At 47.6% G+C, this 282,499-nt stretch overlaps 11 protein-coding genes and 1 pseudogene across 27 annotated transcripts; 6 read left to right on the top strand and 6 right to left on the bottom strand.

Moving 5' to 3' along the window:
- Positions 1-61,163: 61,163 nt before the first annotated feature.
- Positions 61,164-65,129, top strand: Rpl11 (ribosomal protein L11). The gene is made up of 6 exons (XM_052718131.1): positions 61,164-61,258; positions 62,151-62,301; positions 63,091-63,197; positions 63,525-63,656; positions 64,696-64,806; positions 65,060-65,129. Exons 1-6 carry the CDS (start codon positions 61,253-61,255, stop codon positions 65,087-65,089), a joined length of 537 nt encoding a protein of 178 aa, XP_052574091.1. The 5' UTR covers positions 61,164-61,252; the 3' UTR covers positions 65,090-65,129.
- A 28,382-nt stretch (positions 65,130-93,511) lies between these two features.
- On the top strand, positions 93,512-112,042 carry Eloa (elongin A). Of its 2 annotated transcripts, XM_052717323.1 has the most exons (11): positions 93,512-93,684; positions 99,996-100,052; positions 101,449-101,555; positions 102,794-103,976; positions 104,767-104,881; positions 105,386-105,541; positions 105,645-105,742; positions 107,207-107,387; positions 107,662-107,773; positions 108,911-109,089; positions 109,649-112,042. In XM_052717323.1, exons 1-11 carry the CDS (start codon positions 93,610-93,612, stop codon positions 109,708-109,710), a joined length of 2,325 nt encoding a protein of 774 aa, XP_052573283.1. In that variant the 5' UTR covers positions 93,512-93,609; the 3' UTR covers positions 109,711-112,042. The 2 variants fall into 2 exon arrangements, with proteins under 2 accessions (XP_052573283.1, XP_052573284.1); XM_052717324.1 differs by lacking the exon at positions 101,449-101,555 and having other exon boundaries at positions 93,646-93,684.
- A 14,086-nt stretch (positions 112,043-126,128) lies between these two features.
- Pithd1 (PITH domain containing 1) lies at positions 126,129-137,801 on the top strand. Its single transcript, XM_052715976.1, has 6 exons — positions 126,129-126,412; positions 126,924-126,967; positions 127,336-127,413; positions 134,835-134,939; positions 135,882-135,990; positions 136,898-137,801. Exons 1-6 carry the CDS (start codon positions 126,215-126,217, stop codon positions 136,997-136,999), a joined length of 636 nt encoding a protein of 211 aa, XP_052571936.1. The 5' UTR covers positions 126,129-126,214; the 3' UTR covers positions 137,000-137,801.
- A 2,389-nt stretch (positions 137,802-140,190) lies between these two features.
- On the top strand, positions 140,191-144,761 carry Lypla2 (lysophospholipase 2). The gene is made up of 10 exons (XM_052715975.1): positions 140,191-140,544; positions 142,026-142,131; positions 142,357-142,388; positions 142,492-142,557; positions 142,992-143,039; positions 143,128-143,198; positions 143,320-143,393; positions 143,466-143,567; positions 143,672-143,845; positions 143,923-144,761. The coding sequence occupies exons 2-10, from the start codon at positions 142,054-142,056 to the stop codon at positions 143,971-143,973; spliced, it is 696 nt and encodes a 231-aa protein (XP_052571935.1). The 5' UTR covers positions 140,191-140,544; positions 142,026-142,053; the 3' UTR covers positions 143,974-144,761.
- A 50-nt stretch (positions 144,762-144,811) lies between these two features.
- On the bottom strand, positions 144,812-149,615 carry Gale (UDP-galactose-4-epimerase). 8 transcript variants are annotated; one of them, XM_052715972.1, is made up of 11 exons: positions 149,490-149,615; positions 147,600-147,725; positions 147,390-147,505; positions 146,843-146,956; positions 146,411-146,587; positions 146,039-146,152; positions 145,894-145,960; positions 145,736-145,821; positions 145,562-145,639; positions 145,310-145,424; positions 144,812-145,210 (listed from the first exon to the last, which is right to left on the bottom strand). In XM_052715972.1, exons 2-11 carry the CDS (start codon positions 147,718-147,720, stop codon positions 145,152-145,154), a joined length of 1,047 nt encoding a protein of 348 aa, XP_052571932.1. In that variant the 5' UTR covers positions 147,721-147,725; positions 149,490-149,615; the 3' UTR covers positions 144,812-145,151. The 8 variants fall into 8 exon arrangements, with proteins under 8 accessions (XP_052571932.1, XP_052571931.1, XP_052571934.1 ...); XM_052715971.1 differs by having other exon boundaries at positions 146,039-146,254; XM_052715974.1 differs by lacking the exon at positions 145,736-145,821 and having other exon boundaries at positions 146,039-146,254.
- A 3,311-nt stretch (positions 149,616-152,926) lies between these two features.
- Positions 152,927-168,891, bottom strand: Hmgcl (3-hydroxy-3-methylglutaryl-CoA lyase). 2 transcript variants are annotated; one of them, XM_052717436.1, is made up of 10 exons: positions 168,803-168,831; positions 168,445-168,505; positions 164,981-165,064; positions 163,015-163,122; positions 162,294-162,389; positions 160,139-160,287; positions 157,368-157,431; positions 155,930-156,118; positions 154,775-154,900; positions 152,927-153,496 (listed from the first exon to the last, which is right to left on the bottom strand). In XM_052717436.1, exons 3-10 carry the CDS (start codon positions 165,047-165,049, stop codon positions 153,395-153,397), a joined length of 903 nt encoding a protein of 300 aa, XP_052573396.1. In that variant the 5' UTR covers positions 165,050-165,064; positions 168,445-168,505; positions 168,803-168,831; the 3' UTR covers positions 152,927-153,394. The 2 variants fall into 2 exon arrangements, with proteins under 2 accessions (XP_052573396.1, XP_052573395.1); XM_052717435.1 differs by lacking the exon at positions 168,445-168,505 and having other exon boundaries at positions 168,803-168,891.
- Positions 168,892-172,685: 3,794 nt separating this feature from the next.
- Fuca1 (alpha-L-fucosidase 1) lies at positions 172,686-191,062 on the bottom strand. Its single transcript, XM_052717416.1, has 8 exons — positions 190,655-191,062; positions 189,000-189,134; positions 186,370-186,507; positions 183,768-183,873; positions 180,677-180,877; positions 179,227-179,417; positions 176,459-176,558; positions 172,686-175,891 (listed from the first exon to the last, which is right to left on the bottom strand). The coding sequence occupies exons 1-8, from the start codon at positions 191,029-191,031 to the stop codon at positions 175,751-175,753; spliced, it is 1,389 nt and encodes a 462-aa protein (XP_052573376.1). The 5' UTR covers positions 191,032-191,062; the 3' UTR covers positions 172,686-175,750.
- Positions 191,063-194,170: 3,108 nt separating this feature from the next.
- Cnr2 (cannabinoid receptor 2) lies at positions 194,171-195,707 on the bottom strand. Its single transcript, XM_052718600.1, has one exon. The coding sequence runs from the start codon at positions 195,692-195,694 to the stop codon at positions 194,612-194,614; it is 1,083 nt and encodes a 360-aa protein (XP_052574560.1). The 5' UTR covers positions 195,695-195,707; the 3' UTR covers positions 194,171-194,611.
- A 32,804-nt stretch (positions 195,708-228,511) lies between these two features.
- Positions 228,512-231,561, top strand: Pnrc2 (proline rich nuclear receptor coactivator 2). The gene is made up of 3 exons (XM_052715867.1): positions 228,512-228,682; positions 229,308-229,511; positions 229,879-231,561. Exon 3 carries the CDS (start codon positions 229,897-229,899, stop codon positions 230,314-230,316), a length of 420 nt encoding a protein of 139 aa, XP_052571827.1. The 5' UTR covers positions 228,512-228,682; positions 229,308-229,511; positions 229,879-229,896; the 3' UTR covers positions 230,317-231,561.
- Positions 231,562-233,847: 2,286 nt separating this feature from the next.
- Positions 233,848-247,355, bottom strand: Srsf10 (serine and arginine rich splicing factor 10). Of its 8 annotated transcripts, XM_052715863.1 has the most exons (7): positions 247,115-247,350; positions 244,655-244,759; positions 240,785-240,888; positions 239,410-239,572; positions 239,026-239,079; positions 238,793-238,894; positions 233,848-235,488 (listed from the first exon to the last, which is right to left on the bottom strand). In XM_052715863.1, the coding sequence occupies exons 1-7, from the start codon at positions 247,177-247,179 to the stop codon at positions 235,428-235,430; spliced, it is 654 nt and encodes a 217-aa protein (XP_052571823.1). In that variant the 5' UTR covers positions 247,180-247,350; the 3' UTR covers positions 233,848-235,427. The 8 variants fall into 8 exon arrangements, with proteins under 8 accessions (XP_052571823.1, XP_052571825.1, XP_052571824.1 ...); XM_052715865.1 differs by lacking the exon at positions 238,793-238,894 and having other exon boundaries at positions 239,026-239,076; positions 247,115-247,353; XM_052715864.1 differs by lacking the exon at positions 238,793-238,894 and having other exon boundaries at positions 247,115-247,353.
- LOC128096229 (60S acidic ribosomal protein P2-like) lies at positions 247,178-265,362 on the top strand (annotated as a pseudogene).
- A 5,984-nt stretch (positions 265,363-271,346) lies between these two features.
- LOC128096733 (40S ribosomal protein S2-like) lies at positions 271,347-272,261 on the bottom strand. Its single transcript, XM_052716677.1, has one exon. The coding sequence runs from the start codon at positions 272,259-272,261 to the stop codon at positions 271,380-271,382; it is 882 nt and encodes a 293-aa protein (XP_052572637.1). The 3' UTR covers positions 271,347-271,379.
- Positions 272,262-282,499: the final 10,238 nt, after the last annotated feature.

Raw genomic sequence — 282,499 nt, forward strand, 5'->3', positions numbered from 1 at the left:
AAGAGCTGTGTGCAAAGCACCCAGCCCAGAATCTGGACTCAGAGGCGGGTACACGCAACATCACAAAAAAACCAGGCTTAGAGCTAAGCCTCAGACACAGGTCCAGCAGAACAGAAAGAGCTTCGGGAGAGAATGAAGAGACCAGGGCTCTGGAACTGACTTTGCAGCCACCTAGCTATGTGTCCCTGGACAAGTCCTCCAACGTCTCTGGGCTCAGCTTCCCATCTGTGAATTCAAGGACTTGGACACAATGGCTCGCTCAACGGTCCTCCTGGCTCATCCTCCCCTGAACTGTGACCATGGCTCCTCAGTGAGCAGCCAGATACCGGTGATCCTGACATGACTCAGATGAACCCCAGTCAGTGGAAGTAGTTAAATGTGAGCTTGCCCTCAATAAACCAGGCCTCGGGCTGAACCTGGGGCCTCTGCAGGCAAAGAGGAAATGCCAAAGGCACACAGCTGAGGAGCCAGCAGGAAGTTTCAGTCCCCTGCTCTCCCGCAGGCTTTCTCACATGGCCGCATGTGCACCTGTCATCCTGGTGTGCCTTCAGGGCACTGTGAAATACTATGAAGTTTATCCTACCTCCTCCTGTTCATGTGAAGACAGCCCAGGATGCTGAAGGCATCTTCCCATGTAGCACGTAGCCATGCTCATTCCTTCCTGGGTTACCCTTGGCAAGGTGACTTGGTCTCTATTAGCTCAGCATTATTTTTTTTTTTTGAGACATAGTCTATGTAGCTCTGGCTGTCCTAGAACTCATTACGTCTATGCAGACCAGTCTGGCCTTGAACTCATAGAGGTCTGCCTGCCTCTGCCACCTGAGTGCTGGGATTAAAGTGGCGTGTGCCACTATGCCCTTAATCTATTATTAAATTATATTGTTAAATAGAAATCTATTATTAAATAATAAATATCTAGTGTTATATTTGTTATCAATTATTATATATTATTTAAATAATTAAATTCTATTATTAAATACAATCTATTATTAAATGTTAGAATTTCTAAATGCTAACCAGAAGCATATTTATCTAAGGGACTGACAGCTAGAAAATTTCTTCATATTTCAGAACCCAGAACATCTGGTAGTCTTCAGATGACGTCAGAATGTATAACACCCTCCTTGCCTTTTTTCCTGCTCATGGACAGACACCAAACAACTAAACTACTGTACAGTTTGACTGTTCCTGAAGTAGCATGTCTAAGCAGGCCCAGGAAGTTGAGGTCCATCAATATCCCCAGTGTCCTGATCAGAAAAGACAGGGAAGAGTTGACGGCCCAGGACATGGCCTTCCTGCAAGCTCTCCCCTGATCTCCCTATAAAACTCTTTTCTTTCTTTTTTAAAATTTGTTTCTTTATGTATGTTATGTATATGAGTGCTCTCTTTTCATCTGTGCCTGCATGGTAGAAGAGAGCATCAGACAGAAGAGGGCATCAGATCTCATTATAGATTGTGAGCCTCCATGTGGGTGCTGGGAATTGAACCTTGGTCCTCTGGAAGAGCAGCCAGTGCTCTTAACCACTGAGATATCTCTCCAGCTCTACAAAACTCTTTTCATATGCCTCGGTTTCTCAGGATGGCTTCAGGAGGAAGAGAACGTGTCCCCTCCCCCATCTCATCTCCTGTGACCCTCAAAGAACTCGGCTCTTCTGCCCAGCTGCTCCTGTCTCTGGCTTTTGAGCATCAACACCAGAAGTCAGCAGCAAAACAGAAGCAGGACTTTGTTCTCCAGGCCCCAGGTCATTCCTGTTGCACCTGGGGACCCTCAAGAAGACCCTTTCTACCTGAATTGCACCACTCAGATCTGCTCTAGGCCTTTGCTGGTACCAAGCTTTTCTGGGTATCCTGCACCCCTGTTGTAACTAAATTTCCTGGAAAGGTTCTGACCACCTATGGTCTCCCTTCCCTTCCCTTCTCTTTCTCTCTCTCTCTCTCTCTCTCTCTCTCTCTCTCTCTCTCTCTCTCTCTCTCTCTCTCTAGGATTTTACTCTGTAGTCCAGGGTGACCTGGAATACATTATATAGTCAGGGTGACCCTCTTGCCTCAGCTTCCTGAGTGCTAGAATTATAGGTCTGAGCCTCTATGCACAGTTTTTTGTTTGTTTGTTTGTTTTTTTTAAGTTTTTCGAGACAGAGTTTCACTGTGTAGCCCTAGCTGTCCTAGAACTCACTATGTAGACCAGGCTGGCCTCGAACTCACAGAGATCCACCTGCCTCTGCCTCCCAGTGCACTACCACTGCCTGGCCCAGTTCTTTTTTCTTTCATTTTTATTTTTTATTATATTATTATTATTATTTTGGTTTTTCTAGACAGGGTTTCTCTGTGTAGCTTTGCGCCTTTCCTGGATCTCACTCTGTAGACCAGGCTGGCCTCGAACTTCCAAAGATCCGCCTGGCTCTGCCTCCCAAGTGCTGGGATTAAAGATGTGCACCGCCACCACCGCAGCCACAGCCGCCGCCACCGCCACCACCACCACCGCCACCACCGCCACCACCGCCACCGCCGCCACCACCGCCACCACCACCACCACCACCACCACCACCACCACCACCACCACCGCCCGGCCCAGTTCTTTTTTCTTACAGATATTTGTTGAATAGCCTCTGTTTGTTCCAGGGCACCAGGAATCCAGACAGATAAATAAAACACGTTCTTGTCCTCACTGGGAAATAAATAAGCAAACAGACCAAGGGCTGGACAGATAGATGGCTCAATGGTTAAGAGTCAGGCGCTGCTCTTGCAGAGGACCCAAGTTTGACTCCCAGCACCCAAGTCAGAGGCCTCACAACCACCGGTAACTCCAGCCCCAGGGGATCTGACACCTCTGGCCTCTGTGGGCACGCACACACACAGATGGGGGGTGGGGAATAAATAAAATAATTAATTGAAAAAAAATAAACTTAAAAAAGAGACTAGGCTACAAATTCCTCTGGGGAAAGACAAGGCAGAATTAAAAGGTGATGGAGTGGATGGGATGCAATTCAGAGAAGGGGGCTCAGGCAGAAATGCTTAACTACAATGCTGATGTCAGGGCTGGAGAGATGGCTCAGTGGTTAAGAACGTTGACTGCTCCTCCAGAGGACCCAGGTTCAATTCCCAGGACCCACATGGTGGCTCATATCTGTCTGTCACTCCAATTCCAGAGGATCCAACACCCTACTCTCCTCTCTGCACACATGTGGTGCACAGACACACATGCCAACACAAGATCCTTACATATAAAATAAAAATAAAGTCAAAAAATAAAAAGCTCAAGGTGCAGTTGCCAAGTGCTGATTGAGGCCAGTGCCAAGTGCCCCAAAGCTTTGTGGACATGCAGCTTGTGCCTCCTGGAGACAGCAAGGGGGCGCGCTAGAGGGTTATGGGGAAGCCATCTAAGCCTTGCTACGTAGGATCCAGAGCAAGCAGGCCAAGGAGGAAGGCAGCAGCGTGTCAAAGACCAGAGATGTAGTGCTTGCAGAGTCTGTAGTGAGGGAGAGCCAGAAAGGAGAGCAGGGTTAAGGGTGCAAGTCAAGCACATAAGCTAAGACTTGATCTTGAGGCTAGCAGGGAGCCCTTGAGGGGTGCTGAGCAGGTGAGTGACCCCTTCAGGTGGGTTGTAGAACTTCCGCTCTACTGCAGTGCCAGAGGGCCAAGCGTGAAGAGATCTGACTGAGGCTGGCCCCACTGGGGGAACTGGAGCTTGGAAAGTTCCATCTCTCTGTGGAATCATAGATTGTAACCAGCCAGAACTTGACTCAGCAGGCTGAGAGGGCTTGGTTTGAAGCTGAAGGCCGTGGAGCGGAGAGGCAACTCCCAGACTTGAGCTGGAGGGAACTGGGCATGTCCTGCCTGTCCCTGTGGCTAAGCAGAGCTTGAGGGAGCACAGGGAAGTGGAGGACCAGGCTGTCATGGCTAGCAGATTTCCTTGCCAATCCCTAACGACTCAAGATGGCTAGGACTGGAGGCTGCCACAGCCTGCTGCCATCAGTACTGAGGACTTTTAGGGGCAGGCCTGTGACTAGGGTATTTGTGACTCTTCATAATTTACAGTGAAATGTAACCCTCTAAATGACAATATGAAGAGGCAGGGCCTGTGATTAACAGGAGGTGATAATGTCTAGAGGGCCCCACCTGCACAGATAACTTACTTGGTGAGCATTGGGCCTGTGGGACATCCTGTCTCATGGTAGGTACGTGATGTTCCTGAGGATGACACCTGTGAGCACTGACCTTTGGCTTCTACACACGTGTGGACACACATGCACCTGCAAACATACCAACACATGTGTGCATGCACACACATATTTTAAAAATAAATAAAGTGATGAGGGAGAACCACTCAGCCCTTTGGCCGTTGGGCCTCTTCCAGTGACACGAGGACGCTGTGCTTTCAGCTGTGGAGCACAGAGAGGAGGTTCCACACTGGCAACAGAGACCAGACCCTCACCAGATGTGTCTGCCAGGGCCCAGCCTCCACAGCTGGGATAACTGACTTCTTCCCTTTTATAAATTATCCAACCGCTGGTATTTTGTTATAGCAGCACAAACTGACTGAGACAGTCTCCTTCACTATGGCAACCCTCGCACCCAGCACAAAACCCAGCACAAAGTAGGCATTTATACAAACTTCCTCCGGGAGCGAGTGGCTTTGGCCTTCTCTAATGACTGTGCACCTCGCTGCTGAGACACACTACCCCACTTGGAGGCACTTAATTCCTGGAGAGGATTCCCACCAGGCTGAGAGCAGCACGCCCAGAAGTAAGACCATCATCAGGTCAGCCACACTGAGGTTCTCAGTCATTGCCACCAGCCTTATCCTCTGAATTCTCTCTGGACAGCTCTAACTCTCTCTCTCCCTCCCTCCTTCCCTCCCTCCTCCCTTCCCCTCCTCCCCCCTCTTCTTCTGTCCCCATGCCTGGCTCCCAACCTTGGCAAAGCCCAGGCTTCCTTAGAGGTCACCAAAGTGGCTCAGCCTCTAGCCTTTTACTTCATTCCTTTGAGCCCCTGAGATTTTGACTGTTACTGTATCTCAGCTCATAAAACCTTGCAGACACAGAATGCATGCTTAGCGTGTATGTTAAATGGGTGAACGGGCCAGGCATGGTGGCGCAGGCCTTTAGTCCCAGCGCTGGGAAGGCAGAGGCAGGCGGATCTTGAGCCTGGCTTGGCTACAGAGCCTAAGGAAAACTGGATGAGGGAGGAAGGGGAAAGAGAAGGGTGGCTGGGGTGTAGTTCAATGGCAGAGTGCCTTCTTAGCACCTCAAGTCCTATCCCCAACTCTAAAATATGTGCTGGGCTAGAGGCAGAAAGGAAATGGGGATATCCCTTAGCTGGGGGTCGGGGCAGCCCTCCAATTCTGTGCTCTCTGCTGAAGAGCTTCACTTGAGCTGGAACTGGAGGATGAGGAGGTGGCCTTGCAGGTGCAGTGGGAAGAGCCAGGGCAACACCTGGGGGGCGCCACCCCGCAAACCTTGTTTTCTTCAACAAGCAAATCCATATGTAATCCTTCAATTATTAGTGGTGCCCTATTAATTTCTGCATTCAACAGATCAGGCCCCCACTGTGCAGGCAGCCTGGCTCCCAGGCCCTGGGGACAAACAGTGGTGAATGAAAGTGACATTCTTGTCACTCAGGCCCCCGAGGCCTGGCATCCTATGGAGAAGGCTTGCAAATGGTTCCCCAGCCTGGATCCCTGGGGAGGCCAAACAAACCCCACAGGTTCCGGCATCCCAGGCCTGCCTTCCTTCAGCTTGTTCTGGACCAGCTTCCATAGACCAGGCTTCCTGCCTGTCCCTCCCCCACCCACCTGGGCACAGAGGGTCTTTCATCCATTGTCCCTGCTTCCTGCCTCTCCATCTCCAGCTGCTGGCCGGGACCCCGCAGGCTCACTCTTGACAGGCCATGCTTTCACCAGGACACTCCAGGGAGCAGGGAGGGGAGTGGCCTGGGGGGAGGGGCTGGAACTTTGTGACAAGGAAGAGTTTCCTGTCCCAAAGAGGTATTAGATCCCAGAGGAAGGGAATCGGGCCTGTCCCAAAGGCACCCCATGTTGAGGAAGACAGTGATGAATGACCCTTAACACACAGGGCCTCCTGTCCCCTTGTTCTCGTGTGGGTTCAACATCTTCCCTGTCCTGGTTGATGACATCTGAAAGGAGCTTGTATGCCATCTCCACCTGTCAGCTGGATGAGTCGGGTTAGTTCCTCAGCCTCTCCTGGGTTCCTTTAACAGGTGGCCTAACACTCTGCACCCAGCGGAGTTATGAAAATGAATGTCATCTTCTTTCGTTTTTGTTTGTTTTTGAGACAGGGTTTCTTTCTAGCCCTGGCTGTCCTGGATCTCACTCTGTAGACCAGGCTGGCCTCGAACTCACAGAGATTCATCTGCCTCTACTTCCCAAGTGCAGGGATTAAAGGTGTGTGCCATCACTGCCCTACCCAAATGAACGTGATTCTTGTTGGATTGAGGGCTACAGAATACCATCCAGGAAAAAACTTGCCCTAGGCTGGTGAGAGGACTGAGAGGGTAAGGGCACTTGCCACCAACCCTGACAACCTGAGTTTGGTCTCTGGGACACTCATGATGGAAGGAGAGAGCCAGCTCCTGAAAGTTGTCCTCTGTGCACACAGCTCTGTGTGTGTGCTGTGGCATGCCTGTGGCCACACACACAGAAAATAAATAAGGGTGGGCCGGGCGTGGCCGTACATGCCTTTAATTCCAGCACTCGGGAGGCAGAGGCAGGTGGATCTCTGAGTTTGAGGCCAGCCTGGTTACAGAGTCAGTTCCTGGACAGCCAGTGTTACACAGAGAAATCTTGTCTTGAAAAACAAAACAAAAAACAAACAAAGACTAATCTGGTCCACATAGTGAGACCCTGTCTCTAAAAACAAAAAAAAAAGCAATTTTCCTCCTTCAGACTGATCTCTCCAGAGCACGAAGATTAGGAATAAGAACCTGCTGCTAGCCGGGCAGTGGTGGCGCACGCCTTTAATCCCAGCACTCGGGAGGCAGAGCCAGGCGGATCTCTGTGAGTTCGAGGCCAGCCTGGGCTACCAAGTGAGTTCCAGGAAAAGGCGCAAAGCTACACAGAGAAACCCTGTCTCGAAAAACCAAAAAAAAAAAAGAACCTGCTGCTTGATTAAGCACCTACTGTGTGCCCCGCTCTCTGCCAGGCATGGAAAGAAGCAATCATAAGCTCAAGTTCTTGTTAAAAATGCTGACAAGCAAGTAGGCCTGTCCCACAGTCAGCTGTGGCAGTCAAACACACCAGCCGTGACTGCAGCTCTGAGGCCAGCCTGTCGTCACTTCCTGTGCTGTAGGGAAGTTCTCTAATGGGATGTTTAATATTGTCAGATTTACAGGATCAAAAAATCACTCTGAACAAACCTCTGAGCACATCTGTGAGGGAGTTTCTAGATTAGGTTAGGGAGGTCCACCCTGAATGTGGGCCACACCATTCCGTCGGGTCCTGCACAAAACAAAAAGGGAGGGACTGGAGAGGTGGCACTTAAGAGCACTTGCTGCTCTTGCATATGACCCAAGTTTGGTTCCCAGCACCCACATGGCGGCTGACAACTACCTATGACTCCAGATTCAGGGCACCTGATGCCTTCTTCTGCCTCTGAGGGCACTGCATTCACATGCACACAGGGACACACACATACACATAATTTTAAATAAAATGATAGGCAGAGACAAGTGGCTATCTATGAGTTCCAGACCAGCCGGGAAGTGGTGGCTCACACCTTTGGTCCCAGCACTCTGAAGGCAGAGGCAGGTGGGTGTCTGTGAGTTGGAGGCCAGCCTGGTCTACAAAACGAGTTCTAGGACAACCAGGGCTACATAGAGAAACCCTGTCTTGAAAAACCAAGAAACAGAACAAAAATGAAACAAAACAAAACAAAAACCAACCAAGCAAGCAAATAAAATGAAAAAAATCTTAGAGACAGAGAGAGCAAGAAAGTGCTCAGTGCTACTCACTGTTTCCTGACCGTGGATGCCACGTGACCAGATGCTCCGAGTCCCTGCTGCCGAGATGAACTTGCTTGGGAAGATCATTGCGAAGATTCTATGATCACCTGTTATATACAAAGTTATTGCTACAGATGCTGATGCCGTTGCTATGGTGAATGGAGGGGTGGCTTGGCTGGAACTGCAGTGGGCGCCACTTCCTGAGGACCTGACTCTTCAATGGTTGAAGGGACTCAGTGGTCCCGGTAGAGGACAGAGCTTGTGCCAAGTCATAGAGACCAGAGGGCCTCCCATGCTGCAGGAACTGGGGTGAGGGGACCTCTGCCTACCAGGCCCTAGTGGCAGGTAGCAATTTGGGGCACAATCCAGTGGCCTGTGGGAAGGTTGTACAGGGTGGGGCACAGGGCAGACACCGAGTTTTCTTACAGCACCCTATGGGTGTGGTGGGTGGAAGGACAGGAAGACCTGGGTAATGATGCTACCTCGGGGTGGCTGTGGTGTCGTTAATCCCAAAGACGGGAGAAGACCACTGACCCAAATCATCATGGCCAGATTAATTAAAGTCAGCCATCAACTAAAGCAAGCTTTTTTATTCATGTACATGGGCTGCCTCCCCCTGAGGCGGGGTTCAAGAGGTCAGCATTGGATGGGAGGAAGGTAAATTTCTATTGCTCAGGGGTAGGGGGTCTCCAAAGGGGGGATTTGGCAGGCAAAATAGGCAGTGTTACAAATGCATAACCATAACAAGTTAGTCATAATGACCTCCTGAAACGAACACATGATTGCAAGGTGGTCCTAACAACAGGTAGTCAATCATAACAAGGTAGCCATAACAACAAGGTAGAGATGGTTATAACAACTTTTTGAAACATCAATCATAACAAGGTAGCCATAACAACAAGGTAGAGATGGTTATAACAACTTTTTGAAACAAAGACCTGATTGCCACTCCTGAAACAGTACAGAACCTCTTGTACTTAAGGTTACAAGGGGGGCATAGCCCAATCCCTGAGAAACAGAGGTTTGATCATGAACAAGAGCGAACACGCCGGGCCAGCTCCTACTTAAATTTAAACTTCATGTTAGAGTTCGTTCCCCTTCCTGATGTGGCCGCATTGACTAAATCTCCTCTCCACTTTTCCCCATTACTTTTGTCTATAATAGGTATACGAGGACAGGTGGCCAAGCCCAGCTTTTGCTTCAAAATCTTTGGTCACAGGTATAATCCCACAGGCAAGGAGCCACAAAAAACGAAACAGCCATCCTGGTTCCTACGTCCCTGAGTTCACCTTGGGGACTGGGTAATGGAGGCAGGGAGAGCCAACTCTCTGCTTCGCACAGCCAGCCAGATCCTGCTGGAGCCTTCGGGACTGCAGCAGGGCCAGTAGGTACTGGATGGCCACTAGGAGGATACTAGGTGGGTATCAGGCAGGTCCTGGGAGGATAATTCACGATGACGTTTCCTGTTCTGTGATAAAATACTATGACATAAGCTACTTAAGGAAGGAAGGGAGGAAGTCAAGACACACTGTCTGCAGTCAAGAAGAAGACAGGAGTTCTCACTGTTTCCACTGGCTCTTACACATCCCAGTTCAGCTACCGCTCCTATCCGAGAACTGGGTCATCTACTGTGTCCTCCTGGCTCTCAAAAGCCGGACCCTGAGCTTAGCTCCAGCCTCCCCCTCCATGGAGCATACACCTTTAATCCCAGCACTGGGAGGCAGAGGCAGATGGATCTCTGTGCGTTTGAGGCCAACCTGGTTTACATAGTGAGTTTCAGGCCAGCCAGAGCTACAGTGAGACCCTGCCTCAGAGGAAAAACAACAACAAACAAACAAACAAAGACAGCAATGAATGTATGGTGTTGCTCCGTTCACTTTCTCCTTTTCACACACTGCAGGATCCCAGCCCAGAGAATGGTACCTAATTAACGAATCAAGATAATAACCCTCCACAGGGATGCCCAGAGGCCATCTCCCAGGTGACTCAAGGTCTCATCAAGCTGACAATCGAGATTAATCATCATCCATACTGAATGTGCTGGGTTGATAGTATGTGGGGACTGAGCACGGCACTGGCTGAGTACTGAGTACATGATTGACCAGTACTGAGAGGTTACTGAGTGAGTATTGAGCAAATACTTGGCAGCAATGACCCAAAGAAGAGCCTCACTTCAGGGGTGGCAATCCTGCCCCAGATGCTCGGGCCAGAAACCTGGGTGTCTCAATCCAGTACACCTGTAGCTCCTGTGGTTTATTTCTAGGAACATACTCAGAAGTTCTCACTGTTTCCACTGGGCCACCCTTACACATCCCAGCCAGGCCCACCGCTCCTATCCGGGAACTGGGTCATCTACCTTGTTTGTCCTCCTGGCTCTCAAAAGCCGGACCCTGAGCTTAGCTCCAGCCTCCCCCTCCACGGAGCGCCCCACAGAACCCCACTCTGGCCCTCATCAGCCTTAGTGGAACAACCTGCGGGTGGCCATGTCATCTGTCAAGCTCTAATGAGGCGGGTTATTTTTAGGCGGGTGAAAGCACCCTGGCCTCTCTCAGAGGATTTTCCACTTCTGTCTGTCTTCTACCATAACCTAGTTTCCTGTGGTAGTGGTGGAGGCTGCCATCCTGGCCAGCTCTGTTACTCTGGGGTGCAGAGAAAGGCCTCAAAAAAAAAAAAAACAAAAACACCAAGACACCCCCCTCCCCATATTCTACCCACCATGAGAAACAGGGGATTCAGTACAAGCCGCTGGCAGAAGTAGGAAGCTGGGTGAAGTTCTCTGTTCCTCACTTGCTGTGTGACCCTGGTTTTGTCACTTTCCCTCTCTGAGCTTCTGTACCCCATACGTAAAAGCTGGGGGCTGAACTGTTAATGATTAAAACTCATTAGACAGCTAAGATTTGCGTGGAACTGTGAGCGGGTGAGTCCTTTCCATCCCTGGGAATCTGTTTCTTTCTATGAATGAAATATAGCTGGCATCTCTTATAGTACGTATGCAAATCTATGCAAATTACAAAAGGCACTAAAAGGCTGGTTCACAGGGGGATAAACTTAGCTCATGTCTTCATATCTGTTTCGCTATCGCTCCCTACCCCACCCCACAGACAGCGAAAGAGACTTATTCAAGGTCGCACGGCGAAACATTGACAAAGAGCCATTTGCAGGCAGGTTTCCAGTTTGTCCCTTCTCTCATCCGCTCTCCCTGCCGCTCAGGCCTGGGGCTGGCACCTTGCTGGAAGGGACGAGAAGCCACTACGTTGTCTAGTTCTATCGGAACAGGGATAAGGTGTTTTTCCGGGGAGCTGGTGGAGAATGGAAGAACATTCCGTACAGAGTGAATGGCCTATGTGAAGATGGAGATACAAAGGGAGGTCCAGCCCACTTGCAGGTGAACTTACAAAGGCATCTTGAGACCGCTGCAGGTCCTGCCTCGGGGTGCACCCCTTGTCTCTTTACAACTGGGTCACCCCTCGTCTCTTTCCATAGCCTGGAAGACAGGGCACCTGTAGGAAACAGTGAAAACCAACCCTGGATAGACAGCTGGAGGCAAATCCGTACAAAGAAATGGCAATTTTAAGAATGTGAACTTGGGGCTGGAGAGATGGTTCAGCGGTTAAGATTACTGGCTGCTCTTCCAGAGGACCTGGGTTCGACTCCTCGCCCCCACCCACATGGTGGCCCACAACCATCTGCAACTCCACTTCCGGGGCATCTGATACCATCTTCTGACCTCCACAGGCACCAAGCATGCATGTGTTGCACATACATACATGCAGGCCAAACACTCACATGTAAAAATAAATTGAATACACTTTTTAAAAATTTAATGAAAAAGAATGTGAATTTGATTCTGAAGGCGACAGGGAGCCATAGAAAAAAAGGACTGGATTGATGTTTAGGATAACCCTGCCAGTGTCAAGGAAGTCAGCTGAGTGACTGGGCAAGAGTCCCACAGTGAAGGTGGGCATGGTGGGTGGGCACACCTCTGAATGAAGCAGTCTGAATCCGTGTGGTTGGCGAGTCAAAGTGGAAACTGACCTCCATGGCGTCTCCTTCATCCAGTGGGGAGAGGAACCAAGGCTTATCCTTCTGTCCCCAGGCTGGTGCCCAGACAGAAAGGAATGCTATCTATGCTCATCAGAGCAGTAGCCAGCCTGGATTCCAGGGCAGAGGCAGCTGGACCTAGATCTCCAGGGGCTTTTAATCTATTCTTCTGACTTGTTACAGAAGACCCGAGGACCTTAGGGAACCACGAGTCGAGGATTTCTCAAACATTTATTTAGTACCCACTAGGGCAAAGTACTAGTGCAGGGGATAAAAACATCAAGGCTGTGTTTTCGTTTGGTGCTGGGATTTGAGCTTGGGCTGCACAAATGCTCCAAGGCCACATTTTCTGACTCAAACTGGGACACATGACTCACACAGGCCTTTTCAGACTCAAGGTTTATTTGTATAAAAGCCCTTTAACAACCCATGTTCTGGGTTGCATTGTGTCCCGCAGAAGATACTCAGGGTCCTGTCCGCCCCCCAGTACCTCAGGTGCTGGCCTTATGTGGAAGAAAGGATGATGCAGACACTAGTTAAGGTGAGGTCAGGTGGGATGTGGCTCAATGGCAGAGTGCTCACCTTGCATGAAGTCCTGGGTTCAACCCCCAGCACTGCAAAAAAAAAGACGTGGTGGAGCATGCCTGGAATCCTAGTACTTCAGAGGTGGCAGGAGAATCAAGAGTTCAAGGTCAGCCTTGGCTTACACGTGTATTTGAGGTCAGCCTTGACTGACCCTGTCTTAAGCACCCCCCACAAAACAAGGTGTACTGGGGTGGGGCGCTTTAACCCAGTATGGCTTTCCTTGTCCTATAAGGGGGAAGAACAGGATGAAGGGCTTGTATTGACAGGGGCAAACATTGGGTAGCTGAAGGCTGAGGAATCCCCGGGCTGCCCGTAAAAGCAGGAAGCGTCGAAGAATGATCCTCTCACAGCACCCTGAAGATATCTTCAGTTTAATCTCAGAGCTGGGAAGGAAGAAAGGTCAGCTTTGAACCAACCAGATGGCCCATCAGGTAAAGGCACCTGCTGCCAAGCCTGAATCCCTGAGTTCGATCCGCAGGTTCCACAGGGAGGAAGGAGAAAACAGATTCCCACAGGTTGTCCCCTGACCTCCACACTTGCACTGTCGCCACAATTTTAAAAAGTCAATAACTACAATTTGTTGTTGTTTTGATTTTTGGTTTCTCTGTGTAGCTCTGGCTGTCCTGGAACTCGCTCTGTAGACCGGGCTGGCCTCGAGCTTAGAGATCTGACTGGCTCTGCCTCTAGAGTGCTGGGATTAAAGGTGTGCCCCACCTTGCCCAGCTATGTTGTTTGTCTGTTTTTTAAAAGCAAATTCTAGCTTTTCAGCACCTGTCTGTGGTCATAACAGCCCTGGAAACCAACACGACATCAACATTAAATCACATGTCACTTGTGTCCCATCTGGCTCCCAACTCATCATCGTATCCAAGGGTCTTCCCAAACACACAGAAGTTCCACAGAGTTCCCAGGACAAGGACTGTGCTATGTGGGACTCTTGCCTGAGTCTGGCTGCTCTTGCCTCAACCTTTTCCCTGTCCCTCCTGGTTCAGCTCCAGTCAGAGTCCTTTGTGTCTACATATTTATCTATTTCTGTGGTGCTGGGGATTGAACCCTGGGCCTCCTCATGCTAGGCAACCATTCTACCAAGTTATATCCCCAGTCCAGATGGCTGGTTTCAGACCCCAACTACCATTCCCGAGCATCTGGCAGGGAAAAACTGGACAGGTGCATATTACCGGCTCCATTTCCTACCCTGTGAAATGGAAAGACCAGTGGTTCTTCCTTCCTGGGGTCACTGGAGGGTGGGAAGACACAAACATGCCATTCAAGGACTGAACCCCTGAAAGCCCACTGGTGACAAGGTCCTGTTTCCTCACTGTACACAGTATTTGGGCTTCCAGATGTCCCCACTGGATTGAGATACCCATAGGTAACTGGTGCCTGTCCATGCCTGGCCCTCTCCTAATTAGAAAGGACACACCTGTAGCTGTGTGCATGCACACAGCAGTTGCTCGAAGATTGCTTGTTGACTGAACTGTTGAGCAAAGAGCAACTGGCAATGGCCACGGAGGCTTGGGGACATCTTTCCCAAGCCAGCTTGTCCATCCTTCTAGAAGTGAAAGTCTTCAGAGAAACTGAGCAGAACCCCGAGTCTCAAGCCAGTGCCCCAACCTTACCCCAGATCCAGCTCCCACCCTCCCATAGTGCCCCCCACATGCTGTCACCCACGCACACCACCCGGTCCCCAGACACCAGCTTCCTCTGACTCACATTTTCCATGGCTAGGTGGGGCTGAGCAGGTGAAAATGATCCTCAAGGTGTCTTCCTTTACCCGGCCCTGGGCACCACTACAGGCCTCCTGTCTGTGCATGCCTTCTCTGTCCCCAGCCCCTGACTTCAATGGCACAAGGCCACCTGAAGGCCAGACCACCAGAGGCTAGACATGGAGTCAAATGACTCAGATCAGTGCAGGACAGAAGCAGGGATGTGCTACCTCTGAACTGTGGGACTGAGGAGTAAGCTCTGCCTCCCTTTTCCCATCTGTGGACGGTCCATAGGACTGCCCTGGGGTGGCGAGGGAGGGCAGCAGGACCATCAGGGACCAGGGAGGAGTCCTGCTGTCTTGGTGCCTTGTCTGGGGTAAGTGAGCTCCGGTGCCAGTCTCCCCAGAAAAGAGTTCATGTAACAGCTGGTAACATTTGGGGACAGAGAAGGAGCTTGCAGAAGTGGGGAAGGTTCCCTTCTCTGGGCTCAATGCTGTGCCAGGTAGTGAGGGGTCTTCAGGGAGTCTGTTTATGGTATTGATGGGGTAGGGAATGAAAGGCAATGAGAGGCACACTCTGGGAGGGGAATTCTAGCCTGGGAATTGGACATCTGGGTTTGGCTGCCGCTCTGCGTGGCACAAGCTTGTCCCTTCTCCTGAAGACTCATGGCCTCTGATCTACAGTAAAGGTCCCACTCTCCATGCTCCTCAGGTCTGGAATTCCTCGCCCCTTTCCTGAGAGAAAGAGTCTGTCTGGGGCAGACTTCCAAGTGGAGTCCGTTTCTAAGTCAATCCTGAAGGCAGGGATGGAATCTTGCCTCCAGGCCAAGGCCAGTCCGCTTTGATTTCCTCCCACCGGCTTTTGTTCCAGTCCAATTCACTGCCCATCTCATCAGCCAGGGTTCTTCTTCCTCCTCCTGCCCCACCCCACCCCCTTTCCTCCTTCTGGGTTAGTAGATGGGTAGGTGGATGAATGGGTGGCTGGATGGGTGGCTGGGTACAAGAACTGGAGACAAATGGGCATGGAGGGGTAGGAATGGGTGGCTCCAGGAGACAGATGGCTAGCTGATGAATGATGGAGACACACTGGAGTAAAATCAGCAAGTGACCATTGCTTTGAACACAATACCGCTTCCCTGGAGTCCCACATCCACTGGGGTTGCCAGGGAAACCCCCCTTGCTTGTATCCTTCCATTCCAGCTCCAGAGGATGGATGTGAGTCTGAGGGTCCTCCCTGATTCTGTCCATGAAGCCCTGAGGTAAACTGCCCACCAGAGAATCCTATTCTACTGTTCCTTTTAAATTTCCCAGGCTCCCATGTGGACACTCAGTGTGTCCCCTCTGACTCAGGGAGAAGCAGTTCTGAGGGTTTGGATTCAGAAGGAATTGATGGTGACGATGAGGGTCAAGATGGCCGCTACTCTCATGGCCTGAGCTCACCGCCATCATTGCCCCCCACGCAGGGAGCCAGGGACTCCTGCCATGTCCACACCCTTCCAGACAATACTATGTATCGATACATTGAATTAAATGTATTATTTTAAAACTTATTTTGCATTTCTGAGGGTCCCAGGTTTGCACATATTAGGAAATATAGGGTTGTTTGTTTTTGTTTTAAGACAATCTCTCTACACAGCCCTGATTGTCCTGGAATTCACTCTGTAGACCAGGCTGACCTTGAATTCACAGAGTCTGCCTGCTTCTGCCTCCTGAGTGCTGGAATTAAAGGCATATGCTACCACTTTTTATATGCCATGGCTTTTCATTTTTATTTTTCTGAAACATGATCTCTTTATCCCAAGTTGGCCTTGAATTTGCTACGTAGCTGAGTGTATCGGGCTTTCTCAGACCACCAGCTCCCAAATCATGACACAGAGACTTACTGTTATTTATGAATGTTCTGCCTTATCTTATGCTTGTCCCACTAGCTCCTATAATTTTTTTTTTTTTTTTTTGGTTTTCAAGACAGTGTTTCATTGTGTAGCCCTGGCTGTCCTGGAACTAGCTCTGTAGACCAGGCTGGCCTGGAACTCACAGAGATCCACCTGCCTCTGCCTCCCAAGTGCTGGGATTAAAGGCGTGCACCATCACTACTTGGCCCTTATAACTTAATTTAACCTGTTTCTCTTCATCTACATTTTGCCTGGGGCTTTTTACCTTTCTTTCATTCTGTATGTCCTACTTTCCTGCTTCCCTGTGTCTGTCTGGCGGCTGCCTAGCTGGCCCCAGACATCTCCCTCTCTTTTTCCCTCCTTCTTTCCTCTTGTTTTGTACCTAATTTACTTTTATCACAACTAAGGAAAACAGTAACTATAACTATCTAGTCTTCATCTCCATCAAAGACCCCAGAAAGACATATTACCCAAGTAGACAGAAAGTGCAGTGAAAGACACTTCCAAAACTACAGAAATGACAGAGACATCTGGCTGCCTGGACAGTCACCCAAGGTTCCTCTGCAACATTGGGGCATCCATCTTCTGCTTACAGGCCTAGCATATCTGGTAGACTTTTCTACAAAGCAGGAATTTTGAAGGACTGTCCCATCCTGTTTTGGCATAGTTCAGTAGTCTTTTTCCTTTGTGTCTTGCAGAATATCTGGCAGACTTTTCTATGGAGCAGGAATTTTGAAGGATTGTCCCACCTTGTCTTGGCAAAGTTCAGCAGTCTTTCTCCTTTGTGTCCTACTTGTCCAGTTTGTCCAGCATTCTGTCAGCAGTCAAGGCAAGAGCAGTTTCTTGCCCAAATGGCTGGCTTTGCCACAATGAAAGCAAACTCCATATGGAGGTTCTTTGATGCCCATGATCCTTTTATAAAGTAGATTGGTGCTGCCAGGACCAGATGTGCCTCACTGTCATGAAAAGCATTAGGTTATTAAACATCTTAAATGCCATACTCTGTAGGTTGTAGCTGAAGTTTTCTCCAGTCCTGCCTGGCCCACAGTCAGGACAAATCTCTCACCCACCAGTCCCACAGCTGCTCAAACCCAACCAAGTAAACACACAGAGACTTATATTATTTATAAACTGTATGGCCATGGCAGGCTTCTTGCTAACTGTTCCTATATCTTAAATAAACCCATTTCTATTAATCTATAAGTTGCCACGTGGCTCGTGGCTTACCGGTAGCTGGCAGCATCTCTCTCACTCAGTCTTCCTGTTCCCAGAATTCTCTTCTCTGCTTGTCCCACCTATACTTCCTGCCTGGCTACTGGCCAATCAGCATTTTATTTATACAGAGTGATATCCACAACAGTAGGTCTCTGAAGCATTTGAAGAGCATCTATCTAAAATATATTTGTTTAACCTTGAAAATATGCCTAACATAACTACAAGTTTGATTAATATAGATGACTACTAAACTGTATTTCTAAATTATGCATTTTAAAATGAGCTGCATAAGCATAATACCCCAAACAAGAGTAGAAACATACATACAGTATAGCAAAAATAACTTTAAATTTGAGATGAATAGTTGTCTTTTTATCCTATATTCCTATATCCCCACTAAATGATGACAAACATCCATAACCCCACCTCTTGGGAATGTGGGCATTGTGTTCTTTAGATTGCTTCCTGTTGTCTGAGGGTTACAGCATCTTTAGGGGACCCTGAGAAAATTGAGATAATGGTCAAGTCCTGAGAAAACTAATTGTAATATTTGTTGTCCAGTTTCAGAACTGTTCCCATGCAAAGGGATCACCTGTCTTGTAGGTTTTTTTTGGGGGGGGGGGTTTCTTTATGTCTGTAGTCAAGATTTTCAGGAGGTCTCCACCGATCAAACATGATCTCTATTAACCTTGGAGGAATCCAAAGCCTTTCATTTCCTGTGGGATAAAAAAGCATAACTTCTTCCCCAACACAATACATTTTCTGAATTCCATTTTAAAGTTATAGCATCCCTAAAGTATCTAGGCTGGTTTAATTTGCAGTTCCTTTTTACAATCCAATGTCTCTTAGTAGCTGTGGTTCTCTCATCAGCATTCAAAAAATTCAAAATCAACACAACACCATACAGGACCCAGACTCTGTATATTTCCCATTTTCATGTGGCTTATTCTTTTAATTACTTTACTCTCTCTTTAAAGCCTTTATCATTTATAAACTATACTCTTTTTCTATGACTGTTTATGCCCATTTTCTTTTCTTTCTTAAGCCTAAACACATTGTAACGTGTTCAGAGGTTTTTTTCCATCTGGGCCTATCTTTACTGTGTCTCTCTAGCCTTATCTGACTTTGTGAGCCAAACCCTAAGCCGCTAAGCGACAGCTAGACCCTCTGTCATAGTTCTAGTTGCTGGCTCAGCCCCCTCTTCAGGTCTGTGAGAGCCGAGCCTTAAGTCTGGTTAAGCATTTAATGGGGAGCTGCATTTAATCACTGAAGCTCTAGGAAGCTGATGCCCACACTTGTTTTTACTTAACTTGTGGTACGGCAGAGCCTCTTAAAGGAGCCATATCCAGTGTTTTTGTTTTTGCTTTTGTTTTTTTTTTGCTTTCTCAGGCCCTATGTGGAAATACGGCCCCCCACTTTGGAAAGCCAAATGTAGCAGGCTTTCTTTCTGGGTCACCAACCAACTCTCAAATAGAGATAGGCGGATTGAATATTAGTTATGAATGCTCGGCCTTAGCTTAGGCTTGTCCCACTAGCTCTTATAACTTAATTTAACCTGCTTCTCTTCTGTTTTGCCTTGGGGCTTTTTACCTTTCTTTCATCCTGTATGTCCTACTCTGTGTCTGACTGTCTGGCTGCCTCTCTTTCTCTCTCATTCTCTTCTCCAAGTCTAGATTCCTCCTCCTACTTATTCTCTTTGCCTGCCAGTCCCGCCTATCCATGTTCTGCCTAGCTATTGGCCATTCAGACTTTTATTAGACCAATCATGTGCCTTAGGTAGGCAAGGTAAAACAGCAACACATCTTTATATAATTAAACAAATGCAGCATGAACACCTGTAGCACACCTTTATATAGTGAAAGTAATATTCCACAACAGCTGAGGATAACCTTGAACTTCTGACCCTTTCGTCTCTACCTCCCAAGTGCTGGGATTCTAGGCTGGGCCACCACACCCAGTATTGTTTAAGTGGTGCTAGGGATGAAATGCAGGACTTGGTACTGGGTAGGCACTCTACCAACTGAACCACATCCCCAGCTCCACACTTGGTATTTAAGTAGGAAAAACAAGATGGCATGAAGCATACATATGCCAGTAATTCCAGCACTGGGGAGGCTGAGGCAGGAGAATATCTAGTTTGAGATCACCTTCAACAATAAATAAGAAAGGAAGGAAGGAAGGAAAGAAGGAAAGAGAGAGAGAGAGAAAGAAAGAACAGAAAAAAGAGGAAGGGGGAGGAGAGGAGAAGGGAGGGAAGGAGGAGACTGATCTCATAGTGTTCAACTATTTAGGCATCTGTCCCCCCTCTTCACCAAGGGACTCCTTGAAGAAGGCACTGTTCCTGGGTCATCTAGCCCACGCAGACACACAGCAGAGGTCAGTTCAGTGAATAAAGACATGCGTAGGAGCTGGTGGGGGGCAGGGGTTAGCCCAATGGGTAAAAGCTAACATGATGACCCAAATTAGAGTACCAGAACCCACATAAAAAAGCTGGATGCAGAGACCACACACACACATAACCCCAGAACTCCTGCTTAGAGATGGGAAGTGCAGACAGAGTCACCGGGAGCTGGTGGGGCAGCCAGCCTGGAATATGAAGCATAGCAGCAGAAACAAGAGAGACCCTGCCTCAATAGAATCAGTGCTGGGGCTGGAGAGATGGCTCAGTGGTTTAGAGCACTGGATGCTCTTCCAGAGGACCCAGGTTCAACTCCCAGCACCACACAGTGGCTCCCAACCGTCAGTAACTCGCTTCAAGAGTACCAGTATGTATATACTGCACAGACATACACACAGGCAAAGCAACCATATACATAAAATACAAATAAAGAATACAAGCTGGGCGGCAGCGCATGCCTTTAATCTCAGCACCTGGGAGGCAGAGGCAGATGAATCTCTGTGAGTTCAAGGCCAGCCTGGTCTACAGAGCAAGTTCCAGGACAGCCAAGAATACACAGAGAAATCCTGTCTTGAAAAACAAACAAACGAAAAAAGAATACAAATAAAATAAATACAAACGACAACCAACTCCTTGAAGCTGTCCTCTAACCTCATACAGTAGCTACGGCAATTGATAAATAGGGGCTGGCGAGAGGGTTCAGCGGTTAAGCTGTTCCCAGCACCTAAGTCAGACAGCTTACAGCCACCCATACCTCCATCTGCAGGGGATCTGATGCCCTCCTCCTGTGTCCACGGGCACTGCACACTCTTGTGGCATGTTCATACAGACATAAACACAAATCTTAAAAAGTAATGAAAGTAAAAAGACGAGTGGACCTGGTGGTGCATGCCTTTAATCCCAGCACTGAGAGGAGGCATGAGTTCAAGGCCAGCCTGGTCTACATAGGCCAGTCAGGGCTACATTAGTGAGTCCCTATCTCAGAAAAATCAAACAGATTGGAGTGACAGCTCAGAGGCTGAGAACACTTTCCGCTCTTTCAGAGGACTCAGGTTCCGTTCCCAGCACCTTCATCATGGTGGCTCACAACCATCTGTAACTCCAATTCTAGGGGATCTAACACCCTCTTCTGGCTTCTGTGGGTAATGCAGGTATGTGTACCGCATACATAAACGCAGGCAAAGCACTCATATATGTAAAATAAAATGAATAAATGTAAAAAATAAATAAATCAATCAAACAAAAATAAAAAGGCAGCTGTGGCCATAGCTAAGAGGTAGAGCGCCATGGTGGCATATAAAACTAACTAACTAAATGAATGAATAAGATGCACATGAATGTGGGTGGGTTTTCTCCCATCCCCAAAGTCCAAGATGAATACAGGACCTAGGGAGAGGACAGCTGACAGACAGCTTCTTTTTTTTTTTTTTTTTTTTTTTTTTTTTGGTTTTTCGAGACAGGGTTTCTATGTGTAGCTTAGCTTTCCGCCTTTCCTGGAACTCACTTTGTAGCCCAGGTTGGCCTCGAACTCACAGAGATCCGCCTACCTCTGCCTCCCGAGTGCTGGGATTAAAGGCGTGCGCCACCCCCCCCAAACCCCCCACCCCCCAGCTCAGACAGCTTCTTTACTTTGATGAATGGATGAGTAACCAAGGCTGGTATCCTGGTAGCTACAGCTCAAGGTCTGGAGGGGTAGGAGGCAGAAGTTACTTGGACCCAGGCTAGAGACATGCCCAGGCTGCACCCTAAATCAGCTGCATTGGGAAGACATTGCCCGCCTGTGGCAACCTTGTGGGGAGAAGTGAACCCCAAATCCAGGTCTCATGGCTTTCCTGCAACTGTATGCTGCTCAGCGTCATTTCCAGTCCCAAAACCCTCTGCAAAATCAATGTCCTCTTCCCATCTCTGAAGGTCAAATGGCTCCTCCAGGGCTACACAGCTGTGGGGTGGGGTTTGACGGGAAGCGGGACTGCAGCTTGCCATTAACTGGAGCAGGTGACTCGCAGCTTGCACGGTGGCAGCCTCGGGGATTTTTTTAGCCCCAGTGGGTGGAGCCACATCTCACCAGGTGCCTCTGGGAATGGCGGGCCGGCCACAACCACAGGATTTAGATCTTGAGAACTGGGCACGGCCCTCAGCACCCTCTCTGACTCCCCGACTGTGACTTTAACACTAATCTGAATGATACTGCCTCAGTGCCCGGCAGCCAAGCCCCTGGGAGAGTCACACCTTCCTTCACACTGTCACTGACCTGGCTGTCCTGGCCCCTTAGAACTGCACGGTGTCTGCAGGTAGGCATGATGAGATGTTTGCTTTCGTAGGGAAAGAGTTGAGGCTCAGAAAGCAAATGACTTGTCTGTGGCCACAGAACATGTCAGACCCTCAGTGCTAGGTCCTGACCCAGGCAGTTCTGAACACCCACTGAGCTTTCCAGCCACCTCAACCGGATCAAACAGGTCACTTCCTGTGTCTTAGTGTGCTCAGCTGTCAAACAGGGGTGACAGCCTCTACTTGATTTGGTTCCAGTGCAGATAAAAATGAACGACGTACACAGTGTGCTTACTATAGTAATAGCAAGGCTGAGTGTGGCTCAGTTGGTAGTGTGTTTGTCCAGCAAGCATAAAGCCCTGAGTTCAATCCCCGGCATTGCATAAATGGCTGGGGCAGTGATCCCAACACTCAGGAGGTAGAGGCAGGAGAATCAGAAGTTTAAGGTCATCCTTGACTACATAGAGATTTCAAGACCAGCCTGGGCTACATGAGACTCTGTCAAAAACAAAACAACCAGTGGGTAGAAACAAGGCTGTGGGGTTAGTGTCCATTTCCCAGCCATCTCCTAGGAGGCCCCAAAACTGTGCCCCTGTGTGACTCTGGCTTCCTTGGCTAAGCGGCCACCGTCAGGGCCCTGGACTGCACTTTCTATGTCCAGCCCTATTTTGCAGACAAGGAACCGGGCTGAGGGAAGCAGCCAGCCGCCAGCAGCCGGCCCCGCAGGCCTCCAGACCTCGGCCCTGCAAAGCCTGGCAGGCTGCTCCCCAGTGGGGGCTGGCTGGTAACACTCTCTGGTCCTGGCAATGCAGGAAGCCCCCTGTGTGGTGATTACTGGTATTGTCCCACACAATGCTCCAGACCATGACAATACAACAATCACAGAGGGGTTTATTTCCACAATCATCCCAGCCCAGGGGAGGGGCCCGGGACTAGAAGAAGAGGCTCGCAGGCAGGATGCACAAACAGGCCTGGAGGACCCGCAGCTGGGGCCCAGGTGCAGGAGAGAGAGTGGGGCAGGAAGCGGGCAGGCCATGCTTTCTTTCCTCTTCTTTCTTATTTGTTTGAGGAGCAGCTTTACTTTCTAAATCGGTCATTGTCACCCGTTGGCCCTCACCCCACCTGGGCCAGGGCCTCCGGTGACAAGGGCCCAAGAGGAAGCTCGAGAGGACAGAGCCTCAGCCCAGCTGGGTCTGAGGCTTCATCCTTGACAGGGATGTCAGGGGCCACCTCCAGGTGACAGGAATCATTTGGATGTGCCTGCCCCTTGCCCGAGGCATGAACCGAGTCCTCCAGCTCCAGCTGCCAGGGAGTGGGCCAGGGGACTTCACACACAGGGAGGAAGTCAGTGGTGGTTAGGGGTATGGTGCATTTGGCTCCTGAGATCTGTCACCCTGGCAAGCCTTGCCATCTCTCTGAACCTTCTGCTCTCTCACCTGTGAAAACGAAAGATAATGAAACACTGTGAGGAAGGGGAACTCAGTGCTGTCTCCTGGCATGGAAGCATCACTAGCTGGGATGACTTAAGAGGCCATGAGCCCTGCGGTGGTGGCTGGTGACGCACGCCTTTAATCCCAGCACTCTGGGAGGCAGAGGCAGGTGGATCTCTGAGTTAGAGGCCAGCCTGGGCTACAGAGTGAGTTCCAGGACAGCCAGGACTACACAGAGAAATCCTGTCTCAAAAAACAAACAAACAAAAAGAAGAGGAGGAGGAGGAGGAGGAAGAGGAGGAGGAAAAGGAGGAGGAGGAGGCGGAGGAGGCAGCGGCAGCCACCAGCACTCAGGCATTTGACATAGCACTTCACTCAACCAGCACACACAGCATTAGATGAGAAAAAAGAGGCAGGCCCAGAAGCCCACAGCAGCAGCAGGCCCGGTGTTGCAGGACAGGAAGAGTTCCTAACTGTGAAGACGCAGTGAGGGGCCTGGACATTGCGTGGGAGGTTCAAGGATTCAGCTTCACAAAGCTCACCCAACTCTCCTTCCAAGCTCAGCCTACCTTGCTAGCCAGGGGCAGATGCCAGGAGGCAGCTCTAGGACTTGGAAATGTTCACAGCATCGCTGAGGGGCACTGAAGTCAGCCAGTGCCGAGCGCCACACAAAACAGTGGCCGGTGCACGGAGGCACTGCATGATGGATGGAGGGATGGATGAATGAGTGAAGGAATGGAATAAGGAATGAATGAGGGGATGAGGGGGATGTCTCCATGGTGCCAAATTTACAAGTTATCTTAGGTACCATGTGCCGTACGTTGCCCTGTGTATGTGCATATTTGCATGTCCCTGTACGTGCAAGGGCACACACGTGTAGGTGTGTATGCATGTGTGTGGATGTGCATGTGGAGCCCAGACAACAATCCTCAGGGGCTATCCACCTTGGCTTTCATTTAATTGTTTTATTTTTTTATCATTACTGTGTGTATGAGCCAGAGGAGTATGAGTATGTACAGGTGCCTGCCATAGCATTCTTGTGGAGGTCAGAGGTCAACTTGAAGGAATGGTTCTCGCCTTTCATCACGAAGGCCCCAAGGGTTGAACCAAGGTCACCAGCTTGAGTAGCCAGTGCTTCTGACCCCTGAGCCATCCACCCGCCCCACCTTGGTTTTTGAGTCTCTTGCTAACCTGGAACTCACCAAGTATGTTAGATTGGCGGGCCAGGCAACTGCAGGGATCTGTCTGTCTCTCGATGCACCGGGATTACAAGCCTGTGCCACCATGTTCAGCTTAAAAAAGAAAGAAAGAAAAAAGCAGGTATAATGATGCACTGGAGAGGCAGAGGCAGGCAGAGCTCTGTGAGTTTGAGGCCAGCCTGGTACACATAGTGAGGTCCAGGCCAGCCAGAGAGACCCTGTCACAAAAAAAAAAAAAAAAAGAGCCGGGCGGTGGTGGCGCATGCCTTTAATCCCAGCACTCGGGAGGCAGAGCCAGGCGGATCTCTGTGAGTTCGAGGCCCTCCTGGGCTACAGAGTGAATTTTAGGAAAGGTGCAAAACTACACAGAGACACCCTGTCTCGGAAAAAAAACTAAACACACACACACACACACACACACACACACACACACACACACACACACACACCCCAAACAGAAAGCATGGGTTATGGGGATCAAACTCAGGTCTCTCCTATTTATCAGCTGAGCCATTCACTCCTCTAACCAGCTCTGTGCCTTGTCTGCCTTTAACCCTCTCAAGCACCCCGGAGGCACCTAAAGAGATATCATTCCTGTCTTACAGATGAGGAGTTGAGGTCCAAAAAGGAGCAGGAAGTCATGTACCTGAGGGCACAGAGTTAAGAACTGGAACCCTGGCCACCAGACCACGGGGGCCATGGGTTTAGTCACTACCAGAACTGTCCATCCCTTATGGAAGGACTCAGCCCTCCCTTCGGGCACCCCTCACCTCCGCATGCAGATCCTCTCCCCCTTCCTGACTGCAGCTTGTGGTGGAGTCACTGATACCGGTGACGGTCTCCCCATACCTCTGAGCCTGTTTCTCGTGTATAAAATAGGGACTCGCCGGGTGGCGGCGGCGGCGGCGGCGGCGGCGGCGGCGCACGCCTTTAATCCCAGCACTCGGGAGGCAGAGCCAGGCGGATCTCTGTGAGTTCGAGGCCAGTCTGGGCTACCAAGTGAGTTCCAGGAGAGGCGCAAAGCTACACAGAGAAACCCTGTCTCAAAAAACCAAAAAAAAAAAAAAAAAAAAAAAAATAGGGACTCTATCATTTATAGGGTGGCCATGAAGTCTGTGCCTCAATTATCCTTGGTGTTTCTTTTCAAGGTCAGAGAAAAATTGTGGGAGTCAGTTCTCTCCTTTCACCATATGGGTCCCAGGGATTGAACTTGGGTCCTCATGCTTGGAGGCAAGCGTCTTTACCCACTGGGCCATCTGGCTGGCCCCAATTACTCTACATGTGTGTTTCTAAGTGTACTGCCAATAGCCACATTGTTTGTTTCCAGACCTGCGGCTGCCCTTGATTCCACACCATATTGTGTCTTAGAACATCGGAGATAGAAGTGAAGTGCTACATGGGATGCTCAGGGCCCCATACTCTAGATGATGTCCATCCCAGGTCATTGGTGACCAAGTTACTTGTTCCTTTCTGGACTCAGTTTCCCCATTACAAATTGAATGCATCAGTATGCTCATGAGTGAAATTGTTTTTTGGTTACGAGAGACTGAATTTCTAGACAGGAGCCCAGGAGACCCATGGGGGCTTCTGAATGCTTTCCCATGTACACCCACTCCCCCTTCCCTAGGGTGATCTTCAGAGACCCAGCTCCTGGAATGGACAGGAGGCCTTGAAGCAAGTGCTTAGGTCTCAGCTGTTCCTCCCAGCTCTTGTCCAGGCCCTGATCTACCAAGTCCTTGCTTGTAAAATGGGCCTGAAGATAAGATATTCCCACACTCCAGATGAGGAGACTCAAGTTGCTGGAGGCATGGGACTTACTGAGGTCATGACTCTTCCCCTGCCCTGTCCTGTTGTCCCTGCCTCATCCTGGGAATCTTGGCTGGTCCCTCCCCAGGCCTGGCATGCTCTCTGCTTTTCCTCAGCGAGTGACATCTCACCCTGGTGACCCTTCTTGTGAACACCTGACCCTGAGCATCACTCCAGCCCCCACACCTTGTTTTTCTTTTCCCTTTGTTTTGAGACACGGTCTTGCTGTATGGCCCCAGGCTGGCTTCACAGGTGTGCAATCTCTGGAGGTTACAAGCATGTACCACCACATCTGGGGCAGGGATTTCATCCTGGCAGGTTTCCCCAGCGCCTCTCAATTCTTGTCTTTGGAGTAGGCTGGGCTGGTATCCGCTCCTGAGCCCCCACTGATATAAGAGCATACAGGCCCTTCACAGAACCCCAATTTCCTTCACACAATAATTGGCTGGGGTCTGGGCATGTGATACAAGTTGAGTCAATCAGAGTCCTCTGGAATTTTGGCAGGAGTTAGTGGGAGAGGTTTGTGTCTCCTGAAATGTGAGTAAGTAGACTGTAGTAAGTCCGTCCCTTCTGGGACTAGAGAAAGGCGAGGCCTTATGGGAAAGCCAGGGCCAGAGAGATGGCTCTGCATCCAGGCACTCCAAACCTGCCCACCTGAGTTCAATCCCCAGAATTTACATGGTGGAAGGAGAGAACCCACTCCTGCAAATTACCCTCCGATCTCCACGTGGGCCATAGCGCGCACAGTGCATTTATTGGGTTTACTTTCAGGAGCATGGGGGAAGAATTACCTATAGGAATATGGATGACCCTGACTAAAACTTCCCACCCAAGCATGAGGAGACGACCTCTCATAGCTGCATAGATGGAGTTCCCCCGCTCCCTTTCAGTTAACTATTTACGATCTGCATACTCTAGCCCCTCCAGAGACCACATGCAGCTTGGATAGAATTAACTGCAGCTGGAAGGTGGGTACAGAGGGAGGGTCTAATGACCGACAGGCCCAATCTTACTGGTGCAGGGGTGGGGGGTGCGGGGGTGGGGGGGTGGGGGGCTGTCACAGATAGTCACAGCTGCTCTGATTAAGATGGTAATGACTGTCCAGGTACAATGACAAACACCTTTAATACCGCATTATGAAGGCAGAGGCAGGCAGATATTTGAGTTTCAGGTCAGACTGGTCTACATAGTAAGACTCTGTTTAGAAAGAAAATAAAAAGAGAAGAAGTAATAACTACTTTTCTGGAAGGACAGAGTTCCACAAAAGGAGACACCCCAGTGACCTCATTAGAAACCCTGGGCCCGGCCATGCCTTGACTCACACTTGAAACTCCAAGATAAGGGAGCCGCTTAACTTTTAACTGTTCTCCAAATAGTTTGAAGCAAGTTTCTAGCAAAACCAAGATTCTTGATTAACGCAGTTATTCCCTCTCCTCTGCCCGCTCTCCCCGGGTGATCCTGCTGGCTGGCTGACACAGGCAGTTGCTGTAGTGGACGTATGTCCATCTGGCAGTCTCAGAGGCCACCTCTCCTCGTCCCCTTCCTGTTCAACAAACTAGTTAGCATTGTCCCCACCTCTCCTATACCTTGACCTGTCGCTCAGAGCATTCTCCTGTTCGGCTGTTCTGTTCCAGAAGGTTCTTGCGCATCTGTTTCTTTTCACTCCCCTGTATCGCCCGCCCTGGTTCAGGCCCCCTTCAATTCAGTGCAGAGTTCTTCTGCCTCCTGCCCTTCTCTGTATCCATTTTCAGTCACTGCAGCCATCTTACAACCTAGAATTCTATGCATGCTAGGTGAGCCTTCTCAGCCACATCCTCAGCCCCACCCCCCCGCCCCCCAGCTAGACTCGTAGTGAATCCTTAACCCTGGAGGATTCTGGATTCCATCCAAAAGGAATAATTACAGTTTATAAAGTGCTGGGTGTGTTTTCTTGTTGGTCTTTAGACCTCTCTGCTCTGTCGGGGATGGATGGAGTCAGTAACCTATTTTACAGATAAAAATCTTGGTCTCAGAACTTGGTTCCGACCTCCGCTGGCCAGTTCCCGGATGAGATGCAGACAAAGGAAACCCAGTGTTCTTGAGTAAGAAGCAATGCCAACCAGGGGCAAAGGCCCAGGGACGAAGGCACTATAGCCATAACCAAGTGACAGCTGCTGTATGTATGGTTCTTAGCACGTCCAGTGTCCACCTAGTTTATCTCCTATATTTTATGAGACAACGTCTCATTAATCTAATTAGTCTAGACTGGCCTGGAACTTACTATGTAGCCAATAATGACCTTGAACTGATCTTCCTGCCTCTGTCTCCCAAGTGCTGTGGTTACAGGTGTGTGCCACCACACCCAACTCACTCTCCTCTTCCTCTTTTTCTAAGATTGATTTATTTTATTTGATGGGTATGAATGCTGATTGTTTTGCCTGCATGTATGTTTGGGCACCATGTGTGTGCCTGGTGCCCCAAAACGACAGCATGGAATCCCTTGGAACTGGAGTTACAGACCACTGTGAGTGCCATGTGGGTGATGGGAATCAAACCCAGTTCCTCTGCAAGAGCAGCCAGTGCTCTTAACAGCGGAGCCATCCATCTCTTCAGCCCCCACTCCCACCCCCTTTTGAAATAAGTTCTTCCTGTATATCTCCCGTTGGCCTTAAATGTGCAAAGATCGCCGGGTTTCTACCTTTCAAATGCTGGGGTTGTAGGTGTGCACCATCATGCCTGGTTAATGAGGTGCTAAGGATGAACCCAGAACCTCATGCATACTAAGCAAGTACTCTACCAAATGAGCTACATCTACCGCCCCTAGGCTTTGTTTTATTTTTGTTACTGAAATAGGGGCTCAACGTGTAGCCCAGGCTGGCCTCAAAGTCGCCATCCTCCTGCTTCAGCCTCCTGAATGATGATGGGATTACAATCGTGCAGCACCAGGGCCAGTACATCATCTGTTCTGAAGAAGGGTTGCTTACTCCCATTTTGAGAAACTGAGGCACAGGTTAGTTTAGAGACTTGCCTCTTCCTCCTGACACCTGGGTTACTGAGACATCATCACCAGCCTGACCCGGGGAGGAGATGTCCTGCTCTAGAGGCCACAACTGAGGCTCAGAAGCCTAAACCGCATAGGTTGCGGGTGGTACCTTGTGATCTTTGGCTCCTGCTTGGAACCAGGGGGCCTGTGTGCCGAGTGGGCGGCCCCTCCCTAGAGCCCCAGTGAAAGCTGAGCGTCCCACAGCGAGCTCAGCAGGTGCACTGTTCTCCGCGGGTGTGCTAGCGTGGGCGTGGGCGAGGGACCCAGGCGGTCCCCACGCCCATCCTCCCTCCTGTCTGCCCTCCCTCCAGTGGCTGGTGGCAGGTGAGTGGGTGTCGAGGAACCGCCAGGCAGAGGAGAAAACAGGACGCCGCAGAAATCTGATTACTCACCTGCAGCTGCGCAGCCCCAGGGCTAATAAAAGAAGAACATCCTGTTGTTTCTTATTACCGCCCTGTGCCTCCCCCAACCCGGTCCGCTCCCAGCTGCAGCCCCAGCTCTAACTGATCGCCCAAAACTAGCTCCCGGGTCCAGACCCCTCGAAGCCTGACCCCACTGCCTGCCCGGCACAGGGTGGGATTAGGGTAGGCTCCGAGGGTGGCCCTCCTCACCTGGATGCTGGTTAGCAAAAGAGGTTCTCAGAGCCTGCCTACACCTGCTGGGTTAGAATTCCTGCAGTTTAGGTCCCCAGAGTCTAAATCCATATAAAATGGGGTTCATTTGTATGAGGGATGTTGGAGAGCCACCAAGTTCAGGTGTTGTGGGTGTGTTCCTCCAGACTGCCACCTAGGAGTCAGGAGTGGAACCGACCTCCATTTCCAGTCTTGGGCAAGTTCCTGACCCTTAGAGCATCAGTTTACTGATTTATACTGTAGTGGATGCAAAAATACCGGAATGCTTGGCAGAGGTCACTTACAGAGCTGTGGTGGTTTGCATTGATGGCCAGCTTGACAGCACCTAAGAGACCAGCCTCAGGGCTTGCCTATGCTGGAGTTCCTAGATGGCATTAACCGGGGTGGGAAGATCTATCCTGGATGTGGGCAGTGCCATTCCATAGGCTGGGGTTCTAGTCTGAATTTCATTTCATTCATTCATTCATTTATTTTGTTTGTTTTTTGTTTTCACTTTGTAGTCCAGGCTGGTCTGGAACTCACTCTGTAGCCCAGGCTGGCCTTGAAGTCACAAAGATCTACCTGCATGTCTGGGAATTTTTTACAGCAATGAGAAATGTTTGTACATGGACCAACTGGGACCAGACACAGTGCACCACTATGGCCAGGAGGTACAGGGACCAGAGCATGGAAAAGCCACAATTCACTCTCTGCATGCTGAGAGAGACCCTTCACCACCCACTGCATCAGGAAAACAGTCCTGTTGGGCACTGACCCTGGTGGCCCATCTGTCAGCCTCTTTTCATCCATCTATGACACGTGGTAACACTGTTCTCCAAACCCTCAGCCTCCAGGGCTGCTCTCATCCGAGCTTCCTCAAACTGCCCAGCTTCTCCTCCTCCTCCCCACTGAGGTCCTGGGTGCCTTGGCCTACTCTGCTCACACCCTCTTAGACAAGCCCATACCCAGGCAGTGATTTCCCCAAACTGAGTCCTACCCTGAGCTCACTCGGAACAGGGCACCCCTGAGTCCTGATTCAACTGGCAGGTTGTGGACATGGTGAGAACATCACACCTGGTGGCTGTGCCAGGGGGTGCGGTCCCTGGGCTCCCCCCACCCCCATGATCTCCCATTCTCACCCATTGTTTTCTCCCTAGTAGCTCTTGAATCTGCCCCCTTCTTTCCCACCTGTCTGTCACCCCAGGACAGACTGCTTAATCTCTCACTTTGATTAATTATTATTTCTCTTGGATTTCATTTGTTTGTTTTGAGATAGGGTCTTGCTATGTAGTCCTTGCTGGCCTAGAATTTGATATGTAGACCAGGCTGCTTTCAAACTTGCTGTGATCCTTCTGCCTCTGCCATTTATGTGCTGAGATTACAGGTGCGCACCATCACACCCAGCTTTGCTCAGATCTTTATTGGTTTAGTTGAGTTTTGGCTCATGTAGCCCAGGCTGCCCTCAAATTCACTATGTAGATGAGGATGACCTTTAACTCCTGATTCTCCTGCCTCCCCACCTCCCAAGGGCTGGGATTACAGGTGGACACCACCAAGCTCATTGTATACAGTGGGTGCCGGGATCGAACCTAGGGCTTACACTAGTGAGATGGCTCGGTAGGTTAAGGCATTTGCCACCAAGCTTGACAGGACCCACGTGGTTGAAGAAGACAACCAACTCCTGCAAGTTGTCCTTTGACTTCCACAAACACACAAGCCACGGCACACGAACACGCACACACAATGAAAAATTTAAAAAGCCATAAAAACCCAATCTCCAACCCCTTACCTGGGTTACTTTAACAGGCTTCACAGGTGGCCCTGGTGGCTCCTGGTGCCCCCGCATGCTTGTCACAGGGATCTTTCTGCGACCCTTCCTTCCCTGACCTGGGTGCAAACCCCAGAGTCTTCAGCATGGGATCCAAACTCCTACCACTTCAAACTGCAGAGGCCTCCCATCTACCTGACAGCAAAGGTGAATGCCAAGGTGTGCCAGCTGTCCCCGAGCATCCCACACCATTAGTCTTGATGCAAAGGAGACAGGGAAATGGGAGGTTGGATGAGCTGTCCAAAGTCACAAAGCTAGTAAGTAGGAGAGATGGGACTCGAACCCAGGTCTCTCTGGCTTCATAACTGATGCTCTCAACTCTGCTGCTGTTGGGTCACCTCCTCCTCCTACCTGGGTCGGGTTTGTATCTTCTCTGATATTTGGGAGGATGTTTGGCCTGTGACAGGTGTTAGATGAGTGAATGAATGAATGGGTGGACATTTCTGTCTGCACCTTCCATTCAGTTCTTCTAACAGCCCAGGGAGCTCCAACAGATTTTTTTTTTTTTAAATTCTACTGTGTAATATCTGGTGGATTTAAAAAACAAAACACACAGTGAAGAATCTTATTTGTAGAGATAAACTTAGCAAATCAGAAATTCCTACCTGGGGAACTCAAAGCTCGTCAGCCACCGAGGTGTGTCTCTGCAGTAATGGCCTCTCTTCTAAGGATTGTTTGCTCTTTAGCCCTTATATAAACAATACAGTACATTTGCATTCTTTGCCCTCTCTCTCTCTCTCTCTCTCTCTCTCTCTCTCTCTCTCTCTCTCTCTCTCTCTGTGTCTCTCTCTTTCTGTGTTTGTATGTGTGTGTATGTGTGTGTGAGAGAGAGACTGAGAGATTTCTCTTTTGTATTGGAGACATTCTCAGTGAAAGTTTTGTGTTTTTTTTCTTGTCTTGATTTTTGTTGTTAAATTGTTTCACTTTTGCTTTTGCAAACACATTTGTTTTATTTTTAACTGTGTGTGCTTGCCTGTGGGAGTGGGTAGGTGCATGTATGCACAGGTGTCTAAGGCAGAAGAAGGCCTCAGAGACCAACAGCTGTGAGGCGCCCAGCGTGGGTGCGGCACCCCAACTCGGAGCCTCGGTAAGAGCAGTCCAGGCGTTTAGCTGTGGGGCCACCTCTCCAGCCTCTGGCCTTTGGTTTTGAGACAGAAAGTTTCACCATGTAGCCCAGGTTGGGCTGGAAGGCCTCATCTTCCTGCCTCAAATTCCTGAGCGCTGGGATTTCAGGTGTGCCCAGCACTGCGGGGGGTTTGCATTTTGATGGAGTTAGGTTCTGAGGCCCCAGCTCACAGGAGAACAGAGCTAGCTCCAAACCCGCATGCTGTGCACCCGTGAAGTCATCCGTCCAAGTCATCCATCCCTCAGTGTCTGGGGAACACCTTCTCAGTCAGTCTTTCTTTTCTTTCCTTTCTTTCCTTCTTTCTTTCTTTCTTTCTTTTTTGGAGGAGCAGGGAAGAGGGTTTGGTTTTTCGAGACAATGTTTCTCTGTGTGGCCCTGACTGTCCTGGAGCTTGCTCTGCAGACCTGGCTGGCCCCGAACTCACAGACATGCCTGCCTCTGCCTCTTGAGGGCTGGGATTAAAGGGGTGTGCCACCACCACCTGGCTTCAGTTCATCTTACAAAGGGACACAGTTACTGCTAGGAGAGGAGACTACCCTTGTCCCTAGATTCTGGTCTCCCCTTTGCCCTCACTGGCTGTGTCCTTGGCTCAATCCCTACCTCATCTATGCCTCCACTTCCTTATCTATAAAGCAGGAGGCAGGAGCCCCTCACAGCCTGCAGTTTGAGGACTGAGGGAGTTGAGTGACATAAGGAAGCCTTGCTCAGCCTTCATCACCCAGAAGGTGCTGGGTAACTAGCCCACACTGAGCACCGCACCAGCAGCAGAGGACGGACAGGCTTTCCACCCCACAGAAGGACACAAACATAAAGCAGACAGATTCATAAAACCCTGTGGTTTGTGATGAGGGCAGAGAAGGTAAGCAGAAGGCCATGAGACAGAATGACCAGGGGCTGACTCAGTTGGGTGGGCACACAGGGAAAGCTTCTGGAAGAGGGAACATTTGAGCTGAGGCATGGAGGGTGAAGAAGCCTCTAGGGCAAAGAACAGCAAAGAAAGCATCCTGGCGGAGCCAGAGGAACAGGTGCAAAGGCCCTGAGGCAGGAATTGCTCAGCATTCCAAGGAACTTCAGAGAGATCGGCATAGCCTGGGGCCAATTGGGCACTGAGGGGAGGAGAGGCCTGGGAAGAGTCAGGGTCAGGGTCTGGATTCTAACGGGGTGCAGTGAGTGATTTCAGAAAGCAGGGTGTCATGATCCGATTTCTGTCCAGCTGCGTGTTGGAGGTCAACTATCTACGAATTCATCTTAGTGCTTCAAGAAGCCACTAGTATTTTTAGCCAGTGCCCACTCTCTGCAAAGCCAAACTTCCCTTTATTGGTCATAAATTTACTGCTTTGGGGTTGTAAGGGGAGCCCCCTTCTGTCTTGTAGCTGAGGGTTAGCGGGGCAAGGAGAGCCTCCCAGTCAAGAGTGTACGGTGGAGGAGAAGGGAGAGGAGAGAGAAGCGGGTCCCCAGGCCCACCTCACCTGCTCCCAGGATGTCCTGTAGACAAAAAATAACTGAAGCTGTGGTGGTACACACCTGTCATTCCAGCATTCTGAAGGCTGAGGCAGGGGGATTACAAATTTGAGGCCAGACTGAGCTACATCATAAGGTCAACTCTTCAACAACAACAACATGAGCATGATGGCTCTTGACTGTAATCTCAGCACTTCAGCGGTTGAGTCAGGAGGATTGCCATGAGTCCAAGGCCAGCTTGGAGACCCTGTGTCAAGAGGCCAAAATAAGGAATACAGTAAAATAGTGAAAGCAGCCCCCTCACAGCCGATGAGAGAATAAAGGGGGGCGCAGCTTGGCATCTGGGGGTGACTGAAGTAGACGGGCTGCCAGGTACAGAGGAAGGAGATGAGGGTGATGCTGATGCGGGCAGTGGAGGCTGACTGGGGGAGACCCTGACTCACATCCCTGAGACCCGTTCAACAGATGATGCCCTGAGAGGCTGCCCAGCTTGATTCTAGAATTCTCTAGGCCGGTTTTCCCTCCTCTGGGCCTGGGTTACTCTCTCCCTGTCATCGTGCCACTCCTTTCTGACAAGAGATGAGAGGCAGAGTGTCCTGGTACAGAAAAACAAACAACAACAACACACCAACCCTGGCCTGCAGTCAGGAGATGGTGGCCACACCCTCTGCAGTGAGAGCTCCCACTATAGCGGGCTCCCTAAGGGTCGTACATTCAAATGAACACCCAGAAAGACACCTCGTGCAGTCTACACTGGAGTCACACGCTCCACGGAGGTAGGGGGACCTGCCATAATTCCCCAGCCAGTCTGTTTCTGCACTCCCAACAGCGTGGGCTGAGACCAGGCCATGTTCAAGTTCCAAGGTTTTTCCACTCCCAAGGCTCTGCACAGCCCTCTCTTTAGGTGACCAGGGGTCTCAGCTCAGCTCAGACTTCGCCTCAGGCATCTCCATGCCCCTATTCAATACCAACCAACACATGTGACGCCCTCTAGTGGGTTTTTCCCATTTACACCCCACCTGCTGTCTCCTCAGCAAAATTACCTCCATCTTTCCCTCATGGCTTAGTCTCAGCTGTCAACTGGATGGGATCTAGGACCAACTAGGAAATGGGCTTCTGAGCATCCCGGTAAGGGACTGTCTTGATTAGGTTAATCAAGGTGGTGTTGTGTGATAAAACTTTTCCTGGGGAGATGAAACTCACACATCTACTCACCCCAGTAGGGAACCCATGAAAGACTGAAGTATGGACACAAAGGCCAACTTGGTAAACCAGTGAGTGAGTTTTATTGGGGTCACTTACAGGAATATGGGTGAAGGGTCACTTACAGGAGCAGAAGTGACTCAAAGACAGTCATTTGCATCACCAAGACCCACCCAGCATGGCTGACAGCTCACAAAGCTGGAACCTGGAACACACTGCACAGCCTGCAGGCAGCTCACCGGTTGGTTGGAGAGCGTCCTTTCCAGGTGGCTCAGTCGGTCTAAACCTGATTCTTCCAGGCAGCTGGTCTCGCTGTCTCCTCTGCAGCTCTTCTGCACTGAGAGTCTTTACAGTCTCCTTCTGATCAGGACTCTCAACTGTTATTGCTTATTCTGGCAGGGAGGGGCCTAGTGCATCTGGTCAATTTCAGGGACTTCCGGAAGCTATTTTTGGTTGTTGATCTTCCTGTTTATAGAGCTTCTGTTATACAATAGGTGGGAAGGCCCGCCCACTGTGGGCAGTACCGTTCCCTGGGTTGGATGCTGGACTGTATAAAAACACCAAGAGCTGAGCTTAAGCATTCATCCTTCTGCTTCTTGTGGATGGGATGTAACCAGCTGCTTCACATTTCTGCCGCCTTGGCTTCCTGCCATGAAGGACTGTACCCTTGAACTGTGAACTGAATAAGCCCCCCCTAAGTTGATTCCCCCCTCCCAGGGGATATTTTTCCTCCCTTAAGTAGCAGGGAAAGAAATAAAGGCACTTCTCAGATGTCTGGGACTCCTCTCCCAAACTTCCCATCTGCTCCATCCCAGGTACCACAAGCTCTTCTCCCCAAAGATGGTATCATCTAACCTCTGCCTCTTGACTGCCCAAGACAGGTACCATTTTTTTGCCTGCCGTTGTGATCCAACCCCTTTCCATGTTTATTCTCTAGGCAGCAACCAGTGTGATCTTTAAAAATCAAGAGCTAAACTTGGTGGTGGTAGTGCACGCCTGTAATCCCAGTACTCAGAGGCAGAGAAGGACAGTCTCTGTGAGTTCGAGGCCAGCCTGGCCTACAGAGGGAGTTCCAGGACAGCCAGGACTATGCAGAGAAACTGTGTCTTGAAAAAACAAAACAACAACAAATCATGAGCCGAATCACTTTGGTCCTCTGTTCAAACCCCCTAGGCACTCGCTTCCCAATGAAAAGGAGTCCCTCACATCTTTGCGTAGTCTACGTGGTCCTGTGTGAGCTGTGAAGCTCACCATCCCAGCTCCTGATGCTTTGCCCCCTCTGCCTCACGGGTCTCACCATTGTTTGAACACCGAAGTACAACTGAATTTCAGGGCCTTTGCCCTTGTGTGTCCCTAAACCATGCTTGCCTGTTAATCTACCCACAGGGATCCCCCCCCCCATCTTTGTTCATTCTGTCTGTCTGTCTGTCTGTTTGTCAGTCTCTCTGTCTTCCTTTCTCCCAGTGCTGGGAATTGAACCCAAGGTCTCACATGCACACAACATCTAAGCTATGCCCTCGGGCCTCCAGGACTCGCTTCTGCCTATCCTTATGGATGTTTCCCCTGGCTACAGGACATGAAATAGGCCCCTCCTCTCCCACCTCTGCCCCCTTACCCCTCTCCTGCTGTGTGGTCCTCACTCTCCCAGCTACACTGAGTAACATTCTGTGCATGTTCTCATCCATTTGTTTATCCAGCCCCCATTCATTCAACTGAAGACCCCCAGGAGAGTGTCAGCTCCAGAAGGACAGAGCTGGTTTTTATCTTGTTCCCTCTTATCCAGAACACTTCTTCCCAGGCATAGCAGAACACTTCCTGGTCATAGCAAGTGCTGGATGAATAAACAACCAAGAAGCTGTTTGCTGGCACCTACAGGGTTGTCTTAGAAAAGGATTCGTTGTTGTTGTTGTTTTTCGAGACAGGGTTTCTCTGTGCAGCTTTGGCTGTCCTAGAACTCGTATGTGTGCATATGGCTACACTTTGGTTTCTTGCAGAGATGTTAGGGTTTGAACTCCAGTCCCACGCTTGCATAGCAAACACTCTTCTCGCTGAGCTAGTGAGCCCCAGGGGTCCTCCTGCCTCTGTCTCCTCAGATCTGGGGTCAAATTCAGGTCCTCATTCTTGCAAGGCAAGCCCTTTATCTGACTGAGCCGTCTTCCCAGCCCTATTTTTTGTTTTGTATTATTTTTTGAGACAGGGTCTCTCTGTGTATCTCTGGCTGTCCTGAAACTCACTATGTAGACCAGGCTGGCCTCGAACTCACTGAGATCTCCTGCCTCTCTGCCTCTTGAGTGCTGGGATTAAAGATGTGCGCCACCACATCTGTCTCCTATTATTGTTATTTTTTTTTAAAGATTTATTTATTTATTATGTATACAGTGAGTGTTCAGCCTGCAGGCCAGAAGAGGGCACCAGATCTCATTATAGATGGTTGTGAGCTACCATGTGGTTGCTGGGAATTGAACTCAGGACCTCTGGAAGAACAGCCAGCGTTCTTAACCTCTGAGCCATCTCTCCAGCCCTTGTTATTTTTAAATGTTTTCTTTTTATTCATTTAATTTTTGGGGGTGGGGGCTTCAAGATAGAGTTTCTCTGTGTAGCCCTGGCTGTCCTGGGACTCACTCTGTAGACCAGGCTGGCCTGGTCAGAGATCCGCCTGCCTCTGCCTCTCAAGTGCTGAGACTAAAGGCGTGCAGCTTCACCGCCAGCTCTTTTTAATTTTAAGACTTACTTATTCTGTTATTCTATGTGTATGTGTGCTTGCCTGCATGTATGTTGGGTGCACCACGTGTGTGCCTGGTGCCCACGGAGGACAGAAGAGGGCGTCCGATCTCCGGGAACTGGAGTTACAGATCTCTGTGAGGGTGCTGGGAACGGAATCCGGGTCCACTGGAAGAGCAGCCAGTGCTCTTGAGCACTCAGCCAGCTCTCCAGCCCTTGTCACTCTTGTACTCCTATAGTCCAAACTGACCTCAAACTTTTATGGAGTCAAAAATGACCCTGAAAATTGATCCCCGTGCCCCCAACACCTGAGTGCTGGCACTGTAATGGTGTCTGGTGGCACCACTGTTTTTTGTTTTTTATCACAACACATCAGTGTCCACAGGAAGATCAGGAAAACAACATAAATACTCACCTATGCAGATTCATGGTCCCCATGAGGTTCCAGGCCAAATGGAGTAGAGTCTTCAAACACAGGCCACATGGTACACAAGAACAGGACACGCTCAGCCTCTGCTCCCAGGCAGCATTCAAAGGAGGCAGGGAGGCTGATGCCCATCAAACAGCCCCCCAGCCGTTATTGGGAGGCAGGAGAAGGGTTAAGAAGAGAAGGCACAGAGTGGTGAGACACATCACATATTCAACGCTGGTAGGAAGGTCAGATGGAAACTGACTTAGCGGTCCTTCCTTCTAGGACCACTTCCCTGGACGTTGTGAAGTGGGCCACAGCTCCCCTGGTGGACAGAAGTGGAATGACAGCCTACACACCTCGGTGGTAGCGCGTGTCATAGCACTGGATGCAAAGCTTGAACCCTGCCTTGCCCGAGGCTTGTGCCTTCACCGGCTCCTTTAATGCTTTAACCTTTAACCCTATGCTCAGTGCTGTTGGCATGCTCAGTTTACAGGCCAGGAAACTGAGGCTCAGAAAGGAGCTTTGGGGATGTTGATCAACCATAGTGTCAGCTGTCAGCTCCTCCTCCGGTTCGGTACTAGAGGCTGGCCCAGTTAAGGAGGAGACTGGTGGGGCTGAATATAAGAGCCACTGGCCTCAGCTGTGGGGAGGGCCTCATTACAGCAGAATGGGGAGCATGCTCTTAGGAGGATGAGGGTGAGGGGCTTTTCTGAGAGGAGACCAAGGGGAAGGAAAAAACCAGAGCAGGGAGAGACGATGATGTGTGTGTTTTGGGGTGGGGGTGGAGGTGGGGAGAGAGAAGGTCACAGTCAATGCTAAAGGCAGCAGAATGAGGCTCTAGGCAGTTCCCACTATATTCAACAGGTGACTGGCGGGTAGGATGCCACGAATGAATGATGTATCCAACTTGAGTAACAGGATGAAGTTAGTTTTCATTCACTCGCTCAGCAAACCTTTGGTCAGGTTCTGACCAAAGTGATGAGCGCACAGGAGAAAAAGTGGGAGCTGACTGGGGAGGGGCTGGAGACAGAGAGGAGAGGAAGGAAGGGCCGTGAAGACTTTGGTTAGTGAGGGTGCCAGGAGCTGATGAGAGAGGCCTAGCTGCAACATCCCAGGAGCAGCTGGGTAAATCTTCAGTTGACTAGCCTCAAACTCCCTGTGCAGCCCAGGCTGACCTTGAACTCCTGATCCTCCTGCCTCTACCTCCCCAGTGTGCCACTGCTTGTAAGGCCCAGCTTGGTAAACATACTGAAAATTATGGAATTGTATGTTTAAAATGAACAAATGTTGTGTTCTATAAATTCTACCTTGTCATGACTTTTAAAATACACCTCTAACCACTGAGACGGCTCAGTGGTTCGAGTGTTTTCTGCTGAAGGAGAGGACCCTAGTTGGCTCCCAGGACCCATGTCCAGTGTCTCACAACCACCTGAACTCCAGCTCCAGGGCATCCCACACCCTCTTCTGACTTCTGGAGGGATGCTTGACTCATGTGCATATACTCTCTTCCCCACACATACACATAATTTAAAGTCATAAATCTTTTTTTTAAAAAACACAACCAAAGACGAGGAAACACCAAGTCTCAATTTCTCTAGAGGCTATGAATCCCGGAAGGGAGAATATTCCAGATGGAGGATGAGAGAGAAACCAGGTACGTGGCTGGAGGGGCTCACCTCACAGTTGGGCTGTTGGAAGTCTCCACTGTGAGCTGACTCTTGCTCCAGGAGGTTGCCTGTGCATTCTGGGGTAAATATCTCCATCCCAGAAAGAAGGCCAGCATCACTTTCCAGACGGGGAAACTGAGGCTCAGAGGGGTCAAGCAGTTTACCCAGACTCATGAGCATTCAAAGGTAGAAGCAGAGAGAGAGAGTTACAGTCCAGGGCTGTCTGCTCCAGATTTCCCTTCTACAGCAAACCACAGTCCTTGCTCAGGATCCCGTGCGACGCACGCGCCGGCGCTTCGCTAGCGCCACTTGCTGGCCGCCTGAGGGAAGCGCCGGCTTCTAGATGTGGTCTCCCCGGTAGTCCCAAGGAGACCAAGAGACTTCTCAGAGATGACCCAGAGAAGCAGAGGAAGACCCTGGTTTCCTGGGAACCCCCACACACACACACACCTGTGCAGCTTGGAGCCAATGCCTCTTTTGACTGGTTTACATCCCAGGGGATTTGTTTGCTGGCACAGGGGCTTGTTATTATGTTGCCAGGCCAGTGGTCCTGGCATATATTCGTGTGTGTGTGTGTGTGTGTGTGTGTGTGTGTGTGTGTGTGCGCGCGCGCGCGCGTGCATGTGTGTGTGTGTGTGTGTGTGTGTGTGTGTGTGTTTGCTTAGCTTTCGCCTTTTTCCCAACTGAAAACAAAATCCAAACAATTTGCTGTAACCACCGAGAGTAGTTTGGCGTGTGGCTGGGTGGTCACTCACTTGCTCATCATGTACAAGACCCTGAACTCAATCTCTAGCAACAAAAAATAAAATAACGAGTAAGTATGTGAGTTAGGAACCGTTAGTGGCAAGCAAGAAATGATAATAAGAAATAATTAATATTCTTATTATCAATGGAGGTCTGGACAGACAGTTCAGCAGGTAAAGGTGCTCTCCACCAAGCCTGACCACTGAGTTCCATCCCCTGGACCTACATGATGGAAAGAGAAAACCCACTTCCCAAAACTGTCTTCTGACCTCTGCGTGCATTTGCCCAGAAACATGCACATACCCCACACAAGTAAATGTAAAACGGAAATTTCCAAAGATCAATAGAAGATAATCAATACAAACAATAATAATAAGGGATTTGGCAAGATGGCTGAATCAGTAAAGACACTTCCCACCAAGAATGATGGCCTGAGGAGTTCCATCCCCGGGACCTACATGGTGGAGAGAGAGAACTGAGTCCCACAGGTTGTCCTCTGACCTCCACACTCACACCCTGGGACATGCAAGGGCTTGGGGGAGGGGCGGGTCTTCTCCCCGTCTGTCCCTCCAGGCTCTGCCCTCTCTGTTGTCCTCACACCTTCCTTCTTCAGCCCCCGCCCCCTCCGTGCAGACCAGCTCTCCACTTCACTCTGTTCCTGGCTGGGTATGGTCACCAACAGTTCCTCCTTCTCCCTCTTCCTGTCCTAACTTCCTAACTGACCCTCAATCCCCAACCCAAGCTCTAATGAGAGAGATTTGGGTGTTGCAGATGGGGCAGGTCCAGGCAAACATGGCGTACACCTCTAGTAAGCCACTGTGTGACCCCCTGCAAGTTCCTTTGTGCAGGTAGGGGACAGCAAGGGATGCTGGGAAGCTTGAGTTCTGGAAGACACTGGGGAGAAGTAGCGAGAAATTGAGACTTTCACAGAGTTGACCCCGAAGGCCAGGGCCTCAAGGATGCTCACTCACATATGACCCTGTCTATCCCCTCCATGCTTCACCGGAGGAATGAGATCCAGGGACGCGAGACTTGTCTGGGATTCCTAGCCAATCCAGGGAGGGGCTGCTAGTTTCCCATCCAGTCTCAAGCCTCTGAACCAATTTCCCAGAACTCAAGCTTCCCAGCTGTCCCTTGCTGTCCCCCACCTGCACAAAGGAACTTGCAGGGGGGTCACACAGTGGCTTACATTTCCCTAAGTGGCTCAACAGAACTTTCTGTGAGGCTGAACATGTCCTGTGCCTGTTGTGTGTGGTGTGGAAATGTAGCTACTGGTAACCAGGTAAATGCCTGTAATCTTGGCACTTGTGAGGCTGAGGCAGGAGGATATTGAGTTGTAGGACAGGCTGGGAAAAGCCTGTCAGCCTGGTGCCTGAGGAATCCAGAAGAGGACAAAAAAGCCTCCAGGAACTGAGTTAGAGATGGCTGTAAACTCACACCTTTAATCCCAGCACTCGGGAAGCAGAGGCAGGCGGATCTCTGCAGCCTGGTCTACAGAGTAAGTTCCAGGAAAGCCAGTGCTACACAGAGAAACCCTGTTCGAAAATCCGGGGGTGGGGGGGGCAGAAAAGATCATGCACTGCTTTTGGTGGCCACACTAGGTCTAAATGGCCTCCATCTTCCCAGCAGTGTAAGAAAAGGTCCTCTTGGGATGGAGAGATGGGCTTAGTGGGTAAGAACACTGGCTGCTCTTCCAAAGAGACCTGGGTTCAAGTCCCAGCATCCAAATGACAGCTCACAATTGTCTGTAACTTAAGAACCAGTGGATCCGACTCCCTCACGGACATACACGCAGGCCTAATACCAACACACATAAAAATTAAATGAATAAATAAATAAAAATTACATCAAAAGAGGAGGAAAAGCCCCTCTTATTTTTATGAGACAGAGTCTCTCGTTGAACCTGGTGTTCACCACTTTGGCTATTCACCAAGCCCCAGATATCCATCTCCCCAGCCCTGGATTTAGAGGCATACACCACTGGTCCTCACGCTTGCGAAACAAGTCTTTACTGGCCGAGCTCTCTCCCCAGCACCTCTTTGGTTGGTTGGTTGGTTTTGTTGAGACAGGCTGTCAGGTAACAGAGGCCAAACTTACGCTCCTGATTCTGCTGCTGCCAGCTCCCCAAGTGCTGGGATTACAGTCATGGCACGCACTCCCACACCCAACTGAAGTACCAGAATTCCATGTCACCAATCTTTGGAAAAATTTCCAATCGAATGAGTGAAAATGTATTGGTTTTCTGTTCCCCTGGGTACCAGTGAGACTATACGTTGTTTTTGTTTTGTGTTGTTTTCTGTTTTTGAGACTGCAAAGTCACTGTTACAGCCATTGCTTACATATGTTCTTCCCTCATTTTGCTACAAGGTAGGTGGCTTTTTATTTATTTATTTTTTTTCAATTAATGTGTATGTAGTGCCTATTTGAGTGTGAGAACACAGACCCTTTATTTTCTGGTGGTTTTCAGGCTGTGCTGCTTCAAGCCCTAGCGTTCTTCAGAAGCCAAGGACACTGGCATATGGGGGGGGGGGGGGAGGAGGAGGAGGCCAACCAGAGAGGAACCCACCGCGTCCCACCTGCACTCCAGCTTGTGCAGCTTTGCACGTGGTCTTATCGGAAGACTAGGTCTGTGGCTAAAACATGAATGAAAATCTGACTCCTGCAATTCTCCTAACATCCTCCAAGGGACAACCAAGACCAGAGCTGTACCAAATCCAGCTCCTCAGAGGCTCCGCCGTGGACCACGGGGCTTCCCATCAATCTCCTTTCTTTCATGTGGTTCCAGACGTGAGTTCAGCAAAGTGTTTTGTTTTGTTCTTTGAAAGGATTTATTTTCATTTTTTTTTTTTTTTTTTTTTTTGGTTTTTCGAGACAGGGTTTCTCTGTGTAGCTTTGCGCCTTTCCTGGAACTCACTTGGTAGTCCAGGCTGGCCTCGAACTCACAGAGATCCGCCTGGCTCTGCCTCCCGAGTGCTGGGATTAAAGGTGTGCGCCACCACCGCCCGGCCTATTTTCATTATTTTTAAGGGTGTGTATGTGCCTGTGTGTGCAGTGCCCATAGAGGCCAGAAGGGGGTGTCAGATCCTGTGAAGTTGGCGTTAGAGAGGGCTGTGAGCTACCTGTAGTGGGTGTTGGGAACTGAACTTGAATCCCCTGGAAGAGCAAATGAGTGCCCTTAACTCCAGAGCCATCTCTCCAGTCCTTCTTTTAAGACAGGGTTTCACATAGCCCAGGCTGGCCTCCAACTCACCATCTAGTGGAGGATTGACTCTAGTCCTCCTGCCTCTATCTCCTAAGTGCTGGGGTATCAGGTGTGCACAATGTCCTGCCTCACGTTTTACAGAGGAAGCTGGCTTTACAGCCATGGCTCCGGGATGCCCTGCATCTTTTCGCTTCCAAGTCTGGTTCACATAAACCTTTACTTCATGAAAGGGTTAGTGATATAATTCTTAAATGCTAGCAGGGGCATCTTCCACATCTCCCAGTGCACGTAACGCAGCTTCTCCCTTGTCACGACAGGGTTCCACCATGCCAGCCTGTGTGGCTCTGAGGAGCTGTTGGTGTTGTATGGTTAGCACGGTGACCTGGAGAAACCTACAGTAGGGGCACATTGCAGAGTGAGAGGAAAGCTAAATCCCTGGAGGCGGATGAGCCACGGGTGACAGTGAGTGACAGTTTGCAATTCCCAAAAACCAGCTTGGATGCCAACTTGGACAGCAGAGAGTGAGTCCCCGACACCTAATTCAAAAGATGAATTTTTCATGAAATTATGCATGAATCGGGGACTTTTTGTGAGTTAGCGGATTTTTGTGTGTTTATGTGACAAGTCTCACACTCTGGTCTAAAACTTACTGTGTAGCCCAGGCTGGCCTCAAATTTGTGGCAGTCCTCCTCCCTCAGCCTCCCAAATGCTGGGATTAAAGACAACACCTCCATGCCCAACTGAGAGGCGGCCTTTGAAACATGGTGAGTTCATGAGTCCTGGGTTTGTGCTTGTGAGAGAGACTCCAGGGGCCCCTTGTCCTCCCACCATGTGAGAACACAGTGAGACGGTCACTTAGGAACCAGGAAGCAGATTCTCAGAGACACCCTCTCCACAAGCTCCTTGATCTTCAGCTTCCCAGGTTCTAGGACCGTGTTCGTGTGCCCTCGGTTTATGGGATTCTGTAATAGAAGCTCAAATGGACTAAGACAGTCCTAAGAACAGACTTTAAACAGTTGATTAAGAATTGCTGCCATGCAGCAGGGCGGTGGTGATGCAAGCCTTTAATCCCAGCACTCGGGAGGCAGAGGCAGGCGGATCTCTGTGAATTCGAGGCCAGCCTGGTCTACAGAGTGAGATCCAGGACAGGCACCAAAGCTACACAGAGAAACCCTGTCTCGGAAAAAAAAAAAAATTTAAGCGAGTTTTGTTTTTATTTTTGTTCTTTTGAGACTGGGTTTCTCTTTGTAACAGTCCCGGCTGTCCTGGAACTCGCTGTGTAGACCAGGCTGGCCTCAAAGTCACAGAGATCCGGTTGCCTCTGCCCCTCGAGTGCTGAGATTAAAGGTGTGCGCCACTACAGCTGGCAAATTTAATCAGATTTGTAAAAGAATTGTTACAGGGACTCAGGTGACGGCTCAGTTGGTGACGTGCTTGCCATGCAAGTGTGAGGATCTGAGTTCAGAACCCCAGCACCGATGTGGAAAGTTGAGCATGTACAGGGAACTGACTCTAGCCCTGGGAAGACAGAGACAGGGATCCCTGGAGCATGCTAGACTAACTAGTCTGTGAGCCCCTAATTCTGAAAATAAGGTGGAGAGCAACTGAGGACAACCTCTGACATTGACCTCTGGCCTCCATAAATGTCTGCACACACATGTGCATTGAACATATATACACCCATGAACATGTACACACACACACACACACACACACAAGAGCATAAAGAGGGAAGGAAGGAGGAAAGAGGGAAAGAGAGAAATCTATGTGGAACAGATCTGCTTCTGCTTCCAGCCCAAGACGGGAGCCAGATGCGCTCTCCTGATTGACGTAACTGAAAAGGATGGGGAGACACATGACATGATAGCCTTCTGATGGCAGACCTCAGCTTGCCGGACAGTGACTCTGAGGCAGGAAGACAAGTGGGGAGCTCCAGGATGGCCCTCAGCTGGCTGCTGGAGTGTCTCCAAGCTGGGCCGAGGGGAGGGCTCCCAGGGGGAACTGGCTTCTCCAGGAGGTATGGTGCTAGGGCTGAGAGGGGAGGGGCCAGAGCTACAGAGAAAAGGCAGAGGCCAGTAGGAGAGGCTGGGGGCGGAGTTTAGTTAGTGGAGCGCTTGCCTATCATGAAGAAGGTCCTGGGTTCGATCCCTAGCATCAGATAAACCAGGCATGTGCCACCATGCCTGTTATCTCAGCACTCAGGAAGTGGAGTTCAAGGTCACCCTGGGCTACACAGTAAGCAAGCTAGCCTGGGCTACATGACACCTTGTTAAAAAAGAAAAAAAATTGTTATAACAGCCCCTCCTAAGACATCCCTACTTACCAGTTTTCCTGATTGTGAGAACATCTTTCTCTTTTGTGATGAGAGCACCCCCATGTGTTCTACTTTGTCATAGATATTTTAAAGGACGTATTGTCAGCATCATCAGGATTTAGAAGCAGGGAATGGGGACCCTGGACCTCAGCTATACTGACGGATGAGTAGGAATAGGGTTGTGCTGGCTGGTTTTATGTCAACTTGACACAATCTAGAGTTATTTTGGAAAAGGCAACTTCTATTGAGAAAATGCCCCCACCAGATCGGTCTGTGGACAAGCCTTGTGAACATTTTCTTGGTTGATGTGGGAGGGGCCACCCCTGGGGAAGTGATCCTAGGTTCTATGAGAAAGGTTTGAGGGGCTGGAAAGATGGCTCAGCACTTAAGAGCACTGGCTGCTCTTCCAGAGGACCCGGGTTCAATTCCCAGCACCCACATGGCAGCTCACTACTACCTATAACTCCTGTTCCAGAGGATCCGGCACCTTCACACAGACGTATATGCAGAAAAACAGCGACGTACATAAAATACAAGTAAGTAAATTTAAGAAAGAAAGAAAGAAAGAGAAGGAAGCTGGGAGAGCCAGCAGCCAGCAAGCAGCGTTCCTCATGGCTTCTGCTTCAGCTCCAGACTCCAGGTTCCTGCCTTGAGCTCCTGCCCTGACTTTCCGCAGTGATGGAGTGTGACCTGAGAGTTGTGAGGTGAAATAAACCCTTTCCTCCCTAAGTTACTTTTGGTCAGGGTGGGAATTTTTGTTTTGTTTTGTTTTGTTTTGTTTGAGATAGGGTTTCTCTGTGTATGTAGCTTTGGAGCCTGTTCTGGAACTCACTCCGTAGACCACTCCGTACCTCACCTTCCACCTACCCCCCCCCCCCCCGGGGCCTGTTGCTTCCACAGCCCAGCACTGGCGACTGGGACCACAGAGATGAACGGGGTTGGGGCTTCAGACATCCTGCCCTTTCTTCAACTAGTAATTCACCAGGAGACAGAGCTAGGCACGAACGTTCTAGTGTTAACTTGTTCCAACCTGGTTCTGCTGGCATTATTATTATTATTATTATTATTATTATTAGTTTTTCTTTTTTTTTTAAGATTTATTTATTATTATGTATAGTGTTCTGTCTGTATGCGTGCATGCCAGAAGAGGGCACCAGATCTCATTACAGTTGGTTATGAGCCACCATGTGGTTGCTGAGAACCTCTGGAAGAGCAGTCAGTGCTCTTACCCTCAGAGCCATCTCTCCAGCCCTATTATTGTTTTTGCAAGACAGGGTTGTCTGTGTAGCCCTGGCTGTCCTGGAACTCACTCTGTAGACCAGACTGGCCTCAAGTTTAGAGATCCACCTGCCTCTGCCTCCCCAGTGCATAATCCACCACCACCTCCTGGTCCAAGCTTGTGTTTTAACAAAAAGCTATGAGTCCTTATTTTTAATTTTACTAAAAACTGTTCTAGGCTTCTTGGTTGATAAATCTTGGAATGTATCCTAGATATCTCTCTCTCTCTCTCTCTCTCTCTCTCTCTCTCTCTCTCTCTCTTTGTTTTTTGTTTTTTGAGACAAGGTTTCTCTGTGTAGCCTTGCGCCTTTCCTGGATCTCGCTCTGTAGACCAGGCTGGCCTCGAACTCACAAATATCCGCCTGCCTCTGCCTCCCGAGTGCTGGGGTTAAAGGCATGCGCCACCACCGTCTGGTCCCCTAGATCTCTTAATTAGCATAAATTCCCAACAAAACGATTATTTTTGAGTTTTCTGATCCACAGTGTCCAGTGGCCTTGGGAAAGGTCTAGAAGAGCAAGTTTGTTCCGTAGTCACAGGAGAATCTGAATGCTGTGCTGAGCACTGTCCTTGGTGCTGAGTGGCGCCCACAGCCTCACTGTGAGGGATAATGGGACTAATGGTGAGAAGATTCTAAAGACTAGACAAAACCACAACAAGCATGGCTCAGCGATCCTCCCTGATTCTTACTGGCAATTCTGGAACTGAGCAAACACCTCACTTGCCACTCCAGACGGAAGTTCGGTTGAGTGGAACCAGGGATTCTAAGGCTAGAAAAGGGTGAAGCAAGATGAAACAACAGAAAGCAGGCGGGTCGTTTGAGTTCTTTATCTGTCTCACCTTCTAAGAAATCAGCAAAGAGGGAGAGCAGGGAGGAGGGAATGGGGAGAGGAGAGAGAGAGAGAGAGAGAGAGAGAGAGAGAGAGAGAGAGAATCACCAAACAACAGCGTAGATCAGCACACATCAGCAGTTTTCAAACTGTGAGTCTTGACCCTTTGGGGGTCAAATGACCCTTTCACAGAGGTTGAATATCAGATAGTTACATTATTATTCATAACAGTAGCAAAATTACAGTTAAGAAGTAACAATGAAGTACTTTTATGGTTGGAGGTCACCACAACATGAGGACCTGTATTAAAGGATCACAGCATTAGGAAGGTTGAGAACCACTGGCTTAGATTTACCTGTCATAATAAAGGAGTCAGTCTTGTTTTAATTTTATAAGGAAAGTGACCTAGAGATGGCCAATCCAGAGCTGGACCTGTGACTCAGGTCTGTGATTCCAGCTCTCTGAAAGGCTGAGGCAGGAGGGTTAGCTTAAGTTCAAGGCCAGCTTGAGCTACAGTGTAAGATCCTGTCTCAAACAAACAAATAAAAAAAGGACTAACCTAGTGTTTGGTTTTGTGTGTATTGGGGATTCATCCTAAAGGCTTTGTACATGCTAGGCAAGCTTTCTACCACTGAGCTATATCCCCAAACCACACGTGTGTTCATGTGTGTATTAATTTTTTCATTTTATGTGTTTGAGTGTTTTACCTGTGTGTATGTCTGTGTACTACTTGCATGCACAAGATACTGGATCCCCCAGAGACAGTTGTGAGTGCTCGGAATCGAACCCCTGTCCTCTGAAAGAGTAGTAAGCATTCAACCACTGAGCCATCTCTCCAGCCCTCCCCTTTTTTTTTTTTTTTTAGATTTGTTTATTTATTATGCATACAGTGCTCTGCCTGCATGTATCCCTGCAGGCCAGAAGAGAGCATCAGATCTCATTACAGATGGTTGTGAGCCACCATGTGGTTGCTGGGAATTGAACTCAGGACCTTTGGAAGAGCAGCCAGTGCTCTTAACCTCTGAGCCATCTCTCCAGCCCCCAGCCCTCCCTTTTTATATTTATTTTGAGATGGTCTTGCTATGTTGACCGGGCTTGCCTTGAATGTTCCTACTTCAGCCTTTTGGGGAGTTGGAATCACAAACAAAAGCCACCAACCCAGTTCCCGATCTACTTCATTTGTTTCTGAGACAGGGTCTCACTATGTCTAGCTCTGGCTTTCCTGGAAGTCCCCATGTAGACCAGGTTGGCCTTGAACTCATAGAGATCTGCCTTCCTCTTCCTCCTGAGTGCTGGGATTAAAAGCATGAGCCACTACACTGGGCTTTTCCAATCTTAACTACATGAAATGTTCATTGCAGAGTTTGATCTGATCTGTTTGGCCCAGTGCAGAAGGAGCTCAGTCTGAACCAACAGTCTCCCACTGAGTGCAGCAAAGAGCAACCGGAGGTACTGTACAGTGGGCACTCAAGGGAAGCTCTAAGATGACATTGCAACTGAAACCGAAGCTTTGCTGCCCCATAGCTGGAGTATCATCATTCAGTGTTTTGTTTTGTTTTTCCGAGACAGGGTCTCTATGTAGCTCTGTTTGTCCTGGAACTTAGAACAGGCTGGTAGAGGGCAAAGGGTCCTTGTGCACACAGACAAGCACTGAAGAAATGAAAGTTAAACATGAAGGCATCCTTCAAAGGAAGGAGATGTTTGCCTGTCTTCCCCCAGAATGCTGGGAATGGTGCCATTTACAACCTGGTGATCCTTTGCTCTCTCTGTTGAGCCAGACTCTGTCTGTATCCCCAGAATTTATGTTTACTTATCCCAGACCATTTCCACCTAAATCTTGAGCATTGCCCAAAACCCACCCTTATGTGTGATGTCACTTTATAACAGCCCAGGTGACTTCTATGTTGTCTTAGGGCCAGGCCAATCCTACACCCACAGGCCTTTGGATTACCTCAGTCATTCTCCCTAGACCCTGAGTCCTGGGCCCTATCTCTGAGTCAGGAGTACCCATCTTTATGAGAGAAGCCAGATATCTTTTGTAAAGAATTTTAATGTAAATGTGTCTTAAATTTGTTGTGCGCTTGGGACTGAGTTAATTGTTATCTGAAAACTTTTCCCCAAAACTGTGGACATTTTTCTCTGTCCCACCCTGGTCCCACAGTCCTGCAGCTGCTTTTAAAATAATCACTCAGAGGCTTAATATTAATTACAAACTGTTTGGCCTATGGCTCAGGCTTCTTGCTAGCTAGCTCTTTCATCTTAAATTAACTCATTTCTATTAATCTGTGTTTTGCCACGGCCATGGCATTACTGGTCTGCTGACATATTTCTCCTTGGGTGGAGGGCTAGCGTCTGCTCTGACTCCTCCCTCTTCTCCTTGTATCTCTCTTGGATTTCACGACTCACTCTTTTTTTTTTTTTTAGTTTTTTTTTCATTTTTATTTATTTATTTATTTTTCTATTATCAGCTTGATACAGTACAAATTCTTTTTTTTTTTAAAGATTTATTTATTTATTATGTATACAGCATGTATGACAGCAGTCCAGAAGAGGGCACCAGATCTCATTACAGATGGTTGTGAGCCACCATGTGGTTGCTGGGAATTGAACTCAGGACCTCTGGAAGAGCAGTCAGTGCTTTTAACCTCTGAGCCATCTCTCCAGCCCCAGTACAAATTCTTATCCTAATAGTGATAGTGAAATGTTTCATTGAGGCTTGCCCAGTGATTGAGTAAAACCAAAACATATTATAAGCCACACTCATCCTAGGGTCCCCCCTGCTATGTAGCCTCTCTGGTTCTGTGGGTTGCAGTCTGATTGTTCTTTGCTTTATATCTAGTATCCACTTATGAGTGAGTACATACTGTGTTTGTCCTTCTGGGTTTGGGTTTCCTCACTCAGGATGATATTTCCTAGTTTCATCCATTTGCCTGCAAATTTCATGCTGTCATTGTTTTTCTCTGCTGAGTAGATGTGTATGTATAGTAGATGTCTCTCCATTGTGTATATGTACCACATTTTCTTAATCCATTCTTCAGTTGACAGGCATCTAGGTTGTTTCCAGGTTCTGGCTATTACGAATAGTGCTGCTATGAACATAGTTGAGCATGTATCTTTGTGGTATGATTGAGCATTCCTTGGGTATATGCCCAAGAGTGGTATGGCTGGGTCTTGAGGTAGATCGATTCCTAATTTTCTGAGAAACCGCCATACTGATTTCCACAGTGGTTGTACAAGTTTGCATTCCCACCAACAGTGGAGGAGTGTTCCCTTTGCTCCGCATCCTCTCCAACATAGACTGTCATTAGTTTTATTGATCATAGCCATTCTGACAGGTGTAAGGTGGTATCTCAGAGTCGTTTTGATTTGCATTTCTCTGATGATTAAGAATGTTGAGCATTTCTTTAAATGTCTTTCAGCCATTTGTGATTTTGAGAATTCTCTGCTTAGCTCTTTAGCCCATCTTTTAATTGGATTGTTCAGTATTTTGATGTCTAGTTTCTTGAGTTCTTTATATACTGTGGAGATCAATCCTCTGTCAGATGTGGGGTTGGTGAAGGTCTTTTCCCATTCTGTAGGCTGTCTTTTTGTCTTATTGACCGTGTCTTTTGCCCTACAAAAGCTTCCCAGTTTCCAGAGGTCCCATTTATTAATTGTTGTTCTCAGTGTCTGTGCTGCTGGTGTTATATTTAGGAAGTGATCTCCTGTGCCAGTGCGTTCAAGAGTACTTCCTACTTTCTCTTCTATTAAGTTTAGTGTAACTGGATTTATGTTGAGGTCTTTGATCCACTTGGACTTGAGTTTTGTGCATGGTGACACATTTGGATCTATTTGTAATCTTTTACATATTGACATCCAGTTATGCCAGCACCATTTGTTGAAGATATTTTCTTGTTTCCATTGTATAGTTTTGGCTTCTTTGTCAAAAATCAGGTGTTCATATGTGTGTGGATTAATATCAGGGTCTTCAATTCCATTCCATTGGTCTATATGTCGGTTTTATACCAGTACCAAGCTGTTTTTATTACTATAACTCTATAGTAGAGCTTGAGGTCAGGGATGGTGATGCCTCCAGAGGTTGCTTTATTATACGGGATTCTTTTAGCTATCCTGGGTCTTTTGTTTTTCCATATGAAGTTGAGCATTGTTCTTTCCAAGTCTGTGAAGAATTGTGTTGGGATTTTGATGGGGATTGAATTGAATCTGTAGATTGCTTTTGGTGAGATTGCCATTTTTACTATGTTAATCCTACCTATCCATGAGCATGTGAGATCCTTCCATTTTCTGACATCTTCTTCAATTTCTTTCTTTAGAGATTTAAAGTTCTTATCAAACAGGTCCTTCACTTGTTTAGTTAGTGTTATCCCAAGGTATTTTATATTATTTGTGGCTATTGTAAAGGGTGATGTTTCTCTGACTTCTTTCTCAGCCCTTTTATCATTTGTGTATAGGAGGGCTACTGACGTTTTTGAGTTGATCTTGTATCCTGCCACTTTACTATAGGAGTTCATCAGCTGTAGGAGTTCCCTGGTAGAATTTTTGGGATCACTTATGTATACTATCATATCATCTGCAAATAGTGAAAGTTTGACTTCTTCCTTTCCAATTTGTATCCCTTTGATCTCCTTTTGTTGTCTTATTGCTCTAGCTAGAACTTCAAGTACCATACTGAATAAGTATGGGGCGAGTGGACAGCCTTGTCTTGTTCCTGATTTTAGTGGAATCGCTTTGAGTTTCTCTCTGTTTAATTTGATGGTGGCTGTTGGCTTGCTGTAAATTGCCTTTATTATGTTTAGGAATGTTCCTTGTATTCCTGATCTCTCTAAGACCTTTATCATGAAGGGGTGTTGGATTTTGTCAAAGGCTTTTTCGGCATCTTATGAGATGACCATGTGGTTGTTTTTATTTTTCTTTCAGTTTGTTTATATGGTGTATTACATTGACAGATTTTCATATGTTGTACCATCCTTGCATCCCTGGGATGAAACCTACTTGGTCATGGTGGATAATTTTTTTAATGTGTTCTTGGATTTGGTTTGCCAATATTTTGTTGAGTATTTTTGCATCAATGTTCATGAGGGAGATTGGTCTGTAATTCTCTTTCTTTGTTGCATCTTTGTGTGGTTTGAGTATCAGGGTAATTGTAGCCTCATAAACAAAAGTTTGGTAATGTTCCTTCTGTTTCTATTGTGTGGAACAATTTGAAGAGTATTGGAATTAGTTCTTCTTTGAAAATCTGGTAGAATTCTACACTGAAACCATCTGGTCCTGGGGTTTTTTTGGTTGGGAGACTTTTGATGACTCTTTCTATTTCTTTAGGGGTTATTGGTCTATTTAAATAGTTTATCTGGTCTTGATTTACCTTTGGTATGTGGTACCTATCCAGAAAATTGTCCATTTCTTCCAGATTTTCCAATTTTGTGGAGTACAGGTTTTTGAAGTATGACCTGATGATTCTCTGGATTTCCTCGTTGTCTGTTGTTATGTCTCCCTTTTCATTTCTGATTTTCTTAATTTGGGTGCTCTCTCTTTGCCTTTTGGTTAATTTGGCTAGGGGTTTGTCTATCTTGTTGATTTTTTCAAAGAACCAACTCTTTGTTTCATTGATTCTTTGTGTTGTTCTCTTGGTTTCCATTTCATTGATTTCAGCCCTCAATTTGATTATTTCCTGGCATCTATTTTTCCTGGGTGAGTTTGTTTCTTTTTGTTCTAGAGCTTTCAGTTGTGCTGTTAATTCATTAGTATGAGATTTCTCCATCTTCTTTATGTGTGCATTTAGAGTTATGAATTTTTCTCTTAGCACTGCTTTCATAGTGTCCCGTAAGTTTGGGTATGTGTACTTTCATTTTCATTGAATTCTAGGAAATCTTTAATTTCTTTCTTTATTTCTTCCTTGACCCATTGGTGTTTCAGGTGGGCATTATTTAGTTTCCATGAGATTGTAGGCTTTCTATAATTTTTGTTGTTGTTGAAATCTAACTTTAAGGCATGGTGGTCCAATAAGATACAGGAGGTTATTCCAATGTTTTTGTATCTGTTGAGATTTGCTTTGTGACCAAGCATGTGGTCAATTTTTGAGAAGGTTCCATGGGTTGCTAAGAAGAAGGTATATTCTTTTGTGTTAGGGTGGAATGTGCTATAGATATTTATTAAGTCCATTTGAGTCATAACATCTGTTAGGTCCTTTATTTCTTTGTTAAGTTTCAGTCTGTTAGATCTGTCTTTTGGTGAGAGTGGTGTGTTGAAAACTCCCACTACTAATGTATGGGGTTTGATGTGTGATTTAAGCTTTAGTAATGTTTCTTTTATAAATGTGGGTACCTTTGTATCTGGGGCATAAATGTTCAGAATTGAGACTTCATCTTGGTGGATTTTTCCTGTGATAAATATGTAATGTCCATCCTGATCTCTTTTGATTGAATTTAGTTTGAAGTCTATTTTATTAGATATTAGAATAGCTACACCAGCTTGCTTCTGAGGTCCATTTGATTGGAAAGCCTTTTCCAGCCCTTTACTCTAAGGTAGTGTCTGTCTTTGAAGTTAAGGTGTGTTTCTTGTATGCAGCAGAAGAATGGATCCTGTTTTCTTATCCATTCTGTTAGCCTGTGCCTTTTTATAAGTGAGTTGAGACCATTGATATTGATGGATATTAATGACCAGTGATTGTTAATTCCTGTTATTTTTTTTGTGGTAGTGTTGCATTTTCCTTCTTTGGTTTTTGTTGGTGTGGGATTATCTATTGCCTGAGTTTTCTTGGGTGTGTTTATCTTCTTTAGGTTGGATTTTTCCTTCTATTGCTTTCTTAGGGCTGGGTTTGTGGACAGGTATTGTTTAAATCTGGTTTTATCGTGGAATATTTTGTTTACTCCATCTATGGTGATTGAGAGTTTTGCTGGGTATAGTAGTCTTGTTTGGCATCCGTGGTCTCTTAGTGTCTGCATAACATTTGTCCAGGACCTTCTAGCTTTCATAGTCTCTATTGAGAAGCCTGGTGTTATTCTGATGGGTCTACCTTTATATATTACTTGGTCTTTTTCCTTTTGCGGCTCTTAATATTTTTTCTTTGTTCTGTATGTTTAGTGTTTTGATTATTATGTGGCAAGGGATTTTTTTTTTTTTTTTTTTTTTTTTGGATCCAGCCTACTCGGTATTCTGTAAGCTTCTTGTACCTTCATAGGTATTTCTTTAGGTTAGGAAAGTTTTCTTCTATGATTTTCTTGAATATATTTTCTGTGCCTTTGAGTTGGTATTCTTCTTCTTCTATCCCATTATTCTTAGGTTTGGTCTTTTCATGGTGTCCCAAATTTCTTGGACGTTTTGTGTTACGACTTTTTTGCCTTTAGTGTTTTCTTTGACTGACGAATCTATTTTCTCTATTGTGTCTTCAGTGTCAGATATTCTCTGTTCCATCTCTTGCATTCTGTTCATTATGCTTGCTTCTGTAGTTCCTGTTCGTTTAGTCAGGATTTCTATTTCCAGCATTCCCTCAGTTTGTGTTTTCTTTATTGTCTCAATTTCAATTTTCAAATCTTGAATTGTTTCCTTCATCTGTTTAATTACTTTTTCTTGGCTTTCTTTGATTTCTTCCAATTTTTTGTTTGTTTTTTCTTCCATTTCTTTAAGGGAATTTTTTTATTTCCTCTTTAATGGAGTTTTTCATTTCCTCTTTAATGGAGTTTTTCATTTCCTCTTTAATGGAATTTTTCATTTCCTCTTTAAGGGTCTCTATCATCTTCTTTTTTTTTTTTTTTTTTTTTTTTTTTTTTTTTGGTTTTTCGAGACAGGGTTTCTCTGTGTAGCTTTGTGCCTTTCCTGGGACTCATTTGGTAGCCCAGGCTGGCCTCGAACTCACAGAGATCCGCCTGGCTCTGCCTCCCGAGTGCTGGGATTAAAGGCGTGCACCACCACTGCCCGGCTCTATCATCTTCTTAAACTCATTTTTAGGATTGATTTCTTCTGCTTCTTCTGCCTTGGTATGTTCAGGTCTTGCAGGTGTAGAATCGCTAGGTTCTGATGTCATATGGGTCTTTATGTTGTTGCCTGTATTTTTGCGCTGGCTTCTATTCATCTCTTCCTCTGCTAGGTGCAGGCAGTGTCTGTGTCTGAAGGTGTCTCTCTTGTTCTAATTGTTAGTCTTGGTCCACTAGGAGTTCTTGGTTAAATCAGTGTGGTTGGGCTCTGTTTCTTCGGGAGCAGCTTAGTCCAATCAGTGTTAGTGGCTTCTGTCTCAGGGAGCACTTGTTCCCAGTTGGTGCAGGTGTGCTTATGGTTTCAGTGGTTGTTAGGTTCATAGAGGTTGATTTTTTTTTTTTTTTTTTTTTTTTTTGTGGAGGAGCAGGGAAAGGTAGCTGTCTGGTCCCTGGGACTCCGATGGGTAGGGCCTAGGGGCTAGAGATCTGATCTGCCGGTCCGGAGATGGGGGCTTACCTGTTCCCAGTCGGTGTAGTGTAGGCTTATGATTCTGGTGATCTGATTCGGTGGCTGGGCAACGCCTTCTTTTGTGTTCTCAGGTCATGTTTTGCTCATTCGTTAACTCCTCAGCTGATCTTGTTTCCTCAGACTGCAGACTGTAGGATTCTGAATCCTCTCCTGGATGGATTTCAGCTGAGCAGGGTAGTCTCGCCAACACTTCCAAGTTGTTGGGTTTCGCAGGATCCGCAACTGGGCCCTGGGCTGGCCTCAGACAGAGTGTTGGGATCCGTTCTGGTCTCGTCCCATGGAGATGGCTCCTTCCCCGGGTGCTGGGATTAAAGGCGTCCCTGTTCCAAGCTCTTAATCTCCTTGTTTTCACTAACTCCTCAGCGGGTAATAGCTCAGTTTCTGGTCTTTATTAGGACTGCTTCTCTGCCGCTGCTCTGCCTGCCTCTGGGCCGCTCTGCCTCCCCACCTCACTCTTATCCTCCCCTACCATAGGCACCAAAATAGCTTCTTTATTAACCAGTAGTAGCAACACACATTCACAGCCTACAGAAAGACCATCCCACAGCAGTGCTGTTCTTAAATAAGCCAACTGGTGTCAGACTCTCGAAATGTGAACCAATGCTGGTTACTAAGTAAAGCTGAACTGAATTTCATTCTGTTTCCCTGCTGACCAGAAAGCCTGCAGACCTCCTTACCTCTGCAAGACTGACCTTGAACTCACAGAAACCCCCTAGCTCTGCCTCCTGATTGCTGGGATCAAAGGTGGGCACCGCTACTCCAAGTTCCTAAGTGGGTTTTTGTATCTCAGTTGGTAGAGTACCTGCCTTGTGTGAGCAATCCCTGGGTTTGATCTACCACATTGCATAAATCATGTATGGTTGTGCATTCCTATAGTCCAGGACTCAGGAGGGAGAGGTCGGAGGGTCAGAAATTCAAGGTTATCCTTCATTACATAGGAGGGTCAAGGACAGCTTGGGATGCAAGAAACCCAGTCTCAAAAGAGTAGGGGGAGCCTGTTCTTATGTCCTGAAATGTTATTAGGTATCAAGTTCTAGAGGCTAAAAGAACACAACATGTTAGCTTGTGGTCATTGTACTCAATGTCAGGGTTTAGGCCCAACTCCTAAGAGTTGCTGAGACATCTGAGACCATATTTATCCATCTTTAAGATGGAGATGATGTTGACCTTCTAGACTGGTGTGGATCTGTGAGGTAGCAGAGAAACAAGTGAGTTGTCAAGGCCAATTGAAGAGCCAATCTCCACTCTACCCTCACGGAGAACTGGGGGACACTGGACTTATCATCTTCTGATTTGGTCCTTAGCCAGTCACCGGACTGTGGGCAATGTATTCTGATCCTCAACTGTTCCCTACAAGGAAGAGAAAGACATACTCTTTTTTCTTACAAGTCTGAGTTATTTTTGTTTATTTTTTGAGATTGTGTCTCATAGTATGTAGCTGAGAATGACCTTGAACTTCTGACCCTCCTGCCTCTACCTCTGAAGTACTGGGATTATAGGCATGTGTCATCACATCCAGTCTTCATTGTTCTGGGGATGTGCCCTGGTTTGCCTTAATTGTCAACTTGAGACAGCTCCAAGTCACCTTAGGGGGAGAAGCCTCAATTGAGGAAATTGCCTAAATCCAGCTGGCCCGTGGTCCTGAGCTACATAATAAAGCAAGTTAAGCATGATCCTGAGAGAGAACCAGCAAGCAGCATTCCTCCATGGCTTCTATTTCAGGCTCTTGCCTTGAGTCCCTGCCTAAGTTTCCCTTGACAGCATTCTGTAACACAGATGAAATAAAGCCTTTCCTACCCTAAGTTGTTTTTGGTCAGAATGTTTGATCACAGCAACAGCATGAACGTAGAACAGGGTGGAACCCAGAGCTTTGTGTGTGCTAGGCAAGTGCTCTATCAAACCAGGGCTACATTCCCAACCATTTTTTTTAATTATTTATTTATTTTGATTAATGTGGCATACGTAGGTGCAACAGCATGCTTGTGGAAGCCAGAAGATAGCTGCAGAAGTCTGTTCTCTCCTCCCGCCATGTGAGTTCAGGGGCTCAAACTGAGGTCTTCCGACTAGGTGGGCTACTTAGTTTTCTCCAGTGTCATATCGTTGATAAATTACCCAATCCCAAATGATCAGCCCTAAGCACATGTACATCTGAGCAACACTAAATGGACTTTGTGTCACACACACACACACACACACACACACACACACACACACAAAACAATAAATAATTGAAGAGGAGGTCACAAGTTTGAAAGGAAATAGAGGGACACGGGATACGCTGTGGAGAAGAGGTGGGAGTGGAGATGATATAAATATAGTGCTCAGGTATGAAATTCTTTTTTTTTTTTTTTATTTTTTGAGACAGGGTTTCTCTGTGTAGTTTTGGTGCCTGTCCTGGATCTCGCTCTGTAGACCAGGCTGGCCTTGAACTCACAGAAATCTGCCTGGCTCTGCCTCCCGAGTGCTGGGATTAAAGGCATGTGCCACCACTGCCTGGTGTATTTTTGAAATTTTTGCTTATTTGTATGTGCACCACTTGTGTGTCTGGTGTCTGTAGATGTTGGAAGAGAGGTCTGTCCTAGAACTGGTGGTACAGACGGTTTTGAGATGCCACGTGCATGCTGGGATCCAAACCAAGGTCCTCTGCAAGAACAACAATGTTCTTAATGTTGGACCTCAAAGGTTTAGGGTCTCGAGTGGGCGCCCCAAGAACCCAGACTCCAGTCCAGTTGATGCAATAGCAAGAGGTTTATCAGCGACTGTACAGATGGGCAAACTCTGCTCCAAAGAGCAAGAGCCGCATCTTACTGCAGCCCCATGGGGACTTTTAAAGGAAAAACCCACAAAAGCCATAAGATTACAATTCCCATACAATTTCGTTTCACAAGATCATGGTCTGACCACAGAGTGGGTACAGTCACGTCCGTATGTACATTCTTCCTGAAACCTCAAGGGGGTATCAGGGCGGGAGTGGAGTTTACACACAAAGGTCACAGTGGTCCTTCCTGGAACACTTGCAACTATCCCAGTCACAGTAGAGCACATCTCTTAACAGAGATCTTTTTACATTGTTACATTGTGGCAGGTTGAATAATGGCTGAGTCAGGTGGCCCTTGGAACTAGTTTTCTTTTTAGTTCCTTATTTCCTGGGGCTTGGGGGTGTAAGCCTGAAGGGTTAGGGTTTTTCACTTAACTGTTGAATCTTCTCTCTAGCCCATTGCACGACTGGTTTTTTTTTTTTTTTTTTTTTTTTTTTTTGGTTTTTCGAGACAGGGTTTCTCTGTGTAGCTTTGCGCCTCTCCTGGAACTCACTTGGTAGCCCAGGCTGGCCTCGAACTCACAGAGATCCGCCTGGCTCTGCCTCCCGAGTGCTGGGATTAAAGGCGTGCGCCACCACCACCCGGCTAACACGACTGGTTTTAATAAACCTTGGGCAGTGTCCTCACTCAAGAACCAGCCAGGTCCTGGGATCGTTCATGGAGTCATGGACTCAAGGACATAACCAGTCTATCTGGTTTTCTTTTTCTTTTTTCCTTTTTTTGGTGTTTGGTTTTTCGAGACTGGGTTTCTCTGTGTAGTTTTGGTGCCTGTCCTGGATCTCGCTCTGTAGACCAGGCTGGCCTCGAACTCACAGAGATCCACCTGGCTCTGCCTCTCGAGCGCTGGGATTAAAGGCGTGCGCCACCACCGCCCAGGTACCTGGTTTTCAAAAGCATTGGGCAACCCAGGACCTGTCTTCCACTGCAGTTCCTAGTACCATCCACTAGACGGCGCTGCTCTACGACAGCCGTGCCTCTCTTCCTCACTCTCGTCTCGTTTGTTAGCCCCGCTCAAACGCCCGCCTCCTGGCCCATAAGGCCACGGGGCCGGAAGTCCTGCTCTCTCTTCCTTTTTCTTCGACATGACGGTGAGTGGGCCCGATCTGCCTTTGCCTCCCTTCCATCCCTCTCCATCCGAGGCCAGCGGAGCCCAGGGGGGGTTTTCCTGCCGGTGCCCGGAGGAGGACGGAGCCCGCCATGCTGGTGGCACTGAGACCGGCATGGCTGTGCGGGCGCGGGGCTCGCCCGGCACGCCGCCTCCCGTTCTAGGAAGGGGTTGAGGTTAGCGGCCCCGGGGGCCCAGGCGCGGGGTCTGGGGGCTGCCGTGAGCGCGAGCGGGACGTGCCGCGCTAGCCCGGTGTCCGTCCTCCGTCCAGGGGACGTGAAGCTTGCTGGGTGCTGCGGAGCTCCTGCCGTTCCTACGCTCGGGGATGGCGCCGGCTTTGGGCCCAGCGCCGCGGACAGCTTCGGAATGCGAGAGGGAAGGGGAAGAAGGGATGTCGCTCAGGCGCGTGTTTCCTGTTTGTGCTTTTAGGGTTACATTGTATTCGTTCTTGTCTGGTTGGCTCTTTTTGGTTTTTCGAGACAGGGTTTCTCTGTGTAGCTTTGCGCCTCTCCTGGAACTCACTTGGTAGCCCAGGCTGGCCTCGAACTCACAAAGATCCGCCTGGCTCTGCCTCCCGAGTGCTGGGATTAAAGGCGTGCGCCACCACCGCCCGGCCTGGTTGGCTCTTTTTAAGCCGTAGTCACTGTTAACCCTGCATAGGGACCCCCTTAGGGTTCAGGCTTACTCTTGAGTGTCCCGTCCGCCCCGCGCGGGGAGGAAGAGACATGCTGATCTCCCTTCGTGCTTCCTAAGCCTATGATAAGCCGAGACCCTTTTCCAGAGAGCGTCCGTAGGATTTGGGACGATGTGCAAGTTTAGAAGACACTGACAGGGCCTGAGGGTGTTGACTGCCGTGTGTGACTGCTCTCTTGCAGCAAGATCAAGGCGAAAAGGAGAACCCCATGCGGGAACTTCGTATCCGCAAGCTCTGCCTCAATATCTGTGTTGGGGAGAGCGGAGACAGGCTGACCCGGGCCGCCAAGGTGTTGGAGCAGCTCACAGGCCAGACACCTGTGTTTTCCAAAGGTGAGTGATGGCAGGCTGGCTGGGGAGGGGCGGGCAGAGGACCTTGGTTCATCTAACCAGAACACCAGCGCAACCTTTAAGGTGAGCTGGAGGAGGGTGTAGTGCTCGGCCTGACTGGCGGGAACCTATCTGTGCTTCCTACCTCTACCTTTATGCTCTCTACCTCAGCTTCCTTTTATCTGCATAAAAGGGATTGTGATTCCCTCGTTTTTGTGGCATTAGCATTAAGTGAAGCCCAGGTTCTGCTGTGAGTGGGATTTGGGTGTTCTGTGTTTCTTACCTAGTACCGCCAGGGAGCTTAGGCAAGCTGACCTCAACATCTGTACAGCTTTTATCAAGGTGTATTCTTCAGGCTGACATCTGGTGGTCCTGGATATTGAACGCAGGGTCCTGCACATTAGAGCTGTGTTTTCTTAAGAGTATGATGATGAGATGGGTGTGGTAGCCCACACCTGTAATCCTATTACCCCAGCTGAAGGCAGGAGGATTGCTGCCGGTTAAAGGCTAGCCTGAGCTGCATTTGAAATTCTCTGAACATACCAGTTCTCTTGTGCCTCTGACTTAACTATGGTCAACTCCAGAGACTTGAATGTATTTTGGGTTCTTAGTCCTGAAGTATGGCTGGGTAAATTAGAAATCGAAAAATGTGTTTTCTGTGTTATAGATGAAGTTGATTTACACATTAGAACACCACGTAGAATGTGAGTAGATGCTTGCATCAGAGCTGCTGGGGGAGCAGTGAGTGCGGTGGGGGTGTGACATTACCTGACTTTTGTCCTCTGCCTGCAGCTAGATACACCGTCAGGTCCTTTGGCATCCGGAGAAATGAGAAGATTGCTGTTCACTGCACTGTCCGTGGAGCCAAGGCAGAGGAGATTCTGGAGAAGGGCCTGAAGGTGAGGCTGGTCCATGTGTGGGCAGTTGCAAAGTCAGAGATGAGGTTCACAGTCAGCAGTGCTGAGCTGTATTTTGGTTGGTGTTTTAAAGATGCCAGTCTGTTCTTTGGATTCCCATTCTTTGCTGGGTTTTTCTCTGCCCTTTGGAAGTTGGGATCATTTGATGCAATCTAGGAGGTGGTTTTGTTTAGGGGAAAGGTAGCCTGTGCTCCTGACCAGATTACATAGACTTGGTTTGCTCTGGCCCTACTGGGTGTTCCTTTGAATAGGTATTTGTGTGGCACTTGAACGTGGCAAGTAACACGATTGCTGCATTTTTCTCCTCAGGTGCGGGAGTATGAGTTGCGGAAAAATAACTTCTCAGATACTGGAAACTTTGGCTTTGGGATTCAAGAACACATTGACCTGGGCATCAAATATGACCCAAGCATTGGGATCTACGGCCTGGACTTCTATGTGGTATGGTTCTGTACCCTTTTCCTGAGCTGCCTGTGAGGAGGGGTGCCAGCTGCCGCTCTTGGTCACACGTGCTGTCTTGATGTTGGGATGTTGGGGTGCTGGGTTGAAGCCTTGTGTCTTGTCTGCCTGTGTGTACACCTTGAGAGGAAGGGCCTTGTTTGCGGCAAGTATAGAAGTTCAGCACCACACAAGACAGATAGTCCTTGCCAGTGTGAAGCTCTCCGGGGTGTGGTGCTGTGCTGCTCCTGGTCTTGGAGTTGGCTGGACTGTGGCCGCCCTGTCCCCATTCCTTCCTTAGGCACCTGAGTTCCATGCAGAAGACAGACACAGGTGTGGGTGGTGCGCACATGTACTCAGTGGGGATTTTCATGTGGAAATGACTTACCACAATGTTTTCCTTTATAAGAGTAAAGAGGCAGAAGTAAAAGTGAGAAACATTAGCACCTAAGATTCAGACACCTAGACATCAGTGAGGGAGGAACTCAGGTCAGGGCGGCAGAGCTTTGGGGAGTGCTTTTGAGCAAGTGGGGGGTGAAGATGTGTTCCTTTGTACTTTTAGAATTTAAATTTTTCCGCATTACACATGTTGTAGGTTTTTGTTTTGAGCCAGACTCCCTGCCTACATCTCCTGTGTGTTAAGATTCTGGGATCTACTGGCACAGTTGGTTGGATGTGTTGTCCTGACCCCACCACACACGCCAAATTCTATTTTTATGTGTATAGGTGTTTTTGCCTGTTTGTACATCTGCACCATGTATGTGCAAGGGAATCCAAACCCTCTAGAGACTGGAGTTAGAAGGTTGGGGAACAGTTGTGGATCCTCTACACGCTTGGAAATGGGTGGGGAAGGTTCCAGCCTGCAGAGCATGCGTCTGTAGTTTGTGTTGTCTGGGAAGCCAGCCACAGTTCTGCCAACTTGGAGATGTCAGAGTCCATTAAGTTTCCAGGCAACTTAAAAAGGAGTCTCCAGTGTGTGAGTTTTGTCTGTCCACTGTTGACCCTAAGCTGGCTGGATGACTGTTGGTTGTTCCTGGCACAGGTGCTGGGTAGGCCAGGTTTCAGCATCGCAGACAAGAAGCGCAGGACAGGCTGCATTGGGGCCAAGCACAGAATCAGCAAAGAGGAGGCCATGCGCTGGTTCCAGCAGAAGGTAAAGCTGATCTGTCTCCCGTGAACTGGTGCTGGGATTGGGAGCTGTGCATATAGTGCTGTTTGGTGGGTAGCTTGTTTAAAGGTAGATTATATGGGCAATTTGTAAAATGGCTCCCAGGGTTGGTGGTTGAAAAGGAAGGCCCAGGTCTGAGTGTAGGTAGCTGGAATCAGAATTCTCAGACGTTAGTTTTTGCTGTTGTTCTTGCTGTTGTTGCCTCCTGTTCTGAAAAATACAATTTCTTCTCTTTCAGTATGATGGGATCATCCTTCCTGGCAAATAAATTTTATCCAAAAGGCCAATAAAATTTTCTCAGAAATGCATGTTACTGTTGTGTGTTTGTGAAAGGAGTCTGGCCACATTCAGATCCTGGGACCTCAGTCACTTACAGCCTCGATGAGAATTGCTGGTGCAGCCTGCGTCCTGGACTCCCGTGTTTGCCTGCAGCTCAGAGCCGAGCATTGTGCTTACATGCCCTATGGATGGCCTGTGGTGCAGTGGTCCCAGTTTAAATGGGTTTTGAGAGGTATGGGGTGGGGTTAGGATTTGGATTAGTTGTAACTAAGGGCTGGGTCCATGTTTCATGTCCCAGTGAGCGCTCCTTGTTTGTGATTTGATGTGTGGTGAAGGGACTCCAAGACAAGCTTCTGGTGTGGTGCTAAAGACTAAATTTTGACTTTGCTGTTCAGAGTTGAGTTGCCTTTAAAATGAGAAGGTTGGGAGGCTGTGTCTAGAGGGAAGTCTCACAGGCAAATTGTCTGATTTGATCCCAGTCCCCCCTTTTTTAGCTATGTTTCCTCCTTCGTGGAAGCAGTAATCCTTAGACCACTACTAGGAACGTAAGTACAAAAAAAAAAATACTCTGTGTGTGTGTTTCGTACATGAACTCTCAGAGTTGGCTGTAACCAGTGATGATTTTTTTCCCCCTTCCCCTCCCCAGATCATTGAAATAGTGATCAATAGGCTGTTTTAGGGACTGGGGAGACGGCCCAGGAGGTGAAGAGCTTGCTGTGTGAGCGTGGGGGCCTAAGTTAATACCCATTACTCATAAAAAGTCAGGCAGATGCCAGCAGCTATGGCCGGCCAGCCTAGCCTAATGGGGCGCCCCAAGTCCTGGTGAGAGGCACTAAGAAAAGCAAGGTCGGAGCCCCTGTGGAAGCACATACCCATACAGACCATCGTTTAACTCAGCTTCAATTTGTATCTTAATGTTTGTTGTGTTTTTCAAGATAGCGTCTGTAGCTCTGGCCGTCCTGGAACTTTGGCCCAGCAGACTTCAAACTCGGAGCTCCCCCACCTACCTCTGCTGAGACTAAAGGCATACCACCATACCCTGCTCTTGAATTTATTTTAATTCAGGCTTTTGTTTTGTTTTTAAGAGCAAGGGCATTTTGCCTGCATGTAGGGTCTGTACCACATTTGTGCTTGGTGCCAGTGGAGGCCCAACCAGGGCAGGTGGTGTATGACAACCCCCTCCCCTCCCACCCCCTGGAACTGGAGTCACAGTTGTGAGCCTACATATGGATGTTGGGAATTGAGCCCCAGTCCTCTGCGAGAATAGCCAGTGCTCACTGGGCGGTGGTGGCACACGTCTTTAATCCCAGCACTCGGGAGGCAGAGGCATGTGGATCTTTGTGAGTTCGAGGCCAGCCTGGTCTACAGAGCGAGATCCAGGACAGGCACCGAAACTACACAGAGAAACCCTGCCTTGGAAAAAAACAAAAAAGAGAATACCCAGTGCTCTTAACTCCTGAGCCATCTTCCAGCCTTCTTGCTCATTGAGACAGGAGATGGCTCAGTAGGTGGGCAGGTGTCGGGGCTTATGGACCCACAAGAAGCTTGTGTTTTGAGCCCGCGTTAACTCCTGACCCAAAGGCAATGGTCTTTTGTCAAGCAGAGTAGCTTGGAATTTGCTGTGTGACTGAGTATGACCTCTGCCTCCCGAGTGCTGGGATTTAAGTGCCACCACACCCAGTTTACACAGTACCAGGGCTTTGTGTATGCCAGGCAAGCACTCTGCCAGACATCTGCGCCCTCACAGCTACTCTATAACCACCTGGAAACCACTAGCCTGGTGATAAGATAAACTGCTGTGGGAGCCTGTGTTGTGGAGATGGAACACGGTAAGTTTTATATGTTCCAGAAGCTAGGGAGTGTAAGGTCCTGCTACTACCATTAGCTTTGGTTCGGTCTGTTTCCTTGATGTTTGTATTGAAGGGAGGACCGGTGTACAAAATGATGTGTTTGTTTCTGGGTTTTGAGGGTGTCAAGTATACTAACACTTGATTTTAACAACACAGATGTGCCTCCCTGTATTGGGTCCTGCTGTATTGTGTATAGTTGAGATGGCTTTACATTTGTTTGGTTTTCAAGGGTGTCTCAGTATATCCCTGGCTATCCTGGAACTAGCTCTGTAGACTAGGCTGGCCTCAAAACTGCCTTTTAATGCTAGGATTAAAGGCATGTGCCACCATACCTGGCTACATTTGTTATTTCTTAGTTATGCTTCTGCAGGAGACAAGTGTTGGACCCTGTTGGAGCTGGTTTTACAGGTGCTGGGAATTGATCCTGGATTCTCTGGCAGAAAAGAAGTGTTCTTAACTGTTGAGCTATCTCTCCAGCCTTAAGTTGACTTTACTGAAATTGTAAAACTGGGATTCTGGCTCAGGGGAAGCAGTGTTGGAGTTAAGTTAAACTGGCATTTAGTCCTGGCTCTTACCTCGCAGTGTGATGTGGAGGTCATGGAGCGTCTAGGGGAGTAGAACAGTTAGAGGTAGTCCCCTAACCAACTGTGTGCAGCAGGCAGTGGCTGGGCAGCAAGTGGGTGGTGGGCAGGGTCACTTGGGACTTGACAAACGTTTCCCCTTAGACCCGAAGAGTGGTGTATGTGGACTGAAGTTCATGGGCTGCCCACATCCTAGTGCTCGAATGATGTGGGGAGGTAGTGTCTATGGACGCTTGGCTAATGAACTAGTTTCGTGACTTTCTTGTGTGATTGTTTTCTCCAGCTCTTAGTTACAAAAATGTGACAATTGAGCCCTGTCCATCGTCGACGTCTTAAGATAGTGGGCATCTGTCCCATCAGCAGGCCCAGAGATGCTGGGCTGCTTTGCTGAGGGCTGCAGTCCTGCAGGGACGTCAGCATGCTAGGCCAATGCTTTGCAGCTGAGCTGCACTCCCAGCTCTAGGACTGATGGTGTGTGACCAGCAGTTTGCTTGCTGTATTCCCAGAATTTTTGATGTCATACTGCCACCAAGGGTAATCCCATGTATCCTAGGGATTGTAGAGTGTTAAGGGGGTCAAGTGGTACGTGATGGGACATACTTGCAATACAGAAGGGTGGGGTCCTTACAACAAGGAGCAGTGTGGGATAGTTGAGGCTGGGATGAGATCACAGGACGTGTAACCAGCCTACCTTTGGGCTCTGGCTGCTTCAGAAGCTGGGAAACAGTAAGGTTACTGTTGGTTGTGCTGGTGTGTTTATATCCAGCAGGAAGACCAAAGGGCAAGAGTGAAGGTGAGAGCTGTCTAGGGATCTTTGACTTAACAGGTAGGGGTAGGGGAGGAATATGCCACAGCCCATCTGGTGGTCGGGGCTACTGGAGTCTGTTCTCACAGAGGTGGAGATCAAAGCAGGCTTGCTGTATAAGCACCCTTGCCCACCATTGCCGACCCTATCCAGATATCTCTAAAGAGATGTGATAAATATCTGTAGGAAAGTTACATTGTACTAGATGAATAATTTTTAGACATAATACAGTCCTAAGGGACAATAGGGTCTCCTTCCCCAGTGGAGACGCTAGAAAATACAGCTGCTGTTCTCTAGGCCTTTTCTGCTTTTTTGAGACAAGGTATTGCTGTGTAGACCAGATGGTGTAAGCTCCTCCTGAGCTTTGGGGTTACACACAGCTGCTACTCTCAGACATTTTTGGTAACAGTGTTTTGGGTTTGTTTTTAAACATAGTTGAGAGAATGAGGAATAGTTGTGAGTTTTTTCCTTCAAGTGGCTGCATAATACTGCCTCCACCCACTGTGGGGAGAAAAGCCAGAAAACCTGTTACTGGCTCCCTTAGCCATTAGTAATGCCGTGGGAAGAGCACAAGCAGGGGAATTTTTATGTCTCTGATGCTGCTTCTGCCAGGGAGGGCCGCAGGGAAGCTGCTGACCCTCTATAGAGCGGTTGGCTTTTTCCTGTAATCATGGGCCCACCCTAACAATGCTCCAAATAACCAGTGGATGATGATCCAAAGTTAACTACCAAAAGGGCATGAGCCCTAAAGAGTTAAGGGCCCCAAAACCACCTACAAACAGTTTTAAGCTGCCAGCCACTGGAGACCTGGTGGTGCCTGGGGGTACAGAGCTACTTGGAGAGCACTTGTTATGGAAACCATAGAGTGGTTGTCAGAGGGGAATCCAGCCTAAGGTGCCTGGGGCACCAGGAGGACTGAACTTGGCTCTTGAAGGTACAAGTGTAGAAGGGTTTGTTTCTACCAAGGACCACTGTGCAACCTGGCCCTGGGGTGTTACATGTAACTATAAGAAGCTGGAAAGCTAGAGGTATTCAACAGCTTAACCATGGAGGAAGTCACTGCTCCCTGTTTTCCTGAAGATTGCTTTGATAGCATAACTAACCCTTTGAAGACCATGATGACCACCACCAAAAGTACTGCTTCTATTTTAGACAGTTTCACTTTATGGTGCAGGTTGGCCTGGAACTTGGAATGGAATGGTCCTCCTGAATGCTGTGGTTACAGACATGAGGCACCCCCTATCCCTTCTTAGAAATACAGGGGTGTTTATTTGTTTCTTTGCAGGGCTTTTGTTTATCTTAGTTTGGCTCAAATGCTACATGGTGTGTCCTGCAAACCTAGATTGGTAGTTTAAGCATCTGAAGCCCCTGGCGTGTGAGTGAACACCCAGCATGGTACTGACAGGTACCATACGTTTGTTTCCTGTAGGGAGCTCCCTGGCTGCCACTTGTTCCCTTTCCAATGTTGCTAAAAGGAAATCACGTGATTGCTAACCTCAGGGTGACCATATAGGTAAATCTAGGAGTTTGTGTGTGGATCAGGTAAAGTGCCCAGCGGTCTCTGATGGTCCTTCCAGGGGAGAGTACACTATCTGATGATAGTTGGGATTCTTTTTTTTTTTTCTTTTCCTTTCTTTTTTGAGACAGGGTTTCTTTGTGTAGCCTTAGTTGTCCTGGAACTAGCTCTGTAGCCCAGGCTAGCCATGAATTCACCAAGATCTGCCTGCATTTGTCTACCAGTGCTGGGGTTAAAGGCATCTGAGACTACTCCCCATCCATCTCCCCTGCCCCTCCCCGCCCTCCAGGTTTTTCCATTTTTAAGCAAAAAATTTTATATGTGTGAGTGGTTATGTGAATGAGTGCAGACACCCTTGGAGGCAACATTTCCCATTGAAGATGGGGTTGCAGGAGGTTGTGAAGCTGCACATTGTGAGTGCTGAAAGAACCGAACTTCAGGCCCTCTGTAAGATCAACATGTGCAGTGCCCTTGACCACTGAATTGTCTCTAGTCCCAGTATTTTATTTTATTTTTTTTTTAAATATTGACCCTTTTAGTCTATTCTCCAAATCTCCAAAGAGGGCAAAGATCCAGAGATGAAGGCAGCCTTGTGGAACAACTTAAGTCTAGAAACAAATACCCAAGCAGCCCCTGAATTACAATTAAATGAAAAAAATGTGGGAGAGATAGCTGAGTAAGGGTGCTTGCTTCCAAGCCTGAGGACCTGAGTTTGATCTCCCGTGGTGGAAGGAGAGAACTGACTCCTGCAGGTCATCCTCTGACCTTTTAAGGAGCAGTCCTCTATACATAATTTAAAACGTGCGTCCAGCTGAGCGTGGTGGCATAGACTTTTTTTGTTTTTTGAGACAGGGTTTCTCTGTATAGCTTTGCGCCTTTCCTGGGAAGTCGCTTTGTAGACCAGGCTGGCCTTGAACTCACAGAGATCCTCCTGCCTCTGCCTCCCAAGTGGCATAGACCTTTAATCCCAGCACTTAGGAGGCAGAAGTAGGTGGATCTCTGAGTTCGAGGCTAGCCTGGTCTACAGAGTGAGTTCCAGGACAGAGCTACACAGAGAAACCCTGTCTCGAAAAAGAAAAAAAAAAAAACTGTACAACATGGTGGCTTGCGCCTGTAATCCTGGCACTTAAGACTGAGGCAGGGGGTATCATGAGTTTGAAACAAGCCTGAGCCTCAGGATGGGACCCTGTTTGAAAATGAAGAGAAAAATTCCACAAAAGAACCCCCTAACGTGAGTCGCTGCCTGTTCCTCCTGTGTTGCCCTTGAATCTGTCTTAGATTAGCCACACACAGGCCTTAGGTCAGTAAGCCAGTTTTGGGTAAAATAGATTCAACACCTTCCTTACAGGACTGTTTTCAAGAATTGGAATGGAAATGCATTCAGCTTACTCAGCATCCTGCAAACGGAAAGTTGAAAATGCCATAATTTGAAAGCACACCTCAGTACCTGCAGAAATCACAGCCACAAAGACCACCAGATAGATTGGCCTCACCTCTGGAAGGCTGATGGGACATAGTTGTTGCTATCCCAGCACTAGGAGGGACAAAAGTATTGCATACTGCTTGGGAAAAAGTCAAAATTCAAAGAATAAGTCCAGATCACTTTTTCACCATTGTAAAGTTAGAAAGCCCTAAATCTTCCTAGTGAGATGTCGGTAGGAAACACGTGTGACCACCAGAGTTCAATCCCCAGAACCCACCTGCAGATTCCCCCTGACTTCCACACCCAGCTATGGCAGATATGTGCCCTGTCATGTGAACACATGCACATACAAAAGGAAAAGATAAAATGAGGCTGGGGATGGCTCTGCCTGCTTCTTGAGAGGATCCAGGTTTAATTCCCAGCACCCACATGGTGGCTTACAACGATCTATAATGAGATCTGGCCTGCAGGCATACATGCAAGCAGAACACTATACATAATAAATAAATCTTTTTTAAAAAAGACAGCTAAGTAGCATCTGGAACTAATTGCTGGGTGTGGCAAACAACCTCCAAAGTTTATAGCAAATTTTACTTAGATTAATTTTGCTCAGTCGGGTGGTGGTAGCACACGCCTTTAATCTCAGCACTTGGGAGCAGAGGCAGGTGAATCTCTGAGTTTGAGGCCAGCATGGTCTACAGAGCGAGTTCCAGGACAGGCTCCAAAGCTACACAGAAACCTTGTGTTAAAAAATAAATAAAAATAATTTTGCTGAGCCATCTTTCTGTGAATTCAGCTGCTGGTGAGGGTAGTGGAGACAAAGAGGAGATGATGCCATTCATGAAAGATGGTTTCTGATAATAGCCAGTGAGACGGTCATGTAGGTAAGGTCATTTGCCACTAAGCCTGATGACCCAAGTTCCATCTCTGAGACTCCCATGGTGGAAGGAGAGAACTGACTCCTGCAAGTTGTCCTCTGACCTCCACACAGCTGCCATAGCACATCCATACCCCCTTCCAACAAGTAAACATAATTAAAAAATAGTGTCAAGCATAGATTAAGAGGGATGAAAGATAAATATGTAAAATAAGTGAGGTTCTGCAGTAGAATACATGCCTAGCATACAAGAGGCTAAGTTTACTCCCCGGCATCAAGTGAGGAGGGTAATTAGTAGACTGGTGTAGGATATATTTTTGTATCATGCTTTATTTATTTATTTTGTGTATATGTGTGAACATGCATGTGCCACAGAATGTGTGTGGAGGACAGGACAATCTGCCAGCGTCAGCTCTCCTTCCTCCATGTCTGTTCCAGAACAGAGACTAAACTCAGGTCATTAGAACTGGCAACAAGTTCCTTCACCCATTACACCATCCCACTGGCCCTCTTTTTAAAATAATTTTAGAGTTTTAGAAGATGTGATAGATATTCCCAGTTGTCAACTTGACCACATCTGGAATTAACTAAAACTCAAATGGCTGGACATAACAGGAGGGAACTTTTTTTTTTTTTGAGACAGGGTTTCTCTGCGTAGTCCTGGCTATCCTGGAACTCACTGGGTAGACCAGGCTGGCTTCAAATTTAGAAATCTGTCTGCCTCTGCCTCCCAAGTGCTGGGATTAAAGGCATGGGTTTTGTTGTTGTTTTGTTTGTTTGTTTGTTTGTTTGTTTTCTGAGACTGGGTTTCTCTGGCCTGACCTGGCTGACCTGGAACTCACTTCTAGCCACCACACCTGGCTATGGAATTTTTTTCTTAATTAAATCACTTGAAGTGGGAAGACCCACTTCTAACCTGGATCTTTGAGGTGGGAGGGTTCACCTTGAATCCATATTGCTGCTTGGAAGCCTGAAAGCTTAACCAGCCAAATGCTTCTAGTTCCTGGTCTTCATGCCTTATATACCTTTCTGCTATCTGCCATCACTCCCTGGGATTAAGGGCTCACTTTCTGGGATTAAAGACGTGAGTCACCATGCTTGGCTGTATCCTATGTTGCCTTGAACTCACAGAGATCCAGAGGGATTTCTGCCTCTGGAATGCTAGGATTAAAGGTGCGTGCTACCACTGCCTATCCTCTATGTTTAATATTGTGGCTGTTTTCTTCTCTGACCCCAGACATGTTTATTAGTGTGCACAATATTTTGGGGAACATAATACCACCATACAAGATCTTTTTTTGTTTTGTTTTGTTTTTTGCTTTTGTTTTTCAAGACAGGGTTTTTCTGTGTAGCTTTGTGCCTTTCCTGGAATTTAACTCACAGAGATCCGCCTGGCTCTGCCTCCAGAGTGCTGGGATTAAAGGCGTGCGCCACCACGACCCAGCCAGACCTTTTTTTTAAAACTTGCTTTTTATTTATTCTTTGTATCTTTCACATCATTCATCTCAATCCTATTCATTTCCTGTTCCTGCATATCCACCCTCTGCCCTTGTAGTTACCCCCCCCCCCCCAATGAAATATAAGAAAAAAAATCTCATGGAAGCTGTAGTGTGACATAATGTAATCCAGGTCTTTTAAGGTGGGAGGATCCACCTCTAATCTGGGCCACACTTCTTGGTGGCAGCGTATTATAAGACATGGGGCCAGGCAGTAGTAGCTGGCCCATGCTTTTAATCCCAGCACTCGGGAGGCAGAGGCAGGAGGATCTCTGTGAGTTCGAGGCCAGCCTGGGCTATGGAAGTTCTCTCTTTGCCTGCTCACTCTCACTCTGGCTAGCATGTCCATTCCTTCACTGGCATCAGAGCCTATTTTTTTTGGATTCCATCATATACAGAAGACCAGCTGAGACATTAGACCTCACAGACTGAACAACTACTGGACTCTTGGAGTTTCTGTTGGTAGACAGCCATTGTTGGACCAGCTGGACCGCAGCCTGTAAGCCATTCCAATAAATCCCCTTTATATATATATATATAAATTCTGTAAGTTCTGTTCCTCTAGAGACCCCTGACTAACTAATACACTGGTTATCGTGGTTGTCAGTTGTAGTATTCACTACAACGGTCAGTCATAGTGATCACTGACTATGGTGATCATTGATGTCATCAGTTTTAGTGTTCACATTAATGGGCGATAATACTGGTCACTGTGACGGAAATTGATGTGGTTAGTTGTAATGTACACTGTGATGGTTAGCCATTGTAGTCATTGTGTTCGTCATTGTGGTGGTCAGCTGTAGTATTCTCTGTGATGGTCTGTCATAGTGTTCGTTGTAATAGTCAGAGGTTGTGGTTAGTTGTAGTCACTATTATGGTCAGCTATAATGGTCACTGTGATGGTCAGCTCTGGTGGTCACTGTGATGTGTATCCATAGTGGTCACTGTGGTGGTCAGTAGTAATGTTCACTTGGTGGGCAGTTGTAGTGTTCACTATGATGGCCAGTGATAGTGGTCACTTGGTGGCCACTGATGTGGTCAGCTGTAATGGTCACTATCATGCTTTGGTCAGTTGTAGCTTCATAATCTCTTTCTAAGACATTTTATTGTTTAGTTCATTTAAAAAAAATTTTTTTTTTTTTTGGTTTTTTGAGACAGGGTTTCTTTATGTAGCTTTGGCTTCTCTCCTGGAACTCACTCTGTAGACCAGGCTGGCCTCGAACTCACAGAGATTCACCTGCCTGTGCCTCCCGTGTGCTAGGATCAAAGGTGTGTGTCACCACCGCCCAGCTAAAAATGATTATTTTTTTATGCATATGTGCCTACATGAGTTTGTCTGCATCACGTGTATTCAGGAACCTGAAGAAGCCAGAAGAGGGCGTTGGATCCGCTAGAACTGGAGTTGCAGGAGGTTGTATGATATGATGGAGGTGCTGGGAACTAAACCAGGTCCTTTGCAAGAGCAGCCAGTGCTCAAACCACTGAGCCATTTCTCCAGCCCATGATCTCTTGCTCTCTCTCTTTAAATTTTTTAAAATTATTTTTATGTTTTTTGTTTGTTTGTTTGTTTTTCTAGGTGCCTGTCCTGGATCTGCTCTGTAGTCCAGGCTGGCCTTGAACTTACAGAGATCCGCCTGGCTCCCGGAGTGCTGGGATTTAAAGGTGTGTGCCACCACCGCGCCGGCTTTGTTTTGAGACAGGTCTTTTTTGGAACCCTGGCAGTCCTGGAACTCATTATATAGACTAGACTGGCCTCAAATTCAGAGATCTGCCAGGCTCTGCCTCCCAAGTGCTGGGACTACCACTTTTTTGTTTGAGTTGTGTGTGTGTGTGTGTGTGTGTGTGTGTGTGTGTGTGTGTGTGTGTGTGTGTGCGCGCGCGCGCGCGCGCGCGCGCGCATCTATGCATGTTCATGTCCTCTGACCAACCTCCACATGTTCACTGGATATGTGCCCACTCAATTCCCTCAGTTTGAGCTAGCCTGGTGTTTTCCTCATAAGATCTATGAAGTGCATTTTGAAGCAGAGTTCCAGAGATGAATTACCTCGTGGGTCAGTATCCTATGTAGTTTTTGTAAACCTGACACAAGCCTGAGTCATCTGGGAAGAGGGAACCTCAGTTGAGAAAATGCTTCCATTAGATTGGCCTGTGGGGTATTTTCTTGATTAATGATTGATGTGATGTGGGAAAGCTCAGCCCAGATGTACCACTCCTGGGAAGGTGGTCCTGGGCTGTGTAAAAAAACAAGATGAGCAAGCCATGAAGAGCTAGCCTGTGAGCAACATTCCTCATGATCACTACTTCAGCGGTTACCTTGAGTTCCTGCCCTGACTTCCCTCACTGATGGACTGTGATCCAGATATGTAAGCCAGACAACCCCTTTCCCCCCCAGACAACCCCTTTTCCTCCCAGACAACCCCTCTCCCCCCGCCAGGTCGCTTTTGATCTTGGTGCTTTATCACAGCCATAGAAACGCTGCTAGGACACAGTGGGATTACGATGCTGACTGTATCTCTCCTAGGATGGAAAATAAGTAAATACATTGTAGATACTGAGAACCAGGAAAAGCAGACAGTAAGAGGAAATGCTAGAATGTACCGGGGTGCTAGGTCAGAGCTGGAAATAAGTATGTGTGTACACAAGTTACTAAGTGTGTGTGGTACCTGGCCCTTTCTGCTGGAAAGTTCTGGAAACACCACCAGTAATGCCACCTTAACCAAGTAATCCGAACTGACGTCAGTAGCCACAAAGCCAATCAACAGCAGAGCTTATGTAGGCTTTCTTTGGTTGGTTGGTTTGGGTTTGTTTTTTCTAGACAGGGTTTCTCTGTGTAGCCCTGGCTGTCCTGGAACTTGCTCTGTAGGCCAGGCTAGCCTCAAACTCACAGAGATCCACTTGTCTCTGCCTCCTGAGTGCTGAGATCAAAGGCATGCACCACCATACCCAGCATTTATGTCTGCATAGTGAGTTCCTGGCCAGCCATAGCTACATAGTAGGACCCTGTCTCAACATTTTTTTTTCCCAATGAGGCTGGAGAGATGACTCATCTCATAAGGATTTTTGCTGTTTTTGCATAAGACTGGAGTTTGGTCCCCAGCACCGTATTGGGATGTTCTCAACCACCTGTCACTTTAGCTCCAGGAGATCCAATGATGCCTGTCTTCCTCAGACACCCATATGAACATGTATATGCTAACATGCACACACACACATGCACACACACATGGACACACACACATGCACATACTAACATGCACACACACATGCACATACTAACATGCACACACACACACATACACATAAAATAAACCTTGCCATGCATGGTGGTGCATGTCTTTAATCTCAGTAACCCAGAGACAGATCTACATAGTTCCAGAACAGCCAGAGGTAAATAGTGAGACTCTGCAAATAAATAAATAAATAAATAAATAAATAAGAATAAAAATAAATCTTTAAGCCGGGTGGCGGCGGCGCGCGCCTTTAATCCCAGCACTTGGGAGGCAGAGCCAGGTAGATCTCTGTGAGTTCGAGGCCAGCCTGGTCTACAGAGCAAGCTCCAAGACAGGCACCAAAACTACACAGAGAAACCCTGTCTTGAAAAAATAAAACAAAACAAAAATAAATCTTTAAATTATATTATTTAGGGGCTGGAGAGAGGTCTCAGTAGTTAAGAGCACTTGTTCTTATGGAGGACCTGAGTTTTGTACCATATGGCATCTCATAACTGTCCATAAATCCAGTTCTAGAGGATTCAAGGCCGCCTTCGGATCTCTGAGGTCATCAGGCATGCACACGGTGTACAGACATGCATGTGAGCAAAACACTCATACACATAAAATCTAAAAAAATTAAGAAAATATTTATTATTGTGTTAGGGGATGCATGTGCTGTGACACATGTGGAGGTCAGGGGACAGCTTTGTGGAGTCAGTTCTTTCCTCCTTCTGTGTAGGTTCCAGGAATTGAACTCATGTCTCCAGGATTAGCAACAAGCACGCTACCCACTGACCCATCCCAACAGCTACCAGAAATTTTTATTTTTAACTTGCAAGCTTACTGCCCTCGTTTGAATTAAGTAGAAAGGGAAGGTTTTAAGGTTTACTGAGGGCTGGGCTGTGTTGGCAGACACCTTTAATCCCAGCACTCGGGAGGCAGAGGCGGGCTGATCTCTGTGAGTTCAAGGCCAGTCTGGTCTACAGAGAAGAGTTCCAGGACAGCCAGGGCTACACATTGAAATCCTGTCTCGAAAAAAAAACAAAACAAACAAAAATTAAAGTATACTGAGGGAGTCTGTGTGCTGCTTCACCTATCATGAGATCAGCACTAAGAGGGAATGGTGTTCACTGAGGACAAGGATCCAATGTCTCAAAGCTCTTTCTCTAAGCATAACATGTGCCACAGATGATAATGCTCAATAGTCCAGCAGTTGATTTTATGGATGAGGCTTAAGGAGATGAAGCCATCCAACTTGCCTTAGTCACTGTTTTATTGCTGTGAAGAGACACAATGACCAAGGCAGCTCTTATAAAGAAAACATTTAATTGGGGCTTTGTTTACAGTTTCAGAGGGTTAGTTCATGATCATCATGGCAGGGAGCATGGCAGCATGCCGACAGGCATGGTGCTGGAGAAGTTGCTGAGAATTCTAAATCCTGATCCATAAACACACACACACACACACACACACACACACACACACACACACACACACACACGGGGGGGGGGGGGGGGGGGGGGGGGGGCTGGCAAGGGGTTTTGAAATTTCAAAGCCCACCCCAGTGATACACTTCCTTCAAGGCCACACCTCCTCATCCTTGTAATCTTTTCAAACAGCTCTACATATGCCCTGGTGACCAAGCATTCACATGAGCCTATGAAGCCATTCTTATTCAAACCACCAAAGGATCCAAGTGAGGAGGTGAGGGCCTTCCTCCTGAAGAGTGAGGGAGGCCACTCACAGTCCAACAATTGCAATAACCCTGTGCCTAGACTTTGCAGCAAGTCTCCAAACTCCAGTGCCCCTGTCATCCCATCTGTCTGGTCCCTCCTCAAGAACAGTCTGTGTACTCCTAGGTGGACAAGAGGCAGCCATTTGTGGGAGTGACTTTCAGGCAGTGTGTTAGGTTCCCATGGTGTTCTGTTACTGCTGTGTAAAGTGTCAGAGGAGCCAGGCATGGTGGCATGCCTTTAAATATTTTTTAGATTTATTTATTTTATTTTATATGTATGAGTGTTTTGCCTGCATGTCTGAGTGCCAGGTGTGTGCCTAGTGCCAGGGAGGTCAGAAGAGGACATCAGATCCCCTGGAACTGGAGTTACAGATAGTTGTGAGCCACCATGTAGGGTGCTGGGAACTGAACCTGGATCCTCTGCAAGAGCAACAAATGCTCTCAACCACTGAGCCGGCTCTCCAGTGCCAGTGATCTGTGTAAGTTCAAGGCTACCCTGGTCTAAACCAGTATTGGAGGGTTAGTACCATGGCTCAGTGGGTAAAGGTACATGGCCCCAAGCCTGGTGACCTTCATTTAATCATCAGGACCTACAAGACGGAAGGAGAGATCCAAGTCCTACAGTTGTCTCTGACCTCCACACGTGTTCTGTGGTACATGTGAACTCACACACATTAAAAATAGATAAATAAAATGTATTTAAAAGTACTAGAAACCTATAGCCTTTTATTTCTGGAAGTCAGAAGTCCAAAATGGGTCTTATTGAGCTTTGATTCAAATATCAGCATCATTTTGCTTTGTTTGAGATAGGGTCTCTCTACACAACCCTGGCTGGCCTGGAACTCACAGAGATCCACCTGCCTCTGCCTCCTGAGTGCTGGGATTAAAGGTGTGTGCCACCATGCCCAGCTGTGAGCATCAATATCCTCTTTAGCTGAGCCTCACTTCCCTCTCTCACTTGGAAGGATCTCTGTGGTGTGGCATTGTGCCCACCTCATAATAGGCACAAGGATCCTCAAGGATAATCTCTCGTGACTAGGTCAGATGATTAGCAATCTTGCCATGTTAGGTGGCACATTTCTAGGCTCCAGGATCAGAGTCTGTGACTTGGAAAACCATCACTACCACTGAAGGCAGAGAAGGCATGGGTCAGGGACCAGCTCTTCTGGCAACCCATTTCCAAGAACTCTAGGAACCACTGGGAGTCTGAGAATTCTGATTCATAGCTGGCTTCCAGGTCACCATGAAGGTCAAACTGTCAAGAGAAAATAGCGGAACAGCAGCTTTGGCTTCCTGAATTCCCTTCTGTGCCTTGCAGAAGGTCTTTACCCTGTGTGCACTGGTGTTTGTGTGTATTTCTCCACCCCTAATAAAAGCATTTTTTTTTTTTTTGCATTTCTTAAAGAACAAAGCATAAGCCGGGCAGTGGCGCATGCCTTTAATCCCAGCACCCGGGAGGCAGAGGCAGGAGGATCTTTGTGAGTTCGAGGCCAGCCTGGTCTACAAAGTGAGATCCAGGAAAGGTGCAAAACTGCACAGAAAAACCCTGTCTCTGAAAGAAAAAAAAAAAAAAGACCAGAGAATAGAGCCAGGCTGAGGCAGTCATGAGTTTGAGGCCAGGTCATTTCTCCAAACAACAAATAAACAAAGAAGAATAGCATTGGGAGGATCTTTGCAGGGCTTCACTATGCAACTCTGGCTGACCTGGAACTTGCTATGTAGCCCAGGCTGGCCTCAAATTCCTGATCATCCTGCCTCAGCATCCTTGGGGTGCCAGGATTACAGATGTGCATCCCCATCCCCTGCTTTTATCAGCTTGTTAGCTTAATTTATAACTTGTAAATATTTGGATACATGACAGGTGGCCCTCTATCTGCACTCCAGCCTTTGACCCTGCGAATGTTAGGGGTAGACCTAACCCGAAGCCCCATTCTAGTCAGTGTTCACAGCAGGACGCACACACCTGCTCTTTCGGCTGCATTCACAGGAGAGGTTTGCTCTTCCAGGAAGGAGGCAACAGGCTGCTATCACTTACTTCATTTTGGTACTCCGTCCCTCTGCCTGCCTCCTTGCTTGTTACAAAGCTACCTGACTAATTGGTGAGAGGACTGTTGGATCTGTGGTACAGAGGATCAAAGCCAGGACCCTCCCGTATGCTAGACAGGCACTCTACTGCTCATCTGCATGGACAACCCTATTCTTGGGGAGCTGGCCCCTACGCCTTTGGAGGCTAGGGTTTGCTCACACTCCCTAGTTCTCTGCACATATGCCTCTCTACACAGACCCTTCCCGGACCTATTCAGGTGTGTTCATTTGTGGATTCCCCAAACACTTATTTAGTGCCTCTACCATGGCTACAAGAAGGCTTAGTCATAGCCCCTGCACTCAGGGAGCCCACAGGAGGCTAGAAGTGAGTAAAAGTGGTTTAAAGCACGTGATGCACAGCCGAGTCTCATGAGGCCCGGAGGTGGAGGCTAGAATCTGGGGTTGACAGACCCTGCAGCTGCATCGGGACAAGTTTGGAGAAGTTCACATCTGTCACAGTGACTGCAATAGAGTAAGGGGTAAAAACAGGTTGAAGAGGGAGGGCTTAAAGCGCCGAGTGTGATACCATCTGCAGGAGACATGAAAAATGTCAGCTGACCTCAGACAGGGAACTGACAACAGAAATGAGGGTGCTGTCAAGTCGTACCAATGAGTTTTATTGCGGGTACTTGCAGGAGCAGAAATGGCTCAGACAGCTGCATCACCAAAGCCCACCCTATCGTGGGTCACTGCTCTAGAAATCTGGAGTGCACTTGCAGTTACTGGACAGGTTGGGGGAGCCTCCCTCAGGTGGCTTGGCTTTTCTGAGAGTATCTCCCAGCCATCCTATTGCTTACATAAACTTGGGGAGGAATAGGCTAGAGAATCTGGTCAATTCCAGGGGCTTCCTTGAGTTGTTTACTTCCTAAATTTGGTGTGTGTGTGTGTGTGTGTGTGTGTGTGTGTGTGTGTGTGTGTGTGTAGACTTCTCTGTGTACTTGTGTCCTGGCTGTACTGGAAGTTGCTCTGTAGACCAGGCTGGCCTCAAACTCACAGAGATCTGCCTGCCTCTGTCTTCTGAGTGCTGAGATTAAAGGTATGCACTACCATGCCTGGCTCATAAATATACTTTTGAAAAGATTTTTTTTAAAAATTGTCTTATATGTGGGGGTATTTTGCCTACATCTATGTTTGTGACCTGTGTGCATGCCCTGTACCTGTGACAAGAAAAGACAGTTGAATACCCTGGAGCTGGAGTTACAATTATGTTAGGTTCAAAAAAAAAAGAACAACCCGGGACAAATGGCTGACTGAGATGCCTATTAACGCATCAGAACTGATGCTGGCCACCAGGCTCTCCAGCATTCCAAGTATCTACTGCCTCTCTGCTCTCTTCACCCCACCCCTACGCTAGACCTCTCCACCTCCTCTGGCTTCTCTTTCCTATGGAACCCAGCTATTTTGGCCACATGCTTCCCTGGCCTCTTGGTTCTCTCCTGCTCTTGATTCCTCTTGTTTCTTCCCCCTCTCCTGGTCCCTCTCTCTTCTCTTCCTCTCTCACACTCTCTGCCCCAATCCCATGACTCAGTTTCTGCTGGCCATGTTCAGTCTGGACTCTTCCAGATGCCTTTGGCTGATCTCTCCCTCATATCTACAATAAAACAAATAAATAAATAACCCTCTACTCTACCTAGGAGCCGTCATGTCCTCATTTTCATTCAAGATGGTTGTGAGCCGCCATGTGTGTGCTGGGAATAGAATCCAGGTCCTCTGAAGAGCAGCCAGTGCTCTTAACCATTGAGCAATCCCTCCAGCTCAACCCCCAAATTTTTGTTTTTAAAAAGAAGCCATAGGGCCGGGCGGTGGTGGCGCACGCCTTTAATCCCAGCACTCGGGAGGCAGAGCCAGGCGGATCTCTGTGAGTTCGAGGCCAGCCTGGACTACCAAGTGAGTTCCAGGAAAGGCGCAAAGCTACACAGAGAAACCCTGTCTCGAAAAACCAAAAAAAAAAAAAAAAAAAAAAAAAAAAGAAGCCAGAGGGGCTGGAGAGATAGTTCCAAGTTTAAAGGCATTTCTTGCCAGGCCTGATGACCTGAGTTTGATTTTCAGGACCCACATGGTAGAAGGAGAAAACTGAATCCCACAAGATGTCCTGTGCGCATGCGCGCGCGCGCACACACACACACACACACACACACACACACACACACACACACACACGTACAAACACACAGCACACAGGTGCACACATAGAAGAAGAGGAGGGGGAGGAGGAGGAGGAAAAGGTGTTGCTACAAAGGAGAAGCCAGAAATTGTGTCTATAACCCTAGCATCGGATTGAGTGGGCCAGGACAGGGGCTTGGGGTGGGGTGAGACAGGAGGATCACTGGGGCTGCTGGCCCGCCATTTGAGCTAAATCGGTGAGTTCTAGGTTCAGTGGAGAGTTATTGAAGATACTCAGTATTGACCTCTGGACTCTACATGCACGGGTGCACTCCCCTACACATACTCTACACACACATTTAGAAAATTAAAAGTCTTGCTGGATGTTGTGGTGCAAGCTTGTAACCGTGGCAGATGGAAGCAGGCTGATCCACAGGAAGTTTGATGCCAGCCTCAATAAAATAAGACTGTCTCAAAAACAAAATAAAACAAACAAAATCCTTCAAAGTCTTCACTGGCTTCTCAAGGCGGAGGAGCAGGTGCTAAGAGTAGTATTCAGGCTCCCGAGGTGATTCTGGGTAGCCTGGGCTAAGAACGGGGGCTGCAGGCCCCCGGGTGGGGGAGGTTCCTGAGTGGCTTTGCTCTGATTTGCTTATGAGAATCATTCTGACTTGACAGTTCTGCTGGAGAGGAGTGGGGCAGGGGCAGAGGTGGCCTTAGGGCAAATGGGCACATCCAGTAGAAGGAATGAGAGCCCCAACGAAGGGATGGGAGAGCAGGGGGCTCCCCAGAGCACTTAGGAAGGCACAGTCAACAGGATTGGGTGACTGCAGGTGTTGGGGGTAGGACCAGGACAGCCCCTGACTTCTGACTTGGTCAACTTGGTGCCTGGGTCTCTACTGATCTTCTACTGATCTTCTACTGGCCCAGGATTTCCCTAAGCTTCTTGCCTCAGGTGCTGAGTAATTTAGTTACTTTCATTTCTTCTTTATAACCTTCCTATCATGCATTCTACCCATTTGTGTGAGGCAAGGACCATGCTAACAGGAACACACACACACACACACACACACACACACACACACACACACACGTGTGCGTGCACACACCTGCGCTCTAGACCCAGAACACCACCTCTCTGTCTTCAGATGGAGTCTGACTATGTTACTCAGGCTAGGCTCAAACAGTCCTCCTGTCTCAGTAGGACTCTCTAGTAGCCATACTACAGATGTGTTCTGCTATACTGGGGGGCCAGCGAACTCCAGAGATCCACATGCTCCACCAACCCAGTGCTGAAATTACAGGCTTGTACCATACCTAGCTCTCTCTCTCTCTCTCTCTCTCTCTCTATATATATATATATATATATATATATATATATATATATATATATATATATATATATATGTGTGTGTGTGTGTGTGTGTGTGTGTGTGTGCGCGCGCGCGCGCGCGCATTGGTGTTTTATCTACATATATGTCTGTGTGAGACTGTCAGATCTTGGAGTTACAGACAGTTGTTAGCTGCCATGTGGGTGCTGGGAATTGAACCCGGGTCCTCTGGAAGAGCAGTCAGTGCTCTTAACCACTGAGCCATCACTCTAGCCCCCCACACCTAGCTTTTTATGTGCATGTTAAGGATCGAACTCAGATCCACATGGGCAAACACTTCACCAAACAGGCTATTGTGCCAGTCTGTTTTCTTATGTAAAAAATGTTGATTATACATCAGACCTGTAGGGTTTTAAAGATTTTAGATAATAATGATAGATAACAAATGTTAGATAATGTTAGACTCTCCCTGGTCCTACTGCAGAGTTGCTAATGCAAGTCTCTGGATTTATCCCTGAGAGCGCAAGCAGGACACACTTCCATGTTTGCAGGTTTACAGAACTGTAAGTGTGTGTGTCTGGAGTAGGGAAGCAGGTGAAACCACCAGTGTGGGAAGGCTGGGAAGGGAACAGCCCAGCTCCAGCCCCCCGTTTCTCCCAGACAGGACTGGTTTTCAAGGGAAGTTGGGAAAGTTCCTGGTTTAAAACTCCTGTCCAGCTGGCGGTGGTGGCTCACATCTTTAATCCCAGCACTTGGGAGGCAGAGGCAGGTGGATCTCTGTGAGTTCAAGCCCAGCCTGGTTTACAAAGCAAGTTCCAGGACAGCCAGGACTACACAGAGAAACCCTGTCTCAAACACCACCTCACCTCCCCACAAAAAAACCTCCTGGCAATTGGTTCAGTTTTGTACACACTGCGAGAGCAAACAAGGCATGCCAGCAGGCTGTACTGAGCCCACAAGCTGCTCGCTCAGCTCTGGCCTTTCTGTGCTTAATGGAGCAAAATATTTACCAAGTGCCTGCTCTGCCTGGAGCTGTTTCTGTCCTGGTCACGTTTATCGTGCTGTGACAGCAAGCTTGCTGGCTGAGCAGTCCTGTCAGTACTGAATCAGATCCGCTGAGTTAGCCTGGTGTTTCACAGTGCTTTTCACTCATGTCCCCCCAACAACACAGACAGTAAGCATCTTCGTGTGTCTTTTTTTTTTTTTTTTTTTTTTTTGGTTTTTCAAGACAGGACTTCTCTGTGTAGCTTTGTGCCTTTCCTGGATCTCGTTCTGTAGACCAGGCTGGCCTCCAACTCACAAAGCTCCACCTGCCTCTGCCTCCTGAGTGCTGGGATTAAAGGCTTGCGCCACCACCGCCTGGCAGTCCTTTTCATGTATCTTATAGAACTTTCTTGTTGGTCTGGAGAGATAGCTCAGTACTTGAGAGCATGTGCTGCTCTTGCAGAGGAAGAACACCCATGTCCGGTGGCTCAAAACCACTTATAACTCCAACTCCAGGGGATCAGGCAACCCTCAAACACACAACAGCATGCACACACAAAACACATGATATAAAATAAAAACATTTTTAAACACCTTTCTTCTTCCCCAACAGACTTTTTTTTTTTAAGACAGAATCTCTAGTAGTCCAGGCTAACCTCAAACTCATTATGTAGCCAAGGATGACCTCAAATTTCTGATCCTCCTGCCTCTACCTCACGAGGTCTAGCATCACAGGTGTGCACCATTAAGCCAAGTTTCTGCAGTGCTGGAGATTGAACCCAGGGCTGTGTGCATGCTGGGCAAGCGCAAGCACTATGAGCTAAGCTCCACCCCCAGGCCCTCAACAGAATTTTTGTTCCAGGTCACTAGATCATCCTCTGGGTACTGTCACATTTAAGGGCAGGATGCTTCTTTTGAGTGACATTATATCAACCAGACCAAACTCCTTGTTTACATATCTCAGGAGGCCTGGTGTCCAGCCCAGGGCGCTGAGTAGTGTTGCAATAAATGCTTGAATGGACCAAGGGGCACAGCCTAGCACTGACCTAGCCTGTGTGAGATGCTCGGTTTAGGGGCTGCAGAGAAAGTTCCGTGATCAACACTTGTTCTTTCAGAGTTCTGTTTACAGCACCTACATGGTGGCTCACAGCCATCTGTAACTGAGAAAAGAAAAGAAAAAGAAGCCGGGTGGTGGTGGCGCACGCCTTTAATCCCAGTACTCGGGAGGCAGAGCCAGGCGGATCTCTGTGAGTTCGAGGCCAGCCTGGTCTCCAAAGCAAGTTCCAGGAAAGGCGCAAAGCTACACAGCAAAACCCTGTCTCGGGGAAAAAAAAAAAAAAAAAGAAGAAGCATTGAATTCAAAACAAAAAATGAAAGGCTGAATACAAATTTAGGAACAGAGCTTCTTTATGGTCCAGAGTAAGGGGCTGTGCTGGCTAGTTTTATGGCAACTTGACACAAGCTAGAATTTTCTGAAATGAGGGAAACTCAATTGAGAAAACGCCCCCTAAGATCTGTCTTTAGGGCATTTTCTTAATTAGTGATTGATGGGGGATGGTCCAGCCCATTGTGAGTAGCATCAGTGGGCTGGTGGTCCTGAGTTCTATAGAAAGAAGGCCAAGCAAGCTATGGGGACCAAGCCAGTAAGCAGCACCCCTCCATGGCCTCTGCATCAGCTCCTGCCTCCAGGTTCCTGCCCTGACTTCCTTCTATGATGAACAGTGATCCAGAAGTGTAAGCCAAACAAACCCTGTCCTCTTCGACTTACTTTTGGTCATGGTGTTTCATTGCAGCAATAGAAACCCTAAGACAGAACTGCTTACACTTTATTAGTATCACATAAATCTGCTGTTCACAAAAAAAAAAAAAAAAAAATCTGCTGTTCACTCCAGGGTTCTTAACCTATTTTGTGCTATTTGGAATTCTCATAAGAATTTTGATTACACTGGAAAAGGAACAATCTGTGTTAAAATGCAATTTAAATTATTTTTATTGCCATATATTAATTGCTCAAAAGCGTTTGAGTATGACATAAAATATATACAATTATACTTTATTTATTTATTTATTTATTTTGGTTTTTCTGAGACAGAGTTTCTCTGTGTAGCTTTGGAGCCTGTCCTGGAACTCACTCTGTAGCCCAGGCTGACCTGAAACTCATAGAGATCCACCTGCCTCTGTCTCCCCAGTGCTGGGACTAAAGTCATACGCCACCACCACCACCTGGTTAATTTATTTATTTTTAAATTTTTGTTTTTATGCGTAAGTGTTTTGCTTGCATGTATGTCTGTACACCATATGAATGCCTGGGGTGTGCAGAATCCAGATAAGGGCATTAGATTTCCTGGGACTGGAGTTACAGATGGTTGTGAGCCACCATGTGGGTGCTGGGAATTGAACCTTGGTCCTCTAGAAGAGCAGCCAGTGCTCTTAACTGCTGAGCCATCTCTCCAGCCCCAGGAAATCTATTTTAAAAATAAATCTGTCATGTGCTTTTTTTGTTTTGTTTTTATTTTTTTGAGACGGGGTTTCTCTGTATATCCTTGGCTGACCTTGAACTAATAGAGATCCCCCTGCCTCTGCCTCCTGGGTGCTTGAATTAATGGCCTGCGTCATCGCTGGCTTGTGACCTTTATCTTTATTACATATTAAGCTCTTGCCGAAGAATTTTCAGCTGGTAGTAGGCCTGGGATATGCATCAGCGGTAAGGGAGCTTACCTAACTTCAGAGACGTGCTGGTCCTAATCCTAAAAAACAAAGCAAAACAAAACCCAGACAAACAAACAAAACCTTCACATCAAGGAGCATTACGTTGCTTTCTTCAGGGCTTGGCAAGAGTGTGACTGATCTGCCGTTAGCCTGTTCATCAGCCACAGCTCCAGCACACTGATGAGAAAACACTGTGTCTTTTCCTCTGGCCTGGCCCCTTAGAAGCAGGAAGCCAGCTGCTTGCAGGGTTTCCCTCATGGCAGTTCTGTCCTCTTTTCTGTCCTTGTCCTTCTTTCTGTCTCTTTCAGACACTGGCCCAAAGCCTAAGCATGCTTCCCCTGGCACTCTGGTTTCTCTGAAGCTTCTGTGCCCTTCCACCATGCTACTCTGTTGTAAGACGAGCTGACTTTCTTAGACTCTAATTCAAAAAGCCTGGCTTTCACTTCTGTTCTCCATCTCCCTCCCTGCAGATAGATTTACAGCTTGCCTGCCCTGTTGTTTCCCTCTCGGACTTTAATAAGAGTGTCCTCAAGCTTAAGACAACAACAACAACAACAACAAAAAAAGGAAGTAGAAAAGGGAACTATCTGGTAGCCATGGTTCTTGTAGGTGGTGGGGGAATGTCTGCTGAAAGAGGCCCTGGAGCATTCCGAGAGTGCTGCTGGAAGTCTGATAAGCAATTGCATAGAAAGTATCCTAACAGGAGGGAGGCTGAGGCAGAGCGCCACAGGACACAGAAGGCCTCCCTCCAGAGTCAGTCAGGATATGAAACTCTTTCAGGGTGAAATGGAAAGACGTGTTCACAGCGGGAGGTCTGGGTTTCAGCTACAGCTTTCCCATCATCTGACTGAGCCTTAGTTCATTCTCTCTTTCTGTAATATAAAGGCAGCGATACCCATCCTTGATTGCTTTTGAAGTGAGCAACATTTAAAGTACTACCTCTGCTAACAGAGTTGAATCTTCCATTTGGGTTGTTACCATGGCCGACCTCTGTCACTCTAGGTCAGAGGGGCACTTATCTGGGGAGAAGGGCTCTGATAGCATACTTGCCCAATTCCATATGCCTGTCTTAGGCAACTCAGCTCCCTGGAATGGTCTCTCTCCATTTGGGTATGTACAAGTCTCTGCCTCTTGGGTACAAGGTAACTTCTCTAGAGAGAAAGTTCCTTGAGGGCGGTAGGCGGTCATGCTGGCTTGAACACAGTTGTTCCGAGTGGATGGTTTGCATCTGAGCTCAGAAGACTCGGCCTCGCATCCCCTGTACTTACTATCTGAGAGTGTCTGGGTGTTTCCAGTTATGGAGTATTTTGAGCAAGGCTGGGTGGTATGCTGGAGCATTTGTTTTGCCCTGGGATTCACTGGAGCAGGGTGTTCATTCCCCTACCTGCACCCAGGATCTCATACATCCAGTCCTCTTGTACCTGCTTCTGTCCAGACTGCAGGATCTTCCATTCACAGTTCTCCTGGGTAAACTTTCCTCTAATGGTCCCACTCCTGACCTCCAGGCAGAGTTAGGCTCCCTTCTTTGTCCATATTCACACACTCGCTCCCTCCCTCCCTCCCTCCCTCACACGTTAGCAATGTTTTTCATTGCCCATCAAGTACTTGGGAAACACCCTACCACTGATCTACAGTCCCAGCCCTCCCACGCTCCTAGATCACCAGAAGAGAGACGTTTTAAGGAGACAGCTGATTCCATCTTGAACCTGCTCAGTCCTAGGGATATGGGAAGGAGGGGCATCAAGGAAATGAATGAATGAGTGAATGAATGAATGAATGAATGAATGAATGGCTTCTTCCCAAATGGCTTCTCAGGCAAAGTAGCTTAAGGTCAAAGAGCTTGAGTTTAGCACACCACGTAATCTCAGGAGGCAGAGGCAGGAGGATAACTGAAAATAAGAGGCCAGCATATGCTACGTGGTGAATTTCAGGATGGCCAAGACTACATAGGGACACAGTGTCTCAAAAAACAAAACACAAAACAAAAACAGCGAAGCTACTTCATTTACCTTTTGGTTTTGTCCTTTACCGAATGAAGGTCATTCTTACCTTTCCAAGCTGTAGATGCCCATCCTTAAACTTCCTCAGGATATGGTGGGAAGGAGGGATGTATGAAGTAGCACGGAGCTGAGCTACTAGGAAGACACTCAGCCAATAGCAGTTCCTCCCTGCCTCAGGCAGGCTTGCAGGGAGGCGCAAGTGCTTTCTCTTGCTGAGCCGTCTCTGTGGCTTTCAACTCAGTCATTAAGCATCTGTCTACCCGCTATCGAGCACCTAGATGCTCACAGAGCTTGCACAAGAAGAGCCAGAACAAGTAAGACAAAGAGCTAAGAGAAGCTTGTAGCTATTCCCAGATACAATGTGTATAAACGCAGAACATTTAAAAGTATTGGATTATTTTTGCTATTCTTTGAGTGATGGAAGCAGGGGGACTGAAGCCAGGGCCTCCTGTAAGCTAAGCATTTATCTCCTCCTCTTTTCTCTCTGCCTGAAGTCCGGCCTAACCTCTTCCTGCCCAGCTATTGGTCATTTAACTCTTTTTTTTTTGTTTGTTTGTTTCGTTTTTCGAGACAGGGTTTCTTTGTGTAGTTTTGGAGCCTGTCCTGGATCTTGCTCTGTAGACCAGGCTGGCCTCGAACTCACAGAGATCAGCCTGGCTCTGCCTCCCAAGTGCTGGGATTAAAGGCGTATGCTACCACCGCCCAGCTGGGATAATCTTTTTGTACACTGTGGAGATGTGTCTTTGCCAAGACACCTTCTGATTGGTTTAATAAAGAGTTGAAAGCAAAAAGATTATCCCAGCCGTGCGGTGGAGCCCACGCCTTTAATCCCAGCACTCTGGAGGCAGAGCCAGGCAGATCTCTGTGAGTTTGAGGCCAGCCTGATCTACAGAGTGAGATCCAGGACAGGCTCCAAAACTACACAGAGAATCTTTGTTTCAAACAAACAAACAAACCAAAAAAAGATTATCCCACAACAGGACTGAGCTCCAGAGCAGTGGAGAATGCTGCAGTCTGTCCTGTTTAGACTAGGAACTGCAGAGCATGTCTAGGTCTGTTATCTAGCAAGTGCTATTGGGAAATTTAACCCAACTTCAAGGCAATATGTGAAAGGTGTAGATTTTGAGTTTCACATACCATTTCCTGGAGCTGACTGTCTCAGCTTGACGTTATTGTATTGAGGAGAGCAAAGCGCCTGTGAAAACTGAACCTTAGGAAGGTGCCATCCCTAAATATATATCCAACTGTGAAACAATGATGGATGTAGTTAGTTTAGAAACCTGAGCCTATGAGGAGAACAGTGGCCACAGTTATGCAAAACAAACCTGCCCAACTGGAGGAGTTTGCTGTTTTACTGGAGAATTCAGTATCCCTCCGTAACCAATGTCTTCTCCCAACAATTCTTCTTCTTTCCTTTCCTTTCTTTCTTTTTCTTTTTCTTTTTTTTTTTTTTTTTTTTTGAGACAGGGTTTTCCTGTGCAGCCCTGGCTGTCCTGGAACTTGCTCTGTAGACCAGGCTGGTCTCTAACTTACAGAGATCCGCTTGATTCTACCTCCAGAGTGCTGGAATTAAAGGCGTGTGCCACCATCACCTGGCTCTTTTTTTTATATGTTTTTTTAACTTTATTTTTATTCCATGTGCATTGGTGTATGTATGTATGTCATACATCAGGTGTCAGATCCCTTAGAACTGGTGTTAGAGACAGTTGTGAGCTGCCATGTAGGTGCTGGGAATTGAACCTGGGTCCTCTGGAAGAGAAGCCAGTGCTCTTAACCACTGAGCCAGCTCTCCAGCCCCTTTTATTCTTCATATAATTTGTATGTGTCTATGAGAGAGAGAGAGAGAGAGAGAGAGAGAGAGAGGAGAGATGCATGTGCCATGATGGGTGTGCAGAGGTCAGAGGACAGCCAATTCTCTCCTTCTACCTTTATGACGGTCCCAAGAATCAAGCTCAGTTCATCAGCTGATTATCTGGCCAGCTCTACCAACTGAGCCATCTCCCTGGGCCCCATGTTTAAGTTTTCTTTTTTGGAGCTGGATGTTGTATTGCATGCCTTTAATCCTAACACTCAGGAGGCAGAGGCAGGTGGATTTCTGTGAGTTGGAGGTAGGCCAAAGCTATATAGCTAGTTGCAGGCCATGTGTGGGTATGTGTGCAGGTGCTCTCCAAGGCCAGAAGCATAGGACCCTCTGGAGCTGGAGTTAATAGGCAGTTGTGAGCTGCCCTAAGATGGATTGAACTCAGGTTCTCTGCAAGAGCACTAGCTGCTCTTAATTGCTGAGTCATCTCTTCAACCACTGCTTTCTTTTTGACATAGGGTCTCATGCAGTCCAGGCTAGCTTCTCATTTATTACGGAGGTTGGTCTTAAATGCCCAATTCTCAACCTAAGTGAGTGCTGGGATTACCAGCTGGAACCACCACACCTTCCCTAATTGATGCTTTTCCAAGACTACTGTATGCCAGTTACTTAACATAGGTCTCACAAATCTAGTAAGTAGAAGGAAACATTGCCTGGGTTTCCGTAACGACCAGAAGCCATCCTTAGCATGTGGACTCAGGAACTGGAACTCAGGTTGTCACTGGTTCTCAACTGTCTTCTTTATTCCCACTATCCAAGCAAGTTCAGGTGATGCCTCTTCCTAAGAGAGAGTGGTAGAGCTCAGGGCAGGAGAGGCCTAAGGGGACACCCCTAGAATCAGTGTCCTTCACTTAGCATAGTCTGTCTAACCTTAAGAATGTCACTTGAACAACTAGAAAACAGGACTGCTTTCTGCTGTTGAAGACAAGATGGTTGGAAATGTATTATTGTTATTTTTGTTTTCAGTGTTTCAAATTGCCTTGAAACCAGACAGTCTGGATTGCTCTTTACCAATATTACAATAAGGTTAAGTTACTTTTTTTTTTTTTTTTTTTTGGTTTTTCGAGACAGGGTTTCTCTGTGTAGCTTTGGTGCCTTTCCTGGATCTCGCTCTATAGACCAGGCTGGCCTCGAACTCACAAAGATCCACCTGCCTCTGCCTCCCGAGTGCTGGGATTAAAGGCGTGCACCACCACCGACCGGCTTGTTAAATTACTTTAAATTTTTATTGTTTTGTTTTTGTTTTTTGTTTTTCAAGACAGGGTTTCTCTGTGTAGCTTTGCGCCTTTCCTGGAACTCACTTGGTAGTCCAGGCTGGCCTCGAACTCACAGAGATCCACCTGCCTCTGCCTCCCGAGTGCTGGGATTAAAGGCGTGTGCCACCACTGCCCAGCTACTTTAAATTTTTAAATTACACGATTTCTTTCTTGTGTGGGTGTGTCACAGCTTTTAGGTGGAAGTCAGATAATTTACAAGAGTCAGTTCTCTCCTTCAACTCCAAAGGTCCCTGGATGGTCCCTGAAATCTCTGTGGGACCCGGGAGCCCAGCACTGACACCACCGTCAGGTGTAAATGAGGGTGTATCTCGCGGCAGGATGGGACGGGCTGGGCATGGGAGTAAAGGCCCGAATTTGGCTAGCCGATTTCACCGCCTTTGCAGAAGCACAAGGCCTGGGGGCGTGGCTGGCGGCGTGCTCTGGGCTGGGCGTGTCGGGGGCGTGGCCTGCTGCTGGTGTAGGAGCAGGGCGGATCGTGGATATATTGTGGGCGTGGTCTGGCACGGGGGCAGGTCCAGAGCCCGTCCCCACACGCCCCCCAGCGGAGGCCCGGAAGGGACCATTCGCGCTTCCGTCTCCGCCGGGGCCGCACGGAGGGCGGAGTTGCGGCCCGAGGACGCGACGCGAGCCCAGTTCCGGCGAGGAGGCCGCGCCAGTGACAGCGATGGCGGCGGAGTCGGCGCTCCAAGTTGTGGAGAAGCTGCAGGCGCGCCTGGCCACGAACCCAGACCCTAAGAAGGTGAGCGGCGGGCGGGCAGGAGGCACGGGCGGGCGTTGGGCTCGGCGCGGGCCCGGTAACGGTCGCGGGCCGGGTGCGGCCGGGTCCTCCTTGGAGCGGGAACCAGGCCCCGCGGAGCGGCGCGGGGTAGCGAGGAGTTCGCAGCCGGCGGGCGCGTCCCGGCTGGGTGCTGAGGACTCGAGCGGGGCACGGGCGGCCTGGCCTTTCCGCTTTCCCCGGGGCTCCCCTGGGCAGCCGCGCCAGCTGTTTCCCCGTCCCAGCCGAGCGACGCTGTCCCGCTGGTTGGGATCCTGCGGCTCCGCCGCTCACCGGCGCGAGGACCCCCGTTCTCTCCTCCGCCCTTTAACTGAGTAAACGAGGAAGACCTTGGGTTTTTGAGCTCTGTTCCTAGAACTCGGGTCCTGGGCGAGGGCGTGAGAGTATTACACCGCTCTGACTTATGGAAAGGTGGGAGCCGCCAGTGATGAGGGAATCACGTTTAATTGCACCTAACTACTTTGTTGCTTCTGTTAGAAACTGTTATCTTAAATACATTGTTTCCCTTCCTGGCCTCTCGGTGACCCGGCTTCTCAGTGGTCTAGGAGAGGGTATGGTGGGAGTTAGAATAGTTTTCACTGAAGTCTCTGGATGGAAATACCGAAGGGTGTGACATTGCTTGTCAGCATTCTAGCCTGGGCTTGCGGTTCCTAAAAGGTGAAGTCTCCAGCGAGCTGAGTGGAAGAGGAAGTAATGGAGGGAGGCAGCGGACTTACAAGTGCAATCTAGGTTTCCATCCAGTACCAGCTCTGGACTTTGGGGAAGGTCTTTGCTCAGCCCGTCTCTAGGTTCTTCCTGAAATGCCAGCTGAACCCAAGTGCTCTGTGTTAATCTCCATCTTTCAGAACTTCCAGTCAGGGTCCCCATCTACTCTTCTTGTTCCCAGCGGGTCACAGAGAGGTTTCTTCGTTTTTGAAGGTTGCACTCTACCACTCACCACCAGGCCACTTTTTAACTTACTTCATTCAGTTCGGAAATACACTTCGTCAGGACTGTGTGTTCTAAATAAGTGAAAACTTAAATGTTTTCATTTGTCGTGTTTTACTTTCTATGGAGGCTTTGGTACCTTCAGTCAGACATTTACAAGTTTCTTTTTACAATAACCCTTTGTGGGCACCTAATAAATGCTCATTATTTCCAAGTACCAGTACACTGTAAGATTTGTCACTGACCTTAAAGTAACCACCCTCATTTGGTCATTTTTTCCCATTAGATTAAAAAAATTCTCCATATAATATCTATAGGGTTTTTTTTCCCCGTTAGAATTTAAATTTTGAAATGGCCTGTCTAGTTGTGCATGAAATGTCGAGTTAGGAAAAGTGTAAGTAGGTTTTCTTGAACTACTAGTAATTTTTTAAAGGGTACTTGGTGTCTTTGTTGTTGTTTGTGGTGGTTCTGCGGTGCTGGCACTAGAACCCAGGGACGCATGCTGACACTAGGAGGCAAGCACTACCACTGAAAACCCTATTTGCCTTTTTTCCTAGATAGAAAATTATCCTGGGGCTGGGGATGTAGTTCAGTAGCAGCTACCTGGGCTCCTGGATTCTGTACCCACTGGGGAGGGAGACCTGAATGTGTTGTGAAGAGAGCAGTGTGACGGTGAGGAAGATGGCAGACCCCTTTGCAAAGGGCCTGATAGTTGACACTGGAAACAAGCTGACTGCAGGGGGAAACTGCAAGCTGGCATGCCGGCTTTCCAACCTCCTTTGAACACAGCAAGCTCTCACAGGTTCTTGAAATGGCAAGATGATTATAGAGCTGTATTGAATCTGCAACCAAATCTTGCTTCCAGACCATTATTAGCCAAAAGGCTGATTCCACACCTGTGTTTCTGGAACTCCTGCTATTGGATTTTGGTGTTTTAAGTGTAAATTAACTGTGTACTCACTCTACATTCATCCAAGGTCTTGGCTCACGTGTAAAGAAGGTGGTAGGAGATTACTTAGCTTCTGTTGTTTCTGTTGGAGTGGAAATGATTTTCATGACTGGTGAAGTTAGCAGTCCTCTGTTAGGTTCAGGGTGAAACTGTGAAGCCTACAGACTGATGGTAGGTGGAGAACTAGGAGATCACTGTTGAGAACCTGTTTGGCTTTAAGGATTGAAGCAGTGGGCAGGAGACCCAGATTCCTAAGCATGCTACTGTGCAAATTTTTGATGTTTCTCAATCATCTGTTGTCAGTTCTTGCTGGCCCTATGGATGCTCCTTGGGTTGACAACACGTTTCCATCTACTTGAAGATACCCATAGTGTCTTCCCCTTGTTACCGCTTCATTCTTCCTTGGAATGTACTGAAAACTAGAGATAGGGGCATCTTTTTCTCTTACATTGGACCAAATTGGCTTGAAAATCTCAAGAGTTTTCATTTTGTCTGCTAGCTCAAAGGCAAGCAACAGGCAACTCTCACTTTGCCAGTTAGTGCTAAGCTTTGAGATAAACACATCCCCTGTGACTCCTGACTCCACCCTTCTATGTTGGCTGTGTAAAGGTCCTATAACTCTGTCCTTGTGACCTCCTTTGCCATGTGGACTGTAAGCTGTAAGCTGTCACTGTAAGCATGGTACTGAGGAAGAGCACCTACTTTCTTCTTTGATTCTGAGTACTCGGTATATGAGTTAGGTGTATGCTCCTTTTTTATGTTAGCTGTTTCTTGGCTTACTAGGCGAGCTATGAAACCTCACTGGGCCGTTTCAATATCGGTAAAATAGGAGACTAATACCCACTAGACAGGGTCAAATGAGGCAAATTTAGCATGATACCAGCACACAGTGAATAGTATATAAATGTCCCCCTTCTAGGGATTCCCATTAGAGAAGAACCACCCATTTTAACTCTTTCCAATAATTCCAGATTTCTCTTTCAGGAAATGTTAATTGCCTTTAGCCTTTGCGCTTCTAGTCTATGCGACCAGAAATCCACGTATGATATTTCCTGAGTTGGATCACAGAGGGGGTGGAGTTCAAGTACAATTTTTAGTCCATTAGGTTTCATTTTCCCCAGATACACCCCTGGGCTCTTATTCCCAGTCAAACAAGATTGTCACCTGTGATCCAATTGCTCTGCCTGGAGACCATGTGAAGTAATTATGGAAGTAGAATGACCAGAAAAACATACTTGTTGCTCCACCTTGGAGTAATGTGGCATACCAATTACAGCCTGGACTACAAAGGAGAAAGAACAAGTCTCGCTGTCTAATATTTAAATGTAAAGGCAGGCAGTTATCAATTTTGTTATATTTTGGCTTTTAAAAGTGTTTATTTTTATTTCTTATATGTATTAGTTTCAGATGTGTGTCTGATGCCCATGGAGGCCAGAAGAGGGCATTAGGTCCTCTGGAACTGGAGATACAGACAGTTGTGAGCCACCATATGGGTTCTGGGAATTGAACCCAGGCTTTCTGAAAGAGTAGTCAGTGCTCTTAGCCACTGGGCCATCTCTTGAGCCCTGTTTGGCTTTTTAAAAATGAAAATTGTTATGCACATATGTGTGTGTCTGCATGTTAGTTTGTACACATGCGTGTGGGTACCCTCAGAAGACAGAAGAGGACATCAAAGCTGTAGTAACAGGTGGCTGTGAACGGCCAGATGGTTCTGGGAACTGAACTTGGATTCTCTGGAAGAGCAAGTACTCTTAACCACTGACCTATCTCTCATGTCCCATGTTTTGACTTTTCGAGTGAGGATTTGCTATGTAGCTGGCCTGGTACTCAAATGTAGCCCAGGCTGGCTGGCATCTGCCTCTGAGTGCTGGGATTACAAGGGTGTACTGCATAGCTGGTTCAGTTATCTGTTCTACACTTTGCTACACTCTCTGTATGGAAAGGGTTTCTTAGAAAAAGGCTTAGGCAACCCTGACTTTCGTAGAAACAAAGGAAGTAGGAATTGACTGAGCAGTGTCTGGTCCAGGATCAATAGGAAGAGCTGTGGGCTGATGAAGGAAATGATTGGGGTGGACATGTTTAACTTTTACAGTGTTGCAGACAGTATGACTAAGCACTGTGTATGGTTTGTCCAGTGAATCCTCACAGCTTGTGCAGCAGACAGAGAATCTAGTTTTGATTTGCAGATGAAGTAACTAAGGTTCAGGGAGGTTACTGACTTGCACAAGATCGGGCAAGAAGCTGAGATGACCTGCCTCTGACTCCATTTTGACCTAGATTTAGAGACTTTAGAAAGGAAATGGGCAAACCCAGATCTTTCTGATCTAGCCAGGCATGCTTGATCATCATTAACAGCAAAGCTCTGACTGGAGCAACCCAAGATTGATCTTGGCTTCCCATTTGTGTTGAAAACGCTTGTGATAAGCATTGTAGCTCTTCAGGAGGCTTGTAGATACTCTCTTCCTGTGGAGTCCTTTTTCTGCTTTATATTGTATCGAGTCTGAGGGTAATCTCCCTAAACTTGCTACGTTTATAATCCTCTGCAAAGTGATAGTTGCTGATGGCTTTATTTGGTTGTTTGTTGTTGTTGTTTTGTTTTGTTTTTGTGGGGAGAGAGTGGGGTCTCTCTGAAACCCAGGTAACCTTTGAACTCATGGTGATGGTGATCCTCCTGCCTCAGTTTCCTAAGTGCTGGGATTATAGATATGAGTCATCATACCAGGCCAGTTAGCCAGGGTTTAAATTTTTTATTTTATGTGTATGGATGTTTTGCTTGCATGAGTGCCTGTGCACTTCATGTATGTCTGGTGCCCTTGGAGGCCAGAAGAGGGTATTGGATCCACTGGAACTGGAGTTACAGATGATTTGAACCACCATGTGGGTGCGGGGAATCAAACTCAGGACCTCTGGAAGAACAACCAGTGCTTTTAACCGCTGAGCCATCTCTCCAGTCCCAGTTAGTGAGTTTTAGTTCTCTTCTCTGCCTCTTCTTTTCCCTTGGAGAAGGAAAGCAGTTGAAACCACAGAATCTAGCTAGGTCTAGTAGCAAGAGCCCTGTAATCCCTATTCCAGAAGCTAAGGCAGGAAGCTCAGAAGTCAAGACCAGGCCTGAGCAAGCAAGTGAGTGAGACCTTGTCTCTAAAAGTGAGGAGAAGGCTGGGTGATAGAGCACTTGTCAGCATGGGTAACCAAATGGGTTCAATTTCTAGTATTATAATCAAACTAAAAACCACAGAAGAGGGCTTGAGAGATAGAACTCATTTGGTAACATGCTTACTACAGCAGAAGCATTAGGGCCTAAGTTCAATCCTCTGTACCCATGTAAAAATGCTGGGCATGGGGTTGCACTCTTATAATTCGGGTGTTGGAGAGGCAGAGACAGGAGCCATGAGATTCGTGGATCAGTGAGCCTAGCCTAATTGGTGAGCTCCGGGCCAGTTACAGACCTTGTATCAAAGGAGGTGGGCAGTGATTGTTTGATTTTTTTTTTTTTTTTTTTTTTTGAGTCAGGGTTCCTATTTAGACCAGGCTGACCACTGCCCCTCACCTGAGCAGTGCTAGAATTAAAGGCATGCATTACCATGCCCAGCATGATGGTTTATATTTATTTTTATGTATACAGGGTTCTGCCTGAATGCCAGAGGAGGGTGCCAGATCTCATTACAGATGGTTGTGAGCCACCATGTGATGCTGGGAATTGAACTCAGGACCTCTGGAACAACAGCCAGTGCTCTTAACCGCTGGCTGAGCCATCTCTCCAGCCCCCAGCATGATGATTTTTTTTTTTGGTTTTCGAGACAGGGTTTCTCTGTGTAGCTTTGCGCCTCTCCTGGAACTCACTTGGTAGCCCAGGCTGGCCTCGAACTCACAAAGATCCGCCTGGCTCTGCCTCCCGAGTGCTGGGATTAAAGGCGTGCGCCACCACCGCCCGGCCCCCGGCTGATGATTTTTAAGGTTGTCCTCTGACTTGCACACATGTGCTCAAACACAAACATACATTTATTTGTTTATTTTTGAGACAGGGTTTCTCTGTGTAGCCCTGACTGTCCTGGAACTCACTCTGTAGACCAAGCTGGCCTCAAACTCACAGAGATCCTCCTAACTCTGTCTCCTGAGTGCCAGAATTAAAGGAATGCACCACCAGACACACACATTTTTAAAAATCTATTTTTTGAAAAAAAGAGCACAGACTCTAAAACCATAGACAGAAGTAAATCCTGTCCCACTTGTGTCTTGGACTAGTAATGAAGCTCCCTGAGTGTCTTCACACTTGTAAGATAATAGTAGTGCCGTGAAGAGCATAGCACCAAGCAAACATTTCATCATCAGATAATCTCATCTGCTCCAGAGAAGATGGTTATGACTATAGAACTTAATTTGTGTTTTATTCTCTTTGCAGCTATTGAAATATTTGAAGAAACTTTCCATCTTGCCTATCACAGTAGACATTCTTGTGGTAAGACTTTTATAACTGTAATATTATGTATTGCAAATGTTTCCCACTAGAGAGGGGGTAGAGGGAGACTTAGAGGATAGGCTTTACAAGCTAAAGAAGCCAGACACAAAACACGGTACACTGTATGAGTCTGTTTTTATGTCCAGAATAGGCAAAGTCATAGTCAGAAAGTAGGTAAGTGCGTGGTTGTTAGGGGCTGGGGGATTGGGAGGAACAGGGCTTCTTTTTTTGTTCTGGAGTTAGGTGGTGGTTTTTATTGCTCAGTATGAGGAATGTTCTAGAAATCACTATGTACTTTAAGCTGGTGAAATTTATGTCATGTGTCAAGGTGGACAGACAGGCATGCTGTAGAACAAGCCCAGGGTGTTACATCCTCAGCTGAGCTACTCTGTTATGTGAATTTTAGTTCAAAATTTAAAGATTTATTCTTTTATTTATGTGTGTGCCTGAGTAACTTTGAGTGCTATGTTTACATGCCCAAAGAGGCCACAGGCCCTCAGATTCCCTGAAACTGGAATTACAGGCAGTTAACTGTGAGCTCCCTGGTATGGGTGCTGGGAATTGAGTTTCTATCCTCTGCAAGAGCAGTAAGCACTCCTAACTGCAAAGCCATCACTCTAGCCCTCAATTCAGAATTTCAATAGATGAGGTGCATGAGAGATACAGGAGTAGTTAAGAGTGCTTCCTGAGGAGCCGGGCATGGTGGTGCACGCCTTTAATCCCAGCACTCGGAGGCAGAGGCAGGTGGATCTCCAAGTTCAGGACAGCCTGGTCTACAGAATGAGTTTCAGGACAGCCAGAGCTACACAGAGAAACCCTCTCTCAAAAAAAAAACAAAAAACAAAAAAAAATTTTTTTTAATCACTGTAAAGAACATTGGCTTTGGCATCAACTATTCCTAGATTCTAGCCCAATTTCTAGGCAGGCATGGTTTGCGTGTGCCTTTGCAGGTGAGTCTTTGTGAGTTTAAGGCCAGTCTGGTGTACAAAGTTAAACCCTGTCTTTAAAAAAAAAAAAAAAAAATCACATCTAACTTCTATGGCTTTAGGCCAGGCCTCTGTACAACGAGGCTAATTCCTACCTCAAGGACTATGATGAACTCTGACTCCTATAGGGCATGCAGAATCTTAAGCCCAGGGTCGACTGGCTCCCCTCCTTGTTACATTGTTACGGTTCTGGGGCATTTTGATGACACATTTCTCTAAACCTCTGAGCTTTATTACTTTGTGTCTGATCTTTGGGCATAGGCCACAAAGTAATTTAGTATAAGGCTTAGAAGGCTTTTTAATAGGGAAATAGTTGCTTGTTGCTTTTCTCAAACAGGAGGCCCTATTTCTTTAGGAAAATATGCCCTTCGTTTCAGAACCCTCAATCAATTCCTTTGTTAAATTTGTAGGAGACTGGGGTAGGGAAAACAGTAAACAGCTTTCGAAAACATGAGCAAGTGGGGAACTTTGCCAGAGACCTGGTCGCCCAGTGGAAGAAGCTGGTTCCTGTAGAGCGGTAAGAATGTTTCTGCTTTGCTTTTCTGCTTCTTCTATCAAATGACTATGTTGCCTCATTTATAAAAATAACCTATAATTATTGTAGGATATTGTAGAATATACAATAAAATATTAAGAAGCAAAATGACTGTGCCTTTAATCCCAGCACTCATGAGGCAGAGTCAGGCAGATCTCTGTGAGTTCGAGGCCAGCCTGGTCTACACAGAGAACTCTGTCTCGAAAAACAAAACAAACAAACAAAAAAAACAAAAAAACAAAAAAATCAAAATTTCTTAGGGACCAGGGAGATGACCCAGTGGGTAAAGACACCTGCTGCCAACCCTGACAAACTGAGTTTGATCCTTGGAACTTATATGATGAAAGGAGAGATCCAGCTCCCAAAGGCTGTTCTCTGATCTCCCGATGTGCATGGTGCATGCTCCCCAACAAAGTAAATAAGTAAAAATGGAATCAATTTTTTTTTCTATAATTTGTTTGTTTTTGTTTTTTAAGACTGGGTCTCTCTCTGCGGCCTTGGTGGAACTCACTTTGTAGACCAGGCTGGCCTTGAACTCAGATCTGCCTGACTGAGTGCTGGGATCAAGGGCATGCACCACAATGCCTGGGTACAATTCTTTTTTAATGATAAACTTTAGCATTTTGTTGGGTGTTTTTTTTTGGGGGGGGGGTTGGTGCTGAGGATTGAGTTCAGGGTCTCTCACATACTAAACAGGTTATCTTAACACTGAACTATACCCTTTTGGTTGCTCTTTTTGTTTATTATGGGAGGCAGGGTGGGTATGTGTTCTAGCTTTTGAGAGTCAGTTCTCTTCTGCCACCATGGGATTGAACACAGGTCTCCAGGCTTGCATGACAAGTATTTTTACCTGTTGAGCCTTCAGGCTGGCCTTAATATCTTTCTTCAGACAGGGTCTCATTATGTGGCTCAATCTAGCCTAGAACATGCTATATAACAGGATGGCCTTGAACATCTGATTCCTCAACAGTCCTTCCTTAGCCTCCTTAATACTGGGACTATAGGTGTAAGCTACCACTCCTGGCCTGGGTTTGTTGTTTGTTTTGTGGTGAGCCAGTCTCTTGTAGCTGAGGATGGCCTTGAACTTTTGATCCTCCTGTCCTGACTCACAAGTGTTGGGATTATAGATGTGCCGTCCATTTCTATAAGGTCAGGTGTATGCCTTTCTTTCTCTAAAGAGGGCTATGCTGAGATTTCCTTCTGCTTTTCCTTTATCTTAGAAACAGTGAAGCTGAGGATCAGGATCTTGAGAAGAGCAGCTCCCGAAAGCGCCCTCGAGATGCTCTTCAGAGGGCGGAAGAGATGGAAGCGGACTACCAGGAAAGCTGGAAAGCCTCTGCCAGCCGGTCCTATAGCCCTGAGCACAGGCAGAAAAAACACAAAAAACTCTCAGAGCCTGAAAGGCCTCACAAAGTGACTCACAGTCACGAGAGGAGGGATGAAAGGAAGAGGTGTCACAGAGTGTCACCACCATATTCTTCAGACCCTGAGTCTTCTGACTATGGCCATGTTCAATCTCCCCCACCTTCCAGTCCACATCAAATGTACACAGACCACTACAGGTCACCAGAGGAGGACCGTGAGCCCATCATTTCACACCAGAAGCCTGGAAAAGTCCACAGTAATACCTTTCAGGACAGACTAGGGGTTAGTCACGAACGACACCTGGCTGAGCACCAGGCCAAAGGGGCTGTAAGCCAAAACAAGGAGCACAAATCTTCCCACAAGGAGAAACGCCCTGTGGATGCCAGGAGTGAGGAGAAGGTCTCTGCCCTGGGCAGAGAGAAATCACACAAGGCCTCTTCCAAAGAGGAACACCGAAGGCTCCTCTCAGGGGACAGTGCCAAGGAGAAGCCGCCCTCTAGTGTTGTCAAAAAAGAGAAGGACAGAGAGGGCAGCAGTCTCAAGAAGAAGCTTCCGCCTGCCTTGGAAGCGGCTTCAGATAACCACTTTCGAAAGCCCAAACACAAGGACTCCGAGAAGAGCAGGTCTGAGAAGAGTAGGCCGAGGGCAGACGGCTCAGACTCAGGGCGGGGGCCAGGAGATTTGCTGCCCAAAGCCAAGGAGAAAGTTCCCAACAACCTGAAGGAGGGCAAAGGAAGAACTAACTCGGATCGAAAGTCACCGGCCTCCCTCCCTAAAGTAGAGGAGCCGGACATGGATGACGAGTTTGAGCAGCCCACCATGTCCTTTGAGTCATACCTCAGCTATGACCAGCCTCGGAAGAAAAAGAAGAAGGTTGTGAAAGCTTCAGCCACAGCACCTGGAGAAAAGGGCCTTAAAAAAAAGGACTCTAAAAGCATTAGTAAAAACTTGAACTCAGTTCAGAAATTACCCAAGGTGAACGAGAACAAGTCAGAGAAGGTGCAACCAGCCGGAGCCGAACCCACCAGGCCTCGAAAGGTAACTGCATCGACCCAGCGCCTGGCTTGTTGAGTGCCCAGAGCCCGCCTGCCATGCCGCCTGGCTTGCTGGCCTTTGGCCTGCTGAGTTTCAATTGGTAGGAATATTCTCTGGGCCTCACTAGCTGCTGGGGTGGATGCTACCTAAGAATTATTCTGGGCTGAGGTAACTCAGTAGTACAGTGCTTGCTAAGAGTGTGTGAGACTTTACTTCTTAGCACTTCAAAAGAAATTTTTCCCCAAGACATTCTTTTTCTTTTTCTTTCTTTCTTTTTTTTTTTTTTTTTTTTTTTGAGACAGGGTTTCTCTGTGTAGCTTTGCGCCTTTTCCTGGAACTCACTTGGTAGCCCAGGCTGGCCTCGAACTCACAGAGATCCGCCTGGCTCTGCCTCCCGAGTGCTGGGATTAAAGGCGTGCGCCACCACCGCCCGGCCCCCCCAAGACATTCTTATTGTCCTATCTACATCTGTTTTATTATTTGTTTACTGGGGGAGGAAGGTAGTTGAGATAAAATTTCTCTATGTAGCCCTGGCTGTCCTAGAACTCACTCTGTAGACCAGGCTGGCCTCCAACTCAGAGATCTGCCTGCCTCTGCCTCCTGAGTGCTGGGATTAAAGGCATGCACCACCACCGCCCGGCTATACATGTATTTCTTGACCTAGATGGTGTCATTCATGACCTCTGCCCCTCTCGCCTGGATCTATCTGCCTGTGCAGTATGCTTGGTTTATCTCAGGGATTAACGCTGAAAGCTGTGCTTATGGGATGCTCTGTGTACTCCGTTTCCTGCAGGTCGCTACTGATGCGCTGCCGGTGCTGCCAGACATCCCCTTACCTGCCATACAGTCCAACTACCGTCCCCTTCCTTCTCTGGACTTGATTTCTTCCTTCCAGCCAAAGCGAAAAGGTAATTGGGACATCTTTACAATTATTTTTTCTTTCTTTTTTTTTTTTTTTTTTTTTTTTTGGTTTTTTGAGACAGGGTTTCTCTGTGTAGCTTTGTGCCTTTCCTGGAACTCACTTGGTAGCCCAGGCTGGCCTCGAACTCACAGAGATCCGCCTGGCTCTGCCTCCCGAGTGCTGGGATTAAAGGCGTGCGCCACCACTGCCTGGCTACAATTATTTTTTAAAACAGAGTCTCAGTGTGTGGCCTTGGCTGGCCTACAACTCACTCTGTAGTCACACGCCTCTCTCCTGGGTGCTGGGATTAAAGATTATAGTTTTTATTTTGCCGTCGTGTTTTGCTTGCGTATGTCTGTGCACCGTGTGTGTGTAATGCTGAAGAGGCTAGAAGACGATGCAGGAGCCCTGGGACTGGAATTCCAGAAGGCAGTGAGCTGCCATGTGGGTTCTGAGTCCTCACCACGTGGCTTACACCTTTTGTGACTTGCTGGTTTTCCTCTTTCTACAGCATTCTCTTCACCCCAGGAAGAAGAAGAAGCTGGGTTCACAGGACGCAGAATGAATTCTAAGATGCAGGTGTATTCAGGTTCCAAGTGTGCCTATCTCCCCAAAATGATGACCTTGCACCAGCAGTGTATCCGGGTGCTGAAGAACAATATTGACTGTGAGTCACCAACCTCTCAAGTACATTGCCACACTGGGACTTTGTCACTGGGGAGCTTGGCTGCCATGCAGCACTTACCTTCTCCCCTCTGGTTTCTCTGCAGCCATCTTTGAAGTGGGAGGAGTCCCCTACTCTGTTCTCGAACCTGTCTTGGAGAGGTGTACACCTGATCAACTCTATCGAATAGAGGAATGCAATCACGTGAGTGTCCCCAGTGAGACAGGGCAGCTTCCTGGCTGTGTTTCCAGTAGTTTTGTCTCTGGATCTGCTATGGCTAAAGGGCAGGTCAGAGGGCAAATCACTGTTCTGGGCATGTTTGCTTTGCATCTGGGCCTTTAAACAAGCATGTTCTTTGTGTCTACTCCTGGGATCCTTCTTTGTTTTGTTTGTTTGTTTGTTTGTTGAGACAGGGTCTAGTTGTCCTGGAACTCACTATGTAGACCAGGCTGGCCTCAAACTTACAGAGATCTGCCTGCCTCTGTCACCGAAGTGCTGGGATTAAAGGTGTGTGCCCTTATGCCTGGCTCCTCTTAAAAAAAATTTTAGTATGTGCGTGTATTGCCTGTATGGAGAGGTCAAAGGACAGCTTTGTGGAGCTGCTTCTCTTCCTTCTATCTTTACATGGCTTCCAGGACCAAACTTAGGTCACCAGGCTTGTTGTGTGGCAAGTTACTTTCCTGCTGAGCCATCTTGCCAGCTCTCTCCTGGGATCTTTTTTTTTTTTTTTTTGGTTTTTCGAGACAGGGTTTCTCTGTGTAGCTTTGCGCCTCTCCTGGAACTCACTCTGTAGACCAGGCTGGCCTCGAACTCACAGAGATCCGCCTGGCTCTGCCTCCCGAGTGCTGGGATTAAAGGCGTGCGCCACCACCGCCCGGCTCTCCTGGGATCTTAAGTAGGGGGCTAGGACTCAAACACAGGGCAGAGTACTTTCAAGGTCTCCCATGAGCTTGCCTACTCATCAAAGTAAAGGGGAAATTCTGGCAGCAAAGCTTCTGGGGTCCAGGGAGATATGTTTAATGCTGGCACTTGGGTGTCTAGGGAAAGTGACAGCACATGCCAGACATTCGAAGTCTTCTAGAATCCTTCCTCTAAGGCAGATACACTCATCTGATCTCATTGTGCAGACCTGCTGAGGTAGCCCTCTTGCATGGCAGTTCAGTGTAGTGCTGGGAAACAGCTGACTTTACCCCAGCTCTGCCCTTATTGATTTCTGAAGGAAATGATTGATATCGGTAGCTGGCTATCATCTCTGTTAACTCTTCCATTCCCAATGCCTAGAGCAGTGGTTCTCAGCGTGGGGTCATGACCCCTTTGGGAGTCTTATAGCAGATATCCTTCATAGCAGATATTTATATTCCGACTCATAACAGTAGCAAAATTACAGTTAGGAAGTAGCAACGAAATAGTTTTATGGTTGAAGGTCACCACAACATGAGGAGCTATATTAAGGACTGAGAATCACTGCTCTGAGGTGATTAGCTTAGTGCCTCCAACTTAGCTGTTTCTTTTATTTAGTGATTTGCCTTTTTTCTGGAATTGTGGTACTGTAATACTACTGTTTAGACACCCTGCCCCCACAAACTGTTAGGTAGTGGGTCATGCCTAGGTAGAAGGGAGAGATGTGGGAGTGCTTGTATAGAAATGGTGTCCTGGCCCTGATTTCAGGTACTCATTGAGGAAACAGATCAGTTATGGAAAGTTCACTGTCACCGAGACTTTAAGGAGGAAAGACCAGAAGAGTATGAATCCTGGCGGGAGATGTACCTGCGGCTTCAGGATGCCAGAGAGCAGCGCCTACGCCTGCTGACAAACAACATCCGCTCTGCGCATGCCAATAAGCCGAAAGGTAAAGGAAGTGGGGGCTGGGCAGGGCAGCCAGGTGGGCGCTTGAGTCAGCAGCGGAGTCTCAGTGGGCCTGGTGGGTACGGGGGCACCATCCTCTAAACGTCTCTGCACATGAGCAGGGGTGGCATTTCTTCTGCCACAGGCTGCTCCCCGGCAGTGAGGTCAGAGGGCCTGATTGAGCCCTAGGTTGGGGCTTTCAAAAGCTCTAGGTTGTTAAATTGGCAGCAGTACCTTTGCTTAAGAAGGTCAATACTGATGTTTGTATTTCTCCTCAGGACGACAAGCAAAGATGGCCTTTGTCAACTCTGTGGCCAAACCACCTCGAGATGTCCGACGAAGGCAGGAGAAGTTTGGAACTGGAGGAGCAGCTGTCCCTGAGAAAGTCAGGCAAGATCTCTGCGGCTGCGTGGTCATTACCCTGAAGGAGAGCTGGGGGCCAGGAAGTGACTTATTCTGGGGTAGAGGCAAGCTCTGGAGTGCTCTGGAGTGCTTACTGGGTCTATACTTTACCTTTCTGCCCCTCAGTGTCTCGACTGCTGCCTGGGTGTATTATTTCTGCTTCTTGGTCAGGGACCCAGGTCAGTTACGTGGAGAACAGGACCTGGTTTAAGGAAGTGCTCTTTCTGCTTTCATTTTCCTCATTTAAACAAGAAAAAAAACAAAAACAAAAAAACTACTTCTCGGCTTGAGGAGCTAGCTTGAGGACCTGAGTTTGCTCCTCAGCACCCCTGCTAACAGACAGATGGGGTGATGCACTTGGGATCCCAGGTTGGGGAGGTGGATCCCTGGCCCACCAGCCTAGGCTGTGCAGTGAGCTCCAGGTCTCAGTGAGAGACCCTGTCTCATAAAACTAAGTGGCTCCTAAGGAACGACACTCAGGGTTGACTTCTGGCCTCCACATGAACACCTGTCCTTGTACACCCACATCTGTTTACACACATGCACACCAAAACAAAATTTCTTTTTTTTTTTGGTTTTTGGAGACAGGGTTTCTCTGTGTAGCTTTGGAGCCTGTCCTGGAACTCGCTCTGTAGACCAGGCTGGCCTCGAACTCACAAAGATCAACCTGCCTCTGCCTCCCGAGTGCTGGGATTAAAGGCGTGTGCGACCACCGCCTGGCCAGTATTCCCTTTTTTGTTGTTGTTGTTTGTTTTTTTGAGACAGGGTTTCTCTGTGTAGTTTTGGTGCCTGTCCTGGAACTCACTCTGTAGACCAGGCTGGCCTCAAACTCACGGAGATCTGTCTGCCTCTGCCTCCCAAGTGCTGGGATTAACAAAACAAAATTTCTAGGGTGACTAGATTTTTCTAGGCCACATGACCATTTTCAAATTATAGACTAACATTTTACCAGCCAAAGTTTAGCTGAGACTGTCCATCTCACTAAAGGGTTAATAACAGTTGCCTTTGACTCTTTCCCAGAACCCAGTGTATCAGACCCACTGCTCAGAGCCACAGTGGTGTTCCCCCAGAACACCTATTTCAGGTCGAGTGCTCTCCACTAACCAGCTTTGTTCTGTGTTACAGGATTAAGCCAGCACCATATACAACAGGAAGCAGCCATGTTCCTGCCAGCAACAGCAGCAGCAGCTTCCACTCCAGCCCTGAAGAGATGGCCTATGATGGGCCTAGTACCAGCAGTGCCCACTTAGCTCCAGTGGCCAGCAGTTCTGTTTCCTATGATCCTAGGAAACCAGCTGTGAAGAGTAAGTAACTTTGGTGGGAGCAGGGATGGGTGGGGATCCTGGCACAGTGTCGGCTTGGCATAGGTTACTAGCCAAGGGCAGGCTGGCCCTCCTCAGGTGTTCTGAACTTAGCGCATCTGAGTCCTATTGCTGCTCTGGGAGGCTGTGGGGGAGTCTGGGGAGGGGAGTCTGGGTACTATTTACTGGTTTGAATGTCTATGTTGCAAAGTTAAATTGTGGGGATTATGGCCCTTACATCAAAGACTCCTGATTTACTACTTACAGCCATCATGAGCACATCAGCCAGTCTTCCAGAGCTGTGGTGTCAGAGATGGTGGTGGTTCTGTACCTGCAGGGCCTTGCCAAGGGTCTGCCTCATGATGTGGTGTCTGTGGCAGTGTTAGCAGACAGTTCCTGTTCATGTCCGTGTGTGTCCGTGTGTCCGTGTGTGCGTGCGTGCGTGCGTGGGTGGGGTACACAGCCAGGGAAGCAGGCAAACTCAGCCTGGCCTCTGCTGTAAGCACACGGTCCATGTCCGTGTTGCCACTCATCTGAAACAGCTGCTTCCTTTCCTTCACAGAAATTGCCCCGATGATGGCCAAGACAATTAAAGCATTCAAGAACAGGTTCTCCCGACGATAAGTAGGACTTGCCTTGGAGGTGGAGTCTGGGAAGCAGGAACACGGGGACATTGGGGACAGGAGGGACAAGAGAAGAGGATGTCCACAGAAGACCCCCTAGCTTTTGTTTGTGGAACTTTTGGCCTCTGACTCCTGCACAGTAGCAGGAGTCTCCCTATGCATTGCGCCCCTGCACCCTGGCTGGATCACACTTCAGATTTCTGAAGACAGTATGAAGCCTCAGTCATACTGAGACTTTAAGGTCAATTATACTTTTATTGCTAATTAGCATCTTTGTAAACTATAAGACATAGTTTTAATTAATAAATATTGCCCCAGATGTATTTATAGTACCCCAGGGGTTTTTTTGGTTTTTTTTTCTTTTTCTTTTCTTTTCTTTTTTTTTCTTTTTTTTTGTCCTCTATTGTATATTTAGCTTTTATTTTCCAGGTCCTTTATTAAAATTAGATGAACCGAGCAAAAGCCAGTCTTGTTCTAGGTCAGGTCTTTGAGTAGACACTGGTCCAAAAGGGCACCCCAGAGCTTGTGTGTCACTTGAAGCCCAACTATGGATGGGGGCAGGAGTGAGGACATGCCAGACTGCCCGTGCTCGGGGGAGCCTTGACATAGCAGCTCTTCAGAAGGGCCTCACTCTGAGATCATCAGAACCCCTGGGCAGGAGCCTTTCCTTCTTGTCCATCAGTGGTGTTTGCTAAGGAGGGCTGTTTGCAAAGTCTAGAGCCCTTCCTTCATCTTCTGCAAGTCACACTCCTCTTCCCTGTCTAAGGCTCACTGGAGGATAGAACTTGGATCAAGTTTGCATAGGACCTCAGCAGTTTTGTGATTTTTAGTTTCTGGTTCAGTATTTTAGTCCCCACCCTCTTATTTTTCCTTTCCCTGCTCCATGGGGAAACACAGACATGGAGGGCTTTTGTGGCTCTGAACTGGATGGGGGTTTGAAAAGCCAGCACTTTAATCTCTTGTTCCTAGGAATTACTACTAGGAGTGAATTACTGAAAACATTTAGTGCTCTGTTGGAAATTGTTTTTGTTTGAAAGGAAAGATCATGTGACTGGAGAGCACAACAGTTTGCTGTGTCTGACAGAACCTGCTGCTGAAGCCCTCTACCGTCCGAGTGGAGGCCAGTTAGGAGAAAGGGCCACCTCGGGAAGGGGCTGGCTGTACACTGGCATGGGGAACCTGGTCCCAGCTAGCCAGCCTGTTCTAGAGAACGGCTCTTTCCAATTGTTGGGGCAAGATCAGAACTAAGAGGGCAACCCCAGCTCCCTCCTTGAGTCAGAAAACATGGAGCTAGTAGGATGCATTTGGCTATAAGCCGGGTGAAAGATGCTGTGAACTTGAGGACGGACGGTCTGCTATGCTGTGCCATCGCTCCTATCTACGTTGTTTTTAACCACCCTGGAGACCTCAGGCTAGTGAAGACTCCAGGCAGCACAGGAAGCCGCCCAGCTGAAGCTGGGCCCTCCTCACTGTGCATTGCCCTGCAGGATACCTGCTGCCGTGGGACACGAGTCTTGATGTATTTGGGGGTTGAGTAAAGCATTGTTTCTCTTGATTGCTTGTTTCACCATACCACCTCTCTCTTAGCCTGACCTCCAAGTCTAACATCAGGTCTCTTACCAGAAATCACGGGGACATTTGCACCAGGAGCCAGGTGCCTGGTGCTTGGAATAGCCCCGTCTGGGTGTTGATCACCTCAGATTTGCCTTAGCTGTGTTTCCAAGACTTCCTGTTGCCGTCTTTCCTGTTGCAGATTTAGTTGTGTGTGATTTCATTCCCCTTCTTTGGAGTGCTTAGGCCGAGGGGAAGAAAGGACACAGGTCTGTCATCCCGATGACAGCATCTGCTTTGGCACATAAAGATTTCTGATGCGGCCAGTTTGTTAGAGCCAGATCTTCCACCCTTCAGTGTGTCTGTGTCAGGGATAGGAGTGGTGAGACTAGTGAGGGCCAGGAAGCCAGCCGCCTCCACAACCCTCACCAACGTACACAACAGCCACAAAGCAGACACAAGGTGACGTCTAAGTTTTGGTCGCATTTGTGAAAACTTGTGCAATTTTTTCTGTGCTACACTACATACAAATCACAAATGACAGATTAGCCCTTTGCCATCCTTGGTGTCACAAGGGGTTCTCAGGGGCTTTCTTTCTCTTTTTTGGAGGCAGGAGGGGCAGGAGTGAGCATTGTCCTGCTCTTCATTTGTATTTTGGTCCCAAAATGTAAATACAATTTTCTATGTTACTTTTTTGTGGTAACTACAAGATGAATATTTTAATTAGATAAGTTATACAAAAAGGAAAAACTCACGTCTAAATAAAAAGCAAAAAGATTCTACCTGCTGAGCATTTCTTCCTCATTTTGTCAGGGAAGAGACCAATCACAAGATGCCTGCTTCTTTAATCTTGTGGGGGTGTGCTCACACTGATGAAGCTGCCTCAGCACCCTGTGAACTCCTCATTTATGCTACACAGCTGAACAGGGAGGCGGGGTGTATGCTGTACAGCTGAAGGGTGGTTGTGGTATACAGTTGAACAGGGAGGCGGGGTTTATGCTGTACAGCTGAACAGGGAGGCGGGGTGTATGCTGTACAGCTGAACAGAGAGGCGGGGTGTATGCTGTTTAGCTGAAGGGTGGTTGTGGTACACAGCTGAACAGGGAGGCGGGTTTATGGTGTGCATCTGAACTAGGAGGCAGGTTTAGCTAATCTCAGTGGAGCAGTCTTAAGATTCAAACATTCAGGGAGTGAGGGGAGCTAAGGTGGACATTTTCTGTATATTGTCAGCATTCACACTCAGACCAAAGGAAGACTGCCATCCTCTGGTCCTCACCTGGGAAAGTCTTTGCCATTCTTAGGAATCTGATGCATTGGAGTCCTTCACATGGCCTTGCCCATGTCAAACAATGTACATTCACTCGGGACTTCACTTGCTCCCATAGGCCTAGCCTTAAAGGGTTTGGGGTTTCTGCCTAAAGTATAGCAGGACCAGAGAGGGGTTTCAGAGACAACCTTGCCACCACACAAGGCAAACAGCACTTGTTGAGGGCTCGTGCTGTCTCTTGTGGTGCGTAAAGGCCTGAGACTGAGCTAGTAACGCAATTATCAGTTAGAAACTGATTCAGAGATGGGGTAGCATAGCCATGTTGAATAGCTTCAAGGAGCAGAAAAGGATTTGAACCCAGGTTCTCTGACTACAAGCTTTGGGCCCTTCTGGCTCTTAGTCTCCCTCGCAGGTGTGAAGGGCCCAGGTAGGTCTCAGGCTTCACTTGGCATCCTGAGATCTTAAAGACCCTGGTAAGAACCTGCTGTGTTGGCTCTGGCTGAGCTCTACCCCTGCATATATCATCTGGGTCAGACTCTTACCTCAAACCCAGATCTCAGAGCTACCCAGTTCTGTAGCCTTCCTCTCCTAAAGAGGGCGTTTTGGGCCTGTGGTCTAGACATGCCTTCCCTCCCCACTTGGCTTTCCTGGACCTAGTTGTCAGTGTCGGGAAAATACATCAAACTTAATTACCGGACTGTATCTGAGGGGCGATTATAGCTGGAGTTTGTAAATCAGTTCTCCGCCTCTTATTGCCAAAGCAGGACCTGTAGTAGATCCTGGTGATTATGTACCTGTTCCACGCCAGGCCCTTTTGGTCCTGATGCCCTGTCAGTTCTCACACGGATCCTGGGGAGTCGGTCATGATCCTGTTTTATTTTTGTTTGTGGGTGGAGTATGAGGCAAAATGTATGTAGCTCAGATTGGCCTTAATCATTGAGTGATCCTCCTGCTTCAACCTCAGAAATGCTGGGATTATAGGCATATACCACCATGCCTTGCTCCATTTTAAAAATAAGACTAGCCAGGCATGGCAGCACACACCTTTAATCTCAGCACGCAGGAGGCAGAGGAAGGTGGATCTCTGAGTTTTAGGCCAGACTGGTCTACAGAGCAAATTCCAGGACAGTCAGGGCTACACAGAGAAATCCTGTCTTGAAAAACCTAAACAAACAAATAAATAAGAAAACTGGAAAAGAAAACTGAAGTACAGAGAATCTTACTATTGCCCTATTTGGGACAGGGGCAGTGTGGGTGTGTACAGGTACACACATGCCTGTGTGTGCTCATGGAGGCCAGAGCCTTGAGGTTGGCTGGTTATCTGTCCCTGTCGAGTTCTCTCTGTTTGCAAACACTGGAATTACAGGTGCATGTTGAGAGAGGTTATGTTAGGATCTAGCCTGAGGCCATAGAATTTGTCCTGGGCTATAGTGCTGTGTGGTTTCCTGACTCCAAAGCACCTGCTCTCATCACGTGTACTGTCTAAGTCATGGACACACAGAGCCTCAAGACCACAGTCAGTGCTGAGAATTTCTGGCTACTGCCTGGAACTGACACCTGGCAGAATCCTCTGTGGCTCGGCACCTTGAAGATGCCCATCATCTCAGTGTTCCTCTTTTCCTTGAGGCTCCCTGACTAGTTAAGTAGAGAAATATAGCAGTTCATCTACAAAATCCCCTGGACCACCCTTTCTGTGACACCTGCTGTCTGAGTGTTCTTAAATGGCTACTGAGTTTCAGGCATCCAAGCTCAAATCCACCCAAAGTTTCTCAAGCATGCTCTGTACCCAGAATGCACTTTTTAAAAAAGCAGCAGAAGGGTTTTAGCCTGAATGTGTCCTCTTCCCCTCCCCCACCAGTTCTGATGTTGAAATCCTGAAATCCAGCGTGATGGTGTTAGGGGCAGGGTCTTTGGAGGTAACTAGGTCATGACAGCTTTAGCTTTGTGAAGAGGATGTCTCCTGTATGAGAAGAGAAAAGCAAGCCTGGCATGATGGCACATGCTGCAATCCCAGCCCTCAGAAAGCTGAGGATTAGGAGTTCAGACCAGCCTGGGTCACATGAGACCATATCTAACATTTTTAAAAATTAAAAGTTTGAGAGCTACTCCATTAAGTTTGCCACAAATAGTGCTGTAGCTCTGGCCTGCAGGGCCGAGGGCCAGGGCTAGGAAGTCTGCTCATCACATGCTTGTGGGGTCTATTGCAGTCCCATCACTGATTAAATAGATATGGCCCTTGTCCTCAAGAAGCCATGTAGTAGGGGCTAGAGAGATGGTTCAGTGCGTAAGAGAATTGCTCTTACAGAGGACCTTGGTTTGGTTCCCAGCACCCATGTGGTGGCTCACAGCCATTGGTAACTCCAGTTCCAGGAGATCTGATGCCCTCTTCTAGCCCCCAGTGGCAACCAAGCACAAACCGAGTATACATGCACACTTGAAGCAAACACTTACACACATAAATAAAAAAAAAGTAGCCGGGCGGTGGTGGCGCACGCCTTTAATCCCAGCACTCGGGAGGCAGAGCCAGGCGGATCTCTGTGAGTTCGAGGCCAGCCTGGGCTACCAAGTGAGTTCCAGGACAGGCGCAAAGCTACACAGAGAAACCCTGTCTCGAAAAACCAAAAAAAAAAAAAAAAAAAAAAGTAAAGCTGTGTAGTATAGAATAATCAAATAACTGTGTAAACAATTGTTTAAACTATAATTTTCCAGGTTGAGGAGATGACTCAAAAGAGCACTTGCCACATGAGCATGAGGACTGGGGTTCAGGTCCCCAGAACACATAGAAAAGCCAATCATGGCTCCAGTTGCATCTATAACCCCAGTGCTGTGGGGGGCGGAGGTAGCCTAGCTCCTGAACCTGGAGAGACCCTGTATGGATGGAATATGGTGGAGAGCGGTAGAACAGAACCCCTGATGTTCTCAAAAAAACAAACAAACAAACAAACAAAGGCCGGGTGGTGGCGCACGCCTTTAATCCTAGCACTTGGGAGGCAGAGCCAGGCGGATCTCTTGAACTGAGGTTAGCCTGGTCTACAGAGTGAGTTCCAGGACTGCAAGAATTAAACAGAGAAACCCTGTCTTGAAAACTTGAAAAACCAAAAAATAAAATAAAATATTCAAAAGCAACAAAACCTTAACAATTCTCATCTCTTTTTTTGTTTGTTTTGTTTTTGTTTTTCAAGACAGGGTTTCTCTGTGTAGCCCTGGCTGTTCTGGAACTCTCTCTGTAGACCAGGCTGGTGTCAAACTCCGAGAGCTGCCTGCTTCTGCCTCCCAAGTGTAGGGATTAAAGGTGTGCACCACCATACCCAGTATTAACAGTTCTCATCTTCAAGCTGCAGAGGTGACTATAGGTTAAGGGCACTGTCTGCTCTTCTAAAGGACCTAGGTTCAATTCCCAGCCCCACATGATGGCTCACAACTGCCTGTAACTCCAGTTCCAGGGGTCCAATGCCCTCTTCTGGTCTCCATGAGCACCAGGATGTATGCACAGACATACATTCAAGGAAAATACCCATACACATTTAAAAAAATTTAAAGTTTCCAGTATCTAGTTTCACTGAGACGAGAGGGATAGATGGACACAGACTTGGCTGTCCCTGAAGGATGAAAATTAGCCTGGAAATGGGAGAAAGAAAAGCATGGAAGCATCTCCTACCCACCTAGGGAGTCCTAGAGTCCTTAAGAATTCCCATTTGGGCTGGGCGGTGGTGGTGCACGCCTTTAATCCCAGCACTCAGGAGGCAGAGCCAGGCGGATCTCTGTGAGTTCGAGGCCAGCCTGGACTACCAAGTGAGTTCCAGGAAAGGCGCAAAGCTACACAGAGAAACCCTGTCTCAAAAAACCAAAAAAAAAAAAAAAAAAAAAAAGAATTCCCATTTGGGCTGGTGAGATGGCTCAGCAGCTGAAAGCCCTTGTTGCCAGGACTGATAACTTGAGTTTGATCCCTGGGACCCACATGGTAGGAGAAGAGACCAAGTTTAGCAAGTTGTCCTCTGCACCCACGTGTGCACTGTGGCATTTCTCCCATAAATAAATCAGAATATAATGGGAAAATGACTGTTTGTACTAGACACTCCTCCAAGACAGAAGTGATGTGTCTTAGTTACTCTTCTATGGCTGTGATAAGACACCATGACCAAGGCAACTTAGCAAAGAAAGAGTTTATTTGGGGCTCACAGTTTCAGAGGGTGAGTCCATTATGGCAGAGAGCATGGCTATTAGTATTCTGACCCGCCCCTTGGGGCCTCCCTGCATCCTGATGTAAAGAAAAAATCTCTCCCCTTCCTCTCTCTCTTTTGTTCTCTCTCTTTTGTTCTCTCTCTCTCTCTCTCTCTCTCTCTCTCTCTCTCTCTCTCTCTCTCCATTCCCACAATGTGTGCACACCTCCACTTTCTCTCCCTTCTCTTTCTTCCTTGTCTCCCTCTTTCCTCTTTCTCTTCACCTCTCTATTATAATAAACTCTCCACGTGGATACAGCGCCTGGGTGTGAATGACTTTCCATGCGCCGCTGCCCCCGCTGCATCTGCCCAGCAGGTTTTCCCTCAGGTGTGGGATACCCTGGCCTGGCCAGCTGGGGGTTCCCCACTCCTGCAAATTCATAACAGTGGCAGCAGGCAGGCAGGGCGCTGGAGCTGGGAGCTACATCTTGATCCACGGGCAAGAGGCAGAGAGCTAACTAGGAATGGGCATGGGCATTTGAAACCTCCAAGTCCGCCCGCAGTGACATAGCTCCTCAAACAAAACCACACCTCCTAACCCTTCCCAAACAGTTCCTGTTGCAAGATATTTGATTACACGATTGGTTTAATAAAGAGATGAATGACCATTAATTAGGCAGGAAGAGGTTAGGTGGGACTTCTGGGGACAGAGCGCTCTGGAAAGAAAGGCAGAGTCGCCAGCCAGAGACGGGAGAAACAGGATGGGCAGAATGGAGATGAGGTAAGGATCACAAGGGAGGACGTAGATTAAGAAGTATGGATTAAGTTATAAGAGCTAGTTAGAAACAAGCCTAAGCTAAGGCTGAGCTTTCATAATAATAGGTCTCCATGTCATTTTTGTGAGCTGGGGACCAAGCATTCAAATGTATGAGGCTATGGAGGCCATATGCAGGAAGTGGAATGGTTTTTATCACACAGATAGAAAAACAGACTAGAACACTGCACAGAGAACTAAGAAACTCAATGACATTGTGTCTCTTCAATGTTCTGAAATAATTCATCTAAATAACCAGTTCCACACAGCAGCAGAAGTGATCTTCAGTACCATGTACCACGTGTGCCTGTGTGGCAGGTGGCCTCTGAGCTCTGTCTCCTGTATGATGCAGCTTCCTCACACCCTACATGAACCATGGGACACTGCAGACCTGACAGCATGTGATGACTAAGGTTAGCTCAAAAAAGGCACTGGTTTCTTCTACCTCGCCTTGTCTTGACTTACTTGCTCGGGTGACAGCCATCTTCTGTCACACCATAGGTTTACTCAAACTGTCCACAAGGCGAGGAAGCCAGGCCTGCACAAACTTGCTCCCACCTGAATACTCCGTCTTGGACTTTCAGGTGACTTCAGGCTCCTGAGAGACCCCAAGTTAGAAGCCACCCAAGGAAGCCACTCCCAAGTTCAATTCTTGACTCAGAAACTGAGATAATAAGTCTTGATTGTTGTTTGAAGCCATTAAACCAGGGAGTTGTTATATAAAAAAAGAGACCCAGTTCTAACAGAGGGGAGGTGGGCAGGACTGAGGTACTTTTATAGCCCAAGAAGGAAACAGTCTGTCCCTCCACCTTTGAATCTGCACTCATCCATGAAACTTGTTTTGACTAGGGAATCATTATAAACAAACTGCTGAAGCAGGGGGCTAGAAAGCACCTATGCCCAGCCTGGTGTGGTGGCAGATCCCCGGAATACCCCAGGACTCAGAAGGTGGAGGTGAGAGGATCGGGTCGAAGAGGCCAGCCTGGGCTAATGAGACCCTTTCACTAAGCAAACAAAACACATACCAACCGAACAACAAAACAGGCCAGTGAGGTGGCTCATGAGGTAGGGCTGCTTGCTACCAAACACAATGCTTGAGTTAGACAGCGGAAAGAGAGAACAGATCCCTGCAAGTTGTCTTCTACAATAGTACACACACCACACACACACACACACACACACACACACACACACACACACACACACACGGTGCAAAGTGAAAAAACGTGCTTGTGTTGTGATACTGGGAGTTGGTGACTGTCATCTTGTATCTAAGCTCAGGCACCTCTGTAGGTCCATGGCCCCCCGTCATTCCAGATGACAGCCAGTGTGACTAGTCTGGGGAGGCAATCCCAGACCTTCAGCACATGAGGAAGACAGTGGAGGAGTGACCCAGCTAATCACGAACTGGATGCCTGCTCAAAGCTACGATTTAGGGTGAGTTTTCATGCCCCCAGCTCATTGATTCAACACACTGACTTGTGTGACTCTGCCTCTCTCTCCTCCAGGGTGTTCTGGGAGGATGTGTCTCAGGATTACTACTGGATGAGTTCCTAGCAGGGCCACTTCCTAACCTTGTCTGGACTTGGACAGCTTAGCTCACCTCTTTCAGCCTGTTTTTGTTATCTTCAAACTGGAGGTTACCTTACCTTACAGCCTCTCTCCCTAAAAGTACAGGGGAGCCGGCTCCAGAGGGACAGTGTTTGCCCCACACAAGTAGGATCTGAGTTTGGATCCCAAACACCCTGTAAAAGCTGAGTGTTGGAGGCAAGTGTCTCCATGCTGGGAGAGGAGAGTCAGGAGGATTCTCCAGAGTCACTGGCCAGCCTGTCTAGCTGAAACAGTGGGCTTCAAGTTCAATGAGAGCCCCTGCCTTAAAGAGAAAAGTGAGTGCTAGAGAGATGCTTCAGCTGTTACACCCTTTGCTGCTCTTCTAGAGGACCCAAGTTCGGTCCCCAGCACCCACAGTAGGCAACTCACAACTACCTGTAACTCCAGCTCCAGGGGATCTGATGCCTTCTTCTGGCCTCTGCAGGCACCTGCATTCCTGTGTGTGTGTGCGCACGCACACACACACACACACACACACACACACACACACACACATTTTTAAAAATCTTTTTAAAATGTGGGGCATAATAGAGGCAGACACCTAAGGTCAACTTCTGTCCCCCACATTTGCACACGTTGGTAAGTGCATCTGTGCACACACATATACAAATGTGCACACATATATGCACATATACACACACACAATTACACACACACACATACACACACACAACTGCCCACAGAAAAACTACTGCATAATGTACTTAGGACAATGCCTGAGACTGTGTTGTAAAAGCAAGAATAATTCATGACCTTGAGCTATTCGGAAGCATAATGGAACCTGCCCATCTCACAAATAATTGGAGTAGTACACCAAAATATTTCTGAACAAATAGATATTTGGGGCTGTACCTGACCAACTTAGTTTGGGTACTCCTGAGCAAGCTGTGAGGGGAAAGGAATCTCCAGAAAATTCTATAACTTTCTGAGCACCCTCTGGGAGGAAGAAAGTTCTCTACTTTGAAGACAGGGTCATTTTAGCTGGAAAGTGTGACTTTCAATTCTTTTGATGTCAGTCCACAATATGAAAGCCATTCCATGTGAACACTCAACTCAAAATGGAAACATAAAGGTCCTTGAAATACCATACGGGTGCTGGCGGCAGTGGTGCACGCTTTTAATCCCAGCACTTGGGAGGCAGAGCCAGGCAGATCTCTGTGACTTGGAGGCCAGCCTGGTCTACAGAGTGAGATCCAGGACAAGCACCAAAGCTACACAGAGAAACCCTGTCTCGAAAAAACCAAAAAAAAAAAAAAAAAAAAAAAAGAGGATTCGTATCTCTTCTCGAGAAATACCATACGGGAAGGCAACCAGATGACCAGGGGGTTAAGTCACTTGCCCTAGACCACATTTTTAGTAAGTAGTAGTGTTTAGGTTTGATGGTGGTTACTAATAATTGAATACTTAACCTGTGTCAGCCATTCATTGCACTGAGTTGTCTGCTCTGTTTTGGTTTTGAGACAGGATCTTTTATATACCACGATGGCCTTGAATATGAGATCCTCCAGCATCAGCCTCTTTGATGCTAGATTTCCATTGAAAACCACCACACATGTGTGTTGAGTTCTTTTTTTTTTTTGGGGGGGGGTGCATTTTAAGACAGGGTCTCTCTGTGTAGTCCTAGCTGTCCTGGAACTCAATCTGTAGACCAGGCTGGCCTCGAACGCTGAGGTCTGTAAAGCGTTAATCTAATCTTTATCAATAATATATCGGGAGTCAAATATTGGGGTAAAACCCTGAAAGATCAGAGAAGCAGGAAGCAGCTGCCAGCCACCTCCTACCTCTTCTATTCCTCTGTCCAAAAGTCAGCCCTACCTTACTACTTCCTGTCTCCTATCTGTCTACAGTCCTCCAAACCTCTATGGTTAATTTAGGTCAGCCTATAGCTAGCTCTGCCCTCTGACTCCAAGCAAGCTTTATTTGTCAGAACACAATCAAAATATCACCCATTTCCCCCTTTTTGTCTAAAAAAAAGTGAAGGTTTTAACTAACATAGAAAAACTATATACAATAAGTATAATAACTATATAAAATATATACAGGCAAGAATTACATTAATAATGTCCAGTCCATTTGCATTTGACAAATTCAGAGAAAATACTCCATTATCTATCCTATCTTGGTGAGTCTAAAGTTTTGTACCTAATTCACTTTCTATCCTAACTTGCATTACCAACCCAAAACTATCTTTTGGTGTCTCTCAACCTTATACACTTTACACCTCTTTAGTGAGTTTCTTTTCTGAATTTGGCAACAAGGAAAACTGTAACTATCTAGTTTTCAACTCCATCAGAGACCTGAGAAGGATATGATATTATCTGAGTAAACAGGAAGTGTAGAGCAAAAACTTCAAAAACTAAGAAATGACAGAAACAGCTGGCTGCCTGGACAGTCACCTAAGCTTCCTCTGCAATGCTGGGGCATCCATCTTTGGCCTACAGGCCTAGATATCTGACAGATTTGTCTGTGAAGCTGGAATTTTGAAGGACTGTCCAACCTTGTCTTGGCAAAGTTCAGCAGTCACTTTCTTCTCTGTTCTGTTTGTCCAATTTGGACAGCAGTTTAGGCAAAGGCAGTTTCTTGCCCAGTGGCTAACTCTTGCCACAAAGAAAGTGAACTCCATATGGAGGTTCTTCAGTGCCCATCATATTCTCTGAAATAGATTGGTACTGCCAAGAGCAGACATGTCTCATTGTCAAAAAAGCTCTTATGTTATTAAAACATCCTAAATGCCATATTCTGTAGATCTCTGAAGTGTTTGAAGACAATTGGTCTATCTAAAATATATCTGTTTCAACTTGAAAACATACCTAACATGACTACATCTGAGCTCAACACATCTTTTAAATATACAGGCTGATCTAATTCAGCAGTTTTTTTTTATTATTCAATGTCTCTCCACAGCTGTCACTCCTTTCTCATTAGCATTTAGAAAATTTAAAGTTAATAAAGTGCTATGTAATCTATCTGTAACCCCTTTCTGTTTAATAAGCAAATCTTTTCAAGTATGATTAGATCTTTTTATAGCTGCTTGTTCTGTAGGATTGTGTGGTATACCTGTAATATGCTCTATGTTGTAATATACAAAAAACTGTTTCATTTTTGCTTGTTCATCTGCATTCATTAGTCCAGTGTCAGCCTTTGACACACCTTCTGCATACTCCAGAAGGCAAAGACCTTCTTTTTGAATTATCTCTAGAAAAAACATTGTTTCTAGGAACGTCTTGCCTACAATCCCTATTGCAATGGCCTTGCTAACAGTTTGTCTTTTCTTAAAACCTTTAGAGATTAATTCTCCTATTAAAGTTGCATCATAAGTATGATATCCAATATCAGCCATATTTCTAATCTATTCATCTATTGATGATGATCTTGCCTTTAGAGGCCTGATCACCTTTTTGCATTCAGAATTAGCAGTTCCAAAAGCCAAAGATTCAATTAATATTTGTCTGACTTCTGGATCTGATGCTATTCTTTATAGCTGGGGTCAATCTTTGCAAAAAAAAAAAATAATCAGTGAAGGCTTCTTTTGGACTTTGTATAATTTTAGTAAATGACTCAGAACTCTTTTTCTGTTTCTTTAACCGTGTCCCAAGCATTTAAGGCAGCTAACTGACATAGCACCAAGGTGTGGCCATCAAATTCAAATTGCCTTTGCAAATCAGCATACTGACCATCATGTAGCAATTGATTTTGGGAAATATTAATACCTCTAATGTTGGGGAATATTATTTTAAGGTGTGTTACTTTTGTTTATGTTGCATTTATTTAACTCTGTGAAGCTGTGTTACTGTGCCTGTCTAAAACACCTGATGGTCTAATAAAGAGCTGAATGGCCAATAGCAAGACAGGAGAAAGGGTAGGCAGGACTGGCAGGCAGAGAGACTATATCGAAGAAGAAAAAAATGGAGGAGGGAGAGAAAGGAAGTAGCCAGAGAAGGAGGAGGACTCTAGGGGCCATGGAGTAAGAGTAAGATTTATAGAAGTAAGAGAACAGGAAAAGCCCAGAGGCAAAAGGTAGATGGGATAATTAAAGTTAAGAAAAGCAGGCAAGAAACAAGCCAAGCTAAGGCCAGGCATTTAAAATTAAGTATAAGCCTCTGTGTGTGATTTATTTGGGAGCTGGGAGGTAGGCCCCCCAAAAGAGTTAAAATTAACAACACTCTAGCCCTATTTTGTTCTTCTATGGCCCTAGCTTCCTCTTTCCACCATATTTGCCATTGTAACTGAGGGCCAGCTTCCAATGTTACTGATGCCAAATCTTCCCAGTCTTGAGGGATAATTCTGTTCTGAGTTGCCAATGAGTTTAATATCTGCTTCACATAAATGCACACCATATGAAACAACATCTTTCTTAAATCTCCTCAAATCTAATATTTCTATAGGATTACATTGAACTTCTCCATAAACCAAGGTTGGTTTTCTAATAATCTTGGGCTGTCCCTCTCAATTTCATTATGTGGTGGCACAGTGGGTTCTTGTGTAAATTCCTCTGTCTGTGCCTGAGTAATTTTCTTACTTTCATTAGTAAGTCTTTCTAAGGCTTGTATCTTATCAAATTTGTCTTATTTTGATTAGTAAGTCTTTGTAAAGCTTGTATCTTATCAGTCAAAATCTCATATTTGACAACGATATAAACCAACTTTTTAGGGATAAACCAAGAATTACCAAACCATGTCATTATGTAAATCACAGCTAAGTTAATTATCCCCTTATTTAATTATTCCAGTTTTAAACCATCCATTGTGGTATCATACAGAGACCTAACTCCCTCCACTGTAATAGTGTTTCCCATTTTTAACTTGGGGGAAAAAACTCGCTTTTCTTTTTTTTGAAACTAATTCCTCCCCTTTAAGAATTCCCAGTTGTTTCATCAAATCTGCTGACGATGGCAGTGAAGTGTGAAGCTTGCAGAGTGCACTTCAGACTGTGAAGTGTGCAGGCAGAGAATGCAGCCAGTACACAGCTTGGCTGAGAGCAGCTGCAGCTGCTAGCCTGTAGCTCTGAGCTGAGAGTGTGTGTGTCCATTGCAACAACAGAAGCCTGCTACTTAGTGTGGCAGCAGCCTGAGGAGGGGGGCCAGGGGGCCCACGGGGAGAGGGAGCCAGCTGTCTGAAAAAACAGGCACAGGGATTGTGCATAAGAAGCACATGTGGCAGAAGCTGCCTGAAGGCAGATCCAGTCGGCCATGGGCAGGTATGTTCAGTGGCATTTGGAACCCAGGTGCCTCTGGAGTCTGGGTCCTGTGGAGTTTGGGTGGCAGCCAGATTGTTGTAAAGAGGCTGCAACAGGAAAGTCCCAGATTCACTCAGAGGGCTTGGAGAAAGAAAGGAAAAGTTAGCTGGCAGGGCAGGGAGGCGACTCCAGCAGGTGCAGCTAAGGCGGGTGCCTGTGGCATTACCACGGGCCAGTGGCTATCTCATGACTTTGTGCCCCAAAAGTTAGACACCAGATGAAGTTTTTTTTAAATTTTTATTTATTTATTTATTTATTTATTTATTTACCAGATGAAGTTTTAATCTAATTAATTTTTATCAATAAAACACTGGGAGTCAAATATTGGGGTAAGAACCTGAAAGATCAGAGAAGCAGGGAGCAACCACCAGTTGCCTCCTACCTCTTCCATTCCTCTGTCCAAAAGGGTCAAGATCCTCTCTGCCCCACCTTACTACTTCCTGTCGCCTCCAAACCTCCATGGTTAATGTAGTGGCTAGCTCTGCCCTCTAACTCCAAGCATGCTTTATTTGTCAGAACACAATAAAAAATATCCCGTTTGCCTGCCTCTGCCTCCTGAGTGAGTGCTGGAATAAAAGGCAGTGCTTGTTGCGTTCGTGTGTCACATTCTTCCACCCACTAGTCACCGTGACTACTAAACAGATACTATCGTGCCCACAGAACGGATGAGGAGACAATCTCAGAACAGGGAATAGACGACTTTTCCCTAGTGTCCCATCACCAGTGGCAGACCCAGCACCACCCAGCACCTAGCTCAGGTGGTGACTATAGCCTGCTATCAAGAAAGTAGCCATGGGCTATGGAGATGACTCAGTGGCACAAGGTCCAGAGTTCAAATCCCCAGCAGTCACGGAAAAACTGAGCATGGCCCCAGGTATGCAGCAACCTTAGCTTTGGAGTGTGGAGTCCAGAAGTTCACTGACCAGGTAGTCTAGTCTACCAAATGGTGAACTTCGGGTTCAGTGACTCTGCATCAAAAAATAAGATGTGGCTGAGAGTGATGATCCATGCCTTTAATCCCAACACTCGGGAGGCAGAGGCAGGTGGATCTCTCTGGGTTTCAGGACGGCCTGATCTACACAGTAAGTTCCAGGATAGCCAGAAGTAGATAGTGAGAGACTGTTTATTAAAAGGAGGAGGAGAAGGAAGGAAGGAAGGAAGGAAGGAAGGAAGGAAGGAAGGAAGGAAGGAAGGAAGGAAGGAAGGAAGGAAGGAAGGAAGGAAGGAAGGAGGAAGGAAAAAAGAATCTAATACCAGACATGGTGATGCATGTAATCCCTGAATTTGAGATTTGGAGGCAGGAGGATCCGGAGTTGAAGGTCATCCTCAGCTATATTGATCACCTGAGGCCAGTCTGGGTTACATAAGAACCTATCTGTAAAAAATGGAAGGAAAAAGGGGAGAGAGAAGAGAGAGAAGGGGAAGAGGTGGAAGAAAGTAGGGGGGTAGGTAGAGAGGGGTTGGGCGGGAAGGGAGGGGAGAGGCAGGCTTTGCTGTCCTATGGGCCCCTCCTTATCCACCACTCCCGAGAAAGATAGCCGCTCGGGAAGAAAGCGCACGCTTTGGTTCGGGAGAGGAGGATTCGCGTCCCTGCCACTGCGGTCCTCTCGGACGCCGTGGCGTCCCCAGCCCTTCAGGTTCCACGCCTGAAAGACAACGCTTATCCCCATCGCTAGCGTCGAGCTCGGCTGGCACACGTCCGAGGTCAATCCCTCCAGGCCCCGCCCTCCGGCCTCAAGGCGCATGCGCCGCACAGGGGCGCCTTTTACGACGCTTGCCTCGCTGCGCTTGGCGGCGGGCGCACCGGAGCGGAGCAAGGGGCCGGTCGAGCGGCGGCTCCCGGGAGTCGCAGGCGGGCGGCGTCGCCATGTCGCACGGGCACAGCCACGGCGGGGGCGGCTGTCGCTGCGCCGCCGAACGCGAGGAGCCGCCCGAGCAGCGCGGCCTGGCCTACGGGCTGTACCTGCGCATCGACCTGGAGCGGCTGCAGTGCCTCAACGAGAGCCGCGAGGGCAGCGGCCGCGGCGTCTTCAAGCCCTGGGAGGAGCGGACCGACCGCTCCAAGGTGGGCTGCCCGGGCGGGCCCGGGGCCGCGGGGCCTCCGAGGGTAGACAGGCAGGGAAACTGAGGCCCAAAGGAGCAAGGTGGGCGTTTGGCCTCCATTCCAAGGCGGCGGGGGGGCTTGTGAGGATCGAGAGCAGAGAGGACTGCTGCCTCTCCCTCTGACCATTGGTCCAAATGGCTGCCCGACGGCACCACCTGGCCTCGAGTTTCCAACCTAGAGCCCAGGCCCCTTTGAAAGCCATTTGAAGGCTCCCCAGAAGCATACACATAAGCACCGGTCTTTGAATTCGCAGCCCGGAAAACCCCCCATTAGAATCCCTCTAGTTTAGAGGGTCCGTGGTGATTAGAAGACTGGCTGAGACTCATTATCCTCAAGCTATTAGGACCCTGGGGGGAGGGGAGGGTGTGCAGATCTGTTTGCATCACATGCCCCTTGGTAGAACGGGGAGGCAAGATGCCTGAAATTGCGGGCTCTCAGCAGGTATGTGTTGCTTTCTCCCCCCCACCCCCAGTTTGTTGAAAGTGATGCGGATGAAGAGCTTCTGTTTAATATTCCGTAAGTATCTCCTTGGCACTTGCCTCAGGCGAAGTAGGCTGTACCCAGTTGTCTCTTCAGATGGCTTCATTCATTGGCTGTGTCAAGAGTACACATCTGTTTCCAGAAATGGGATAGATTACTTTGGTGGGTTTGAGGGAGAAAGTTTCATAGCTTGTGTGTGTGTGTGTGTGTGTGTGTGTGTGTGTGTTGAATTAATAATGGAGAGATTGAGGTAAATTTCTTAGAGTTGTGGAATGACAGGTCCTTTAAAATGACTCTAAGTGACAAGGGAGTAAATTGGGCTAAGAGAGGGAAGGGTCTGGGGGTCACACAGCTTCGTGGGGTTCCATCCCAGGTAGACAACCTTCTCGTTTGCATTCTGGCAGATTTACGGGCAATGTCAAGCTCAAAGGCATCATCATCGTGGGAGAGGACGATGACTCACACCCCTCCGAGATGAGACTGTGAGTAGCAAGGGCTGAGGCCCTTGTCAAACTCCCGCCTGTCTTTTCCTGCTAACGTTTTGTTCCAGGGCTAGGGAGGTGGCTCAGGGGGTAAGAATGCTTGCTGCACAAGTGTGAGGATCAGAATTCGGATCCCCAGCACCCAGGTGAAAAGCTGGTGTGGGCACCGTCCTGTGGGGACTTGCAGGAGGTCAGGCTAGCTCCAAGTTCAAAGGGAACTGTCTCGAGGGAGCAGGTAAAGAATGATGGAGGAGGACACCAGATGTCTGCCTCTAGCCTCGATGTGCATATACCACACAACTAGGTTGGTCAGGCTGGGTGTGGCAGTGCCCACTTGTAATCCTAGCACTCAGGAAGCTGAGGCAGGAGGTTTATTGTGAGTTCAGTGGATTGACCTCGTTCTCATTTACTTTGAAATGTATGTATTGCTTCCTGAATTGATTATGTATAGAAGTAAGTTATTTAAGTAATATATACATGAATAAAAATATAAGCTTTGCTTTATTTTTGAGACAAGGACTCCTGTAGCCCAGGCTGGCCTTCAGCTTCATACCCCTACCTCCATTTTCCAAATTACAGGTATGTGCCACCATGCCCAGGTGACTTTATTGATTTTTGATGCAGGTTCTCAATGTGTAACCCTGGCTGGCCTGGAACTCACAGAGCTCTGCCTTTCTCTGCCCTCTGAGTGCTGGGATTAAAAGCGTGCACCACCCTGCCCAACTGACTTTTTGTGTTTTGTGCCCCTGGGGCACAAACAGCCTCATCTCCAGCCTGGTGACTATCTTAGATTAAGCATCCTTAGGGCCAGCTGCTTATCTCTTTTCCAAGTGCTGACTGTGACACCATTCATTCAGATGGTGTAAAACAAATGCCAGTTGTTGATGACTTTGCAGTTTCCTTAATGACCTCGCTGCAGATTCCTGAATGTTCTTCATGGATGCTCTTGTTGTTGCAAACAGTAACATCTTTCCACCGTTGTGCTGACATGGAGTCACTCCACCCACATCTGTATGGCCTCATAGCCAAGTTCCATGTACCTTTGGCAACACCAGATCTGTTGTTGGCACCACTGGTAGTCCTCCCTTCTGGGGAGTTTGGTTTTTTTGGTGTTGCCCTCCTGAAAGAAGAGGAATGTGCTTTGTGATGCTGTGGAAGTGTTGAAAATTTTCAAGACAGGGCTGGGAACATAGCTTGGTCAACAAACTGCTTGCCTGGCAGTCACAAGGACCTAAGTTGCATCTCTGGCACGGACATGGTAGAGTGTGCTCATAATAATCCCTGGGGCTCATTGGCCAGCCAGCCTCACCTAATTGGTGAGCTTCTAGTCAATAAGAGACCCTCTCTCAAAGAAGGTGAATGATGGCATTCCTGAGGATCACCCCCAAGGTTGTCCTGTAACTGCCACACAAGCATACAGACATAAATTCACACACACATACATTAAAAGGGTGGAGAAATGGCTTAGTGGTTAAGCATAGTGACTCCTTTTCCAGAGGACTCAGGTTCAATTCCCAGCACCCACCTGGTGGCTCACAATCATTTCTTAACTCCAGTTCCAGGGGATCGGACACCCTCTCTGTCCTCTGAGGTACCAGATGCACAGATGAGGTACACAGACATACATGCAAGGACTCGTACATAAAATAATAAAAGGAAAAGAACCACAGAGAGATGGCTCGGTGGTTAAGAGAACTTAATGTTCTCACAGAGGACCAGGATTTGATTCCCAGCACTCATATCAGGTGGCTCACAGCTGCCTGTAACTCCAGTTTCAGGAATCCAATGCCCTCTTCTGGTGTCCTTGGTCACCTGTTTGTATGTGATAGATACACACAAACTCGTACAGGCACACACATATACACATAAACAATAAATAAATCTTCCCCATGCTGGATTGCCTTGCCAGGCTGAATGCAGGGGGAGGTGCTAGATATACCTGCCCCTTTCTGAGCAAATCCGGAGGAGAGGTGAATTGAGGAGGGTGGGCATAGGGGATATGCGGGAAGGGAGTAGGAGGAGAGGAGGGAGGGGAGGCTGCAGTGGGGTTGTAAAATAAGTTAATAATAAATAATAAATCTTTAGGAAAAATTAAGCTAGGTATAGTATCTCATGCCTATAATCCTAGCACTTGGAAGGAAGATGGGATTGCTGAGAATTTGAGACCAATTGGAACTATATAGTGAGCTCCAGGCCAGTTTGGGCTACTGCATAACACCCCATTACAAGAAAACAACATTTTTTTTTTAAATAATTTATCTTTATTTTATGTGCACTGGTGTATGCATGTATGCCTGTGTGAGGGTGTCAGATCTTAGAGTTACAGACAGTTGTTAGCTGCCATGTGGGTGCTGGGAATTGAACCCGGGTCCTCTGGTAGAGCAGCTGGTGCTCTTAACCACTGAGCCATCACTCCAGCCCGAAAACAACATTTTTAATAGTTTTAAAATAATAATAATAAAAAAAACTTAATTTGGGGCTAAGGTTGTAGCTCAGTGGTAAGAGGACAGATCATGTGTGAGGTCCCATGTCTCCTGTCCCTGCCACCCTTGGAGAGGACTAAAATTCCATTCCCAGTAACTACATTGGATGGCTCACAATCATCTGTAACTCTAGCTCCAAGGGATCAGACACCCTCTTCTGGCCTCCTTGGGCACACATACCTGTGTGACATTCACTCACACAGAAATACACACATTAATAAAAATATATCTAGGGCTGGAGAGATGGCTTAGTGGTTAAGAGCACTGGCTGCTCTTCATGGGGTCCTGAGTTCAATTCCCAGCATCCACATGATTGCTTACAACTGCCTATAACTGCAGTCCCATGGGATCTGATGCCCTCTTCTGGTGTGCAGATGTAGATGCAGACAAAACACTCATATACATAAACAAATCTTTAAAAAAAAAAATAAAAATAAATCTTTAACAGTATATCTCTGGGGCTGGAGAGATGGCTCAGAGGTTAAGAGCACTGGCTGCTCTTCCAGAGGACTGGGTTCAATTCCCAGTAACCACATGGTGGCTTACAACTATCTGTAATGAGATCTCGTGCCACCTTCTGGCATGCAGGCATATATGCAGGCAGAACACTGTATACATAATAAATGAATAAATCTTTAAAAGAAAAGTATATCTAGCTTGGCGGCGGCGGCGGCGGCGGCGGGGGTGGCGGCGGTGGCGGTGGCGCATGCCTTTAATCCCAGCACTCGGGAGGCAGAGCCAGGCGGATCTCTGTGAGTTCGAGGCCAGCCTGGGCTACCAAGTGAGTTCCAGGAGAGGCGCAAAGCTACACAGAGAAACCCTGTCTCGAAAAACCAAAAAAAACAAACAAGACAAAAAAAAGCATATCTATATGTGCTGATTTTTTTTTTTAAGTATTGTCACTTCGTTTATTCTGGGCAAACAAATTAAAACATCAAAAAGACAGACAAATAATTAGTCAGCCATGGCTGTGCGCTCCTTTAATTTCAATGTTCTCTAACTGGCCAATCTATGTGTTCAGCTCCAGAATTTTCTGCATCGTGAGTTCCAGGCCTGTCACAAAATGAGACCCTGTCATGCTGAATCATTGTAATGAAACTGTATGTTTGATCTGATACTTTAGATGCTTTGGATACTTAGTTACTGGGAGGTTGACTGGCTTCAGTCAAGCTGGTGTTTCCCTGTAGCTGTCTGGTTAACAGTGTGGTCTGTGGAGCGAAGTGAGTTCCTTGTCACACTGTATACTTACTAAACTAACTGCTCCATGACTTCCCGACACTGTTCGTCTTTGTGCTTTGGTTTATTTTATGTGTATGTGTGTTTGCCTGGGAGTATGTAAATGTATATGTGCACCACATGTGTGCAGTCACCTGTAGAGGTCAGAAGAGTGTCCTGGATCTTCTGGAACTATAGTTACAGGTGGTTGTGAGCCACCATATGGGTGCTCGGAACCAAAACTGAGTGCTCTTAAATCTCTCCAGTCCCATGGGTTTTTATTTATTTATTTTTCTGAGGCAAGGTCTTTCTATATAATCCTGGCTGGCCTGTCACTCTGTGTATCAGGCTGGCCTGGAACTTATAGAGATCCCTCTGCCTCCCGAGTGCTGGGGTTGAAAGTGATGTGCCACCAAGCCTGGCAGTTTTTTTGGAGGGAGGGGCATTTTGAGACAGGGTTTCTCTATGTAGCCCTGGCTGTCCTGGAACTCAGTCTGTAGACCAGACTGACCTCGAACTCACAGAGATCCACCTATCTCTGCCTCCTGAGTGCTGGATTAAAGGCATGTACCATCTGACTTTTTTGTTTTGTTTTGTTTTGAGAGGAAACCTCACACAGTACAAGCTGGCCTCTAACTTAACTATGTAGCTGAGGATGACCTTAAACTCCTGGTCCTCCTGTTTCTGATTCCCAGGTGCTGGGATCACAGGTGTGTACTACCATGCCTGAGAAGCTTTTTCTTTCCTTTTTAAAGCCCCCTCCCCACGGTCGTCTTCTTTTGCAACACAGACCGGTCTCCAGCTCATGGCAGTCTTCCTGTGTCAGCCTCTCACATGCTGGCATTGGGTCACTGTGCCTGGTAATCTGTTGTTAACCATATTGTGCTACTGTGCTATAGGATACTAGAAGGTATTCCTTCTACCTAGCTGCATCCTGTACTAGTTAACCATTCTTCCTGTGTGCTCACACCCTTTTTCAGACTCTAGTAATCACTTCTCTTGTTTCCACGAAGTCAACCTGTTTTGCTTCTAGGTATGTGTGAGAGCATGCAGCGTCTGTCTGTCTGTCTTTAGCTTATTTCACTTAACATAATATCCTCTAAGCTTGTCTACATTGCATCAAATGACAGAGACAGATTTTATGCTTTTTAAACTGAACAGCATCCCATAGTGTGCTTACGTCACATTTTCTCTGTTCATTCATGTGTTGATGGACTGAGGTTGAGTCTCTGTCTTGGCCATTGTGAATAGTGCCATAATAAGCAACAGATGGCAGTAGGAGTGCACATGTCTCTCCCAGACTCACTTCCTTTCCTTTGGGCATTTGCTCAGTAAGGGAATTGTTAGATCATACGGTATTTCTAGTTCCTCTTTTGTTTTTCTTTTTTTAAAGAATTTTCCATAATCACACCCCTAATTTACATTCCTATATTCAGTGTTTGTGTGTTTCCCTTTCTCTGCTTCCTCACCAGTATTCCCTTTTTTTTTGTTTTGTTTTTCGAGACAGGGTTTCTGTGTGTAGCTTTGCGCCTTTCCTGGAACTCGCTTTGGAGACCAGGCTGGCCTCGAACTCACAGAGATCCGCCTGGCTCTGCCTCCCGAGTGCTGGGATTAAAGGTGTGGGCCACCACTGCCTGGCCAGTATTCCCTTTTTTGTTGTTTGTTTTTTTGAGACAGGGTTTCTCTGTGTAGTTTTGGTGCCTGTCCTGGAACTCACTCTGTAGCCCAGGCTGGCGTTGAACTCAGAGATCTGCCTGCCTCTGCCTCCAGAGTGCTGGGATTAAAGGCGTGCACCACCACTGCCTGGCTTCCTCACCGGTGTTTCTTTCTTGTCTTTTTGGTAGTAGCCATTGTGAAAGGGTAGAATGATAGCCCATGGTTTAGATATGCATTTCCTTGGTCAGTGACTCTGAATATTTTTTCATGTTCTTGTTGGATTCTTGAATATTTTCATTTTGGAGTTTTGAGATGGGGTCTTACTATATAACCCAGACTGATCTCAAACCTGGGATCTTCCTGGCTCTGCCTCCCAAATACTGGGATTACAAGCACGTGTCATTACACTGTGCTTGTGTGCCTTTTGAGAAATGTCTTCTCAGATCCTTTGTTCTTTAGCCAGATTATCTGCTCTTCTGTGGTTGAGTTGAGTTCCATATGTATTTTGGACATTACCCCTTTGGAGTAGCTTGCACATACTTTCTGTCATTCTGTAGGTTGAAAGATGGATTTTTAACGACAGTGCTACGCTGCCTCATAATGCTGCTTGTGAATGCTCACTGTTATTATCCTGCTGTGGATCATTCTTGGAAACACTTTGAAGCAAACACTTGCTTTCTTAAATGACACACATTCTGCTTCGGCGAAATTATAGCCCTTCCTTTGTGGGTGTGTTAATAAAATACCTGGAGGGACATTTGGCTGAGTGCTTTAGAATTTGTTCGGTGTTTTTGTTTTTAAATATCTTCTTTACTGGCAATTTTAACTTTCCAAAGCCTTTTATCAGTTTGTGGTCTTTGTGTACTCTTTTTGAAGTGGAAACCCCCCTGGTTGTATTTTAAGAAATATTACTGGACTTGGTGGCACAGACCTTTACTCTTAGCATGTGGAAGGCAGAAGCAGGTGGATCTCTGTGAGTTCAGGGCCAGCCTGGTCTACCTAGCAAGTTCCAGGACAGCCAGGGTTACATAATAGAGAGACCCTGTCTCAAAAAAAGAAAGAAAGAAAGAAAGAAAGAAAGAAAGAAAGAAAGAAAGAAAGAAAGAAAAAGAAAGAAAGAAAGAAAGAAAGAAAGAAAGAAAGAAAGAAAGAAAGAAAGAAAGAAAGAAAGAAAGAAAGAAAGAAAGAAAGAAAGAAAGAAAGAAAGAAAGAAAGAAAGAAAAGAAAAGAAAAGAAAAGAAAAGAAAAGAAAAGAAAAGAAATATAATATGATGGTGTTTGGGTAATTTTTAGACATGAAACCCGCTTGAGTGTTGGGCCACCTACCTGATCTTATCTCTTAGCTGTGTTTAATGTTTCTGCTGAAGTATACATTTTCCCATCAGTAAGCTGTTTTAGTTCACATTGCAGCATGGGCTGAATGTGCTGAATTGACTCTTTAACATGCGGTCCCTGCGTGTGACCCAGCTGAGCGTTCTTTACGTTGCTTCCTGGAATCTCAGATCACTTGAAGATGCCACTGGATTGTGCTGTGGTTCCTAGCTCTTGACTTGCTTTTTCCTTTTTTTCCTTTTGGTTTTTTGAGACAGGGTTTCTCTGTGTAGCTTTGCGCCTTTCCTGGAACTCACTCTGTAGCCCAAGCTGGCCTCGAACTCACAGAGATCCGCCTGCCTCTGCCTCCCTAGTGCTGGGATTAAAGAAGTGCGCCACCACTGCCTGGTTTGACTTACTTTTTCATTCTTCTGCCTCCCTCTGTTTCTTCCTCTTCTTTCTTTCAAGGTGGGGTCTTGCTGTTTGCCTGCAGTGGCCCCGAATAAGCTCTGCTCAGCAGTCCTCTTGCTCTGTTTCCCTGGTAACCAGGGCTGCAGGCCTCCACTGCCCCTTCCAGCTTCGTCGTTGGCCTAGATGTTTGTATGTTAATGCCAGTAAAATGCCATTTTGATCCTAACTTTGGATCTCCTTTTGCTGGAACTGGGGCTAGTTGAGCAGTCAGTAGGGAGTTATAAAACACTGAAAATTTTAATGATGCATATTCCTTGACTTTTCTTCCCTTTTTTCCCCTCTCAGGTACAAGAACATCCCACAGATGTCCTTTGATGATACAGAAAGGGAACCTGATCAGACCTTCAGTCTGAACCGAGATGTTACGGGAGAATTAGAGTATGCTACAAAGTAAGCACGGGACCTGTCCTCTACTCTATGTGTCTTTTCTTCCTTTCATTTTGGAGAAGGGTCTTGATATACAGCCCAGGCTGGCCTTGAACTCAGTTCTCCTGTGTATCTGTCTCCTCATGGAACATACTCACTTGCCCTGGCCTGTGCCATGGCTTCTCTTCGCTTGCAGCGAGCATTCAGCCTGTGAGCTTGCCTCTTTCTTTAGGCCAGTATCCTGCTCTCTGAGCATTGGAATCGAGTTACAGCAGCAGAGGAAGCGTGATCCTTGGCATAGCCAACTTTTGGCAGAGATCAGTGCACATCACAGACTTGTTAACTTGGAAGCTTTGGACAGTCCAGGCTGAGCAGCTAGTATGGCGTAGCCTAGGTGTTTGCAGAATTCCGCTGCAAAGTGGGTTTATGGCAGACTTGGTTACCTGTGTCCACCTGGTCTCTTCTTTAGTGTTCTCTTTATCCTAAGGGGGAAGTTGACATGATAGACATGGCTTAGAACCCTGCTTGGTCACATGCCATTCCTGTTTCTTGAAGTTAGGGCCATTGTATGTTCCTTCCTTCTTTTCTTTTTCTTTCTTTCTTCTTCTTTTTTTTTTTTTTTTTTTTTTTTTTTTGAGACAGTCTTGCCATATATTCCTGGCTGGGCTGGAATTAACATGCAAACCAGACTGACCTTAAACTTGTGGTAATCCTCCTGCCTCTGCTTTCCGGGTATGGTGATGACATATGCCACTCTGTCAGGTGTGTTGTTTATTCATTTTTCTGTCCTTCCTGCCTTAGACGAGGTCTGACAGATGCCTAGTAAGTGTTCACTGCATGAATTGCTGCTCCGAAGGACACAGGTGAAGGACCAGGTGTCCTCTGGTATCTGCTGCAAGTTGGGGCTGAACTGTTGTCTTCCTTGGTAAACTGTGTCTTCTCTCCCTCTTCCTTTCTGTCCTCTAGAATTTCCCGGTTCTCAAATGTCTATCATCTCTCTATTCATATTTCAAAAAACTTTGGAGCAGATACCACGAAGATCTTCTATATTGGCCTGAGAGGAGAGTGGACTGAGGTAAGAGAGATTGATCAGTGTGCGTCCGCACCCCGTGGGGCAGGAGCTCCAGGGAAGAGAGCAGGGGAGGTGGTGTTTGCTCCATCTGTTTATAATTTTCCTTTCTTTTTTGTTTGCTTTGTTTTGAGACAGGCTCTCAGCATACAGTCCTAGCTGGCCTAGAACTCATTATGTAGACCAGGCTTGCCTGGGTCTCACAGAGATCCACCTGCATCTGCCTCCTGAGTGCCTTGCTTCATAATTTTTCTTGATTTCATCATAATAACTTTTTTCATTGGATAGACTCTTAAGTTTTTTGTTTTTCTAATTCATGTATTTTATTTTCTGTATATATTTATGTGTATATGGGTATAGATATATGTGTGCTACAGTATGTGTAGCTCACAGGACAACTTGTGGGAGTCATTTCTCTCCACCATATTGGTTTCAAGTGTAGAACTTAGGTCATTAGGCTTGGCAGCTGGCGTTCTTACCTGCTGAGCTGTCTTGCTGGCCCCGCTATAGGTAATATTAAGGGAATGGAAATGATATCATTCCTATCAGTTCAGTTTTGAAGTTTTAGTTTTCATGAGTGTTTTGATACAGGGTGTGGGTGCATCTCAGTGACAGCTTGCTTAGCAGGCGGGAGGCCATGGGTTCCACCCCATCTCACATTCTTGACAATCTCTTATTCTGGGCACCGGAGATCCGGTAAGTTCCTCTTCTCACCTGGATTTGCTTGGCTACTGAGAATCCTTAGTAGTGGATAGTAGTCTTTTCCGGCTTCTCAAGGTTAAAGTGTCAGCAGAGGGGAGCTTCCGAGAGCACATGTGGCAGGCAGCCTGACTGAGGACTGCTACACTGTACGTGCTCTGGGAAAGGAGGGTTCCCTAGTGGCCACTGAGCTCACCTCTCCCTTTGCTTTTAGCTTCGCCGGCATGAGGTGACCATCTGCAATTACGAAGCATCAGCTAACCCGGCAGACCACCGGGTCCATCAGGTCACCCCACAGACACACTTCATTTCTTAAGGGCCGGCCCAGGCTCCCTCGGATGCACTGTGAGTGAAGATGTGCGACCACCTGCTGGGAAGGGCTGAGGAGGCTCCAGCAAGAGTTGCCTGCTGCAGCCTCGGCCAGGCTCTGTCTTGGGGTTGCTGCCGGAACCTGGCCTGTGGAAACCGTCTCACCACCAGGAGCGTGTGGGTGCCAAGGGACAGACGTTCTCTAAGGCATTGCAGAAAACAGGCTTAGGCTGGGTGGCATCTGGCAGCCATGAATAACGTTTGCTTTTCAGACAGTGTGGCCATGGGATCCCAAGTGTCTTGTTGCTTGTGGCAGGTTTTTTGTGTGTGATTTGTCCTTTTTCAAAAAGGAAGCTTCCTCGGCTGCAGGAATCCTTCTGAAACCTGAGTTTTGTGTTTGTGTTAGCTATCAGGAAGATCTCCAACTAGAAACACATGCCTCTGCTTGCTCCTCCTCCCTGTCATTGCTCAGCATTTGTGTCAGAGTGCCCAGCTGGTGTCACATGTCACGCACAAGTATCCCATCGTGGTGGCTGGAAAGGAAGGAGTCTCCTGGTAAATGACTGCTTGGGGGAGGTCTCTTCTCACTGTCTAGCCAAGTGGGTGAGAGAGCATGAAGTCGTTTCTCTGGGTGACCTGGTTGGGGTAAGATTGAGACTTACTAGAGACTACCCTGGGGACCTCCTTGGTGTTTACTTGCTTCTAGCTTGTGTTGTAAACTAAGTGCTCAAATCTGGAGACCCTGGTTCTTCTGTTCATGGCTTTTATTCACTGTGACTCATGAGCTTCCTAATAAATCCTTGCCAGACTTTTGTCTTTTCTTCTGTGCTCTTGGTACTGTGAAACTTACTAGCAGGTAAAACACCCATACACATGAAATAATATTAAACATAGGTGAGATTCTGGAGGCGTCAGACAAAGCGAGGACAAGGCTGGTGAGAACAATTGCTTCACGGTGAACAGAGGTAGCACCTGGTGAGAATCCTAGTGTCAGAAAGCACTGAGACCCTGTTTTCTCATTAAGTAGGAAGAGTTGGTGAGGGAAGGAAGGAGTACTGAATCTGGTCCTGGAGATTCCAGGATGGCCCATTCTAGTCAAGGAAGATATGCAGTTCTTTCTGAAAAAAAGGTGTGCCACTCAGCCTTGTTGGGAATCCCAGTTCTGAAAGAAACTAGAATGCAAACAGTTCTCTCGGAGCATGAAGGCTATCTACTCAGTCACAGCTTGCTTTGTGTGAGACATTCTGAAGATGTGCAGAAAGGCTAGTGGGTGAGGGTGTAGTTCAGCCGTAGAGTACTTGCTAGCATGTGCAGGGCCCTGGGTTTGGTTCCTAGCACCAAGATAAAATTAGGGCTATTTAAAATTTTTGGATTAAGGGGAAATGTAAAGTTAAAAACCTCAAAACAGGGCCATGCAGATGGCTCAGTGGGTCCAAGTGTTTGCTGGTCAAGTCTGAAAACCTTAGTTGGGATCCCCAGAACCCAACTGAGAAGCCAGAGGCTGTGGCTCATGTCTGTAATCCCAGTGAGATGGGCAGAAACAGGAGATTCCCCAGGAAGTGCTCAGGCTAGCTTGACTGGAGTAGACAATACAGCAGCAAAGCAGACTGCCTCAAAAATGAGGCTTGCTGGGCATAGTGGCCCCCGCCTTTAGTCCCAGTCCTTGGGAAGCAGAGGCAGGCACATCTCGGTGAGTTTAAGGCCAGTCTGGTTTACATAGCAAGTTCTGAGAGCTGATGGCTGAACATGTTCTCTGATGTGAACAAAATAAGTATACACGTCATACAAAACACCCAACACCTCTAAACACTAGCCCATTGGTTCCACTAATATGTGCTCACATGTAGCTCCTGAAACTGGACCTGTAGGTTTGAAGCATCACTTGCCAAAATGCCCACGTGATGAATCTACCGGACCTGCATTTCATCCATAAACCAACCCAGCAGGATTCTGCAGTCAGGGGAGCTGGCTTATTGTATTGCTTTCTTCTACTTAGGGTTTCTCTATGTAATAGCTCTGGCCGTCCTGAATCTCTCTCTGTAGACCAGGCTGGCCTTGAACTCACAGAGCTCTGCCTGGCTCTGCCTCCCGAGTGCTGGGATTACAGGTGTGTCACCACCACCTGGCTGTTTTCTTCTCTTTACCCCTTCCTTTTGTGACACCCACCTCCAGGTCTTTGGCTTGCTGTGGTCCCTTGATCCTAGTATTCCAAGCTCCATCTCCATGACCTGTGTTGCCTTAAATACAAGAACAAGCCGCTGCTTGGCCTGGAGGGGAAGTGCTTTGTTGAGGTTCCAAGCTTGTATTGATTTGGGTTCACAGAAAAAAAATTAGTGTAGGTTAAACTAGGAGAAAGAGTCCTCAGTTGCTGAGGGACCCCTGTGACTCATTTCCTGTTTGCAGATCCCTACTGGTTCTCTCTTGGATTCAGTCCTTGTTCAGCTTGTCTCTCAGCCTGGACTCCAAGCCCAATTTCCACTTCACGCGTGTGACTCAGTGGTGATCAGATGAACCCTTTTGTTCTCAGCTCGCAGCTGGTGGCATTTTGTGCAACCTTCAAGGCATCACTTGACAAGGACAGTGTCGAGCCGACACTGCCAGTGCTGTTGAGTATCCTGATACAGCCTACATACTTTCCCAGGGTCCTTCAAGTGATTAAGGCTTCACACTGTGATTTTACAGTGTTCAAAGCAAGTTTACATGGCCTCATTGGAGCTTAACAGCAAAGTTATGAAATAGCAGGTGGTTATTATCATTTTATAGTTGAGGAAGCCGGTCAGGAAAGGCAGATTACAGTGTAATCTTGAGGTTGCTATTTATTTACTTCCTTTCTCCAAGCCTTAGTTTCTTCGTCTGTAAAGATAAGCGTTGGAGTACTGTGTGATCTCAGGTCTTTTCAGGTCAGGGTGCATGACTGCATCCATGACCCTATGAAACTGAAATAGGGCTTGAAAACCAATATGGAGGATGAGCAAGAAGAAAGATGAACAAGAAGACAGATCTAAAGTGTACGAGGTGTGTAGTTAAAAAGCATTCACAAGTTTTGTGAAGGAAGCCAGTCTCTGAGATGTTGAAGTGTTCCACTATAGTAACCATTTTACTATATATGTATACAATACTGTGCGCTGGAGACATAAGCAGTAAAATGTATCTTAATAAAACCAGTGGTTAATACCCAAGACCACACCTGGAAGTGTGCCCTGCCCTATGGGGATGGGAAGTGGAATGCCTCTCCGCCAGGACGCAAGTCGGCTAGAAGGGCTTGGCTGGCAGGCATCTGGAAATCCTATGTCATGTCCAGACGCTGCAGGTGGCAGCAACGCATCACAGGGAGTGGTCCCACTGTGGGCAACATGGCAGCTTCTAGCCGGGAAACCCGGACCTGCTTCCGGGTTCCGTACTGCTGGCCAGGCTACTTCCGGCAGCGCGATGGCTGGGTTCCCGGGACTCGAACGGAAGTTCCGGCGGGGGCGGCCGAGGGGGAAGAGTGTGTGTCTGTGCGGGAGAAAGGGGAGAATCGCCCGAACGGTCTCGGAAGCCCCTGGGAGTGAGGTACCCAGCCGGGCGTGCGGAGAGGCTGCGAGGGTCCCGGGGCGGCGGCGGGGAGCGGCCGGAGGGCGCTGTCCAGTCCTGGGACGGCGGGGCCAGGGGCTGCGCGCGTGGCGGGCGAGCGGCTGCGCGCTGGGGAGTGGGAGACCCCATTGTGGGGCGGAGGCTCCCCCGGTCAGTGCCCCTTTGTGGGCGGGTGCGAACTCAGGGGCAGGGCAGCAAATGCCACTGTCGGGATGTGATGACCCTGGGTCCAAGTTCCCACTGTGGAGAATGGGAGACACCAGGTCATCCTTTGGAGAGTGGGAGCCGGGTGGAGGTGGGTGTCCCCAGAGCCGAGGAGGAAGGGGATCCTAGCTTAGAGCGGCAGGTGCATTCCCTCGGGGAAGAGGAACCTCAGGGTCAGCGGTGTGGAAAGATGCTGTGTGATCTTCCTACCTTGTGGAGGGGCAGTTGGGGTCAGAGCTGGAAGGTGGGAGCCTGCAGGAGGGCGGGGCGCCCTTTAGAAGACACTTAAGAGGCAGGTAGCGGAAGCTTCCGGAGTTTGGAGGATGCTAAGGATGGGAGGGGCCAGGCAGCCTGATATTCTTTTGTGTTGGGAGTCCCAACACCTGTTCATTTGGAGACCCATTTGGATTCAGTGGCAGCAGCAACAGCAGGTAGCCCCGTGGAGGTGGGAAGGCTTGGAGCACCAATTTGTGGTGGAAGATGTCAGAAGGGAGTTGTTAGGCTTTCTGGGACATGGGGGGCTTCCAGAGGCCCTAGGAATTTTTTACTGAGCCAGAAACTGCTGTGAAGACTGGATAGGGGCTGGAGGGGAAGAGAGGGGAAGAGAGGGAAGGTGGGGAGGTGGGTAGGACTGAAAGTCTGTTCCCTTGACATTTTTCTTTCCTTCATCTCTCTAGGACCAGGACTCAGGGAAGAGGGGCTCCAGGGGTTCCAGGAAAGGGATACCTGGGACCTTGGGAGGATATAGTTAACACTCAGATACTGCTGGGGGAAGGCTGCAGGAAACACCCTGCCTTTCCTTGTCCCCCATTTTCAACCCCCGTGCCAGCCCATCTGTACCACACTTAGGCTCTGGGGTTGCGTCAGAACCAGGGATGTGAGTTCTAGACCATGAGGATGGCTGCCTCTGCTTCTCAACTTTGGGATGGGACCAACTTTCTTTTTTGGTTTTTCATGACAGGGTATCTCTGTGTAGCCCTGGCTGTCCTGGAACTCACTCTGTAGACCAGGCTGACCTCGAACTCAGAGATTCGCCTGCCTCTGCCTCCCGAGTGCGGGGATTAAAGGCATGTGCTCCCACCCCCTGGCAAGGGCCAACTCTCTGTCCCTCTGCCCCAGACTTCTCTTTGCCTGTGTTTTCTCTCAGCTCAGAATCAAACCCTGGTGATGTGTAGAGCTGATGGCCTGGGTGGACTTCTTAAGCCAGGTTTCTCTGGCCTGGCTTTGCTCTTGACCTACCGCCTTCCCTTGCACAGGCCCAGCCTGCAGGGAGTCCTGCAGTGTATGTGTGGTAACACCATGTCTGTGCCCCTGCTCACCGACGCTGCCACCGTGTCTGGAGCTGAGCGGGAAACGGCCGCGGTAAGGGACCCCTGGGCCAGACTTGTGGGGTGGTAACTGGATGTAGGCAGTGTGGGAAACATGGAGGTGGCAGTATGAGAAGGGACTAGCCTGAAGCTAGGAGGGGGTTAATAATCTGTTGACTCCCACCTTGACTCCCCCAGGTCTAGGGCCTGGGGGAGGGGTGAGCTGGAGTTGGAAGATCTAAAGGGGTCCTTCCCATTCCCATTTTTGCCTTTTTCCTAGGTTATATTTTTACATGGACTTGGAGACACAGGGTGAGTGAGCTGAGGGGTGAGGTGCTCCTTTATCAGGTGGGGATGGAGGGCCATTGTCCCTCTCAATCCTTCCTATACCGGTGCCTCTTCTTCCCTCCCACAGGCACAGCTGGGCTGACGCCCTCTCCACCATCCGGCTTCCTCATGTCAAGTACATCTGTCCCCATGCGTGAGTGTCACCCAGCTAGAGAGGGGCTGGCGGGGGTCCTCTAGTCCTAGGCCTGCTCTTTTCATCAGCTGCCTCCTGGGGCTTGGGCTTAAAGCAGTCAGGCCTTGTCCAGTCTTACCTCCCTAGGGCCCTAGGAATGGGCTCCGGTTCCTGCCTTCACCCCCAAGGCTTCCTAGACCCAAGACCTCCTGAAAAGAGCCTTTCCCGAGTACTCACCCTCTGAGCTGGACCCCATCACCGGGTGTTAGTCTCTGCTTCTCCATCCTCCCCGCTGATGCCCCAACCCCAGCCTCCAGCCCCACGTGGCAGGTTGCCTGGCAACACTTGAAACACAGGCCCTGCCTGCTGGGAGGGGCCCCCAAGGGCAGTTCTGCCCATTCCCAGGCTCTCTACTGATGCTTTAGCCCTCCTGAGACCTGGCCACCCCTCCACAGGCCCAGGATCCCTGTGACGCTCAACATGAAGATGGTGATGCCTTCCTGGTGAGTTTGGGACAGGAAAGAGACGGGAACTGAGGGAGCTACAGGGGCTGGCCAGGTGTTCCAAAAACTGCTGCCTCTGCCTGCCCAGGTTTGACCTGATGGGGCTGAGTCCAGACGCCCCAGAGGATGAAGTTGGTATCAAGAAGGCGGCAGAGAACAGTAAGCCCCCAGCCGCTCCCTCCCCACCTCCCCCTTCCCAAAGCACTGGGCAGTGCCCACTTGCTCCCTTCAAGCCTCCAGCAGTTTCCTCCACCCAGTCATACCCTTCCCCCACCCCCAGTCAAGGCTTTGATTGAACATGAGATGAAGAATGGAATCCCTGCCAATCGAATCGTCCTGGGTGGCTTTTCGCAGGTGAGGAGGGTGTGAGGGGAGGGGCTGGGTGTCTGAGCTGTTCTCTCCTGACTTTCCTTCTCCTCTCCCCAGGGCGGGGCCCTGTCCCTCTATACAGCTCTTACCTGCCCCCACCCTCTGGCTGGCATCGTGGCATTGAGCTGTTGGCTGCCTCTGCATCGGAACTTCCCCCAGGTGAGGATCCCTGTAAGCCTCTCCTCTCCTGAGGGACCCTGGGGCTTGGGCACTGCGCTGCCTGTGGCACTGGTCTTGCCTTGGAAATTCTTTCTGGCCCACAGGCAGCCAATGGCAGTGCCAAGGACCTGGCCATCCTTCAGTGCCATGGGGAGCTGGATCCCATGGTACCCGTTCGGTTTGGGGCCCTGACAGCTGAGAAGCTCCGGTCTGTTGTCACACCTGCCAGGGTCCAGTTCAAGACCTACCCAGGTGTCATGCACAGCTCCTGTCCTCAGGTTAGTGGGGATGGCCCTACTCCTATGCTCTCCCTCCTCCCTGCAGCGAGGAAGCTCACAGTCTCCCCTTATCCCAGGAGATGGCAGCTGTAAAGGAATTTCTGGAGAAGCTTCTGCCTCCAGTCTAACTAGTTGCTGGCTCCCATCGCGGTCCCCCAGCTCACGAGGGACCCCGCAAACAATCACCGCACCATCTTGGATCTGAGCCGGTCGAACCCCTGTCCCTTCTCTTCCCACCCTGTCCTCTTCCCACTGGCCTCTGGGGCAGGTGGCTGAGGCTGGCCAGGCCTTCCTGCTGGCCTCGGCCATCTGGAAGTCAGCAGCAGGGGTGGGCTGCTTTCTTACCCACTTCCCCAGAGGCGGGCCCCAGCAGCAGTATTGGAGGGGCTGTGGCAGTGGGAGAAAGGGGCCCAGCTGCTGACCCACTCACTCAGGACCTCACTCACTAGCCCCGCTTTGGGCCCCCTCCTGCGACCTCAGGGTTTGGCCCGTGGGGCCCTCATGGGCCCCCCACCCCAACGATTCTGCCTGGATAATCGCGTCTCTCCTGCCTCACTGCAGCTGCTTCTGTCACGAATGTGTCCATGGCCCGGGGCCCTTGCTACTGTGGGCTGCCTGCTCCTGGGCAGGCAAGCCAGCGAGGAGGTAGAGTCCCTCAGGGCCTCCCCTCAGCCCCGCCACCAGGGGGGCTGGGCCCTGCCTCCCCATGGCCCTTCCCTGCAGGCCTGGAGCCTGCAGGGCTGGATTGAGGTTCAAGGGCCTCCTGCCCCCTGCCATCTCACCCTCACTATGTCCCCACTCTAGGGCAGGGGGGTGTGTGGGGGGGTTGTGTCTTGTCTTCTGTCTCCATGTGGTTTTGGGTGTTTTTCTTGTTTTGTCCTGGATTCCGATAAAATTAAAGAGATTGCTTCCTCAACTCTCAGGCCTGCCTGATGTAGTGCAGAGTGGCCATCTGTGAGAATGCCCCAGGATAAGAAAACATTTTTATTTTAAATACTTTGGGAAGCTCAATCACAGCAGTGTAAGTTGTGCCTGGGGGAGGCTATGGTCCCAGACCCCCTGGCCCTCACAGGCTCTAGGGGTCCCATGAGCTCCTGGACCCTGGGGGAGATAGCAGGAAAGACCCAGCTTCTTCCTGGTTAGTGGAGCCAGACAGAGTTTCCTGCCTGGAGGGCTGAACAGGCAGCTGGCATTTGAGGTAGGGTGGCCTCAGCTTGGCCCCAGAGCATGAGGGTACAGGGTCCTGTGGAGGCTGGAGAGCAGGCAGCTGCTCCTCTTCCTTTTCTGGTCCATGGTAAGGAGGTCCTCAGGCCTGTGCTCCAAAGCCTGAAGGGTTCTGCCTCTGCCAGCGCCATAGATCTTCACCTGTGCAGACATGGGTGGTCAGAGCTTGCCTGAGGACAGCCCAGAGCGGAGTTCCCCTATAGACAGTTCATCTCTCTTCCAGCTTAGGCAGACACTCACACATCCTGTCCAGCCCCAAGGCTGCTGTCCAGCCCAGCTCCTCATGGGCCAGGCTGGGGTTGGCGTAACAGGCTGCCACGTCCCCTTCCCGCCGGGCCACCACCTTGTAGGGGATCTGTAAGGGAGATAGTGGGTACCAGCTGAGCAGGCCCTGGGCCTTAGGAACCGCAAGCAAGGGCTGTGTCACAGGCACTGAAGTTCCAGATGGCTGGAGAAGGGCATGCTGGGCTGCCTACTGCATGGCGGGCCTACCTTCTTCCCTGAAGCCTTCTCCATGGCTTGGACCATCTGCAGGACGGAGTAGCCTGTCCCTGTGCCCAGGTTGTAGGTCTGCCCGGGAGTACAGGATGTTGAAAGGGATGGCTTGTCCACCCCCCATGGCACATTTGCCCCGGATTCCAACCCTTTCCCTCCCTGGCTTCCTACCCGGCAACCACATTGCTCCTTCAGCTTCTTCAAGGCTGCTATGTGGCCCTTGGCCAGATCCACCACATGAATGTAATCCCTTACCCCTGTAGAGGAAGTGGTTAGATGGGAAGTTGGTCCCCCTCGGTCCCCCTCCTTTCTCTGACTCTTAGGCTCACCTGTCCCATCCTCCGTAGCATAGTCGTCACCAAAGACATTCAGGGCCTCTCGTCGCCCAATTGCCACCTACGGCAGAGGTCAGGTCAGCTTCCTCAAGAGCCTGGTACCAGTGGTACTCCAGGCACCCTAGGACTATCCCCCTACCTGGGAGACATAGGGCATGAGGTTGTTGGGGATGCCCTGGGGATCCTCGCCAATGCGGCCGGAGGCATGGGCGCCCGTGGGGTTGAAGTACCGAAGCAGCACCGCGTTCCAGGCCTGTGTGGTGCGGGTCAGACAATGGGGCCGGGGCGCACGCCGCCGCCGGGAGTCCCACTCAATCCACAGCCGTCTACCTCGCCCATGTCCGTCCCGTGCTCTCTATGAATGAGCGAGGGATGGCACTTGCGTGCCATTTGCTGTGCCCTTAAGCAGGATATTGCCACTGAGCCTCTGTCTCCTTCTGCTAAGAGTGCCCAGGGTCCCAATCCTGGGCTCAAAGCGGATGGGGTGAAATCTGGGGCAAGAGGTCCTCACCGTGTCCGCCCGGCACAGGTCCCGGATCATCTCCTCGATGAAGAACTTGGACTTTCCATAGGGGTTGGTACAGCCCCCAGTGGGGTGGGCCTCGTCCAGAGGCAGGTACTGGGGGTTCCCGTACACGGTGGCTGAGCTGCTGAACACCAGATTCTTCACCCCGTGGGCCCTCATGATCTGGCCGTGGAGGGGAGGGTCAGTGGCCTGTACCTCACGAATTAGTCCCACTTGTTACTCCACCCTAGGAGGGCGGGCCTGAGGCGATGGGCACGATCAGTTACAGAGAGGGAAACAGGCTGGGAGGTAAAGAGAGGCATGTGTCCAAGATAATACAGCTTGGGTCGTGTCTGGTTCTCCCACACAGGCCCATTCTGTGGCTGGCCTGCCAGAGCGCCTGGGGCCCAGCTGGGGTCTGTGTCCCATTCCTCTTACCTCCAAGAGCTGGATGGTCCCTGTTAGGTTAACTCTGTAATAATCCAGAGGCTTCTGCACTGACTCGCCCACGGCCTTCAGCCCAGCAAAGTGGATGACGGCCTTAAAGCTGTGCTGCATGGGTAAAGCACCGGTCAGAGGCGGCTCTGCAGCCTCAGAACTTGGCTCCTCCTACCTGCCAAGCAGCACCCACCTTCTTTGTTTTGAGACAAGGTCTCTCTATGTAGCCCTGGCTACCCTGGAACTTGTGATGTAGACCAGGCTGGCCCCAAACTCACAAATGATCCGCCTGCCTTTGCCTCCCAAGTGCTGGGTTTAAAGGCATGTTCCACCATATCCAGCTAGCACCCACCTTCTTTTTATTTTACTTTATTTATATTTTATGTATGAGTGTTCTGCATGCATACCTTCATGCCAGAAGGGGGCATCAGATTCCACTATAGATGGCTGTGAGCTACCATGTGGGTGCTGGAATTGAACTCAGGACCTCTGGAAGATCAGCCAGTGCTCTTAACCTCTGAGCCATCTCTCCAGCCCCCACACCCACCTTCTTAAAGAGTTGCTGTAGGGCTGCCTGGTCCAAGATGTCCATCTCCTCAAACTCCACAGAGCGGCCTGTCAGTTCCTGGACCCGCCGCAGGCTCTCGGGCATGGAGTCCCCTCCTGGTGGGGCAGTGGGGCTATCAGCATTAGAAGATGGAGTCCTGGATAAAACCCCTCCAGAAACCACTCACTGCTTCCCATCCAGCTCACTCACCACGAATGGCATTATGGAAGTTGTCGATGACCACGGGTGAGTAGCCAGCCTCCAGCAGCTCCAGTACTGTGTGGCTGCCGATGTAGCCAGCCCCACCTGTGACCAGCACCTTCTCTGCCATGGTGCCTGGTTAGAGGACACAGAGTTTCAGAGGTGGCTAAAGGTGTCTGCTCAGGGCCTCCCTCAGGGATGCTGGTCCCTTAACCTCATCTCGGAGGCTGCAGTTGTGGGCCCTAGTTTAAGGAGGGGCTCCAGGGTCAGCCCTGGGTCTGACTGGATAACTATCACTTTCTGGCTATAGGGGCTGAAGCATTCCTACCCTCTGTAGGCCATAGCTTCCACCTCTGTGACTGTACACATACCATGTATTAGGAGGGCCCAGTGAGGTGATTTAAAGGTCTGCCACCTGAGCCGGGCAGTGGTGGCACACGCCTTTAATCCCAGCACTTGGGAGGCAGAGCCAGGCGGATCTCTGTGAGTTCGAGGCCAGCCTGGACTACCACGTGAGTTCCAGGAGAGGCGCAAAGCTACACAGAGAAACCCTGTCTCGAAAAACAAAAAACAAAAACAAAAAAACAAACAAACAAAAAAAAAAGGTCTGCCACCTGTATATGTAAGAGTCAGGCACACCATATTGTCTAGTTCCCACTGATATAGGGGTGGGAAGATGGGATTTTTGAGAACCCAACCTTCCTGCCTCCTTGTCTGGAAAATGGGCAGTCCTGGGCAGAAGAGAACACCGCTTCAGGATTGGGATGCTAGAATTTGAAACAGGGGTTTGTCTCTATCAACTCAGGCCTTCTCCCAGGAGTGAAAGGTTCCTGGGTTTGGTGACTAATGTCTAGTTCTCTAGCAACCCTCCCCGGAAGGTCAATTGGGAGGAAGCAGAAAATACAGTAAATGACTTCAAGGGTGGGGTCCTGAGCCAGGGAGGCTGAGCCTGGCTGGGAGGCTGCAGTACCAGCTGCCCTGGAGTGGATAGGGCTTCTCCACCCTGGGGCAGCCAATAGCTCAGTTTTGGCACAGCTGGGTCACTCCTGGCTTGAGGCAACAGATCCCGCCCAACTTGGGGCAGCAGGGAGTGGGCCGGTGTCGACGTGGATTTGGCCGGCACTCACTGCCAGGTGTGCATCCCCGCCCTGAGCAAACTACTGGGCGGACAGAAAGGAAAGCCACACACTGAGGCCTTTCATTCTCGAGATCTGGCCTGTTGCCCTCTTTCTCCGGGCTGCCTCAAGTCGCTGCTGGGGTTACTCCGCTGCAACTCACTGGACTGGGCGCCCACTGCATGCCAGACTCGCTGCTCCGCACTTGTGCGTCCCCTCCCCACCGAGTTTTCCCCACATCTAGAGGAGGCAGGTTGTTTCCACTAGCACTTGGTACTAGGGTCAGCCCAGAGTCAGTCTGCCTGAGGTCACACAGCAGCCAGAACTGGGCTGGGTGGGATCCCCTAGCCTTCTCCCCGCTGCTCCCCGCTGCTCCCGCACTGCGTACAGACGCAGTGAAGCGGTCACCGCGGGGCCCCGGAGGCAGAAAGGCTGCCCTGAGGCCGCTCTGCTCCAGACCTGGGCGGGTGACCTTGTCAGTTGTCCCCTCCTCAGTTTTCCCAGTCTGTACAATGGAGGGGCGAGGACGGGCGCTGGGCACCAAGAGCCCAGGCGCGGCCCAGCTTAGCGCCGGACTTTGGTCCTGAGCTGGGAGCGCGAGCAGGGAGCCAGGCCTGGAATGAATGGGCTCGGGTGGCCCCCCGCCACCGCCGCGGGAAACTCGAGCAGAATTGGGGGGGGATCCGGCCCTGCCTCGAACACGGACAGACCCTCTTGGAACTCCTTCGCTCCCCGCCAACCACAGGCCCCTCCGAGCCCACTAAACCCTTCATGCTAGCCAAACCTGCTGAGGATCCCGCGCTGGCTCCAGGTGCCGCCTCCCGCGACCAGCGCGGCGGCCCCTTTAAGAGCTGACAGCCCAGTCTGGCCACACCCCCTTCACGCCCTCCAGGAAACGTGTCTACCGGGTTACCTGATCTACGGCGGCTCTGGAAGGACAAAAGGCCTGCACAGGCTTTAGGCGACTGCGCAGTGCGTTTCCATCGAGGGCGGAAATGAGGGGCGCGGCGCGGACGCCATCCGGTGAGTCCCGGGCTGTGGAGGAGAAACAGTGCCAGGACGGTGGCCTTTCTAGTCTCCATCCATGGCAGCTGCACCCCGAATGATCGCGCCCCGCTCTACTCTGAGCCGCTGGCTTCCGAGTTTCCCCCCATATGTCAAACCCTTCGTCGGGCTGCGAGCTGGATCCAAGTCTACTTTGGGAAAAAAAAAACCCTGGAGCGGGAAGGAACCTTTAAATTCTTAGTAGCAATTGCTATGCCCATCACTGAGCCACTGCCTCCCAACCTCACCTAAAATTGTGTCTGCACCTGCAAACCCTAAAAGCAATTCAAGACACAGTTTTGCCTCTGGAAGATGGCTAAGAGCACTTGCTGCTACTGCAGAGGATCTGAGTCCTTTTCCCAGCACCCACATACTCCCTATCATTCCAAGGGATCCCATGCCTGCTTCTGGCCTCCATGGCTTCCTGCACATACCTGACATTCTCTCACATAAACATAAATAAAAATATATCTTTCTTGATGGCACAGGCCTTCAATCCCAGCACTTAGGAGGCAGAGGCAGGCGGATTTCTGTGAGTTTTAGGACAACGTGATCTACCTAGTGGGTTCCAGGCCAGCCATGGGTGAATAGTGAGAACCTGTCTCAAAAGAACCCCAAAACCTCGGGAGGCAGAGGCAGGCGGATCTCTGTGAGTTCGAGGCCAGCCTGGTCTACAGAGTGAGATCCAGGACAGGCACCAAAACTACACAGAGAAACCCTGTCTCGAAAAAACCAAAAAACAAAAAAACAAAACAAAACAAACAAACAAAAAAAACACACCCCAAAAACTTAAAAAAAAAAAGAGGCGGAGCTGGAAGATAGCGAATCAGTTACTTGTTACTCTTCACAATCATCTGCAAAAAGTGCAGCTCCCGGGAATCTACAGCCACTCTGTCTTGGGGCTCCTGAGTCACCCACACAGACACAATTTTTTTTAAAGTGGGGAGGAAAAGTTTCACGAAGGTTAGTTAAAGCTGGTGCGGGTGCTACTTTTGCTGAGGACGGAAGTTCTGTTCTTAGCCTGCATGGCTCACAATGTCTGTACAGACAGCTCCAGGTGATCCCTAACATCTTCTGGGCTCTTCAGTCCTTGTACTTACATATGCACATACCCATACACACGTGTGTATATTTGTGTGTGTGTGTGTGTGTGTATACATAATTAAAAATAAACCCTAGGGGCTGGAGAGATGATTCAGTGGTTAAAAGCTTTGGCTGCTCTTCCAGAGAACCATGTTTCAGTTCCCAGCAGCCACATGGCAGCTCACAACTGTAACTCCAGTTCCAGGGGATCTAACACCCTCACACAGACACACATGCAAGCAACATAACAATGCATATAAAATTAAAAATAAATAAAAATTATTTTTAAAAAAGCCTGGTGGTGGTGTCAGTACTTACCTTTAATTCCAGCATTCGAGAGGCAGAGGTAGATGGATCTCTGGGAGCTCAAGGCCAGCCTGGTCTACAGAGTGAGTTCTAGGACAGCCAGGGCTACACAGAGAAACCCTGTCTCAAGTAACAACAACAAAACCCTAAAAATAATTTTTAAAAAGTAAGAAGCAAGAAGCCAGGCATGTTGGCTCCTGCTTGTAATCCCAGAACTTTGGAGGCAGAAGCAGAGTTGCTGAGTTCAAGGGCAGTATCAAAACCAACGTAGGGCTTATGAAGTCTGCAAGTCTATGAGGGTTTGAGTTGGGTACCCAGAACTCATATGAAAAAAAAGTGGGGTTTTTTTTTGGGGGGGGTTCTCTGTGTAGTTTTGGTGCCTGTCCCATATCTCGCTCTATAGACCAGGCTGGCCTTGAACTCACAGAGATCTGCCTGGCTCTGCCTCCCGAGTGCTGGGATTCAAAGCCGTGTGGCCCACCCCCCTACCCCCGCTTGTTTTTGTTTTTTAAGTCAAGCTGGGACTGGAGAGATGGCTCAGGTTAAGAGCATGCTCTTCCAGAGGTCCTGAGTTCAATTCCCAGCAACCACATGATGGTTCACAACTATCTACAATGGGATCTGGTGCCCTCTTCTGGCGTGCAGGCATACATGCAGGCAGAACACTGTATACACAATAAATAAATCTTTAAAAAATAAAAAGTCAAGCTGGACATTGTCATCCTAGGGAAGCAGGGACAGGTGAATTCCTAGGGGCTCACTGGCCAGTTAGCCAGCCTACCTGGCTAATACCAGGCCAGTAAGAACCTGTCTCACTGCTCTGGGAACACAGCCTCAGAAGCAACTCCTTGGGTGTCCTGGCCAGCCACCATGCTGGTCCCAGGAATTAACTCACAGCCATGATTTCCAATCACTGAACTGGGGGCTCAGTGTGGTATTGTATGATATTTTGTGTTCTGACAAAGCTTGCCTGGGGATCAGAGGGCAGAGCTAGCTACTAGTTAACCATAGAAGCCAGGCAGTGGTGGCACACTCCTTTAATCGCAGCACTTGGAGGAAGCAGGAAGTTAAGGAGTTCAAGGCCACCCTGGGCTACACGAGATTGGCTCACACCTTTAATCCCAGCATCGGGAGGTTGAGACAGGAATATAAGGCAGGTAGAGACAGGAGAGTCCATTCAGTCTGAGGATTCCTAGAGACGGGATCCCACTGGATTCGGTCTGAGATTTTGTAGAGGTAAGAAGTTTTTGGCGGCTGCTGCTCTGCTTCTCTGAACTTTCAGCTTTCCCCCTTGATATCTGACTCCAGGTTTTTATTTATTAAGACTAATTAGAGCCAGGCGGTGGTGGCGCACGCCTTTAATCCCAGCACTCGGGAGGCAGAGGCAGGCGGATCTCTGTGAGTTCGAGGCCAGCCTGGGCTACCAAGTGAGTTCCAGGAAAAGGCGCAAAGCTACACAGAGAAACCCCGTCTCGAAAAACCAAAAAAAAAAAAAAAAAAAAAAAAAAAAAAAAAAAAAGACTAATTAGGATCTCCCTTCAGTGTGGAGATGGAAGAAATCCAGAGATGAACTAGTCAAAGTCTTCCCTCAGAATGATTTTTTTTTTTTTTTTTTTTTTTTTTTTTTTTTTTTGGTTTTTCGAGACAGGGTTTCTCTGTGTAGCTTTGCACCTTTCCTGGAACTCGCTTTGGAGACCAGGCTGGCCTCGAACTCACAGAGATCCGCCTGGCTCTGCCTCCCGAGCAGAATGATTTTATTCCCCCACTCATAAACACACATTTGCGTGATTGGATATTAGAAAATTTAATCTTTAATTACATAAGCTGTTTTCAAAAATCATGTACAGAGTGATTTCCCAGAGATGCTGGAGTTGGCAGACGGCCACCACAGATCAATCCCCACCAAATGCTCTGCTGGCTTGGGGGAAAACTGCTCCCTGTTCTCTGTGGAGAGCACAGGACCCACAGTCATGGCAGGGTGGGCATCAGCTCTGTTAGCTAGCAGATTCGCCCAGGAGACCCAGGACCATCCCAGGCAAATGCTCAGGTACTCAGCTCTTTAGAGCTGGTCCACAGAGGAGGGAGACTTCTGGGCTCCCAGGTCACTCAGTCACCCCCAGGCCTGGCAGCTCCAGCCCTTTCTGTCTAGAAGGACCTTGGTGATACCTGCTCATTTGTTCTCATTCATTTCCCCCATCAAGGAATCATTTATGCGTGCCCACCTCCCACAGTCCCAGGTCTTGGGTGAACAAGAGCTCAGAGTTTGCAGGTGGCCTGTGCCACTTTGGAGCTGGTTTTTCTGTTCAGGGCTTGACAGATGAAGTCTCCAGCTTCGAGGAGCTTCTGGAGTTCCACACCCTTGAAGAAATAAGTTAGAGGATGAAGTAAATCAGGGCATGCCCTCAACACCTAGGGAAAGAGACTAGACAGCTGTGGCATGGAAAAAGGGAAGGTGGCGGTCCACAGACCCTCTCAACCACTGTCTGGAGGTCATGTCCAGCTGGCGCCAGGGTTCGTTCTTGAGAGTGGCTTGTGTGATCACCACCAGAAAAGGGACCTTATTAGTTTTGTCCCATCTCCATGTTCAGGGTCTAACACAGAGCCTGGTCCATGAGAAATGTAATGTTCATTTATTTGTCTTTGTCTTTTTTTCCTGTGCCAGGAATGGCACCCACCCCATTGCTCATGCTTGTCAAGGTTTCTACCCCTGATCCGCTTCTTTACCCCTACACAACAGTCTGTGAGAGCAACTCTTATCTGCTGCTGAGTACCAAGTGCTAAGCACTCTACATGGTTTCTTCTGGTGCTGGAGACTGAACCCTGGGCCTCACCACTGACCTATACCTTTGGCCATACATTTACTTGTATCCTGTAACAACCAATGAGTACTACTTTTACTGCCATTACTCGAGTTTAGAGAAATGAAATAAATTGAAGTTGCATGGCCTGTGAGGACAGATCTGGGTTTTAAACCATCAGATCTCAAAGCAGAGATTGGGTGACTTCTATGCCACCACTGAGGTCCCTACAGAGTCTGGTGGAGTCCTGTGCAGCTAATTTCACTGTCCTCATTTCCCAGAGAAAACAGGCTCAGGGGAAGTTCTCACTGCAGGTCACAGAGCTGGCCCCTCTGAATCAGGCTCCTTCCACATGCGCTTTCTGGAAGGCCTCCTAGAACTAACTGTGGACATCACTCTGAGGTCTTGGTCTCCTGTGCTCATGGTCAACCAGACCAAAGTCCCTTCTGCCAATGTTGCCCCCTCTGCCAGAGGCCTCTCCTCACCCCCTTTTGGCTGGCTCCTTCTCATCCTTGGAGTCTTGGTCTACTCCTTCTAGACCACCAACCAACCAAGCCTCTCCCACTGCTGAGACCCTGGTCTACTGGTTATTCACATACACACTCTCCAAGCTGCTCTGCCAGGCCTCAAACCCCACAAGGGCTCGTTCCCGTAACAACCACTTTCCAGTCTCCCAGATGATTGTAATCTCTTCTCTGCTCTCTCAGAAATATAAAGCTCCCACAATCCTTGCCACCCTTCTCCTAAAGGCCACCAACGCTAAGCATGCCCCCCATCACACCTAGCTCCAGGCCAGCCCTGGTTAGTTCAGGAGAGTCACTGCTAGAGGAGGGCTTACCGTGTGAATCCCTAAGCCAGTCAGCATGTAGACCAGGTCCTCGGTAGCCAAGTTCCCTGAGGCACCTTGTGCATAGGGACAGCCTCCAAGGCCCGCCACGGAGGAGTCCACAACGCTCACTCCCATCTGGAAACATAAGGATGGGGAAATGTGGTTGCTGCCGAGCCTGGAGCCCATGGAGCCGCTCCTCACAAACCTCCTGCCCTGGCGTCAGGAATTCTGCCAGAGCATTCTCCTGCCTGGGATCCTGTCAGGGAATCCATTAAGGGACAGAGCTTCCCTCCCCGGCTCAGCGAGTCTCCTCTGCTAGAGGACCTTCCCCATCCCTTCATGGTTGACTCCCGGCTCCATTTCCCCCTTTGGGGCTCTCCTTACAGAGGCCCCTCTGGGTACCTCAGTCCAGTGAGAAAGGCAGAGATGGTAGACTCAGTTCTTTGGAGGTGTTTCGTTTTGAATAGAGCCAAAGAAATGGGAGGTTGGAGGGTTCCAAAGGGATTTACAATGGGCTGCTGAGCTGGCTCAGAGGGTAAAGGTGCTTGCCACCAAATCTGACAACCTAAATTTGATCCTCTGGCGGAAGGAAAGAACCAGCTCCTCCTAGTCCCCCTCTGACCTCCACAGGTCCACGTCCATCCTGTCTGGTTTTCAGGTGTAACACCAGCTACGGCCCTGATGCCAGCATGGAAGCCAACACCAGAGGGCGCCATTGCAGCAGGTTCCACCTGCTTTCTCTCTTGGTCACACTGCTGCTGCCCAAAGCCTTCTCCCAGTTCCCTCAACATGGCAAGCAATCCCTCAGGCCTCTGCCCCTGCACAGCATCCTCTCTTGTCCATCAAGATTCAGTCACCTTCTGTGGGAAGCCACCCCTTACCCATGTGTCACCATCTCTGGACTCGTGCACATTTGCTTCAGTCCTTTTTTTCAAGACCGTTTTTTTTGTGTGTGCAGTCCTGGCTGTCCCGGAACTCACTCTGTAGACCAGGCTGGCCTTGAACTTACAGAGATCTGCCTGCCTCTGCCTCCCAAGTGCTGGGATTAAAGGCATGCACCTCCACCACCACCTGACACCTCAATACTTTTATTAATAAATAAAATGAAACTGGGCTGCCCTGCCCCATGCCCTCTTGGAGAATGGGCACATGGCTTCCATTTACCTGCAGGGCTACCAAGGTGTTGGCCAGGGCTTGACCATAGGTATCATGGCAGTGGACAGCCAGCGCGGCCACAGGCACCTCACGCATGACGGCCGTCAGCATGTCCTTCATGAGTCCCGGGGTACCTACGCCAATGGTGTCCCCAAGGGAGATCTCATAGCAGCCCATCGAGTACAACTTCTTGGCAACCTGGAAAAGCGAACAGATACGTAGAGGACCCCCGAGGCACCAGCATGTGACACTGGGGCTCAGAAGCAGGGACTCTGCCCAGGCAGTCCCCTCCCTGAGGTGCTGTGTTCCTATTGGGTCCTGGAGCCCGATAGCTCCAATGGAGGTGGTGAGCATTACCCAGCGGAGACCGAGACCAGAACGGGGGCAGCCGCAGCAGCAGCCCGTGACTCCCTCTTCCTCCACTGTGCTGACTGGGGGGTCAGGAGAAGCCCTTCTTCCTTTGGCAGTAGGGTGTGTGGACTGTGGGTCTAAGACACTAGCCGTGTACTTGAAGGAGCCACAGGGAACTCTGGCACTTTGCAGCAGCTCATTTACAGCTGGGGAGTCACTGTAAAACCTCAGCAGCCAAGGCCGCCCCCGAGGGAGGCTGCCCACACCTGCCTCTGAGCAGAGTGAAGCTGTGGCAGGACACAGATGTTTACTGATGATCGTCCTGATAAATGACACAGTGACATCTGACCCTCCACCCCTGTCTGTGTGCCTATCAGATGACAGAGGCGGGACTCTGGGGTCATGTGACGCTGAGAGTCCCCACTCTGGGTCTCGCCGTCTACCTGCTTTGGGGGTGTAACTTCTCTGAGCTTCAATTTCTGCTTCTGGGACATGGTGACAGGGTACAGTGAGGGCAGGTGACGTGGGGGGGGCGGGTGCACAGACCAGGGAACAGCAGCCACCCTGAGTCCACAGCAGCCTCGGGGCCATTCTTCTAACAATGCCACAAGGGACTGGGGAGGACCAGCCCAATGGGTGAGAGCCCTCTGCCATCTGCACCCTACGTGGCAGATGACTTGCTCCCTCCGCTGTTCACGGAAGAACAGCATCAAATCGGCAGTGAGGCTTTCTGGATGAAAAGCCTGAAGTTCCTGGGTGGCTCACACCCCGATCCTATGCTGGGTCCTCCTCTGTGTAGCCCTGGTTACTAGTCAAGAGGATGTGCGTGGTCTCTCACCTACAAGGAATCTGGGGACCCTTGGGGATACCACACTGGCAATCATGCCTCAGCTGATGAGATGGGAAGCTGAACACAGGGCTTTCGAGTGGGGGAGAGACCTGGCGAGGCGGTGGCCTGAGGGGCAGGTGCGGGCTGTGCCCAGTCTGGGTGTGAGGGTGGGTAAAAAGTGTCCTACTGGGAAGGGAGGTGAGGGCACCTGTGCACGCAGGTCGGCAAGGCAGCCGACCCTCACAAGACCTTGCCCACTGCACACACCTCAGCTACTTTAGCCGGGGAGATCTTCCCCTCATAGGGGCATCCGAGGGCACAGGAGACATACCTGTGGAAGAACCGAGAGGAGCGGCATCAGTGCCCCAGCTTGCTGGCCATCAGGAGTGACTGGTGACCATCTGACACACATCCCTGGTGAGCCCACAGTAAACAGGAACTGGGCAGGAGGCCCAGGACTGGGTGAAAGGTTAACTCGGAGTGGGAGAAAGGCTCTTGGGCCTAGTTCCTGGGCGGGAGCACCAGAGAACCCTGTAGAAGGCGGGGCTAAGAGGCCACCCTTCCAGAAGCAGGGTTGCAGGTGGCTGAGAAGTCACAATAGGTACAAGGAAATAGAGTACCTCTGAGCTGTCTGGAGGGGTAGCCCCATGTGCTGGGGGAGATGGGCCAGGGTTCAGGTCACCAATGCCAGGATGAACACACAGGTTAGTGTAAGGATGGCAAGAACGTGAATCAGTGCCAAGGCTCGAGGGCCTGATGGCTCATCTACTTATTTATTCAGCTGAGGTTTACTGAGATGAAGATCACGTGCCAGGCACTGGGCAGAGCAGTGAGAGAACCCATGGATAGGCCCTAGCCTCCAGGAGCTTGTTCAAGTTAGGGAGATGGCAAATAAACCCGTAGTCACATTAGGAGAGGGAGATAACTCCAGAAGGAGGTAAGCCGTGAAGGATGCAGCAACATGAAGCAGCATACCCAGACAATGTAGTAAGGGCTGGCCAGGCAGACCTCCCTGAGGCCATGGCGCCGCAGTTAGAGAGGGGAGGGTCTTCAGGAAGCATGTTTCAGGTAAGGTCAGGAGCTGGCATGCCCAGGACAGAGCACCTAGCCCACGGGGGTGTCGGGCAAAGAAGGATGACGGAGACAGGAGGGGAGCCCAGGCCTGACCCGTGACAGTCCTGTGGGCTGTGCTGAGGACTCTGGGTGTTAGATGCAGTGTCTGCTCTCACCAGCCTGCTGGCATTGGGGCATCTTTAGAGAGCTGGGCTGAGGGGGGTGGTTCAAGCCTATAATCCTAGCACCTGGGAGGCTGAGGCAGGATTGCCAGCCTTGGTGACATAATGAATTCTAGGCCAATATGAACCTAAAGAGTGAGATGTTGTCAGAAAAAAAGCAAACCAAAAAACCCAAACTTCTCACCCTCAAGAAAATATTCTATATATTAAGAGACAGAGCTAGGAGTGGTGCACACTTAATCCCAGCACTCAGGAGGCAGAGGCAGGCAGATCTCTGTGAGTTCGAGGCCTGCCAGGGTTACATAAAAAGACCTGTCTCAATAAATAATTAGGTAAATAAAGTATATAAATCAAAATAAAAAGAGATGGAATAATGTTTGCTGGATCAACACTCCAAAAATATTGGTGAGCTGAGCTTTTCCATCTTAATTTCTCATTTACTCTCCAAACATTGCTAAACAAAAAAAGGGGTACGGTATTACATGCATCTGGTCTCAGCACTCGGGAGGCAGAGGCAGGCAGAACTCTGTGAGTTCAAGGCCAGTCTGGTCTACAGAGCAAGATCCAGGACAGCTAGAGCTAGATAATAAGATTATGCCTCAAACAAACAAACAAAAACAAAAAAAGGGAAAGAAAAGTTAAAAGATTTACCAAGACAGAGCACAGGAGGACATATGACTGGCGACGCAGCTTCCCTGCCTCCCACCTGCTTATCAGGTCTTAAGCACCTTCTGTGTTTAGGGCCCTGAAGGAAAGCACCACACCCCGGGACTATGGGAAGTGGACTGTCCCGAGAGAGAGCACAGCCCCGTGTGGTGAGGGTGACTGAGGAGCTAGACAGCTAAGTGCCATTTTTCAGGATCTCTGAAGACTCTGGAACCCCAAAGGAGGGGCGCTGTCTCCTGCTGAGGGGCAAAGAAAACCAAGAGGAGCCGAGAGCCGCGGAGGACCCTGCAGGAGCCGAGAAGCAGTGTGAAGGAGGAGGCAGCCTTCTGCCCATGGAGGGTGAGCGCACAGGCCTGGAGGCAGGAGGCAGAGGGCATGTGGGAATGGTTAGAAGCTCCACAGGGCTGGAACAGTGTGCAGAACCTCAGGCCAGGAGAGAGCCAGGAACTGCTGCTCACACTGCGGAGTGGCAGGGATGCACAGAGAGTCCCGAAAGCCACAGTAAAGGCCTTCACTCCATGTGCCTATAGCTAGTGGGAGAGTACTTTCCTTGCATGCTATAAGGCTTCATCAGTGCTGTATTTTTTATTTTATTATATTTTATGCTATTTTATTTTTGAGACAGGGTTTCTCTGTGTAGCCCTGGCTGTCCCAGAACTCGATCTGTAGACCAGGCTGGCCTCAAACTCACAGAGATCCTTCTGCCTCTGCCTCCTGGGATTAAAGGTGTGAGCCACCCCCACCCGGCCCCAGCACTGGATTTTGTTGTTGCTGTTTGTTTTTTGATTTCTGAGACATTTAAAGGCATATACTACCAGGCCCCGAGCCACCAGGCCTGGCTTCCCAGCACTGTAAGAATCAAATCCTGGGGCTGGCCATGGTGGCATGTGCCATCGCAGCACTTGAGGCAAAGACAGGGGGATGTCTGTGAGTTCCAGGCTGGCCTGATCTACTGTTGGTCAGTCACCATATTTAGGTCTGAGAGAAACCCCGGCTAATCTGACTCCAGTCACTCAGGTATGGAGCTTGGGTTGTTCCTACCCAGCAGGAGCCTGAGGTGGAGAGACCGGCTGGTGGGAGAATCTGGCTTCATTCCACGAGGACACTGAGGAAAGAGCCCCTCAAGGCCTGACTCACCCTCTCACAGGGATGCTGGCAGCCTGTGCGGCCTGCATGACTCCATCAAATCGCTGGAAACTCTCGTCTATGGAGCAGTTCACATTCTTCCGGGTGAAGAGCTCAGAGGCCGCCCCAAAGATGCAGACTTCCTTGGCCCCTGCAGCTACCTGCCAATATCCAGGTGAACACGCTTAACACTTTGCTCTGGAAGAACTGGGCCAGTGGTAAAATCTTTCTTGGGCAAGTTTTACGGTATGTAATTGTTACAGGTTAAACAGTCACATAAATATCCTTTAGAAAATACACTGGGCCAGGCGAGATGGCTCAGTAGGCAAAAAGCATGTGCTGTCAATCCTGATGACCTGAGTTCAATTCCCCAGGACCCACTTGGCAGGAGCAGAGAATCCAGTCCCTCAAGTTGACCACTGCACATGTGTGTGTATGTGCACACACACACACACACACACACACACACAAGTAAATAAACAAATTTAATAACAATAAACAAATATGTGGACATCCCAATCCCTACTTCCCCAGAATATCACCTTACTTGGAAATAGAGTCACTGCAAATGTAACTGGATAAAATGAGGTCACAATGGAGCAGGCTGGGCCCCCAGTCCGGAATGACTGGTGTCCTTAAAAGATGTCTGTGTGGAGACACTGACATGTGGAAGGTGACCTGAGGGTGGAGGCAGGCACTGGAGCAAGGCACGTACAAATCGAGCAATACCAAGGCTAACTGGTCATCCCAGTCACTAGACGATGCATGGGACAGGCTCCCGTGAGGCCTCAAGAGCAGCCAACACCTCTGACCTCCAGAATGTGAGACAGACAGTAAAGCGATTTCTGTTACAGTTTGCAGTATTTTCTCACACCAGCCCTAGGAAACTTACATTTCAATTAGAAAAAACAAAACAAAACAAAAACAAGGCTGGAGATGTAGCTCAGGGCTAGAAAATTCTCCTAGTGAGTGTGAGGCTTTTGATTCGAACCCTAGCACCTGGAGATACCAAAAAACTCATCAAGGCTGGGCGGTGGTGGCGCACACCTTTAGTCCCAGCACTAGGGAGGCAGAGGCAGGCGGATCTCTGAGTTCGAGGCCAGCCTGGGCTACAGAGTGAGTTCCAGGACAGGCTCCAAAGCTACACAGAGAAACCCTGTCTCGAAAAACCAAACCAAACCAAACCAAACCAAAACAAAAAAAAAAACCATCAAGTCTGACATCCTTCAAGGAAATCAACACTGCCACTGTCAACCTGGGGGGTCACTCTTGAAATAAGTTCATGACAATCACACACTCAGCATGTCAAAAAGCTGTTTTGGAAATTACAAGTGGCGGGTGTTTATTGACCACTGCAAAAGCATCCAGCAGAGAGAGCATTGTTACTTTTCCCTAAGGAAGTGAGTGATATGCGCTGCAGAGATAGCGCAGCACTTAAGAACGCTTTGCTCTTGCCTAGGACCTAGGTTTGATTCTCAGTATCCACAGGACCACTAACAGCTGTCTGTAACTCCAGTTCCAAAGCATCTTATGCCCTCTTCTGGTCCCTGCACGTACTGCATGCACATGGTGCACAAACATTCAGGCGAAGCACCAGAACATACAAAATAAAGAAATTAAAAAAGGCCGGGCGGTGGTGGCGCACGCCTTTAATCCCAGCACTCGGGAGGCAGAGCCAGGCGGATCTCTGTGAGTTGGAGGCCAGCCTGGGCTACCAAGTGAGTCCCAGGAAAGGCACAAAGCTACACAGAGAAACCCTGTCTCAAAAAACCAACCAACCAACCAACCAACCAATCAATCAATCAATCAATCAATCAATCAATCAATCAAGAAGTGGGTGATCCCAGGACATAATGGTTTTAGCAAGTGCGTGTCTCTCAGGCTCTTACTAAGCACTGAGTGATGGAAGGAAGCATCGCTATGCTTTCTACCTCCCAAATCAGCTTAGCTACAAAGTACCACTATCAGTCCTAGTTCACGGGCAGAACTGACGCTCAGAGGTTGAGCAATATGTCAAGACAACAGAGCAGTGAGTGACGGGGCTGGACTTCCCCCCAGTACCCAGTCTGAAGCTGCTCATCGTCACTGGAGATATGCTGTTCAGAGGGATATCCCAGGACAGGACCAGAAGACAAGGCAGGGACCGATATTGTTAATCACCTCTTACCGCTTCCTCGAAGCCTTTCATATTTGGAGTCAGGACTGGATAGTTGATGCCAGGAAACTTCTGAATGCCCTTCAAGACTTCAGAGTGGTCAGCCATCTGGGAGTCAAAGAAGCCAAGAGCTCAGTGGCAGAGAAACCCTTCTCCCCACTCAATCTTTTGACTCCAATACCTTCCTTATCTGTCTGACCACGGAGGGGTCAGGAGACAACCTGGGCAGTATGACCTTGGCAGTTCCCATGGCCAGTCCTGCCAGCTCTTCGGTACCTATAGTCACAACCAGCAGCAGCCACTTACCACGACCTTCTCTGGTGGGCCCTGGGCACACTCCCTCTGCACTGCCTGGCACTCGCTGTCATGGGATGGTTTGCCCACCCGAGAGGCAGCAGTCCTGCTTTTCCCTTTATAAGCACAGCTGCTACAGATGTGCAGGGGATCCTATACTCTTAGAGTTAGCAGAGACCTCAGAGGCCGCCTCTAACCTGAGAGGGCAAAGGCCTCACTTAGCAAAGGCTCCAGTAAACTAGGGTACAGCCCAGATTGCATCAGAGCCCCTGGCTCCCAGGCCATGCCCTTCCTGTGCTACACCGTGCTGAGACTCACCTGAGACCCCTCAAGCCAGTGACCTGGAAACTTACGCTTCCGATGTCCAGTGGCTGCAAGAGCAAATGGGGGGCTTCCCACCCTCCCATCAGGACAGGCTTCTCCTGGAGGCTGGGCTCACCTGGGGAACCCACTTTGGAGAGACAAAGCTGGTGGCTTCGATAACGGGGAGCCCTGCTTCGGAGAGCATGTCTACCAGCTTGATTTTCACGGCGGTAGGTACAATGTTCTGTAACAGACGGAAACCCAGAACAGGCGAGTCAGCGACGCTGGTACCAGAAATGGGCCTTAGCTGGCAGTCAGAACCTCAGCCTTAAGCTTGCACTGTGCTAGCTCCTCAATGTGGTGACCTCAGACGCTCACGAGAACTCACACGTGGTCTCAAGTTCTACCAACTGGGTCCCCTGGCAACAGACGGCTGCTTGCCTGAGGTGTTCACATGTACGTAGAAACACCATTTTCTGCCAATGTACTCTTCCTTAACTCATTGTGTTCGTTTATGACCCCACCATAAACGAGAGCAATGTGCCTTGGCCAGAGTGGGCAGAGATGAAGACTGCTTCTCTGAGTGCTGTGGGATGAACCCCCAAATATCATACCCTCCACTCTTCTCTCTCATAGCTTCTTTTTCTTCCTTCCCCACATCGAGTCCCTCATCAGAGCCTATGAATTCCTTTCTAGTCTACCCTCAAGATCTCAGGTGTATTACGACATGGTCTCCCCTCTGTCAACTCATCCTGTACGGGAAACTTCCTGAATTGCAGTCTCTATGGTCTCACTTTCCTGCCCAAGAGCTGTCCACAAGGGGCTGGAGAGGTGGCTCAGCAGTAAAGGACCCAGAGGACTCATGCTCAGTTTCCAGTATTCATGCTAAGAAACTCACAAATACCCATTAACTTCAGCTCCAGGGGATCTGATGCCCCCTTCTGGCCTCTGTGGGCACTGCATGCATGTCGCAGGTATACATACACACATACACAAAAATAAAAATAAACCTTAAACTGGGTGGTGGTGGTAGTGCACACCTTTAACCCCAGCACTCAGGAGGCAGAGGCAGGTGGATCTCTGAGTTTGAGGCCAGCCTGGTCTACAGAGCAAGTTTCAGGGCAGCCAGGGCTACACAGAGAAACAGAGTCTCAAAAAACCAAAACAAAGAAACAAATAAATATAAAAAATAAAAATTAAAAAAAAAAAAAGCCTTTCATGGCTCCTTGGTGCCAGCCAGTAGGATTATGTTACAAGTCCTAATTCCAGGCCTGCCCATCCATCGTCTTCCCTGGTCCTCTGAGCAGGAAGTACTCTTTCTTTTCCTTTTTTTTTTTTTAGGTTTTTCGAGACAGGGTTTCTCTGGGTAGCTTTGCGCCTTTCCTGGATCTCGCTCTGTAGACCAGGCTGGCCTCGAACTCACAAAGATCCGCCTGGCTCTGCCTCCCAAGTGCTGGGATTAAAGGCGTGCACCACCACCGTCCAGCATAGCAGGAAGTACTCTTAACCACTGAGTCACATCTCCAGCCCCTCACAAGTCACATTTCAAGTGCTCAAAAGCCACACATGCTGTTACCATGAATGGTATATGAGCCACATTCAAAGTTACCCTTGGCCACATAAGTCCTGTGCGCACAGGCTAGACACGTGTGGCTGCATACTCAGGTGCAGAACACTTCCTCTTTAAAGGAAGGTTTATGTTCCTTTCTAAGTAAATACTTTCACATATACCTAGGCTTTTTCTAGTTCCTCTGCGTAGGAGTAAAGTTGAATATATATTCTGTTTTGCAGTCTGGAGTCACTTAATACACCCATATTAATAGCTGCCTCAGGGGCTGGAGAGATGGCTCAGAGGTTATGAACACTGGCTGCTCTTCCAGAGGTCCTGAGTTCAATTCCCAGCAACCACATGGTGGCTCACAACCATCTACAATGAGATCTAGTGCCCTCTTCTGGTGCACAGGCATACATGCAGGCAGAACACTGTATAAATAAATAAAACTTAAAAAAAAATAGCTGCCTAATATTCCAGTTTATCAAAAGCCCATAATGTATCTGACCCAACTTCCCTGGAATGCTCATGAGGCAGCCTCCTCCTTTACCTTTTCATTCTGCAGACCATCTCGGGGACCGACTTCCACGATCTTCACCTGCTTCGGGAAAGCACCCATGGATGAGGTGCTAATCTTCGGTTTACAAGAGGAAACACAGGTGTCAGGACTTAGCATGGGACTACACAGAAAGCCAGGCTCCTCCTTCAAGCCCCATTGCACATTTCTCATTGAGCAGCCCCCAAACCCCACACTGTACAAATACCCACCTGACTCCATCCTGTCTATTTCTGCAGAAGGTATCGCATGCAGCCTGCTGCCCAGCTGGAACCCGACTCACCCCTTCCTCTAGACATGCTGCCTGAGAGGCTCCGCAGAGTTTGGCTGGCTGACCTCATTACCCCTACTGCTCCACCCCTTCTGCCCTCTGCCTACCAAGTTGTTATGCTCCAGTCCAGCAGGGCTGCCCTCTGCCTGGAACGCTCAACTATTCTGACACCCAGCGATCAGTCAGTCAGTCAGAAAGCCTTGGAGCACTCTCTGAAGAGCTAGTATGCCATCACCTTTGGTACCCTGTATTTCACAAGACTACCACGACTCCCTTCCAGATAAGCTGGGAGACCTTGCCTCTCTCCGCCCCCATCTCATCCTGACTGGCACTGTCCTGGCAAGGTACTCACTAACACTACAGGAACAACAAATGACGCACAAGGGCACAGCTGTCCAGGGGAGGGCAATCACTCGGCACCTGGAGAGGCGAGTCTCCGCCCCCACAGTGGTGATGAGCATGTGAAGAAAGGCTTGGCTTTATTATAAAGCTTGTTTAAAGCCTAATTCTAGGCTGATGGATAACATGAGGGGCAGTGGGTCTGAGGGGATGATATCCTCAGCAGCTGAAGAAAATATTTTTTCCAAAACTTTAAAGCCTTAAGTTTACTGTATATCAAGTCTGCCTCAAACCTTCCCCTACCCACCTAAAGATTGTTTAGTTAATTATTTGTTTATTTTACGTGTTTGGGTATTCTGTCTGTACACCACACATGTGCAGTACCCTCATAAGCCAGAATAAGGCATCAGATCCCCTAAGACTGGAGTTACAAATGGTTGTGAGCCACCAGGCAGGTTCTAGAAATCAAGACCGGGTCCTCTAGAAGAGCAGCAACAACTCAGCCGCTCAGCAACCACCTCTCCAGTTCCCCCCACACCCCCAAATAAACATACCGCACAATATACTGAGGACTCCAAACTCGGGAAACCCTTAGGGAGGGACATATCCCCTGCCACCAATCAGCTGGAACATGTCAACGCACCTGAAGTGGCTTTGGTTTTAGCCAGCAAAGGTTTCTGATAGACCAAGGGGATAAGGCCCTGGGTTACAGGAAGTCAGAGGGCTGAGTGAAGGTCCCTGCTCCTGGAGTCTCCCTCCAACAGACTGTCAGCCTCTGCTGGTGTATTACCCTAAAATGACCCCAGTGGAGCTTCAGTGTCATGGGCCAGGAGCTTGGTTCTACTCACCGCTCTCCCCAAGGCCCTGGGACAAAACAGACTCAGTAAGTACATGCTGAAGCAAAACCCGCTTCCAACTTTTTTTTTTTTCTCTTTTGGAACAAGCTGAACTTAGTTCTACTTCTTTCCCTACAACAGCCCTTCATATAACAACTCAGGCCAGGTGTGGTGGCTCACACCCCTAATTCTAGCCCTTGGGAGGTGGACGCCGGAGGATCAGAAAAGCTACATAGCAAACTTGAGACCAGCCTGAGATAGGGAAGATCTTCTATTTAAAACATCCCCAGGGGCTGAAGAATGGCTCAGCCATTAAGAGTGCATACTGCTCTTAGAGAAGACCCGAGTTGGGTTCCCCAACCCACGTCAGAGCTCACAACTGCCTGGAAGGCTAGCTCCAAGGAACCGGGTACTCTCTCCCGGCCTCCACTGGCACCTGCACTCACACAGCCAGGCACACATGCATTTATATAACTCAAATACACATAAGTGGGGCTGGACAGATGGCTCAGCGGTTAAGAGCACTGTCTGCTCTTCCAGAGGACCTGGGTTCAATTCCCAGCACCCACAAGGCAGCTCACAACTGTCTGTAACTACAGTTCCAGGGGATCCAACACCCTCACACAGACAAAACATCAATGCACATGAACTCACATATAAACAAACAAATGAATAAATGTAATTAAAAACCAAATAAAAGTGAAAAGTGACAGCTTGGACATTAGCCACAAACACATGACGGATCATTTCATTACACCAGTGTAAAACGAATCTCTAAACGGTCTTATTAAATAAAAAACTCAGGGAAGCCAGGTATTGGGGTGAATTCTGAAAGGTCAGAGAAGTAGAACAGGCCACAGCTAACCTCACCTCGTCAACTTCTCAGCCAATTCTGTTTCCTCTAACTGGAAGCCTCTAAGTCCTCATCCAAATGGATCTCAGCTGAACTGCTGCTAAAAGCCTCAAAGCTTAAAAGCCTAAAAGCCCCTAGTTCCTGGTCCTCACACCTTACATACCTTTCTGCTTCCTGCTATCACTTCCTGGGATTAAAGTTGTGTGCCTTTCCCAAGCAAGACATGAGATCTCAAGTGCTGGGATTAAAGGTATGTTTCCAGTGTGGCCTTGAACTCACAGAGATCTGGATGGATCCTCTGCCCCTGGAATGCTAGGATTAAAGGTGTGTGCTACCACTGCTTAACCTCTATGTTTAATATAGTGGCTGTTCTGTTCTCTGACCCCCAGATAAGTTTATTGGGGTGCATAATATATCAACCCCACACCAGGTTCTTAAAAATGGTTATTATCTAGCTGGGCATGGTGGTGCATGCCTGTAATCCTACAGGCAGAGGCAGGCTGGTCTCTGTGAGTTCCAAACAGCCTGGTCTACAATAATGAGTTCCAGGACAGCCAGGGTTACAGACAGAAAGACTCTATTTCAAATAAATAAAACACTATTATCCACCATCTCATTTAACTTTCTTAACTTCTGGAGTTGGTATTTTCACTTGATCCCTGAGCAATCGGTGGAGATGGGCAGACTAACGATACAGAAGTGGTTTTCTGAGAGAGACCAAGAGATGCAAAGTGTGGTTTTCCCAAGTACTGATATAATGCCTAAACTCTCCAACACATAATCATAATAACCCCATCACTGAGCTGAGATGTAGCTCCGTGGTAGAGCGGTGAAGCGGGGAGCTGATCCCCACAAAGTCCAACTCCACCAAGCCACTACCGATGACTGATCACTCACCAAATCACCCCAGACAAAGAGATTTTATATTCAAGCAAGCTGAGTAAGTATCTCTGTCACTCAGCCTCGAAAGTGGCAGGCTCATCCGGACACCAGTCTGCGGTTTAACCAGCACAGTTCTTTGGCCCCTTCCCTCCCCTCACTACGCGTGGGAGAGGACGGAACACCAGGATCGAACAGGCCCAAAGTACAGTTCCGAGGGAATCCCTGCCCGGCCCGCGCGATCCACGTTCTCGCCAGGCGTCCAGAAAAGCAACAATACCTGGGGAAAGTGGCGAGTTTTTGCTTTTTCCACGTGGGACGTGTTTTCCACTAACGAAGGGCTGGAGAGATCCGAAGCTCAATGAGGGAAAGGAGCCAGGGCCACCGTAAGGGAGTTAGGACACCCAGAATGATGTCCCAGGTCTCCACGGTGACAGCGGATTGCTTCACGTTCCCCCCCCCCCCCCCGCTCCCCGCCTCAGTTTCCCCGTTTCCTGCAAAGGGATCTGAGCCAGATGGACTGGGTCCCGAACTCTCAAACCCTCCCGGCTCCGGCCCCTGGAGCTGCCCCGCTTTGTGGGTCACAGCAGCCGACGAGGCCCACCCGACCCCGACTGTCACCCGCCTGGGGCACTTACAGCCCGGAGAGACGCCAAGCCCAGCAGCCTCCGCGGGAAAGCTTTCCTCACTGTAGCCATCTTAGCCCAGTCTCCGTGGCCACACCCGCCGGGCCCCACGTGACCGCTGTGGGCGTGACCCAGGCGTGGGGCGGGGCCTTGTACGTGACGTATGGCTCCCTGAGTTGGCTCCACCCCCAGCCTGCCTCTGTTTTCCTTCCCGCCTGGTTAGTCTCCACTTGACAGGATTGTTTTTCGGTTTTGTTGTGATTTTGGCTTTCTGATACTATGTAGCCCAAGTTAACCAGGAACTTACATATCACCCAGTTAGTCCTCGAACTCATGGCAATCCTCCAGCTTCAGCCTCCCAGATGTTGACAGGAGTGAGCCACCACCCCCTTGATATAGTTTTCCAGGCTTCTGTTGTAAAGATAGAAAGCAAGGAGCAAGGAACATAGAGATGGGTAAAACTTTAGCCAGGTAAGGTGACACATGCCTCCCGTCTCAGCTCTCTATTGTGTTCTGAGTTTTCTGCATGTATTAAGTATCTGCCACCATCTTCAGACGGCATCACCTTCGGCGAGAAAACATTCTTTGATTCATGCTTGAAGGAGTAAGAGTATCCAAGTGAGGAGTTTACCAAGTAGAAGATTGAAAGTCTTCCCTTCAGGATTTAGCAGAACTCTGGGCTGGAGAGATGACTCCGTGGGGGAAACCATTGCTGCATAGCAGAAGGTCCTGAGCTGAGACTCCCTGGTGCCCGCCGGGTACCTGCCACCGTCGGGCTTAGGGGTGCACGGCTTTAATCCTAGCACTTGGGAGTCAGAGGCAGGAGGTCTGCCTGGTCTACCCAGTGAGCTCCAGGACATCCAGGACTATATAGTGAGATACTGTCTCAAAGAAACAAAAAAAAAAAAAATTTAAAGTTAATCAAAAAGGTTTCCAGACAAATTAAATACAAATGCAGTGACCCTGAGGTAGGGAGACTGAATGCCTAGTGGCATGTCCTCCAGTCTGTGGTGGTATTTTTTGTTTTCACCCAAAATATTGTGCACCCTAATAAACTTATCTGGGGTCAGAGACAGAACAGCCACTAGATACAAAGGCTAGAAAATGGTGGCACTCACACCTTTAATCCTAGCACTCCAGAGGTAGAGATCCCTCTGGATCCCTGTGAGTTCAAGGCCACATTGGAACCGGCCAGCCATGGTGACTCATGCCTTTAATCCCAGAAAGCGAGCCTTTAATCCCAGGGAGTGGTGGTAGAAAGCAGAAAGGTATATAAGGCGTGAGGACCAGAAACTAGAAGCATTTGGCTGGTCAAGCTTTCAGGCTTCTAGCAGCACAGTTCAGCTGAGAGCCATCGGATATGAGGACACAGAGGCTTCCAGTCTGAGGAAACAAGACCAGCTGAGAAGTTGGTCAGGTGAGGTTAGCTGTGGCTTGTTCTGTCTCTCTGATCATCCAGCATTTCACCCCAATAACTGGCCCCGGGTTTGATTTTATTTTATTTTATTTTATTTTTATTTTTATTTTTTTTTGGTTTTTCGAGACAGGGTTTCTCTGTGTAGCTTTGCGCCTTTCCTGGAACTTGCTTTGGAGACCAGGCTGGCCTCAAACTCACAGAGATCCGCCTGGCTCTGCCTCCCGAGTGCTGGGATTAAAGGCGTGTGCCACCACCGCCCGGCTTGATTTTATTAATAAGACTCTAAGATTCCTGCTACACCAGTCTGCCTGCTGCACCCCATTAACTGGTGCAGTAGCCACTTGGGGGGTATCAGTCATTATGGAAAATAAAGAAATAGTGGGTATCAGAGAACATTATAGTAGAGTAGTAAAACAGGCTGGAGAGATGGCTCAGCAGTTAAGAACACTTGTATCTGCGGAGGTCCTGAGTTCAGTTCCCAGCACCCACACGGCAACTCACAACCATTGGCAACTCCAGTTCCAGAGCATCTGATGCCTTCTTCTGGCCCCTCAAGCACTGCATATATGTGATGCACAGGCATGCAGGCAAAACACTCATATGCATAAGATCAATTAATCATTTAAACTTTTGTGTCTACAACACATGTCCAACAGGCTGCAAAGTAAAATTAAATTTTTAAAAATTTAAAATTTTAGCCGGGTGATGGTGGCACATGCCTTTAATCCAAGCACTCAGGAGGCAGAGCCAGGCAGATCTCTGTGAATTCGAGGCCAGCCTGGTCTACAGAGTAAGAGATCCAGGACAGGCACCAAAACTACACAGAGAAACCCCGTCTCAAAAAACCAAAAAAAAAAAAAAAAATTAAAATTTTACAAAATTATTTTAATTACATGTAGGTATGTGTGCCTGCATATGGGAATGTGCATGTGAGCACTGTTGGATTCTCTGGAGCTGTAGTTACAGATGGTTGTAAGTTACAGATGGGTGTTGAGAACTGAGCATGGGTCCAGAGTTGGCTCTCCAGCCAAGTAAAATAAACTTATTGGGTGTTGTGGTTAATTCCTGCAGTCTGAGATATTCAGAAGGCTGGCTGGAGATGTAGCTCAGTTGGCAGAGTGCCTGACTAGAATGCAGAAAGTATACACTGGAGTGTTGGCACACAGGCCTCTAACCCCAGCGTTCCTCTAGAGGAGCAGGGGGTCATCTTCAAGGTCACCTTCAGCCCCAGACCGTTCCTGGCCAACCAGGATGAGCTGCAACTGTCTCACAACAGAGTTAGATCTTGGAGGGTGAGGAGATGGCCTGAGGGTGGAGCCTTTGCACACAAGCATGAAGACCTGGGTTGGACCCCAGCATCCACAAAAGATCAGGGCATGGCAGCACATACCTAACCCCAGTGCTGGGGAATGGGGATCCCTAGAGCTTCTGACCAGTCAATCTAGTTAGAATGATGAGTTCAGGATTCAGTGGGAGGCTGTTTCTCCAAAAGTAAGGTGAGAACAACGATACAGACACCTGATATTTACAGACACAGAAATACACACATTAATAAAAATATATCTAGGGCTGGAGAGATGGCTTAGAGGTTAAGAGCACTGGCTGCTCTTCCAGAGGTCCTGAGTTCAGTTCCCTGATTGGTGGCTCACAACCATCTATAGTGAGATGCAGGTGTACACGTATACATAATAAGTAAATCTTAAAAAAAAAAAAAAAAGACACCGGATATTGACCTCTGGCTTCCATATGTGCACACATGGGCAAGAACACCCAGGCACACATATGCGAGGCACATACATTTTTAATTTTTTATACATTTATTTATTTATTTATTTTTATTTCTTTTTTTTTTTGTTTTGTTTTGTTTTTCGAGACAGGGTTTTTCTGTGTAGCTTTGCGCCTTTCCTAGATCTCGCGCTGTAGACCAGGCTGGCCTCGAACTCACAGAGATCCGCCTGGCTCTGCCTCCTGAGTGCTGGGACTAAAGGCATGCGCCACCACCGCCCGGCTGATTTATTTATTTATTATGCATACAATGTTCTGCCTGCATGTGTGCCTGCAGGCAGGAGAGAGTACCAGCTCTCATAGATGGTTGTAAGCCACCATGTGGTTGCTGGGCCCTCTGGATTGAACTTGGGTCCTCTGGAAGAGCAGCCAGAGCTCTTAACCTCTGAGCCATCTCTCTAGCCCCAACACACATTAAAAAAAAAAAAATCTTGCAAAGAGTTCGATCGGTAGCTGGAGAGGAGAGCAGACCCCAGAGAGCCCTGCGAGCCCCACCGCTGCCATCGGCCTAGTCACCATCACACCCGAGGAGGAGTTGCAGCCATCGCCACTGGCCCCAGTCACCATCACCAAAACCATGAGTGTTGTACCCATTTCGAGAAACCCCCAGAGTGTTGGAGCCTGCCGACAGTCAGCTGGGTAGCTGGGTAGAGGCATGCGGATTGTAGAGACAATAAAAGAGACAGAACAGAGTCGAGAGGATTGCCAGTCAACGCTGGACAGCCCCAAGTTTATTTCACAGAAGCTTATATACAGGTTTGAAGGACAGAGGTAGAACAATGCACAGCACAGGCATTCAACCACTGTCTATCCTGCCTTGCATCAAGGAGCAGGCAGTTCCATTTTCTATCTTTTTTTTGTTTTGTTTTGTTTTGTTTTATCCTATCCTAGAACTCACTCTGTAGACCAGGCTTGCCTCAGACTCATAGAGATCCACCTGCCTCTGCCTCCTGAGTGCTGGGATTAAAGGTGTGTGCCACCACCGCCCAGCTTCCATTTTCTGTCTTGATGTACTTCCGGCTGGCATCAGCAGCCTGCATCTAGCTAGATAGTATGTTCCTTCCCATGGACTAATCAGGACTTTCTCACAGCACAGAGCAAGCAAGCAGAGGGGCCTTTTCTTTTTCTGAGATGGGTCTCACTATGTAGTCCTGCCTGGCCTGGAACTCTGTAGAGACAAGGCTGACCTCAAATTCCTCTCAGAGCTCTGCCTGCCTCTGCCTCTGCCTCCTAAGTGCTGAGGTTAAAGGTATGGCACCATGTCCAGCAGATTTTTAAGTTATTACCAATGTATTTCTGTGTATGGTTGCTTTGCCTGTATGTATGTCTATGTACTACATGTGTGCCTGATGCCTAGAGACAACAGTAAGAGAGAAGCGAGAAAAAAAATATTGCCAAATCCTGGCCTGACCTTGGGCTAAAACTGAGGTCAGCCTGACCGTCAGGCATATACGGCACACACACACACACACACACACACACACACACACACACACACACACACACAATCAATGCTCTCAACCATTGAGCCATCTCTCCAGCCCTCAAGCTGTATGTCTTACAACGTGTCCGAAGATGAACAAGGAAGCTCATGCTGCCGGATTACAGTGACATTAGACCCTGAACACAAGACTTCATAGACACGGAAGGTGACAGTGACTGTCTGGAGGTAGGATGCTGGAGAGATGACTTCTAACAGCCACTGCTTTTTATGGGGATGAGATTGTTCTAACTACTGCAGTGGTGGCTGGACAACCTGTAAATACACTAAAAGCCACTCAACTGTAAGTGGGTTTTTTGTTTGAGGCAGGGTCTCTCTGTGTCTCCCTGGCTCCCCTCAAACACACGCTGTAGACCAGGCTGGACTCAAACTCAGAGATCCACCTGCCTCTGCCTCCTGAGTGCTGGGATTATAGGCATGCACCACCATAACTGGCCCAACTGTACGTTTTTAGTGGGTGAGTCATACAGTGTGAATTATATGTCAATAAAATAGATTTTATTTATTATTATTATTATTATTATTATTATTATTATTTTGGTTTTTCGAGACAGGGTTTCTCTATGTAGTTTTGGTGCCTGTCCTGGATCTTGCTCTGTAGACCAGGCTGGCCTCAAACTCAGAGATCTGCCTGGTTCTGCCTCCCGAGTGCTGGTATTAAAGATGTGCACCACCACTGCCTGGCCAGATTTGAATTTCTTGTGTGCCTTTGTATGGGTATGGGAAGAGAGTCAGTAACCTTGGAGGGCAGAAGAGAACACTGGATTCCTTAGAGCTGGAGTTCCAGGTGGTTGTCGAGCTATCTATAAGTGCTGGGAGCCAAACTCTGTCCCCCGCAATAGCAGTAGGAACTCTAACTGCTCAGCCGTCTCTCCAGCCCCATTGGTTTTGAGACAGAGTTTCATGTAGCTCAGATTGGCTTCAAACTTGGTCTACACCAGAGCCTGGTTTTGAATTCTTTATCCCCCTGCTTCTGAGTGCTAGACTTATAACAGATACCAACACCCAGCCATGTTTAAAAATCTTGATATAAAGATATTCACACTATTGTTCTTAATGATTAATTTTTGTTTATGGGCGTTTTTGTCTGTGTGTGTTTGTACACCACAGTGTACAAACAGTGCCCACAGAAGCCAGCAGAGGGCAACAGGCCTTCTCTCTGGAACTGGAGTTGCAGACAGCTGTGAACTGTCATGAGTGTTAGGAACCAAGCCCTGATCCTCTGCTGAGCCGTCTCTCCAGTCTTCTCGATATTTTATTGTTTAAAAATCTGGGTGTACGCCGGGCGGTGGTGGCGCACGCCTTTAATCCCAGCACTCGGGAGGCAGAGCCAGGCGGATCTCTGTGAGTTCGAGGCCAGCCTGGACTACCAAGCCAGTTCCAGGAAAGGCGCAAAGCTACACAGAGAAACCCTGTCTCGAAAAACCAAAAAAAAAAAAAAATCTGGGTGTAGGGCGGGCAGTGGTGGAGCACATCTTTAATCCCAGCACTTGGGAGGCAGGGGCAGGTGGATCTCTGAGTTCGAAGCCAGCCTGGTCTACAGAGCGAGATCCAGGACAGTCAGGGCTACACAGAGAAACCCTGTCTCGAAACACACACACACACACACACACACACACACACACACACACACACACACACACACACACACAAAGCCAGAAAATGAGTAAAAGGCTACAAACAGCCCAAACGGAATCTGGGGAAAGAAAACTATGACATGCTTTTGGTAGACATAATCTGACACACAAATTTACTTCCATCTTTTTTAAAGGGCAAGGTAGAATCACATTCCTTCATCAGTATCTCTGAAGACATGCTCAATGCCAGAGCTTTGGCTTTGCAAACTTCCAAAGAGGTAACCTTGGCGGCCTGGCAAACCCTTCGGGACCGGTGTAATGCCCCCGGGATTAGTGACAACCAATGTAAGGCACAGGGGCTTGGGTTTGCCAGACCTCTGACCCGCTCCCACAGGCAACAGGTGACTTGGCTCGTCATCAGAAAGGGAGATTTCACTCTAGTGATGAAACAGGTGAGCTCAGCTGAGCTGTCCGGGCCTTTCTGCTCACCAGAGAGACGCCAGCCATGGATCTCCCGTCTTCAATCGATTCATTCGGCGACTCAGTGTACTAGGGTCCCATTGATTAAAATAGGCTGGGGAAGCCGTCACTGGGTGGGGAAGGGAAGCTACTTTATTGCACTGACGGTCCTGTAAGAGAAAGGCAAAGCCGTGCACAGGCCATCTGCTCTCGAACAACAATCACTTCACTTTTGTCAGCTTTAGAGTCCAGGCATACTGCACGGAAAGAGCACTGGGTGGCAACGAGGGCAGAGAGATGAGGACCCCCTCCTGCGGATCCCGGGTCCAGGTCAAATCTCCCTCCAGTCCTAGCATCGTTATCTGCGGAAAGCAAGGGGATGGAAAGATCCCGTTATTCACGGGTGTGCTGGACCACGGCAGTGGGGACACTCTGGTGGACCATACATGAGGAAGGAAGGAAGGAAGGAAGGAAGGAAGGAAGGAAGGAAGGAAGGAAGGAAGGAAGAAGCGAAAGCCTCTCTTTCATTTCTTTGCTTTTTCATAAAAGTTACATCTATCCAGGCATGGTGACATAAGCCCGGAGTCTTAGCACCGGGAAGGTGGAGACAGGAGGACCACAGGTTGAGGCTAGCCTGGGCTGCACAAAGAACCTGGCTCATCTTTGATCCCAGCACTCAGGAGGCAGAGGCAGGCGGATCTCTGTGAGTTCAAGGCCAGCCTGGTCTACAAAATGAGTTCCAGGACAGCCAGGGCCGTAGTTCCAGGACAGATAGAGAAACCCTGTCTTGAGGAGAAAGAGAGAGAGAGAGAACCTGGCTTAAAAAACAAACCAACCAACCACTGTATCAGTACAGTAGTGGAGTGCATGCCTAAGCACGCACTGGGAAATAAAACAAAGACAAGTTATAGGTCCACGAGCTTCCTTACCTTTGTGGTCGAGGTCGTTTGGGGGGATTTAAGGTTTATGATTCCATTTTCTGGCCAGTGCAGAAAAGTAGCATAAACTGCTGAGTCTTTAGCAGTGTACCTGGGAACAAGAAACACCGTTGGCCACGGGGCCATGGAACACTGAGTGGTGTTCCCTGACAGACCCTCAATCCCCTTTATATAACTCACCCATTAAAGACCTTGTGTTCGTCAAGTACTAGGAAGTGAGAGGAAGGGAAGGAGGAAGGGGTATAGAAAACTCTTTGAAATCCTCTAGTATCCTCTTCACTGGATTAAGATTTCTTTAAAAATTAAAATTAACCCTTGGGCAGCAGTTTTCCAGACCTTCCCCTGCTGATTCAATAACCTTTGCTGCCAGGCAGCAATGGCACATGCCCTTAATCCCAGGACTGGGAGGCAGAGCCAGGCGGATCTCTGAGTTCAAGGCCAGCCTGGTCTACAGAGTGAGATCCAGGACAGTCAGGGCTACAGAGAAACCCTGTCTCAAACAACAACAACAACAAAAACAAAACCCCAAATATAAAAACAAACAAACAAGCCAGGCGGTGGTGGCGCACACCTTTAATCCCAGCACTCGGGAGGCAGAGCCAGGCGGATCTCTGTGAGTTCGAGGCCAGCCTGGTCTACAGAGCGAGATCCAGGAAAGGCACAAAGCTACACAGAGAAATCCTGTCTCAAAAAACCAAAAACAAACAAACAAACAAACACAAGAACTCCTGGGTGTGGTGATGCACACATATAACCCCAGCTACTAAGGAGGCTGAGGCAAGAGGATAGTTTGAGCCTAGGGGTTGGGCACAGCCAAGGAATATGGTGAGATCATGACCCACGCAGCAACAACACCAAAGCATGAACTAGTGACCTCCCTGCTAACTAGGACTGAAATCTTCTCAACTCCAGCTCCATAGAAGACAGCAGAGGGTATAACCAAGGGAACACTCGCAATGGTGACATGCTCAGGAACAGAATGAAAACCACCTCACAGAAATTCATCCGCAGGGATTAACGTGTCCCCAGTGGGAGAGCGAGGTGCTCTGGTGTGACACCAGTCTCCCTTGACAGGACGCTGAGCTCAGGCCTGCCACTCTGCTGGGTCCTCACACACATTATGTCACCTAGCCTACAAAGCAAGTCTGGGAAGCTAAGTACCAGCACCCACTTTGCAGCCGAAGACCCTGGGGTCCAAGATCAAAGAACTAGATCTAGGGGTTGGGGATTTAGCTCAGTGGTAGAGTACTTGCCTAGCAAGTGCAAGGCCCTGGGTTCAGTCCTCAGTTCCAGGGGGGAAGAACTAGATCTAGAGGTCCAGGTATGAACAGGAAGAATTTAGGATGGAGGGTGACTGGAGATAGAACCCAGCTGGGACAGGAATTTTACAGCAAGAGGCAAGACAACTTCCAGCCTTGTGACCAGGATGGAGAGACCCGAGAGTGTGCCAGGACAGCAGGAGCCACAGGCCATGCTGGCACTCATCACAAGTGTGATGTACAACATACTGATAAATTGTCAAGTGTTGTTTGAGTTCACTTAGAAGCTGGCTTGGGGGTGGGCAATGGTGGCACACGCCTTTAATCCCAGCACTCGGGAGGCAGAGGCAGGTAGATCTCTGTGTTCAAGGCCAGCCTGGTCTACAAAGAGTTCCAGGACAGCTAGGACTGTTACAGTCTCAAAAAAAAAAAAAAAAAAAGAAGAAGCTGCTTGGGGAAGCGGGGTGCCCCTGGCCACATTTTGCATATGTTTGTCTCAAAGTGTCCTAAGGTCCCTTTTGTGAGGGGTTGGGCTGCCCCCTAACCCTCTGTCAGGGAGGGAAACAGCAGAACAGCCCAAGAGCAAAACCTGAGAACAGCTAGGTCAGCCATCCCCAACAGGGTCCCATTATTTATCCCGATATAAAAGTGCCTGTAGGGGGAACGGGAAGCCAGAGGTTCAGCCATGGGCAGTTAAGTCCATGGAGAGAAAGTGAATTTGGAACTCCAGCTGACTGCCCCAACTTCCCCAGTCTACTTCTGCTGGGTGTTTGTGAGCCTCAGAGTCAGATGATGTCAATTTGTTGCTGTTACTTGCTTAGTTAGAAGCCCCACTCTGCTCTACCTAGGACCCACCCTCTAACAGGAGCTCCAGCCATAAATCAGTTTCCCCAAACGATCTATTTCTGTTGGGCATTACCCAGTTTGATGATATTTTGCCACCCCCCATATATCCACCCATCCACCCATCCATCCACCCACCCATCCATCCATCCACCCACCCACCCACCCACCCACCCATCCATCCACCCACCCACCCACCCATCCACCCACCCACCCACCCACCCACCCACCCACCCATCCATCCACCCACCCACCCACCCACCCACCCACCCACCCATCCATCCACCCATCCATCCACCCACCCACCCACCCATCCATCCACCCACCCACCCATCCATCCATCCATCCATCCATCCACCCATCCACCCACCCACCCACCCATCCATCCACCCATCCATCCACCCACCCACCCACCCATCCATCCATCCACCCACCCATCCATCCACCCATCCACCCACCATCCACCCACCCACCCACCCACCCATCCATCCACCCATCCATCCACCCACCCACCCACCCATCCATCCATCCATCCATCCATCCATCCATCCATCATCTCTTGCTATTTATTCTTTCACTTGGGCTGTACTCTCATGCAGAACTGAAAACACAGCTATCGTCAATCCTCCTCCTGACGTACAAGAAGACAAGGCTCACCACACAATTGTCACGTTCTTTTCGGACTGCACTCTCCAGGGTTTAGAGGCATAGATGGCCTCCCCATTGATCTGCAGCCACTTGCCCACAGCAAGAAGTCTTTCTTGGAAGATGGGAACGATCAGTCCATCCTTAGTTGGTCCAATGTTGAGAAGATAGTTGCCTCCCAGACTTACTGTCTGAACCAATTCCTAAAGAGAGCAGAGACAATGAAAGCTGAGGCCTGACTAACATGCCTGGCATGGTGTCTAAATATTCAGATCAGGAAGGGACATCAAGAGAAGAAAAGCCCTGGGTTCAATCCTTAGCACTGCAAAGGGAAAAAGGGAAGGTGAGTTACACTTTAGAGCCGAGCATGACGGCACACGTCTCCCTAAGTTGCAGCTGTATGTGACACTCCATCCCGCCACCCCAGCCCCAGCCAGCTGAGCACTCTTCTGTACCGTAGTGCTCACAGAGAGTCCTCCTGCCTACTGAATTACTGACTATAGTTCCAAGAAACGGAAGCCACTCATGTGCTAACTGAAAACACTCCTGGGAAGGGGCTTGGACGATGATGGCCCAGAGGGTGAGTGCTTGCCTTATAAGCAAGAAGACCTGAGTTCATCCTCAGAACTCATGTTCAAACAAAACACACCCAAATCAACAAACACCAACAAAATCTGGAGGTTGTGGTGTAGTGTGTGCTTGTAATCTTCGTCCTGGGGAGCAGAAACAAAGGCTTGCCGTGGCTTCCTGGCCAGAGAGCCAGCTGAATGGCCAGTTCCAGGCTAGTAAGAGATCGTGCCCCTCCCTCATAGATGGAACCTGAGGAATCACCCCTCCGGTTGTGCCCGTCACAAACACACATGTACATATGCACATACACCCTCGCAACAAAGAAGAAAAAGGAAGGAAAGTTCTGGAAAGAACACCTGTGTAGATAAAACTTTCCCTGCGGCTGAGAAGATGGCCAAGGCCACCAAGATGAATGACCTAAGTTTGATCCCCAGGACTCACAGGATGGAAGGACAGAAGTGACTGTCAGGTGGTCTGCTGACCTCTCCATGTGCACTGTGGCACACACTTGCCCCAACCCCAAAACAAATAAAGAGATGTAATTTAAAAAAGGTTTCAGCTAGATATGGTGGTGCACGCCTTTAATCACAGCACTTGGGAGGCAGAGGCAGGCAGATCTCTGTGAGTTCGAGGCCAGTCTGTTCTACAAAGCGAATTCCAGGACAGCCAAGGCTATGCAGAGAAAACTGTCTCAAAAAGACAAAAAAGAAAAAAGAAAAAAAAAGGTTTTCAAAGCCCCAACCTGCTTCTCTGTAACAGCGATAATGACAATGTGCTTAGGAGAGGTTTGTCTCCGAGTACTGTGGCCCAAGCAGGTTCTAGCAACCCTACTCCGAGTCAGAGGGCTGCTTTGAGGTAAGCAGTTAAAACCACCATGGTGGAGTGCTCTTACCTCAATGATTTCATTTTCACTGGCAATGGTAGACAAGGTCATGTCACGCCGATAGCCCCAGGACGACCTGTCCACGCTGGTGCACATCTCCCACTTGTGCCTTGGCAAGCTGTGTGGGGTGTATTTATCTTGACAGTTGTAGTAGCCTCCGTGATGACAGGAGCAGTTCTGACCCCACCGGTCATTCACTACCACCTGATCCTAAGGGGAAGGAGAACGGGGTCACTGGAGCAGCACCTCCCGCTCCTTTATGCAGCACAGATACGTCGGAAGGAAGAACAGCAGGACTACATTAGTGGTTTCCCCTGGGGCTATTGCTCTAAAGGGCACACATGGGAAAGCTGACAGCTTCGGTTGTCCTCATGAGGGCGGTGCTGATACCCAGCAGGAGAAGCCAGAGTTGACGACTACCGTCCTACAGTGTGGAAGACAGTGTTCAGACAGAGAAGCATCCAGCCTCTAATGTCCGCAAAGCCCAGGAAGTCAGCCGAGAGATGCACAGAGGGAGTGTGCCTGCAGGGATGGTTTTAGAGATTGTCTGGGGGGGCTCAGGGGATGATGGCGCAGTGGGCGAAGTCCTTGCTGTAAAAGCATGGGAACTCTGCAGCACTCATGGGACTGGAGAGACGGCCCCAGTTATGAGTGTTTGATGCTCTTACAAAGGATGTGAGCTCGGTTCCCAGCACCCACATGGTGACTCAACCTCCTATAACTCCAGTCCCAGGGGATCCAACACCCTCTCCTGGCCTCCACTGGCTCCTGCACACACATAAATCATGCAGACAAAACACCTATTCACATAAATAACATCATCTTTTAAAAACGTGTTTGGGGAGTCTGGTGAGATGGCTCCATGGTTAAGAGCAGTTACTGCTCTCGAAGTGGACCTGGGTTTGTTTCCCAGCTCACACGGTGACCATAACCACCTGGAACTCTAGTTATAGGAGATCTGGTGCCCTCTTCTGGCCTCTATGGGCTTTTGCATGCACACAGAACACATAAAGGTACTCAGACATACATACATACACACATATAGTAAATAAATAAATCAAAAAGTGTGTATGAATGTTTTGCTTGCTAAGTCTGCGCACGTGTGCAGTATCCAGGGAGGCCAGAAGAGGGTGCCAGCTGCTTTTACTGGCGTTCCAGGAGGTTGTGATCCACCATATGCGTGTTGGGAAAGGAACTTCAAGCAGTGCTTGCTCTAACCATTGAGCCCTCTCCCTCGCTCTTGCTGAGGGTTATGTTGTTTTGTTTTTGAGACAGGGTATCTCTGTGTAGCCCTGGCTGACCTAGAACTCACTCTGTAGACCAGGTTGGCCTGGAATTCACAGAGATCCCCCTGCCCAAGTACTGGGATTAAAGGTGTGCGCCACCACTGCCCGACTTTGCTGTGGTTTTCAAATACTTGTGGATGACAATTGCTTGCTTCACCAAGGCTGCATCTTGGTTTACCTTTGTTCCCTTACTGTGACTCTCCTTACTCAGGCACGTGTGGCTGTCATCTCATGCAGCAGATGACCTGGCTCCATGGAGGCACAGCCCAGAGGAGGCAGGGACAAGGCCCCTCAGACCTTGTTTGTTTGTTTGTTTGTTTCTTGAGACAGACTCACTATAGCCCTGAGTGGCCTGGGAGCTCACTGTGCAGACCAGGCTGGCCTTCAACTCACAGAGATCCTCCTGTCTCCTGAATGCTAGGATTAAAGGCATGTACCACCATACCTGGCCCATCTCAAGTCTTGATGGGCAGTCAACTGCTCACTCATAATTATTTCTCTGTGGCAGAGACAGGGGTGCCACGGTGAATAACACAGTGTTTGCCCTTTAAACTTTAAGCAGAGACTTGTAGAGGAGACAGATGTGGACAATTCAGACCCTGGCATTCTGTCAGCATTAACTACCTGGGGATGAAATGCACATCTGGGAGTCCTGAGACTTGGCAAGTCCCTGAACACAAGCCTTGCATACGTTAACATGCTCTCGCAGTGAAGTACACTCCAGTCCATGAGGACTACCCCCAATCAGCATCCTTCACTCAGGGAAGGGTGTCTCTCTTCTCTCTCCCCTTCTTCCCATATCCTGAGTTTAATAATAACTACCCAGTAAGACCCACACAGACAGGGACCCACCGGGGCATCTTCATCCAACCTTAGTTTTGGTGTTTGAGTTAAATCCAGGGTCCCCTGCATGATAAGCAAGTGCCCTACCACTAAGCTAGACCTCCAACTACCAAGCTGCTTTATACTTAGATTTTTCTTTAAAACCTACAAATCTAGAGCATGTAAAATCTTTGACATCCCCGCACGCCTCCCCGGGGTTTTCGAGACAGAGTTTCTCTGTGTAGTTTTGGTGCCTTTCCTGGATCTGGCTCTATAGACCAGGCTGGCCTCGAACTCACAGAGATCCGCCTGGCTCTGCCTCCTGAGTGCTGGGATTAAAGGTGTGAGCCACCACTGCCTGGCACTGCCCGGCAGACATTTTCTATCACAAAGATTAAGACTTCTGCCACGCAGCAAAAGTCCCATAACACAAGATGCAAATATACTAGCTAGCTGTACTGCCTGGGGAGGGTTTAGCTAGCTAAGTACTGTAAGTATGTCCTTATTACGTCACCAGCCTGCGGTGGCGTCCCAGCCTAAAAGGCGGGCGTGCCCCTCCACAGGCTCTCTTTCCCCGTATTCGCCTGTGTTCCGCACGGTCTCTTTCTCTCTCTCTCTCTCTCTCACACAGTCTCTCTGTCTCTCTGTCTCTCTGTCTTTCTCTCTCTCTCCTAATAAAGCTCTAAAAGGTAACCATGGCTCGTGATTCTTCCGCCACTGCAGCATCCAGCGCTCTCTGCCGTCGGCATGGCTGCCACAGGCGACGGCCAGCCACAAGCGCCGCTTAACCAACAAGTACCCTTTAAATTTTGGATATAGAGCTAGGAGTGGTGCCATCCACCCATAATCCCAGCTCTTGGGAAGCTGAGGCAGGAGGATTGCTGTGAATTCCCCCTGCCACGGCCTACAGGCTGAGATGACTGCCAAGTATCACTACACCCATCATGTTCTTTTATCAGAACCACTAATAAGTAAGTTAGATAATTACCTACCTTGACAGGGCTATCATTATAGAGCCAGGCAAGGAAAGCTGTGGAGTTCCAGTAAGTATCAGGACACTCCCACTCCCCATCAGACCAGATCAGGTCGGGTTTGTAGCTGGAAGACACGTGATCAGAATGGTTTGCTATCTGCATCTATATCTAGTTCAGTCAGAGTTTGCAACAAATATTCAAAAATTAGAGACGGGAGTATGGCTCTGTGGTAGGGCACTTGCCTACCACACGTGAGGCCGTGGGTTCCATTCCTAGCCCATCAAGAAGAAAAGTCTCTTGACTGGAAAGTACCATAAAAATTACAACTCAGAAACTAAAGAGATAAGAAATCTAAAAGAGCCTCAGGGAGGGCGTGCGGAGAGCTGGCTGAGTAGGTAAAAGCACTGGCTGCTCTTCCACAGGACTCAAGTTTGATTCCTGCACCCACAAGGAGGCTCACAATCACCTGTAACTCCAGTGCCCCAGGACATGATGCCCTCTTCTGGCCTCTGTTGGCACCAGGCACACACAGAGTGCATAGACACACATGCAAGCAAAACAGCCACACATATAAAATAAAAACTTTACTTAAAAAAAGAACTGCAGGGGTTGGTGAAGGGCTCCATATGGAAAGGTGCCTACTTGCCAAGTCTGATGACCCAAGTTCAATCCCTGGGTGCCACTCCTGCAAGTGGTCCTCTGACCTCTACATCCACAACCTGGCACATGCATGCACACACACCCTAAATAAATTAAAATGCAATAACAATAATAATAACAACAATAACAAAGAACACATTGCTTCCGTACACGTCCCCTGATCTCCCTGTTCCCCGTTTTAGAAAGGTAATCAGTATCTACACTTTGCTTCCCCTCAAGCAACTAACTCCAGTTAGGGGTGGCGCTCACAGGGCTGGAGAGACTGCTCAGGGAGTGAGGGGGCTTACTGCTTGCAGAGGACCTGGGCTTGGTTCCCAGCACCCACATGGCGCTCACAACCACCTGTAACTCTTATCACAGGGAATCGATGCCCTCTGGCCTCTTGGCCGTATAGACTACACATAAATAATAAATACGTTCTGGAAAAGAGGTTGGTGCTTGGGCAGGCCAGATGGCCTCTCAAGTCTGATGACCTGAGTTTGATCCCCGAATGCACAAGGAAAGACAACTGACTGACTTCCACAGTTGTTCTCTGACTTCCATGTGTGTGCTGTGGCACATACGTGCCCATATAATACATACTCAGGACATGAAATAATAAAATGTGATTAAAAAACAATAACAGCCGGGCAGTGGTGGCACACGCCTTTAATCCCAGCACTTGGGAGGCAGAGGCAGGCGGATCTCTGTGAGTTTGAGGCCAGCCTGGGCTACAGAGTGAGTTCCAGGACAGGCTCCAAAGCTACACAGAGAAAATAAAAAAAGCCAGGTGTGGTGGCTCATGCCTGTAATCATAGCACTTGGGAACCTGAGTCAGGAGATTACAAATTAGAGGCTAGCCTGGGCTACACAGTGAGCCCCTGGTATTCCAGAAGTACAAAATGAAGATGTTTGCTTTGTGGATGTTGTAAACATTTGAACCATGACACTGATCTGTTCTTGGCAGCTACCTAGTTGGGCTGGAAAGGCCTTCTGGGACCTAGGGCACCTTCTACATTCTTACTGTTGTGAGCCTACAGTGTGTATAAATGTGAAGGTCGAAGATAAGCATTATTATGCACATTTTAGTACCATGGATTTGAAGGTGCAGAGAAACCCTGTCTTGAAAAACCAAAAGGAAGAAAGTAAAGAAACCAAACATAACAAAAACAAAACATATAAAACGAAAGCGGGGCAAAGAAGCCGCCCCTTCGACTACTAGCGTCCCTCATCCAGAGGTGGTTCCCGGATGTCACAAGGGAAAAGCTTATGAACGGGCTGGGGGCGGGGGGGGTGGGGTGGGGGGGGGGGTGGGAGGAGTGGGGGGGTGGGTGGGGGGGGGGTGGGAGGAGTGGGGGGGTTGGGGGGGGCCTCAGTGGGTGGAAGTGCTTGCCATCAAGCCTGATGACCCGACTCTGATCCCTGGGGTCCACAAGGTAAAAAGAAAAAACTAACTTCCCTGTACACATGTGTTGTGGACATCATCCCCACTAAATAACGAAAGTGAAAGCAAACATGGGGCACGTTAGCAACAAATTCCAATTTGGGAATGGTGACCCTAGTTTCAACAGCGGCTCTCCTTCCTGTGCCCAGCACTGTGACAGTGAGAGAGATCTAAGCCCCAGACCAGACACACAGTTCTCACTGAGCAGGATCTGTGCTCAGGATGCTCTGGTTACAGCTTGTGATCACCAAGGTGCCAGTGCCCCCTCTCCAAGGTCCTGACTAGGGACAATGGCAAGGGAGGAGGGCACTTTGACTCACTGCCACCTGGGTTTCCTGTGACTGCAGCAACTTAGTAAGTGACCACAGTCCAGAAGTTCTGAGAGGTGGGAGGGGAAACGTGCTTTGCATTAATACAAACGTCATTTTTATTATTTTAATGCCTTATACAGCAGCCTCCGGCTGGAGCCCTTAACAGCATCCTGGAGGCAGCTGACTTCAAATACACGTTGCCGGGCCCGGCCCCTCTGTCTCTCACCTGTTAACAAGGTCATACAGCTCTGGCATTGTTTTCGCGCTGACAAAATGCTGAGTTTTGAAGCTGTTCTTCTTATCAAGCAGGTAGAGTGGATGGAACCATTCCAAGAGTGAGTGGTAGAGGCCATAGCGTAAGTTCCTTAAGCAGAAAAATACAACAGCAGCTGGCATTAGGCAGAGAAAAAATAAGGCTGGGTGTGGTGTCAGCACTTAGGAGGGGGAGGTAGGAAGATCAAGAGTTCAAGGTCATTCTTGGCTACCAAGTGGGTTTAATGTCAGCCTAAGCTATTTGAGATTCTTTATTTATTTAATAGACTTTTTTTTGAGACAGGGTCTCACTATGTAGCCCTGGCTGGCCTAGAACTGGGTATGTAGACCAGGCTAGCCCCAAACTCCCAGAGATAAACCTGCCTCTGCCTACCTAGTGCTGGGATTAAAGGCACATGCCACCATACTTGGTATATATTTCATTTTTTAAAATCTTACTTCATTTTTTTATGGTGCTGGGAATCAAAGCCAGGGCCTCAGCTAAGTTAGGTAAGCATTCTGTCATAAGCTACATCCCTACCCCTATTAAATGTCTTTTAAAGAACTACAAGAAAAGCATTTGAAGGTTCCTAACACAAACAAATGACAAACGATTAAGGAGCTAGAAATGATAATTACTCCAATTAGTTCATTATACACTGTGTCACACTGTGCCTCATAAAAATGTACCATTACTACAGTTCATTAAGATATGGGTCTACACAGACACTATAATGCAGGTAATGAAGAAAATAACACAGCAAAGCATAGACAAGAAAGAACTGGAGAGGAGTATTTCAGCATGTGACTCGGGGGTTAACCACTTACAAAGACGCTACCAATCCAGCCTACTGAGGCTGGGCATGTTGCCACAGGCCTGGACCCCAGTACCGGGAAGGCAGAGGCAAGAGATTTGCTTCAAGTTAGAAAGCAGCCTAGTCTGCAGAGTGAGTTCCAAGCTCTCCAGGGATACAGAACAAGGTCCCGTCTTATAAAACCAAACCAAACCAAACCAGAAGAAAACGGCTACTTCCAAAGTCTATATCTGATCCCTGTCTAAGATCAGACCGACATTTCCGGCAGGATTTTTGGGCAAGTGCTTCATGGGGCACAGAACACCAAGCCGGTCACAAGAGTCAGCAAATGCATTCTTAAAGGAACAGGAAGTTCATTGGATTTGGTAAGCTGTGGCCTCTGTCTCAGCTCTCAACATGTTCCATGAGACAGTGCGTGGCAGTGTGTGATACAAGGCATGGCTGGGTTCCAATCACACTTGACTTTCACAAGCAGGCAGTCAGCCTATCCCTCATACAGGAAGCCACACTTACCAAGTCACAACCCAAAGTCCTTTTCTTTCTTAGAGGCAAAGCACAGCCAGCAGGGTTCCAAACCTGAACCCCTGAGTCCAGGTTCCATCCCACGCCGGTGGCTGGGGATGCGGCTCTGTGTTACAGTTTGCATCTGCAAAGTCTCCCCCAGGCTCACGTTTTGAAGGCTTGTTCCCTGGCTGATGGTGCTATTTTGGGAATCTGCCGAACCTTTACAAGGTGGGACATGCTGGCAGAAGTGAGCAGTCACGAGGGCTCTGAAGGACAAACTGCCTGTCTGCTCCCTCATCATGTTTAGGTAAATAAATAACCTCTACCACAGTGTGTGGCTGCCATGAATGCACGTGCCCCACCATGGTGGACTGAAACCCTCTAAAAATCAACTTTCCTTTCCTGAAGTTGTTTCTAACAGGTATGGCGGTCACCGACACACAAGTAACTAATACATTCAGTGGAAGAGCAACCACTTAATATTCATGAGGTCTTGTGTTCGTCAGCTCCAAAACCCAAAACTATTCTATCTCTGCCACATCCTACTGCTTCTATATTGAGAAATTAATTCCTACTATTATTTTTATTTAGCCCTTTGAGATACAATCTTCTGTAGTCCAGGCTAGCCTCAAACTCAGTCTATATCTAAGGTCAGCCTTGAACTCCTGACCCTCCTGCCTTTGCCTCCCAAGTGCTAGAATCACCGAATGCAACCTGCCATTATCAGAGCTTGCCCTCAGGCCTGAACAGCTCTGTGCTGGCTGGGTGCTGGTGGGTGGCTGCTGAGGAGAAAGGTGAGACCCAGTCCCTGGCCTGTCACATACTGGAAAAGGCTCTAAACTGGGAAGTGGTGGCTCAGGCCTTTAATCCCAGTACTCAGGGGGTGGAGGCAGGTAGATCTCTGTGAGTTTGAGGTTAGCCTGGTCTACAGAGCTACAGTAGCCAAGGCTACACAAAGAAACTCTTGTCTTGAAAAAAACAAAACAAAAATAAATAAATAAATAGATAAATAAGGAAGAAAAGGCTCTGTATTGCAAGCTTCCATGGGACTCTTTAGCAGGCTGCAAATGGACCATCATAGTCTACGCTGAGTGTCCATCCCACTGTGAACTTTTTCCATTGGATCACCTTTGGACCTGTGAAAACTGCCAAATCTCAAACTCCAAGTCTGGGAGCCCACCTTCTCACTGGCTAAATATGCCCCCAGCAGACAAACAAGACGAGACCCATCTGGAGGGATGGGTGGTTAAGACCGCAGGAAGGCTAGCTGTCTACAGACACGCACCTCTTCCGAACAGCAGCTCCCAACTCACCAACCAAATCACGATGGGGCCCCACGTCCTTTGAGTTCCAGTTCCAAGACACAGGACTTGGCCAGTTTGTGAAGCCTTCATGATGCTTTGTGGTCAGGACCACATACCTGTAGACATCAAAACCAAATAAAAACAAAGGAATCGGGTAGCGACCACAACCATGCCCAGTACGGTGGAAAGATCTCGATGATAGGAAATGTACTGGGGTGAGTCTCTGCAACAACCAAGATGTTTTCACAGTGACAATATTCCCTTGTAGGTATGACTCAATAATGGAAGGAGGCACTGGATCTCCAGAGGGGAGGAAAGGGTGGCAAGACAAAATATTGTACCTTGGCTCACAGACTCAACCCTTCTGGGCATAAGTAATGAACTTTCTTCAACCCTCTGCCCTACTCTGTTGGCAAGAGCAGATGACAGACAGAAGCTGCTTGTTTTATCAACTAGTCCTTCTAGGTATGGCTTGCAGACCCTGGGTGCAGTCAGTGGTCAAGAGCCTTATCTCCAGGTCACAAGATCTGCAGTCTAGGACACCAGGCTCCTTCCTCTCTGGGCTAGTGACCTCATTCACAAAACAGGGAGTCTGGAAAGAGGCTGGAGTTCACCATTTTTATTTGTAAATTATGGACCTCAGAGATGCTCGCTAAAAGATAGACTCCTGTTTCCTCAGGCCTTGTATTCCTGTAATGGCATGTAATGGCAAATACTTTTTTGTTTGTTTGTTTGTTTTGTTTTTGTTTTTCGAGACCGGGTTTCTCTGTGTAACGGTCCTGGCTGTACTGGAACTTGCTTTGTAGCCCAGGCTGGCCTCAAAATTCACAGAGATCCGCCTGCCTCTGCCTCCCGAGTGCTGGGATCCAAGGCGTGCGCCACCATCCTTATAATGGCAACTATTATACACAGCGTTTCCCTTCAGTACAAAAAAACAAAACAAAACAAACAAACAACAACAACAAAAAAAAAAACCAAGGTCCAGAGCAAACTGAAACCTGGAGGATGGCAGAAACATCAATGGGAGTGGAGGGCTGCTCTAAGCCAGAAGCAGGAGGCTTCCCGCCACCATCTTACTATTTTACCTACCGGCTGCCTTCCCAGTGGCCAAACCCATCAGTCCCGAGGACAGCTAAAATTCTCTGCCTTAGGGCTCTCAAAACATACTTCCTCTGGAAGGCTCTGCCCAAACAACCCCATCCCTCCTTAGAGTTCGACCACAAGGAAGTGAGGAGGTGAGGGAGAACCCAAAACTCCCATCCTTCCTTCTCCATGTAGAGACACAGGGCTACAAGGAACTCAGGCGGCTTCGTTTTATAACCTTCCACGGACGCCGCAGGTAGCCTAAGGTGACGATTGGTCCAGATCTATCTACAACTGACAGGAATCCAGGCTGTGTTCCAGCCCTTTTAGAAGAGACACCGGGTGTAGTCCGGCTCTGGTCTCTCTCCATACTGTTATAGTACCCAGTGCTTCCCCGCCTTCATTTTTAAAACTAATCCCCAGCAGGACTCTCTTCTTTAGCATTAATGCTCCATCCTCCAGGATGCAGAACGCGGGGTGCGGGGCCTTCCGCGGTCAGGCAGCGCCGGCCGTGGGCTTGCCCCGTCCCGCCTCGCGCCCCGCCCGCACTCACTTGGCCCCGGCAGCCTGGAAGAGTTCGGCCCACTGGTCCGGGTGGAAGAAGCGCGCCGTGAACTGCGGTCCGAAGTCGGCGTAGCTGAAGCCGGGCGGGTAGTTTTTTCTCATAAAGCTCTCATAGGCTGGATTCCGTTCGCCCTGCCAGTGCCACCAGAACCACTCGCTGCCCCAGGCGGGCACCGAGAACACCCCCCAGTGCACAAACACCCCGAACTTGGCCTCGTCAAACCATCCCGGCAGTGGCCGCGAGTCCAGGCTCTGCCAGTTCGCGGTGTAGCGGCGCTGGGCCACTGCCTGGGCCGCAGATGCCAGCAGCAGCAGCAGCAGCAGCGTGATACCCACCACCCGCCCTTCACTTTTCAGCCCCCACATCCCTGCTTCCGTGCCCGCACCGTCCCTCTTAACGCGCAGGCGCTGTCCAGTAGCTCCGCCTCTCTGAGTGACGATTGGCTCGGAAGGGAAAAGGGGCGGGGTCAATCTTGTGGTCCCGTGTGCCGTCTGAGACGCCATCTCTGGAGCGCCCTCTGGCGTTGAATGAGAGAAGGACGCAAAGAGGCGTTGATCTATTGAATTTAAACTCCATAGTCTCCGCTAGGGACTTGATTGCCGGGTTCCCGTAAGCGGGAAAGTCTCAGGGAGTGCGGAGAAAAGGGAGTAGCCCACGTTATTGCCCTAATCCTCAGGAGAAGGCTGAAACCGGATTGTTTTATTTAGTGGCTAATTAGGAGCCATGGTTTCTTTGCCGGCAGGTGGCACTTAGCCGATTGCCGAGTTGCATAAGATAGAGAAATAACGAGGTAGAAACTTTATGAAGAGAGAAATGGCTGCTGAAAGAGGAAGGGCAGACATGGTTATTTTGGCCTGTCTCGTTTATTGAGCTTACTTTGAGAACTCTGAGTCATTTAAACATTGTAATTTAATTTTAAATTGTAACTGAAATTTATTTTGAAATGCGGGGGTGGTCTTATGCAGCTCAGGCTGGCCTCGAACTTACAGCTAGGCTGACCTTGAATTCCTGATCCTCCTGCTTCTACCTCTGAGTGCTGGTCGGAGTGGCACCACCACTCCTGGTTTTATGCAGTACTGACCTTTGAACCCCAGGGATTTGACCATGCAAAGGAAGCACTTTAGCACTGAGCTGCACCCTAAAACCCCTGAGGGCCTCTCAGAGAGCTTAGCTTCTACACCCAGGAGCTGGGGTGTAGTTCAGGAGTAGAGCACTTACTTAGCATGTTGGAAGGCCTGGACTTCAATCCAGCGCCGCCCAACAAGCCCACAGAGGGCCACTGGGAGACGATTTTTAGAATAGCAGGACCAGAAACTTGAGAGCCAAGAGACCCCCTTGCCCCAGGAACCTCTGCAAAACTTGTTTTGACAAGCCACCTGGTTCTTCTACTATCAGCACACACCCAATGGGGTATGTGTGTGTGTGTGTGTGTGTGTGTGTGTGTGTGTGTGTGCATAGCGGCAGGAAGTATGCAAGCCAGAAGTCACATGGTCCATATGGCACAACCGGCTGGCTCCACGGTTGCTGAGGCAACCACCGCATGTTAGAGCAATAAGAGGTTTACCACTCCTTGAGGGCATCCTCTTCCCTACCTTTCCCAACTGACTGAGGAGGAAATCAAGACAAGGAGAAGGGCAGGGGGGTGCCCAGGATCACGGAAGTGTAGGCCAAAGGTGGTACCAGAATCCACAGCGGTGGTAGGCATCTCTCCACCCACTCTGTCTGGCACCTTGGAGAAAATCAGAGTTTATGTTGGCAGACCAAGTGCTTCCTCCTTTAGGAAGTAATGAGGAAACATGGGGTATTTTCTGTTTCTTCCGTCCCAAGTTAATGATGAAATACGCTCCAAAACACTAAGCACAGAGGACTTTAAAAAAGATCAACTTCTCCCCCTTCGTCCTTCCAAACAGCATTAGAATGTGCAATGACTTTTGATGCACAGAACTTGTCTTGGGGAGAATAAAATGGGGTACTATGTCCTTCATTTGACCCCACAGAGAAACCAAAATGTCGTCTTGCAGAGGCCTGTGGGAGGGTCTGTAGCAGAGTGGACAGACCTGTATTATTAGGGAGGCTGAGTTTTTTGCACTGGACCTCATTGGTTTCTCTGGGCAATCGGCAGGTCTCCTCGCTGGCTGGATCATCATCTAAACAACAAGGCTACTTCCCATCTCTACCCAAGGCCCTTGCCTTCCTCTTCCCCTTCATAAACGCTGCCTCTCTACTTAAAGCAAAAGGAGAAAGTGTTAAGAGCTGGGTTCAGGGCCTGAGAGATGGTCAGAGGTTAAAAGCATTCGCTGTTCTTCCAGAGGACCCAGGTTTGATCCCCAGCATCCACAGGGCTGCTTACCACTGTCTGGTAACACCAGTTCTAAGGGATCTGATGCCCTCTTCTGGTCTCTGTGAACACCAGACATACATGTGGTACATCGACAGACATACATGCAGCAAAACACCCCTACACATTAAAAAAAAAAAAAAAAAAGACAGTTTTTCATCTATGTGAGGCTGACCTTAAACTTTCAGCAGTTCTACCTGAACACCGGGGTTGTATTTGTGCACCACTATGCCCAGCTCCAGCCCTTCGTTTATTTTTTTTCATTTTGATACTGGATCCCACCAACTTGCCTAAACTGAACTTGAACTCCATGTACAGCTCAGGCAGGTTTTGAACTTAGGAACTTCCTGTCTCAACCTCTTAAGGAGCTAGAATTGACAGTCCTTTGCCTCCAAGCTCAGCATTCCTGACTCACTTCTTATCAGAATGTAGACTGCAAGCCCCAGATGGGGTCCGTCTCCTTCACGACGGGATATCCAGGACTGGCCCGAAGCCCACACGCACATATTTATGTCGCAGATGAAGGAGCAAATGGGCAGGGAACACATCGCTCTGTAAGTGTTAAATGACATTTAATGGATAGCTTTCCCTTCACTGTGCTGTGGTCCCCAGGCTACCCCTCCTGCCACCAGCAGTGTCTTGAACCTCCCTCTGTTGGGGATGCCCCTTGATGAAGGTAAAATTCAGGTACCTGGGGAGACAGCATGGGGCTGCGGATAGAGGATGTCAGCCTGTGCCTGGACCATTGCAGGAAGTCTCCCCTCCCCAGCTCCCTCTACCTGCAGGACCAGAGTGTGGAAGAGGCAAGGAGGCTAAGTTGAGCATCACTGGGAGCAATCTAGGACCCAGAGAATCTTTGTGAATATCTTGCATTTTACTGGAGCTAGGCTAGCTGGGATACTGCCACACTACACACAGCAGAATGACACAAGGTCAATGCAGTTCCCTGAAGATTCTGTACCTCCAGTGAACCCAGCTTCCTCTGGGTCCCCAAGGACCTAAACTTGAAATGACTTCAAGGCTTATCAGGGTATCAGAAGGGCCCTTGCCCAACAAGACACCCTGAGCTGACGGCCTGTGACTGTCTGAGTCAACATCCTTGATCCTCAGCACACTGTAATTCTTGATCTTCAAGAGGCAAGGGTGACCTGAAGATGGACCCTCACATAGCTTTACAGCTACGGAGTCCCAAACAACGAAGCAGGAACCAGAACTCACTGCCAGTCTTCAGCAAGACAGCCTGGAATCCACACCATAGAAGACGTGGACACTGATGAATTTGCGGGCAGTGACCACCATGGCCAGGGTACTCTGTGATCCCAGGAGAACAGGTCCTTCATCTTCTCAGATAGTCTATGAATCCTTTATTACGGTTCCTGGAGGCCCCTCTGGCTTCTTGGTCCCTCCTGACTTGATGTGAAGAGAGCCTGCCATGGTCTGTGCAGGTAGACATGACTTCCAGCCACGAAGTCAAGCACTCCCTGCAAAAAGGGGTCTGGGTCCCCTAGAGCTGATTCCAGAAAGAGTCAGGATCTGGGATGCCCCTCTCCTTGAGGGAGTGAGCTGATTTCTCACTCAGGCCGTTTCCAATAGGAAAAATGGTGCCGTCAGCAATTGGAGCAGCCCGGACTCCTGGAACCAGGCACGGCGGTGGTTTTCACATCAGCCTCTGTCTCCGTAACTGAGGACCTTGGCGCTTCTTCCTTTCCCTCAGGCCCGAGGCCCGGTAGATACTTCTTCCAGCCTACCAGGCAGTGCTGAGCAGCAGAGCGGATCTCTCCACTTCGAAGGGCATAAATGATGGGGTTGACCATAGAGTTAACCAGGCACAGCATGGAACAGAAGGCAAAGGCCTCCTTGACCTGGTCACTCAGTGTGGTGACCAGGCTATGGCCCATAAGAGCCAATGCAGGGAACCAGCATATGAGCAGAACAGCCAGTACCAGCCCCAGGGTCTTGGCCAACCTCACATCTAGCCGCATCCGAGCTATCCCAGGCACCTGCCTGTCCTGATGCTCTGCCAAGCTGGCTACATGCTGGTGGGCTTTCCAGAGAACATAGCCATAGGTGTAGATGATGCCGACGAAGAGGATGGTAATGAACAGGAGCCAGCCCAGGAGATAGTCATTGGGGATGAGAGGGAAAAGCTCAGAGCACGGACTAGGACAACAAGTCCATCCCATGAGTGGCAGGTAGGAGATCAATGCCGAGAGGACCCACATGACACAAAGGGCCACCAGTGCCCTCCCACGGGTGACTAGAGCTTTGTACGCGGGTGGGTAGCACAGACATAGATATCTATCCACAGCAGTCAGCAGCAGGCTGCCCACAGAGGCTGTGAAGGTCATGGTCACGCTGCCAATCTTCAACAGGAAGACGGCCTTGGAGTCAACGCCGTGGAAGACATGGAAAATGACGAAGTTGCAGGCAAAGATCACACTGGCCAGGAAGTCGGCTGCAGCCAAGCTGCCGATGAACAGGTAGGAGGGCTTCCTGCGGAGCCGCTGGGAGGACAGGATGAGATACAGCACTGCCCCGTTCTCCAGAGCACTTAGCAGGCCCAGGAGGGTACACAGCACCGCCACAGCTATCTTCTGGGCATCACTCAGGATCATGTAGTCCTTCATCGGGTTGAACTCCAAGCCACTCTTTGAGCCATTGGTCACCTCCAATCCCCAGCATCCCTCCATGGACAGGCTTTGGCTTCTACGGGTTCTGGCACAGAAACCTTGGCTGTAGACAGGGAGAAAAGAGTCTTTGGATGTTAACAGTGATGACCTCGCCTGAGAGCTGACACTAATCAAGCATTTGCCCACGTGCTGAAAGCATCCATTTATATTTTGTTGGCAAGCATGCAGTCTTTTCTCCAAGCCAAGTCTTCCAGTTTCCAATTAGCAGAAGTGACCTGCAAGATTTTTGATGTTTTGTTTTCTAAAGTGACAAATCCTAAAATTTCCTTTTTCAGCCAAGGGGTATCCCCAGGGACCAACAGCCAAGACAACAAAACCAATAAGAAATGGAAGTGAGGGGCTGGAGAGATGGCTCAGTGGTTAAGAGCACTGGCTGCTCTTCTAGAGGACCTGGTTCAATTCCCAGCACTCACGTGGTGGCTCACAACCATCTGTAATAGGATCTGATACGCTCTTCTGGCATACATGCATACAAGCAGAGCACTCATACATAAAATATGAATAAATAAAAATTAAAAAAAAGAAATGGAAGTGAAGATTTAGGGATACTATTTTATTTTATTATTATTTATTACTATTATTTATTATTATTATTGGGGGGTGTGTGCATGTGCACGTGTTCACAAGTACATGTACATGTATGCACTCACATGTGATATGTATGTGCCACAGAGTGTGTGTGGAGGTCAGGAGTCAGTTCTCTCCTTCTTCTATGGGTTCTGGGAATTGAACTCAGGGCACCAGGCTTGCACACCAAGCATTTTTACTCACTAAGACATCTCGCTGGTCAGTTTTTCTTTTTTCATTTTTGAGACATGGTCCCACAAGGTAGCCTTGAAGTCAAGATCCTCCTGTTTCAGGTTCCAAAGCAGCTGGGATTATAGGCAGGTGTGCACCACCAAACCTGCTTTATATTTTGTGGGGCAGGGTGGTGCATGCTTTTAATCCCAGCACTTGGGAGGCCAAGGTAGGCAGATCTCTGTGAATTGGAGGCCAGTTTGGGCTACATAGTGAAACTCTGTTTCAAAAACAATTTTTTTTATACTCATGTAAGGAATGCCTAGCGTGCACAAAACCCTGGGTTCAGTCCCCAGCGCTGCACAAACTGGTGCACACACCTGTAGTCCCAGCACTTGGGGGTGACAGCAGGAGGGTCAGTTCAAAGTCATCTTTGGCTATGTGAAGCCCTGTCTTAACAACTGTACTCTAGATATAAGATGGAGAAGTCCCGTTAATTTGAATATCAGATAATGAATCTTTTTTTAATATAAGCATGTCCTGAATATTGGAGAAAAAACTTAGGACAAGTAAACATTGTTCAAGGCATTTTTTTTTTTTTTTTTGGTTTTTCGAGACAGGGTTTCTCTGTGTAGCTTTGTGCCTTTCCTGGGACTCACTTGGTAGCCCAGGCTGGCCTCGAACTCACAGAGATCCGCCTGGCTCTGCCTCCCGAGTGCTGGGATTAAAAGCGTGCGCCACCACCACCCGGCTGTTCAAGGCATTATTAAACTTCATAAGAAAGCAAAGTAAATACTCCTCTAGAAAGACAAATTTCCTAAACAGATAATGTGGGATTGTTCCATCTAGGGCCCCATGGAATTTGAACTCATAAGCACAGGGATGAGCAATGAGCAAGCAAGAGTACTGTTTTATTTGCAAGAGTTTTGTTAAAGTCTTGAAGATACTTTATAAAGAATTAAAAGAAGAGCAGGATGGAGGTGGCGGCGCACGCCTTTAGTCCCAGCACTCGGTAGGCAGAGGCAGGTATGAGTTCGAGGCCAGCCTCGTCTACAGAGCGTGTTCCAGGACAGCCAGTGCTACACAGAGAAACCCTATCTCAAAAAACCAACAACGAAAGAAACAAAAAAGCACAAATAAAAAACAAATAAATAAAAATAAAAGGAGGGTTGGAGAGATGGCTCAGAGGCTAAGAGCTATTCCTCCAGAGGACCTGTGGGTATATGGAGGCTGCTGATCACCACATGTAACCCTCCAGTTCTAAGGGATCCAATACCCTCTTCTGGCCTCCACAGTGCACTTATATGCATGCAGGCATATAATTTTATGTGTATACACTTATACACATAAAATAAAATGAATGAACCTTTAGCTGGGCACGGTAGTGCATGCCTTTAGCCCAGCACTCTCAAGGCAGAGGCATGTCTGTGAGCTCAAAGCCCACCGATCTACATAGCATGCTTGCTCCAGGACAGTTACAAAGTAAGACCTTGTCTCATAAAAACAAAACAAACAAACCCCAAACAAACTTTTAAAAAAAATAAAATAAAAAGGAGACCATAGGTGGATGAGATGACTCAGCAGGTAGAGAACAGCACTCCTGGCAGAGCCCCACACTGAGTTCAGTCCCTGGACCTCATGTGGTGGAATGAACATTGTCCTCTTGCTTCCATATGTCCATACACCATGGCATCTCCCCCAACCCTGCCACAGACACACGCGCGCACACACGCACACGCCCATGCATGCACACACACAAATGAATGAATGAATGAATGAATGAATGAATGAATGGATAAATAAATAAATAAAATTTTGTTTGTTTTTTTTTTTGAGACAGGTTTCTCTGTGTAGCCTTGGCTGTCCTGAAACTTGCTCTGTACACAGGCTGGCCTCAAATGCATGCCTCTGCCTCCCCAGCGCTGGGACTAATAAAGATAACAAATATGATTTCAAAGTTAAGCAACAAAAGGAATTGGATACCTGGTGAGTAAGGTGTGTGAATTTAGCAACTCAAGAGGCCTGTCTGGATGACAGGTTGAGCTCAGGCCCAGCCCTGAGGCCTAGGGAAACCTTGTCTCAAAAATAAACAAATAAATAAATGACTTGCAGTATATATGGAGTTCGAAGTCAGCCAGGGCTAACTATATCTGTACCCAACAAACCAACCAAATGACACCCAAAATAGAACTGTCCACTAAGAGACCTTTACTGACAAAACATTACTTATCCTTTTTGCAGGAGGAAATTCAGCCTAGGAAGAAACAGAGGAAGTCAGCCTCTGTGAGCGGATAAGCTGACAAATACACTTCATTTTTCATTTCTTTGAGACAGGATTTCTCTACCTAGACCAGGCTGGCTTCGAACTCACAGGGATCTGCCTGCCTCTGCCTCTCAAGTGCTGGGATGAAGAGCCTGAACCACCAAGCCCGGCCTCTGTTACTTTTTATTTTTCTCTCCTGTGCCTGTATGAGTTTTTATGTGTATGGATGTGCATATGCTTGTGTGTGTGGAGGCAGGAGTCAGTATCCAATGCTTTCCTCAATCAATTTCCACCTTAATTTTTTGAGACAGTGTCTCTCTCCCAGAGCTCACCAATTCAGCTTAACTGGCTGGTCACCAAGTCCCAGGGATCCTTCTGTCTCTGGCTCCAAAGTGGTATAATGGCAGGTATACACCATATCTAGTTACTTTAATTTGTTTAATTTTCTCTTTTTTAATGTGGATGCTGGGGATCAGAACTCAAGTCAAAAACAGCAAACACTTTACCATCTGGGCCATCTCACCAGCCCCTTCACCTGTTTGTTTTTCTTTCTTTCTTTCTTATTTTTTAGTTTTTTGAGACAAGGTTTCTCAGTGTAGCCCCTGGTTATCCTGGAACTTGCTCTGTAGACCAGGCTGGTCTCGAACTCAGAGATCCACCCACCTCTGCCTCCCAAGTGCTGGGATTAAAGGAATGCGCCACTACACTTGCTCTGTTTTTCTACTTATTTATTTTTATGGTCCCAGGGAATCAAATATGGGGCCTTGAACACTCACAATCACCCTACCACTGTCAGATATAGATAGATAGATAGATAGATAGATAGATAGATAGATAGATAGATAGATAGATAGATAGATATAGATAGATATATAAATATATATCTTTCAGCAAAGTATATAATTCTCCCCATCCCCCCCTTTTCTTTCTGTGTTGGCAAAGGAAAAATTCCAGCGGCATACGGGACTCCTGTTGTGTGTTTATGAGGCAGCTTAACCTCCTGTCCACTGCCGTGAACGAGGCTGCCTGAACACACAAGGTCCAAAGCTGGGTCTTCAGTACCCGAGGCTACTCTAGCCCCCACAACCCACACCTAGCTGCCTTTGGGGGAGAAACTTTACTTCTGACCTCCAGGCCTTTGCCTCAGGTTCTTCTGCCTCATATCCCTCCCGGATTTCCCTTTAGTTCATCTGCCCAGTGGAGCCTTCCCAAGCCTGCAGCCATGCACCAGCCCCCCGGGATGTTCTGCATGTATGGGCCAGTTTTACATGCTGCGTTCCCTTCAACTGCACTAATAACCAAGGACATGGAATTTAATTTCTGTAGAACATTGTTCTTGGGGGATGGAGAGACAGTTTAGCTGGTAAAGGCGCCCGCCAGAAAGTCAGACAACCTGACTTGGATCCCTGGGACCCACATAAAGATAGAAGGACAGAGGCACCCACCACAGGTTGTCCTTTGACCTCCAGAAGCAGGCTATGGCACACTCACACCCACATACGTACATATACATATGCACACGTGTGTGCAGATACGCCACCCACATATACACCACGTACACAAACCCATACACATATAAACAAATTAATAATAGGGAAATAAAAAATAAAATAAAAGTACTGGTTGGGATTGCGAGGCATGGGAGCACATACCTGTAATCCCAGCATCCAAGAGGCTGAGGCTAGACGGCTGTGTGTGTGTGTGAGGCTAGGACACCGTGAGTTCTAAGGCTGGAAGATTGCTCCAAGTTTGATGTTGGGCAACATGAAGAGTCCAAGGCCAGCTTAGGCAACATAGCAAAACCCTGTCTCCAAAAAATAAATAAATACAAATAAACAAACAAAAACCATTAGGGAGTGCCTTACCCCATTCAGAGTGAGCACAGACGATGGTTGCCGGGGTGGCTGCGGCTGGCGTCTGTGCCTCACTCTGGCACAGTGTGGTCGCAGACCACTGTGACTATTCAGAGTAAGGGCAGGAAATGCATGCATTTGATGGACATCCTAACAAGACAACAACAGGAAGCTCAGAGCAACGGGAAACCCGGCTCTGGTCCGCACGCAGATAGAAATGCCCTCTGGAGGCTACACAGTGGTCTTCCAGAAGGCCTGTTTCCAGGGCAAGGATGTGCTGCATGCGCAGAGAGACTCGGGGTTTGCTACACAGGCAGCTGCTCTGGGTCCATCTCTGTCACTCTCATCGTGTGATTTTGGGCAAGTCCCTCTTCTCATTTGTAAAGTGACAATAACATTACCCACCCATTCTTAGGGAGGCCAGGTGGACCGAGGACCTCCACTGCAGTTTTTGAACTTGAGAACAGGCAAGCTGGTCCAGCTTGATACGGTGGCGCACGCCTTTAATCCCAGCACTTGAGAGGCAGAGGCAGAGGAATCTCCATGAGTCTGAGGACAGCCTGGTCCATGTGGCAAGTTCCTAGCCAGCTACATAGTAAGATGTGGTCTCAAAAACAATTAATAGTATACACACACACACACAGGCATGCACATGATCTAGTACCTGGGGCTGGAAGAGATGCCTCAGAGGTTAATAGCACTTGCTGCTCTTGCAGAGAACCAGTTTGGTTCCTAGCATCCACATGGCAGCTCACAACTGTCTGTAACTCCAGCTCTAGGGTATCCAATGCCTTCTTCTGACCTCAGCAAACACCAGGCACATACGTGGTACATGGTACATAGACATACATGAAAGCAAAACACTCAGACACATAAAAATAAATGTTGATTTTTTTTTATTTTTTTTTTTTAGATTTATTTATTATGTATACAGTGTTCTGCCTGCATGTATGTCTGCAGGTCAGAAGAGGGCACCAGATCTCATTATAGATGGTTGTGAGCCACCATGTGATTGCTGGGAATTGAACTCAGGACCTCTGGAAGAACAGTCAGTGCTCTTAACCTCTGAGCCATCTCTCCAGCCCAAATGTTGATATTTAAAAAAAAATTATTATAATTTAATTTTATGTGCATTGGTGTAAGAGTGTCAGATCCTCTGGAACAGGAGTTACAGACAGGTGTGAACTGCCACGTGAGTGTTGGGGTCCTCTGGAAGAACAGCCAGTGCTCTTAACTGTTGAACCATCTCTCCAGCCCATAAATGAAATTCTTCTTTTTTTTTTTTTTTTTGAGACAGAGACAGGGTTTCTCTGTGCAGCCCTGGTTGTCCTGGAACTCGCTCTGTAGACCAGGCTGGCCTCAAACTCACAGAGATCCGCCTGCCTCTGTTTCCTGAGTGCTGGAACTAAAGGCATATCCCACTATCACTGGGTGATTCATCTGTCTTATCAACGTATCATTATCGTTCCAAACGATAGAGCCACAGGTAAGTACAAGAACTGATGCAGAACATGCTGTAAGCTGATGCTGGACCGATGTCAGGACTAAAGAGAACCAATCAGCCTGGCTGCTTCCACACCTCCTGGAAGATCCTAGCCCAGAACCCGTGGCTCCTGACAGTGTGTCCCTGCTGGGCTGGTGTCGGGCTGTGGTGACTCCATCTGACCTTCTGGGAAGAAACCTGAGGGCCGGGAAACTCTCAGGAAAAGGTGTGGCGGGGTTTTTGTTTTCACCTGAAGTGAAAGTATGAAGTGAAACAGTCACAGAGGAGCTGGCCCCTGTTGCGCTAGGATGGAGGGGACCGGAAGCCCATGACTGCAGCACCCACAGTGAGAGGCTGAAATTTGATGCCCCAAAACTCCGAGGTTTTCTGGTGTTGGGGATGGAACCCAGAGTATTCTGATATGGAGGACATGCTCTTCCCTGTGTCACACCCCAGCAGTCTCGTGGCTTTTGTCTGGGACTGGGAATGAGGGGGTCTGTATTCTAGGTTCTGTCCTGTCGCTGAGTCTCTGGACTGGCCCTCTGGGCTTTTCTTAACTTTGAAGAAGGTAGGTTGATGGTGGCAATTCCTAAGGTCTCTGGACCCTAATATACTGGGTGTGTGTGTGTGTGTGTGTGTGTGTGTGTACGTACTCTATACATTAGAACCAGGGCCTCACAATGTGTGAGATAAGAGCTCTACCACTGAGCTACAATCTGGGCCCTCACTCTACTAATGCTTAATGTAGCCCTCTTATCCATAATAGGGAGGAGTTTGTAATGTATGGGACCACATGCATAGTCTCTGCTGTGATGCTGTGACTCCTCTCCTTTCTCCTCTCTCTCTCTCTCTCTCTCTCTCTCTCTCTCTCTCTCTCTCTCTCTCTCTCTCTCTCTTTCTCACTCTTGACACAGGGTCCTGAAACTCACTCTGTAGACCAGGCTGGCCTTGAACTCACAGAGATCCACCTGCCTCCGCCTCCCAAGTGCTGGGATTAAAGGCATTCGCCACCACTGCCTGGCTTAGCCTGGTTAGTTTTAAATTCGGAGTAGAAAATTACTAACAGGGTGGTGGTGGCTCATGCCTTTAATCCCAGCACATGGGAGTCAGAGGCAGGCAGATCTCTGTGAGTTCAAGGCCAGCCTGATCTATAAAATGAGTTCCAGGACAGGCTCCAAAGCTACACAAAGAAACCCCGTATCAAAAAAAAAAAAAAAAAAAAAAAAAAAAAAAAATTACTAACAGCCAAGCTTGCCTACAGCAAGGTCATGTGTCTGATAAGCTCTGATATAAACAGGATGGGGACTGGAGACAAGGCTCAGCAGTTAAGTGCACTGCTCTTGCAGAGGATGGAGTTTGGTCCCTAGTACCCACACCTGCCTGTCACTCTATCTAGCTTCAGGGGGAATCCGAAACCTCTAACCCCTTTGGGTACCCTCATTTGAATGCATAGACACATACACATTATTAAGAGATTAAAAAAAAAAAACAAAAAACAAAACAAGGAGCCAGAGAGATGGCTCAGAGGTTAAAAACAATGGTTGCTCTTCCAGAGGTCCAAGTTTGATTCCTTGTGAGCACCCACATGGTGGCTCACAGCTATCCATAACCCCAGTTCCAGGGATGCAGATGCCTCCTTCTGACTCTTGCAGGCACCTGGCTCACACATGGTACAACATACACACAGACAAAACACTCGTACACATAAAACAAAGAAATCTATTTTTAATGAAAGAAACCAGCAAACGTGTATAAAATGGACAGATGAACCCCCGGAAGGTTTTGGTGAGGAAAAGGGGATTATAGATAGCAGAGGGGATAGTAAGACCTAGATGGTACCTTTCTCATCACTGAGAACAAAACCAGGACTGGGGGGAGGGAGGGGCTTGCACCGAGGCTGAAAGCCTCCTCTTTATACTCAGTTGGCATGCCTCCTCTTTTAAGCGGTTGTCTGGCTTTGCAAGGTCTTTCAAGGTGGTAAAACCAACTGCCCCAATTTCACTGTTCTGAATCTCCAGTGTCATTATTATGACGTGAGGATCCATGTTTCTCATGATTTGGGGCTTTAAAAGTCAATATATAACCAGACATTGTGGTGTATGCCTGAAATCCCGGTACTCAGGAGGCTGAGGCAGTAAGGCCTTGAATTTAGGGCTAGCCTGGGTTATATAGTGAGTTCAAGGCCAGGCTAGACTGTATAGGGAGACCTTATCTCCCCAAACGAGCCCCGCTCCCCAAATAAGTTCCCCACAAGTGAATTTACACCTCCATTTTATTTGTTCTCTCTGTGTGTTGTGTGTGCACGTGTATACACGTGTGTAGGCCCAAGGCTGACATCAGTGTCTTTATCATGTGCCATCTTGTGTTCTGAGTCAGGGTCTGTCTTTGAACTTGGCAAGTGAGCGACCTGTCTCTGAAGCCTAACCTTGGGGTTACGAGTGTGAGCCACCACGTTTGACGTTTCTGTGAGTGTTGGGCATCCACCTCACGCCCTCATCTCACAGCAAGCTCTTTACTTACTGAGCCATCCCGAAGCTCCTAATTTATAGCTTTAAAAAAACCTGAGGGCGCCGGGCGGTGGTGGCGCACGCCTTTAATCCCAGCACTCGGGAGGCAGAGGCAGGCGGATCTCTGTGAGTTCGAGGCCAGCCTGGGCTACCAAGTGAGTCCCAGGAAAGGCGCAAAGCTACACAGAGAAACCCTGTCTCGAAAAACCAAAAAAAAAAAAAAAAAAAAAAAAAAAAAAAAAAAAAAAAAAAAAAACCTGAGGGCTGGAGAGATGGCTCATCTGTTAAGAGTGCTTGCTCTTGCAGAGGACCCCAGTTCCCTATACCCATGTTGGGTAACTCACAGCTTCCTGTAACTCTAGCTCCAGGGGATCTGTCTGAAGTCTCTGTCCTCTGGGGGCACCTGCACCCCTGTGCACATATCCCCGCTTGATTAAGAAGAAAATAGTGATTAATTAAAAAGAAAATAGTAATTAAAAAGAAAATATTTTGGTTTTATTTACATTTTATTTATTGTATATGTATGGGTGTTTTGCCTGCATGCATGTCTGTGCATCATGTTCACGCCTGGTGCACACAGAGGCCAGAGAGGGTATCAGATCCCCTAAGACTAGAGATGTAGACTGTTTGAAATGCCATGTGGGTGCAGTGCTGGGAATTGAACTCAGGTCCTCTGGAAGACCACCTATTGCTCTTAACCACTGAGCCATCACTCCAGCCCTCATAATGAATCTTAAAAAAAAAGGAATGTTTGCCAAAGCTAAGAGTCGTGGCACACACCTGTATTCCCAGCACTTGGAAGACGGAGGTGAGAGGATCCTGAATTCTAGGTTGGCCTGGGCTATCCACTATGTCAAAAACCAAAACAGCCAAGCACTTGTTCTGACGCTCGGGTCGCTGATACCCAGACTGTCCCTTAGCTATCTCTGCCATGTTCTTAGTTTTTGAGAAAGGCCAGATACATTCTCGCTGGCTGTTCCCTGCCTTTGTCTGGCTTAGTCTATGAACACCTTCTTCTTGCTTTCCGGGTGTGGGATGCTCCTGACTAGCTTCTGTCCAAACCACGCCTCTGTCATAAGCCCCTAGTAAATTGCAGTCCTACGTCTCCAAGCACCTTCTAGATCTGTTGACCTGTTTTCCAGAAACATGTATTGTCCTCCGTGGGTCCCCAAGCCCGCCCCTGCCTGTGGTGCCCTTGGACCACCCAGTACCCAAACACATCCACCGGGGAGACACACAGGAAGGACTCACTGAACTCGGACAGAAGCACCACCGTGAACGCACCTGTGGTTCTCAAAGAGGAACTAGAGTGGGCACAACCCCTAGGGAGCCGTGGGAATCACCACGGCAGGGCAGCCGTGGTTTGAGCGGGAGGCTCTGGGTGCCACAGGTTCAAGGGCGGCCCGCTGGGCAGGGGGAGAAAGTTGTGGGGAAGGAGGGGAGAGGAGAAGCCACAAAACTTAGAGGACACCCAACCTACGAAGTCACTTTTGAGTGAGGTCCCACCAACACCCTCTCCTCTTGGGAGCCCAGCAGGTCCCGACCCCCCCGGGGGCGGGGCTAACTCCACTGTGGCCCCGCCCTCCTCCACCTGTAGCGACCTAGTTTGTCTGTCCTCTTTAGCATTTGGGGTCTTTGCCACTTGGAGGAGGCATGATTTCTGGGCCTTTCCTCTCCCTAGGAGATGGAAGGAAGGACAATTTCTTTCTCTTCTGGGCTATGCTGGGAGAAGGGCCTTCCAGACGCAGAAGCCATGGCCAAGGGCCCTGACTTTGCTGGGGTTCCCGCTTTGGCCTTGGACCCCAGCTTTCTCATTTCTATCTTGGAACAGGACAAAAATGCCCTCACAGGATCAGGGTGTGATGGCCTAAGACAATGCCAGTGACAGCCACAAGCACGGGGAGGGAAGTTCTGTGGAGAATGAGGAATTCCCTGGGTTTGTGGTTGGAACCTCTCTCCCTGTGATCAGGCTCACAGGCTGTGCGTACTGTGGCGTCTGAAACATGATCTGCAAGTGACAGTTCTGTGACAATGGTGACCGGAACTGCACCTTCACACACCTATGAGGGATTCTCTACCCTGCCCTACCTGTTTATTCTCACAACAGAGCAGGGCTTGGCTAAGGCTGGCCTGGATGTTTTAATTGAGATAGTCTCTTTCACACGTAGCCTTGACTGCCCTTGAGTTCTCTATGCAAGTCAGGATGATCTTGAACGTCTGGTCTTCCTGCCTTCCCCTCCCGAGTGCTGGGATCACACAGGCCTGAGCCACTATTCCTGCTCCGGGTGTCTCTGCGGCTAGAACCTAAGAGGTCTTGGTTTGAGCAATAGCTTCGCCCACCACCTTGGATGGTTTTTAAATCTGGTGGGCTTCATTTTTGCACCTTGCAAGTTTGAATGACCAAGAGCCACTGTGAAGACCACACAAGGGGAAGTCACCGAATGGCGCTTTTGACCACTGATGGATTTAAGGCACAAACAGGCATGTGTGTGAGCAGGCTGGACACTCATGGGCTGCATTGGTGGAGTTGAACACACAGAGATTCAGGAAGTGATGCTAATCACTCAGTGTCACCTAGCTAGTTAGGGAGGGTGGCTTGGGTCTGTCACAAGATTCAGCGCCTTCCATTCCCTCCAGCTGCCCAGTGCCTTGACCACGTGACATTGGGCAAGTGTGTACTTCTGCTGAGCCTTGCTCTCCTTATCTGTAAGATACTGCGGTCCACCTCTCTGCAGACAGCCTTCTGTGTCTCCTGCCTGAGAGACTTTTCACAGTTATTTGGGGCAGAAGCTGCTGGAAGATCCCCTTCTAGTCCTTCATGAGAAGCATGCTCAGGATGGGGAGCCAGTGCCCATGTGGGCATGAACAAAGAGCTTCTCCTAGCTGAAGCTACAGAGAGAGAGAGGCTGCTTAGCTCTTGGACTAAAAAAGGATCACAGGTCCTGGGCCCCTCAAGTATCTGGGAGCTGGGCTCTGGTCCCTGGAAAGTAAGGGGGAAGGGGGCTCTAAGGGAGAACATTGGGTGGTTCACCCTGAAGGTCAAACATTAAGGACAGTGTTTTCAGTCTTGACAAAGAAACTGGGACTCCAGCTATTCCAGGGACATGGTAAGGCTGGACCTAGTAGGGAATTGTGGACATTAGGGCAACAGGCATCTTTTGTTGGAGCCAGAGTATCAGTGAGGCTCTGTATGTGACCCACCGGCCAATTCCCACTGGCTTAGCAAGATCGCATGTAATTCCATCAGAATAAATACAAGGTTTCGGCACCCTGAGAACATGCAGTAAGAGGAATGGGAGCGGAAGGGTCGAGGACACGGCTCAGCCTTTCAAAAGTTGGCGGTGCAAGCTTGAGGACCTTCCTTGGAGTCCTCACGAAAAACCTGGCACAGTGGCGTGTGACTATAATTCTAACACGGTAAGGGGGAGACAGGGGGATCCCCGGGACTCACAAGCCAGCCAGACTAGTTGAATCAGTGAGCTCCAGATTCAGTGAGAAACTGTCTCAAAAAAAAAAAATGATGTGGAGATCACCACATTATAATCATATAAATCATGAGAAAGATGCTCGACATTGAGCCCCCTGGCTTCCACAAGCATACCCACACGGGTACAGGCACACACAAACAAAGAAAACGGAGACAATAAGATGAGGAGGTGGCCGTTTTGTCAGTTTGACCGAGGAAAGGGGAGGGATGACCTCCCTGGCGGAGAGCCACATGGGGCCCACGCAGGTCAGGGAGTGAGCAAACTCCCTCCAGCCACAGCAGTTGCAGGACTGGGGCATCCTCGGACTTCCTGAATCTTTCACAGCCCTTCTGCACAGTCCTGGCTTTCACGACCATGACACATCTCCCTTGAGGCAAATCCTCCTCTGGGGAAGGAGCCAGTGGCCGCCTTTTCTCATTTCCAACCCACAGCATGGGCAGAGTGGGCAAGGTCAAGATCCCATCCGCTGAGCCCCCTGCAGTGGTCTATCCCCAAGCAATGTCACCTGTCTGAGCCCTTACCACAAGCCTGAGGGCGACACTCCTGGAACTGCCCTGTCCAGAAGAAAAAGCTAAGGGGCAGAGAAGTGGAGTTATATAGAGTGCTGAATTCGAGTTCAACAGGAGTCTCCACCTCAGGGCCCCCACTCAGCATCTCTTTTCCCCCAGGGAGTGTGACCTCATGGAAACTGAGCCCCGGCCTCCTGGGTCCAGTGCCTTTCACTGTATCTGACAGTCAATCACCTCACTGCACCTCATTTTTTTTTTCCTACTATAAAGCAAGGTTCCGGATTGCCCAGGTGAGCCCTAAGACCTTCGTCTTCTGGGGCCCTTTTCAAATGCCAGATCTGCTGTGGTAGTTAAAGAGCAAGCTAGGAACGTCTGCCCTCAAGCCAGTGTTCTCAAGCGATGCCCCAGGGACTTTGAGGGAGTGGTACATTGTCTCCCTCTGCCAAACAGGCGACATGGTAGCATAATTTGCTACAGACATTGAATATTTGAGTTGTGAGCGTCTAATAAAGGAAACCTTGGAAAGCCCTCAGAGCAGAGTCCAGCCCACAGAGAAGATGTGGAGTTCTGTATGTGCTGTGGAGTTCTGAACTCTGGGCACGTGTGGCCCTTTCTTTACAGCTGGGGTTGTCTACCAAAGGCTTCAAAAGGTCGGGCCCGTTACAGATCCCCTTGTGTGGCAGTCATGAGAGTCTCACCTGACATTCCAGCCACTTCCTTGCTCCTGCCCCACCCCTGTGCCATCCTGTCTAGCTGCTTGTAGTCTTGGGAGGTGCCACAGTAGTGGGAGGTGGGAGTCAACTAGAGATGCGGACACCAATGATGTCATGGGCACTTGTCACCATGCTGGGGTGGGCTTTTTGAGGAAACAGTTGCCCTAGCCGCCCATGTTCCCGCAGACAACCCCAATGAACTCATCGGTTCACTAAGCTGGACTGGGAGGACAATTTCTTGGGTCTAGTGTGGTGGTTTTCTGTTTCTGGGCGAGTAGAAATACACTCCCCAAGAAAAGTCACCTAAGTTTTGGGGTTTTATTACTGTGGTGAAGGGCAAGGACGATCCTGTCTCAGGAGGACCAGCCTTGAGCATCTCTGTGACCCATGTTCCTGGTCTGACCTCCATCCCCATGCCTCAGACAGTCCTCCCTCTAGCTCCAGAGAGAGGGGTTGAGGTTAGAACACAGGTTTTCTGGAAGTGAGGGGTCTGAAGTAAAAAGGCAAAGCAAGCTACTCACCTTCTGTGGTCAGCCTCTGGGGCCCAGGAGCTTGGAGAGCCTTCCAGGTTATTTTGTGTTCAGATCCGCAGGCTCGGCCTGGGTTCCCACTAGGTCCCGAGAGCCACAGCTCCAGCTGGCGTCTCTTGGTTTTACCCTTTCGTAAATGAGTGTGAGGAGATCTGGTCTTCCGTCCCTGTTACCACTTCCCTTCTGGGTCCCCAGTGCCACAGTGTTCATGCCCTGCCGTTGAGTTTTCTCTTGCTAGGAACTCTGATCAAAATAGGGTGTAGACCTGGGCCCTAAATTCCAGAGACTTGGGTTCTAATCCAGCCTAGGTGTATGATGTCCAGCAATTCACTTGAACTCTGTAAAGTTTAGTTTCTTTGTCTGGTGACCACGTGCCAGGCTACACGTGCCTCCCCCCACACTAGCCCAGAGCTTTGAAATGCAAATACCTACAGGTGGTGGCAGATTACATGAATGAATGATAGCCGCTTGTTCTGGTTTCATTCTGTGGCTGGGACAAAGGTCATGATCAAATGCAAGTTAAGAAGCCGGGCATGGTGGCACACACCCTTAGTCCCAACACTCAGGAGGCAGAGGCAGGCAGATCTCTGAGTTTGGGGCCAGCCTGGTGTACATGGCGAGTTCCAGGATAGTCAGGGCTACAAATAGAGACCCTGTCTCAAAAAACAAAATGCAGAACAACAACCAAAGCAAGTTAGGGGAAGAAAGGGCTTATTTCAGCTTATAGTTCATCACCGAGAGACATCAAGGCAGGAACTCAAACAGGTTCCTGCTAAAACTGCTTGCTATTCCGCACAGTATTACCTCTGACCAAGGAACTTACCAAGGAGGTATAGCAAGAACCATGGAGGATGCTGGTTGCTGGCACGATGGCAGGCCAGCTTATACCCTGCTAGCTCCACATTGGCGTTTACCTCTTCCTGGGACCTGAGATTCAGCAGCTAGGCTAGGCAGGCTGTCTCCACCTACCCAGGTATTCATCACCATGCCTGGCTTAATTTTATTTTATTTTATTTATTTTTAATGTGTATGAGTGTTTTGCCTGCATGTATGTATGTATGTGTACCACATGTGTGCTTGGTGCCCTTGAAGGTCAGAAGAGGACTTCGGATCTCCCAGGACTGGAGTTACAGCCAATTGCAAGCAGCCACATAGGTGCTGAGAATTGAACCTGAGTCCTCTGGAACAGTCGCCATTGCTCTTAACCCCTGAGTCAACTTTCCATCGCCCTTCCTTCCCCCTTTTAAATGTGACTTCCAGGGATCAACCTCAGGTCCTCAGGCTTGCAAATAAGCACTCCACAGATTAATCTCCACCCAGCCCCAAGAAGTGTGTTTCTAATGTCTAGTTCTGGAAGATACTCAGGTACTGTACCTGATTCATTTTTACAGCCGTTATCAGATAAAATGCTTAACTATAATCTTCTATGCTCTACAGCCACAGAATTGAGTGTGATAACATTCTCATTCTGGTTTATGATCACCACACGAGGTCTTCTCAATAGGAGGGATGGTCTGGGCCAGGACTTCTTCAGGAGGAAGACTTTTGTGCTGTAGGTAAAGTCCAGAGTAGGAGAACACAGCAGAAGTGTTTGAGACGTGCATGTACTAACAATTACTCAGGGCCAGGGGTGTAGTGCATGGTAGAGTACTTGCCCAGCAGGCAAGAGGCCCTAGGTTCCATCTCGAGGCCTGGGACAAACTGTTTTTATTTAAAATGGACAGTTAATGGGTGTTAATTAGGTGATTTGTGGGACAGTCCTATGGGGACAGGCGTTTTTGTTGGTGTACCTGGCAGGGGGATTCTACTGACATCTAGTGGTAGACGCCGGGAATGCAGGAGGCGGAGAACCGTGCTCTAGTCCTGGATCTGACTGCGTAGGGAGGGGCTGAGATGATGAGACCCTTTGGGAGAGGGTACAGGTGGGGGGTGGTGGGGGTGGTGGGGGGGTGGGAACAAGGAATTGACGGTGAGGAATGGGGAGAGAGTTCAGGTCCTCCAAAATGAGAGAAGCAGAGGCATGGTCCTCCCGCAGCCTGTGCTTGAGCTCTGTCGAATCACAGAAGCAACTGGAGACACCAGGAGTGAACGGGGTAAGCTCTGACTACTAATGCTTCTGGAGCCCTGACTCCTAGACAGCTGGCCTTGAGGACGCCCCGTGGTAAAGAAGGACCTGTCCCCCAACACCTTGCTTATCTGCTGCAGCTCAGGGTATGTGATGGGTGCCAAATGGGTGCACAAGTGAGTGAAGGGAGAAATGAAGAAATCAAGGAAGCATTGTCAGGACTAGGGGGGAGGCATACCCAGAATTGAGTTCTCTTCTTCTTTTTAAAAGGATTTATCTTATTACTGATACGTGTGTGTGTGTGTGTGTGTGTGTGTGTGTGTGTGTGTGTGTGTGTGCAGTTCTTGAGGAGGCCAGAAGAAGGCATCGAATTCCCTGGAATTTGAATTACAGGTAGTTGTGAGCTGCCATGTGGGTGTTGGGAACCGAACTCAGGTCCTCTAGAAGAGCAGCAAGCTCTCCTAACTGCTGAGTCATCTCCCCAGCTCCCCCTCCCCTCCACCTCCGCCACCGCTAGAGTTCTGTGTGGCACGCTACTTCCTTCATCTGGTCTATATTTCCCCATTCCTGGAATGAGGAAGTTGGAGAGAAAAGGTGTCTCTAAAACTTCCACACACATCTGAGTTCCCCCGGGAGCTGTCAGACTGTCCACAGACTCTGAATCAGTCTTCTGGCTGGGGTAGCGGAATTGGGGCAAGAATCTGCGCACCTAGCCAGCTCCGAAGTGAGGTGTGGCCGCTGGCCTTGAGGCCACTTCAGGCCCACATGGTCAATCAGGACGTTCCAGGATCTCCCCTTTGTACCCTGTCCAGGCTGACCGGGTCCACTCTCCTTCCTATCAGGGACAGGTTAGGGAGTCCCAGCCTTGTCAGTCCTCGCACTGCGAGATGCTGCCACCTACTGGCTGTGTCTGAGCTGTGTTGGGCCCCAAGGGGTGTGGAAGGAGAGAACTGACTCCATCAAGGCGTTCTCCATCTCTACACATACACACACACTCACACAGTAACAATAAATCTTTCAATGCAAAGACCAAGAAAGGCAACAGAAAGTAAACAGCAGAGAGAGGAGTAAATGCAAGGTGAAGACAGACAGACGAGTAGTCTCTCTTTGGCCAAACTTTATTTAGGCTCCTTGTCTGTCCAGTGTCACCGAAGAATCCTACAGGAGCTGGGCAGTGGTGGCACATGCTTTTGATCCCAGCACTCGGGAGGCAGAGGCAGAAGAATCTCTGTGAGTTCGAGGCCAGCCTGGTCTATAGAGTGAGTTCCAGGAAAGGCGCAAAACTACACAGAGAAACCCTGTCTCGAAAACCAAGCAACCAAGCAACCAAACAAATAAAGGAATCCTACAGGAAGACAGTGGTGCACACTTGCAATTCCAGTTCTGGGGTAGCTGAGGCTGGAGGATAGCCTTGAGTCTGAAGTCATCCAAGGCTACACAGTGAGACCCTGTCTCAAACAAAGAGAAACCCTGGCTGTTCCTCCCATGGAGTTTCTCCCACTCTCAGGAATTCTATCTTTCTCACTTTTTCTTAATAAATTTAGACTAACTCTGCTAAAAAAAAAAAAATCCTAAGTCACGGTCCCCTGAATACTTGGTCAAAACCCCTTAACTTTCATCTCTGATGTGAAAACCCTTGGTCTGCCATCATGCAAGAGTCTTCTGACCTTGGATGTCCTCTCTTAGTAGTTTTGCATCTACAGACCCCTAACTGTGCTTCTAGGCTTCAGTCTCCCTCCATTGGTCCCCACTGTACCTGGGGTTGAGCCCCATTTCTCCTCTCTTGTAATAGTATTCAAGGATGTCACCATAGCCTGGTACAGTGGCACCTGCCTATACTCCTAGCTCTCTGGAGGCTGAGGCAGAGGATTCAGGGGTCAAGGCCAGGGCCTGAGAGAGATAGTTCACTGAGAAAGACCTTGAGTTCCACCCCTAGACACACCTTCACAGAGTTGTCCTCTGGCCTTTATCCATGTGTAAGGCGGCATGTGTGCCCCCTCCCCCTACACAAATAATAAATAAATAATAAGTTCAAGGCTAAGGCCAACCTGGGCCTTTTCCAATGAGAGAGACACAGAGACAGAGACAGAATCAGAGACACAGAGAAAACCATCCTGAGGACTGGACCTGGTGGGCACACCTTTAATCCCAGCACTCAGGAGGCAGAGGCAGGCAGATCTTTGTGAGTTCGAGGCCAGCCTGGTCTACAGAGTGAGTTCCAGGCCAAAAGAAGAGGAGGCGGGGAAGAAACCACCCTGAACAAAGTGAGGGCAGAACCCTGGTCCTGTGCAATTGTTACAGGAACTGGGTCAGGGGGAGGTGGTTCCTGCTACCAGACTTGCTGGGGCAGAGGTAACCAAGCAACCTCAGGGCCAGTGGCTGCAGGTTCACTCTGGGCAGATGTCAGACTGTCTAAGATGCAGTCCAGACCCAAAGCTGGCTGGAGAAGCCCTGGAGAATCTTATCTTGGACTTCCTGAAAGATGGACAGAACCATCACAAAGTTTTCCACTTCAGAGCAGGCTTCAGAGGCACGCTTTTGTCTTCTACTGTACTCTGCTCACACCGTGGAGAACCTTTCAAGCAGGCCTCAGCCTTGGACTTTGCTGCTCACGTCTGCACTGGTCGATGGTAGCTGAGAATACTGGGCAGGCTCTTCATCCTCCATCCCCTCAGCTGATCTCTGCTGGCCTGTCTCCTGTCATGTCCGTCCAGCCAGAATCTGCTTCACTCTGGTTCCTTTAGTAGTTCTCCACCTACTGCTCCTCAACTGTAAGCTCCATCTTGCGGATGCTGTTGGCGCTTCATGAAGACGCCATACATTTTGGCCGGCCCCTCCCCCACTCCCCTTGGAGCTAGAGTTCCTCCTTGGCCTGTGCAGCTCCCGCACTCTTGTCTCTGGCCTCCCTTGAATAGTCGTCTGACCAACTTTACAAATTATGTGTCACGCTGAGCAGCGGTGGTGCACACCTTTAATCCCAGCACTCGGGAGGCAGAGGCAGGCGGACCCCTGTGAGTTCGAGGCCAGCCTGGTCTACAGAACGAGATCCAGGACAGCTAGGACTACACAGAGAAACACTGTCTCGAAGAACCAAACCGAACCAAAAGAAATAATGTCACAAATAATTTTATCTTTGGACTTTTTTTTTTTCAGTTTTCAGATTTTATTTTCACTATTATTGTTATTATTACTAATTGTGGGAGACTGCATGTGCATGTCATATAATGAGTATGGAGAACAGAGGATAACTTTGTAGGTTCTGGGGATTGAGATCAGAGGCAAGCACTTTTATTCATTCAGCCATCTTGCTGGCTCAGATGTTTTTATTTTAAGACAAGGTCTTACACAGTAACCCAGGTTGGTCTGTACTCCCATCAATCCTCCTGTCTCAGAAGTCTCAAGTGTTAGGATTAATAGGTGTGTATCATGCCCTTCCGGACAGGGTCTCAGGAAGTTGCCTAGCCTGGACTTGAACTCAGTTTGTAGCTCAACCTAAGTTTGGAACTTGGAATGCTTTGACCTCAGCCTTTTAACTAGCTGCAAGACAGACAGGCCCGCAGCACCAGGCACAGCTAAGGTAACAGTATCTGTAAGGACAGATTTCAGAACCCACGACAAGGCAGTTGAGGGGCTGGGGAGCAGCTCGGTGGCAAGAGCACTTCGAACTGGATTCTGGCAAAAAGCTGGGCATGGCCAAGTGCATGCCCACAACCCCAGCACTGACTGGGGTGGGAGCAGACAGGAAGATTGATAAGGCTTGTTAGTTAGCCAGCTTGGGTATGTGGGGGTGGGGTGGGAATAGGTGGGGGGCGCCGATAGCTAGTTCCACGTTCAGTGACAGTTCTGTCTCGAGGGAACTAAATAGAAAGTGATAGAGCAGGATGCCTGATGTCCTTTTCTTCACACTCGAAGACACATGTGCACACACACACACACACACATACACAGAGAGAGCGGGGGATGACAATCAGTAATGGACTGGGCGTAGTGATACACACCTTGAATCTCTGAGTTCAAGGCAGCCCGGTCTACTCAGTGAATTCCGGGCCAGCTGGGACTGTGCAGTGAGACCCTGGATGGATGAGAAGACATGGTGGAGGAAAGTCTGGGTCAGAGACAAGGTTCTGGGTTGGTCCCGGCCTTGTTTTGGCTGTGGGATCTTGAATGAGTCAGGGTCTTAGGTTCCTCTCCAGAAGGTCAGCACTCTTTCTGTGAGAGTGTAGGGAAAAAGGGCCAGCCAAAGAAACCCACCCTGGCCCTGAAACCAGAGCCAGTGAAAGAAATCCACCCTGGCCCTGGCACCCAAGCCAGTGAAAGAAACACTTTAGCCCTGAACCCAGAACCTAAGAAACACACCCTGACCCTGAAACCAGAGCCAAAGAAACACTTTGTCCCTAGAATCAGAGCCAGTGAAAGAAATATGCCCTGGCCTTAGAATTAGAGCCAAAAAGCTGGGGGGGCGGGGCGGGAAGCCAGCGAAAGAAACATAGCTTGGCCCTGAAATCAGGGCTATCTCTGCCCCCTGACCAACGAAGCTAACCAATCTCTGAGCGGGAAAAACTAACCAATCCCTGAGCAGAAACTCTTCTCCCTGGAGAAACTCCGCCCCTAAGAAGCCCCCCACAAGCCCCTCTGCCTGTTCAGGTGTGGGCTGTGCTTTCCTACCCTGGCAGAGGCAACCGCTCTCCTGGACTCCTCCGTCCCAGATAAATCTCTTTCTTAAAAGAGTCTTGGGTGAAGATCTTCATATACCAGTGCAGAACAGAAGAACCCTGCTGAGACATCCCTTGGGGTGCTGAGCAAGGCGGAGCAGAAAAAGGAACAACTTCTCCCTGGAGTCGGAGGAGATGGCTGCATTTCTGCAGAGGCTTCCCCTTTAGCTGAGTGATGTCTTTCTTTCTTTCTTTCTTTCTTTCTCTCTTTCTCTCTCTCTTTCTTTCTTTCTTTCTTTCTTTCTTTCTTTCTTTCTTTCTTTCTTTCTTTCTCTCTTTCTTTCTAATTTATTTTTTTTTTCAGAGGTGAGGACCGAACCCAGGGCCTTGCACTTGCTAGGCAAGCGCTCTACCACTGAGCTAAATCCCCAACCCTGATGTTTTTCAACACAGCATTTCTCTGGGTAGCCCTGGCTGTTCTGGAACTCACTCTGTAGAACAGGCTGGCCTTGAACTCACAGAGATCCACCTTCCTCTGCCTTCTGCGTGCTGGGATTAAAAGTGTGCCCCATCGCTGCCCATGCCACGGCACTCTTGTGGGAGTCAAAGAAGAACTTGAGAGTCTCTCCGTCCATCACGTGGGGCCCAGGGACTGAACATCAGGCTTGGTGGCAGCACTGTAATCTGCTGCGCCACCTCACAGGTCCAGGCCCATGGCTTAGTTCTCCTCTGTTACCTGTGCAACATCTAATTCAATGTCAAGGACTGAAATGGGACTCAGGAAAAAAATTTAGATGGCCTGGATGCTTCCCTACTCAGACTGAAACATGGAGCCAGTTATGCCCACTCATTAATGAAAACAGGGTAAAAACAGAACATCCTTAAAAACACATTTAAAAAGTCCCTGCATTCCAGAGCGTGTCTAATGCAAGCGCCCTCATTTTGGACTTTAAACCTAACCCCTATTTTCTTTCCAGAGAGTTTGCCAGGGTGGTCCCAAAGGAGGGAGAAGACTCTGGAGGCCACTCCCAGTCTTTCTTCAGGGTCACAATCTGCAGGGGAGGACAGGGAGGTGGGGCCGCTGGAAAGCTGAACTCTCTCAGGACAAGAGACTCTGTAGAAACTTAGAAACTTGTCTTTTGTGTGTGACCTGACCCAGAAACTCTGGGGGAGTTTGAGCAAGATCGTGATGTTCCGAGGCAGCTGCTTATGAGAGTTCATTGGGAAAATGTCCACAAGCCTGGGAACCTAAGGAAGGGGATTATTGACTGTGCTCTTTCTCGTTAGTACACCTGATCTTCCTTTTCAACACTGGGGAGCAAATTCTAGAACCCAGTTAGCATTTCTCAAATTTATTGGCCTAGTGCTAATGGCAGGAGAGAGAGTGAGAGAAAGAGAGAGAGAGAGAGAGAGAGAGAGAGAGAGAGAGAGAGAGAATCTCCTCTTGCTCCCAGCAGTCCGCTGAGGCTTTGCATACCCCAGAGCTGAATCCTAACCAAGAGCAGGGAACATTTCCCGTTCTCCAGATGCTGAGGCAGCCATCCCTGCACATTTCTTGTTTTGCTTTTGTGTTTTTGAACTGATGTTGTTGTGTTGTTGATTTATTCTGTTTTATTTTATTTTTCCTGTGTTGACTCAGGATCTCATGTCGCCCAGACCGGTCTTACTCACTATATGGTCAAAGATAAGCGTGCAGGTGAGTGAGCACCCCAAAGCAGCCACATGGACGTCACGGGACAACTTAAGAGGGCTGGGTTTCTCTTTCTACCATGTGGGTTCTCAGGGTCAAATTCAAGCTTGGCAGCAAAAGCCCTTACCCACTGAACCATCCTTTCGGGTCATGATCTTGAACCCAAATGGGATTAAGGGCCTGTGCCACCAACAGGTGCTGAGGATGGAACCCAGGCTTTGTGTGGGCTAGGCAAGCACTCTTCCGACTCCTTGGTCCTTTTCCTTCCTTCCATGAGATAGGCTGTCACATATCCTAGGCTGGTCTCAAAGTTGATCTGTAGCTGAGTGGTTTTTTTTTTTTTTTTTAACTCCTTGGGGGCCCACCACCCAGCTCCCAAATAAATACACGGACATTTATTCTTACTTATGAATGTCCAACCTTACCTTGGCTTGTTTCTAGCCAGCTTTTCTTCCTTTTTTTTTTTTTTTTCTGGTTTTTCGAGACAGGGTTTCTCTGTGCAACTTTTGAAGCCTGTCCTAGAACTTACTTTGTAGACCAGGTTGGCTTCGAACTCACAGAGATTCACCTGCCTCACAGAGATTCACCTGCCTCTGCCTCCTGAGTGCTGAGATTAAAGGTGTGTGCTACAACCCCCACCCCCCCATCCCCCCACCCTCCCATCCCTCCCCACTCCCCACCCCCGCCCCTGGCTAGCTTTTCTTAATTTAAATTATCCCGTCTACCTTTTGCCTCTGGGCTTTTACCTTTCTCGATTTCATATACCTTTCTTTCCTTCTTACTCCATGGCTGGTTGTGTGGTGGGTGGCTGGCCCCTTTGCTCACTCTTCCCTCTTCTCCTATTTATTCTCTCTGCCTGGCAGCCCCACCTATCCCTCTCCTGCCTGGCTATTGGCTGTTCAGCTCTTTACTAGACCAATGAGGCATGCACAGCTTCACAGAGTTAAGAATGCAACATAAAAGAATGCAGCACATCTTTGCATCATCAAACAAATATTCTATAGCATAGATGAATGTAAGGCATCTTAAGCTAATATTCCACACCAGCTGAGGATGGCTCATCAGCCTCCCTCTGGGTCCCATGTACTGGGACCATAGGTTTGCATCACCACTCTAGGTACTTTTATCTTGCTTTTTGGGACAGGGTCCTACTATATATCCCAGTTGGACTTGATCTCACCATCTTCCTACCTCTGGTGTTAGTGTTATGATCCCAGGTGTGCAACACCAGACTAGTCTAGGATTCTTACAGAGTTCAGCTTGAAAAGGGAGAAGGAAGGGGATGCTCTGAGTTACTCCTAAGCCTAAGAAGTATGAAAATTGCCTAAGCCTCGGATTCATAGTGAGTTCCTTGTCAGCCTGGGTTGGAATGAGACACTGTCATTCTGCCACCAAAAAACAAAAAAATGAAAACACAGGGTGTGGCAGTCTACACTGATAGTCCCTACATGTGTGAAGTGAAGGCCAGAGGATTAAGAGTTAAAGGTCATTCTTACCTATATCTAGAGTTCAAGGCCAGCCTGGGTCACATAAGAGCCTGTCTCAAAAGACAATAAACAAAATGAATCAAAATTGTAGAGAGGTTGAAATGTTGTAAGTCCAAAGCCAAATTATCTTGGGATATCTTTAGTCCTCATAATAGGCATTTATTGTCCTCTTCTATATCTGACCTAAGAGCTTTGTGACACTAGGGAAATCCTTTGGAATGTACAAATAGAGCCCTACTTTCCAACAAACCCAAAAGCTGAGCGTGTCATTAGATAGCTCTAGAGGCTTCTAGCCTAAATTTCTCTCCTATGTTGTAACCTATCTAATGTTTCCCCTAACGTGTCTGAAAAGAGCCTTGATTAACTGTAAAAATGGCAGGAAACTGCTTCCATGTTGTAAGACGGAATTTGGGGCTACCCCAGACATGGTCACTCATATTTGGTTCCAGAATAAACTCTTTCATCCCTTTTGAGGTGAAAATTGTGGTTTTGCATCAACATGTCCATCAAACGGGCTACCCAAGCTTCTGGGCATGCAGTTCTCTCGAGGAGGCTGTACTCGGCCCTGAGTGCACCTCTCCTGTTGGCTATCAGGTTTGTCAAGGCTGTGACCCTGTCAGACACTCTCAGTTCCTTTGTTTAGTGTATGATTAAAAAAAGTTTTTAACTACCTTGTCTTTAGTATAGGGGAGGGTTAATGCTCGGAGGTCAGAGGCCAGCTCTTGGGAGTCAGTTCTTACTTTACAGCGTAGGTCATGGGTATCAGGTTGATGGGCTTGGCAGCAAACGCTCTCACCCACTGAGACATCTCAGCCCTAGTTTCTGATTTTTTTTCTCTGATTGTAACAAGAGCCTGAAAAGCCCCAGGTGGATGCCTTCATTTGCTCTCTCATATTTGAGACCTCCCAGGCCTTGAATACCACCAATAAAATCCCATTAAAAAAAAAAAAGCCTGGGGCTGGAGAGATGGCTCAGCGGTTAAAAAGCACTGGCTGCCCTTCCAGAGGACCTGGGTTCAATTCCCAGCAACCACATGGTGGCTCCCAGCCTTCTGTAACTCCAGTGCCAGGTTATCTGACTCCATATATTCAGGCAAAACAAACATAAGATAAAATAAATCTTTGCCGGGCGGTGGTGGCGCACGCCTTTAATCCCAGCACTCGGGAGGCAGAGCCAGGTGGATCTCTGTGAGTTCGAGGCCAGCCTGGACTACCAAGTGAGTCCCAGGAAAGGCGCAAAGCTACACAGAGAAACCCTGTCTCGAAAAACGAAGCCAGGTGGTGGGGATGCACGCCTTTAATCCCAGCACTGGGGAGGCAGAGGCAGGTGGATCTCTAAGTTCAGGGCCAGTCTAGTCTACAGAGCAAGTTCCAAGACAGCCAGGGCTACACATAGAAACCCTGGAGAGAAAGAGGGAAAGAGAGAGAGAGAGAGAGAGAGAGAGAGAGAGAGAGAGAGAGAATAATAGACAGTAAAATGCTCAGCACTATTATTGTGCAATTAAAATGTTTGTTTTTTGGGTGGTGTTGGGTTTGAACCTAGAGCCTTGTGCACGTTAGGCCAGCAATATACCACTGAGATGTATGTCCCCAGCTTAGAAGAGTACATTTGGAGTACGCAAAAGACGATGCTCACGAATGTCATGTAACATCTCCAACAAAACAAAGACCACAGAGCAGACAAAGGCAAAGAGATGATTGGACAGTCCAAGCACGAGACACTGGAATCCCCAGACCACAGATGGACCCTGAAGCAGGAGAGTCGTGAGTTCCAGGGCAGCCTGCACCACATGGGAGACCCTCCCACAAGGAGAGGAGAGGGTCAGCTGGTCCTGGCAAGTCAGTTCACTTCCTCGGACGTGGTGAGCCGTGGACGCCCTCGTTGCGTGCCGTTCCCAAGAGTGGAAACTGCACTGTCAACTAGGCTAAGCTGGTTTAATCATCTATTAAAACAATGGAAATTTGTTAATTTTTTTTTAATGCAGCAAAATATGGGCTGTGTCCAAAGGATCTTGACTTTCGAAGGCTCTTCCTGAACCAAAGCCATAAGCCAGCCGACAAACATTGGCCTGCTTTAGTCCATGGAAAATTCCAGATGTTTGTAGCTTATCACCTGACAAGTTGACAGCCAGGGAAGATGCTGATTTCAGGAGACCTTATTAGCTCCATATTCTGTGGAACAAAGAGCTGTCCCATGGGGCATATTGTATAAGAAGCCATATATAGTATGTGAGCTTAAAAACACCATTAAAAACTATTTTGTTATTTTATTAGCTCTCCTTACAGATCCAAAGTCAGAGGAACAGCCATTACTAACAACAACAGTGCTTCCAGAGCTGGGACTTAACTTGTATCCTGATGGTGGGGACTTAAATAGACACATAATTAATTAATTAATTTCTTTTTTTTCTCCCCCAGACAAGGTTTCTCTGAGTAGCCCTGGATATCCTGGATCTCACTCTGTAGACCATGTTGGCCTCGAACTCACTGAGATCTGCCTGCCTCTACCTCCAGAGTTCTGGGATTAAAGGCAGGCATCACCACCGCCTGGCAACACAGAGTTCATCTTTCTTTTTTTCTGTGGGTATGTGTGTACATCTGTTCATGTGGGTGCACGTGCATGTGTGAATAGATGCTTTCAGCAGCTAGACGTAAATATTGAGTGTCTTCTTTGGTCATTCTCCACATTATTTTTTTTTTGACAGGGTTGCTTATGGAACCCAGAGCTTACTGATTGCCTAGGCTGACTGGAATCAGCCTGTCTCTGCTCTCCTCAATTCTAGCACTGGGATTACATACATGCACCTCAGAGCCGAGCTTTCTTTTTTTTCTTTTTCTTTTTCATTTTTGGCTTTTCGAGACAGGGTTTCTCTGTAGCTTTGGAGCCTGTCCTGGAACTCACTCTGTAGACTACGCTGGCCTCGAACTCACAGAGATCCATCTGCCTCTGCCTCCCAAGTGCTGAGATTAAAGGCACGGGCCACCACCGCCCGGCGAGCCTAGCTCTCTTATGTCAATTCTAGGGAGCTGAATTTAGATCCTCATGCTATGTCTAAAGCAATTAACAGTCCTTCTTCCTGGCCTCTGGATACATAGTTTCTAGGAGGTCTTTGGTAACATGTATCAAAAGCCTTACTGCTTGCTTTCTTTCTTTTTTTATTTTTTTATTTTTTATTTTTTTGGTTTTTCGAGACAGGGTTTCCCTGTGTAGCTTTGCGCCTTTCCTGGAACTCACTTGGTAGCCCAGGCTGGCCTCGAACTCACAGAGATCCGCCTGGCTCAAGATTTATTTATTATGTACACAGTGTCCTGTCTGCAGGCCAGAAGAGGGCACCAGATCTCATTACAGATGGTTGTGAGCCACCATGTGGTTGCTGGGAATTGAACTCAGGACCTCTGGAAAAGAGGGCAGTCAGTGCTCTTAACCACTGAGCCATCTCTCCAGCCCACCTCTCTGCTTTCTTTACTTTTCTGTTGCTGGAATAGACTGTAGTGCACTCAAGGCAGGAACCTGGAGGCAGGAACTGAAGCAGAGGCGGTAGAGGAACGCTGCCTACTGGCCTGCTCCTTATGGCTTGCTCAGCTTGTTCTTCTATACAACCCAGGACCACCTGCTCAGGAGTGGCACTACCCGCAGTGGGATGGGCCTTCCCCTTCAATCATTAATCAAGAAAATGCCCAGCTGGGCGGTGGTGCCACACGCCTTTGATCTCTGTGAGTTCGAGGCCAGCCTGGTCTACAGCATGAGCTCTAGGATAGGCACAAAACTACACAGAGAAACCCTGTCTTGAAAAAAAACAAAAAACAAAAAACAAAAACAAAAACAAAAGAAAAAGAAGCAGAACATGCCCAACAGACTTGCTTCCAGACCAATCTGACAGAGGCATTTTCTTGGCCGTGGTTTCCTCTTCCCAGATGACCCTAGCTTGTATCAAGTTGACAAAAAAAATAGCCAGTACTTAACCTATATATTTACCTCATGACCTAATATCTTTACATCTGGGAACTTACTGGAAATTTATCTAAGGAAATAAACATTTATAAGAAAATCCAGGTGAACATATAATAGCAGAAAACTGTAAACAGTGGCTAACTGTAAAGCTAGTGACATATGGTCATAGCATAAAATTCTACTAATAATCACGCATGTGCGTTTGTATATATGCGGAAACACGTTCACGATATAGTGATGTTTTCAAAAGCATAAATTAACTAGGCCAGGCACGGTGGTGTACACCTGTAATCCCAGCCCTTGGGAAGTACAAGCAGCAAGATCATTCAAGGTCATTCTTAGCTGCAAGGCAAGTTTGAGGCCAGCCTGAGGTCCATGAGGTCCTGTTCAAAGAACCCCCCTTCACAACAAACCTAAGCTAAACAGGCCTGGGTGTTTAGGAAATGCTTTCTCCTGTGTTGTTGAGAGCTACACAGGGAGCAGGGACTCCACACACACAGCCAGCTTCATGACAAGGGACTGCCAGAGAATCACTCAGAACAGTGACTGAACTAGAGAGACACTGGACTCAGCTGTACTGGAATACTTATGGACCCACCCTCCAAGCCCCTGAATGTGGGATGGCATTCTGTATCTCAGGCTGCAGAGTTCTTTAAGGTCTTGAAGGCTGGATCCCTCCCTGAGCATCATGAAGCCTTGGGAGTTCCCCACGGACTTCCTGTGCTCCGTTTGGTAATTAGTCAAATGACAGCAGATGAGCAAGTTCTCCGGAATGTGTGACCCTGTGCAACCAGCCCCAGATGCTTCCCCAGGAAACAAATGCACGGTGTGCAGAAGGGGGTGTAGTTTTCATACCAGTTTGGTAACAACACGAGAGCCCTGCATCTCCTAGACCCGCAGGCCTGGGGCTCCCCTTTACTGTTTTGGCAGGTATGAATTTTCTGACAAACTGAAGCAGCAAGCCATCAGCTAGCAGGCCAGCAGACATTCAAGCCGACCCCGAATTTATAAACAAGCTTAAAGAAGAACAAGCCTTAAGCGAGCAGTCTACAAGCCAATTAGTAGACTAGAGAATTTGCACTGACTGCTCTTCCAGAGTTCCTGAGTTCAATTCCCAGCAACCACCGAGTGGCTCACAACCATCTATAATGAGATCTGGTGCCCTCTTCCGGTGTGGTGCCCTTTTCCGGTGTATACATAATAAATAAATCTATTTAAAGAAAAAAAAAAACCACGTTCTTTTCATTCTATTTCCATTTAGATTAGGTAGAGAATATTTACAAAGCTTGTGTGCATGCATGTGTGTGGTGTGTCTGTGGGGGCACGTGTGCCTGTTAAGGTCAGATGTTGACATTCCTCAATGGCTTATTACATTCTTTGCTCACACCATTTATTTCATTTTTTGCTTGTGCATGCATATGCCATGGTGCAATGTGGATATCAGAGGATAACTTGTGAGGGTCTCTTCTCTCCTTCCACCATAATGGCTCCCGGAACTCAGGTCATCAGGCTTGGCGGTAGGGACCTTTACCTGCTGAGCTACCTCACCAGCCCCACTTTTTTTTTTTTTTTTTTTTTTTGACACAGGTTCTCATTAAGCCTGGCTGCCCGGAACTCAGGATTCACCTGCCTTTGCTTCCCAAATGCTGGAGTTACAGGTGTTGCCACCATGTCAGAGTCCTCCACTTTAGTTTTTGAGAGGAGTTCTCTAACTGAATTTGGGGATCACAGGCTTGACTGCAGTCATGTGAGTTCCCAGAACTGTCATTTCTTTTCCTCCCACAGCAGTTACAAACTTCTGTGAGCCTGGAGGTTCTGAACTGAGGTCCTCACACGTCACAGCCGAGTCCTGCACCCACCCCCCACCCCCCGACACGCACTTTTACTGATTTATAATGAAAAGATTCTGCTGTGGACAAACCTTCAGGCTGACCCTCTAACAGTGGCAGGTTACCGTCTAACTCCCTAGCAATGAGCAGGCTGTTTACTGTTTAATGTCTGCAGCTGGCATTGCCTGTTTCTCAACACTGGAGAAAAATAGGACAAATGTCCCCAAAGCTCAGCCCCTCTGTCTGATAAATAGGAAAAGTTTTTTGGCCTCCTTTTGGATAGATATGGCTTCATTCATTTTATAACTCTAGGGTGTGGCAGAGGGCCCAGCTAGCTAAATTAATGTTTTAAATCAAACACCCAGCCTTTAGTCCCACCCTAGGGGGAAGAAGCCGGCAGATCTCAAGGAGCTCAAGACCAGCCAAGGCTACATAGTAAGACCCCGTCTCAAAAACAAAAACACTGTTGCCTTTGTATTTGTCCCGATGTATTGAGATCTGCATCCACAGAGAGGTTTGCATCAGTATTTTCTTTTCTTTCTTTCTTTTACATGCCCCCCCCTCTGCCCCCCACTCCCCAATAGTCCTGTCTGTCCTGGAACTCACTCTGTAGACCAGGCTGGACTTGAATTCAGAGATCCTCCTGCCTTTGCTGGGATCAAAGGCATTTGCCACCAGGCCGGGCTAACATTTTTCTACTTAACCTGAGAATTGTGTTTAGATTGTGACTGGATTGTGTTTGTGGAACTGATTTTTTTTTTATTAAGAAAATTTTAAATTCATTTTACATACCAACCACAGATTCCCCTCTTTTCTACCCACCCCCCCACGTGGAACTGACTTTTTTTGGTTTTTCGAGACAGGGTTTCTCTGTGTAGCTTTGCGCCTTTCCTGGATCTCGCTCTGTAGACCAGTCTGGCCTCGAACTCATAGAGATCCACCTGGCTCTGCCTCCCGAGTGCTGGGATTAAAGGCGTGCACCACCACCGCCCGGCGGAACTGATTTTTTGTTTTGTTTTTGTTTTTGTTTTTTTCGAGACAGGGTTTCTCTGTGTAGCTTTGCGCCTTTTCCTGGAACTCACTCTGTAGCCCAGGCTGGCCTCGAACTCACAGAGATCCACCTGGCTCTGCCTCCCGAGTGCTGGGATTAAAGGCGTGCGCCACCACCACCCGGCTTGGAACTGATTTTTTTTTTTTTTTTTTTTTTTTTTTGGTTTTTCGAGACAGGGTTTCTCTGTGTAGCTTTGCGCCTTTCCTGGATCTCGCGCTGTAGACCAGGCTGGCCTCGAACTCACAGAGATCCGCCTGCCTCTGCCTCCCGAGTGCTGGGATTAAAGGCGTGCGCCACCACCGCCCGGCTGGAACTGATTTTTAAAGGTTGGTATGGAGACTGAAGAGAGAGTTCAGTGGTTAACAGCACTTGCGGCTTTTGCAATGGACCAGCACCCACATGGCAGATCATGATCATCTCTAATGTCTTACCGAGGATCGGCCGCCCTCTTCTGGCACCCCAGGGCACTGCAAGCATACAAAACACCACTACGCACAAATAAATAAATAAATAGGAATCAGATAGGCAAGAATGGTGATCAGGTGTCCTGAAGAGGCATTATTTTTCACATATGGTCCCCAGTTCAGAGCTCTCATGGCTGTTGGTAGCTACTAATGAGTGAGCTAGAGATGATGAAAGGTAAAACCATGCTCCCCCAAGGGCAGTCCGACTCTGACCTTGTGGAGAGAGTGGGTTCTGCCAGATGGCAATACACGGGTTTCATGTTACCCCACCTCCTGGCAATGTCAGCCACAATCTGTGTGCCCTCTAGGTCAAGCACCTTTTAGGCACAGGGAGGACACAAACACTCTAAGGGTACATGAGTCCAGCCTTGGAATCTCGCTGCAGCATCATGCACTGATATTTTTCTGAATCTGTTACTTCCCCGCTACAATGGGGATCAAAATAGCACCTTGCCCCTAAAATTGCTGTAAGGATGAAATAAGCAAAAATCTAGCGTAAGGTAGGGTGCAGAGTAAGCACGCATGATGTACATGTACAGGTTCGCAAAATTCTGAGGGGCAACTGCATTACAATTTGAGACAGGGTTCTGCTATGTTGTAGTCCATGCAGGAATGAGCCAAGACACCGGCACAAACCGATTGATTTTGGATTATTTACCCCCAGAATTATTTATAGAACTTAGTGTTCACCTTTAAAACCCTTGATTTAGGATACATACTATTTTTCTCTTTAAAAACAAAACAAGCCGGGTGGTGGTGGCGCACGCCTTTAATCCCAGCATTTGGGAGGCAGAGCAGGTGGATCTCTGAGTTCGAGGCCAGCCTGGATTACTGAGTGAGTTCCAGGAAAGGCGCAAAGCTACACAGAGAAACCCTGTCTCGAAACAAACAAACAAACAAACAAACCAAAAACCAAAAGATGTCCCTCTTAATTGCCCGAACCTTGCTGTCATCCTTGAGTGGTATCTTTTCTCTCTCATTTTTCGCACTTATTAAACAAGGCCGAAAAATGTAGTAAGAAACCAGCCAGCGCGGTGTTTAGTAAAAGCAGGCCCTGATGGTGGTGACTGTCTCAGGTCCAGAGAAAACCCCAAGTTAGATCAGAGGGGCACGCAGAAGTGAAGATGGTCGTGTGCAGAATGGCTGCCGGGCTCAGGGTGGAGAGTACGACCCACAGCAGCCTCGGGGGCAGCCAAGTGACTGCAGGGCAGAGAGAACCAGAAACAAAGACAGGGCAGCGGGCAGGGGCCTGGTCACCGAAGCAACTGAGCATTTTCTGCCCATAAAAACTGCCTACGCCACCAGCAAGCCAACTGGAGACCAGCTGCCCCCGCCCCGGCGGCGGGAGAGCCCCGCAGCGCAGCTCCCAGGCTGGGCGGTTATTCCCGACATGCTCCTCCCGCAGGATTTCAAACCACCACAACAGCCTCCCCGCACTCGCTCCGGCCTGCCCCAGCAACAGGCGGTGGCCGGCGTCTCATTGGCTGCGACGCGCGCTGCTGGGTCCTGATTGGCTGCGGAGTCGCCGGCCCTCTTCCGCGCTCGCAGCGGCCTCCATTTTGTCGGTAAAGGCAGGAGAAGGTTGGTCGAAGACGGAACTGTGGTGTGTGACTCGCTTGTGAGCAGTGTTTGATCCGTGCATCGTTTCTCCCTGGGAAGGGAGGGAGGTTTGGGCATCGAGAGGGAGTCGCCGCCGCCGCCCGCGCTCGAAGTCGGTGAGTGGCGGGGACGGCCATGTTGGCCGCCGCGGACCCCATTGTTGGGCCGGGCTGAGGAGGAAGCGGGGCTGGGCAGCGTGTCTTCCTGGGAGCTGAGCCGCGCGGGCAGAGGCGAGGAGCCCGTAGGCTCGCATTTCGGGTGGCCGAGAGTACGGACATTGTGACAAAGAAAATCGGAGGCTTTCTCAGCCTTGTGAGAGTGTTTGCTTGTTTCGCATGAGAGAAATCTCGATGACCGTTCACTTTAGAGAGGCGTTCGTATCTTCAAATGCTGTGGTTACGGGACCGGGAGTGTGGACTCATACCCAAAGCACCATGTACGTTTTGTGAACAGTGCCTTGGTGTGGAAGTGTTGGAAGCAGAAAATCCGGATGGAACTCATGGTCCCTAGATTCTTGGTGTGGTCACAGAAGCAAACACTTCCTCAATTTGACTTTAAAACGTGTAGGCGGGTAGGACTCACATCACCAAGGAGTTGTAAGTTGACATTTATGAGGTTAAAGAAACTCATGGTCTCATACATCTGCCTTACTTTGAGGAAGTACTAACAGCCATTTACTACTGTAGAAAGTTTAAGCGATCACTTTGAGTTGTTTTCAAGTAATTCTATTTCCTTTTCTAGCTAGGACTTCTCTCAAACTTGTGTGTGAGGAGACTCGATGTTGGCCTCAGCGCCTAGGCTGAAATCAGCAGATTGGCTCATGAAAACTTATGTACTGAGACAAAGGAAAGGATCTAGCAGGAAGCAACATCTCTTATCCTGGGCTTGGCAGCACGAAAGAGGACAAGGAGTGGAGATCCTGCAATCTGAAAAGCAGACTGAAAGGTATAGTCACATCATGAGGCTAGTGTTTTATGATAGAAATAAAACGAAGGACTATAGCCATGGTATATATCACCGTAATCCTAGCACTGGAGGTTGGGGCAAAACTGCTTAAAGTTGGAGACCAGTCTGGTATGGGAGACTGTCCAAAGGGCGGTGGTGAATTTAAGTGTTTCTTAGGCTATACGTAGAATGAACACATTGCTTTAATTTAGCTTTCACAAACAACTGGTATTTGTCTAAGGACTTGGTTTCATATTTTTGAGGTAAATGGTCTGGTGGGGCAAGCCTGTCTAACGACATTTCTAGAACTGGAGCTTTGGAAACTTCAAAAAGGACAGGTGTAATTTTACATTTTTTTTACTTACAGGTGACAAAGAAGCTGAAGATGGGAGGTGGAGAGAGGTGTAACACTCCAGCCCCTCAATCTAGAAATGTTAGTAAGAACCAACAACAGCACAACAGACAGAAGACCAAGGATCAGAATTCCCAGATGAAGATCGTCCATAAGAAAAAAGAAAGAGGACATGGGTACGCTCCATCGGCAGCTGCATGGCAGGCCATGCAGAATGGGGGAAAGAACAAGAGCCTTTCTAACAACCCAAATTGGAATGCTAGCTTATCAAGTCCGAGCTTGCTTTTTAAGTCTCAAGTTAACCAGAACTATGCTGGAGCCAAATTTAGTGAACCACCATCACCAAGTGTTCTCCCCAAGCCACCAAGCCACTGGGTTCCTGTTTCATTGAACCCTTCAGATAAGGAAATAATGACATTTCAACTTAAAACCCTTCTTAAAGTACAGGTTTAAAGGCCTAAGTACTTGTTTTAAATTCCGTCATGTTCATACATAGCCATCAGTTGATTTGACTTTAGGGGATTTTTATAAAAGTGCTAGTTTACAAGTATAAGCAGACATTTGATTCATGTCCTGTGTGCACTATATTGTAATAGTGTAGGGATAGTTTAATAATACTTAGTAGTTTTGCTAACTAAATTCAAGCTTAGATTTCGGGAACAGTAATCAGCTTTATTGTCTAGCAGGAAAACAGGAAAGAAAAAATTCAAATAAGCATTTAGCTAAGATACACAAAGACTCCAAACAAGGTGCACAGTTTAGTTAAATGTTCTAGGGACACCCAAACCATAACATCATGGGCATCTTATAAAATAGCTGTGTCTTAAGTTGTACAGTGGTAAATGTGTAAAGGGCAATTGGAGCTTATTAGAATGAGGCCAAGTAGATAGCCCAAAATTTCCTGAATACAGTGAATAGGCATTTATACACCAAATCTTTTCCAAAAACAAATACTGAACAGCTTTCAGATAACATTTTTATTCGCTAGCATCTTATAGAGCTGCTGAGGTGATCTGGCCTTATGCCTACAAAGCTTGCTTGAAGCAGGGAGTTAGTTGTGTGTGTGACAGATACATAAGGAAGAAAAGAGCCATGTAAATACATGTAATGAGCTTGTAACATATGTAAAGTTTTCTGGCTTTTATTCTACAAAAAGAGACTATTTTTAGTGTGAATTTGCTGAATATAAGACCATGAACTGTTTTTTATACTATGGCCTAATTTTAAAGGTCTCCAGTTTTTAAAGACTGCCCTTGTGCTTAAGTGCCAGTGCATCGATGTAATTGATGTGATTGTGAACCATACAAAGTAAATTTATTGTATTAAGTTTTAATATTGAAAAGCTTTAAGCTGCAATTGCATTTCCTGTTTTTAAAAAGAGATGTAAGATGCAGCATAAGATTCTCTCCCTGACCTTTTTAAACCCAAAGACTCATTTTGGCTTTATCAAATCCTGCAAGTAACTGATGATTAAGTGTGCCCCAGGATTATTTATGCAAAGTAATTTTTAGCACGTTTAACCACAAGAGCAAGTTACTTTTCAGTGCTTATAAGCAAAGTAGCTAATTTGTATTTCCTCAATTAAGTTCAGACCAGATACCGCCCAAATCAAATATTGAGTATCCTAAAAGAGAAGTTCATAAAATGATTTGATTTTGAAGCATGAAATTCACAAATAAAACTTGTTTTTCCTCCCCAGTAGGTCGTTTTCATTTAAATGATTTGCGGCTGCCTACTCTTGGATATGACCGTTAGCTTGTGAGGCTACTGCTTTGCTTACTGTTTGTAAATTGAATCTTCTGAGACAGGGTCTCTGAACCATGGGATTAAAGTTGTGCACCCAGCTAAATTAAACTTCCTGTCCTACAGTGCTAACAGCAAAAAATGAAGCCAAACAGCTTGTGTGACCTTACAAATGTTAAGTTTAAGACAGTTTAATAAAAAATTTCCCCATTTCACGTGATTTACAGAAAATTAACAGGATTCAAACTAGCAAAAATCCTTAAGAGTGTGTAGGCAGAGGCAGCTGGATTGGAGTTTGAGGCTCTAGGACAGCAAGGGTTACATTAGACCTCGTCTCAAACAGCAATAGCCTATTTGTTTTCTGGTGAATAGATTTCCTAAGCTGGAGTGCTTTAAACTAGTTAGTAATCCCACATGAAGGCCATACTTTCCCATGCAAATTTCAGAAAGTACATGGAGGGGAGTTTCAAAATCTTTTTTGTGCCTCTGCCTATGCATTTGTTTTTTGTGTATGTTAGAATGCAGCAATATAACTAGATTTCTAGTTTGGGACCAAAATGCTTAAGTCATTTTATAAACTGATTCAATAAACACCTCATTTCTTAGAAAAATTACTAATAAAAGTGTATCCATAAGCCCATTACTTAGGAGGCAGAAACACCAACAAATACAAAAAGCACTCATGAAGCCTGGTAGCCACATATGGTATAAGCTTTCTTGTATTTTGGTGGTAGTGTATATTATGGTCTCCATGACAACAACCTTACTTTAAATCTATTAAGTACAAAATATATGTAGGAGGATTTCAAATGGTTCTAAATTTTCCACCTCCCCCCCCCCCCCCTTTTTTTGGTGGCTTTTCGAGACAGTGTTTTTTTGTGTAGTTTCCTGGAACTTGCTCAGTAGCCCAGGCTGGCCTCGAACTCAAGAGATCCATCTAGCTCTGACTGAAGAGTGCTGGGATTAAAGGCGTGTGCCACTTTTTTCACATTTTCACGGGTAATGACTAAATCAAAGTATATAGCTTTAAAACCTCAGAAACAAAACCTGGGGTAGTCATACCTGTAAGGTACAACAAAGTCTACAGAAAAACCAAGAACTTTAAAGCACCTAGACCAGTTTATTTTACTCTTCAGCATTCAAAGAAATGTGATCTGCAAAAAACCTGGATTACAAAGGCCTTTCTTTTACTTCTTTACAAACTACTGTTACTAATGAAAATTTACATGCCTCAACTTTTTATCCCTCCCCCCCACTTCACAAAAAAACCTCCACTTTTAACACAGGGTGATTGGTGAACCAGCTTTACAAATACACAAACATTAATAACCAACACTTTTGCAGGAAAAGACAGGAAAACATCTAAGAGAAAAGAATCAGTCATCTTCCATTGAATATCTTGGTTGATGACAAGTTGTTTAATTCACCTATCAGGTCATCACTGAAAATTGAGAACATTTCCTTTCTGGGACACCTAAAGGCTTTGATGATCCTCTCTGATTCCTGGCTATTGCTCAAGTATCAGTTTATAATCTCAGTATTTTATAGAAAGGAACTTGGCTTAAAAAAAAAAAAAAAAAGCTGCGCAACAACACAGACTCGAAGTTTGGAAAAGCCAGCTTGGAGCACCCAAGCTCCAAACTGCCTATAAATCTTGGAATACACTTAATCCACTTTTTACCTAGTAAAGTTAGAAGGTAGTAAGAAATGATGTATGTGTGCAAAAATTCCTGTCCACATGGTGGGCATCCCACAGAAAACAAGTGATTTAAGGTTAAGCAGGAATATCTGGAAAACATACAACTTGGCACAGCAAGTGCTTAGTAATATTGACAGCCTTTAATATACATGGAAACCACAGTAGACAGACTAAAACAATTTACTCTAAGCTACCCAAACCACAGGGGCCCTTTCTATTTTACCACACTTAAAACTTAAGAGCTGTCAAGTACTATTACTGTACTTATAAATGAACAAGGTTATATTCCCGCAAATGAAACTCTTAAAACTCAAAATAGTACAATTAACAAAACAAAATCCTCACGAGAACACACAATTTCTCTCCCTTAAGCTCAATTTGAAAGGAAATGGAGAGGGGGAATAGAGAACAAAACACCCATGAACTGCACAGATAATTGTTAAATACACAGAAACTCTATCTTTAAAACCAATCCAATGCTAATGATTTTGTAATGGTATAAAATACATTTAGTCATTTATAATCTTGAAATAAACGCTAAATTCAGTTTTTATCAGTTTTTATTGTGTCCTTGAAAATAAAACTATAAAAGCATTTCCAACTTGATTCAAAATAAAAACAGCAACAAAAATGAAGCCAAAATTTAAAATTCTCACCTGGTACCTGCTGCCTTTTTAAGTTTGGGCAGGCTGAAAAAAGTTTGTTTTTAACACAGATAAAATAACCTTCATTTTTACCTCCCTTCATTTATGTGTAATCCTACTACATTTTATAAATTGTTATAAAGGCTTTACACTGTTTCCAGATTTCAGAATTTGACATTGTTTTAAATATGTGGCAAAAATACAACAAAAATTCAACTGTGATGGAATCAATGTTATGATAAACAAGTTAATATCCTAACAAGGAACCAAGGAATCTAAAACATTTTGCGACACTATAAAGTTATTAACTATACACAGAATATGTCCCCTATAAAATGTACAAGTAGATCACTAAAAAGTCTAACCTGGTAAACATTTTTTTTTCCAATACAGAATATACTAAGTCCATTGGGGTAACAGCTGTCTGCCTCAAAATAATCTAATTATAGCACCCAGGGTCTGTTTTAATGCAAAGTTAAATGCTTGTTATTTGGGGGATTATCTATTTGTTTGACTGAGCCAGAAGTTAATAATTTAGTATTAGTCTAGTATATTAATCACTGCACAATAAATCTGCTTATCACAGGTTTTCTTCATTATTTGTAGTCATGGGATACAAACACTAGATAATTTTAAATGGCAGACAACCATAAAATTACTTATCTCTGATAGTGTATTGTTTTGTAATTACATTAGTATATGAATGGTATGAAATATCGCAATACACCTCAAGCCATACTGTAATGATTCACTAGATTGTGCTCAGTAGGTACTTACTAAGTAAGTAACTATTCTCCAATTATCCAGTATAATGTTTTGCCCACAGTAAAGGTTCATTCAATAAATGTCTGTTGAACATACTGTCTAGTCAAGAGGTGAGGAAGAGATGGGCCCTCATAGTTGGATGTCAAGTATAAGTGGAATTAACCTGGGAAGGAGTGGTTAGATGTAAACTGCACATGGTATACAAGTAAATAAACTCAGATGCCAACAAAACAAACAGTTAAGCAGAAAATACTGGCATTGGAATAAACAAAGGCAAGACCTGCCAACACTGGCATAAGTGGAACTGACTTTTAAGAGATAATCAAGAAAAACTTTATATTGGACCATACCTTTACCATCCAATTTAGTTTGAGACAGACCAAGAGAGGCACTGTTAGAGACTATGGCTGTCTTCCTTGATATTCAGACATCCTAGTTTCCAATAACTTATCATGGATCTGCCACCCATGAGTCAATATACCTGTTCATATTTAGGGATTAGTTTCCACAAGTACAAAGTTGAATTTCCTTTTATTTGTCCTAAAATGCTTACTTTCAAACTTGAAGGGACTTCAATTATTCCATGTAGTTTTCGATAATTCTTTTATCTTTTCAGACCAGAGTCAAAATATTCGTACAGTATTCATACTGCAGCACCTTCCACCCACCCTTTGGTCGCTTGAACTGCCCTTCTTTGGTTCTTTTTTCCGCTTTCAGATCTTTCTTGAAGTGTAGTAAGCAGAACTGTACTGGGTATTCCAGCTGCAGTTTGGTCTTAAATAAAAGAAGGATGTTTGTCAGTTTGGTTTTCTCTTTATTCTTCTCTGTGGTATACAGGATTTTGTTAGTTGAACTGGATGTAGCAGCTTACTGGGCCAAATTTTCAAGAGTATAGTACAGTAGTTCCCAGGTCTTTTCCCTAGGTTGTAACTTAATAATAGCTCAAACTCTTATGTAGCACCTGTCCTTTCTCACACTGAAGCATTCATTATCTCTCACTTTTCTTCTCGATTACTAGGTTTAAAAAAAAATAAAATAAAAAATCAGAGATCTTAAGTAAAAAGAAAGGCTAAGTGTTAGCCTTCACTTGAGTCTTGACACAACCATCCTATTCAATAGAGCCCAGTGCTAGACACACAGGAGGTTCTCATCGACTGTGAAAGTTAACAATATGATTCATATTTAGCTCAAAACTGAAAATCCTCACCAGGTCTCAATAGGATCCTACTATGAGTGCAACTGTATATATAGTCCTTGTGAAGCTCTGTTGGGTACACCATCTCATAAACAATGTGTAAGCTTCTCAAGTTAACAGTCTGAGTGCAAAAATAAATTAACAAAAACAAACCAACATCAGGCCTTCTAGTTCTACAGAGAATGAGCACAATTTTATTGTGGTACCTCTTCATCTATTGTTTGTTAAAAAATTTAAGGACCAAATTGGGCTCAAATCTTGGCTCTGCTATTTACAGTTTTTAATTTGTGCCTTCGTTTCCTGAGATGGGGGAAAATCTTCCTTAAAGGGTTTTGTGAAGAGTGAACAAATCAAGTTTTTTTAAACAATGTCTGGCACAGCATAAATAATAAATCAGCAGCTGTAATTGTTACTGCAAAATAGCTAGAATTCAATCCACAAAAATACCCAAAACCACCTCCCAAGTGGTCATCATTTAAATGCTCACTAACATTCAATGAAAAAGAATTTAAAATCATGTCATAAACATAAAACCCAACATGTCTTGTTTAGTAGGAAAGGGAAAGAGCAGAACTGATACTTTGTAATAATGAAAGTATAAATTTATAGTTTGTTCAAATTTTCATTTTAATATGTCTATCAACACTACTAAATAACCTCTCATATTATTTAACCCAAGAGGCTTAATGAACAATCATGAAATGACCTTGACATAAGGAATTCTTAAATACTATGTAAAAGATGTTGATTTCTGACAAAGTTCTATCATCCCCGAGCAGGTTAGTTGTGCCTAATGTCAACACTGATTAAAATATTCCTAAATCTACAAAGGATTATTTCCATTATTTTAGACTCATTCAGTACTATAATAATTCCAGTTAATCATTATTTCCTTCATTTTGTTTTTATTATAGCATGTTTGCTTAATTTACAGCAAGCAGAAAATAAGCTGGGTCTTGTTTTGATCCAAACATTGATGTTTTAAAGGTTGTACACAATATTTGTTAAAAAGAACATATAAAAATACCTTTTTAGAAGCTTCTATAAGAAAGAAAATACAAAGTTTAACCCCACAACTTTCCTCTTTGCTAGAACTGCAAACTACTGCTACAGTTTTAAATAGACTTTTTGTTGTTTAAACTATACATCCAGGAAAATCTAAAAAAATTAAAGAAACGTGCATATAAATGATTGCATAGCAGAACAAGAACATTAACTGCAAACAGTAAAGAAACAAAAGTTAGAAATACTATTAAATATACAAAGATTCTAGAATTAACCCTCCAAACACAGTCCACAAACAGTTCTTAAAAACCACCTTTTGTTCTCAACAAGCAAGGCCTATATTTCTAAAATCAAAATTGAAAGGAAAAATAAGGTAATCCTCCAAAAGGATCGTTCCCCTACAATATCTCCACTCACTTCCGTAAGCAAGCAGTTTGAGATTTTTAAAGATGCTTGCTTTTTATTCTGAAATGACACTGGACATTTCAAGTCACTTTATTGCCTCCTAAAGATCTTGAAGAGAAATACTAGAAATTATAAATATTTAAGGGTATCACTTCCTTACTTTAGTCATGTCCTACACGACTCAAAAACTAAGTGATGTGGCTTTTACTTAAAACTCAACTGTTTCCAAAAATTCACGGCACCACAGAATCACCTGGGAGTGTCACCTTTTCAACTTGTCTACATTAATAAACTGAGGTGTAAAGAGCCTCCCTCATGAAGAGGGCAGGCAGAATGATACAAACGCACAGACCAAGTGCTGTAAGCATCAAAATTCACTTTGTTTTACACTATGCATTTAAACAAACAAAATGTACTTTCAAACAGTTTACTTGCTCCTAACAGAAAAACAAAACCCCAAAATAACAATGATCAACAATAGTTAAATTTTAGAGAAACTATGCTAAGAACAGTCTTTTCCCCTTAAAATTATTTCCACCATCATTGACATGCTCAAAACTTAAGGAGGAATTAAGTTTTTGTTTCAAATCTCAGAAACCAGTGGAGGGGTGGGGGGAAAGCAGTGAAGGCTCCATGTTTCAGTGAAAAGTTCAATCTCCCTGAAAATACTATTTAACCTAGTTGGCATCATTCCCCAGACAGTGGAGTTAACAAAAAACAAAACCAAAAAACAAACAAAAAACCCCTATTCCACATTGCATCATAAATAATCACCACGGGCTTAGACATCTTGACAAGACATAAAGGTCCACCCTGAACCTAAATGTGTCTGAGCAGTCAGTGTTGTAATGTGGCTACAACTTCACTTTTGTATCATTCTATCTTATTAGCAAGCTACATTTCTAGGTTAACAGTTCTACCAAATATGGATATGAAAATTTATTTTTAATAAGACAATGTTGCAAATTATGGCCAACCAACATCTTTTCACCAAATACTTCAAGCATAAAAAATGAGAATCTTTACAAAAATATACAGAGACACCACAAATTGGTAGCTGCCCATAACATTAAACAAACTGGACTCTTAAGAGTGGCTTCTCAACAGCATATCATTTTAATTATAACCATTGCCCGGTACAGGGAAAACTAACAAGTGTTTTTTATTTTACTTTTTTTAAAACGCATCATTGCAACATTGTATTCCTGATAATTTAAGTATACCAAACTATGAGTAAATGAATGATACATGCCTAGAAAGTATCATGATTTATACTATCAGTGGCCACTGGACTTGGGACTAGTCCAAGACCTTGATCTAGATTTTGACCTAGACCTAGACTGTGATCTTGACTGAGATTTGGATCTAGGTGGTTCTTTTTTCCTTGATTCCTTTTCATATCTTGAGCCAGACTTATAATGTGTTTTGGAATCTGTTTTAGAGGTGCCTCTAGTTTTGGTGTGAGATGCAGACCTAGAACGTGATTTAGCCTTCATTTCTTTCTTGGGCTGGGACTTGGACCGTGATCTTGAATTGGATTTAGATCTTGAAAAAGATCGATTTCGGTGTTTGAATCTTTCAAAACAGAGGAGAGATACAATTAGAGTAAAAATTAGATTCTATATTCATCAAATTTGTTACTTTTAGAGCAAAAGTTCACTCTGAAATTGAAAAACACAAGTCTTTTTCAAAGCAAAATTATTTACCTATCATTGTCGGAATGGCTTCGGCTACGCCGTGGTCTTCCAGTCGGTCTACTGCTAAAAAGCATATCAGAAAAAGCAAACAGTGACAAATGTCTATTTATAGTCTTAATTTTTAAATAAAGCACCAAAAACACCTTTAGTCTTAATGAAGCATTCAACATACACAAATAAAAAGGAAAATAATTTTTTTTTACATGTTAATAAATATCTCTTTACTTTTAAGACAGGTCCTTACAATATTTTATTGTTTAAATGAGTCTAGAACTCCTGGGCTCGTGTGGTACTCCCATCTCAGTCTTCTGAGAAGCTGGGATTAAAGGTAAATATCATTGTAGTTGGCTACAAACATTAAAACAACAGCAGATGATTGTGTCCCACACTTACTTTCTAGGACTGTAAGATCTCCTATAGTTGTAATCAAAAGAGCGACTCCTTGATCTCCTCCTTTCATAACTTCGGCTTCGAGAACGTCTATATCGATCATAATCATCATATCGTGAAGAGCTGTATACATTCCTCCCTTCCTTGGCTTTCATTTGATTTGGTGCTAGAGGAATAGAATAGAAACACTCAGAAACATTAAAATCATAGCATCTAAACCATCATACTGTAGGATAACACTCCTGGAATTACTGTTTTCTCTTAAAGGTTTTAATTTTATGTGTAGGGGTGATGTGCCTGCATGTATGTCTGCACATGCATTGCCCACAGAGCCCAGAAGGGGGTCTGGCCTGATTCCTCTGGAACTGGAGCTATAGAGGGTTGCTAGCACTATGTGGATCCTAGAAGTCAAACCCGGATCCTCTGAAAGAACAGTCAGTGCTCTTAACAGAACCATTTCTCTAGCCCTCTGTTTTTGAGACAAAAATCTTATTATATAGGCCTGGCTGGCCTGGGACTCACTCTGTAGACAGGGTGGTCCCCAACTGGAGATATGTCTGTCTTTGCCCCCGAGTGCTGGGATTAAAGGTGTATGTCACTATACCTGGCTCATTCTTTCTCTTATACTAAGGAAGTAAATAATGTATTTTGTAATTCAAGGTATGCCTTTGTTTTGGTGTGAGAGGCATAACTAGAACGGGAACATTAACCTTTGTTTACCTTAAAAATGTTTATCAAAAGACTGCTCAATGTTAAAAAACGAGCACTAATAAATCATTGGCTTGCAAATATGATGTTCATTAAAAAATAAAAAGGTGAAATGTAATCACCATACGTTATATGTATGTATGTATGAAATTGAAGACAGCGATGTTCTAAAATAGAAAGTGGTGATGGTGTCATGGGCCTATGAGGATGCTGGACTAAAGTCTATCAAATTGTGCAAACAGGCAAATTGTGTACTATGTGAATTATTTGTCAAAGATTTTATAAAATGTAAAAAAAAAAAAATCATTGGCTTTTCTCAATGTCTTCTCACAATTAGTTTGCTAACATGTTAACTACTTCTGACTAGAGGAACGAACTGATACCACAAGAGTATCTGAAATTCAAGATTTGCCCCATAAAGAACATGTAGCACTAAAATGCAGCAGCATATACTCACACAGTTGAGAGTCAACACACAGAAAAGCCGAAAGGAACTAACACTTATTTAATCTAGACAGCCTTCCCAAGTTTAATCCTATGAATTCATTTCTAGTCATGCACCCACACAACTACCCAATTAATTTTAAGTTCTTTAAGAGAGATGACTTGAGAAAAAAAAAACAAGTCTAAAGAGCAACACACTGTACATATTAGGTATAAGGGTACTTACTCTTGCGATCCCCTTGTGCAAACTGTATTTCAATTTGACGTCCACAAATCCATTTTCTGTCCAAATTATGTAAAGCATCTTCAGCATCACGAACATCCTCAAATGTGCTAAATGTTAAGGGGCTTGAGAAGTTTTGTAAACTTTGATAATGAGGGGTTTGCAAAAGTCTGAAACAACTCACAATCGCCCAATATTGTTCATCCAGACCCTACTTAACTATTTGGTTGACTCAGCCATTAATATACTACAGCATAAAAGCAGTTGCAATTATACCTTATGTTATAAAAAGTATATACTTTTTTGGGGCTGGAGAGATGGCTCAGAGGTTAAGAGCACTGGCTGCCCTTCCAGAGGTCCTGAGTTCAATTCCCAGCAACCACATGGTGGCTCACAACCATCTGTAATGAGATCTGGTGCCCTCTTCTGGCCTACAGGCAAACATGCTGTATACATAATAAATAAATCTTAAAAAAAAAAAAAAAGTATATACTTTTTAAAAAACACATGTATTACACATACATGTTGTAATAAGAACTGTTATACCTGAACTACCAAGGTACACTATAAAAAACGTCCCCATGTTCTTAAGAATTAACTTTGTAAGACAAAATATAAAAAGCCAGTCAATTCAATTAATATACTACAGCATAAAAGCAGTTGCAATTATACCTTATGTTATAAAAAGTATATACTTTTTTGGGGCTGGAGAGATGGCTCAGAGGTTAAGAGCACTGGCTGCCCTTCCAGAAGTCCTGAGTTCAATTCCCAGCAACCACATGGTGGCTCACAACCATCTGTAATGAGATGGTTGGATACCGAAAAATTTTTTACAAAAAAATCCAAAATACTGTTTTCATATTTATGTCAAATAAAAAAGATGTCAGTTTTCAGGCAAGCAAGCAAGCAGAGTATGCTTTTAAAAGAGATGAAAGAATTTTTTCAGATACAGGCAATACTATTTATTATTTCATGTAGTTGTCTTCCCTGCACTGCACAGAAAGACAGGCATACTAGTCATTTATAGGCATTAAGTCAGAGTCAAACAATACACTCAATCACTATGCCAAATGCATATTCCATCCATGCAGACTGTAAAAGCACACTATTAACAAGTGGCACAAGGACTCCTGGACTGAAAAGGCCTAACTATGACACTAAATCCACAGCTTCCTGCAGAAAGCATTTCAGACTGGTTCCCACTTAAGAATCAGGGCAGTATTATGAGCACTAAGTAGAAAAGGTGCTGCTGGCATCCAATTTTCATCTGAGAAACAAAGCTGCCTCTCTCATGTCAGCAATAGTACTCCGAGAACCTATAGGTTGACAGTTATTTTGTCCAAACATCTTTTTTTTAAAAAAAAAAAAAAAAAAAGGCACCATTCTAACGGGAGCTAAGTACACAAAAGGCCCTACCAGAGAAAAAGAGGTGACTTTTAGAATAGATTTTCACTATATCCTAAAAATTGTCACTCTAAGCACATCCAGTGCTATTTCTTGAAACATCGTAAGTGCAGGTTTGGAGCACCAATTAAGAAAATACCCCCAAGTGACACATTCATTTCAAGACATATATTTTACTCCACAGATAAAATAGTTTACCTATCATTAGATTTCCACTTTTCGTTCTCAAAGTAACTAAGGGCCATAGGTCTCAAGCTCTCTTCCTGAGCCCATTATGAGTAGGATAAATAGGAGAGGATTTCCAAAGTCTCAAATAATCGTGTTTTCAACTTTTATCAAAAGGCTGATAGTTTAGAATCCTGAATGCTGTAAATAAGCATCCCTCAAGGTTAACTGCACTTAGGTGCTAAACTAACAGAAATTAGTTCACTTAATAGGCATACTACTTTGTTATCAAGAGACAGAGTATAGTTTTAAATTATTTACATCATGAGCTACAAAGATTATGAATACTGCAAAGCATTCTTGGGTGCTAGCCTTAAAAACAGAATCTTAGCCTAGAGGGCAAGGTTCTTTAATTTACCTACCTCTTAAACCAAGGGTAGGAAGAGAAGACTGAGAAGAGGCACATCAAAGACACAGCAGCAGTAGGGATAGCCAGGTATCACTATATTGGCCATCAACAAATATTTATATTTACCACCCTACTCCGGATTCCCCGAATAACTACCCATTACTATCAATCAAGAACAACATACTCAAGGTAAACCAGTGCTGAGACATTGTCCCCAGGCTATCTCAAACCACATAAACCCCCATCAACATTATAAACCAGATTGGATCAATGTATTTAATGAAGTCAAACATAGGATTATTATCCTTTAATTTTATAACTACCCACAAGGTTCTCCTGACCACTGGCCCCACATGAGCAGCTTTTGGCTTTTCCCTCTGAGTTTCACTAGAAATTTACAAGGTCAGAGTTTCAAGAAACTGAATTTAAGCAACAAGAAAGTTTCCTGGCTTTGAATTCACAGCCTCACCCTCCACCCCTCCTATCTTAGGCAGGGAAATGACCTTACAGAGGGTCAGAAATAAGATCACCTGAAACTCTAAGTCAAGGATCATTTGCCATATATCCTGATTAGGACCCATACCATGAAGAAGGCCCTTTGCAATCCATTCAGGGCCAACTGATCTACTGCATGTGCTAAGCTATGCAGGGCCAGCAGGATTCTAAGAACCAGAAGCTACAGTAAAACTAAAACCAAAAACAAACCAAAAGGAAACTATCTCTACATACTTGTAGTGGCTATATCCTAGAACATCCCAGCTTTTTTCTAAGTAGTCCCCAGTGCATGCACCTGTCTCTCCCCTTCAGGTAGGGCTCTGTGGCTGGGTTTAAGTACCCCATGCTATTCCAAAGAGTCTCTGACGACCTGTCTAAAACCCAATTATGCTGAATTTAATCATAACAATGCTGTATTTTGCTGTACTTTAACTTGGTAAGGTAGGAGAAAATACACTCATACAAGACCACAATCACAATATCAAAGGCCCACACAAATTCAAGTTACAGGTTCTGTCACTAGACCAAACCAGCATAATTATGAAAATTAACTGCTTGCAAAACATAAAAAAAAAAAAAAAAAAAAAGGAAAGTAGTAATTCTGTAGGATACATCAGGTATGACTCCTTTAATCTTGGCCATCATTCAACTTCATCTTGACCTTTAACTCTTTTAGTGCTTGTCAGAAGGACTTGTCATGAGATGCTTGGTCAAATATGACAGATGGCTTTATCTTTAACTTTGAAAAACAACCTTTTCCCCCTTTGTGGATAAAGCGAGGCTTTGTCTCCCATTAGGCTTGTCCTTCTTCCAGCTTTTCTTTATTTTTTCTTTTCCCAAACTCTCCCTTCTCTTCAAGCCTGATCCTTAAGAGGTCTTTGGCTTGTCTACTTGCCTTAAGTGTTGAACTCTACTCTAAAGTTCTTTCATGCTTTCTCTTTGGGGTCGCCATAACTGTACAGCTTTACATTCTGAGGTAACAACAGAGGACAGCAAATTAGGGGACAATATTAAAGAAGTTTACCTCATTGTTATACAATTTGTTTTTGATCAAGTGATTCAAAATAACAAACAAGATTACTAAACTTTAATTGCTAAGCACAAGAACACATTAACTTTTAATTTGACTTATATCAAAGGTGGTAGCAACCAAAGTATTCAAATTTAAATCACATATTATAATCACTGATTTGAGTTTCAGCAGCATGGATGGGAATTTAAATGTTTATTTTTGGATTAACTTTAAGAAATAGAGCAATGAATCAGAATTTTAAAAGATTTGAAGACATAAGACATTAGAGAACAAAAACAGACTATTTTTTAGATGTTACCACTTACATAAAAACTTGAATTTCAAACTTCAACACCCCTCACTAATCATCCATCTGAAGAAAGGATATTGAACATATGCAAATCCTCTTGGCCGTCGAGTGTAGAAATCAAGTGGAACATAAACATCTACTATTGGACCATAACGACCAAATTCCCGACGTAAATCTTCCGACCTAAAACATCATGAAAAAACTCAAACTTTTTATGTTCATGTTCTTGCAATTACATTTCAATACTATCTTAAGGAAGAATGTAAGGATTGTGGCTGATATTAGTATAACCCATGGATCCTATATCCCTGTCTTGTCTTGGCCAACCTGAAACAAACAAGCCTTCTGAATTTCAAAGGTGGGGCAGGCTAATCCCAGGACTTGGGGGCAGAGGCAGGTGGATCTGAATTGAAGGCCAGTTTGGTTTACAGAATGAATTCCAGCACAGCTAGGTTATATGAAGAAACTGTCTTGAAAAATTCAAAGACAAACAACCCCTCCCCTACACCATACAACAACAGATAGTCCACCTTTCTTTTTTAACTCCAGCACTGTGAAGGCAGAGGCAGGGGGAATCTGTGAGTTCCAGGTAAACCAGGGCTACATAGTGAGATCCTGTCACAAAAACAAACAAACAAACAAACAAACAAACCAACAAACCAAACAACTGACACAAAAATAAAATCCAAGTGTGGCAGCTCACCTGTAACCCAAGAACTGGAAAAACTAAGGTAGGAAGACTGTTAATGAGATCAGGGGCAGTCTGTGCTACAGTCTGAGCTGAAAAAGGGGGTGTGGAGAGAAAGCACTCTGTGGTGCTGGGCATGGTATCTTTTGTCAGTACCCAACGATGGAGATGGATAAGGCAGGGTAAAGAGTAGGTTCAAAGACAAATCATAGCCTGTCTCTGAAACCCTGTTTCCAGGAAGAGAAGGGGTGGTGGTGATGCTTATAAGCCTATTACTATTTTACATGTCAGTAAATAATTACAGTTTTAAATCCATTCTTCACAGTTCATAAAAGGCATGTCTTCTGTTTTTAAAAACAATCACTGCCGGGCGGTGGTGGTGCACGCCTTTAATCCCAGCACTCGGGAGGCAGAGGCAGACGGATCTCTGTGAGTTCGAGGCCAGCCTGGTCTACAAAGTGAGTTCCAGGAAAGGCGCAAAGCTACACAGAGAATCCCTGTCTCGAAAAACCAAAAAACAACCACCAAGTCGGGGCGGGGGCGGGGGCGCACGCCTTTAAATCGCAGCGCTCGGGACGTAGAGGCAGGCGGATCTCTGGAATTCTAGACCAGCTTCGTCTACAGATATCTCTGTCCTGAAAAATAAATACTTTCCTCTTTTAAGACAGGGTCTCATTCTAGCCCAAGTTGACTTTGAACTCAAGGCAATCGTAACGCTGCCTCCCAAGTGCTGGAATTACAGGCTTGGGCCATCATACCCATTTTACCCTAAAATTGTTCAACAGGTCGGCCAACAAAAACGTGACATAATAAAACCACAGTATCCAAACCCTTAAGTGCTAAAATGACAAACGGGAGATTTTTTATGGCCGTTAATAAACCACTTTTGTTTTATGCGTAATGACAAGAGGAAATAAAATCCCACAACACTTAACAAAAAACTCAGTTTTTCTTTGGAGATTATTTACAAACACGAAGCATGAACATCGTGTGATAAACATCTCTCCCAAAAAAATTCCGAGGGCAATTTCAAAGCAAGGGTATAGCTGAAAACAAAGCCTTTACCAGGCTGGCCTCGAACTCCTACAGTCTTCTGAGTGCTGGGACTACGCCCGACGACAAGGTCTCCTTAATTAAGTACCGCCTCAGTTCATCTAAGTTAACTATGAGGTCCTAACGGGAGAGATTTCTTCAGCACTCCGTTTCCAAAGCGATTTCCGCGAAACATGAGGGAATATTCCATTTAACCGGAAAATTGTAATTTCTCAAACCTCAACAATTCCTCTCCCCCCCCCGATTATCTCTAACCCATAAACCACCACCCGCACCGCCGGGGAAAAGAGAGCCACGAACACCCTCCCCCTCCCCGTTATTCCACTAGCATCTTTTCTGTTTCCTGACTTGGGAGACGGGGGCTCACTTCGTAGCCCGTGCTGACCTCGACCTCGCGCCAATCCTCCCGCCTCAGCCTCCCCGGGTGATGGGACCACGGGCCGGTGCCGCCCCGCCTGGCAACCTTTTCCCTTTCAACAACAAAAATTCCTTTCGAGGCGAGGGGGCGTGCACCCCACGGAACGTGGACGCCGGATCAACGAGGAACAGACGTCCGGCCCGCCAGACGGCATAAGCCAGGAGCACGCGGGGAGGAAGGGGCCCGAGTGCCCGGCGGCGGTTTGGCCCGGCCCGGGGTCCGCCCTCGCTCCCGCAGGCCGGCAGAGGCCGGCGGCGAGGCCTAGTCCCCGCGCGGGCCCCGCCATCTTCGCCCCGCCCCTCCCCCGCGCCGCCGCTCGCCGCTCGCTCGCCGTGCGCCCGCGGCCTCCCCCGCGCAGTAGCTGCCCCGGTGCTCTCACCTGGTGTCGTCGGCCACGTTCCTGACGAACAGAGACGTGTTGGGGGGTCGCAGGTAGCGGGACATGACGGCGGCGGGAGGCTGGGCCAGCGGCACTAACGGGCTCGGCAAACCGTCCGCGGCTCCGGCGGCGGCTCACATCCACTCACACACTCTCCCAGAGCCAGAGGGCTCCGCTACGGCAACGGCCTCTTCTCGCGAGACTTCGCTCCCGCCTCCACTCTCCTCCCCGCCCCTCCCACCTGCCTCCCCGCAGCCGCACCGGCACGGACAACGGCTTTCTCCCGCGAGATCTCGGGGCGCGCGCCTGCGCGCGCTGCGGCCTGGCGCGCGCGCGCTGCGTCCTGGCGCACGCGCCGCAGCCTCGGCCCTATTCATTGGCTCCAGGCGCAGGTTCTGCCCCTCCCCTCCGGCCCGTTCTTTCTTTCTTTAGCGCTTCGTTTTCCCGCCCTTTTCTGCCTTGCTGCCCGGGCTCCCCATCTCCTATTAGCAAGCATGCTGTTTTCAACTACAGCGGCTGGGTTTTTAAGCCTCAGAACCCGGGGAGACGGCTCTGAAATCTTCCGGTCCGAATTGTGCCTCGGGTTTTTAATCAGATCCCTGACAGGAGCTTACATCTTCTTTGCAGGGCTTGGTTTGGGAAGGGAGATGTGCAGAAAGCGAGGCCTGTGGCTCCAGAGCTTTCTGCAGGGCGTGCACGCACTCTCTGCTTTCGTGGGACTGCCGTTGCCCCACACCTGGTCACCTATGCACGCATTTCCCTCCCAATGAGAACTGGATCAAATCTCTGCTGCCCTTGTACTGTGTTCTCATGTCGTTCGGACTATGCAAAGTACTTATATGGGAAAGGTTCTCTTTCCATGCCAATTTTATGAAAGCCTCGGCGAGGTGTTCTTTCTTTACTTTCTTTTGTTGTTGTTTAATGGGGATCCAGTCTAGGACCTTGCATGCGATGTGCTAGCCAAGTCTACCACAGTCCTGCACCTTAAGAGTGACGGACACCCTGTCATTATCCCCCTCGTTCTGTCATCCCCCGTTAACTTTCAATTCTCATCGTGGGATATGCTGGTTAAGTAAATTCTTGGGTCTGTGTCTCTTCTCTCTGTGGTTCTGCTGGAAATGGATGCAGGAGCTTGCACGACTACATGAACACTCTTCTACTGAGCTGCTTTAGTCTAGAAAATACATTAAGGGTCACAAACGGGCTGGAGAGATGATTTGGTGGTTAAGCAGATTGGTCCTCAGGACTCAAACTGGGTGGGTCACAACTGCCTGTGACTCCAGCTCCAGGGGATCTAATGTCCTCTTCCGCTCTTCAGGGGTACCAGCTGTCATGTGCACATACCCACATAGACACTCCTAAACTACCGCTGGCTTTGGTGGTACAGACCTGTGATCCTGGTACTCAGGAGGCCATGACAGGAGGATCAGTGAGTTGGAGAATTCAAGGCCAACCTGGGCTACATACTAAGAAACTGTCTCAACGGCCTCCCCCTGAATGCTTAAGGGAAGTTCCTTGTCTGTGTATCCTGCATATTGGGCATTAATAGTTTAGATGCAAGATTGTACATCGGTAGCGAACTTCTGCCCTCTGGGGTTCTCCCATTGTGCTGTAAGCCTGTATTTAAGACCTCCCTCCTTCAATAAACGGCATTCAGCATAAAAAAAAAAAAAAAAAGCCAAGTTACAACGCAATAACCAGACTTCATGGGAGAATCCATGACAGACAGCCAGACCTCCTCCAAGAACATAGAAAGCATTCAACATTATGTAAAACCCTGTAACAATGCAGGATTTCTTTTTCTCTTCTTTCTCTGTTGTAGAATATTATTTTAAGGTGTGTTACTTTTGTTTATATTGCATTTGTTTAACTCTGTGAAGCTGTGATACTGTGTCTGTCTAAAACACGTGATGGTCTAGTAAAGAACTGAATGGCCAATAAAAAAAAAATCAAAACCCACCAGGGCTTTGATGTCTCAATAGTTATAAGTCCTCTTCCAGAGGACCTAAGTTCAGTTTCCAGCACCCTCGTCGGTGGATGGGGCTCATAATCAAAAAAGCAGAAAACCAACCAAACCCTTACCCACATACACAAATAAAATAAAACTCCCAAAATATTTAAAATGAACACAGCACCAAATGTTAAAATGTGGCTTATATGAATTAATATTTACTGAGGTCCAACTTACAATGGAGAGGATGCACACATCTCACTCCCCTTCAAATATATCACATATCCCGGTAAACATGAGGTTTGTGGAGAGGGTGAGAGAAGAAGAAAAGCAAGAAATCAGCACCTCTTGGCCACCTGGCTTTTGAGAACATTGTGCAATTTACCAAATTACGGATCTGCTGATGGGGTAGAGTTGAAGGAAGACTATGGCAGTACAACACCTGTGGTAGTTTTAATATAATTGGCGCTCCTAATCCCAAAGGGAACGGCACTATTAGGGGGTGTGGCCTTGTTGGAGTAGGCGTGGCCTTGTTGGAGGAAGTATGTCACTGTGGGGGCAGGCTTTGAGGTCTATTTTTGCTCAAGCTTCACTCAGTGTTGGCAGTACACTTTCTGTTGCCTTCTGATCAGGATGTAGTAGTCAGCAACATGTCTGCCTGCATACTGCCACGTTCCCTGCCCTGATGATAATGGACTGAACCTCTGAAACTGCAAGACAGCCACCCTAATTAAATGTTTTCCTTATAAGAGTTGTGTATGCCGGGCGGTGGTGATAGCACACACCTTTAATCCCAGCACTTGGGAGGCAGAGCCAGGCTGATCTCTGAGTTCTAGGCCAGCCTGGTCTACAGGCACCAAAACTACACAGAGAAGCCCTGTGTGGTCATGGTCCTTATAAGACGTGTGTCTCAGGGTTGGGGATTTAGCTCAGTGATAGAGTGCTTGCCTAGCAAGTGCAAGGCCCTGGGTTCGGTCCTCAGCTCCGACAAAAAAAAATAAATAAGAGGAAGGCGTGTGTTTCTTCACAGCAATAGAAACCCTAACTAAGACAAACACCCTGTGGTGGTATTGTGGTCCTCAAAATACTGTGTACCTTAATAAACTTATCTGGGGTCAGAGAACAGACAGCCACTAGATACAGAGGCTAGAAATTGGTGGCACTCACGCCTTTAATCCTAGCATTCCAGAAACAGAAATCCCTCTGGATCTCTGTGAGTTCAAGGCCGCATTGGAAATAGTCAGGCATGATGACTCACACCTTTAATCCCAGAAAGCAGCCTTTAATCCGAGGGAGTGGTGGTAGAAAGCAGAAAGGTTTATAAGGCGTGAGGACCAGAAACTAGAGGCATTTCACTGGTTAAGCATTTGGCCTGGTTAAGCATTTGGCTGGTTAAGCTTTTAGGTTTCGAGCACAGTTCAGCTGAGAGTCATTGGGATGAGGACACAGAAGCTTCCAGTCTGAGGAAACAAGATCAGCTGAGAAGTTGGCCAGGTGAGGTTAGCTGCGGCTTGTTCTGTCTCTCTGTCCTTCCAGAATCACCCCAATAACTGGCCTCAGGTTTGATTTTATTAATAAGAACTTTTTTTTTTTTTTAGGTTTTTCGAGACAGGGTTTCTCTGTGCAGCTTTGCGCCTTTCCTGGATCTCGCGCTGTAGACCAGGCTGGCCTCGAACTCACAAAGATCCGCCTGCCTCTGCCTCCCAAGTGCTGGGATTAAAGGCGTGCGCCACCACCGTCCGGCCAAGAACTTTTAAGATTCATGCTACAAACCCCTTCGTGAAAGTAATGCCCAGTGCAATACAAACCATTTTTGTTTTTTTTTAATTGTTGCTTTATTGAAAGATGGTATAGTTAATTTATAATTTGGTAATTTGAGTGGGGCAATAAGTTGTTGCAAATTGTTTATTCAAAAGAGGCTGGAGAGATGGCTTAGTGGTTTTAGAGCATGGCTGTAGCCAACGCCCGAGATACCACCACCCGTTCACCATGTCCGATGGAGGGGCTGTGGATCAAAGAACAGGGACAAGAACCGCGGGTCATTTGTCTCAGCCGAATGCCGTTTATTGAAGGAGGAAGGAAACCTTAAATGCAGGCTTACAGCACAATGGGAGAACCCCAGAGGGCAGAAGTTTGCTACAGATGTTCCACATTCTTGCATCTAAGCTGTTTACACCAAATGTGGGATTCACAAACAAAGAACCTCCGGTGAGCCTTCAGGAGGAAGGAAACCCGCAGGGAATCAGCATCTGGTCAAAGTCACCAAGCAGGGCAACAGCTACTCAAGAAGTGGGGGCCAGGGCCCAACACGTGGCTGCTCTTCCAGAGGTCTTGAGTTCAGTTTCCAGTCCTGAGGTTAGGTGGCTCACTACTGCCTGTAACTCTAACGCTCTCTTGTGGCTTCCACCGGGACCTGTGCACATACCGCCACACAGACACTCACATGTACACATTTTTAAAAATCTTTTTTTAAAACCGTGATCACCAAATGACTCTAAAAGCACAGTGAAGATTAGAAATACCCGTCTAGGTCGGGCAGTGGTGGCACACTCGCCTTTAATCCCAGCACTCGGGAGGCAAAGGCAGGCGGATCTCTGTGAGTTCAAGGCTAGCCTGGTCTACAAAGTAAGTTCCAAGACAGCCAGGGCTGTTACACAGAGAAACCCTGTTTCAAGAAAGAAGGAAAGAAAGAAAGAAAAAAAGAAATACCTGACTGACCAATAGATACAATTCACTAAATGTACATTTCTTAGGAAAGGCTCTGTAATTTCAGTAACAACATAGGAAGATTTTTGTCATGTAGATTAGTGCCGTGGACAACAGTTTCTGGCTGTCACAATTGAGATAGGTGTATTTACATCACGAGTTACACTTGAGCCTTCACTGCGAGCAGCTTTGTGGACTCAGCACAGGCGGTCCTCTCCCTTGCTCTCTGCTCGACCTGCCCCTCCACCGAGTGTTTCAGGTATCCTCACTCTTTTCTGTTCATCCTATCCTGGATAGAAATAGGATACTGCAGGCAATTCTTTACCTACTTATCTGCTCTATGTGCTGTCCAGATAAGCCACCTCCAAGGCCATGGCAGTGCCATTTCTCTGTCCACAGAAAAGGTAGTGATGCGTTTGAAACAGAGACTTCCCTTGCATCCTGGATCTGTCTGAGGGGTGCTTGCTTTGCATCTTCTAGTTAGGCGATGTTTTGCTCACTGAATTTATTAATAAATTCTCCAACAGAGGCACCATATTTTTTTAAATTACGTAGCCATTTAACTCTGCTATTGATATGGTGTCTGGGTAAGTAATCACATATATTTCGGAGGATAGAAAATACAAGATAAGCTGGGCAGTGGTGGCTCACTCCTTTAATCCCAGCTCTTGGGAGGCAGATCTCTGAGTTTGCGCCAGTCTGGTCTACAGATTGAGTTCCAGGACAGCAGAGGCTAGCTACACAGAGAAACTCTGTCTTGAAAAAAAAACAAAAAACCAAGTTAAACCTTCCATGTACCTAGGGCCCTACTACATCAGTTTTAACATTTATTTATTTTTATTGTATCTGTTTGAGTGTTTTGCTTGAAGTATGTCTGTTCACCGTGTATGTGCCTGATGCCCTTGGAGGTCATAAGAGAGTGTTGGATCCCCTGGTCCTGGAGTTATGGACTGTTGTGATTCATCATGTGGGTGCTGGGAACCGAACCTGGGTTCTCTGTAAGATAACCAGCGCTCTTAACTGTTGAGCCATTGCCTGTTACACCAGTTTTAAAGACATGGGCGAATTCTGCAGGGAGCTTCCTCTGCCTCAGTAAGAGGTGGTGGAGGGGCAAGATGTGGCTGTGCCATGTGAAAACTCTTTGTTGCCTTTAATACCCTGATCCTGGGACCACTGCCCTCTCCAGACCCCAGGGCTTCTGTAGGGATGGCAGAAAGTAACAATTGGGACAGTGTGTCAGTGATGGTCTTTCTAGACAGCAGTCTTTGCATCCCTGTGACTCCTACCAAAGATCCCGTCACAGGCAGGACAAAGATGGCTGCCCACATAATCTCAAGAGAAGAGAGCTTTATTATCCCCCCCTTTGGCTTTCTTGGGTATATTTTGTTTAATATTTTTATTTTTAAAAATAATTGTTTTTAAATTTTTATTTTTATTTATTTATTTATTTATTTATTTTTGTGAGACAGGGTTTCTCTGTGTTGTTTTGGTGCCTGTCCTGGATCTCACTCTGTAGACCAGGCTGGCCTCGAACTCACAGAGATTCGCCTGGCTCTGCCTCCTGAGTGCTGGAACTAAAGGCGTGCGGCACCACTGCCCGGCCTTAAATTTTTCTTTCTTCATTTTTTTGGGTGGTGGTGGTTTTTCTAGACAGGGTTTCTCTGTGTAGCCCTGGCTGTTGGAACTCACTCTGTAGACCAGGCTGGCCTCAAACTCACAGAGATCTGCCTGCCTCTACTTTGAGTGCTGGGAGGATTAAAGACATGCATCACCATAACCCGACTTTATTTCTTTCTATTTTTATGTGTATGGGTATTATGTATCACATACCTAAAAGCCCTCAAAGACCAGAAGAGGGTGTCAGATCCTCAGGGACTGGAGTTAAAGTTGGTCATGAGCCCCAATGTGGGTGCTGGGAATCAAATCCTGGCCCTCTGGAAGAGCAGCCTGTACCAGACTTTTTCTTTTGAGCCACCAACCAACACCTAAATCATGACATATTGACTTATTATTGAGTTATGAATGCTCAGTCTTAGCTTAGGCTTGTTTCTTGCTAGCTCTTACAACTTAACTTGTTTTTCTTCTTCTATGTTTTGCCTTGGGACTTTTTACCTTTCTTCCTTCTGTATATCTTACTTTCACTGCTTCTCATGTCTAGCTGGTTAGCAGCTGCCTGGCTTCTGGCCCAGGGCATGTCCCTCTCTTTCTCCCTCTTTCTCTCCTCTTCTCTCATTCTGTCTCTTGCTTAGATTCCTCTTCCTATTTATTCTCCCTGCCTGCCAGCCCTGTCTATCCCTCTCCTGTCTAGCTATTGGCTGTTCAGCTTTTTATTAGATCAATCAGGTGCCTTAGGCAGGCAAGGTGAAACAGCAATACATCGTTACATAATTAAACACACATCCTTACAGTGTTAAACAAATGCAGCATAAACTAATTAAAGTAATATTCCGCAGCATAAACAAATTTAACATATCTTTACATAGTTAAAGTGATTTCCACAACAGCAGCCTGTGCTCTTAACCACTGAGCCATCTCTCCAGTCCCTAGCTTCTTGGTTATGTTGGTTGAGGTATCACTGGCTGTCCTGAAACTTGCTATGTAGACCAGGCTGGGCTTGAATTTGCTAGAATCCTGCGTCTCCCTGCGCTACATTTAGAGTGCACTCCATTGTGCCCAGCCCCGAGGTTAGCTTTGAAAGGCTCCAATGTTAGTCTCTGAATTAGAGACTCTAAGGGTACTGTACACAATCCCTAGAGACAATAGTTCTCAACCTGTGCATCATGATCCCTTTAACAAACCTCTGTCTCCAAAAGTATTTACATTATGATTCAGAACAGCAACAAAATTACAGTTATGAAGTAGCAAAGGAAATAATTTTATGGTTGGGGATCAGCACGACATGAGGAACTACTAAAGGGTCACAGTGTTAGGACGGCTGAGAACCACTTCTTTTTTTTTTTTTTTTTTTTTGCATAAGGTCACCTTTGAGTACCCAAGATATCACTCAGTTGTGGCCTTTTCTTTTTTTTTTTTTTAAAGATTATTTATTTATTATGTATACTGTGTTCTGTTTGCATGTATCCCTGCAGGCCAGAGGAGGGTGCCAAATCTCATTACAGATGGTTGTGAGCCACCATATGGGTGCTGGGAATTGAACTCAGGACCTCTGGAAGAACAGCCAGTGTTCTTAACCTCTGAGCCATCCCTCCAGCCCAAGAACCACTTCTTTTTTTTTTTTTTTTTTTTTTTTGTTGTTTTTTTTTTCCGAGACAGGGTTTCTCTGTGTAGCTTTGCGCCTTTCCTGGAACTCACTTGGTAGCCCAGGCTGGCCTGGAACTCACAGAGATCCGCCTGGCTCTGCCTCCCGAGTGCTGGGATCAAAGGCGTGCGCCACCACCGCCCGGCGAGAACCACTTCTTAAAGATACGATTGGGATTATTTCAGAAAACTGTTGTTTTGAGAGAGAGCTCTGCAGTTAAGAGCACATATTGCAACCACAGAGGGAGTCTCCTAACCTTTGGAAACGCAGCTCTGGGGAGGGGATTTGATGCCTCTTTTAAACCAGCATGGGCACTGCACTCTTGTGCACATACCCACTCACAGATACACATACAATTAAAAATAAAAATAATATCTTCAAAAAATAGCTGAGCAGGGCTGGAGAGATGGCTCAGCGGTTAAGAGCACTGACTGCTCTTCCAGAGGACCCAGGTTCAATCCCCAGCACCCACATGGCAGCTCACGGCTATCTGTAGCTCCAGTTCCAGGGAGTCTGACGCCCTCATAAAGACATACATGCAGGCAAAACACCAATGCAAATGAAATAAACAAAACAAAACAAAAAAGTAGCTGGACATAGTGTCACACACCTTTAATCCCAGCATGTGAGAGGCAGAGACAGGTAAATCTCTGAGTTTCAGGTCAGCCTACTCTACATAGCAAGTTCTAGGCCAGCCAGGGCTACAGAGTGAGAACCAGTCTCTAAATAAATAGCACTTTAGCTGTGGCTGCTCTTTTAGAAGACCCGGGTTAGAGTCCCAGCACCTAGAGCAGATGGCTTACAACCATCTATGACTCCAGTTCCAGGGCACCCAATGCCCTCTTCTTCTGGCTTTCTGAAGTCACCAGGCATGTGGACAAAATGCCACACACATGATATTATATAAACCAAAAATAAACACTTCTCATGGGTATTGTTCTCAAAACCGTAGAGCTAAGACTCGCATGAAAGCTGGATGCCTATTCATTTCCTTGGTTTGGGAATAGCTTCCTCTTATTTTGTAGGTGATGGACCAGATACCACGGGCTGAATGTTAGAAGTAGACCCTCAGGGTCAATCATGAGGTGTCTCTGTTTGAGTTGACAGTGATGTTGATTTTGTTGGAACAGTTTAATTCAGACCCTTGTCAGTGACAGCTGCTCATGTCGTGTCTTTTTGTGGGTGACCAACCAATTGGAGCACATTCATTGTCTTTGCTTACTATGATGTCCCTGGTGTTTCTTGTGAATGGGCCTTCTCAATGGTGAGAAGCCAATGAGCCAGTTCCTCACAATGAGGACTCAGTGTTCTTTAGGTACTTGTGAGTTGGAAACTTGGGTCACATACATATTTATACCCACCCATATGTCAACTCACACTCTTCCTTTTAACCCGTGTCTGCTTTGAGGGCATCTACACTCATGCACACATACCCTGACATAGACACACACACACACACACACACACACACACACACACACACACACACACACACACGAAAAAAACCAACCCTTTTTTTAGTACTGTCTTAGGGCAGTGGGAAAGCACATCTTTTTATTTCAGTGTCATCTATTTGTTTATTTGCAGTGCTGCAGACTGAACCAAGGCTTAGTTCATGTCATCAGCTGAGCTAATCCCCAGCCCTGGTCTGTTCGTTAGTTTTGAAATAGTGTCCCTTGAAGCCTAAGCTGCCCTTGAACTCACAGTGTTTCTGATGATGACTTTGAACTTTTTTTTTTTTTCAAGAAAAGGTTTCTCTGTGTAGCCCTGGTAGTTGTGGAACTCACTCTGTAGACTAAGCTAGCCATGAACTCACAGAGATCCACCTGCCCCGTGCCCTGAGTGCTGGGATAAAAGCCTGTGCCACCAAGCCCAGCCAATCTTGAACTATCTAGGTCTTGAACAATCTAGAACTCCAGCTTCTACCTCCCAAGTGTTAGGATTTCAGTGATCTACCACAGGCTCAGTTTAAAGCTGGGGATAGGAATTGAACCCAGGGCCTTCTCCTTGCTAGATAAATACTCAAACAATGAAGCTATATCCACAGCCTTAAAAAAAAGATTTATTTTATGTGCATGAGTGTTTTGACCCGCATGTATGTCTTTTTTTGTTTGTTTGTTTGTTTTGTTTTTCGAGACAGGGTTTCTCTGTGTAGCTTTGCGCCTTTCCTGGAACTCTCTCTGTAGCCCAGGCTGGCCTCGAACTCACAGAGATCCGCCTGACTCTGCCTCCCCAAGTGCTGGGATTAAAGGCGTGCGTCACCACCACCCGGCCTAAGTAGTTTTAATTTGCATCTTCCCGATGGCCGAGGATGCCCAGCACTGTTTAAAATACTTACTGGCTGTTTATATTTCTTGAGAACTGTCTGTTCAACTCATTGGTCCATTTACTGATTGTCAGGTTGTTGTGTGTTTCCCACTGAGGCTTTTAAACGTAAATTTTTTGTTTTGTGAGTGTGTGCATGGTGTGCAGGGTAGGGTGAAGTGAGTGTGCTTCCATGCATGTGTGGAGGTCAGAGGACAACTTTGTGGAGTCCATTCTGTCCTTCCATCTTTATGCAGGTTCTGAGGATCAAACTGAGGTTTTTTTCGTGTGTGTGTGTGTGTGTGTGTGTGTGTGTGTGTGTGTGTGTGTGTGTGTGTGTCTATGTCAGGGTATGTGTGCATGAGTGTAGATGCCCTCAAAGCAGACACGGGTTAAAAGGAAGAGTGTGAGTTGACATATGGGTGGGTATAAATATGTATGTGACCCAAGTAGCCAGGCTTGTGGTAAGCACTTTTATGGGCAGAGCCACATTCCCAACCTGGTTTTGTTGTTGCTGGTTTTGGTTTTTTGAGACAGAGTTTCTCTGTGTAACAGCTCTGGCTGTCCTGGAACTGACTTTGTAGACCAGGCTGGCCTCAAACTCAGAGATTCACCTTTCTCTGCCTCCCGAGTGCTGGGATTAAAGGCGTGTGCTGCTGCCGCCGCCGCCACCACCACCACCACCACCACCTGGTCTTTTGTGTGTGTGTGTGTGTGTAATTCTGTACATAGTCTCGATATTAAGCCCCTGTCTGAAGTATAGCTGGCGATCATTTCCTTCTGTGGTGTCTCTACCCTATCTGCTAGTTTCCTTGCTTTGCATACAGTCCCACTGGTCAAGTCTTAGCGTCGTTACCTGCACTATTAGGGTTTTTATTCAAAAAGTTCTTGGCCACATCTCTGTCTTGGAGTGTCTTAACTCCTTGCCTATGGAGGGCCTGGGGTGGTCTCCTTCCCAGGACAGTGACAGTTTTCTTGGAAGCCATTCTTATAATTTAGTTTGCTGCAATTAACTACATTGGGTGCAAAAAAAGGGCGAAAGGACATCAGAGCCTCTGGACTGCTCCACAGGGCAGCTTCCTGGGAGCCAGCCAGATCTGTCAAGACAGGCTTTGCTGTTTCCCACAGGGTCCTCTCCGACCTCTTATCTAGTCAGCTTGGCTGCCTCATCTCCCCCTGCAAGCCCTTTTACTTCCTGTCTCTGGTGTTCCCAGTCTGGCCGTCTCAACCCAACATTCACTTTAGCTGACTCTGTTTTCACTGTCACAGAGGCAGGGGGAGGATCAGCTGTTTGAGATGGTATTTCAGGAATCTCCAACAGGGAGGGTAGAGAGATGGCTCAGCTCTAAGAGCACATACTGTTCTTGCAGAGGACCGAAGTTCAGTTCCCAGCACCCATACTGGGTAGCTCACAACTGCCTTTAACTCCAGCTCCGAGGCTCTGACAGCCCCTTCTGTCCTCCACAGGCACCTGCCCTCAAGTACTTGTACCCCCACAGAGACACACCCATAATTAACAGTCAAATAAAAAAATTCACAAAACCCCTGAACAACATCCCCAAACAAATAGACAACACCAGCAAAAACCCAACCCCCACCCCAAACCTGAATAATCCCCTCACATTTTCAAAAGGTTTGTGAGGAATTGAGCAGGGCGTGGCGGTTTACGCCTTTAAACCCAGCACTCCAGAGGCGGGCGAATTTCTAAGTTTGAGGCCAACCTGGTCAACAGAGCAAGTTCCAGAACAACAGGGATACAAAGAGAAACCCTGTCTCAGAAAAAAAAAAAAAAGATTTCCAACATCAACCTCTGACCTCCTCCACATGCGTGTATGTGCACCTGTATACACACTTGAACCCACATACATGTGAACACACATACACACGTATCCCTCAACAAACACATGAAAAGAAGAAAAGTTAAATATACATATATATACTTATTATATAATTACATAATCTTATTTACACAGTCTAAGAGCATAATCAGGTTGTGTACCACCTGTGTTGGTTAATACTGACTGTCAACTTCCCAGGACCTGGAATCACTGAGGAGACAAGACTGGGCATGCCTGTGGAGGATTCTCTAGATTAGGTTACCCGAGGTGGGAAGATCCTCCCACTGTGAGGGTCTCACGGGTTGGGATCCAGGACTGAAGAAAAAGGGAAAAGCAATCATCAGAAGCATTCATAGCTCTCGGGTTCCTTTCAGTGAACATGATATAAGCCGCTGCTTCCAGCTCCTGCGCCACGACTCCCTGTTGTGTGATATTTTGTTTGTGTTCTGACAAATAAAGCTTGCCTGGAGCTCAGAGGGTGGAGCTAGCCACTAGTTAATCATAGAGGCCAGGCAGTGGTGGCTCACACTTTTTTTTTTTCTTTCGAGACAGGGTTTCTCTGTGTAGCTTTGCGCCTTTCCTGGAACTCACTCTGTAGCCCAGGCTGGCCTCGAACTCACAGAGATCTGCCTGGTTCTGCCTCCCAAGTGCTGGGATCAAAGGCCTGTGCCACCACCGCCCGGCGGCTCACACTTTTGATCCCAGCACACAGGGAGGCTCAAGCCTTTAATCCTATCGCTAGAGAGGTGGAGGCAGGAATATAAGGGGGGTAGAGACGGATCTCGCCATTCAGTCTGAGGATTTGCAGAGACAGGATTGACCCATTCGGTCAGAGGATCCAGACAGGGAAGAAGTGATTGGCTGCTCCTTTGATTCCCTGATCTCTCAGCTTTACCTCAATATCTGACCCTGGGTTTTTAGGATCGAGCTTCATCTCCCTAGCATGATGGACTGCACCCTCAAATTGTATGCCAGAAGCAACTCTCTTTCCTTTAAATGGCTTTTGTCAGGGTATCTGATCACGGGAAAAGTGACTAAGACAACACCCAACACCAGGGTGTAGTTTACACAGATTATGATATCACCTGTGCTCTCTGGATGTGTTCAGGCATATGCAGTGGCCTCAAACATGGCAGACACCCGATGGTCTTCAATGAGTAGTTAGATACTTTATAACGAGAACAGAAAGCACTGAGCGATAAATTTGGATTTCATGATTGGAAGGGCCCTGGGAGATTACCTAATTCAATTTCCTCACTTTTCCAATGAGGAAAACTGAACTGTAGTTAGGGACAGAAACTGGTTCCGATCTGGGTAGGACCGTGACAAGAGCCGTATCTACAGGCTCTTTTTGTTTTTGAACACATTTGCCCCCTACTTCCATCACTCCCTCCTTCCTCCTGTGTATACAAGCGTATGTGTGTGCGATTGTGTGGACACACACATGTCAGAGACCACTTGTAGGGGTCAGTTCTCTTCTTCATCTGTGTGGGTCCTAGGTTTGGTGGCAAAACCCCTTCCTACCCAATGAGCTACCTTGCCAGCCGTCCACCTTATTTTTGAGACAAGGTCTCTCATGGAACCCTGAGCTCAGATTCTGCAAGACTGGCTGACCAGCACGCCAGGGATCTCTGCTGGGATTACAGGCATGCCCCACTGGGTCTGGCTTTTTATGTGGGTGTTGGGGATCCAAACTCAGTTCCTTATGCTTGAGCAGCAAGCCGCTTGCCGACTGGAGCCATATGCCTAGGCTTTTCCCTGCCTTTCTTTTTATAAGACAGGCTCTCCTGTAGCCAAGGCTGGCATGGAACTCTCCACGAAGATGAGGATAACCTTGAACTCTGATCCGCTGTTGCTGAGTGCTGGGATTAACATGTGTGTCAGATTGCCCTGTTTTGTTTCTGCGCGCGTGTGTGTGTGTGTGTGTGTGTGTGTGTGTGTGTGTGTGTGTGTGTCTCACTATGTATTCACTATGTAGACCAGGCTGGTCTGGAGCACACAGAGATCCTCTCCTGCCTCTGCCTCGCAAGTGCTGGGATTAAAGGTGTGAGACATATTTCTACTTTTCTTATTTTTTGAGACAAGGTTTCTCTGTGAAACAGTCCTGGCTGTTCTGGAACTCACTCTGAAGACCAGGCTGGCCTTGAACTCACAGAAATCTGCCTGTCTCTGCTCCCAAGTACTGGGATCAAAGGCATGTGTCACCATGCCCAGCTCATATTTCTACTATTTATTTATTTATTTGTTTGTTTGTTTGTTTTGTTTTGAGACAGGGTTTCTCTGTGAGACAGTCCTGGCTGTCCTGGAACTCACTCTGTAGACCAGGCTGGCCTTGAACTCACAGTGTAATCCGCCTGCCTCTGCCTCTCAAGTGCTGGGATTAAAGGCACACACCACCACCGCCGCCTGGCTCATTTCTACTTTTTAAAAGGTAGAGTTTTGCCATATACACTAGATTGGCCTTGAATCTGAGGCAGTTCTGTCTCTGCCCCCAAGTTTTGAGACTATAGGCGTGTACCACCAAGCCTGGCTTCTTTTCTGCAAAACTGGGATTCAAATCGAGAGACTTGTATATTATTCACTCTTAAAAACTCTAGGCCGGCCGGGCGGTGGTGGCGCACGCCTTTAATCCCAGCACTGGGGAGGCAGAGCCAGGCAGATCTCTGTGAGTTCAAGACCAGCCTGGACTACAGAGTGAGTTCCAGGAAAGGAGCAAAGCTACACAGAGAAGCCCCTGTCTCAAAAAAACAAAACCAAAAAGAAAAAAAAACCTCTAAAAATCGAGGTGACTCATACCTGTAATCCTAGCATTTGGAAGGTGGAGGTAGGACGCTCAGGACCGTTCGCTGCTACATAGAGTGTGAGTCCAGCCTGGGCTACATGAGACCACACCTTAGGACACCAAACCAAACCTAAACCAACACCGCTACAGAAAAGGAACATTTATGGCTAGTTCACTTCCTCTAACCTTTGCCATGAACAATCCCAGGACATCTAATCAGAAAATTATTGTTTGGGGTCTTTAAAGTTTTCTGGCCACCTGTGCTAGCTTTTCTTAGGGTGAACAATTGTCATCCGACAGCACCCCTGGAAAGCATTTTTTCTGTTGCGGTCTTGATCCTGGCTGGCAAGCCCCGTTGGTCACTAACCACCTCAGCCTGCCAGCGGCTACCTTGGTCATAATCTGCAAACAGCGTCTCTGTGGGCCAGCTGAACTTTGAAGTTCTGATGGTGAATCGAGATATTGAATTAGATCATTCAGAATCCAGTAGCCTGCGTGGGCACTAAGGGAGACTACCGGAAGCAGAGGCTGGACAGTTAGTATCTGGGGCTTCAAATGAATAGCCTACTATGTACTGCCAATTCATTTCCCCGACTTCCACAGCCAGCCAGTCATCAATAAATGGAGACGTAGGAGACTTTATCCCCAGGGTGCTGGGGGGTAGCCAGGAAAAAGCAAACCCAGGGAGCCTGGATAGTTCTGGAGGGCTTGTGCCTTTAGGATAGGGCTGTGTGGAAGACCTGAACCGGAGCCAGGCCTTGAATAATGAGTAACTGTGGGGCTCAGGAGTGAAACTGAAAAGCTTAGAGGGAGGGGCAGACAAGGTGTGTTAGGGAAGAGAACTCTAAATCAGTGTGGTTTCCACAGTGAGGAGCGTGGCATGCATCCCTGGTGCTGGACTAAACAACCGGACTCAGAAGAACTTGGGGAGGAAAGGGTTTATTTCAGTTCCCAGGTTACAGTCCATCCTGGAGGAAAGCCAAGGCAGGAATCTGGAGGGAGGAAGTGAAGACTGTGGAGGAACAGTGCCTACCGGCTTGTTTCCTCTGACTGGAGCTCAGCCAGCTTTCTAAACAGCCCAGACTCCCCACCCCCCACCCCCCCCCGCTCCCCACCCCCCCACCCCCCCCCTCACGCCGCCCAGGTGGCACCTCCCACAGTGGTCCTGGCCCTTGCACATGAATTAGCAATCAAGAAAATGCCCCCCAGACACACCCACAGGCCAGTCGGATCCAGGCAGTTCCTCAGTTCCTCACCTGAGGCTCCCTCAGATTGACTCTGGGTTCAGCTGAAGCTAACAGAGATAACAGAAGGGCATTTGGTCTAGTTTAGTAAGGTCTTAAATCTGAAGCCATGTTAGTCAGACTTCCCTTACTGTTAAAATACATGAGATAACTAATTTATGAGGAGAAAAGGGGGAAAAAAATTGAGACAGACTCTCACTATGCAGCTCTGGCTGGTCTGGAACTCACACAGATCTGCCTGCGTCTACCTCCTGAATGCTAGGATTAAAAGCATGTGCCACTGAACCATCAAGAAAAAAAAAAAATAGCTGGGTGGTGGTGGTGCATGCCTTTAATCCCAGCACTTGGGAGGCAGAGGCAGGAAGATCTCAGTGAGTTTGAGGTCAGCCTCAAACTGACCAGAGCAAGTTCCAGGACAGCCAGAGAAACCCTGTCTCGAAAACTACCCCCTCAAAAAAAAGAAAGAAAAGAAACAAAAAGGAAAAAAAATAAAAAATTTAAAATACATTTATTTTATTTATGTCTGTCTGTCTGTTACCTGTGGGAGCATATGTACATATATGTGTACCAGTGCACATGTATGAAAATGTATGGAGGCCAGCAAAGGTATCAGCTCTCCAACAGCTGGAATGACAGGAGTTGGCAAAACGCCCCTCTGTCACAGGAGTTCTGGCATTTGACCTCTGGTCCTCATGGTTTTGCAGCACATGATCAGAAGAACAGAACAGTCATCTCCATCCCTGGTTTTTGTTGTTTGGAGATTAGGGTCTCATGTACTTCAGGCTGACCTCTAACTCACTTAGTGGACAAGGATAACTTTGAACTTCTGCTCTCCCTGCCTTCATCTTCTAAACGTCACCTATGACCCTTGGAAAACACAGATATTTACATTACGATTCATAACAGTAGCAAAATTATATTTATGAAGTAGAAATGAAATAATTATGTGGTCAGGGTCACCACATCATGAGGGATTGTATTAAAGGGTCACAGTGTTAGGAGGATTGAGAACCACTGCTCTCAAGATGCTCGGATAGCAAGTGTGTGCCACCCCTCCACACGACAAACACTTGCTTTTGGTTCAAGGCTCAGACCATGGTTGCGTAGCTCTTTTGCTCTGGATCTGGGGTGGGGCAGCACTGGGTGCCCGGCATACACCAGAGGAAGCTGCTCACTTCCTGGCAGCCAGGGAGCAAAGAGAGCAGGGGTGGGTACCTGGTCTCAATATCCTCTTCAAGGGCATGCCCTCCATGACTTTATTTCCAATCAAGCTCCACCTCTTAAAAATTCCATCATATGGTGGTATGGTGGCATGTAAATCCCAGTGCTCTGGAGGCACAGGTAGGCAGGATCTCTGTGAATTTGAGGCCTTGGGTGGTCTACAGAGTGAGTTCCACACTAGCCATGGCTATACAGTGAGACTCTGTCTTAAAAATAATAAATAAGTAAGAAAGAAGAAAGGAAGGAAGAGAGAGAGAGAGAGAGAAAGAAAGAAAGAAAGAAAGAAAGAAAGAAAGAAAGAAAGAAAGAAAGAAAGAAAGAAAGAAAGAAAGAAAGAAAGAAAGTTAGTTCCATCCACTTCCAACAGGCTGGAGACCAAGGCTTCAACCACACCTTCAACAGACCTTTGGGGGACGCTTACCTCAGCGGCTTTTGTCTTTGAAGATAAAAGGGATTCATGAAAGGCTTCTGAGAAAGAATGTTAAAAGCGGTTTCAAACCCTCATTCTCCCTTACGTCAGCATCTTCTCACACTTGCCTGAGTTCGCACAGTGAGGCCTGTACGTTGCCTCCTACCTGCTAATCACCCTTGGGGCCACCTCCTCCCGCGGTGCCCAGGACATCAAGAAGATTCTAGACAGCGTGGGCATAGACCAACTCAACAAGGCCATCAGTGAGCTGAATGAAAGAAACATTGACGACGATGACGAGGTCATGGCCCAGGAGGTTGGGAAGCTGGCCAGTGGGCTGCTGGTGGGGCAAGGCTGCGGCTGACTTCTGCTGCCGATGCAGCTCTTACGGCGGCGGCTCTGCCCTTGCTGCAAGCGGAGGCGAAGGAAAACAAGAAGGAAGAGGAGTCTGAGGAGTCAGACGAGGACATGGCATTTGCCTGGTTTAATGACATTCCTGCTCCTGTGCAAATAAGGCCTTTTAATACACCTTGAAAAAAGAAAAGAATGCTACGAAGATAGTATGGTACCCGACTCCAGTTTATCTTTGAATTTTAGACTGTCCAGACGGAAGTGCGGTTGGGCGAAGAGAGAGGGCTGTAGTTACTTTTCTGACAAAAGCAACTCGCAGAAGGAAGGGTTCATTTTGATTAATAGTTCTTTTTCTTTTTTTTTTTTTTTTCCAGAGCTGAGGACTGAACCCAGGGCCTTGCGCTTGCTAGGCAAGTGCTCTACCACTGAGCTAAATCCCCAACCCCTTCTTTTTCTATTTTTAATTTACTTTATGGGAATGGTTATTTTGTCAATTTATATGTCTGTGCACCATATACATGCCTGGTGCACTCAGAGGCCAGAAGATGTCTGGTCTCCTGGGATTGGAGTTACAGGTGGTTTGAGAGCCACCATATGGATGCTGGGAACTGAACCCAGATCCTCTGGAAGAACAGTCAGTTGTAGGCACACTTTTCTTTCCCACCCGATAGTTCCCAAATAACCGACATGGAGACTTAGTATTATATACAAATGCTTGGCCTATAGTGCAGGCTTATTACTAACTAGCACTTACAACTTAAATTAACCCATTTCCATTAATCTTTGTGCTGTCATGTGGCTTTACCTGTCCTCCAGCATGTCTTGCTCCCTCTGCATTTCCTGGCAACTCTTCTGACCATCCTCCTCCTTGCCAGAATACTCTTAGTCTGGCTCTCCTGCCCAATCTCTCTTGCCCAGCTATAGGCCAGTCAGTTCTTTATTAACCAATGAGAGTAATACATATCTACAGTGCACAAAGATTGGTCCACAGCAGTCAGTGCTCTGGACCACTGAGCCGTCTCTCCAGCCCATATTTGGCTCAGAGTTCTAAGCAATTTAGTCTATCATGGTGGGGAAGGCATGTTGGGCAGGAACATGAGGTTACACATTGTCATACAATGTGGGTGACATTGTATCCACAATCAGGAAGCAGAGAGAGATAATTGCTGGTATTAGTCTCCAACCCTAGCCCATGGCAAGGTGCCATTACATTTAGAGTAGATCTTTGCTGTCAGCTGAACCTTTCTGGAGGTACCTCCACAATCACATCCAGATGTGTGTTTCCATGGTGATTCTACATGTTCAGTTAAGCTGACAAGAAAGATGGATTGTCATGAGGACTTATCACTCAATGATAAATACGAGATAGAGTCTACTTTCTCCCTTAAAAAATTTTGGGGGCTGGAAAGATGGCTCAGTGGTTAATAGCACTTGTTATTCCTGCAGAAGACCTGGGTTCAATTCCAGCACCCGTATGACAGCTCACAGCTCCAGTTCCCGGAGATCTGATGCCCTTATTGGACCTCTGTAGGTACAAATGTGGTGCACATACACATATGCATCAAATAAAAATAAATATTTAAACAACAATCCATCCTTTTTGTTCAGTGCTGGATTGAACCAAGATTGTCTGTGTGTTAAGCATATGCTTGATCACTGGCCTCTAGCCCCAGCCTTCAAAGATGAATTCCGTTTCTCATTTTTGGCAGGGAGAGAATGGATCTTTGTGTGAGGGATTTTTGCCTCCTTTTATGGGTTGTTACAATTGTAATAAGAAGTATCTGTAGATTAATGAGGTAGAACACTGGACTGAGCACAGGAACAGATCACTCTGGTAATTTGTCTACTGCTCTCTGCCCTACCTGTCTACCTCCTCACTCCGCTGTGCATCAGAGAAAGACAAACTGTATTTTCCTAGCTCTTGCCTACCTGCCTTCTACTTAGGTATGATTTTTTTTTTAAAGGAAGTTGATTCCCTTCCGGCTTCTGGATTCTAGTGGCATCTTTGGTAGCAGTGGGGAATGGCAGTAACAGTGTTGCCTGTCAAGGCAACAGTGGATCTGGGTAGTGAGGGAGACCAGCTCCCACTTTTTCCCCCAGAGTACTCTTGAGGAGGGAGAAGTGAGAAATATTTAGATAGAAACATAGAGGAGAAAGATAGTTAGAAACATAGGACAGCCTCGGGAGGGCCTGGATCAAAATCCACTGGCCCCTCCTGTCTCTGCTAAAGGGCTTTTAAGGGAATTCCAAGGGTTGGAGCAAAAGACCTCTGCCCAGCACAGCCAAGTGTAGACCATCCCAAACACCTGGTAACCACGCACATGGTCAAGCCATCCCCTAATGCAGCGCTACTGGGTAAAGCAAGCTCAGGTCTCATTAGGAAACCTCCGGGGGCTCCCACAGGGAGACCTCTGCAGGACTAACAGCAATGGCTCGGAAGTATAGAACTTGGTAGTTCCTGCCAACACAAGCTTTAGGGACCATGTGCCTTTGAGCTTTGGGTGACTGCTTCCTTCTGCACCCCAGCATTGAGGTTTTGTAAGTACTAACCTCTGAGTGGTCCTGAAAGAAGGAAGCAACAGAAGGGAGGAGGATTCGCCTTGGCTCACCGTTTGAGAAGATACAGTTCACCATGGCAGGATGGTTGCCTTAATCAGTGTTCTATTGCTGTGAAGAGACACCATGGCAACTCTAAGAAAGAAAGCGTTTAATTGGGGCTTGCTTGTGGTTTCTGAGGTTTAGTCCAAGATCATCAAGTTAGAGAGCATGGTGGCACATAGGCAGACATGGTGCTGGAGAAGTAGCTGACAGTTCTACATCCAGATCCACAGGCAGCAGAGAGAGTGACCCTGGGCCTCACTTGGGCTTTTGAAACCTCAAAGCCCACCCCCAATAATACACTTCCTCAAACAAGGCCACACCTCCTAATCCTTCTCAAGTAGTGCCACTCCTGAATGACTAAGCATTAAAATATATGAGTCTATGGGGACCATTCTTATTCAAACTACCACAATGGTGGTGGGAATCACAGAGGAAGTAGTTCTTCATTTGTGGTGGTGGGAACCTGCTCCAATCTGGCTTAGTCTGGAAGCAGCGAGAGGGCTGGAAGCTTGGCCTTGGCTGGTCTATAAACCGAAAGGCCTGCCTCTCATTATCTCATTTCCTTCAGTTAGGCCCCAACTGAGGGTCTGTAAACAGTGTCACCTGCTGGAGACCAAATGTTCACAGATATGTGGGGGACAATTCATATTCAACCTATAACACTTAATACTCCGACAGTCAGTTCCAGTTCATTATACTCTCTACTTTTTTGTTTTGTTTTGTTTGAGACAGGGTTTCTCTGTGTAGACTTGGCTATCCTGGAACTCACTCTGTAGACCAGGTTGGCCTTGAACTCAGAGATCTGCCTTCTTCTGCCTCCCAGAGCTGAAATTAAAGGCATGAGCCACCACCACCTGGCCTGTGAGGAATTTTCATTTGAATGGTTTACAGACTTGAGAGGTTTAATCCTGAGCTGATTGCAATAGGATCACATGCCTATGATCCCTAGTAGGTTTTCTGCCCACCCACCCCCATAATAAGTTTCTCCACCTATGAAGTAAGCCAAATCAAGCTGAATTGAAAAAGTGTAACAAGAGGTATATTGAGCAAAGAAATTCCCCGGCAGAGAACAAGACCAGAGAAGTCAGGCACCAAGACTAAGGCAGGGAGGTTTTTGTTTTTGTTTTTTGTTTTTCGAGACAAGGTTTCTCTGTGTAGCTTTGCGCCTTTCCTGGATCTCGCTCTGTAGACCAGGCTGGCCTCGAACTCACAGAGATCTGCCTGCCTCTGCCTCCCGAGTGCTGGGATTAAAGGTGTGCGTCACCACCGCCCGGCTAGGGAGGTTTTATAGACTGATGGTGAGGGGTGATGATGTGACCGCCACAAACAGGTCTGTGCCCAAGTATGGTCAAAAGCTGAGCGCTTAGGCCGACACTTGGGAAAGTTGGAATAGTTGCCAAGAATGCAGAACTGGGCAGCGGGGCAGGGGGCTTCTGAAGCAATATAAGGGAGAGCCAGAGAGAGTCTCCAACGGAACAGTCCCAACACTGAGAAGGCTGGGGCAGGAGGATTTCCATGAGTTTGAGGCCATCATAGGCCACAAAACAAGTAAGGATTACATCAGTCAGCATTACATAGCAAGATTCTGTCTTAGAAAAAAAAGTACAGCTGTGGCTGTAGCTCAGTTGGTAGAGTTCTTGCCTAGCATGCATGAAGCCCTGGGTTTGATCCCCAGCACTGCATTGACTGGGCATGGTGGTGTACATCTGTAATCCCAACCCTTGGTGGTGGAGAGAGGTGTCAAGAAGATCAGAAATTCAAGATCATCCTCACTATATAGTGAGTCTGAGGCCAGCCTGGGCAACATGAAACCCTGTCATGGCTGCCATACAGGCCTACCTAAGTTCCATCACCAGCATGGATAAACAAATAATTCAATATGATTTTTAAAAACTTTAAAAAATGATTTATGTACAATTCAGCTAGTATTTGGCTTAAAAGGGCTTATTGGGAAATGTTATTATTTTTACTATTTTCTACAGAGAAAATATTTTCCAGTTTGAAATAACCCTGGACTTTTGAATTATAACCTGTTTTTATGTTCAAGCTATCTGTGTATTATTTCTCCTGCAGTTGTACATAAAATGTTTTTACATTCAAAAAAGGGACAAATACTATAGAATTACATTACATGAAATATATAGACTATACAAATTCATAGAGACAGAAAGATTAGACGTTATCTCAAGATGGAGAAGAAAGGAATATAGAGCAATGATTTCCTCAGTCAGAATCTCTGTTTTATGTGATGGAAAAGCCCCACAAAGAGACAGTATTAGGACATAATATCATGAATGTAATAAATCAATACAATTAATGTAATTAATGAATATCATAAATATAGTTATTGAATGAATACTGTGAATGTAATCAATGAATTCCACAAATGTAATTAATATCATGAGTGTAATTAATGAATATCATAAGTGTAATTAATATCTTGAATGTAATTCATGCCACTGAATTGTGAACTTAAAAAAAAATAAAAATAAAAAATAAAAACCTTCCCCTCAACCATAACTTTGGTAGAGGGAAACAGGTTAAAAAAAACTTTTAAAAATGATTCATTTATTTTTATTTCATATGCATTGGTATTTTGCCTGTGTATATGTCTGTATGAGGGTGCTGGATCCCCTGGAACGGGAGTTACAGACAGTTGTGAACCTTCCTGTAAGTGCTGGGAGTCGAATCCTGGTCCTCTGGGAGAGCAGTCAGTCAGTGCTCTTAACCACTGAGTCATCTCTCCAGCCTCATGGTTTTTTTTTAACAACTGAGTTTGGCGGTAACACTCTATAATCCCTGCACTTGGGAAGTGGAAGTAGGAAGATCTGGAAGTCAAGGTCATAGTTTGCTGCGTATCAAGTTCAAGACCAGTGTGGCTCCATGAGATCATGTTTCAAAAAAGCTAACAAAGATTTTTATATCATTTTGTAACTAGCTTCTTTCTCTCTTTTTAACTATTTTACTTAAAAATTATGTGTGTTGGGACTGCCAGGGTATCACACATGATTGCCCTTGGAGGCCCGAAGAAGGTTTTGGATCCCCTGGAGCTGTAGTTACAGGCTGTTGGGAGCTGCCCAGTGTGAGTGCTAGGAACTGAACGTGGGTCCTCCGAAAGAGTAGTATGTGCTCTTAACTGCCAAGCCATCTCTTCAGCTGCCTTTCCTCTCTTCTTCATATTCTCCCTTTCTTTTTTTGAGACAGGGTTTCTCTGTATAGCCATGGCTGTCCTGGAACTCACTCTATAGACCAGGCTGGCCTCGAACTCAGAAATCTGCCTGCCTCTCTCTGACTCCTGAGTGCTGGGATTGAAGGTGTGTGCCACCACTGCCCAGCTTTTTTTTTTTTTTTTTTTTTTTTTTTTTTGGTGTTTCGAGACAAGGTTTTTCTGTGTAACAGTCCTGGCTATCCTTAACTCACTCTGTAGACCAGGCTGGCCTCAAACTCCCAGAGATCCACCTGCCTTGGCCTCTCGAGTACTGGAATTAAAGGCGTGTGCCACCACTGCCTGGCTTTATTTCTATAGCATTTTATGATATCTTTTTTTTTCTTTTTTTTTAGCAGATTTAATTCACTTTATTTTTCTTGTATAAAAACCCTTATGTGGTGGCCACAGCTGGAGCCTGGGTCCTCTGAACAGACACTCTGGTGTGGGTTTTCACAAGATGGTCAGTGAATTCCTGATAAGGAGATTTGGTGAACACAGTCTCTTTCCAGAGGTCGGGGGTCAGGTAGCTGTAGGTCTTGGAGATGGCATCAAAGGTGGCCTTGGCAAAGTTGCCCAGGGTGGCAGTGCAGCCCCTGGCTGACGTGTAGCAGTCATCAATACCGGCCATCATCAGTAACTTCTTGGGCACAGGAGCAGAGACGATGCCAGTGCCTCTGGGGGCAGGGATGAGACGCACCAACACAGAGCCACAGCGGCCTGTCACTTTGCACGGCACAGTGTGGGGCTTGCCAATCTTGTTCCCCCAGTAGCCTCTCCGCACAGGGACAATGGACAGCTTGGCCAAGATGATGGCCCCTCGGATGGCAGTGGCTACTTCCTTGGAGCACTTAACACCGAGACCAACATGACCATTGTAGTCCCCAATAGCGACAAAAGCCTTGAACCTGGTCCGCTGGCCAGCCCGAGTCTGCTTCTGCACTGGCATGATCTTTAGAACCTCATCCTTTAGGGAAGCGCCCAGGAAAAAGTCAATGATCTCGGATTCCTTAATGGGAAGGGAGAACAGGTAGATCTCCTCCAGGGACTTGATCTTCATGTCCTTAACCAGGCGGCCCAGCTTGGTGACGGGGATCCACTCCTTGTCTTCAGCTTTACCTCCACGAGCCCCAAGCCCTCGACCACGGCCATGGCCTCGACCACGACCGCGGCCCCTAAGGCCGCTGCCGAATCCTCCGCGGAAGCCGCTGCGGCCTCCTAGTCCCGGGCCCCCGGGTCCTCCGGGCCCTCCAGCTGCACCGGCGTCGTCCGCCATTTGGTGTTTTCCCGAAAAAGAAGCCATTTTATGATATCTTTGAAGGGCCTTAGTGACATTAGTCATAGTTGCTTCATTCAGGTGGTACTTTTATTTTATTTGTATTATTATTATTTTTTTTAATATTTTAAAAGATTTATTTATTATTTATGCAGTGTTCTGCCTGCATATATCTCTGCAGGCCAGAAGAGGGCGCCAGATCTCATTACAGATGGTTGTGAGCCACCATGTGGTGCTGGGAATTGAATTTAGGACCTTTGGAAGAGCAGCCAGTTCTCTTAACCGCTGAGCCATCTCTCCAATGCCTTGTATTATTATTTTTGAGACAGGGTCTCACTATGTAACCCTGGCTGTCCTGGAACTTGCTATGTAGACCAGGTTAGATTTCTGGCTTCAAACTCAGAGATCTGCTTGCCTTTGCGTCCCACATGCTGGAACTAAAGGCGTGTGCCATGCTCGGCTTCAGGTGGCACTTTTTTTTTTTTTTTCGAGACAGGGTTTCTCTGTGTAGCTTTGCGCCTTTCCTGGAACTCACTTGGTAGCCCAGGCTGGCCTCGAACTCACAGAGATCCGCCTGGCTCTGCCTCCCGAGTGCTGGGATTAAAGGCGTGCGCCACCACCGCCCGGTCAGGTGGCACTTTTAAACTATGGCTGTCACTGGTTTTGCTTAATGCCATTCCTTAATGATGAGGGCTGTACTCTTTCATAGCCTTTGCTTTGTGTCAAATCAAAGCACAAGTGTTATGCTGAGCTCCTTGGGGAATGCAGTTTAGAGTAACAGCAGGCTGGCTTCCAAAGCCAACACTGCAAAGAAAGAAGGTTTTTAAGTGAAAATGTCAGTTTACCTTGAGCAGCTGCCTGATCATGTGAACAGTCTGTTTTCTTCCCCACAATAAGGCTATTCTTTTATGGTCTCTTTGCTCTTTTGATATAGCAAGTGTTAAGGTTTTACTTTCAGGAAATACGAAGACTGTTTATTCTGAGCCAAGTATGAGTGAACATGGATTCAAGTTGCCCTGAACGACCTTCTACCATAGAAAGAGTTAAGCTTCTGTAGTCACAGAACAGAAAGTCAGGCATTGCAAAATACATAGGTGGGCTCATCAGGTAGGAGGCCGCAGCAAGATGGAGAAATCGCTGGGGTTCAGGTGTTCTTAGCACGTTGCAGCTGCAGGACTAAGCCAGTGCGCTGGTTTTCTAAGTTTGTCTATATATTCCAAAAGTTAAGAGGGTGCTAGATCAGATACTGAGGGTGATACCAGACGGCTATTAAAAGGAACCCAAGGGGCTGGAGAGGTAACTCACGTGATATAATGCTTGCCTAGCATTGGGAAGCCCTGGATTTGACCCCCAGCACCACATAAATTTTGCATGGTGGTACGTGCCTGTAATCTCAGCACTTGGGAGGTGGAGGTAGAGGTAGGAAGATCAGACATTCAAGGTCATTCATTGTTGGTTACATAGTAAGTTTGAGGTCACCCTGGGCTACACAAATCCTATCTAAGCCATCTTGCCAGCCCCAAAACATTTTAAATTAGGCATGTCTATCAAATAAAATATTAAACTAGGCATTGAGAACCAAACAGGAATTCACCAGGAAAGTTCTACTGATGTTCCTATGGGTTCAAATATCTGCCTCCTGAGTGCTGGGATTGAAGGCATGCGTCCACCCAGTTAAGATGAACTTTCATTTTTTGAGATAGGGTCTCTCTCTGATGTAGTTCAGGCTGACCTTGTTGTCCTTAACTCCTGCCTCAGTCTCCTGAGTGCTGGGATTACAGGTGTGAGCCACCAGGCCTGGCCTTACATTAACTTTATATATTTATAGTTATTTAGAAAAAATAGTTCAGGAGTACACATTGCCGGAGGGCTGTGGGCTGGGCGGAAACCAGAGTACTGTCCATCAATGTGATCTTTTATGTCATGGGAAAGAAAGCCACAAATCAATATAGTTATAGTACATATAGCTGGGGTCATCAAATTGGGGGCTATGGCGAGGTGGGAGACTTGTGGGGTTGTCCCTTTCACAGGTTTAGCTTGGAGTGGGTGGAGGCTGGTTGTGTCACACTTAGCTATGATGCCAAATAAAATACAGGGTCGTTTGGTTGCATCCAGAGGGAGAGAGTAAACGGCTATTTAAAGAACTTGAAGACAGCCCAAGATCATTTGGCTGCTAACGGTTCTGTTCCGTCTCTCCACGCTCACCGCAATGTTCTGCTCAGCCAAGTTCAAGCAGTCTGCAGGATTTGTAGGTGCAGCCTCGGACACATTCTCCTGTGTAGGAAATAGCTATAGTTTAACAATGAAAGGTGGGGAGGGGGGAGGCGAAGAGGGGGAAATGATCCAGACTTAAGAGAAATTGAACCTGGAAACTGAATGCTGTGCAAACTTCCATGTTACTAGGAGCCTGTGCTAGATTCCATAATCAGACATATTGTGAAGCAGTATGCACATTTTTTTTTGCTCTTTTGAGAAAGGGTTTCTCTGTGTAGCCCTGGTTGTCCTGGAACTCATTCTGTAGACCATGCTGGCCTCGAACTCACTGAGATCTGCCTGTCTCTGCCTCCCAAATGCTGGGATCAAAGGTGTGCGCCCCCACTGCCCAGCAGTAGATGCATTTATTAATTTATCCAATTGACAAGCATTTATCGAGGAACCTGGTATATGCTGGAGTTTCAGAGCCGTGTAAGCATGGCTTTTCTTGGCCAGGTATTTCCATGCTGACCCCCAGGGAGGATGTACTTATGGCAGAAACTGCTCCTCCTAGGCTATTGTTGACCTCTTCCTGGCAGCCTGAGTCTGAGTCTGTCAGCCTCTTCCCTCCGTCTGCTGTGTTCTCCAGCCAATGGAGTTCTAGGGACCAAACAACTATTGCTGGCCAGTTCACCCCTAGAGAACATCCTCCACAACCGGCTTAGGACAGGATGAACTTCTTCCAGAATGTTCTGAATGTTTCCTGCCTATCGGCACACTGCTAGAACAGAGGCTTTGTAAACTTTGCGGCCAACTGAACCTGCTGTTCCTCACAACGCTTCTATCTTGTTTTAACACTCAAAGCCAAGCATCTCTCTTCCTTGTCCAGCAGACACCTGAGGCTCCTCCCGGGTTTTTCTCTGCAGCGCTCTGCGCAGCTCACTTCTCAGATGCCCCGGGGTCAGGAGGTGGGTGAGGGGCTCTCTTTCTCCAGGCTGCTGCTGAACACTTCCATGGTAAAGCTGTTATGCCCAGATCATGGGGACCCCCAAAAGACCCCCACAGAGACCAAATCCTGTATGTAAAAGCAAAGAGCCTTTATTCTCTTCAAGCTCTGAGCTTGGTTCCTCTGTCTGTCCGACACAGTGGTGAGAGCAGAGAGCCCTGAGCTCAGGTGGGGCGGAGTTTTTATCACAGCAGAGGTTGGGGGGAGGGATTTCCAGGGTCCAGGACCCTGACTGGCTGACAATTGTCTAGGGGTATCTGTAAAACAAAAAAATAGGTGTGTGCTAGAATGAAGGACACCTTATCTAATGGTTGGAATCTTTGGGATGTCAGGTACTTCCTCATCCCTGGGTGGTATCAGCTTAAGGTTTTTTCCTGGATCTGTGTGTTGCCTGCCAGTAAGCCTGTCACAGAAGCTGTGTCTAGGCCCCTAAGCCTGTCATGGCTGCTGTGTGGTCAAGCTGTTTTGGGCCCCTCCACAAAGTCCACTGATGTTTGAGCTCTATTAGGACCCAGATAGGGCACTCTCTGTCTTCTTTTCTCATTCACGGAAGGATTTTGGGAGCTGGTATCATTAAGAACATGGGCTTTGGGGCTGGAGAGATGGCTCAGTGGTTAAGAGCATTGGCTGCTCTTCCTGAGGTCCTGAGTTCAATTCCCAGCAACCACATGGTGGCGCACAGCCATCTGTGATGAGATCTGGTGCCCTTTTCTGGCCTGCAGACAGAACACTGTATGCATAATAAATCTAAAAAAAAAATCTTAAAAAAAAAAAAAAAAAAAAAAAAAACATGGGCTTTGGACCCAGGTGCTCCTAGATGCCCGTTTACTAGATAGGCGATCCTGGGCAATTTCTCCCTCTCCCCTTTCTCCCTTCATCTTTCTTTGTATCTTTTTTTTTTTTTTTTTTTTTTTTTTTGGTTTTTTTTCGAGACAAGTTTTCTCTGTGAAACAGTCCTGGCTGTCCTGGAACTCACTCTGTAGACCAGGCTGGTCTCGAAACTCACAAAGATCGGCATGGCTCTGCCTCCCGAGTGCTGGGATTAGAGGCATGCGCCACCACCGCCCGGCTCTTTCTTTGTACCTTTTTGATACAGTCACTCATTATGTAGTCCTGGCCTTGAACTTGCACCTTTGCAGCAATTCTCCTGCTCTGCTTCTGTCTCCTTGTGCTGGGGTTATATGCATGCTCTACCATGTCTGGCTTGGATCTAGATTTTTCTAAGATATAAAAATGACATAATAACGAGCCAGGCGGTGGTGACACACGCCTTTAATCCCAGCACTAGGGAGGCAGAGCCAGGCAGAACTCTGAGTTCTAGGCCAGCCTGATCTACAGAGCAAGATCCAGGACAGGCACAAAAACTCAAAAACTACACAGAGAAACCCTGTCTAGAAAAACCAAAAAAAGGGGCAAAATAGTTCTACACTAATAGGTTTCCTATATTTTTTTTAAAAAAATTTATTTTTTCATTTTATGTTGTGTGGGTGTTTTGCCTGTATGTATGTCTATGTGCTATGTGCATGCAGTGCCCGTGGAGGCCAGAAGAGGGCATCAGATCCCCTGGGATGAGTTACAGGTCATCGTTATCCAACACACAGATGCTGGGAATTGAACCCAGGTCCTCTGGAAGAGCAGTCAATGCTCTTAAATGCTGAGCCAACTCTTCAGCTCCTTTCCCCCTCTTCTTCTTTAATTTTTAGTCTTGAGGCAAGGGTTCAATTATCCCACACTGGCCTCAAAGTCTTCTTATAGCTGAGAATGACCTTGCACTGTTGACCCTTCTGACTCCACCTCCCAAACGCTGTGATTACAGGCTTCTGCCAGCTCCTCTGTCTGCTTTATGTGGTCCTGGGGATGAACCCTGGGCCTCACGCACAGGAGGCAAACACTCTACCTACCGAGTTACATCACTATCCCTTACATCGTTTCTTTTTCTTTCTGATTTTGGATACAAAATCCTTTTTGCATTTTTATAATAAGTGAGACTTCGAGCAATCTGACTGAGCACAGGCACGTGTTTCACATCTGGCACTGGGAGGGGAAAAAACAAAACGAAACTGTTCTCAGTCCTGTCCAGACCCTGTTCTCCTCGGGCTGATCTCAAGGCCCCGTGGGCAGGCACTGCGCAGAGCACGAGTGCAAGCCCCATCCGTCACGCCACTCCATTTGGCACGGAATGTTCTAGTTGCAGGTCAGTGTGCTCGGGCTGAGAGTTCTCCGCTCCCTTTCTGGAAGGGTGGCGCGTGTTGGAGGCTCTTGCATCTCATAGCTGTTGCCAAGATGTGTCAGACCCTGGCCGTGAGATGAAGCAATAGGTTATAAATAAAATCAAAAGCATCCCAGAGGAGCGGCTTGTTGGAAATACAAGACAGAAACTTCGTCTAAAGAGAAAGCTCTGTTGAGCATCATACGTGCAACTCCAAATCTGTGATGGCGTCTACAGAGACGGCTAATGAAATGGAGACACGAATCTCAAAGCCTTCGCCAGGCCCAGTGAAAGAGTTGCCTCCTGCCTGCAGAGTTTTGCATTTGTACCAACCAAAAATAATTCCTCTTTCCTTGGTAGATATCCCCCATTCTTATCTTCAGTTGCGTTTTTATTTTTAGTGTTACTTATGGAACACTCTGGACTTGCTAGCTGAGCATGCAGGCCTTTTACCAAATAAGTATTCAAAGAACAGAGGTGGGATGGCAGAAAAAAACAAGCTCTGGAGCTTAGTTGATTCTGGGCTCCACTTCTGTCTGACTACTTACTGTGGTGAGACCGAAGGCCAGCTTCCAAACTTCTCTTCTCTGCCTCAGTTTCTCCATGCTTGTTCTCTCTCTCTCTCCTCTCTCTCTCTCTCTCTCTCTCTCTCTCTCTGTGTTTTAGTTTCCTGTTGCTGTGATTAAAAAAAAAAAGCAGCTTAAAGGAAAAGGGTTTATGTGGCTTACGATTCCAGGTTACAGTCTGCCATTGTAGGGAAGTGAGGGGAGCAGGAAGAAGAAGGAACCAGTTCTTATCACATCCACCTAGAGCAGAAAACAATGAATTAATGCATGCATGCCAGTGATCAGCTTGCTTTCCCCATTCACACAGTTCAGAATCTCCTGCCTAGGGAATGGGCCACCCACAGTGGGTGGATCTTCTCAGCTCAATTAACATATTGAAAACAATCCTCCACAGACATGCTCACAAAGCCAACCTAAATAATCCCTCACTGAGACAATGGGAATGGTCCCAAGTGATTCTAAATTGTGTCAACAATAAAAGCTAACCCCAGTGTGTCTATGTACATGTACGTGTGTGTGTGCATGCCTGTGCATGTGGAAACCACAGGTCAATCTTGGGTATTGTTTCTCGGGAGCAATCCACCTTGTTTTTGGAGACAGGTTCTCTCTCTAGGACTCAGGGCTTACAAATTAGGCTGCACTGGCTGACTATTGAGCCTCAGGGATTCACCTGTCTTCACCTCCCGCATTGGGATTACAAGTGTGTGCCACCACACTCAACTTTTTTGTTTGTTTGTTTGTTTTGAGACAGGGTTTCTCTGTGTAGTCTTTGCTGTTCTGGAACTCACTCTGTAGACCAGGCTGGCCTCGAACTCAGAGATCTGTCTGCTTCTGCCTCCCGAGTGCTGGGATTAGAGGAGTGCGCTATAACTACCAGTTGACACTTGACTTTTTAAATGTGCGTTCTCAGATCAAACTCAGGTCCCCATGCTTCTGCAGTAAGCACTTTCCCATCTGAGCAATCTCCCAGGCCTCTGGCTCTACCTTTCCTTGAGAGGTCTCACTTTATAGCTCAGACTTCCTTCAGACTTGTGAAACAGGAGCATCCCCACCACCTCCCTGTCCTGGGATTACAGGTATATGCCATGAGACCTTGTTTTTCCTTCATTCTCTGGAACTCCTTGCATCTCTTAATGGGCAAAGACTTCTCAGTGTCTTAACACATATCAAGAGACAGGAAATCTCTCTGTGTGTGGAACCTCTGATTTATTTCATTGTCATTCTGCACCCGGGTATCAGGGAGGATGTCATAAAGGTCATTCATTTGTGGGGATGGAACCCAGGGCCTTGTGTATACTAGGTAAGTGCTCTATCAGCCTGCATCTGTAGGGTCCAAGGAAACGCTGAAGGAAGACCCCAGACTCAAATAGTATGTAAGAACAAAGAGCGTTTATTATACCACATGCAAGTGGGGTCGTTTACCTGTGCAAAATGGCGATGACCCCGAGAGGGACATGTAAGCTCCCTTTTATATACAGCTAAGGGGAGTTTCAGGGACAGCTACATAATTGGTTAAGTAAGCAGCAGTTACATTAGTATATCTTTAATTGGTTGAGGTTTAGTCTTATCGTTTTTTTGGACACATCTGCACAAACTTGGACGTGACTCAGAAGAGGGCTGCTGGGTTTGTCCTTGAGACACTGTGCGGCTGACTCAGACCCTCTGTGTTTATTCTCTCCCTCGTCCCTGAATGTAAGGGCCTTGTGGATAAATAGCCCTTTGATGGGAAGACACCTGTTTGCCCTTCTCAGAGAACTGGAGCCTAAATTCAGTGTGAAAGTGGGAGAGTTGAACCCCTCCATATCTTCAGTCCCTGTGAAAGTTGTTCTTGAATGTGAGTGAAGTGTTAAAGAATGACAATAGGGGTCTGCTTAAGGTAAGCCTTCCCGTAGGCTGGCCAGATCGGGAAACGGCGCTAGGGAGAAGCCACGCTGGGTCCTTAACGCACAACGCCTCTTCCAGGGTTCACATGAACCGTGTAGGTAAAATTATTCAGAAAACTGAAGGCCAGGGAAACCCAGATATCTCCCTGTGTGATGCTCCCGGTGTACCCAGTATTTGTCGGATGCTGTTCTGGGTGGCAGAGATGCAGCCCGGATGAAATGGACAAAAATCGCAGCCTGGAGCTGAGGGCCGCCGGGTAGCGCACAAGAAACCGAACACAGAGGCTGCCAGGGGCTGCTGAGTGTAGGGAGAAAAACGAAGCAAAGGTGAAGTGTCTTGGCTTGCTTTGGCTTGCTATGTTAAACACCAAGACCAAAATCAACTTGGGGAGTAAAGGGTCTTTTTGGCTTCCAGAGCAAGGTCACAGTTGATCATTGAGGAAAGTCAGGGCAGGAACCTGGAGGCGGGACCTGAAGCAGAGGCCATAAATGCTGCTTACTGGCTTTCTGAGTTACCTTTTTTTTTAAAACACAATCCTGCCACCTGCCCAGGGGGTGGCACCGCCCACCCGTGGGCTCAGTCCTCCCATGTCAATCATCAATCAAGAAACGATCCCGGCCGGAGAGATGGCTCAGAGGTTAAGAGCACTGACTGTTCTTCCAGAGGTCCTGAGTTCAATTCCCAGCAACCACATGGTGGCTCACAACCATCTGTAATGAGATCTGGTGCCCTCTTCTGGCCTGTAGTCATACATGCTGTATACATAATAAATAAATAAATCTAAAAACAAACAAACAAACAAAAAAACGATCCCACAAACTTGCCTACAGGCCGATCTGACAAAGGCATTTTTCTCAGTTTAGGTTCTCTCTCCCCAAATGATGCTAGCGTGTGTCAAAAGTAACCAAACATTAACCATCACACCGAGCTTGGGGTGAAGGGGAGACTGCGGTTTGGCCTAAGGCGATAGGAGAAGGTATCAGGAAAAGACAGCCTTAGAGCAAAGGCTTGGGGGTGTGGAAGCATCTTAGAGGAAGGAGGGCAGGAGGGCTGGAGTTCTTTTTCTTCCCTTTCTTCTTATCGGGGATCCGTGTGTGTGTGTGTGTGTGTGTGTGTGTGTGTGTGTGTGTGTGTGTGTGTGTGTGTGTGTGTGTGTGTGTGTGTGTGTGTGCGCGCGCGCGCGCGCGCGCGGTAGGGATCGTACCCAGGGCCTCGTGCGTGCTAGACAAGGGCTCTACCCCTGTGTGTGTGTGTGTGTGTGTGTGTGTGTGTGTGTGTGTGTGCGCGCGCGCGCGGTAGGGATCGTACCCAGGGCCTCGTGCGTGCTAGACAAGGGCTCTACCCCTGAGCTGCACAAAACTGGAGGCTGTAGTTTTCAAGCTGCCCCTGCCCCAAAGGAAAGCTGCGGGGGTGGGAGGGGGAATGCGTTTCTGCGCATGCGTGCGTGCGTCTGCACGTCTCAGAGAAAATCCAGTTCTCTCTACTGACACCTTCCTGAGGCTGAGGCCTCTCACCGGCGGTTTTCATGGAAAATTGGCAGCTTTTCTAGTCACCCCGCCCTGAGCCCTGCACCACATTCCAGTGGCTTTATTTGTGTGCCTTGGAGCCTTGCCAGGCAAGGCCCGGGACAGGTTGCCATGGTGATCTCCGCGCATTCTCCAGAGAAGTTTTCAAGGATGTTGCCTTCAGGGTTGAAATAGTTCTCACTTGCAGGGCGACTGGAGGCTGATGAACTCTGGTGTGGTGAACAGAGCCCGGAAATCTGTAATGTGGGTGAGAAAGATGGAGGAAAGGGAGTCCTCAGGGCCCCCCCTTGCCTTAGGACCGATGGTAGCTTTACTTTAATATGTGTAAAGCTTGCTTTTAGTGGCAACTTCCATAGTTTGCTTTAAAGAGCTTGCTAAAACAAATTATTTTTAATTAATTTCTTGTTTTTGTTCTTTGAGACAGGGTTTCTCTGTGTAGCCCTGGAACTTGCTCTGTAGACCCTGGAACTCAGAGATCTGCCTTCCTCTGCCTCCTGAGACTAAAGGCATGCACCACCACACCCAGCCAGATTTTTTTTTTTGTAATGGTGTGCACGTGCGTTGCTGGGGGTGGAACTGAGGCCCTATGCATGCTAGGCAAACACTCTACCACTGAGCTACAGTTCAGTCCAGCCCATTGTGTGATTGTTCTGTGTGTGTATATGAGTGAGTGTGTGTATGTGTTTGTGCATAACACACACACAGGCCAGGGGAGGACATCAGGTGCTTGCTCTGTCCTTTCTCTGCTATATGCCCTTGAGACAGTATCTCTCTCATAAGCTGGCAATCAGCAAGCCCCGGGGAGCCTACCTGGGCTCTGGAGATCTGAACTCGGGTCCTCATGCTTTGTGCAG

Source organism: Peromyscus californicus, unplaced genomic scaffold, assembly GCF_007827085.1.
Source record: "Peromyscus californicus insignis strain IS unplaced genomic scaffold, ASM782708v3 Scaffold_5__1_contigs__length_169319896, whole genome shotgun sequence".
NCBI classification, from domain to species: Eukaryota; Metazoa; Chordata; class Mammalia; order Rodentia; family Cricetidae; genus Peromyscus; species Peromyscus californicus.

Coding starts and splice junctions, on each gene's coding strand:
- Pnrc2 (XM_052715867.1), top strand. CDS start 229,897: ATGGGAGGTGGAGAGAGGTGTAACACTCCAGCCCCTCAATCTAGAAAT.
- Fuca1 (XM_052717416.1), bottom strand. CDS start 191,031: ATGTGGGGGCTGAAAAGTGAAGGGCGGGTGGTGGGTATCACGCTGCTG. Junction 189,135..190,654: donor TTCCAGGCTGCCGGGGCCAA/GTGAGTGCGGGC, acceptor TGATGTCTACAG/GTATGTGGTCCTGACCACAA. Junction 186,508..188,999: donor GGAGCTGCTGTTCGGAAGAG/GTGCGTGTCTGT, acceptor TTTCTGCTTAAG/GAACTTACGCTATGGCCTCT.
- Gale (XM_052715966.1), bottom strand. CDS start 147,720: ATGGCAGAGAAGGTGCTGGTCACAGGTGGGGCTGGCTACATCGGCAGC. Junction 146,255..146,410: donor ACCTGTGCCGGGCGGACACG/GTGAGGACCTCT, acceptor GCTCATTCATAG/AGAGCACGGGACGGACATGG. Junction 145,425..145,561: donor AGAAGGCTTCAGGGAAGAAG/GTAGGCCCGCCA, acceptor TCTCCCTTACAG/ATCCCCTACAAGGTGGTGGC.
- Cnr2 (XM_052718600.1), bottom strand. CDS start 195,694: ATGGAGGGATGCTGGGGATTGGAGGTGACCAATGGCTCAAAGAGTGGC.
- Eloa (XM_052717323.1), top strand. CDS start 93,610: ATGGCGGCGGAGTCGGCGCTCCAAGTTGTGGAGAAGCTGCAGGCGCGC. Junction 104,882..105,385: donor CTTCCAGCCAAAGCGAAAAG/GTAATTGGGACA, acceptor CTCTTTCTACAG/CATTCTCTTCACCCCAGGAA. Junction 105,743..107,206: donor GAATAGAGGAATGCAATCAC/GTGAGTGTCCCC, acceptor CCCTGATTTCAG/GTACTCATTGAGGAAACAGA.
- LOC128096733 (XM_052716677.1), bottom strand. CDS start 272,261: ATGGCGGACGACGCCGGTGCAGCTGGAGGGCCCGGAGGACCCGGGGGC.
- Pithd1 (XM_052715976.1), top strand. CDS start 126,215: ATGTCGCACGGGCACAGCCACGGCGGGGGCGGCTGTCGCTGCGCCGCC. Junction 127,414..134,834: donor CACCCCTCCGAGATGAGACT/GTGAGTAGCAAG, acceptor TTCCCCTCTCAG/GTACAAGAACATCCCACAGA. Junction 134,940..135,881: donor GAATTAGAGTATGCTACAAA/GTAAGCACGGGA, acceptor TCTGTCCTCTAG/AATTTCCCGGTTCTCAAATG.
- Hmgcl (XM_052717435.1), bottom strand. CDS start 168,862: ATGGCTACAGTGAGGAAAGCTTTCCCGCGGAGGCTGCTGGGCTTGGCG. Junction 162,390..163,014: donor CTCCAAAGTGGGTTCCCCAG/GTGAGCCCAGCC, acceptor TTTGACTCCCAG/ATGGCTGACCACTCTGAAGT. Junction 160,288..162,293: donor TGAAAGGCTTCGAGGAAGCG/GTAAGAGGTGAT, acceptor GGATATTGGCAG/GTAGCTGCAGGGGCCAAGGA.
- Lypla2 (XM_052715975.1), top strand. CDS start 142,054: ATGTGTGGTAACACCATGTCTGTGCCCCTGCTCACCGACGCTGCCACC. Junction 142,389..142,491: donor CATGGACTTGGAGACACAGG/GTGAGTGAGCTG, acceptor TCCCTCCCACAG/GCACAGCTGGGCTGACGCCC. Junction 143,199..143,319: donor CAAGAAGGCGGCAGAGAACA/GTAAGCCCCCAG, acceptor CCCCACCCCCAG/TCAAGGCTTTGATTGAACAT.
- Rpl11 (XM_052718131.1), top strand. Junction 63,198..63,524: donor TTCTGGAGAAGGGCCTGAAG/GTGAGGCTGGTC, acceptor TTTTCTCCTCAG/GTGCGGGAGTATGAGTTGCG. Junction 64,807..65,059: donor TGCGCTGGTTCCAGCAGAAG/GTAAAGCTGATC, acceptor CTTCTCTTTCAG/TATGATGGGATCATCCTTCC.
- Srsf10 (XM_052715861.1), bottom strand. CDS start 247,179: ATGTCCCGCTACCTGCGACCCCCCAACACGTCTCTGTTCGTCAGGAAC. Junction 239,080..239,409: donor AGATCTTACAGTCCTAGAAA/GTAAGTGTGGGA, acceptor TATGCTTTTTAG/CAGTAGACCGACTGGAAGAC. Junction 238,895..239,025: donor AGCCATTCCGACAATGATAG/GTAAATAATTTT, acceptor CTGTTTTGAAAG/ATTCAAACACCGAAATCGAT.